General features: G+C 43.9%; 1 protein-coding gene across 1 annotated transcript; it reads left to right on the plus strand.

Annotated features, from left to right (window-relative positions):
* The first annotated feature begins 3,312 nt into the window (after positions 1–3,312).
* On the plus strand, positions 3,313–238,852 carry LOC140209438 (solute carrier organic anion transporter family member 3A1-like). The gene is made up of 10 exons (XM_072277690.1): positions 3,313–3,769; positions 38,609–39,074; positions 183,493–183,591; positions 185,167–185,424; positions 187,397–187,561; positions 194,779–194,977; positions 199,370–199,508; positions 219,334–219,509; positions 222,988–223,052; positions 236,388–238,852. Exons 1-10 carry the CDS (start codon positions 3,629–3,631, stop codon positions 236,771–236,773), a joined length of 2,094 nt encoding a protein of 697 aa, XP_072133791.1. The 5' UTR covers positions 3,313–3,628; the 3' UTR covers positions 236,774–238,852.
* Positions 238,853–288,358: the final 49,506 nt, after the last annotated feature.

Here is a 288,358-nt window from a genome sequence, read left to right on the forward strand (position 1 = left end):
ACACATTTCACTGTTTTGATGAATGTGCACGAAATAAATCTGACTCCAAATCTGAATTCGGGTTTACTGATCTGCGATGGCTCTATTGTCTTGATTTCAAAATGTTGCCCTCCCTCATAAGTCAGTGGAAATTTGGCATGCCCCTGATGACACTCCAATTTTTACAGATGCCCCATAAAAAACATATTTTCCAGATGCACCATAGCTTGGTACAGCAACTACTCTACCCAAGACCGAACAAAATTTCAAATAGTTATGAACGCAGCCCAGCCCAATGAACCAATTAACCTTCCTACCACTGACTCTCTCCGCATTCTGCCTGCTGTCTTGGGAAAACAGCCAAACTAATCAAGGACCCACTCCAATCCTGGTAATTCTCTCTTCTCCCCACCTCTTCCAATGGACGTAGGACACAAAAATGAGCACACACTCCAGAAGGTTCAAGGACAGCTTCTACCCCTCTTGAATGGATTTCTTATACAATAAAGATGAACTCTTGGTCTCCCAATACACCTTGCCATTGCCCTTGCACTTTATTTGTCAACTGGGCTTTCTCTGTAACTACAGTATATTCTACATTCTGTATTTTTCCCCATTTTGTACTACCGAAATGTGCTTATACACACAGCAGCTATTTATTAGGTACACCTGTACATCTGCTCATTAATGCCAATATCTAACCAGCCAATCATGTGGCAGCAACTCAATACACAGGAGCATGCAGTTATGGTCAAGAGGTTCAGTTGTTGTTCAGAGTGGGGAAAAAATGTGATCTCAGTGACTTTGACTGTGGAATGATTGTTGGTGCCAGACAGGGTGGTTTGAATATCTCAGAAACTGCTGATCTCCTGGGACTTTCATGCACAACAGTCTCTAGCGTTTACAGAGATTGTAGCGAAAAACAAAAAGGAATCCAGAGATTGGCAGTTCAGTGGGTTATTAATTATTAGTGAGCAAGGTCAGAGAAGAATGGCCAGACTGGTTGAAGCTCACAGTATCCACGGGTTACAACAGTGGTGTGCAGAAGAGCTTCTCTGAACGCACAAAGCTTGAAAGTGGGTAGTCTACAGCAGCAGAAGACCACAGACATACACTTAGTGCATATGTGGAATGATTTCTCGAGGTGTTATGCAAACAAAATCTTTTTACTCAGTACATGTGACGATAACAAACCGATTTCCAAGATGTGGTATTAGGATAAACCTTTAAAACCCACCCTATCTTGCCAAGTGGTAGATCACAACAAATGACTCCATCTTCACGACTTAATCTGAAGAAAACACCCACAAATCAACAAAACATAGAGTAATTTCCAAAATCCAAATTTACCCTGCCTCTCTAATACTGACACATAAACCGTGTCAATGGACATTTCTTTTTTCAGTGCACCTGAATGGAGGTAGAGCTGTGATAAAGAGTTTGATTCTATTCGTTAATAATAAAAACCTTTGCGGTGACCAAAACCCTGTTCAACAGATAATCTCTGTTTAAAAGTAATTAAATTGATACAAGAGTGTTCTACTCCTATTGGCTATCATATTCTGTTATGGCGCCACCTCCTGACACAAGGCTCATAGACGAAACTGGCGAGGAGTATACAACCTGAAATTCTTACTCTTCGCAGATACTCACAATACAGAAATGCCCCCCCATATTGAATTAGACATAATTTAAAAGTTGTTTAGTTGCATTCAGCTAATCAGTGTAATGTGGTTGACATAATTTCTTCAGGGGCCCTTTCTGACAGTGGGATTCCAATTAATGTCATGTTCTACAGTGATAAATTCAATCCTGCACTCACTTTGCTTTGCTTTTTAGCAAACTTATATTCATTGGAAGAATTGAATCTAAATATTCCTTGAATGTTACACACTGACCGCCCTCCCCTCACCCCCCACTATTACATTTAATTCTGGCTACGCAAATACAACAGTTGAACTGTTCAAGACAGATCGAGGACATATATGGAAAGATGGAGGAATAAGGTGAGCAATACCTTGAGGGCTCGCACCCATCCTGCTCGTGGACTGTTTGTTCCATTCCGATCAGGGAGAAGACTACGTAGCAATCATGCCAGGACCAGCAGACTCGTACTGTTACCTTCACCAAAAAGTAAGACTGATTAAAAACTCTACCCACTAACCCAACCCCACCAAACACCCCCACCAACACGACTACTTTATCATTTCTTCTGAGAGTCACCTTAAGCACAGACACTCCTGTTCCCGGCATCACCTGTATGGACATACAATCAATCTACAGTACGAGATAAGCTATCTTATGTATTTATATTTATGGTTATTATTAATTATTGTGTTATTTATCTTATGGTGCTTTTTTGTGCTGTATTATTTCGTTCTTCCTTCTATTTGCGTATTGGAAATTACGTTAAACAACCTTGATACTGATCTTGAGAGCACAACTTGAAGATGCTGTGTTGGTAATATCTAATACTTATTAACAGCTGTTAGAATAAACGATCAAACATAATGCAATCAAGTTGTGAATTACAATTTTCAAAAAAAAATCTAAACAACAACTGTTCCTTTTTAAAAATTTCAATCACCGTGGTTTGCAAAGGATGGTCATTTTTGCGTACGGGGCAAAGTAGGTCTCGTGTTACGCAGTGCAGAATGAACCTATTCCTTATGGATTTGGTGAGCTGGTGTTGCAAAGAATTGGTTGGGCTGCAAGTTTCTCGGTTGCGCTATGAATTCACTTAAAGACATTACACCAAAGAGTAACCCGTAAAGGTTGAACACGGTCACAGCCGGATGCAGCTTCCGGCAGCATGTGGCATACTTGAAACAGACTGGGCTACCGTCAACTTTACAATGGGAAGAATTTTCCAAAACAATTTTGAATGAAGCCATTTATTGGCTATTGACAAAAAAATGTTTAAAAATCAAATCCATTCTATTTAGGTGTTAAAGTGGATGAATAGCTACCTGCATTACATCGAAGTAACAGTGCATGGTATAAAAGATGGGTACTTGGAGATTGCCGTGTTAGGGTAATCTCAGGCTAATATCCAGCATAATCAGAGGAAAATGACAAGGCGTTTTCCAGTTTTAACTAGACTCGCTGGCCGTCTTTTCTCCCTCACTGTGGCGGACAGCAGGATGTGGCACCCCCCTTCCCTCCTTTATATGCAAATCCAGAACTAAAATGAACCCCCCCCCCCCCCCGTCACAGAGTGTGAACTGCGGGCGGCGTGTTACAGGTGAATGCGCGCTCGGCTGCATAATTGTTCCCCCCACTCCGCCCTTCCTGGTAGATGAAGCGGTTGAGTGGCAGGCAGGGGAGGATTAAGGAGACCGGTGGAAGCGGGCAGCCGCTGACGGCCTCCCGGTTCCTGGCCAGGAGATGCCGGCAGTATCCAAGGTCCGCAGCTCGCAGAATTAGCATGCCTCTTTCCTGCCCCGTAGACGCGGGGAGGGGGTGAGGAGAGGAGGCTGTCCTGTGCGCTGGAGAGGAGGAGGGTCCCGAATGAGGTGACAATGGAAGGACACCAGAGATGAGCAGGATATTGGAGCGGGGTGATTGAGAAGGATCCGGACTCTCTCTCTCTCTCTCTCTATTTCTGTGTCTGTCTAAGGGGGAAAGCGCCTGAGACAAACATAGGAGGATGCAGAGTGGACAACTGCGGAGTAGTGGCGCCAGCAATGTCCAAAAAGGCGAGAAGAAATCTTGCTTTTCCAACATCAAAATCTTCCTGATCTCGGAGTGCGCGCTAATGCTGGCACAGGGGACAGTCGGGGCTTATCTGGTAAGGCGAATTAAGTACCTGGGAGACTAAATATCTCAAGACAATTCGTCTTAACATCAAGCCTCATTGTTGTTATCTTGTATTTTTTAAAAAGTTGATATGGGACTTTGAGATCTTACGCACGAAACTGTACCGAAATGAGACGGAAGATTATCTCTCAGCGACGGTTCACAGAAAATATGGTTTTGTAAAATGTGTTCAGCACTTGCGAATTTGCAATGATCAGACTGAGTGTTTTTTTAGAAGTGAAATCAGGTAATAATGTTTTCGCACTTGAGATGTTGAAAAAGATTGGCGTGTATAAGAATTTCATATGTTAATATGGATAGCTAAATCCTGTTATTAGCTGGTGTTATAATTCAGAGTCTGATAAGCTTCTGATCGAGTTATATGTAAGCAACTTGTTTAAATGACAGCTTTAATATAGCAATCACTCCTCAATATCAAATTCATTGCAATTTTATTTTGCAAGCTTATTTAGCCTTATTTCGTCCCCAGTATCCTACTGCAGTGAAAGGGAAGGGTAAACTGATTTCATTCACCCAGTTCGGGTAATGCGATTCTGTTATTTTGGCTCTGTATATGATGCAATTCTTGCGTGTGGAGGGGCACGACACATGTACAGTTACATGCAAACACGAGGAAACAATCATTTTGGAACAAAGAATTGGGATAATCGTTAGCCAAAGCATGATAGATTGCTGTTTCTATGGAAACATACAGTGGTTGCTGGGGACTCTTACATAACTGTTATCAATCAGTTACAAAGTATGGTCCCAGGGATTGTGTCTCATCGTTTAGAACCATTTTGCTTTCTGTTTGCATTTTTTGCAGCTCATAATTGCTTCTTTGGAGAAGAACTGAATAATGTGTTCATGTTATGGAGATAGACTAACTTTAAATTCAGGATGGTAATGTGCCTGTTTATCTGCAACACTCTCTCTCTGTTGATCTTTCGCTCTCTCTTTCTGTTGGTCTCTGGCGCTCTCTTTCTCTCTGTTGGTCTCTTACTCTTTCTTTCTCTGTCTCTCGGTTGGCCTTGCTGTCTCTGTTGGGCTATCTTTTTCTCTCTCTCTGTTCGACCTTCTCTGTTGGACCCTTTCTCTCTGTGGTCTCTTTTGTTCTCTCTCTCTCTCTCTCTCTCGTACTCTCTAGTGGTCTCACTCTTTTTCTCTGTTGCTCTCTCTGTAGGTCTATCTTTCTCTCTGTTGGTCCCTTTCTCTCTCTGTCAGTCTCTCACTCTCTGTTGACTCTCTGTTGGTCTCTCAATCTCTGTATCTCTATCTCTGTTGGTCTTTCTTTCTCAGTCTTCACCTCTGTTGGTTTATTTCTCTCTCTCTCTTTCTGTTGGTCTCTCTCTCTCCCTCTATCTCTTGTTAACTATCAGTGCCTTTCTGTTTTACTCTTCTGCTCCTTTCCCCCTCTTTGTATCTGTCCAAGTCCATTCTTTTTCTGCTATTCCTTCTCTTGCCGACCCTCTCCCTCTTCCCTAACTCTGTGAAAGACGCACAGTCACTGAGTCATACATCAGCATGGCAACAGGCCTTTTGGCCCAACTCGTCCGCGTTGACAAAGATGCGCATCTAAGCTCACGCTATCTGCCCGCATTTGGCCCATAGACCTTTCCATCCATGGACCTACCCTAGAGTCTTTTAAATGTTACTGTGCCAGCCTCAACTACCTTCTCTGGCAGCTCATTTCATATTAAAGATATGGGGGGGGGGCGGGATTGTCAGTGGTAAGGTTTTTACACAGAGAGTAGAATTCCCTGCCAGGGTAGTGGTAGAGGCAGATACATTAGGGGCATGTAAGAAGCTCAGAGATAGGCGCATAGACAATAGACAAGTGGAGTGGGAAGTGTTAGATTGAGCTTAGAGTAGGTTAAAAGGTCGGCACAACATCGTGGGCCAAAGGGCCTGTTCTGTGCTGCAGTGATCTACATTGACAGCCCCCTGCAAGAAGAAGATGCCCCACAGCTGCCTTTTAAATCTTTCCTCTCACCTTAAATCTATCTCACACTAGGCATGAGGAACCTGTGCCGTTTAAAATTTATCTGCAGGGTCTGCACAGCAGTTTAATTTTCATCCACCTTCCTGGAGACGCTGCATTTAACGGAATTACGGCTCTGTGCCAGGCTCCTGGAGAACCTGAATGCTTCAAAGGTCTGCATGAAATTGCCCGTAAGAAGTAAGTCATTGACAGCAATAGCAAATGGCCCTTGAGCTACATTTCCATATCGCTCAGTTGCTTAATATTGACTGACTCGTCCGTTATCCAGGGTGATAACTTCGTAAATCTGAGCAACTATCTTCACCTTCTATTTCTGCAGCTGCTTTCAAATAATGCATGAGGATTTTTTAGATCACCTGTGCTATTTTTGTTCATTGAGGCTCGGTCAGTAGTGCTCAGTCACACCCGAGACAGCAGCTTCTGGGCGCAAGTTCTCTTTGACACTTAAGCTGAAAGAGCCATCGAGTCACATACCACAGGAAACGGGCCCTGTGACCCGACCTGTCTATGTGGATCGTCTGTCTGTAATAATCCTATTTGCCGCCATTTGGTTTATAGCTAAGTATGCCTTGGCGATTTAAATGTTCATTTCGATACTTCTTACATGTTGTGACATTTTCTGCCTCAGCTATCTGAAACATTCCAGATTTCTTCCACTCTCTAGGTGAAAAGCATTCTTCTTCAGATTCACTCTAAACCTCCGGCTTTTACAAGCTCCTGCTCGGGCAGGGGTTTCCAACATGGGGTCCACGGACCCTTTGCTTCATGGTATTGGTTCATGGCATTTAAAAAGGTTGGGAACCCCTGTGCTAGGCAAAAAGGGTGCCACGGTAGAGTAGCAGTTTGGTGACGCTATTACACGTTGGAGTTCAGAGGTCAATTCCAGCGCCGTCTGTAAGGAGTTTGTACATTCTCCCTGTGAATCACCTGAGTTTCCTCTGAGTGCTTTGATTCCCTTCTACAGTACAAAGATGTACTGGTTGATAGGTTGATTGATCATTGGAAATTGTCCTGCGATTAGGCTCGGGCTAAATAGGTGGGTTGCTGTATGGTGTGGCTCTGTTGCAGGCTGTATCCCTAAATAAACAAACAGGTCGCTAGATAAAACTTTCTTACTATCTACCTTGTCCATACTCCTCATAATTCCTCAATCAGCATCCCCTTACCCTCAAACTCCTTTAAGCCATGGAGTGCAGCGCAGAAAAATGCCCTTCAGCCTATCTAGGTCATGCAGCTTAGTTTTTCACCTGGGCTCGGCATGGTCACCTGGAGTCTGCATGGTCACCTGGACTACTGCATTGTCACCTGGTCTACCGCAATGTCACCTGGACTACTGCCGGGCCACCTGGACTACTGGGGGTTATACCTAGGCTATTGCATTGTCACCTGGTCCACTTGAATTATAGAGTCATCTGGACTACTGTAGGATCCTCTTGGACCACTGAAGTCTCCATCTGGACTACCTCAGTCTCCACTTGGACGACTGCAGGGTCAGCTGGACTACGGCTTGGTCAGCCGGGGCTACTGCAGTCTTCATCTGGACCACTGAAATCCCCACCTTGTCTCTACCTGGACCACCGTAGGGTCCACAATTACTGCTAGAAGTCCAACTGAGTTGGCTGCAACTATGTTCTACTTGAGGCAGTGAACCTCAACAACGTGCTGACTTTGAAATGGGGCAGAACACAGATCCATGGATCGACACCAGGCCTCAAAGGATCAAACCCTGAGGGAAGATAACACCAAAATTTTTTTATTGCTGAGTTTAGAAGGTTATTCAAGATTCAGGGATTTGACGGGCGGATACAGAGAAGCTCTTCCTTCTGCCTGTAGAAACAGAGAGGTTTACAGAAGAAACCTGTAATTGGACTTCCCTGCTATTGGTCCAAAGACTCAAAGTCTGTGGCTCCTCATTGTTCATCCAGATTCTGTTTAAACTGGTTATTGGCTAAATAGAAGGGAGGCGTTAGATTGATCGTGGAGTAGATTTATGTAGGCTAGCGCATCATGGGCTGAAGGGCCTGTACTGTGCTATACTGTTCCATGTTCTATAAACGTGGTGAAGGTTTCTGCCTTGACAACTCCTCTTTGCCGTGAGTACCAAAACACCAGCAGGAATAAGTGGCACAATTTAGTTTTCTCATTTCCTCTCCAACTTTTTCACAAATAATCTTAAATCATTGACCCTGTTAGCAGCCTTCTCTCCAAAGTGAAATATGCCCTTTCTGTGTATCCTCTTTAGACCTTATAGAAATTACTTCACCCTGGACTCCCTTATTGCAACCCCAGCCGGACACTTTCTCCTCCTAACTCTAACTCTAGCCCGAGCAACACCCTGCTCCTTCCCGGTGCTGTTGTGCCCTTCCTCCTGCAGACTGGCATTGGAACCAGAGCTAGAGTATCAGGATCATTGAGGAGTGAATTCTGGAAGGCATGTGGTGCACAGGGTGGTACAAATCTGGAAGTCGCTCTCCCAACGGTTTGTGGTGCCAGTAGAAGATTTCAAGGTGAACTCTAAATTTACTTGGGTAAAGGTGTCAAAGGGAAGATGAAATACACTAAGGTTCAGAGCACCTGTGTTCTCTTTGAAACGCAGAAGGATGGAGGGCACATATTAAACACCTGGGACATCAAACAATCCAGCACAGCAACAGGAACTTCAGCCACCATGTCTGCACCAAAATACAATGTCAAATTAAACTAAACCTCTTCTGCCTGCACGTCATCCATATACCCCCATTTCCCCCATATTTGTGTGTCCCTCTAACAGCCTCTTAAATGCCACTGTTGTATCTGCTTCCACCATTACCTCTGATAGCTTGTTCCAGGCACCAACCACTATCTGTATAAGATAACTTGTTCCTCACGTCTCCTTTATATTTCCCCTTTATATTTAAATATACATTTCTTCCCTGGGAAGAGATTCTGATTGCCTACTGTATCTATGTCCCTCACAATCTCATATTCTTCTGTCAGCTCTCCCCTCAATCCAGAGAAAAGAACCTAAGTTTGTCCAACCTCTCTCTATAGCTTATACCCTGTGATCCAGGCAGCATCCTGGTAAAGCCCTTCTGCACCTTTTCCAAAGCCTCAACATCCTTCCTATAGTGGGATGACCACACTCCAAGTGCAGCCTCACCTAAGTTTTGTACAGCTGCAAGCTATTCTATAGTTCACATAGTTAAATGGACAGTGAAATTCTGATAATTTGGTACTTTTAGAAGTAATTTCAGATAATAAGATTTCCTGGGCTTTTGAGTGATACTTTAATTAATATCTACTTTTACTTTTCTTAAGAGTAATACATTTTGCTATGAATTCAGTGAGGTTAAAGGCAGCAGGAAATATACAAGCATTCCCGACCTCGGTTCTGGCCACAAACAGGCCCTGACCCCTGGGCCTTCTCAACCCCAAACCTGGTTCCAGCCACACACCTGCCCCATGGTCATGACCCCCACACTGGCTGCACTCCGATTCTGTCCTAGCTGTATTCGGATCATCTTCTGAATAAATGAGTGAGATGGATACCAGACCCTCGGAATCTCTGTACAATCAAATGCCAGATTATTGGAGTTTTTACTACTTTGTACTAGCTATTCTACATTGGCTTCCTGTATCTTTTAGAATTGAAGTACCTAGCTTGGGTGTTATCTTTGATTCTGATTTGAATTTTAAACCCCACAAGAAGGAAGTGACCTGAGCAGCATTACAAAATATTGCAAAGGCATATTCGTTTCTGCCATGTAGTGGTGCTAAAAAACTAATTCACACCTTTATATTGAATAGACTAGGTTAGTGCACTGCACTTTTTACTGACCTTCCAACGCAATCTATTGACATACTTCAACTCATTCAGAACCTCGCTAAAAGACTTTTAACCAAAACCAGGATGAATGAACATATCACTCCCGTGCTAGCTACTCTGCAATGGCTTCCTGTATCTTTTAGAATTGATTTTGACATTCTCTTACTTCTTGTTAAAGCTCTTAATGGTCTGGGACTGGAGTATACCGCAGAATCTTTTTTTGTTTTATAATCCTGCTCGCGCTCTCAGGTCTTCTGCTGCTCTGTTAAATTTAAACAACCTCCCTCAAAAGATAATTGACAAGTCAGCTTTTTTGAACTATGCTCCTAAACTGTGGAATTCAATACCTAAAACTATAAGGGACGCTGACTCAGTTGGCACTTTTAAACATCGGCTCAAACCCGATTTATTTAATCTTGCTTTTAACTAACATCTTTTTGTCTTTTATTTTCATGTTTTTACTTTTATCCCATTGCAAAGCAGTTTGAGCTACATCATCTAAATGAAAAGTGCTCTACAAATAAAGTTATTAATATTATTATTAATCAGATGCATCAACCAATTGGCTTGTTACAATTGTTTTAAACTGAATCCCAGGATTAGGGCATCACTGTCCTTGCCATGGTTTATTGCCCCGAATGTGGTGGCTGTGAAAACCATTTCAGGTGATAGTCAGCATAGGTGCGGGCTCAGGAGAAAGCGATCATATATCAGCTTTTTATCCTCAGACGTCATTAGTGAACCAGATGGTATGTTCCAGGTGACCATTACTAATGATAGATTAATGTTACTTGAAAAGACCTTTACTAATTCTTCAGAATCAGAAACAGGTTTAATATCACTGGCATATGTGGTGAAATTTGTGGCTTTGCGGCAGCAGTAAATTGCAATAGATAATAATAAAACCTGTACGTTACAAAATGAAGTATATATATTACAATTAAATTAGATATGTAGTGCAGGAAGAAAGGGGAAAAATAGTGAGGTGGTGCTCATGGGTGGGTTCAATGCCCATTCAGAAATCTGATGGCAGAGGGGAAGAAACTGCTCCTGAAACATTGAGTGTGTGTTTTCAGGCATCTGTACCTCCTTGATGAGAAGAGGCATGGCCTGGGTGATGGGGGCCCTTAATGATGGATGCTGTCTTTTTGAGGCATTGCCTTTTGAAGGTGTTCTGGATGCTGGGGAGGCTAGTGCCCATGATGGAGTGCTTCAATATTCTGGACATCCCCTTTTCATCCAATGGGAGGCCACAAATTCTTGTAGTAGTATTCGAACTCATGCCTCCAACTGGATGTCCGGACTTGTGTTTACTGGTTCATAACTTAACCAGTAGCCAACCACACTTGTTACTGCATCAATAGAACAGAACATCGCACAATACAGCAAAGGAACAGGTACTTTGTGTGACACTTTCTGCAGACTTTTTCTTTGAGCCAACAGTCACATGTATCAAGGGAGGATTTGCCACATCAATAACATCTTTGGCTTTTTGTACCATTCAGGGACATTTTGTGCATCTCACATCCTAATCTCCTTTTCTGTAGTTCTGCTGCATCCTCTGCTGCAGTCTCTAATGACATTGCAATGGTCAATGCCCATTCTAAGGTTAGGTCTGTTAAGAACAGTAACCTTGTTTGAGTGCTTTGGCTATGCATGCCACATACAAGCCTGTCCTTTAATGCACCAGAAAGTCCATCTCTAACGTCACAGTACTGGGAAAGTTTGCACAGTTCTGCAATGTATTGTAAATAGTTTCATCTTTTGACTTGTTTCTTTTGTAAAATCTAAATCACTCAGCTATTACCAGCGGTTTGGGGCTCAAGCGATTTTGCAAAATTGTAACAATTTTGTCGAATGCTTTGCTTGCTGACTTTTCAGGGTTACTAGGTTGCGTAAGAGACTGTGTGTTCTTGGGCCCATTAGGCTAGGAAGCTTAGGGGCTTTCTTTTGCTCCTCTGAGTTGTTTGCAATACAATACAGTTCAACCCTCTCGCTATACGACTCCCAGCCTTCATTAGTGCTACCAAATTCGTCACCTTTCCTGACTGAAGCCATCGCCACGTTATCTTCACTTTAAATGCAGTGCATCTTTCATTGTTGCTCAGGGGTCCTTTGGCTTTCTCGTGCTGTTCAATTCTCGCTGTTTTGTCCCGTGACTATCAGTGCAGTCCATGATATTTTCTGACATTCAGGTTCATACTTTTTGCCAATTTGTCGTGTCTGTGCACAACTATATATCTATTAACTGAAAGCACGAATATGGGAGATGACTCCAGCTGGTGTACTCATATTGCAATGAGAGAGACAGAACAATGTGCATACATGGACAATACTGCATGCACAAACAACAGGTCAGTATGTGGTGCTAAGCAGGGTGGCGGGGGGGCGGGGGGTTGGTCATTGCTCCAGAAGAAATAGATCCATACATTACGGCTCGGATCCCAATATCCTGTCTTTATAGTCTATCTGGGCCGGTGTTTAAATTGACCAAACAGCAGAACAGCAAAAAGTTCCGGCACCCTGAAGAGAGGAGTGAACATCATGGAGAGGGAGTGAAATCAGCTCTCGCCTTTGATCTGGGCCAGTATTTAAATCATCTAAACAGCAAATCGTACCTCACACTCGGACCCAGCTGCAGCAAAATGTTTTGGGCATTGACTGCGGTGCCCAGCGACTCACTCCAGGCCCAGATTTCGCCGCCCAGCCCAAAGCCGCTCCAAAGTCTTCAAACTAGCTTGACACCCAGAGTGATCCAACCTCACTCCCAGGCTAGTAGTACAGGTACTGAATCTCCTCAGCCCAAGCCCCGACTTCTCCTCTCGGCTCCCAAGGTGATCCAACCATAACTATGGTTATGGTTAGTGAGTTCTAGCCATGTTATGTTGGCGCCAGAAGTGTGGCGACATTTCTTGCTGATTCAATTTGATACAAAGCACAGTTTGCTTTATAAAGTCATAGTCATCAAACGTTCATCATCATCATCAAGTGCCGTGTTGTATGACATCATCATTATGTGCCATATCGTATGACATCGTTATGTGCCATGTTGTATGATGTGGGTGATCATGTTCTTATCCATGACCATGATTGTTCTTGCCAATTTTTTGACAGAACTGATTTGTCATTGCCTTCTTCTTGAACAGTGTCTTTATAAGACAGGGACCCCAGCCATTATCAATACTCTTCAGAGATTGTCTGTCTGGCATCAGTGGGTGCATAAGCAGGACTTGTGATGTGCACCAGCTGCTCATACAACATGCTCCCTTGGTTTCATGTGACCCTGATTGCAACAGAACACAACAGTGTAGAAACAGGCCCTCTGACCCATCTAGTCTATGCCAAACTATTATTCTGTCTAGTCCCATTCACCTGCACCAGGGATGTAACCCTCCATTCCCCTCCCATCCATCGAGTTATCCAAACTTCTCTGAAGTGTTGAAATCAAACCAGCATCCATCACTTCCGGTGGCAGCTCGCTCCATATTTTCACCACTCTCTGAGTGAAGATATTTTCTCTCATGTTCCCCGTAAGTTTTCCACCTTTCACTTGTAATTCCCTGGTTCACATCTTTACTGTTATGCTGTAGGTATTCCACTTAGCAGCTCTGTAAGAGCTGCTTGTTCTGCTTTCAGCCTGTTTGGGTTATTGTTGAAGATAAGGGATGATGTGGAATGTGTGCCATCCAATTAGCGTGGGGTTTTCTTGGTGAGGGACAATAAGGTTGGGTCTGGGGTTTTTTTTTGTTCGAGAGGAGATGAAGAGAGAAGACGCTGGGGAGAACTGGTCGTAGCATACTATCCGGTGGGAGACCTGTTTGTTCAAGATGGATTGCGAGCAACATTCAAAGGGTTTTCACGTTGACCAAGGGTCCAACGCAAGATGAGCTCCAACTTGTGTACATTTGACCGTTTAATTAGAATGAGCCCTTTTTGTTGTTCTTTACTAACCCTTCAGTTAAGATTCATAAATGTAATTCCTTTGCTCGTATGCAGTGTGCTGTCTGATATTTTGTGGCACTAATCTGTAACAAGGTAACAAACGACACAGCAGCCACACAAACCGGGTTTGGGCTGGGATCAGGCGCACCTCAATCTCACGAGTTTGGCGGGGCCGGAGGTGGTTTTCCCTAGCCTTACGTAGCTAAGGAAACCGGGGTGTTTCACACTCATAATCTTTGATCTCTGCTTCTAGCCTCACCAGACCTCAGCAGAAAGAGCTTGCTTGCATTTGCCCGAACCGTACCCCTCACATATGTTTTGATGTTTCGATGTACATATGACAAACAGAGCTAATCTTAATCCCTTACTCACTCTTCCTTCAGTTAGTCCTGACGAAGGGTCTCGGCCTGAAACGTTGACTGCACCTCTTTCTACAGGTGCTGCCTGGCCTGCTGCGTTCACCAGCAACTTTGATGTGTGTTGAGAGCTAATCTTAATCTTATTTAGTTCCAGAAAAGTGGGACGAGGATATTTGGACATTGCAGCAGGGTATGGATTAGTTGCAGGAGTGGGGAAAATCTTGGCAAATGGATCTTAATGAAGGGAAGCGTGAGGTTGCACATTTTGAGAGAAGGTATGAAAAGTCATACTGTTACTCAGAGAGAGATTGCAGATGAGAGCAGTACAGAGGGCTCTGGATTTTATTGTACATGAAGCACAAAAGATTAGTAATATCACGCTGCAAATGATTAAGAAGGCAAATGGCACATTTGCATTTATTGTTAATGAGTTGAAGTTTAAAAATAGAGAGGCATTGTTACAACTGGTCAGGGTATTGGTGAGATTGGATTGGGAATACTGAGCAGTTTTAGTCCCATCAGACCATTAAATACAGGAGCAGAATTAGGCCATTTGGCCCATCGCATCTGGTCCACCATTTCATCATGGCTGATCCATTTCCCCTCTCAGCCTCAATCTCCTGCCTTCTCTCCGTATCCCTTTATGCCCTGACTAATCAGGAATCTATTAATCTCTGCCTTAAATATACCCAATGGCTTGGCCTCCACATCCTCCTGTGGCAACGGATTCCACAGAATCACCTCTTTCTGGCTAAAGAAGTTCCTCCTCATCTCCGCTCTAAAAGGACACCCCTCCTTGAGGCTGTGTCCTCTGGTCTTAGACTCCCCCGCTTTTGGAAACATCCTCTCCACATCCACTCCATCAAGGCCTTTCAGCAGTCCAGAGGTTTCAATGAGGTCAGCCCTCTAAATTCCTTTGTATAAGATGTACTGGCATTGGAGTCGGTGCATAAGAGGACTACTTGGCTACTGGGATGAGAGAATTATCCTATCACTAGGAGTCTGAACTTTGGTAGAATGAGAGGAATCATATTGAGACATCTCTTAAAGGAGTATGGCAGGGTGGACATCGAAATACCTCAATGATGCAAGAATGTCATCCATTTTATGTGCCATCATCCTGGTACATTCCACCTCAGGCCAATGTCAGGCAGGTACTGTAGGAGCTGAGCACTGTGATTAGCAGGCATGAAACAGCGCAACAACCGATGGAGGGCAATTTTAAGGCAAAAACAAACCCAATTCCAAATTAATATTAGTGACAGAATCAGATGCACGCCAGCTCTGACAGGGTTTGCAGACCGTTACTTCCTACAAGGCGAAACCCAACATCATGAATAACTGTGACGCTTCACTCCAAGGTCAGCTCAATGCTGCTTATTGACTTTGAAATGAGGCATAAAACTACGCCTGTGCAAATCCCTCTAGCATCTGGTGACCCTCTGATCTTTGTCTTGAAGGCCGACGTCAGAACATCTTTCAAGCGTTTGAACCCTCGCAAGGCGTCGAGCCCTGATAGTGTACCTGGAAGGGAATTGAAAACCTGTGCCAAACAACTGGCAGGAATGTTCAAGAACATCTTCAATCTCTCACTGCTGCAGTAAGAGATTCCCACCTGCTTCAAATGGACAACAATCGTTCCAGTGCCCAAGAAGAGCTGGGTGAACTGTCGCAACAACTATCACCCACATCCACTGCATTCACATCTACTGTGATCAAGTGCTTTGAGAGGTTGGTCAGGCCAGAATCAACTCCTGCCGAAGCAAGAACCTAGACCCGCTACAATTTGCCTATTGTCACAAAGGCTACAGCAGATGCCATCTCACCCCTCTCCAGTCAGCCTCGGATTCCCTGGACAATCGCAAGAAAGGCTGCTGTTTATTGATTACAGATCAGCATTCAACACAATTAAACCCTCAGTACTAATCAAGAAGCTCCAATACCTAGGCCTCTGTACCTCCCTCTGCAACTAGATCCTTGACTTCCTCACTGGGAGACTGCAATAAGTGCGATCAGAAAGAACATCTCCTTGCTGACAGTCGACACTGGCACACCTCAAGGATGCATGCTTTGCCCACAACTCTACTCTCCCTACACCCACGACTGTGTGTCTAGGAACAGCTCAAGCACCATCTATAAATTTGCGGATGACACACAATTATTGTTGGCAGCATTTCAGGTGGTGATGAGGAGGCATACAGGAGTGAGACGGGTCAGCTGGTAGAGTGGTGTTGCAACACCAACCTTGCACTCAGTGTCAGTATGAACAAGGAATTGTTTGTAGATTTCAGGAAGGGGAAGCCAGGGAAACACACATGAATCTTCATTGAGGGTCAGCGGTGGAAAGGGTGAATAGTTTCAAGTTCCTGGGTGTCAACATCTCTGAAGTTCTATCCTAGGTCCAACATATTGATGCAATTACAAAGAAGGCATGTGCAGCTATATTTCATTAGGATTTTTAGGAGTCTCGCAGATTTCTATAGATGTACCGTGGAGAGCTTTCGAACTGGTTGCATCACTGTCTGGTATGGAACGGCCACTGCACAGGTTCAGAAAAAGCTGCAGAAAGTTGTAAACTCAGCCAGCTCCATCGTGGGCTCTGGCCTCTCCAGCGTCAAGGACACCTTCGAAAGGCCATGCCTCAGGAACACAGCATCCATCATTAAGGACCCTTGTCATCCAGGACATGCTCTTTTACCATCCAGCAGGAGGCACAGGAGGCTGAAGACACACACTCAATGACTCAGGAACAGCTTCTTCCCCTTTGCCATCAGATTTCTGAACGGGCATTGAACCTATGAACACTACCTCATTATTTTGTTTTTGCTCTCTTTTTGCACAAATTACTGAATTTACTTTTTATATATACGGTGGATTCCAGTAAATTGGAACACATCAGAAGCAATTCAGTTTGGTCCAATTAAACAGTAGCCCCAATTAGTCAAAGTTTCTTGGAAATAGTTGAAATGTATGAAAAAAGACAAACTGCTGTTTAACTGAGTAACAAATTGTGTTTTAAATGAAATACGGAACAAATTAAAACAGTAGCAATACTACCACAGTCCTATAAAACTGTAGTTTCTAATAGCTGTCGACAGATGATTTCATCCAGTGCACACTGCCGATTTCTTTGATGAATTGTAAATGAACAAAATCAGTGCAGACACTTAGTACAGATAATGGACTGCCTTCATACAGTGCTTTTGACAATTGCATCCTCCAAATCTTCATATTCGTGATAACATTCAGGATGATTGTAGATACCTTCAAAATCTTAGTAGTTTCTAACTCTTTAAAGTAGTGGTATTCACTGTCACCTGTTTCTGGCATCTCCAAGCTTGAATAATTGAAACTGCACAGAGCAAAACCGTTCAGAATTGTCTGACTGCTATTTCTTGCAACAGTCAGTAACAAAAATGACTGTTGTTTGAACATAAACACAGGCAACAATGCTATTTAAAAACTGTGTAGTGTTTAACGGCCACACAAGTGCACGCGCAACTGATGGCTAGTTAGAAACTTTGGCAACGGCCTCCTGTCTCAATTAAGTGCACTTTGTCCCAAATAATCAAAGGGAATCCTGGCTACTTTCTCAATTAGTTTTTGTTCTTTAAGAGTTGGTCCAGCTAAGTCGTTGCCCTGATTAACTGATGGCCCAATTACCCAGAATCCTCTGTTTCTTATTGTAATTTATAGTTTTTAAAAAGATTATGAATTGCATTACTGTATACTGCTTCCAAAAAACAGCAAATTTCAGTGATATTAAACCTGATTCTGATTCTAATGGGAAACTCTCAAATGTGGGATCATAGTAAGAACATAAGAGGCCACAGAAGGCTGTGAGTCTCTGAAATTCTCTACTTGAGAAGATTGAGGTGGCGAGATCACTAGAGGTATTTGAGAGGTAGATTTTTCAGTTAGTTTGCGGCATTGGCACAGAAGAGAAGTTGAATCATGAGGTAAATCAGCTAGCATTATATTAAATGGCAAGACATGTTTGAGGGGTTGGGATATACAGCTGCTCCCGGTTTCTTGTGATCCTCTGTTCAGCTACACGGTCAAACTAGGGCAGCAGGGGTTGCTCTGGCAGTAATCATAGCTGAGGGGAGACTTGCTGGGGAGCGGTGGAAGATCTTGGCTTGTGTGGGGTTAAAAGAGAGTAGATTTAAGGTTCATTTACCATGTGTACACGGAAACATACAGTGAAATGAGTTTAAAAATGCAAACACAAGGAAATCTGCAGTTGCTGGAATTTCAAGCAACACACATAAAAATTGCTGGTGAACGCAGCAGGCCAGGCAGCATCTCTAGGAAGAGGTACAGTTGACGTTTGCGGGCTGAGACCCGTCATCAGGACTAACTGAAAGAAGAGCTAGTGAGAGATTCTTGCATTAACAACCAACACACCTGAGGGTGTGCTGGGGAAAGTCTGCATGTCGCCACACATTCCAGTGCCCGCATGCCCACAATGTTCAGCAGAACAACACAGAACACAACAAGCAACAAAACAACAGTCGCAAAGCAAGCCTCATTCCTCCTTCCCACCCCGACCATGCATATTCTTCTAACTCCAAGCCATCTGCTTTAGTGTCCAGCCTCAGATTTGGACTGGAACACGCAGGTGTTGGGCCTTTGACTGCCCCAGCAGACTCACAGGGATTCGCACACTTGGAGCTCCAGCCAGAAGGCCACGACTGCCGGTCTTCTGATTCGATCCCTGGGCCTCGATCCTCGGCATCACCACCAGCAGCCGCTTATCTTATTAGTGGAGGATTCAAGGAGCAGGTGGCGTAGATTTAAAATGCTGAGCAAAGGTACAAGGAGAGAACAAAGAAATACATTCTAGTTCAGGGAATGGTTACGTATAGGAACCCAGTAACCAAAAAGTGAAAAAAAGAGAATCAGATTCAATTCTAAAGAGAATTTGTGCAGGTACTTGAGAGGGCAGTTACAGAGTTAGAGAGAAAGGCCATAAGACAAAGGAGCAGAAGTCGGCCATTCAGCCCATCGAGTCTGCTCCGCCATTTTATCATGAGCTGATTCATTCTCCCATTTCGTCCCACTCCCCCGCCTTCTCACCATAAAGTACGAACTGAACAGATTGCTTAATTAACACCCAATATAATTTGATGGGCCCAATGGCTTCCATTTAACCTATAACTATTCTGTGATCCTTTGGTGAATCTGTGGGGTACATCACTCTTCTTCCTAGGAAATTATGCTACCAATATATCCCAGTACCTCAGAGAAATATTCTAATTGCTAATTTTTGCTATCATTGAAACGCCAAGATGGTGCCGAGCTGTGGTCTCTGGTGCGGTTGTGGCACAGGTAGTTGTTTTTTAGCTAGTAGGGATGATTTTGGGAACAGAGTGCGGAGTTAGGGGTCAAGTTAGTGTTTAGGGACAGTGATGTGGGGGAGTTAGCAGTTAGGTTGGAGTCTAGGCCTCTGCAATCTGCTTTCTAAGATCAGCTTGTGATGAAGGACATCCGTGGATGGATGTCAAGCTGGCAAGCACCGTGGACAAAGGGCTAATGTTCCCCAAGGTCGGCAAGGTCCCCCCAGGTTGACAGATCCCGGGATGGGAGACCAGTGCGGGCAGGAGGCACGAGGGCCGGAGACTCCATAGGTCAGTGAGTCTGGAGTTTGGGTTCCATCATCAGCAAGTCCTGAGGTGATACTGAAGATCAAAGCCCAAAGGTTGATGGCCAAAGATAGCGAGTTTTGGTCAAGGCTGATAGCTGAAGCCTTGGGTCTGGAGGGGAGGGAGAAAAAGGACTTGTTTTATTGTTGGTGTTGTTGTTGCTGCTTGTGTGGCTCTCTCAAGCATTGTAGGCATGCTATGTTGGCGCCAGAATGTGTGGCGCCATTTGCAGGCTGCCCCAGCACATTCTTAGGTTGTGTTGGTTGTTAACTGTCTGTTTTCATGTACGTGATAAATAAATAAATGAATCTGAATCTGAAAAACACATTGAAGTCAAATGTGCTCTGCTCTTCCATGCTGCATCTGACAATGTTATTTAAAACAGGCTAAAAGCAATACATAAATTACGGTCGGAAGTATATATATATTTAAAAAGTTAAATTAAGTAGTACAAAAAAAGAGAAAAAAAGTAGTGAGGTAATATCCTTGGGTTCAGTGCTCATTCAGAAATCTGATGGCTGAGAGAAAGATGTCCTGGATGCTGGGGAGGCTAGTGACCATAATGGGGCTGACTGAATTCGCAACATTCCACAGCTTATCTTGATGCTATGCAGTGGTTCCAACCACCCCACCCCTCCTACCACCACCAGCATATCAGACAGTGATGCAGCCCGTTAGAATGCTCTTCACAACACATCTGCAGAAATCTGTGAATGTCTTTGTTGACATACCAAAATTCCTCAAACTCCAAGTGAAATATAGGCGTTGTGAGACCTTCTTTTTAGCTGCATCGGTACGTTCGGCCCAGGATAGATCCTCAGAGATGTTGACACCCAGGGACTTGAAACTGCTCTTTCCATTTCTAATCCCTTGATGAAGACTGGAGTGTGTTCCCTCATCTTACCCATTCTGAAGTCCTCAATCAATTCTTTGGTCTTCCTGATGCTGAGTGCAATGTTGTTGCTGTGACATCACTCAACCAACTGATCTATCTTGCTCCTGCATGCGTTTAGCACTAAATAACACTATTCTGACCATCACAGTTACTTAGATCATTACAGCCTGGCTTTAGTGTGCTGTGTAGTCATTACAACAGCAATGGACTGACAAAGAGCAGTATTGCTTCAGGGTTTCATCTCACTGTTGCTGACATCCTTCTATATTTTCTGGTTAGACTGATTACAGCAGAAGCTATATTTTTGAAGGTTTAATACAATGCAGATGGAGAACTTATTTTTATTTTTCTCACCCTGCTAAATTGGGCAATCAATGAAAGAAATAACATAGTGAATTCCTTCAAATCCATTGGCCCCGGGGGTAGCTGCTATGTTATTCTGATATGAATCACAAGTGAAGTTCTTCGTAAATCCACATCTCGCAGTAATAGCCTCATGTTACAACAAGGCAACCACAAGACTGTTTACTCTTGTATTAGTGTTATATTCAACATTTATAATCTTTAACTCAAATTCTGCAGATGCTGGAAATCTGGAGCAACACACGCAAACTGCTGGATGTTACTCAGCAGGCCAGGCAGCATCTGTGGAAATTAATAAACAGTGGACGTTTCGGCCTGACTCCAACTCCTCCTTGACTACTAGCCCCCAGTGGAGCATAGGCCATCGATGTCCTCCAGTCTCCATCGTCCTCTGAAGTAGATGGCATGGTTGGAGTTCCTCAATGTTTCTGCAATCCATTGTATCCACTGTACAGGGGATAGGCCTATACAGCTTCACCAAAGCCCTGTTGGCCAGCCTTACCCGTTTCTACCTCTCGCGACAGGGACGTAGGGTTGGACATTGAGAGGCGTGACAGTACTATTTGACCTGTTTTATTTTCAGGCACTCCTTGAAGATAATAGCTGTTTTGTCCTAGAAACAATTAGCAGAGGTAAAATGCAACTTTAGAAAGGTTCCTACCAGTTTTAATTCGAAATTGAACTACATGCAACCCATAAGGTTGCTTAACAAGATAAAATCCTATAGCATTACATGAAAGATACTGGCATTGATAGAGGAATGGCTGACAGGTAGGAGGCAGTGAGTTGGAATAAAATGGCCTTTTCTGGTTGGCTGTCAGTGACTAGTGGTGTTCCTCAGGGGTCAATATTGGGGCTGCTGCCTTTCACATTGTTTGTCAGTGATTTGGATAATGGAATTGATGGTTTTGTGGCAAAGTTTGCCAGTGGTACAAACATAGGTGGATACCTTGATGCACTGTGTAATGATTTGATCTGTATGAACAGTACACAAGGCAAGCTTTTTCCTGTATCTCAGTATGTGTGGGACAAAAATAAACCAATCATAGTATCTTGTTTTAAAATACAAACTCATAAAAGACACCAATCTGACCATAAGTACAAGCCCGATCCAGTTTTAGAGTCAGAGTCCCACAAATTAAGTTACGACTGATCCATTTTTACAGATAGGGCAATCCATAATAACCATCTGGATATAATATTACAGGATAAATGAGCAAGAACAACTTAATTGATATAACTATTCCAAGCATACATAAACTGAAAGACTTTGGAACATGAACATTGTCCCAATAGTAATATCTACAACTTGTATCATCCCAAAATCACTGCACAATAGCATTAAAAATTAGGCCTACGTGGGAATATTTATGTAAATCTTCATAAAGCCACAATACTAAACATTCCTACAATAGTCCAAAAGGTCCTAGCAATTAAGGTGCTTGGCTATGCCCCTACCTCAGGTTTTACCAGCTTGAGCTGACAAAAAATAAAAATAATAGTAATGTTAGAGCTCAAAAATAAAAATTTAACAAAACCAGTGAACACTTTCACTCTACCCATGTGATTTTGGATGATACAAGTTTGGCATAATATCTTGGTCTGAAATCAATCTGGAAAACTTACAAAGAAAAATAAGAACTGTAATGACAGATTTTAGAAAGCACGATGTACACTTGAATGGACTTAGGACAGAAGGAAGTAGAAGAATAACAGACATAAAAAATTTACCCAACAGCCAGATAAAACTTTAAAGGATATATTTTCATTAATGAAAACAGGATTCAACACTGCATGTGAGCATATGCAATTCTGAAAAGAAGTAGACACCACGAAACTTAAATAAAGCACAATCTAGAAAATTGAAGAAATTATCACGACAGAGGAAAAAAGTTAACCAATGGAAGAACAAAATCCCATGGAAGACATCCCATGATCTGAACAGACTAGATATCAACAAGGATGCGACGAACGCCTGGCTCAGAGTTGAAGACTTCTCCCAGAAACAGAAGGGTTCCTTGTGGCAATACAGGACCAGGTGGTTAACACAAAAAATTGTCAAAATACGTTGTAAAAGACCAACAAATTCAAAATGATAAATGCAGAAAATGCAGAGGAAAAAAACGAACAATTCAACATATAATAGGATCCTGCAGCAGTTTAACTCAAACACGAGGAAATCTGCAGATGCTGGAAATTCAAGCAACACACATAAAAGTTGCTGGTGAACGCAGCAGGCCAGGCTGCATCTCTAGGAAGAGGTACAGTCGACGTTTCGGGCCGAGACCCTTCGTCAGGACTCCCCCTCCCACTTTCAAATCTCTTACTAGCTCTTCTTTCAGTTAGTCCAGTTTAACTCAGTCTGATTACTTACATAGGCAGAATCAAGTGGCAAACACCATTCACCAAAATCTTGTTTTAAGATACATACACATAAAAGACACCATACCTTACTATAAATGGAAGCCTGATCCAGTTTTAGGGTCAGAGTCCCATGAATTATATTACAACCAATCCATTATTACAGATAGGACAATCCAAAGTAGCCTACCGGATATAATATTACAGGATAAACAAGCAAGAACAACTTCCTTAATGGATATAGTCGTTTCAAACGTACATAACGTACAGAAATCAGTAAGTGAAAAACACCACAGGAATATGTTGAATTAAAGAGGAAATTGGAAGACTATGGAACATGAACAGGGTCAATAGAAATATCTACAACTGGTATCATCCCAAAGTCACTACACAATAGCATTAAACAATTAGGCCTACACCATAATATTTATGTAAATCTTCAGAAAACCACAATACTAAACACCACTAGAATAGTCTGAAAGTTCCTAGCAATTCACAAGAGAGTGTGCTTGGCTATGCCCATACCTCAGGCTTTTCCAGCTTGAGCTGTGAAAAATAAAAATAAAACAATAATAATAATCCTCACATGCACAAGGTGATGCATTTTGAAGGCCATGTGAGGGTAGGACATTTATCGTCAATTGTAGGGCACGAAGAAATGTTGATGAACAGAGGGACATTGAGGTTCAAGTGCATTGTTCTTTGAAAGTGGCAGCACAGGTAGAGAGGATGGTGAAGAATGCATATGATATGCAGGCCTTTATTGATCAGGGAACAGAAGATAAAAGTTGGAATGTTATGTGGCAAAGTTACAAAGCACTGATTCAAACACGTTTGGAGTATCGTGTACATTCTTGAAGTATGGAAACCCTTTGCACTATAGTAAGGCTGGTAATTGTTGCAAATGCTTCAGTCATTCATTATGTGCTGTGCCTATAATATAGGCGATCATGGTCTTTCAATGACCACGATTATTCTTGGCAAATTTATCTACAGAAGTGGTTTGCCATTGTCTTCTGGGTAGTGTCTTTACAAGATGGGTGGCCCCAGCCATTATTAATACTGTTCAGAGATTGTCTGCCTGGCATCAGTGGTCGCATAACCAAAACTTGTGATATGCACCAGCTGCTCATACGACCATCCACCACCGGCTCCCATGGCTTCACATGACCCTGGTCGGGGGGGCTAAGCAGGTGCTGCACCTTGCCCAAGGGTGACCTGTAGGCTAGCGGAGGGAAGGAACGCCTTACACGTCCTTTGGTAGAGAGGTATCTCCACCTCACCTCCCTGTGTTTAGCTAGGAATATGAGAACAGGAGAAGTCAATTCAGAAACTGAACTACATCTGCAGTAGAACAAAAATAGTGTGTTTGCTAGGGCAGCTCAGAAATTCAGCTTTCTGGAGTGAATACCTTATTTGTTCAGTTTCCAAATCAAGTTTTGTCATCAAAAAGGCACAGATCTAGAGTGTGATTCACTTGCCTAGATGAATGCATAGAACGTGGAACAGAGAACAAGACTGCACAGTACAGGGCCTTCAGCCCATGATACTATGCCGACCTTTAAACCTACTCCAAGATCAATTTAATCCTTCTCTTTCACATAGCGCTTCAGTTTTCTTTCATCCATTTGCCTTTCTAAGAGTCTCTTAAATGTCTCTAATGTTCTTGCACCTACAACCACTCCTGCACTGAGTTCCATACAAATACCCGGCACTGTGTAAAAAAATAAATCTTTGACATTCTCCCTGTACTTTTCTCCACTCACCTTAAAATTATGCCCTCTTCTATTAGCCATTTCCATCTTGGGAAAAAGATATTGCCTGTCCACTCTACCTATGCCTCTTATCATCTTACACAACTCTATCATGTTCAACCTTCCAAAGTGTATCACTTCACACTTTACTGCATTGGCTCCATCTGCTACTTATCAGTCAAGCTCTGTCACATGTCACATCCCATTGTAAGTAACGACAACCCTTTGCACTATCCATAACACCACCAGCCTTTGTTTCATCTGCAAACTTACTGACCCACCTTCCACTTCCTTACCTAAGTCATTTATAAAAATCACAAAGAGCAGGGCTCCCAGAACAGATCTGTGCACAACATCACTAGTTGTGGATTTCCAGGCAGAATATGCTCCATTTACTATCATCCTCTGCCTTCTGTGGGCAGCCCAATTCCAAATTTGAAACCGTACAGCACAGTTTCCCTGGATCCCATGTCTCTTGATGCTCTGAGTGGCTGTAACATTGGAAGCCTTGAGAAACGCCTTACTAAAATCCATATAAATTATATCCACCACTCTCCCTTCATCATCTGTTTTGTCACTTCCTTGAAAAGATCACCTCACAGTCATGCTGACGATCTTTAATTAGACTATGCTTCTCCAAATATTGTCTTTAAGAATCCTCTCCATTGATGCCAGACTTAGTGGTCTATAATTCCCAGAATTATCCCTATTAACTTTCTTGAGCAAAGGAATAACATCTGCCATTCTCCAATCTTTTGATACTACACCTGTGGCCAGTGAGGACTCAAAGGTCATCACTGACAGAGCAGCAGACTCTTCCTTCACATCCTATAGTAACCTGGGGTATGTCCCGTCCAATCCTGGGACGAATCTATTCTAATGTTTTTCAGAAGTTCCAACACTGCCTTTTCTTAACCTTGACATGTTCCAGACATTAATCTGTTCTACGCTGACCTCACATTCATCAAGGTCTCCCTCATTGGTGAATACTGAAGTAAAATATTCATTAAGGGCCTTTCCTACCTCCTCTGACTTCAGACGCATGTTCCTTTTTTTCGATCAAGTCGGCCCTACCCTCACTGTAGTTATCCTCCTGGTCTTTAAGTTTTATGTTGAACACCTTGGAGTTTTCCCAAATCCTACTCACCAAGGCCTTCTCATGGCCCCTTACGGCTGATTTATACTTCTGCGTCAAATTGATGCCATAAGTACAGCGTAGCCGCGAACCCTACGCGGATCCCTGCGCCGTAGCCTGACGTGCACCTCTCCTAAAATGTAACTATGCATTACGGCGATGCAGACCACAACAACTGTGATTGGTCTGCTCTGTAGCATCGCATTTCCTCCAACGTTGCAATAGCTTGCCATTGGGCGACTGAAGGGCAGGGAAGGAACTCTGGCTGCAGTGCTTTCCATAAAGCTTTACAGACCTCCGAAATTATGGAGGATACATTTCCCTTTAATGAAAAAAGACGCTCGCTTTAAACTTGTTTACCCTGAGAAAGACTACCATGACCATGAAGCCTTGCGTGGGCAGGTGTGTGTGTGCATGCGCGACGTGCCCGAATTGCAGAGCGACGCAGACACACCAACACTCAAGTATAAGTGCTCACAATGCGCGTAGGCCACTTGCGTAGGTTACGGCGTCGAGTTAACACACAAGTATAAATCAACCTTAAGTCCCTTCTTAAGCTCCTTCCTGGCTACTTTATAACTTTCAAGAGCCCTGTCTGATCTTTGCTTCCAAAATTTTAAATATGTTTTCTTCGTCCTCTTGACTAAATGTTTCACCTCTCTTGTCAACCATGGTTCCTTCAATCTACCATCTTTTCCCTGCCCCAATGGGACATGCTTATCCAGAACTCCATGCAAATGCTCCCTAAACAACCTCCTCATTTGCATTGTACATTTTCCTGACAATATCTGTTCCACATTCAATAAAAAAGCAATGGAGTGGGAATCTAGTGAACACCCACCGTAGTAGATCCTCACAGGAGCTGTATCCCAGCTTGGAGGAAAAGAAAACCAACTGGGGGAGGATGATGGGAATGGGAATAGCAGTTGAGGTTGTTTGAGAGACAATAAAACTGATTTATTTTATCAATTTAACAAAGATGCAAAGTGAGTCACTCCAGGAAAATTACTGAGCAGAGTTCTTCCCATCCATTGCAGAACTGGAGCCTCACTGTCTGCCTGTGGCACCATGGTCGTGTGACCATGGGGAATCTTCTGAGTTATCAGCTATGCCATGGAGTGAAGAGGCTGCAGCAAGCCGATTGTTCCCGTGTAAAAGAAAATGAAGACAAATCCAAGGTGGCTGTCTTTCTTGAAAGCAACACTTCAAAGTGTCACCAAGGCCTTCTGGGGTAGTTCAGAAGTGAACGAGAACATTTTCTGCTTGGTGGTTTTAATAACTGTTCATTCTCTGTGCTGTAGTTGGAAGTGTAGAAGGGGTCATTTATTTTAATCTTTACCAATTACCAACATAAGTTCCAGGGCTGCTTGCTGCTGCATCACTTCTAAGAAGAAAATGTCCCTCTCAGTTTAAAATACTCCTGGATTCTCTTGTCTTTTTTTACGTGATAGAATGGTGACATATTATGCACATGTTTGATGTGTGATTATGTATCATTCATCCCAGTTTTATGCACTGGATTCTTACAGACAAGGGAATTAAATGCATTGAAAGGTTGGTTGAGGTGGAGCTCGGTAAATGAATGGGGCCTGCATAATGCCAGGGTCAGGCGGAACCCAGCACTTATTATGGATTGAACGACAAAGCAATTAGAATTACGAAAATTATTTCCATGGGGATCTATTCAATCACTAGAAATAACATTGAGAGAAGGGCCCAAAAACATCTGAGAACATTTAGTGAAGGTTAAAAGAGACAAGAAGTGATATGCAGAGAATGTGGAAATTTACCTTTGAAAAATCGTTGAAGCCATTCATGACCATTTAGGATGCTACGGTAGTGTAACGGTTAGCACAAGGCTGTTACAGCTCGGGGCATCAGAGTTTGGAGTTCAATTCCGCCGTCCTCTGTGAGAGGTTTGTACAACCCTCCCGTGATCTGTTGGGTTTCCTCACACGGTCCAAAGATGTGCTGGCTACGAGGTTAATTGGTCATTGGAAATCGTCCTGTGATTAGGCGAGAGTTAGATAAATGTGTTGCTGGGTGCTGGTGCACCTCGTTGGGCTGGATGGCCCAGTTCCGTGCAGAATTTCTAAATAAGTAAATAAATCAATCAATGAAAGAGGGGAGGCTGGTTCCTGTAATGTGCCGAACTGTGACCACAACTCTCTGCAGTTTCTTGCGGTCATCTGCAGGGCAGCTGCCATTACCAAACAGTCATGCATCCAGATAGGATGCTTTATTTGGTGGCTTGACGAAAATTGCTGAGGGTCAACAGCGACATGCCCAATTTCGTTAGCCTCCTGAGAGAGTAGAGGTGTTGGTGAGCTTTCTTGGCCATGTCATCAACGTGGTTGGAGCAGGGCAGGCTATTGGTGATGTTCATTCTTAGTCAGCCTCAGCACTGTTGAAGGAGACTGGAGCATGTGCACTGCCCCCCTTCCTGAAGTCAATGACCAGCTGACACTAAGGGAAAGGCTGTTGCTAGGATCTCTAGCTCCTTCCTGTACCCCAACTTGTTATTTGCGATATTTATTTCTGAGAGCAATCAACCACTTCAGAAGTTCCTCCAGATACTCGCAGTTCCAATGAACAGACCACTCTGGGGAAATCTGTACCAAGCAAATGAGAGTACACAGAAACTGCTGTATTAATCGAGCTTTTTGCGAATGACCAAAGTTGCGACATCATGTTCTCTTGAACTAATCTTAATCATTGTTCTGCAATGTCAGTAAGGCCAAGGAGCTGATTATTAACTTCAGGTGGAGGAACTGGAGGTCCATGAGCCTGTACTCATGGGAGGATCAGAGACAGAGAGAGTCAGCAACTTTAAATTCATTGGTGTTATCATTTCAGAGAATCTGTCTTGGGCCCAGCACATAAGTGCAATTGCAAAAAAAGAGAGTGGCAGCATCTCTGCTTCCTTAGGAGTTTGCAAAGATTCGGCACGACATCTAAAACTTTGATAATATCTACTACAGATGCATGGTGGAGAATATCTTGACTGGTTCCATCATAGCCTGGTATAGAAACACCAATGATCTTGAATGGAAAATCCTACAAATGTAGTGGATAAGGCTCAGTCCATCACGGGTAAAGCCTTCCCCACCACTGAGCACGTCCACACAGGGTGCTGTCACAGGAAAGCAGCATCCATCATCAAGGACCCCCACCATCCAGGCTGTGCTCTCTTCTCACTGCTGCCAACAGGAAGAAGGTACAGGAGCCTCAGGACCTACACCACCAGGTTCAGGAATAGTTACTACCCCTCAACCATCAGACTCTTGAACCAGTGGGGATAACTTCACTCGCTCCATCACTGAACTGTTCCTACAACCTTTGGACTCACTTTCAAGGACTCTTCATCCAATGTTCTTGATACTTATTGCTGATTTATTTATTATTTTTATTTTTTTTTCTTTTGTATTTGCACAGATGGCTCTTGCACATTGATTTGCCGCCCTGTTAGGTGTGTTCTTTCACTGAATCTGTTATGTTTCTTGGATTTACTGAGTATGCCCGCACGATAATGAATCTCAAGGTTGTATATGGTGACATATATATACTTAGATAATAAACTTACTTTGAACTTCGATGGATGCACCACTGAGTTGCTGTCATCTCCTGATGATCCAGTGGACCTATCACCATCTACAACCCTGTCCTAATGTAGGGTCTCGGCCCGAAACATCGACCGGTTACTCTTTTCCATAGTTGCCGCCTGGCCTGCTGAGTTCCTCCAGCATTTTGAGTGTGCTGTTCGGATTTCCAGCACCCACAGACTTCCTGCTGTTTGCAGTACAGCCCAACGTGCATTTGCGATACCCGATTCTCTTCCTTGATCTCTTCCGTACTCCTTGTTTAGTTGTCATTTTTTTTTTCCTATTTCATTCCAGGGATGAGTATTATTTCCAAGAACACAATTTGAAACACTGTCATCTTCTGCCTCTCAAGGGACCCAGTGAGATTTGCGATAATTACTGTTGGCAGCACTTAAACCTAGAAAATTAAGCTAATTTTCATTGAAAGTGTGAGAAAAAAATAGTCCGATTCATTTTTTGATCAATTATCCCATATTAATGTACATCAGTATGACTGATTTTGATATACTTAATATTCAGATTAATACCATTGAGGATGCTCATAATTAGTAGAAGGGGGTAATTAGAATACCTAACACAGGTGACAAAGACAGTTTAGTTACTGTACATCTTGATAATAATGCCTTGGTCACTTGCTGATTTAATTTGCAGTTGAGATCAGTGTTTGAGGCAGATCTAAACTGGCAAGATTAATTTTGGATTAAACACTACAGCAAGCTGATGTTAACAGCAGCAGATAATCAGCCAATTGGCTGCATTAAATCCTGTATGCTCAAAGTCTCCAGAGCTCATACTGTATCACCTTTAGTTGGCTTGCCGCCTTTATACTGAGCAGATGGAGAATCAGGGGACATGATTGTCTACATGAGCAGCGTGCATTAGCTACTGGCAAATCTCACTGATAGTTTATGCTAGGGAGATAATTTCCTGAGATGGCTACTCTAGGCCAATGATTCAAGATTGTTTAATGTCATTTCCAGTACACAATATGTAAAGGATTGTTACTCTGGATCTGATGCAGCATGTGATAAAAAACACACTAAGATAAAGAATATAACAATAAAGAGGCACACTAACTATAAATACAAGCATTAGGGCTCTGAAGAAGGGTCTCGGTCTGAAACATCGACTGTTTCTTCTTTTCCATAGATGCTGCTTGGCCTGCTGAGTTCCTCCAGCATTTTGTGTTGTCTTGGATTTCTGCAGGTTTGCTCGTGTTTGTTACATAAGTTAGCTGATATACGTAGACTGATTACATGTAGACAAAGTGTCACGAGATGCAGGAGTGTCTGTACATAAGGTGACTCTGGCAGGAAATGATAAAGTAGTGGTGATGAGTGGAGTTCATGAGTGGAGGTGTTGATCAGCTTCACTGCTTGGGGAAAGTAACTGCTTTTGAGTCGAGTAGTCCTGGCGTGGATACTACATAGCCTCCTCCCCGATGGGAGTGGGGCAAACTGTCTATGAATAAGTGTCATGATACTGCTGGCCTTTTTCCAGCACCGTTCTGTCTAAGCGTCCTTGATGGCGGGTAGTCTGGTGCCAGTGATGCGTTAGACAGAGTCCACCGAAGGTTGGTGTTCCCAACTCTCTGCAGTTTCTTGCAGTCACGTGCACAGCAGACTGCCATGCCAAGTGCCTGTGTGAAGCTCGCCGTTCTCCTTGTGTCCACCTAGGCTTCCTCCAGATGCTCCAGTTTCCTCCCATAACTGCAAGACATGCAGGTTAAATATGTGGAATTGGAATCCAGCCATGTCTTTCTGACCCAGGTGAGGAAATCATAACTTAGTTACACTGATCACCAGCGGGGAGCAGAAGTTTTCTGGCAGAGAGCCATACGTTGCTTATAGTGAGACTTTGAGTGATGTGGGTGGGACAGGGCTGGCAGTGTAAGAGGAAGTTTCATAAAGAACCCTGAACTTTTTATTAGGCTTCACTTACATAGGCAATGCTATCTCTCAATGATAACGTTCAGCTGCACCAGCCAGCCAAGCCCACTGGTGAAGAGCACCATGTTAAATCTATAGCAGCCCTTCTCCAAATGCCCGACAGACACAGCCTAATCCGAAGTATTGGTTTATTTAAGAGTGGGGGATGCCTGATGCATTTACACGAGAAGGATTTTCTTCTGAAGATGTTTTTTTTTAATGGGCTAAGCACTTTGAATCTGTTGCTATAGCAATAAGAACACGCCACTGATATTATTTGGTGACTGCAGGCAATGTTAACAGGCCAGCATGCCCACTGAATGTGTCACCGAAGCTGCAATATTACATCCCATTACAGCTGATGTTTCAATAATCCGAGGTGAAAACTAGCAATAATAAAAACAAGAATGTACTCAGTGTTTAAAATATTATAGTTCGCAAACAAAATTCATGATTTTATGTTTTCCCATGATGAATAATTTGCAAATATGCCCTTCTCAGGAATTGAATGTTGTTGCTTTAATGTGGCATCAAGAACGTTATGAATTCATGCACTGATGCAGACATTCCTATGTAATATTCTGTTCAGATTTTCTGCTTATCAGGGTGTTTGACCCTTGACGATGAAACAGTTCCCTGCTTTAAGCTCCCTAAAGGTCTTGTAGTAGCCGTTTTCAGGGTCATCGCCAGGCTGGGTATCTCATCCCACCTCTGTCTTGCCCTCTCACGCTCTTGCAAGTGTAACTCAACCCTTTCCACCCTCTCCCACTAGATAGGTATCTCACTCCCAGCTTGCATATCTTACCATTCAAGACCACAAGAGATTCTGTAGTTGCTGGAAATCTTGAGTAACACATAAATAATTCCAGAAGAACTCAGCAGGTCAGGCAGCATCTATGGTGGGGCGGGGGGGAATAAACAGTTGAAGTTTCTTTTCTTCCAAAGTTCTCTGCCCTCTCCTATTAGACATCTTCTCCTTCAGCCCTTTACCTCTTCCACGTATCACCTCCCAGCTTTGAACTTGGATTAAGTAAGTATCTTGGAATGTTTTCCATTCTCTGCACAGCCATCCGATTTCAAGGCCTTTTTGAGATTCAGATGAAAGTGGACAAATCACAGAAAACATTGGTTTCTATGAATGCTGCTTTAATGCAGATCCAAATAATAGTGGGAAGAGCATTGGGTCTGCCCTTCATGTTAAGGAAACCAGGTCCAGTGTTGCCTCAGCAGCCAGGGTATCAGAATGGCAGTGGGGGGGGGGGAATTCAATTCTTGGGTCTATGATCAGAATTTGATGCTCCAGTTTGGTGAGACCGTTCTCAAATTACTATTAGTGGAAGCTTGCTGTGCATAAATTGGCTGTTGCTTCCTGCAACGTGTCTTACGCACACATGAAAAGTAATTCATTGCTTGCAAACTGCTTTTAAGTGTCCTAAGTGCTGAACTCTGAAATGGCCATGCTTTGGAAGTGGTGATTTACTGGGCTCTCTCACAGGGATGTGACGAGAGAAGAGCTGAGATATTGTCCCACTCAACGCACACAAGATGGTGGAGGAATCAGGTTTAATTATCGCTGGCATATGTCGCGAAATTTGTTGTTTTGCGGTGGCAGTACATTGCAATACATAATGATAAAAAGTATAGAACATTCAATTAAATAAGTAGTGCTAAAAGAGAGCAAAAAGAAGAAAAAGAAAAAAAACAGTGAGGTAGTGTACATAGGGTCAGGAATCTAATGGCAGAGGGCAAGAAGCTGTTCTTAAAGTGTTGTGTATGTGTCTTCAGGCTCCTATACCTCCTCCTTGATGGTGGTAATGAGAAGAGAGTACATCCTGGGTGATGGGGGTCCTTAAAGATGGATGCTGCCTTTTTGAGGATCGCCTTTTGAAGGCGTCCTGGATGCTGGGGAGGCTGGTGCTCATGATGGAGCTGGCTGAGGTTGCAACTTTCAGCAGCTTTTTCCGATCCTGTGCAGTGGACCCCCTTCCCCCCAAACCAGACAGTGATGCAACTGGATAAAATGCTCTTCTCAGTTCATCTGTGGAAAATTGCAAGGTTCTTTGGTGACAGAACAAGACTCCTCAAACTCCTAATGAAATGCAGGTGCTGCTGTGCTGTCTTTGTAATTGCATCAAAAAGTTGGACCAAGAGATGTTGACAACCAGGAACTTGAAATTGCTCACCCTTTCAACCGCTGATCCCTCAATGAGGACCGGTGTGGTGTTCCCTCAGCATCCCTTTCCTGAAGTCTACAATCAATTCCTTGGTATTATGGACGTTTTTTGCAAGGTTGTCCTCAGCAGGTCAGATAGGATCTGTGGAGAGGAATATACAGTCCCAGTGAAAGGTCTCTGCCTGAAATGTCGATAGGTTGTTGATGAGTTGGGCTGAAGACAATTTCCATGCTGTATATCTCTAGTACTTGATGACCGGAGCGACTTAGCTGAACCTGAGTTGGTCTGGGATTGTCCTCACAAAAATACCTCAGCCGGATGTGTTGTGTCCAGATGGAATGAAAAGAGACTGCAGGTGCTAGGGTCTGGATCAAAAATAACCTGCTGGAGGACTCAACAGGTTGAACAGCATCTTTGGAGGGAAAAGGAAATGTCGATTGTCCATTTTCCCTCCACAGATGTTGCCCGACCCTCCGGATTCCTTGGGCAGCTCATTTTCTATGGCGAGGCAGATACTGATGCCAGATACAGCAGATTCTGCAGACGGTGGAAATCCAGAGGAACACACAAAAAATTGCTGGAGGAACTCAGTAGGTCACGCTGCATCTATAGAGAGAATTAAATAATCGACGTTTTGGGCCGAGACCTTTCATCAAGGTTGGTAGTTTGTCCAAACACTAACCGTAACTTCCACCACAACCATTACCAACTTGCTGCTTTTATGATATTAGCCAGCTCCATATGGGTACTAGCCTCCATAGTATGCAGGTCAACTTCAAGAAGCAGTGCGTCAGAAAGGTGGTGTCCATCATGAAGGACTCCCATTGTCCAGAACATGCCTTGTCTCATGTATTTACTTGATGACTGGAGCGACTTAGCTGAACCTGAGTTGGTCTGGGATTGTCCTCACAAAAATACCTCAGCCAGATGTGTTGTGTCCAGTGTTTTTTTTTTCTCTCTGTTATCATGTATTGCATTCTACTGCTGCCGCAAAGTTAACAAATTTCACAACGTATGCTGGTGATATTAAACGTGATTCTGATTCCAATAAGTTGTCCTGTCTATATTCTTTCAACAATAGTGATTACACCTCAAAAAATACTCTAGCATTTGTGGACTGCTTTGAGACATTTTAGGGTCAAAAAGTAGATGCTTAAGAGATACGATAGACCACTGAAGTTAATGACCAGGTAATTTAATTACTGCGTTGTTGTTTGGAAAAAAGAATGTTGCCAAGAAACAGTAAGATTTCCCTTCTATTCTTTAAGTAGTGCCTCGGGAGCTTTTATATTCATCTAACTTATAAGGATGAATAGATAAGCCATTAGATTTTTAATCTGAATCACATTGATGGAGCCTTCAACGATGCAATGCAACTCAGCTTTAATATCACACATCACACTGAACCAGGAATTAATTCGTATCCGTTAAGACTGCCATAGTGACATATCTAGTGGAACTGCTGACCCACCATACCAAAGCAGCACATAATCTGCCAGAGGAACTCGGGTTGAGCAGCGTCAGCGAGAGAAAAGAAATTGTTGATATTTTGGGTTAAAACTTAGGACCGAAACATCGACAGTTCCCTTCCCTGCTGAGTTCCTCCAGTAGGTTGCCTGTTGCTTCAGACTGCTGCATCTGAAGTCTCTTGTCTCACAAGACCAAAGATCCAGGTTCATTCCTGACTCCGTATGCTGTGGGTGTGGGGTTGCTGTGCTTTCTTCTAGTTGCTTAGGCCTCCTTCCAGATCCCAGAGACATGTGAGTTGGTAGGTCAACTGGTCATTGCAAATCGCCCCTAGTTTACAGGTGTGACATAAGAATGTTCAAGGCCTTTGATGTTAATATGGGGAGAACAAATTATAGGATTAATCTCAGATAAGAGTGAATTGATGTGGATGTGGTAGGCTGAAGGGCATAGAGTAATGAGTAAGAGGAGAAGGTTGGAGAATGGAGTCAAGAGGGATAATAAATCAGCCAGGACTGACAGAGCAGACTCAATGGCCTAAATAGCCTAATTCTGCTCCTCTGACTTTGTATTGTAAAGGGTGAATCTTTGTGTGTGTCATATGTCTTCACCGCCTGGCCTTGGGTGTACGTGACTTGCTACAGAAGCTTCAGTACTACCATGAGATCATGAAAGTCAGGTGAACACAGAGGCGGGACTTGTGAAGAGTGGTGGCAAGTGATGATTGGTTCAGTGGTTTGAGCTGGTGCGAATGTATTGGCCCATTTGCTGCAGCATTTTGTATCAGTGGAGTAGGTCTAAAAGTAGAGCGGTCAGGGGCAAGTTTTACCAGGGACTGGATTGTAAATGGTACTGCAGATTGGGCAGAGTGGATGTGTGCTGCAGTGAGTGGGTGGGGGAGGGTGATGGGGGAGGCACATACATCGGGATAAGTATTGTTCTGTCCTAATAAACAAAGTTTTGAAATAGATAAGGGGAATTTGTGAGTGGCAGGGTGGAGATACGTCTCTACCTAAGGAGGTATAAGGTGTTCCTTCCCTCCGCTAATCTGCAGGAATCCCTTGGGCAAGGTGTAGCCCCTGTTTAGCTTCCCACCCCCTTCCATGGTGGATGGTCATAAGAGCAGCTGATGCATTTATGGCCACTGATGCCAGGCAGAAAATCTCTGAAGAGTAATGATAATGGCTGGGTCACCCGTCTTGTAAAGACACTGCCCAGAAGAAGGCAATGACAATGCACTCCCTTAGAAAAATTTGCCAAGAACAATCATGGTCATAGACCATGACCGCCTGCGTCATACAACACGACACATTATGATGATGAAGGGGAGTTTTTGTCTTTTTGCTTAGCAGCCGGCTCTGCGAATCTTCCGCCGTAATTTAATAGTCTTATGATTCTTTACAATGAGATTCAGATGGAAGGTGCAGCTTAGACGAGGAGATAAAACAATCAACACTGTAGATATTTTGGGAGAGAGAAACAGTTAGTGATTCACGATGATGATCTTTCATCAGACCTTTAAGCAATTTCAGACTGATGACTTTTAGATGAAAAGTCCTACACTGAAGAGCTAACTCTTTTTTTCTCCCCTCAGTTTCTGCCTGACCTGCTGAGTATTTCCAGCATTTCTGTTTGTATCTCAGATTTGCAGTATCTAGATTTGCTGTTTTGGTGACATTTTCAAGAGTTGATTCATTGCTAAATTCTATCCCATGTAAATGAGAAATGATGTTCATAGTGACAGTTCTTTATAAACTGGATTATGGAGAGATAAGTACAGATTAAGAACTGAGTTTCCTTCTTGGGATCGTTTTCCAAGATCTTCCAATGCACCTTAAATATTCAGATCAGCTGGGCAGGCCATTGGTTTTGTGGCTCTCGTGAAGGATTGTAGCTCCAATAGTCTTGCTCTGAGTATCAGCCTTGTTGTGGAATGAGACAAACTCACACCCACTGACTGCATCCTACCACTCTAGGCTGAAAGCCGAGTTGGTGAACCTTCAGTAACTGCTGTGACAATATTCTAATCCTAACACCAGATTTGAGACCATCTCCATGGGTAAAGAAGAGAGATGGTGGGACAAACCAAGACGTCCCGACCTGAAACATTGGCTGTTAATATAGCTGTTAACATAGGAGCAGAATTAGGCCATTGGGCTCCTTGTGTCTGCCCCACCATTCAATCATGGCTGATTTATTATCCCTCTCAGTTCCATTCTCCTGCCTTTTGACCCCCATAACCTTTGACCTGCACACTAATCAACTAGCTATCATCCTCCATTTTAAATATACCCAATGAGTTGGCCTCCACAGCTGTCTGTGGCCACGAACTCCACAGATTCACCACCCTCATGCTCGAAACAGTCTTGCCTGACTTGCTGAGTTCCGTAAGCATTCTGTGTGTGTTGCTCAACATTTCTAGCATCTGCAGGTTGTTTGTGGGAAATTAGTTGTACCTTTAATTAGGTGGGCATTGTAAGAGAGAAAAGGGACTGACCAGAGGTTTCATTTACTGTCCCATCTTGAGTATTTATTATGGCATAATGTACCAGAAAGGACAACATGGAACTTGCGTTACAATGTTTCATTTTGCCTCTACAATGCTGGCTACTTCATGGATCTTGTCTGAAGAAGCAACTGCTAAGCACAGGGGTTCTTATCTGGGGGCCACGACCCACACGGGGCTCCATGGATAGATTCCAGGGATCCTTGAAATTGGATGGCAAAAAATTTATATCTTTATTTTCACTAACCTCTAACTGACTTTAGCATTTCCTTCAATTATAAATGTTGGCAACAAGCTGCAGTAGTGTTAGCCATTTTTCAGTTATTACAAATACCTCAAAATATCGCTCATCACTGCTTCGAAATTGCGGTAGGTATTAGACCTGCTGCTAGATCGAACGTGATCGCAATTGTCCTGCCTGCGGACGCTTATGTGACGTAGCTGGCCAACTACCAGGCAGCCCTGTGATTGGATGTCCAATATGACTTGTGTGTCGCTTTGTCAAAGATTACCCCACAGTTTAATGTTCTTACTCAAGCTAAGCAACAAGAGCCTTCTCACTGATATGCCTTTAAATAATAAAATTTATTTTTAACTTGCCTATATTTTAAATGTATTGTCTTGATACTTAATATGTTAATAAAGAAGCCCATGCATTACTATATCAAAAATTATTTACTATTTTGATAACTCTATTTCAATATAATTGGTTTCTTTTGTAATCCTGTGCATTTTATTTTGATACTTTTAAATACATTATTCTGAAAAGAGGTCCATAGGCTTCACCAGACTGGCAAAGGGTCTATGGTATAAAAAAGGTTAAGAACCCTGGCTTTGCACTTTGTTGATGAATGCTTTGTATAACTCCTGTGTAACTCTGGACCTTTCTTCAGGTGAGCGTGCTGACAACATTGGAAAGGAGGTTTAACCTGCAGAGTGCCGACGTCGGAGTCATCGCCAGCAGCTTCGAGATTGGCAACCTGGCCTTGATTTTGTTTGTGAGCTACTTTGGGGCGAAAGGGCATCGGCCACGTCTGATAGGATGCGGGGGCATCGTGATGGCCCTGGGAGCTTTGCTGTCTGCCCTCCCCGAGTTCCTCACCCACCAGTATGAGTACGAATCTGGGGAGATTCCCTGGGGACTGGAAGGAAAGGACCTGTGTGTTGGGAATGTATCAGCCAGCAACCAAGGACCAGAGGCAAAAATCATCTGCAGGAACAGGACTTCCACCAACATGATGTACCTCCTGCTAATTGGAGCCCAAGTGTTACTGGGCATTGGTGCTACTCCTGTCCAACCCCTTGGAGTCTCCTACATTGATGACCATGTCCAGCGGAAGGATTCCTCCCTGTACATAGGTAAGACATTTGGATATGAATGGTATCGTGGAGATATTAATCCCAGGAAAGTCTGAGATAAGAGATCAGTATGAGGAGCCGTACAATCCTGTCCTGCTTCAATTTCTTATGTTCTGAGGTATATTAAAGTTGCTAATTAATTTCTATTCAAGATACAGACACAGTGTTTCTGAAGGTAAAGTCCTTTGTTTATTGTCATGTCTTGCTGTTGTGGGGTAGGAGAATCTTGTGTAAAATTCATTTTTAGGTCCACCGCATATTTATTCAAATGAGCTTTCTGGTCGAGGAGGAAGAGAGAGGCCTATTCACCTTAATGGAGTCCACACACGCTCTCCCTCCTTCTCAGATCAGTTTCAAGTTTATTATTAAATGAATCCGAATCAGGTTTAAAATATCACCTGCACACGTTGTGAAATTTGTTAACTCTGCGGCACCAGTATAATGCAGTACATGATAATATAGAGAAAAAAAAACTGTGAATTACAGTAAATATATATATATATATATAAAAGAGTTAAATTAAATAACTAGTGGAATAGAAATAGAAATGAAAAGTAGTGAGGTAGTGATCATGGATTCAATGTCCATTGAGAAATCAGATGGCAGAGGGGAAGCTGTTTCTGAATCATTGAGTGTGTGCCTTCAGGCTCCTGTACCTCCTTCCTGATGGTAGCAATGAGAAGAGGGCATGTCCTGGGTGGTGGGGGTCCTTAGTGATGGATGCCCCCTTTTTGAGACATTGCTCCTTGAAGATGTCTTGGACACTACGGAGGCTGGTGCCCATGATGGAGCTGACTAGGTTTACAACTCTCTGCAGCTTACTTCGATCCTGTGTAGGAACCCCTGTGAAGTTTTAAAAGATTTGTGTTTTTTTCTCTTTCTCTGCACATTGGGTATTGGTCTTTATCTTTTGTTAATTGGGTTTCTTGCTTTGTGGCTGTCTTTAAGCAGACAAGTTTCAAGGTTGTATAATTTATGCATTCCTTGATCATAAATGTTCTTTGAATCTTTGAAATGACACAGTTCACTGTCTTTTTTGATGTATACTGTACATGATGAATAAATGAATCTGAAATTGATCTGAGAATGAGAGAGTGTGTGTGTGGAGTCCATCAAGGTGAATAGGCCTCTCTCTCCTTCCTCAATTAGACAGCTTGATTGAATAAATATGTGACTGACCTAAAAATATGAATTGTCCAAGTGCTTCTCATGCTCCATAACAGTAAGACATTCTTGTACCTTGCATGAGATTTTTATACACGTTTAGAAACCAATGTTTAGATTTCCAGTTGTCGCTACTTGACCGACCCAAGACGAGAAGGTGCCTGGATCATCCCTTCTGACATGAATATCTTTTGCCCCACAACCCCTGCCTTTGGTCAGAGTCTGGTGGTCTCATGCCTAAAACATCTCTGCTCAGCCAAGGCATTGGTTATTTGGTGATGGTCCTAGCAGGCCCATTATCCCCAGTTGCTAGTTTTCTCATGGCTGCTTTCTGGTATATCTTATCTTGCATTCTATTACATAAGCTAGGTCTGACCTACTTATTCAAGTAGTAGTATATCTTATCTTACACAGTGCTTTATAATATTATGTAAGTTAACCCTACAGAGTAGATTCGTGACACCTTGTAAGTGAGGTTTAATGAAGTAATATTAGGCCTTTGACTGGGAAAAGTGGTTCTTTACCATCATAGAGTATTCTTGGTAATCATATCTAGCGTGACAAATGAATAAGTCTATAAGACCAAAAGATAAAAGAGGAGAATTAGGCCATTCAGCCCATCAAGTCTGCTCCACCCTTCAATAATGGCAGATTATTTTTTCTCAAGCCCAATCTCTTGCCTTCTCCCTGCAATCCTTAACCACTTTACTATCACAGTGTGTGCTGGCAATGTCGGAACGGAACCCACAGGTGGAGGAAAGACAGACTCTGATATAAAGATGGTGGCCAGAGTTTATTCATAATAATTCCAACTGAACAACTGTGGCTCAACAGTTGTGGGACGTAACATTCTCAAAACTAGGACCCTGTGATTAGTGCTAATTGGGCGTCCACTTAATTAATACAAGTAACACGGAATCTCCAAGCCTATCAAAATAAACTTAAGAAGTTTATACAGGAAGCGCCAGGAGACCGCATTACAAAGAGCGATTTGCTTGAGAAAATTACGAGGAACTCTAAACGATTAAAGACTCTTATTTAACAACAATTAACCAAATCAGGTGCTCTAAGACCTCAGAGCCCAATGCTCTCTAGTACCCTGCCAAGCCCTAAGAGCTCATTACACTTTACCAATCAAGAACCTATCATTCTATGCTTTAAATACACCCTACAACTTGGCCTCCTTTGTGGCAAAGAATTCCATGGATTCACCACCCATTGGCTGAGGAAATTCTTCCTCATCTCAGCTTTAAAGGGACGTCCCTTAATTTTGAGTCTGTGTCCTTGGGTCTTCAACTCTCTTACCACCACTTTATCCAGGCCTTTCAGTCTCAGGTAGGTTTCAGTGAGACACCTCGCACCCCGCCTCCACTGAATCCTTCTGAACTCCATCAGATACAGGCGAAGAGACATCAAATGCCCTTCATACATTTAGCCTTTCATTCTTGGGATCATTCTTGTTAAACCCCTCTGGACCCCCTCCAGGGCCGGTATATCTTTCCTTAGATAGGTGCCTAAAAAGAATAGATTTGAACCAAACCAAATTAAATTTGATATTGTTTAAATCTAGGGCTATAACCATGTTCTTTAACATTTCATTAGCCAAAGCATTTTCTGATCTATGTTTGAAATGCTTAGGAGTGACTATATATTACTAGCTGATATCTGCCAGTGTTTGCACATTCTTTCCTGTGTTTGTGAAGATTACAAAAGTTTTAAATTTAACCCCAGCCTAAGAAATAGCTCCTGACAAAATTTAGACAGCTTTCCAAATGAGAACAAATTTCTTTCTTGCTGGCAGTGACCCTCAGACAACCTGGGGTTAGACTCCAGAAGTTAATTATTAGTACTTCAGAATCCAGGTCAGCACCCCTCCTGAACATCATCAAACCCCTTTGTTCCATCTCTGACAGCATCAAGACAAGGTCACCTGCAGTCCACCCACTAATTAAACCATGCTGACAAAATACATGTTATCCAAAAGCATCCAGACACCAGGCATCATGAGACAAGAAAATTCTTCCAAAGGTTATCAAATTCAGTTGATAAATATAGGAAAGTGTTTCTTTTTAAAAATATATGATTTGACAGTATTTGTTTACTTTGTGAAATATATTACAACATACAACAGATGTTTGATCATAAGACTGAAATGCAGGAGCAGAACTAAGTTATTTAGTCCATCTAGTCTACTCTGCCATTTGATCATGGCTGATTTACTTTCCCTTTCAACCACATTTTCCTGCCTTCTCCCTGTAATCATTGATGCCCTTATTAATCAAGAACCTGTTAATCTCCGGTTTAAATATACCCTATGACTTGGCCTCCATGGCCGTCTGTGGCGATAACTTCCACAAATTCACCACTCACTGTCTAAAGAAGTTCCTCCTCATCTCTGTTCTGAATGAACGTCCTTCTGTTCTGAGGCTGCCCTCTGGCCCTCTCCATGTCGATCTTTCTAGGCCTTTGAAAACCAAATTGTGTGCAGAGGAACACTAATGATCCATAGTCTAAATATGTCTGGTGTCTGAATAATGTTTGGGTCCAAGGATTTTGGACTAGAAATCTTCTATATTCTCTTTACATAACTGGAGTCTCACCATATGTGGGTTGGCTGAAGGTTTCTCTATTCATTTTGGCTTTATAACTTGCATGTGTATAGTACCTGTAATGTGATATAATCCTTTAAGGCATTTCGGAATAGTATTAGCAAAGACAATGTTGACACTTAGATGCATAAGAAGGAAATCATGCACAATGATGAGAGGGGTTGAAAGAGATGGGAATATACCTGAATTTCAGGCCTTTGCATTACCTGTTAAATTATGAATTTTGGCTAGAGGGAGTGATAAAGGGATGATTTTTCGTCTTCTTCTTGGGTCTCTAGATCCCAGTGGAGCATAAGCCATCGATGACCATCTCCACTGTCCAAAGTCGATGGCATAGTTGGAGTTCATCAATGTTTCTGCAATCCATTGCATCCACTGTACAGGGGATAGGCCTATACAGCTTCACCAGAGCCCTGTTGACCGGCCTTACCCATTTCCATGGGACGTAGGCTTGGACCTTGAGAGGCAAAGGGATGATTGCTCGCGTTAAATTGACAGTGGGGAAATCGAGCCGAAGAGCAACTTGTTGGTGTGTGAAGTGAACTGGGCTGACCTTGAGAATAAGAAGCCAAGTTCATAGTATGGAGGGTGGTGAGGGCTTCATAGGCCTGAAGTGACCACTTTACACAGAAGAGATAGTAAGAAGTTTGAAAATGGGAGGGAGAGAGGGAGACCTGAAATGATAGGAGAAGACAGGAGGGGGAGGGATGGAGCTAAGAGCTGGAAAGTTGATTGGCAAAAGGCAGAATTTTCTACAGAAGTGATTTACCATTGCCGCCTTCTGGGCAGTGTCTTCACAAGATGGGTGACCCCAGCCATTATCAAAACTCTTCAGTGATTATCCGCCTGAGGTCAGTGGTTGCATAACCAGGACTTGTGATATGTACCAGCTGCTCATACGACCATCCACCACCTGCTCCCATGGATTCACCTGACCAGAGGGGCTAAGCAGGTGCTACACCTTGCCCAAGAGTGACCTGCAGGCTAGTGGAGGGAAGGAGCTTCTTACACCCTGTTTGATAGCGGTGTACCTCCACCTCACCATCCAAAGGGTCTAAAGGGCCCCGAATTCAATGTTTGTTCAGTGGTATGTTGGCAAATATTGCTCAGGTTGATTGTGAGTGCATCAGTGTTTACATGCAATCATTGCAAAGGAAAACTGCTTCTGATCACTGTCCAGCGACATATGAAGGGGTGGGTATCCCATCTGAGGATTGTCCCTGGTGATGACATCCTTCACAGTCAAGGAGTCTGATGTTACTCTAGCAGGAAACAACATCCTCAGCAGAGAGGTCAAAAAGAAGAGGCTGCCAAGAAAAATGGCTGTGTCCACTGTTCAAAGAGTACAACATTGCTGGCACAGTAGACTGGCATGCTGGTATTCTGTTCCACAGAATGATTAGTGGGGATTTAATCTTCAGGACCTTCCATGTTGTGTTTTCATTCTCAGTCATGAGGAATTTGTGAAGAATGGTATTGAAAGAAGGTTGGTATGCAACAATGCAATAGAGGAAAAGTTGTGGCTATAGGTGTGGGTTTAGACCATAAAACCATGAAGTTGTCATGGTTCCATTTGGCTGTTCCCCTTTAATGCTCCTTTCTCCCTGATTATGCCCTAATTTCAGTCATTAGATTTCCCAATTGCTGCTAGTTTACCTAATTACGGTATACCTGGTTTTCATAAGAGACTGTGAAATAAGTACGATGGCTTCTCTATCACAGGTTGCCAGTTTGCTGGTTTATACTCGTGTGATACCTCATTCTCTTGTCTGTTTAGAACTGTTAGTTCTAAGTTTAGTTGCATGTTCTGCTCTAGTTTCAAGATAGTCCTTGTAGATCCCGTCTCCTTGTCAAGATTCCTCCGGTTCACTGTTCTACGTTCACATCCAGGCCAGCATCCCCAACTCAGTCGACGTGCCGGTGTCCTGCACTTGGGTTCTGCTCAGTCGCCCTGTGTGACAGAAATAGGCTATTTGGCCCATCGTGTCCACTCCGCCTTCCACCTTGGCTGACTTATTATCACTTACAGTTCTGTGCAAAAGTCTTAGTCACGTACTGTATATATAGCTAGGGTGCACAGTCCTGTAGTCATTTTATGAATTGGGTTGTACTGCTGTCACAAAAAAAGAATTCATGACATGTGTGCGATGTATGAGAGTGGGAAGGGGGCAATAGAGGGGTATTGTGGTTGGGCAAAGGGGAAGGGAGAGGGGAGGGAGTGGGAAGCACCAGAGAGTAATGATCAATACACCAATTGCTTGGAATCAAATGACCCCACCTGGTTTCTCAGGGCTGGATAGGTCTACACCCATGCCACCTGACCGCCATGGCACCCCTTCTCTGCCACCTGTTCCACACCCCTCCTGTGGTGCTCCACCCTCACCATTCCCTACATTCTTTGCTCCCACCAGATTTACAAACTTGCTCTCTGCTCCACATTGACAAATACAGTACTGTGAAAAAGTATATGTCTAAGGTTTTCGCACAATGCTGTAATCCCATTCTTCTGCTTTCTCGCCGTAATCTTTGACACCCTTACTAATCAAGAACCTATCAACCTCCACTTTAAATATACCCAATTACAGCCATTTCTGGCAATGAATTCCACAGATAAACCACCTTCTGGCTAAGAAATTCCTGCTCATCTCTGTTTTCTATGCCCTCTGGTCCTAGACTCCTCCACTGTAGTAATCATGCTTTCCATGTCTGGCATCTTCACTACCTTCATATGCCTCTTTCTCTACCTTGACTCTGGGGGATGCTTGAAATGGGGTCAGCAATCTTTGTCTTTATAGTGTAGCATACAACTTTGGCCATGGAAACTGATTTCTGTCTTGTCGTACCATATGTGGGGATGGGCTGAGGTATGGGGAATAAAGTTGAAGGGGCAGGATAATTAGTATTCATCCTGTCTTACCCATAACGTGTGCAGTCGAGCCAGTGGGTGCTAATTTCTCTTTCTGCTCAGTTCTACCTCAGATATTATGAGAGATGGCTGTCCACAACTGCCCTTCTGACAGAGGTCAGCTAACCCAGTATACTGTCATCAGTGGCTTGGGCCATCCTGATTTATGTGGCCGAGTGCCTCACTGGTTGAACCAATCTCAAGTAGTGCTGAATCGGAGTACAGGAAGGAGATAGAGAGCTTAGTAATATGGTATTGTGAAAATGACCTTTCCCTCACTGTCAGCAAAATAAAGCAGGTGGTTATTGGCTTTAAAAAGAGCGCCTGCTTGTGCCTAAATGAGTAACGTTGACTGTGAGAGGGCTGGGAGCTTCAAGTTCCTAGATGTGAGCATCAACAATCGCCTGTCTTGGTCCAACAACATTGATGTGACCGCAAGAAAAACTCCCCAATGTCTCTACTTTCTCAGGAACTTAGAGAAATGTCCCTGTCGACTCCTCCCGATTTTATTGATCCACCCTAGAAAGCATTCTGTTTGTAGAACTTTGCAAGAGTCTTTGTTATACTTCTGACTATCTGCCTACGTAAACTTATGCCTCTCATAAAATCAGGCCTCCCCTCAGCCTCTGACACTATATCCAACCTCTCATTCTGATTCAGGTCCTGGTGAACTTCTTCTGCATCTTCTCCAAAGCCTCCACATCCTTCCTGTAATGGCACCAGAACTGTCACAATACTCCAGACATGGTCTATTCAAAGTGTTATACAGCTACAAAACAACTCCCTGACTCTTATTATCAGTGCCCCTTGACCAATGAAGCCAAGCATGCCATATGATCTCTTTACCATCCTAACGACTTAGGATGCCACTTTTGGAGAGCTATGAACTTGCAACTTTCTGCATATTCATCTTCCTAAAGCAGGGGTTCAATTACCAACTCATGCAAAATACTGGAGGAACTCAACAGCTCTGCAGGTCAGTCCTGACGAAAGGTCTCAACCCGAGTCGTCAACTGTTTATTCCCTCCATAGATGCTGCCTGACTTGCTGAGTTCCTCCAGCATTTTCCATGTGTTACTCTGGATTTCCAGCGTTTTCCATGTGTTACTCTGGATTTCCAGCATTTGCAGAATCTCTTGTGTTAGAGATTGACTCAGTTCCGTTGTGGAACTTTGCTGCGTAAACTCTACTTTTGGTATTCCCTGACATTGCACTGCAGGAATAAGTAGTTGACCGCAAATTGCTTGAGGGAATGTGAAAAGGGTAACATTTTTAATGCAGCAATTTGAAAAAGGAGAACTTTGGTCTTGAAATGTGTATCATTGGATAGCTAATAAAATTGCCCTGCTTGTAATTATTTTTTCAGATTTTATAGATCTGATATCCAAAGAAACAGATAGGAAATATCAGAGGTCGGGAAGAATGAAGCACAAGTACTGCTTTATTTTTGCTGTAGGTCACAGCTGAGGTTTGACTCATACAAGGAGGAAAGTCAGAGATCTGGGAAAGTGATTAGCCAGGTTTCTGCTAGTATGCCTCTGAACTAGTGTCAGAATTCATCATTCATTCCCACAGAACTTCTCACACTGCATGACTACTGATAACCTGACTCACAGATAGCTTTTGAAGGTAACCAGCTGTGGAATGCAACTTTTATATCAGATTGTGTCTCTAAATTATTTAAAAAGTGTTTCTTTGAAAGCTGTGGGACTTTAATAATGAATGAGGTAGTGTGGTGGACGCATTGGTCTAACCAATCGTTGCTACATCTGCAGGTCAGAGTAATCAACACTCAGTGATCACTGTATTAGTTACACTTGCACACTTGCTGATTAATGCAAGTATCTAATCAGCCAAACATGTGGCAGCAACTCTATGCATAACAACATACAGACATGGTCAAGAGGTTCAGCTGTTGTTCAGACCAATCATCAGAACGGGGAAGAAATATGAACTAAGTGGCCTATGGAATGGTTTGCAGAAGAGCATCTCTGAAGGGACAACATGCCAAACCTTGGGGTGGTTGGGCTACAGCAGCAGAAGGCCATAAACATACAGACTGTTGCCATGCCATACATTTGCTAATCCAATGAATTCAGAATGTTCAAAATCTGGAGTATACAATGCTAATATTGAGAAGCTCAACCTATCCTGATTCAGTATCAATGTCTGAAATATTGACCTATTCGTTGCCCTGTTAAAGGTCTTCTTGCTTCCTGTACCCAATAAAGTGGAGGACATTCCTTGAATGTGATGGAGATGTGTGGGGCAATTATTTTTACACAGAGAGTGGTAGGTGTCTGGAATGGGCTGCCATAAGTGATGGTGGATGGAGATATTCTAGTGGAATTGGTTTATTATTGTTCAAAGTTCAAAGTAGGTTTATTATCAGAGTGCATATATGTCACCATATACAACCCTGAGATTCATTTTCTTGTGGGTATACACAATAAATGTATAGAATAATAATCATTACAGAATTAATGAAAGACTGGCCAATTTGGACATTCAACTAGTGTACAAAAGACATCAAAGAGACACCTTCCTGATGGAAACAGCGAGAAGAGAGCATGTCCTAGGCGGCGGGTGTCCCTGATGATGGATGTTGCTTTCCTGTGACAGCGTTTCATGTAGATGTGGTCAGTGGTTGGGAGGGCTTTACCACTGATGGAAGGGGCCATATCCACTACCTTTTGTAAGAGGCTGATAGACAGATACATGACTATGCAGGGGAAAAGGGATTAGGATCATGTGCAGGCAGAAGTGGTCTGGTTTAAGTCAGCAGCATGTTTGATGCAGACATCATGTGCTGAAGGGCCTGTTCCTGTTCTGATCTATCTCCAGACCACTGTTACCCTATATTTGGGACAGCCCATTGTCCCAACTGGCACGTGGAACAGGAGAAGAATCTAGACCCTATTTCAAGCTCGAACAAGGATCCCTTCAGCATTACGGCAGGCTTTAAGAGCTTCTCGAGTGCTTGCAAACTCCAGGTGACATCCTGGATGGCTGGGCACTGAGTCTGCACCAGAACTCCTCATCCTGCCTGCCTTCAGGCCTTTCAGCTGTGTGAGGCATAGTAGCTAAGGGTTGAGCCTTCTCTCAGCTGGTGAACATCAGGAGCGCAGGCTGTCTGTCAAAAGCCCAAAAGCACAACGGTCAAATGTGGCACCCCAAGCTATTTGTTTCACTGACTCAAAGAAAACTGATGCAGGCCATTCACCATCTGCTCCTGTACCCTCTTGCCTCCCCTGCACTTGACCCAACATTTCTATCATCCACTTTCTTTCCCTCCTGATGTCCAAGCCAGCAGCGCACTATGTGTTGTCCCTGACAACTGATGAGCTCAAAAAGGACAACTGAACATATTGCCAAACGTACCAAATGGGCCACTGAGGAAGTCTCCAAAGATAAAAAACATAGCGCGCAATGTGAGTTCTTGTTCAGATCTATGTCACATTAGGAAATGCAGGCATATGATGATATTTTAGAATTTAATTTCCTAACCAGTCACAATGAGCCTGCAGTCTGCAGAATGAGCCATTAATAAACACGCTGTGGACAGTGAATTAGGTTCACCTGCTGGTTATGTTAATGACAGCTGCAACATTAGAGTCGGCGTAAACCTCTACAATTCAATAAATCTGCAGGAAGATGACTCAAAATCTGCCACAAAACTCAAGCTGGCTTGTTGATATCACTTAGAAACCTGCAACCTCTCTGCAAATCTATTTAAGGGGATTCTACTACTAAAGCATTTTTACTCCCACTGTCTGCTTTCTGCAGGGATCAATCTCTCCATGATCTGTTGTACATCAGTCCCTCCCCACTAATCTCCCTCCCGTCACTTATCCCTGCAAGAGGAAAACGTGTCCATTCACCTCCTCCCTCATCACCATTCAAGGCCCCAAACAGTCCTTCCAGGTGAGGAAATACTTCACCTGTGAGTCTGTCTGTTGTATCTGGTGGTCCCGCTGCAGCCTCCTCTAAATTGCTGAGACCCAACCTAGATTGGAGACCATTTTGTTGAGCATCTTGCTCCATCCACAACAAGCAGAATTTCCCAATGGCCAACCATTTTAATTCCACTGTCCATTCCCATTATGACATATTCCCATGGCCTTCACTACTGCCGCAATGAGCTCACTTCTGTGTTGGAGGAGCAACACCTCATGTTCCGTCTGGGTAGCCTCCACCACCCTGATGGCATGAACATTGATTGCTTAACTTCCTCTCGCCCTCCTCTCTTTTACCTTTCCCAATTATGGTTCCCTTCTTACTTGCTGTCTTCTCCTTACTTTCTATTACCTCTGTCTGGTTCCTCTTCTCCTTCCCCTTCTCCCATGATTCACTTTCCTCTTCTATTATATTCCTTCTTCTTCATCAGCCCTTTACCTTTTCAACCTATCATGCTCCAGTTTCTCACTTCACCCCACTCCTCCACCACCACGATACTTCCCCCTTCACTTGGTTTTACCCATCACTTTCTAGCTTGCACTCCTTCCCATCTCCCACACCTTCTTATTCCGGCTTCTTGTCCCTTCTTTTCCAGTCCTGATGAACGTTCTTGGTCCGAAGCGTTGGCTCTGTATTCCTGTCCATAGATGCTGTCTGACCTGCTGAGTTCCTCCAGCTTTTTCTAAGTGTGCCTCTCTACAAACCTGCGTAACTGCATAATGGTCAGTAACTCAGACTCGGCCAGTTTGAATGAATGACACTCAGCCAACTCCATCATGGGTACTCACTTCCCTACCATCAACACCTTCAAAAGGCGATGCCCCAGGATCGGAATTAGGTTTAATATCACTGGCATATGTCATGAAATTTGTTGTTCTGCTGCAGCAGGTGAGAGGGCAAATTCATGGCAGATGCAATTTAATGTGAATAAATGTGAAGTTATCCACTTTGGTGGCAAGAACAGGAAAACAGATTATTATCTGAATAGTGGCCGATTAGGAAAAGGGGAGGTGCAACAAGCCTTGGGTGTCATTATACACCAGTCATTGAAAGTGGGCATGCAGGTACAGCAGGCAGTGAAAAAGGCGAATGGTATGCTGGCATTCATAGCAAGAGGATTTGAGTACAGGAGCAGGGAGGTACTACTGCAGTTGTACAAGGCCTTAGTGAGACCACACCTGGAGTATTGTGTGCAGTTTTTGTCCCCTAATCTGAGAAAAGACATTCTTGCCAGAAAGGGAGTACAAAGAAGGTTCACCAGATTGATTCCTGGGATGGCAGGACTTTCATATGATGAAAGACTAGATCGGCTAGGCTTATACTCTCTGGAATTTAGAAGATTGAGGGGAGATCTTATTGAAACGTATAAAATTCTAAAGGGATTGGACAGGCTAGATGCAGGAAGATTGTTCCTGATGTTGGGGAAGTCCAGAACGAGGGGTCACAGTATGAGGATAAAGGGGAAGCCTTTTAGGACCGAGATGAGGAAAAACTTCTTCACACAGAAAGTGATGAATCTGTGGAATTCTCTGCCACAGGAAACAGTTGAGGCCAGTTCATTGGCTATATTTAAGAGGGAGTTAGATATGGCCCTGGTGGCTAAAGGGATCAGTGGGTATGGAGAGAAGGCAGGTACAGGGTTCTGAGTGGGATGATCAGCCATGATCGTACTGAATGGCAGTGCAGGCTCGAAGGGCCGAATGGCCTACTCCTGCACCTATTTTCTATGTTTCTATATAAAGACTGTGAATTGCAGTAAGAAGTATATTTCTTTTTCAATATTTTTATTGATGTCTTATATTAAAAAATACAAAGAACAGTAAGATATATAATATATATCGATTACTATATATTGGAATCACAAATATAGTTTCATTACCCCATATCTGTATACATTAAATTTAAACATAATATTGAAAAGATATACTTCGTTATACAAAAAAAACCATCTAAATCCACTACCAGAAAAAAAAAGCAGCTGTTTGGTTAAAAAAAAGAAAAGAAACAAATCCTTATCGTAAAATAAAGCATATTGTTAGCCAACATCTGTGCTTAATAGCAAATCAAAGATTTAGAAAATAATTCAAAAAAGGTCCCCACAATGTTAAAAAATCTTGTCTAGGTTCAGAAATTGAACAGCGAATCTTCTCTGAATTTAAACATGACATAACATCATTTAACCAATGAGTATGAGTAGCAGAGTAGCATCCTTCCTTCAGCAATGCCCTCCTGGCTATAAGAGACATAAAGGCCAAAATATGCAAACCATGTGACTCCAAAATAATATCATTTCCTCCAACAATACCAAATAAGGCGGTCAAAGGATTAGGTTTAAAATTTACTTTAAAAAGCACCGAAAAAGTTTGGAACACTTCTTTCCAATATTTTTCAAGACTCGGACAAGTTCAAAACATATGAATTAGTGAAGCTTCTCCATTATTACACCTATCACAATAGGGAGTATATTTAAATATTTTAAAAGTTCAATTAAATAAGTATGCAAAAGGAGGGAAAAGAGGAGTGAGATAGTGTTCATGGGTTCACCGTCCATTCAGTAATCTGATGGCCGAGGGAAAGAAGCTGTTCTTGAATCATTGAGTGTGTACCTTTAGGCTGTTGTACCTCTTCCCTGATGGGGCATGACCTAGGTGATGGGGAGTCCTTAATGATGAATGTTGCCTTTTTGCAACATCACTCCTTGAAAATGTCCTGGAAGCTGGGAAGACTAGTGCCCATGATGGAGCTAAGTTTACAACTTTCTGCAGATAATTTCGATCCTGTGCAATGCCCCCCACCCCAAACCCCCAATACCAGACGCCGATGCATCCGGTTAGAATTCTCTCCACGGTACATCTGCAGAATTTGCAAGTGTCTTTGGTAACGTACAAAATCTCATCAAACTCCTAATGAATTATAGCTGCTGGTGGGCCTTCTTTGCAACTGCATCGATATGTTGAGCCCAGGACAGATCCTCAGAGATGTTGACAGATAGTTGCTGGTACTGCAATAGCTTTACGCTAATCACTATGCTACTGTGCCTCTCCAGTTCATTATAGTGCTTAAGCAGTAGATCAAAATGCCAAACAAGATCTGTGTTACCTGACCAGAACTGGACAGTGCAGCTTGCATTATCTATCTTCTGCTTTGTCTTTATTCCCATGCTTATTCCTTGCTGCTGTGACTTCTGGCACTTAGACTATAAGGCAATATGACATTGGAGCAAAATTTGGCCACTCAGCCCATCAAATATGCTACACCATTCCATCATGGCTGATTTATTTTCCCTCTCAACCCCATTCTCCTGCCTTTCCCCCAGAACCTCTGATGCCCTTTTTGTTCTTTACAAACGTACAAAATTTTATTCAAATACTAAAGACTTACAAAGGATAGGGGTTAAAATACAGTTACTGAATTCAAATTAAAATGCAGTTATTAGCATCTATAATGCAATCAATGCCCTTTGACAGCCTTGCTAATCAGAAACATATCAACTTTTGCCTTAAATATACCCAATGGCTTGGCCTCCACAGCCGTCCATGGTAATGAATTCCATAGCTTCACCACTCTCTGGCTAAAAAAATTTCTCCTCATTTCTGTTCTAAATGGATGTCCTTCTATTCTGAGACTGTGCCCTCTGGTCTGAGGCTCCCTCACTACAGGACTATGCTTAGTCCTGTTGCCTCCCCAGATCCCTCTATACTGATCTCTTTACACCATCCAAATTCACCCTTGGCCATTATGCTGCCGTGAGATAAGACTTGAGACATGACAGAACCGTAGCAAGGCAAGGCGGCAGGTCCATCCCATCGCCAAGAGTGAGGAAGACCCAAGGTTCTTTTATTTTTTTATGGTTTTTTTTTGTGGGCATGATGTGTTTTTTTTTTCTCTTTGCACATTGGTCTTTTTTCATATATGGGATCTTTTGGGGTTCTTTGTTTTGTGGCTGCCTGCTGGGAGGCAAATCTCAAGGTTGCATAATGCATACATACCTTGATTATAAATGCACTTTGAACTTTGAACTAGATACATCATTTCCTCTTTTGGCTGTCATCCGCTGAACTTCTCTCACTGGTTAACTGTCAGCATACTGAGAAGAGCTAAGTTATCAGCCCAGTGTGAGTCTGCCCTTTATCTGCCAGGTTGCACAGTTCCCAGTCGCTGACATATGTACTCTTGGTTAACTTGACTTTTTGCAGGCAATCAATACCGGAAATCTCTAAGTCACTAACTAATTTAAGCCTGAAGGTCCCATTTGGTTAGCGTTGAGGGGAGATGTGATTCATAGAATAGTTATTGAACAAAGGACACCATTCATTCATCCATGTCAGCTCCCAGTAGAACAATACCATCAGCTTTTCCTTACTGTACCCTCAAAGCCCTGCAGTCTGTTTCTGCGCTCTCCTTTGGACTTCCTCGACAGCGTTTCACTGTACGTCAGAACCTGTGACAATAATAAACCAATTACAGTTACTCAGCGGCCACTTTATTAGTTACCTCCTGTACCTAAGTCATGTTTACGTTCGTTGTCTTCTGTTCTTATAGGCCATCCACTTCAAGGTTCAACGTGCTGTGCATTCGGAGATGCTCTTTAGCACACCACTGCTGTAACACATGGTTATTTGAGTTACTGTCACCTTCCTGTCAGCTTGAACCAGTCTCCTCTGACATCTCTCATTAACAAGGCATTTTTGCCCACAAAACTGCTGCTCACTGGATTTTTTTTTTTTGTTTTGTTTTTCACGCCATTCTCTGTAAACTCCAGAGATGTTGTGTGTGAAAATCTCAGATCAACAGTTTCTGAGATTCTCAAACCACCCCATCTGGCATCCAACAATCGTTCCAAGGTCAAAGTCACTTAGGTCACATTTCTTCCCCTTTCTGATGGTTTGGCCTGAACAATAACTGAACCCCTTGACCACGTCGTCATGCTTTTACGCATTGAGTTGCTGTCACATGATTGCCTGATTAGATATTTGCATTAACGAGTAGGTGTACAGGTGTGCCTAATAAAGTGGCCACTGAGTGTAGAATCATAGAGAGATACAGCACATAATCTGGACATTTGGCCCACTGTGTACATGCCAACCATCAACCAGCTATCTGGGCTAATCCTGCATTAATCGCATTTTTTGCTCATCCAAGGCTCCTACTGACTTCCTAGATTCTACCACTCACCTACACCCTGGGGAAAGTGGCCAATCAGTTCACCAACCAGTACATCTTCAGGACGTGGGAAGAAAGAGGAGCACAGAGCAAGGCATCATGGGAACAGACTCTTCAATCCAACTCATCTATGGCAACCATGGGGCCCATTTAGGCTAGACATATTTTTTTTTAGATTATGAAGGCACGCAGTCCTCTTTTATTGTCATTTAGTAATGCATGCATTAAGAAATGATACAATATTTCCTCCGGTGTGATATCACAAAACACAGGACAGACCAAGACTGAAAAAAACTAACAAAACCACATAATTATAACATATAGTCACAACAGTGCAACAATACCATAACTTGATGAAGAAGTCCATGAGCACAGTAAAAGTTCAAAGTCTCTCAAATGTCCCACATCTCACGCAGACGGAGAGAAGGAAGAAAAACTCTCCCTGCCATACCTGACCACGGTCCGACTCATCTGAAAACTTCGAGCTCTGATCAGCTCTCCGACACCGAGTACTGAGCGCCATCTCTGTCCGAACGATTCGACCTCCTTCTTGGTCGCCAACAGCAGGCAAAGCCGGGGATTTTGAGGCCTTCCCTCCGAAAGATTCCCGACCGTGCAGTAACGACAGCAGCGAGCAAGCATTTCAGAAATTTTTCCAGATGTTCCTCTGGGCTTTCACGTCCCTCTCCATCAAATCAGAATTGTCCACGGCCCCTATTTAATGGATACGATATCATTTTTCACCGGAGGGCTGTGCACACGCGGCGTGCTGCTTTCTTTCCTCCCGCCTCCTTACATTTGGCCCATGTCGCTCAAAACCATTCTTACCCATCCACCTATCCAAGTGTCTTTTAAATGCTATTATATCTGACTCAGCCGCTACTGCATGGTTTTATGGTGGAATGGTCTAATCTCAAGTACTCACTGCAACAAGGAATAAGCATGGCCATGGAGACAAAGCCGAAGGTGGCCAATGCAAGTTGCACTAAACAGGTAACACTAATCTTGTTCAGAATAAGAATCAGGTTTAATATTAATGGTTCAATTTAATATCAGAGAGTGTATACGGTATACAAGCTGAAATTCTTACTCTTCGCAGACATCCACCAAACAGAAAAAGCTCCAAAATGGATGACAGAAAACAGTTAGAACCCCAATGCCCCCTCCCCCTCCCACACACAAGCAGCAGCAAAGCATCAATCCTCCCCCCTTCCCCCACTTGCTCCAGCAGAAGTGTCAACCCCACCCCCCACCTTGCAAAGCCCCCAAAGACCATGATCTAGAGTTCGTCAAAAAACTACTGTCCAACCCAACACCTTGGCATCTCAGACAGTCTCTCTCTCTGATCGGCAAGGGAGAGAGAGAGGTGGCTCCTGCAAGAAACGAAAGGGGAGCCCAGCCACCCACTGTTTCTATGTTAGGATCTGCAGCATTGCCTATTCGAGTTCCCCTGACTCGAGAACTGGCAAACTCTTACTCACCATCAAGAGAGGGAGAGATATGTCATAAAATTTGTTGTCTTTATAGCAGCAGAACAATGCCATACATAATAATAGAAAAATGTAAACTACAGTAAATATATATAAATGAGTTAAATATGTAGTGCAAAAATAAAAATTAAAAAGTAGTGAGGGAGAGTTCATGGGTTCAATGTCCATTCAGAAATCGGATGGCAGAGGGGAAGAAGCTGTTCCTGAATCGCTGAGTGTGTGCCTTCAGGCTCCTGTATCTCCTCCCTGATGGTAGCAATGAGAACAGGGCATGACCTGGGTGGTGGGGGCCCTTAATGATAAGCAGTAAGATATTGCTGAGCATCTTATTGCTTAAACACGGTTTTCGGCTGAGGTGACATAGTAGCGCAGTTGTTAGCATAACAATATTATAGTGCCAGCGACTCAGGTTCAATTCGGCCGCTCTCTTTAATAACAATATTTAACTTTCCTTATATGCATCATTATCTACATAAAGGGTCCTTTTTAAATCTGTCCCCTTTCACCTTAAACCTCAGCACCCGGATGAATACCCTGTGGTCACAGGAGAATGTACAACTTAGTGTGACAATAATAGACAATAGGTGCAGGAGTAGTCCATTCGGCCCTTCGAGCCAGCACCACCATTCACTGTGATCATGGCTGATCATCCACAATCAGTACCCCGTTCCTGCCTTCTCCCCATATCCCTTGGCTCCACTATCTTTAAGAGCTCTATCTAACTCTTTCTTGAAAGCATCCAGAGAATTGGCCTCCACTGCCTTCTGAGGCAGAGCATTCCACAGATCCACAACTCTGGGTGAAAAAGTTTTTCCTTAATTCCGTTCTAAATGGCCTACCCCTTATTCTTAAACTTTGGCCTCTGGTTCTGGACTCCCCCAACATCAGGAACATGTTTCCTGCCTCTAGCGTGTCCAATCCCTTAATGATCTTATATGTTTCAATCAGATCCCCTCTCATCCTTCTAAATTGCAGTGTATTCAAGCCCAGTTGCTCCAATCTTTCAACATATGACAGTCGCGCCATCCCAGGAATTAACCTCATGAACCTACGCTGTACTCCTTCAATAGCAAGAATGTTCTTCCTCAAATTTGGAGACCAAAACTGCACACAGTACTCCAGGTGTGGTCTCACCAGGGCCCTGTACAACTGCAGAAGGACCTCTTTGCTCCTATACTGTGTGTTCCTACTTTGTGCTGCATCGGATCTGAAGTAACAATCATTTTGTTCTCCATTACACTTGTGTACTGGAAATGACAGCAAACAATCTTGAATCTCCATACTCCCTTCAGTCTGCATTTAAAGTCAGGATTAAACTTGGGTCTGTGGTACAGTGAACTAGTGGCTCTGCTAACTCGCTGCTTTAAGTACTCCCTTGTGTCTTTTGAAGGCCCTTATTGAGTCCTACAACCATTATCTGCACAGGTTTCAGAAAACAACCATCTGCATGAAAAAAGATCCTCTTCTTCTTTCCCTTACATCATTTTCATATAACTTTCAAAGTTCAAAATACTTCAAAGTTCAAAATACCTCAAAGTTCAAAGTAAATTTATTATCCAAGTATATATATGTCAGCACATACTACCTTAAGATGCACTTTCTTGCAGGCAGACACAGGAAAATAAAGAAATAGTATAGAATTTACAGAAGCTATACATACACAGAGAAAGGCTGACCAACAACCAGTGTACAAAAGAAAGCAAACTGTGAAAATAAGAATTAATACTGTAAAGAGTCCTTGAAAGTTAGTGTGTAGTTTGTAGAATCTGCTGAGAGTTGTGGTGAGTGAAGCAGGTGAGAAGAACTTTGAATGGATATCTCCTGAAAATATATCTGTCCGTTAACCCCGTATAGACCAGTAGTCTTGCATACCTCTATTAATAGCAGAGAAGTGGAGTCCTTGACAGCAGCCCCACATCAGATTGTCAGAGAGACAGATGGCTGGTTTATTCTCCAGGGCCACGCAGCCAGCAAGGTGGCTAAAGTTCTGATTCAGTCGCAGATTTACACCGGCTGGCAGTCCTTGGGGGTCACAGCAAGAGAGGGAGTAAACATAGCTAGAGGGGTTGGCTGAGTGCTATTTATGGCCAAATGCAATTTTAGCATTCAGTTCTGGAGGACTAGAATATTAGAGCGTCACTGATGCAATTTTGGGCCTCACTAGTCTAAGTGTCCTCAGAAAAGAACAAGACTGACCACTTAATTGAGTGGCGTGGTTATGTTGGGCTGGAAGGCCTTGTTATCATGCTGTACCTCCATAATATGTATACTGCTTGACATAAGCACAAGAGATCCTGCAGATGCTGGCACTCCAAAGCAACTCACACAAAATGCTGGAGAAACTCAGCAGGTCAGGCAGAATCTATGGAAATGAACCAACAGTTTATGTTTCGGGCCGAGACCCTTCTTCACCACTCAAAAAACTAATACCAGTTTCAGTATCAGTATGGGACCTCGATTTTACCTGAGCCTCAGCTCTTCTGCTGAAGTAATGATTGTACGTTCTAGTATCAATTGCTTGGCGACAATGAAGTATAAAGTATAAAGTAAGAGTAAACAAGAGGAGATGCAAGAAACTGTAGATGTTGACTTCCCGAGCAACAAGCACAAAGCTGAGGAGCACAACAGGTCAGGCAACATCTGTGGAGGGAAATGGGCAGTCGACGTTTCTATTTCTAAGTGTCTTGTCCTGAAACATTGATTGTCCTTTTTTCCAAATACAGGATTAATGTAGGATCAGTGCAAATGTGTGGTTCTTGTTCAGTGTGGACTTGGGGGGACTGAAGTGCGTTTTATGTCTTTGACAAACCAAGCTGATGCTGTTGCTGAGGACAGCTGTGTACAAGATAAAGTGATCACTAAATTGAGCAGAAACACGGGACAAAATTCGTCTTTGTTCACCGCTGTTAGTACTGGTGCAAGGGTACTAGCCACCAACTCCAGTTACTCTGCCTACATTCTTACATGAGTCCACTCACTGCTTCACAGATACTAGTAGACCGTATCACAGCAAACTATGCACGCGAGAAATCCATTTGCGGTTTCTGGAAAGTGTCATTAATGAGCTAGAAACATTGAATAGCAATAAAACCCACAAGTTAAATGGATAACGTAACAGCCCATTGGGTTTTATAAAGTAGCATTTCAAACTGATTTCTGTTAATCCTTCATTTCCAGACCACACTCTTCTTGGTAATTCAGACTAAGATATTGCTACCATGTAGATGACTCCCTAAAGGAAACATCTTTCTGACTGCAAATGGTCTTTTCCAGTGAAGCCCTTCTTTTTATTCAAAACTACAAAGGTTTATTCACACAAACATACAGGAAATACAAACATAAGACAGTGAACAAATTCAAATTAGAAGATAATCATTACTGTTTATAAAGCAGTCAATTCCCTAGGGAGCTCACCATTTCTGGAAATCCCATACTGTACCGATGGTGACTGCATGCTCCTACTCCAAGAACATTCGGGTATGAACGTATCCCTGGAGGAGGGGGTAGGCAGTCAGTCTGGGCAGAGCCTGGACCTGTAAATGTCCATCTTGACCAGGCAAGTAAAAGCGCCCCAGACAGTTGCCCAGTAATGTTCCTGTTTGCACTTACGGCAGAGTCACACTTTGAGATGGCTGGAAATGCAGGAGACCCTGATTAAGATGGAAACGAGAGAGGAACCAAGATGTTCGAACTATGTCTCAAAAGCCTTGACTTTGGATGGATTAGAGGAAGTGGCTCTTCAGATTACAATGAAATGTTCCAGAGCAGGAGATCGAATGAAGGAAATTGAACAGCAGAATCTTCTTCAAAAATGTTCATCTTTACCCGGGGGGGGCGGGGGGGGAGGTAAATGATTGCTTATTATACAGGAACCAGGGTTTAGAGGAGGTGTAAGGCGCTCCTTCCCTCCACTAGCCTGCAGGTCACCCTTGGGCAAGGAGTAGCACTTGCTTAGCCCCCCGATCAGGGTCATGTGAAGCTGTAGGAGCAGATGGTGGATGGTCGTATGAGCAGCTGATGCATATCACAAGTCCTAGTTACGTGACCACAGATGCCAGGAGACAATCTCTGAAGAGTATTGAAAATGGCTGGGGCCACCCATCTTATAAAGACACTGCCTGGAAGAAGGCAATGGCAAACAACTTCCGCAGAAAAATTTGCCAAGAACAATCCTGGTCATGGAAAGACCAGGATCACCCATGCCATACGACAAGGCACTTAATGAATGAACAACTGTATCATTTATATATATACTCTAATATTTATATATCCTTCCATCTTCCATTTGCCTTGCACTCAGAATAATGCAGGAACTTTTCTTGCTCTTACGTAAAGAGCTGAATAAATCTTCAGTCCCACACTTCGTTCTCACTTATAAAACATGAGACAGATTTGACCCCCTGCTCTTGCACTTTACCCATCGAGCGTGGATAGAAAACATGACCTGTTGCTACTTTGTCTTCCTGTCAGCCTTCAGAGCTTAAGTTCATCTTGTTAACCCATTCATGGGTTCCAACACCGAGAGAGCCAGTTAATTGCTCTTGCAACACACAGAAAATGCCCGGATAAAGGGTCTCGGCTGGAAACATCAATTGTACTCTTTTCCATAGGTGCTGCCTGGCCTGCTGAGCTCCTCCAGCGTTTTTTGTGTGTGTCGCTCGGATTTCCAGCATCTGCAGTTTTCTTTTGCTCGTAATTGTTATTGCCTTTGCAATGGAGGTTGGCTTGCGGGATGTGGAGAGAGTGGGAGGTTTGTAATCAGTACTCTCGTTTGTCTATTCTATGCCTTTAATCACTCGACAAACCCCTGGGAGATCTCAGTCACGCTTACTCAGGTTCAAGTGTAGGTCGGTGGAGTTCAGTAGGAGACCAACAGTATGTTCAATGATGGAATAGAATTTCAAGAGCATTTCTAAAGGTTCAGTCACTGTAATTTCTTTAGAGTGGTTTTAAGAGCATGGGTAATTATTCGATAGCCAGCATGTTCTTTGTACCATTCATATAAAGAAGGCGGACTGCAACTTAAGGGCCTGCATTGCACTATTTCTGATCTGAGCTGCCTGTTTCCCCTCAGTATTGTACCGGATCCGCTGTAACTGGGAGGTGAGGGGAGGGAGGAGAGAGGCGTCTGTTAATAATCGTAAGATACAGGAGCAGAATTAGGCCATTTGGTCCATTGAGTCTCCTCAGCCATTTCATCATGGCTGATCCATTTCCCTCTCAGCCCCAATCTCCTGCCTTCTCCCCGTATCCCTTCATGCCCTGGCTGACCAAAAATCTATCAACCTCTGCCTTAAATAACCCTAATGACTTGGCCTCCACAGCCACCTGTGGCAATGAATTCCACAGATTCACCAACCCCTGGTTAAAGAAGTTCCTCCTCATATTTGTTCTAAAAGAATGCCCCTCTATTCTGAGGCTGTGTCCCCTGATCTTGGACTACCCCACCATAGGAAACATCCTCTCCACATCCACTCTCGAGGCCTTTCAATATTCGATAGATTTCAATGAGATCCCCCCCACATTTTTTTGAGTTCCAGTGAGTACAGATCGAGTATGACAAGCCTTTCAGTCCTAGAATCACTGTCGTGAAACTCTTTTGAATCCTGTCCAATTTCAGCACATCCTTTCAGATCCTGTAATCAGTATGTAGCGGAGACTTTTGGGTTGCTAACTTGGAGAACAAGTATGTAGTTTGCTGAAAGTGGAGTCAGAGATAGACATGGTGGTAATGAGGTTATTGACCATGTGAGTCAGAGAATTCAGTTGAAAAGTTGGGCGTCCCTCTTGTGGTTGCACAGAACGCTGGTGAGGCCACACTTGGGAGTATTGTAACCACAAGAGATCCTGCAGATGCTGGAAGTCTAGAACAACACACACAAGATGCTGGAGGAACTCAGCAGGTCAGACAGCTTCTATGGAGAGGAATGGACGGTTAATGTTTCCGGCTCAAGATTATTCTTGGAGCATTGTGCTCAGGTTTGGTCTCCCTGCTAAGGGAAATATGTTATTAAACTGGAATACGTACAGCAAAGGTTTACAAGGATGTTGCCAGGACTTGGGAGATTCAATGATAGAGAAAGGTTGGACTGGCTAGCACTTTATTCCTTGGAGTGCAGGAGACTGGGAGGTCATCTTAGAGAGGTATACAGTACAATGCAGAAGTCTAAGGCACATATATGTAGCTAGGGTTCGTAAGACTTTTGCACAGTACTGCATTTGTCAATGTGGAGTGGACAGCGAGTTTATAAACATAGGAGCAAAGGATGTTGGGAATGGTGAGGATGGAGCACCACGAGACGGGTGTGGGACAGGTGGCAGAGAAGGAATGCTGGGCAATGGGGTGGCGTGGGTGCAGACACACCCAGCCCTGAGACACCAGGCAAGGTAATTTGATTCTAAACAATTGGTTCATTGATCACTACAGAATGTCTCTCTGGTGTTTCCCCTCTCCCTTCCCCTGTTGCCAACCATGATTCCCCTCTCCCTGCCCCCTTCCCTCTCTTAATCCACAACAGAGACCCATATCAGAATCAGGTTTATCATCACTCACGTATGTCATGATTTTTTTTGTTTCAGCAGTACAGTACAATACATAAAATTACAACAGGACTGTGCAGCAATCTTCGCCATATATATCTGCCCCAACTTTCTCACAGTAGTGTATACAATCATGAGGGGCATGGGGGGGTGAAGTCATTCAGTCTTTTCATTAGGGTGAGGGAATAAAGAATTAGAGAGCAGAGGTTAAGGTGAGATAGAAAAGATTTTTTAGGAACTTGAGGAGCAACTTTTGTTACACGGGCAATGGTATCTATGTCGAATAAGCTACCACAGGAAGTGGCTGAGACTCATATAATAACATTTTTAAAAGACAGTTGGACAGGTGTGGTACATGGACTGGAAAGGTTTAAATAATTATGGGCCAAACACTGCCAAATGGGACTAGCGTGGATGGGACGCCTTGGTCGGCCTGGATCTGTTGGGCTGAAAAACCTGTTTCCATTATATATAACTGTGACTCCAATTCTCTGAAAATCAGAACATGATTTTCCTTATTATATCAGGGAGGGAAAAGTGTGAACGAAAGGTAGAGTGATTGTCCACTGACTGAAGATACCAGCAGTACAAATATAAGGAATAAATTATATATGTTGGGTAGAAGTTTGTATGGTTTTAGGCATTGATAATTTGGACATCAGAACACCATACTGAACAACGTCTTGGCTCGAAACGTTGGCCAGGTATTCATTTCCAGAGATGCTGCCTGACCTGTTGAGTTCATCCAGCATTTTGTGTGTGTTGATCAGGATTTTGTTCCCATGGTGCACTTAAGGTGAGTGAGAGAGAGAGAGAGAGATTAAGGCCTGTACAAGGCCTTGGTGAGACCACACCTGGAGTATTGTGTGCAGTTTTGGTCCCCTAATCTGAGGAAAGACATCCTTGCCATAGAGGGAGTACAGAGAAGGTTCACCAGATTGATTCCTGGGATGGCAGGACTTTCATATGAAGAAAGACTGGATGAACTGGGCTTGTACTTGTTGGAATTTAGAAGATTGAGGGGGGATCTGATTGAAACGTATAAGATCCTAAAGGGATTGGACAGGCTAGATGCAGGAAGATTGTTCCCGGTGTTGGGGAAGTCCAGAACGAGGGGTCACAGTTTGAGGATAGAGGGGAAGCCTTTTAGGACCGAGATTAGGAAAAACTTCTTCACACAGAGAGTGATGAATCTGTGGAATTCTCTGCCACAGGAAACAGTTGAGGCCAGTTCATTGGCTATATTTAAGAGGGAGTTAGATATGGCCCTTGTGGCTACGGGGATCAGGGGGTATGGAGGGAAGGCTGGTACAGGGTTCTGAGTTGGATGATCAGCCATGATCATAATAAATGGCGGTGCTGGCTCGAAGGGCCGAATGGCCTACTCCTGCACCTATTTTCTATGTTTCTATTATATATATCTATGAGATTATATATATACACACACACACACACACACACACACACACACACACACACACACACACACACACACACACACACACACATACACACACACACACACACACACACATACACACATACACACACACACAAGGCAGTTGTTTTTTTACCGGGAGAACGGTAGGTGGTTGGAAGAAGCTGTCAGTTGAAGTGGTGGAAGCTGGTGTTTGATAGGCTGTTAGACACCTGAATATACAAGCAATGAGGGATATGGGTCATTTGCAGGCACAAGAGATTGAGTTTAATTCATCCCCATGTTCAGTGCAGATACAGTAGGCCTGTGCTGTACCATTTGTGTTCTACATACTGTATTCCTTGTGTCATAAATAACGGCCGCGTCATTGACATCCATGTCACATGTTGGAATCATTTCAAGGTGATTGGAGGAAAGTATAAGGGGGATGTCAGAGATAAGGGTTTTACACAGAGAGTGATTGGTGTGTGGAAGGCACTGCCAGGGCTGGTGGTGGAGTGGATACATTAGAGACATTTAAGAAGCTCTTAAATTGGTACATGGATAATAGAAAAATGGAGGGCAATGCTGGGGGAAGGGTTAGTTTGATCATAGAGTAGATTATAAGGCTGGCACACCACCATGGGCTGAAGGGCCTGTACTGTGCTGTAGTCTTCTGTGTTCTGTGAATAAAGAACAGTCCCATTTATCAATTGTTTTGAGAGCATTGGCATTTGGCATGATAGAAAATTCTTTATTGTTGCTTCTAGGTCACTTCTGTGAGAGTCTTTGATCATTGAGGAGCCTTTTCTTCGGTTAGAATCTAATCAACGGTTATTTTAAAAATAAACTCCTTTATAAGCTGCAGGTCAACAATATTACCTGCCACTGTGTATTATCTGAAACATTTACTTAGGAATTTTTTTAAGCACACATGGAGCATTATTCAGACATTACCTCGGTGTGACAGTGATGTATATTTCTTACTGATAGGCTTGTATTTTCAACATTGATAATTTTGCCCCCATTTGTACTGGTTAGGTAGCCCATTTTCATACAAGTACACTGTACTGTCTTCACTGGCTTACTTCCCACTTCTCATTGACTTCATTTTGGTCTTTTCCACCTTTTATCGTTGGTTTTTCAGATTCTCTTTCTCAACTGAGAACAAACTTGTTCAAAAATTCCAGAAGACGGAAGGTACAGCCTACCATTGTAACATGCAGCAGGTGTATATCTTAGAAGGGATTGGTCCACACAATGTCTTTGACCAAGAGGACGTGCCTTTGACTGGGCAGGTGATTTGGAAAGTAGTGGCAGTGTAGTCAAGAGCTTCTAATATCTCTCTCTCTCTCTCTCTCTCCCCCCCTCCTCCCTCACTTTTTCTTTCATTCTCCCTTTCTCTCTTTGTCTCTGTCTTGCTCTCTCTTTGTCTCTCCCTCTCCCTCTCTTCCCTCTCCTTCTCTCTCTCACTCTCTCTCTCTCTGTCCCTCTCTCTGCCCGCCACTGTTTCATTCTCTTTCTTTTCCTCTTTGTCCGATGCTTCACCCATTCTCTTCCCCTTCCCTCTCTCTGTTTCAGATCTCTCCACTCAACTTTACTCTCTAACCCAATCTTTCTCCCACAATCTTCCACCCTGTCTCCCTACCAACCCTCTATCTGCCAGTACTACCTCTCTTTCCATCAACCTCCTCCCTCTCTATTACCTTCTCCCTGCACTCACATTCTCTAATCTTACTTTCCACCCTGCTGCCTCCCTTTTTCTTTACCCCTGCTTTACCTTACCCCTCTCCCCTCCATTTATCTTTTCTCTGTACCCTTCCCACTTTCTAATCTGCTTTCTCTCACCGATTTCTCTTTTTCCTTCTTTCTGTCTTGTTCTCCACTTCTCCTCATATCTTCACTTCACTCGATCCACCCATGCGTTCTATTCCTCAGTGTCATTCTAGAAAGAACTGAAGCAACATTCCAATTAGAGCAGAGCAGTCTGTTTACACTCAGTTACATATGTAAGGTTATTGGACGTTCAAAACCTTTATTATTGCTTGATCTTCTAACGACTTTATGCACAAATAAAACCCAATTTATCAATTTGATCCACTCAGGAAGCTTGTGAGCCATTGATCATTCATACATAACTACATGCTGTTCCTGTCTAAGCTAGTTTAATATATATGGCCAGTAGCATAGCAGTTAGCACAACGCGTCGCAGCGTCAACAATCGGAGTTCAATTCCTGCCGCTGTCTGTAAGGAGTTTGGACATTCTCTTACAATATGCACCTGACCACAACAGCTTCTGGGGTTTAGATGCTCCGACTCTCTGGAATACGGATAGCTGGCACAGCCCTTTAAAGACTTAGGCCCACCCCGCTAATTGGCGGCCATGTTTTGGCGCCAAGATTTTAATATTTAAGCAGCACCTGAACTGTGGCTCGGTGCTCAGTTGTCACCACTACTCTGGATTGTCATCTAGTGTCTCGTTTAGAACCCTGTCCTCGCTTCATTCTCGATTCAAGTCTCAGATACTCCAGCACTCGGGTCCTAAGCATCCTTGCCTAGATCTCTCATCACACGTTCTCTCTCTGACTGTGTGGGTTTCCTCTGGGTGTCCGCTTTCCTCCCACATTCCAAAGACATACGGGTTAGGGGGAGTAATTTGTGGGCATGCTATGTTGGCACAGAAGCATGAGAACACTTATGGGCTGCCCCCAGCACATGGTTGGATTATGTTGGTCATTGACGCAAACGACCCATTTTTCTGTATGTTCCGATGTACATTTGATAAGGATAATCTTTATAGTGTCCGTGGCAAGCTATTTCTACTTGCATTATTGAATTTGCAGTTGCCGGCTCACGAGTTCTTTGACTATTTGAAAACATTCTGGATGAAACGACTGCATTAGCTGCCTGTGTTGAAGCTGGGGCCACATATCAGTCATCACTGAAGGATCAAAAATGGAAAGGGTGAGAAAGTTCAAGTCCCTCGGTGTCAACGTCTGAGGGTCTGTCCTGGGCCCAACATATTGATGCAGTTACAAAGAAGGAACAACAGCAGCTACAGTATATTTTGTTGGAGTTTGAGGAGATTTGGCATGTCAGCAAAGACACTCACAAATTTTTACAGATGTACCACGGAGAGCATTCTAACTAACTGCATCACCACCTGCTACGGGGTGGGGGTCGCTGTGCAAGATTGAAAGAAGCTGCAGGAAGTTGTAAACACAATTAGCTCCTCGGCTCTCCACCATCCAGGACATCTTCAAGGAGTGATGCCTCAAAAATGCCCATCCATCATTAAGGACCACCACCGTCCAGGACATGCCCTCTTCTCATTGCTACCATCAGGAAGGAGGGACAGGAGCCTGAAGGCACACACTCAACAACTCAGGAACAGCTTCTTCCCCTCTGACGTCCGATTTCTGAATGGACACTGAACCCATGACCACTACCTCACTACTTCTTTTCTCTCTTTTTGTACTACTTACTTAATTTGACTTTTTAAATATATATTTATATACTTACCCTGTATTTTTTATTATTATACATTGCAATGTATTGCTGCAGCATTGCGACAAATTTCACGACATATGGCAGTGATATTAAATCTAATTCTGATTATCTGATTACTTCCTATAAGATAAATTCCTTCAAAGTCGTATGAATCACTTGTATTATAGATTAATAGATTTTAAATTGCTGTTTACTTTGCAAATGCATGCTGGTATTTATGTATTTCGCACATTTATTCCTTATCTGTTCTTCTAACTTTATTTTTATATAATTATTTATTCTTTGTAATTGACTTTTTGTTGAGTATAGCACTGACACACCACAGCAAATTCCTAATACACTTAAATGTATATAGCGAATAAATTTGATTCTTGGTCCTTGACCCTTAACCAGAGATACTTATTAGCCAAAGCCATTCAATGTTTCCACCCTATTTCATGAGAAAGACCTTTACACAGGCTGATGAAGAACTGACCTTTTCACTAATACCCATTTAACCCCTCGATCACGGGGCTATTTAATCAAATATGCAAGCCGTGATTTTCAGCAGAAGTACAGAAAAAGGTAAATATGTACAGGGTATTTTAATTTTACTTTGTGATTTCTTGAAAGTCTTGTGAGCTACTTATGACTACAACTTGAAATGCTGAAACTATCAAGAATCTGTCATCTGTAGAAACTAACCTTTGATTAAACTAGTGGTACACCTACTGTAAAAATCAGTCTATAATTTCTATATTTTCCATTTTATAATAGTTTATATTTTCTAAAATATAACTAATATAAGTATAATATAAAATATAATACATTTTGAATTATATTTTATTAACTTATTTGTGGTAATATTTTGTTTTATGTGCTATGTGTGATCTGTGCATTGTGGGTGCACCATGGTCTCTGCCCAATGAAGCAGCGGAACCTACCTCAGTAAATATATTTAAGACAAGGTTGGATAGATTTTTGCATAGTAGGGGAATTAAGGGTTATGGGGAAAAGGTAGGTAGGTGGAGATGAGTCCATGGCCAGATCAGCCATGATCTTATTGAATGGCAGAGCAGGCTCGACAGGCCAGATGGCCTACTCCTGCTCCTATTTCTTATGTTCTTTTGTTTTATGATCTGGAGTAACGATGTTTCATTTGGTTGCATATATGTACACTCAGATGACAATAAACTTGAACTTGAAAATAGTCTATGTTTTCTGTTTATCCCTGCAAGAAAATAAATCTCAGGGTGGTATATGGTTAGATTACGTTATGTATTTTGGTAATAAATTTACATTGAACTTTTTTTAACTTTGATAACTTGCACTTGTTCATAAATTACTCCCCAGTTTTTGGAGACCACAGTTTTGGGAAATACTTTATCTGGGGTTAAGATACTTTCAGTTTTGCCTCAATGACTAAAAATCACCAAAGTTGGAAGCTCACGGCAGGTCAGGAAACCACCAGGGTAAGAGAAGCACTGTTAATATTTCAGGTCCAAGCTCTTTTGTCAGTGCTGACAAAGGGTCTTACGATGCTGAAACTGTTTTCTCTTTCCACAGATGCTGCCTGCTCTGCTGACTACTTCCAACATTTGCTGGTTTCCTTTTAAAGATTAGCTTTATTTGTCACATGCACATCGAAACATACAGTGAAGCATGTCATTGCCATCAAATCAAAACAGTGAGGATTGTGCTGGGGGCAACCCACAAGTGTTGTCACATTTTCAGTGCCAAGATAGCATGCCCATGACTTACTAACCCTAAGCTGTACATCTTTGAAACGTGGGTGGAAATTGGAGCAGACAGAAGAAACCCACAAGATCATGGAGAGAACATACAATCTCCTTACAGACAGCAGCGGCAATTGAACTCCGATCGCTGATCAGAGTTTCCTCCACCTACCATCACCCATCATCTATATGACCTAAAACTAACCTGTTTTCTCATCCCGATGAATGGTTCTGGAACTGAAACTTCATCTGTTTCTCTTTCCACAGATGCTGCCTGACCTGATGAGTGTTTCTTACATTTGCTGTTTTTACTTAAGTTAATATAACTATGCTAGAAACACTCTGTGTCTCAGTATGGGCCCCTTATATATTGAGATAGCAGAAACTACATTAGAAAATAAGGAAATGGCAGCAACATTGCACAAATATTTTGTGCAAGCCTTCAAGGCATGAGATATAAAAAAATTTCCAGAAATGCAGTACTGTTCAAAAATCTTAGACATATCTATATATCTAGGGTGCCTAAGGCTTTTGCACAATACTATAGCAATTTTATGTATTGCTGCTGCAAAAAAAAAACAAATTTCATGACATAAGTGAGTGACGATAAACCTGATTCTGATATGGGTCTCTATTGTGGATTGAGAGTGGGAAGGGGTCAGGGAGAAGGGAATCATGGTTGAGGAAGGGAGAGGGAAGGAAGCGGAAAGCACCAGAGAGACATTATGTAACGATCAATAAACCATTTCTTTGGAATCAGATCACCTTGTCTGGTGTCTCAGGGCTGTCTGCACCCGCATCACCCTCTGCCCCCGACACTCCTTCTCTGCCACCTGTCCCACATCCCTCCTGCTGCGCTCTACCCTCGCTGTTGCCAGCATCCTTTGCTCCCGCCAGATTTACAAACTCGCTCTCCAATCCACATTGACAAATACAGTACTACGCAAACGCCTTGGGCACCCTAGTTATTCTTATGTGCCTAAGACTTCTGCGCAGTATTGTAGAGCATAGAACAGTGGTGGGAAAATAGAACTCCTAACAGATGGTAGCAGGAATTGCACTCAGATTGCTAATCAGTGACGCAGTTAAGTGATTGTGCGAACTATTATGCAACCATGCCACCCACTTTTAGTTTTGCTACAACAGTTTTAAAATCACGAATGAAAAAGAATTTAATTCAGGCTTTGGAGCACTATTAATTCCATTAAGAATGTACTGTCAGGTTTTACAATTTTATTGCTTCAGGTATAGTTTAATAAAGTGAAATTACAGACACAATTCTTTCTGTCTTTTGAAAAATAAGCACTGAATTCTCCTTGCGTAATGTCAGCAGGTGAAAATGCTAGACTCCCTTTTGGGTTCCTTCGAAAAGTTTGCAGAAAGTAGGTCTGAGCACCTATTTTTATGGTATTTATTCCAATTTAGCCTTGTAGCTTTCAACAGATGGGTCCATTTTGTAAAGAGGTCCATGATCCCGCTGTTAGTCATGAGTGATATCACATGAGCAGTTTGCTTTCTGATACTGTTCTTGGGTGTGTCTCTTCATTCATTATGTGCCGTGTCATATGGCGTGGGCGATATGGTCTTTCCATGACCATGATCAGGAGTGGTTTGCTATTGCCTTCTTCTGGGCAGTGTCGCCACAAGATGGGTGACCCTAGCCATTATCAATACTCTTCAGAAATCATCTGCCTGGCGTCAGTGATCGCGTAACCAGGTCTTGTGATCTGCACCAGCTGCTCATCGACCATCCATCACCTGCTCCCATGGCTTCACGTGACTAATGACAGGGCTAAGCAGGTGCTACACCTTACCCAAGGGTGACCATCAGGCTAGCGGGGGGAAGGAGCGCCTTACATCGCCTTTGATAGAGACTTATCTCCACCCCGCCACCCAGGTGTGTTTCTATAAAAGCAATGTAACGCCCAGGGAAAGGTTTCACTTTTAATGTAGTGGTTTCTCTGTAGCAGCAATGATTGGGTTATGACTAGAGATAATGAGGGCTTTGGAATGTGCGGCATCCAATGAGGAGAGGTTTTTCTTTCTTGTGTGCCCAAGAGTGAGGTATTCACGGTCTTTTTTTGGCGGAAGATGGAGAGAGATGATGCCGGAATGGAGAGGTTGTAGACTGCAGGACGAAGTGGATGTGGAATGGGGCCGGGAGTCGACGACGCCTGGGGGAATCGATGGAGGACTAACCGACGGGAAAACAGTGAGCTCCAACGTGCACATTAGACTGTTTAATTAAACTGGGCCCTTTTTCTTCTTGTTTTCTTTACTACCCTATAGTCAAACTAAGAATTATAAAGCTCAATCGTTTAATTGCATATGGAGTACTGTCTGATATCTCATTGTACTGATTTGTAACAGGGAAACACATCACACAGCATCCACACAAACGAGGTTTCGCAAGTTTAATGGGGCTGGAGACTGTCTTCCCCTAGACTAATGCTGCCAGCCGAACCTGAGCAATAAATAGAGTAGTCTGTAAAACCTAATAGTTCTTTATGTCACAGAAGTAGTCCACTTGGCCCATCAAGTCCATGACAGCACTCGGAACAATGATAACACTGAGCTCCTCCAGCAGATTGTTTGCAGCTCCAGATTCCAGCATCTTGTGTCTCAACATCAGAACAGCAAGATGCTCATCTGTGTTCTTGTTGGGTAGGAGAGTGACCTTTCTCCCCCCAATGGAGACAGAGAGAGAGAGAGCCTGTCTGAGATGCTGAAGTGCTGGGTTATGGACTGTAGTTTTGATGGACTGGATCAAGGTCTCTATGGGGGGCTCTTGCTATTGCTTGCTGGGGTAAGGGTGAGGGTTGTCGGTTCTTCTGCTGGGCAAGTGTTGGGAGGGGTAGGGTCAATGCTTTGGCTGTTGCTTGTGCATGGGAGGGGAATGGGTGCTTTTCTTGTTTTGTGGGTGTCTCTGAAGAGAAAGAATTTCAGGTTGTATACTATGCATTCACTGATATTAAATTGAACCATTTGAACATTGCTGTAAAAAGTGATCACAGCATTGTCAAAATGACATGTTCTTATGAAGTCTGCACACTCAGAACCTTTGGAAGACAGGACGTTTTATTCAGTCCCTAAGTGCCTGAAATATGGTAGGAATACCACTCAAAAAGGACTTTGGAGACAGAAAATGTCACATTGAGGAAACTGCTGATAACTGGATACCGAGATATGAGTTTAATTATCCAGTCCAGGTGGATGAGGACATCTCTGATTTTGGCTTCTTACACTATACTAACAGGGCTTGTGGAACTTCAGCTTCCAACTTGACACATAACACCATACGGGACTCAATTATTCCAGATAATTATCCATCTTCGACGTGACTACAAATTAGCTTTATTTCTCTCGCTATCTCCCTCACTGATCGTTTAAACGTCATATATCTCCTGCTGTTTACCCTGCTCCCTCTCCCCTCAACATACCTCCTCCAGAGAAGCCTACAACGCTCTCCTTCAGCTGGTTCTGTAGTGCCCTGCGTCATTAAGTCTCCCTTGGTCTCCATCTTATCACGACCTCTTCTGTTTGTTTCTCTGCCCCACCCATCCCATTTTATTGCAATTTAGAATTAGTTCCTGTTCTAGGTCACCATGGTCGTGTAGTGGTCAGTGCAATGCTACTACAGCTCGAGGCGTTGGAGTTCTAAGTTCAGTCCAGTGTCTTCCAGAAGAAGTTTATATGTCCTTCCCGTGAGTTAAGGGGTTTCCTCCCACAGTCCAAAGGCGTACCAGTTAGTAGGTTAATTGGTCATTGTAAATTGACCTTTGATTAGGCCAGGGTTAAATAGTTGGGTTGCTGGGTGTTGCATCTCGTTGGGCTGGAAGGGCTATTTCCAGGCTCTATCTCTAAATAAATAAATTTAATTAAACTAATTCCCTCACTCATCTCCCTTTGAGGCAAAAACAAAAGGAAACAGGGAAAGTAGAGAATTTAAAAAGGCTTTTAACATTGCCAAAGGAAGCTTTGAGCAGGAAGGTTGGCCAAATGTCAGTGTTGTGTCTGTGCACAACCACGTATCAATTAAATAAAAGTACACATGGGAGATGGCTTTAACTGGTGTTTTCACATTGTAGCAAGTGAGAACAATGTCCATACACAGACAACAGATCAATATGTAGTGCTGGGAGTGGGGTCATTGCTCTAAAAAAGTAGATCTAGACATTTACACTTCCCTCTTTAGATTAAAGCAACATAAAAATGTATATGTACAAAACATTCCATTTCCCTTTCATAAACCCATATTCCAAGTAAGCATGCTTTCACAATAGCAGTCCATAACTGTAACTCACAGTTCAAAAGGTTCAGTCTTTTGGGTGGCGCTCTGTTTCTTCCAGGATAGTGCCTCTGAACCTGTGGAGTGGCATCAAGTTTGGCAGGTGTCTTGTCAACGATGACATTCTCAATTTCCCGTGTCACGTTGCTGTCAGTGACATGATCATCACTGAGAGGTGTGTCCGTTTTGTTGGATGCATTCGACTCAGGTGTGCTGTTCGGTTGAACAGCCAGCCTATGCGCGATCTCAGATTCTTCTACATGAACAGCGTTGCTGGTGTTTGAGTTGTCGTCTCATGAACTGAGTTCTGATACACAAAGAGGAAGTTGTCCAATTGTGCTGTCGAGAAATATCCCCCTTGCCCATAGTTTTAATGCACTTGTTGAAGGTTGGGATAAACCTTTCAGCTAACCCATTTGTTGCTCGGTGATAAGGAGCTGACTTGAAATGTTTGATGTCATTTTTCCTCATGAACAGTTGGAATTCTTCAGATGTGTATTGTGGTCCATTGTCACTCACAATTTGTTCTGGTAAGCTCTTTCTGGTGAAGATAGTCCTCAGAGCAGAGACAGTATTTGCTGAAGTGGTTGAATTCATTGGTATAATCTCTAGCCACTTTTCATCTACAACAATCAGAAACAAAGGGTCCATGAATGGCCCAGCAAAGTCAATATGTGCTCTTTGCCATGCTAAACATGACCACTCCCACAGGTGTAACGGTGCCTGTGGGGGTGCATTTTGAACTTTTTGGCACCCTGAACAGCTTTTGGCCAAGTTTTCAATCTGCTTATCTATTCCCAGCTACCACAAGTGGCTCTGGGCGAGACTCTTCATCTTCCCTGTACCCCAGTGTCCTTCATGCAGATTTTCTAACAATGTGATGCGTAGTTTCAAGGGAACCACAACATGAAATCCACACATCAGTGTTCTTTGACATACTGACAGTTGGTCTCGTCTCACTGAGAACTCTGGAAACAAAGGGTTACCATGAGCTGGCCATCCTTGTATGGTGATTTCATAAACTTTTGACAATGTCAGATCATTCCTTGTTTCCCTTTGTATTTCGGAATTTGTTACCAGCAACGAGCAATGTGGTGTGGAACATTCCTGCTGGGTCACACTATGAGGACTTTTCTTCTTCGGTTGCCAATAGGGAAGATGTGACAAGCCATCAGTGTTCTTTTATTGTTTGGTAACCTTGAACTCTATGTCATAACAGTGGGCTTCTGGGAATAGTTCCCAATGTTGTCACCGCCTAGCAGTCATCACTGGAATTCCCTTCCTGGGTTTGAAAATGGATGCAAGGGGCTGGTGATCTGTCACTAGTGTAAACTTCTGTTGATAGAGGTAGTGGTGGAACTTCTTTATTCTTCATACTAGACTAAGGGCCTCTGGGTCGATCTGTGCGTAGTTGTGTTCTGCGCTCATCAGTGATCTTGAAGCAAACGCAATTAGGCATTCAGATCCATCTTTCATAATATGTGACAAAACAGCTCCAATGCTCTAAAGGGACGCATCGAACCCCAGTCCAGTGGGCAGGGATGGGTCATAATGGGTGAGCAGTTCATCGGATGTTATCAGTCTCTTCATTTCATTGAATGCTCTTGCACATCTTTCTGACCATTCCCACTTTGCTCCTCTCTGTAACAAAGCATTCAATGGGTGCAGCACTGTAGAAATGCTTGAGAAAAACCGGTGGTAGTAGCTTACAGGGCCCAAGTATGACCTGGGTTGTGACACATTTTCCAGTTTGGGTGCCTGTAGCACTGCTTCCATCTTCTCTTGTGACTTATGTAAGCCATGCTTGTCAATGACATGTCCACAATATGAGATTTCATTCTTGAAAAACTCACATTTCTCTCTCTTTGCACACAGACTATACTCACTCAGCCTGGTAAGCACTTTACCAAAGTTCTGGAGGTGCTCTTCATCATTTTTGCCAGTCACGGTGATGTCATCAAGGTAACATTGTGTTCCTGGGATATCGTGGAGCACTTGGTCCATTGCTCTTTACCAAGTTGCTGGAGCTGATGTGATGCCAAATACAAGACGATTATACTGATCCAGCCCCTTGTGAGTGCTGATTGTGAAGAGTTTCCTGCTTGACTCCTCGATCTCCATTTGCAGATAGGCTTATGCTTGTCAAAGGCAGGTTGTGCCTTACGAGCCTGATTGAATTTTTTGAGGATGTGACTAAACACATTGATGAAGGTAGAGCAGTATATGTGGTGTATATGGATTTTAGCAAAGCATTTGATAAGGTACCCCATGCAAGGCTTATTGAGAAAATAAGGAGGCATGGGATCCAAGGGGACATTGCTTTGTGGATCCAGAACTGGCTTACCCACAGAAGGCAAAGAGTGGTTGTAGACAGGTCATATTCTGCATGGAGGCTGGTGACCAGTGGTGTGCCTCAGGGACCTGTTCTGGGACCCCTACTCTTAGTAATTTTTATAAATGACCTGGATGAGGAAGTGGAGGGATGGGTTAATAAATTTGCTGATGACACGAAGGTTGAGGGTGTTGTGGATAGTGTGGAGGGCTGTCAAAGGTTACAGTGGGACATTGTTAGGATGCAAAACTGGGCTGAGAAGTGGCAGATGGAGTTCAACCCAGATAAGTGTGAGGTGGTTCATTTTGGTAGGTCAAATATGATGGCAGAATAATTAATGGTAAGACTCTTGGCAGTGAGGAGGATCAGAGGGATCTTGGGGTCTGAATCCATAGGACACTCAAAGCTGCTGTGCAGGTTGACTCTGTGGTTAAGAAGGCATACGGTGCATTGGCCTTCATCAATCGTGAGATTGAGTGTAAGAGTCAAGAGGTAATGTTTCAGCTATATAGGACCCTGGTCAGACCCCACTTGGAGTACTGTGCTGAATTCTGGTTGCCTCACTACAGGAAGGACATAGAAACCATAGAAAGGGTGCAGAGGAGATTTACAAGGATGTTGTCTGGATTGGGGAGCATGCCTTATGAGAAGAGGTTGAGTGAACTTGGCCTTTTTCTCCTTGGAGCGACGGAGTATGAGAGGTGACCTGATAGAGATCTACAAGATATTGAGAGGCATTAATCGTGTGGTTAGTCAGAGGCTTTTCCCCAGGGCTGAAATGGCTAGCACGAGAGGGCATAGTTTTAAGATGCTTGGAAGTAGGTACAGAGGAGATGTCAGGGGTAAGTTTTTTACGTAGAGAGTAGTGAGTGTGTGGAATAGGCTGCCGGTTGCGGTGGTGGAAGTGGAAACGATAGGGTCTTTAAGAGACTCCTGGATGGCTACATGGAGCTTAGAAGAATAGAGGGCTATGGGTAAAGCCTAGGTAGTTCTAAGATACGGACATGTTCAGCACAGCTTTGTGGGCCAAAGGGCCTGTATTGTGCTGTGTATTTTCTATGTTTCTATGACAGGTTAATCTTTGAAAACCTCTCCCCGCCTGCCAAAGTTGCAAAAATGTCTTCTATTTGTGGCAGGGAATACCGCACAGCATGCAGCACTGGGTTGATGCTCACTTTGAAATCCCTACATATGCACACTGCTCTGGCCTTCCCTTTCTTCATCACCGGGACAATGGGCGTGACCCAATCACTCCACTCAACCTTGGAGAGAATTCCAGACGCCTCCAACCTCTGCAGTTGAGTGTCCATCTTGGGACGTAGTGTGTAAGGCACTGGACATGCTTTTTAGAATTGTGGTGTTGCTGTTACATCCAGTTCAATTCTGGCTTTCATGATTTGAGTTTACCAATCCCCTTCTCAAACACCTTTTCATTAACATTAAGCAGCTGTGCCATTCTCTGGTTAGTGCAACCATTTGGGCTGCCGTTGGCTGTTGATGTCCCCCTGAGAGCTTTGATTGAGTGATAGTCTAGTTGGATTTTGCACAACCATTCACGTCAAAAAAGGGCTGGCCCTCCACCTTTTAGTACATAAAGCTCTAACTGTCGTGTTCAGCCTCCATACATAACATTTACTTTCAGTTTGCCAATGGGAGACAGTTTTTCGCCTGTGTAAGTCTTCAGCATCACTGAGGTCTTCTCTAATGGTATCTTAGAAAACGGTCTGTTGTAGTCAGCCTCTGAAAGTATGGACAAAGCTGACCCTGTGTCCAGCTCCATTTTCGGTTTTGCACCAGACAAATCTATTGGGATCCAGATGGTTTTGTGATCTGCTTCAGTAATACTATGCAGCTCTAGACATGAAATTCACCTTTGGCAAGCTCAATGTTGTCTGATCCTGTTTTATTTTTGGTAACTTTATGCATTTGCTTAGTTTTGTGTTTGAGACTTTTCACTCGGATGTGCTTTTTGTCTGCCTTGCACATTCTAGGTGACCTTGTCTGTGACACTTTCTGCAGACTTTTTCTTTGAGCCAACAGTCACATGTATCAAGGGAGGATTTGCCACATCAATAACATCTTTGGCTTTTTGTACCATTCAGGGACATTTTGTGCATCTCACATCCTAATCTCCTTTTCTGTAGTTCTGCTGCATCCTCTGCTGCAGTCTCTAATGACATTGCAATGGTCAATGCCCATTCTAAGGTTAGGTCTCTTTCTGCCAGTAGCCTCTTTTGAGTGCTTTGACAATGCATGTATCATACAAACCTGTCTCTTAATGCTTCAAAAAGTCCATCTCTAAAGTCATAGTACTGAGAAAATTTGTGCAGTTCTGCAATGTATTCAGAAATAGTTTTGACTTTTAATTGGTTCCTTTTGTAAAATCTAAATCTCTCAGCTATTATCAGGCGGGAGGAGAGAGAGCAGCACACCGCGCACGTGCGCAGCCCTCCGATGAAAGTGATATCGTATCTGTTAAATAGGGGCCGTGGACAATTTTGATTTGATGGAGAATGGACGTGAAAGCACAGAGGAACATCTGGAGGAATTTCTGAAACGCTCGTTCGCTGCTGTCATTACTGCGTGGTCGGGAATCTTTCAGAGGGTAGGCCTCAAAATCCCCAGCTTTGCCTGCTGTTGGTGACCGAGGTTGAGGTCGAATCGTTGGGACAGAGATGGCACTCGGTACTCGGTGTCGGAGAGCTGATCAGGGCTCGAAGTTTTCAGATGACTCGGAGTCGGACTGCGGTCGGCGTGGCAGGGAGAGTTCTTCCTTCTCCCGTCTGCGTGAGATGTGGGACATTTGAGAGACTTTGAACTTTTTACTGTGCTCATGGACTTCTTCATCAAGTTATGGTATTGTTGCACTGTTGTAACTATATGTTATAATTATGTGGTTTTGTCAGTTTTTTCAGTCTTGGTCTGTCCTGTGTTTTGTGATATCACACCGGAGGAAATATTGTATCATTTCTTAATGCATGCATTACTAAATGATAATAAAAGAGGACTACATGTCTTCATAATCTAAAAAAAAATCTAATTACCAGCGGTTTAGGGCTCAAGTGATTTTGTAAAATTGTAAGAATTTCATTGAACGTCTTGTTTGCTGGCTTTTCAGGGGTTACTAAGTTGCATAACAGACTATGTTCTTGGGCCCATTAGGCTAAGAAGCTTAGGGGCTTTCTTTTGGTCTTCCACACCATTCACACTACAGTACAGTTCAACCCTCTCGATATACGACTCCCAGCCTTTATTACTGCTATCAAATTCGTCAACCTTCCTGACTGAAGCCATCGCAAGTTATTGCCACTTTAAATTCAGCGCGTCTTTCACTGTTACTCATGCATCTTACAGCTTCCTCGTGCTATTTAACTCTCACTGTTTCATCCCATAATGGTTGGTGCAGTTGGTGCCTCTTTCTGACATTCAGGTTCGTACCGTTGCAAATTTGTTGTGTTTCTGTGCAACTACATATCAGTTAAATAAAAGCACGTGGGAGGTGGCTTTAATTAGTGTATTAACATTGCAACGAGAGAGAGAGCAAGAGAGAACAATGTGCATGCATAGACAACACTGCATGCACAAACAACAGATCAATACGTAGTGCTAAGAGGGGATCATTGCTCTAAAAGAAATAGATCTGTACATTACAGTCAGAGTTCAGCAAGGAACATGCAGGACATTGGTAAGGAAAAGGTAAGTGGACTCTGAGACTTGATTTATGAGCAACACAAGAACAGTCAGAAAACAGTCTTTTATTGACAGAAATGGAAAAGATTAGCTAAAATTTATGATAAGCAAAGAACTGCAGATGCTGGAAATCTGAAATAAAAGCACAAAATGCTGGAAACACACGGTCAGGCAGCATCTGTGAAAAGAAATAATTAAAAGTTTCAGGACTAGAACCAGGTGAGAGTGAGAAGATAGGTTTGGTAGCAAAGGAAAGGCTGAGCATTGGTGAGTAGAACAAAGGAAATGTCTCTAATTGGCTGACACCAGAAGACCAAACATTGATGTTAAATAACATCTGACCTCACCCTATCAAAGATACTCTTTTTTTCTCTCTACCCATCCCTTGCTTATTATCTCTACTACCTAAAAACTAATTTGTTTTCTTTTTTACCCCATTCTGTTGGGTGGTCCTGCTGTGTATTTAATATTTCAATAATATTTGAATAACCTTGGTTGATTAAGCATTCTTGTTCATTTAATTAATTAAGGATAATATATAAAAATACATGAACTACATGTATCATCGCGCTACCACAGGATTAGTATGCGCCTCGCTTAAATCAAACTCAAAGTTAGACTAGCATTTCACACTCCCATGTCTTCCTTTGAATTATTTTAATGTCTTGAAGTTGCAAAACATTAATTGCTAAAACTTTAATTGCTTCTCTTTTCACAGATGCTGGTCAGTGTTTCTCGTATTTTCAGTTTTTATTTAAGCCAAAAAAAAGCATAAAATACTGGAAACATTCAGCAGGCCTGAGAAATTTAGAGAAAATGTACAAGGGGTGATTGATAAGTTCGTGGCCTAAGGTAGGAGGAGTCAATTTTAGAAAACCTAGCACATTTATTTTTCAACATAGACCCCTCCTACCTGTACACACCTAGTCCAGCGGTCGTGGAGCATACGGATCGCTTCTTTGTAGAAATGGTCCACGGCAGGGGTGATTGATAAGTTTGTGGCTTAAAGTAGAAGGAAATGAGTTATTAACTTCAAACTTTCTGCATCATCACTCAAAGAGTTGAACTGCACATGCATGTAACGAGAGCATCTTGGACCTCCAGGTGGTCCATAGCAGGGGTGATTGATAAGTTCGTGGCCTGGTAGAAGGAGATGAGTTGTACTGCTCTCGTTACATGCATGTGCAGTTCAACTCTGAGTGAAAATGCAGAAAGTTTGAAGTTAATAACTCATCTCCTTTTACCTTAGGCCACGAAATTATCAATCACCCCTGCTGTGGACCACTTCTGGAGGTCCAAGACACTGACTTCTACAAGGGAGAGATCCGTATGCTCCACGACCGCTGGACTAAGTGTGTAAATGTAGAAAAAATAAATGTGCTAGGTTTTCTAAAATTGACTCCTTCTACCTTAGGCCACGAACTTATCAATCACCCCTCGTAGATTGATAGTCTATAAGATCTGCAAGTATTTCATGAGTGGCAAAAGAGGGATGTGCAAGGTCATCCTAATTATAAATTATATGCAAGTAAACTACCATCGCCAATGAGAGCACGTCCTTCCATGTTATCACCCCAGATGCCAGAAAGGATTCGCTGAACTGCTCGAGTGGCAATGATTCATCTCCAAAGGTCTGAATTGTAAACCATACTCCAGATAACCGCACAGGAGCAAGAAATGTAGCTTAGTTACATCCCTTAAAAAATCAGCTTTCATTTAGTTAGTTACGACAGCATTAAAAGAAGTGCCTAATAATTAACAGAAGGAGGAAGGAGATAGCTGATGATTCTCCGCCCACTCTCCTTTCCATGCCATCAGTTTTATTTTACTGGAATGCCAGTACTTCTGTACAACATTTTTATTACCACTCAAGCTTTAAATGGCATTTCATTTAGGACACTTTCTATTAAGAATGATTCAATATGAATTGAGCTGTAATTATGCTGTTGGTATTTTGAATTTTTTCTCTCTCTGTCACTCCGGAGTTAAATTGGAACCCCAGGGACTGATGTCACAAACACAACCGTGAGAATTTTTCTCCCAGTCATTTCTTGCGATTAGGTGCCATGGGAATTTTTTTGATAGCCGACAGAAACTATTGAAGGAGTAATATTACTTTAATCGTACAAGAGAAATGCTGAAATAACCCAAAATCTTTTTGGAAATCAAGCATTTCTGGATCTTCACGCACAGAGTGCTGGCGGGACTCAGCAGGTCAGGCGGCATCTATGGAAATGAATAAGCAGTTGACGTTTTGGGTGATAATCCTTCATCAGGACTGGAAAGGAAGGGGGAAGATGAAGGGTCTCGGCCCGAAACATCAACTACGCATTCATTTCCATAGAAGCTGCCTGAACTGCAGAGTTCCTCCAGCACTTTGTGGTTGTGTTGCTCTGGATTTCCAGCATCTGCGGAATGTCTTGTTTCTAGATCATTTATAGAACATGATGGCGTGTGGCCAAGTGGTTAAAGCATTCGTCTAGTGATTCAAAGGTCGCTATTTCGAGCCTTGGCTGAGGCAGCGTGTGTGTCCTTGAGCAAAGCACTTCACCAGACATTGCTCTGCAACAACACCGGTGCCAAGCTGTATGGATCCTAATGCCCTTCCCTTGGACAACATCAGTGGCATGGAGAGGGGAGATTTGCAGCATGGGCAACTGCCGGTCTTCCATACAACCTTGCCCAGGCCTGCGCCCTGGAAACCTTCCAAGGTGCAAATCCATGGTCTCATGAGACTAACGGATGCCTATAATAGAACATATAACAAAACACTGCAGCATAGTACAGGCCCTTCAGCCCATAATATTGTGCTGACCTTTTAACATCCTCTAAGATCAATCCAACCTAACATGGCCCTCCATTTTTCTATCATCCATGTGTCTGTCTAAGAGTTTCTTAAATGTCCCTAATGTAACTGCCTTTTATGGGTCACTTTTTATTCTTCATCCCATTTCTGTGAAGATGCGGTTTTATGGAGTTCATTTAAGGCTGAAGACTTCAGTTGGTTGGCCAAAGTCTTTTAGCCCAGAGCGCACGCACACGCAAGTGCCCACGCACATAAGCACTAGAATGCACTCTCACACACACACGTGTGCAAACACATACGAACTCATCAACCGATGCGATGCGTGCGCACACACACATGCACTCATACCAGTGTGTCATCAGTTATATAACTCATGTACATGTACTCATGCACGCATGCTTACACACGTGTACACAGAGACAAAAACATAAATGAACACACATCAAAGTTGCTGGTGAACGCAGCAGGCCAGGCAGCATCTCTAGAAGAGGTACAGTCGACGTTTCGGGCCGAGACCCTTCATCAGGACTAACTGAGTGAAGAGTAGTAAGAGATTTGAAAGTGGGAGAGGGAGGGGGAGATCTGAAATGATAGGAGAAGACAGGAGGGGGAGGGATGGAACTAGAAACTGGGAAGTTGATTGGCAAAAGGGATACAAGGCTGGAGAAGGGAGAGGTTCGTAGGACGGGAAGCCTAGGGAGAAAGAAAGGGGGAGGAAGATGGAGAGCAGGAAAGGAGTTATAGTGAGAGGGACAGAGGGAGAAAAAAGAGAGAGAGAAAAAAAGAAGAAAAATAATAAATAAATAAATAAGGGATGGGGTAAGAAGGGGAGGAGAAGCATTAACGGAAGTTAGAGAAGTCAATGTTCATGCCATCAGGTTGGAGGCTACCCAGACGGAATATAAGGTGTTGTTCCTCCAACCTGAGTGTGGCTTCATCTTGACAGTAGAGGAGGCCATGGATTGACATAACAGAATGGGAATGGAATGTGGAATTAAAATGTGTGGCCACTGGGAGATCCTGCTTTCTCTGGTGGACAGGGAGTAGTTGTTCAGCGAAACGATCTCCCAGTCTGCGTTGGGTCTCGCCAATATAAAGAAGGTCGCACCGGGAGCACCCCGTATGTGGGGCTACAGGTAGATTCAGATTTACTTATCACGTTTACATTGAACACACGTACAAACTGACACATTTGCACAAATAACACAAACTTGCATTTAACTGGCAGTTACTGCATTCTAACAGAGCACTGGACACTTCATGTGGAGTTTTCAAGCCAACTTTTGATGCCGTGCCTTATGAGGATATACGATTTTGTTTATTTAGAGATACAATACAGTACAGGCCTTTCTGGCCCTTTGAGCCCTGCTACCCAGCAACCCCCGGTTTAACCCTTGCCTAATCATGGGACAATTTGTAATGACCAATTAACCTACTAACCAAAACGTCTATGAAGTGTGGGAGGAAACCGGAGAAGACTGATGTATTCCCCAGGGAGGACTTACAGATTCTCACAGAGGACATCGGGATTGAACTCTGAATTCCCATACCCCAAGCTGTTACAGCGTCACGCCAACTGCTAAACTACTGTGGTGTCCGGTTTTGAGATTATGTTGCATAATCCCAAAAGGGTAAAGGAAGTGAGAGAGGTAACCGGTTTATTTATTTATTGAGATGCAGGACAAAATGCCACGCTGCCCAGCAACATTTAATCCTAGCCTAATGACGGGACAATTTATGATGACCAATTAATTTACCGACCAGCATATCGTTGGACTGTGGGAGGAATTTGGAGCACCTGGAGGAAATCCATGCAGCCATGGGGAGAACAGACAAACTCTTTACAGGCAGCGGTGGGAATCGAACCTGGGTCACCTGTTATGTGAAGCGTTGTGCTAACCACTACGAAACCATGCCGCCCCTAGGGAGGATATTCCAGAGCTTAGAGTCCACTATGGGCATTAGTGGTGGAGTGATTAAATTCCTGGCTGTCTACCTGGCCATAATTGGATGATTGCAATGAATACACACACGTAAGTGCACATACTGTTCCCAACAGAGGCTCCCAGAGATTGTTCAAGTGAACACTGAAGCGGTGTCGTTTTTTTTTTGCTCTCATGTCTCTTGCCTGGGGCGCAATAATCATTCGTTATATGCCTGCAGCCATGTCTTCGATCACTGGGACAGTTCAGAGGTTCAGCCAAGATCGTGTGTTGTACAAAGCTCAGTACATTGCAGGTTGATGCTTTAACCCGCAGAGCAAATCCTTGATAAATGCGTATTGACTAAGTAATATCTCACAGGAAATAGTGAAATGATTCTAAGTGACCAGTCAGTCAGCATTTTCAATCCACAAGGTAGTACTCTGCATTATACTGTGGCCACTATATTGGGTACCTTCTGTACCTAATAAAGTGACTACTGAGTGTATATCCTTGGCCTTCTATTGCCCATTGACATGTTGTGTTTTCAGTGATGCTCCTCTGCACGCCACTGATGTAATGCTTGGTTATTTGAGTTACTGTCACCTTCCTGTCAGCTTGAACCAGTCCGACCATTCTCCTCTGACCTCTCTCATTAACAAGGTGTTTTTTCCCCTCAGAATTGCCACTCGCTGAATTTTTTTTTTGCGCCATTCTCTGAAAACTCTAAATCCTGTTGTGTGTGAAAAACTCAGGAGATCGGTAGTCTCTGAGACACTCAAACTACCCTGTCTGGCACCAACAATCATTCCACAGTCTAGGTTATCTAGATCACTTTTCTTCCCCATTTTGATGTTTGGTCTGAACAACTGAACTTCTTGACCATGTCTGCATGCTTTTATGCATTGAGTTGCTGTTACATGATTGGATGATTAGATATTTGCCTTAATGTGCAGATGTGCAGACGTACCTAATAAAATGGTCACAGAGTGTAGGTCCAAAAGGATTAACTAAGTTGTGCCCACTCAGATATTTCAGGTAAATCCGACTGCTGATGTTGAAATAGTTCTTGAGATCAACAATGTCCTTGTTTCGAAGGGCAACTTGACAATTTCAGGTGAGCTTCATCAATTGGAAATAGGTCATCCCTCTCCACTAGAACCCATAAAATGTGATGAAACCAACGGAAAATAGACAATAGTCTCCAACCATTCTTATAGTGTACATGACTGATGTGCTTTAGGTCCCACATCACCAGGTTCAGGAAGAGTTATTACATTCAGCCAACAGGCTCCTGAACCAGCTTGAGTGATCTCACTCATTTCAACTCCGAACTGATTCCACAACCTATGGATTCACTTTCTATGGCTTTACAACGTGTGTTCTTAATTTTATTTATTCACTAGTTATCTCTTATCATTATTTTTTGGGTTTTTTTTGTATTTGCAGTTTGTCTCCTTTTGCACATTGGTTGTTTGTCAGTCTTTGTGTGTAATTTTTTCAAAGATTCTATGGTATTTCTTTGTTCTACTGTGAATGCCTGCAAGAAAATGAATCTCACGATAGTACATGGTGAGGTACACGTATTTTGATAATAAGTTTACTTTGAACTTCAAATCACTGATATGTTTACCCTTCTGGGATCCGATTTCATGGAAGAATTACAAATTTTCAAGTCACCTACTTGAGTGTTTGCTACTTTTCCCGATGTTGAGGGATTCAGTTTGTGGGAGGACAGGCAACTCAAGACTAGGGTTCAAGGTAACCTGTTCTATACTAAGAAAACCGAACAACTACATTAAAGAGAGAGGAAAACATTTCAATCTAGTATCTGTGGAAGTACAACGTCTGATCGGCAATGGCAATCTTATCTCCTTTTGTGTCTGATTCTCCATAAGTTCCTCCATCTTCAAAAGGATTCTACATCTAAAAACATCTTTTCTTCTCTGCTTTCCACAGGGATCACTCTCTATGTGACTTGCACACTTATCCCACCCTACTGACCTCCCTCCTGACACTTATCCCTTCAAGCAGGACAAGTACTACACTTGAGACTACACTTCCTCCTTCATCACCACTTAGGGCTCCAAACAGTCCTTCCAGGCCAAGCAACATTTCACCTGCAAAGATCTTCGGGTTCACCTACTGTATCAGGTACTTCCATGGCGGCCTCCTCTTCTTTGGTGAGATCTGATGTAGATTGAGGGACCCCTTCGTCAGCCACCTTCGCTCCATCCACCACAAAAGATGGGTTTTCCCGGTGGCCACCCTTGTTTATTTCTACTTCCCATTCCCATTTTGACATGGCAGTCCATAACTTGTTCTACTGCCATGATGAGGCTACTCCCAGTCTGGATGAGCAACACCTCATATCCGTCTGGGCAGCCGCCAAGCTGATGGCACGAACATCGATTTCTCCAGCTTCTGGTAATTTCTTCCCCTCCTTCTTTTCTTTTTCCATCCCCCCATTTCAGGTGCCCATCTTACTCCTCCTCTACTCCTCACTTGCCAATCACTACCCTCTGGTGCCCATCTTCCTTCCCTTTCTCCCATGGTCCACACACCTCTCCTATCAGATTCCTTCTCCTTCTCCTTCAGCCCCTTACCTTTTCCACCTATCACCTCCCAACTTCTCAGTTCAACACTCCCCCCCACCTACCTACCTTTACCCCTCGCCAGGATTCACCATTTACTTGCCAGCTTGTACTCCTTCCCTTCCCCTCATCCTTCACCTTCTTACTCTGTCTTCTTCCCAGTTCTGATGAGGAGTCTCGGCCTGAAACATCAACTGCTTATTCCCCTCCATAGATGCTGCCTGACCTGCTGAGTTCCTGCAGCATTTTGTGTGTGTGGCTCTGGTTTTTCAACATCTGCACATTCTCTTGTGTTCTGATCCCATTAATATTTTGCTCTACAATGGTACTTTCTATAACCCACAGATTGGCTGATTATCCACTGAGCTAAATGACCCAGCGCAGGTTCTGTTTTTCTTTGATTCAGTTTCCATTATCACAAACCTGGATGGTGTAAGCAGTAGACTTGAGTGTTTGCCTCTGGGGAGCCTTGAGGTCAGTGTCTTCGAGCTGTAGCAATTATAAAGTCTGTTTTGCCACATTCATATGCAAAAGCTCTGTCATAACTCTCAGAACAAGGTGTTTCGTTTACAGTATATCCGCCCACAATTAGTACAAGGGCAACACTACACGATCAACAAAACAGAACAAAAATTATCAACTTGCTTGTTGTTGCCCAAAGCTCTCAGTGAGTGAATGGTGATGGCTCAAAAAGAGGACCCCCCCCCCCCCATCACCCAGAACATGCCCCCTCCTCATTACTACCATCAGGGAGGAGGTACAGGAGCCTGAAGACACACAGTCAACATCTTAGGAACAGCTTCTTCCCTTCTGCCATTTTCTGAATGGGCAGTGAACCCACCCATGAACACTGACTCTGCTCTCTTTTTCCAATACTTAATTAAAGTTCAAATTTCAGGGTGGAGGAGCAACACCTTATATTTCATCTGGGTAGCCTCCAGCATGATGGCATGAATAGCGTTTTCTCCCTCTGGTAAAAAATATCCTCCCCCTCGCTCTATTCCCCACTCTATCCTTTCGCCTCTTCTCACCTACCTATCACTTCCCCTGGATCCTCTCCTCCTCCCCCTACCCTTTCTCCTTCATGTATATTTCTCTCATAGTAATTAATAGTGTTTTATGAAATACACAATACTACTTCCACATAACAACAAATTTCATGACCGACTGTATTATTAAACCTGATTCAGATGCAGTTGGACATATCTTCGCACATTCTTCGTGCCAAGGGAGTGATTACACTTCTGCGGTGGATTAAAGGTCTTGCCAACGTACTGCCAATGGCCATAATATCAGTTTACATCCTGCTCATGAATGTCGCAACAGTCAGCTTTGTGGGCGGATGGGGTGGAGAAACTGCAGGACTGGAGCCTGGGGATCCTCATCAGCTGGTTTCAACCATACCAAACCTAATTACTTACTGCCCATTACACTGACGTTTAGGGCAGCGTTGAAGCTCCACCATCCCTGACGTTGTTCTGGGCTTCCTTCATTGCGTCGGTGGCTTCCTCTCGGTTTTCACTCCTGTCAGACCTGGGTGGAGGCTCAGGAATACCACCATCCTCAGATGTAGAAGGATTCTTCACTGTGGATTCTGCAACAATTTTGTTTTATCAGTCAGAGTTGTTAACCCTGAGCTGAAATCCCGAACCTGGAGGACTGGTGGACAACTCTTCATCTGACCTTTACCCTTTGACCTGTTTGACATGGGTGACCCTACCAAGAGGCAAAGCATGAAGCCTTGACTCCAGCCAACAGAGCTCTCCAGCATATTGAGGCATGCAAGCCTCCAAACCATGACAAGGTTGTGGTCCTCTTGGGGGCAACCATACTGCAGTGGCAATTAGCACATAGAGGTACTGCTCCCCTACACTGGAAGGGACAAAATCCCCAGGGCAATTCTCCTGTGTTACTTGCTATCCAGAAGCAAATCCCTTGCTGTCCCTTGCCTTCAGTATGACCTTGTATAAGACCAATGTCTATCCAGAGAATTACCACGGGAAGCTCAGGCCATGAATTTCCCTCCATTTCTATGATAAGTATGTGACAGCTGTGGAGACCGAGTCATTGGTTATATTTAAAGCAGAGGTTGATAGGTTCTTGATTAGTAAGGGTGTCAGTGGTTATGGGAGAAGGCAGGAGAATGAGGTTTAGAAGGATAATGAATCAGCCCTGATGGAATGGCAGAGCAGACTCACTGGGCCAAATGGGTTAATTCTTCTCGACTGTCTTACGGTCTTAAGTTAGTCCATGGTCTCCTCTACTGCTACAATGAGGCCACTTATCATATCCATATTTATAGCCTTCAAACTAATGGCATGAACATCAAATTCTCTAATTTCCAATCATTTCTATCCTCTCTCCTTTGTCTGTTTTTCCATTCCTCATTCTGGTTCCTCTTCTAACCCCTTTTGTTCTTCACATCTGCCCTCTGGTGCCTGTCCTTCCCTTTCTCCCTTGGCTCACTGCCCTCTTCTAATCAAATTCCTTCTTCCACAGCCCTTCACCTTCCATGGTCTGATTCCTCGTTCCAACACTCATATCCTCACGCTTCCCCACATTAAACTCCACTTTTTTTAAAGGTTAGCTTTAATTGTCACATGTACTTCAAAAAATACAGTGAACTGAAACATACACATCAAATCAAATCAGCAAGGATGTTCTGAGGGCAGCCCACATTTTCGGCCCAAACCTACCATGCCCGCACCTCACTAGCACTGACCAGTATATATTTGGAATGTGGGAAGACACTCACACGGTCATGGGGGAAACTTGACCTAATCTTTGCGTCTACCTAGCATATCCTATTACAAAATCACAATATCTCATTCACAGCATGTCCCTCCACCAACCTGAAGTGAGAGAGTGCTTGCGAATGTAATGTTAACTAGAATATAAAGCCCAGGATAGAATGCTGAGGCATTGGTCAGACATTGGCATTGGCTCCAAGCTCAGCGCTTGGAGTATTGTGAACAGTTTTAGGCCCTTATCTCAGAAAGGATATGCTAGCCTTGAAGAGGATTCAGAGGAGGTTCATGAGCGTTATCCCAGGAATGAAAGGATTAATTTATGAGTTGGTTTTGATGGCTCTGGGCCTGTACACACTGGAGTTTAGAGGAATGAGTGGGGTCTCTTTGAAATCTATCAGATATTGAAAGGCCTAAATAGAGTGAACGTAGAGAGGATATTTCCTATAGTGGGGGAGTCTAGGAGTCTAGGACCAGAGGGCATAGCCTTAGAATAGAAGGATGTCCCTTTAGAACAGAGATAAGGAGGAATTTCTGTAGCCGGAGGGTGCTGAATCTGTGGAATTCATTGCCACAGTTTGCTGTGGAGGTTAAGTCATTGGTTATATTTAAAGTGGAGGTTGATAGGTTCTTGATCAGTACGGGTGGCAATGGTTACAAGGAGAAGGCAGGAGAATGGGGTCGAGAGGAATACTAAATCAGCCATGATGAAATGGTGGAGCTGACCAATGGGTCAAGTTGCCTCATTCTGCTCCCACAGTAGTGGGATTATGAATATAGGTGGACTTAAATAGTGCCTTCAAAAGTACCAAACAAAATCTGATACTGACCTATGTAAGGACAGTGAAACCAAATCTTTCAAAATGAAACAGAAAGAGTGAGACAGAGAAGTTTAGAAAGGGTATTCTCAAGCTTGGGTCTCAGCGGGCATATTGTGGAATTTTAGTTAGATATACACTGCAACCATAAAGATGATTGTTATAAAGATCTCAGGGGAATATAGGGCTGGAATAGAGGGGTGAGACTATGGAAGGGAATGAGATTTTTAAATTGATGTTTCATCAGACCAGAAGCTAATGTAGGATAGAATAGTACATTCACACTCTAGCACAAACATCACTCACTGCCTACATCAGGCGCTTTCTTATATTATATTTAATATACCAGCACTCACTATGACTGATTATTTCTGTCATATCAATATGGAGATCTTTGCAGCAGTCACCTTCGAAAGAACTGGATATTTCTTTGCATGCAATGAAACCTGAAGGACATTGAATCTCTCTGCAACATCTCAGTAGGTCAATTAGCTCTCCACATGGACTCTGCTGTGTAACTAATTGATGGTTCGTGGTGACGATGGTAATATTTTCCTTTATTCATTGATGGGATGTGAGTTTTGCTGACAAATACCCCTCCGTAACACAGCGCTGAGACACCAGATGGAACTGTTTGTTTTCACAGAGCAGTTTGGCGCAACTTCAGAATCAGAATCAGATTTTTGTCACTGGCTTCTATGATGTGAAATGTGTTGTTTTGCAGCAGCAGTAGAGTGCAAAGGCATTGAACTGCTGTGAATTACAAAAATTAATCATTCGAACAAAAGTAATAGCAAGGTAGTGTTTAGTGGTTCATGGATCGTTCGATATCTGATAGTGGAGGGGATGAAGCTGTTCATGAGTTGTTGAGTGTGGGTCTTCAGGCTCCTGTACCTCCTCCCCAATTAGAATCAGAACCAGGTTTAATATCACTGACATATCTTGTGAAATTTGTAATGAGAAGAAGGCATGTAGGATACACATTGAGTCAAAATGACAGGCAGCTAGGCAGAAGGAGTGGGGAAGCTCTGTTGGTAAAGAGTGAAATCAAATCCTTAGAAAGAGGTGGGCACATGGCCAAGTGGTTAAGGCATTGGACTAGCGATCTGAAGGTCGTGAGTTTGAGCCCCAGCCGAGGCAGCGTGTTGTGTCCTTGAGCAAGGCACTTAATCACACAGTGCTCTGCGACGACACTGGTGCCAAGCTGTATCGGCCCTTGCCCTTCCCTTGGACAACATCGGTGTCGTGGAGAGGGGAGACTTGCAGCACGGGCAATTGCCGGTCTTCCATACAACCGTGCCCAGGCCTGCGCCTTGGAGAGCGAAGACTTTCCAGGCGCAGATCCATGGTCTCGCAAGACTAACGGATGCCTTAAAAAAGAAGTGACATAGGATCGGCAGATGCAGGATCCTTGTGGGTAGTTAAGAAACTGCAAGGGTAAAAAGACCCTGTTCGGATTATACACAGGCCTCCAATCTGTAACCAGGGTGAGGGGTGCATGTTATAACAGGTGATAGAAAAGGCATGTAAAAAAGACAATATTATGATAGTCATGGAGGAGTTCAATATGCAAGAGAGAGTGTTTGTAGAATGCCTTAAACCTGTACACTGTAGTTTCAGACTCTCCTACCATGAATAATTGATGCTGGGTATCTACTCTTCCTGTGCTGCTCACAACTTTATACAGTATACCTCAATTCTTTTCTCTTAGAAGAATGAGAGATGTTTTCGTTGAAGTGCACAAGTTCTTAACAGGCTTGACGGGGTAGATATGGGGATAATGTTTTCCTTGACTGAGATGTCTAGAACTAGGGGCGGCACGGTAGCATAGTGGCTAGCACAACGTACTGTACAGGCGATCCAGGTTCAATTCCCGTCGCTGACTGTAAGGAGTTTGTACATTGTCCCCGTTACCGTATGGGTTCCCTCTGTGCGCTCTAGTTTCCTCCCACAGTCCAAAGATGTACTGGTTGGTAGGTTAATTAGTCATTGTAAATTGTCCGGTGATTAGGCTAAGGTTAAATTGGGGATTGCTGGGAGGCACGGCTGGAAGGATCAGAAGGGCCTATTCCATGCTGTATCTCAATAAATAAATAAATAATCTCGTGGTAAGGAGACAGTTATTCAAGACAGAAGTGTGGAGAAATTTCTTCATTCAAACGTTGATAAACCTTTGGAATTCTCTAGCCAAGAAGGGTGTGGATGGTCACTCATTGAGCTTATTGAATATTAAGGGGACATAGTGTTAATACAGGAGATGGATGCTGAGGCAGACGGTCAACCATTATCTTACCAAATAAAGAGTATTCTACTGCTTCTATTTGTTATCTTTTTACATTCATTCAGTTTTGTACTGGATGTCCTGCCTTCCAATCATCTCCAGCTGTTTTCCTCCACGATTATCAAGAAAGAATATGACTCTCAACCAATCAACTAACAATGACATTCTCCAGTCTACCTGTGATGTGAAAGCTACCTCAGTCCATTTATCTATCACTGGGGCTCGTAGCGTCTGTTCAACTTTGGCACCATAAACATGAAAGGGTGAAGGCCATGTTTAATGTTTAATGAGGTGTTATCTGATGTGCTTTAACCAAGTTAGTTCCTTGGATATAAATGTCAAATTCTTTCAAAAATAGAATGCTATTGCAAGAACAGTCAAACAAATATTAAGCATCTTACGGCACTGTTATTTCAGTTAGATTGTACCACAAGGAGGTCAAATCATTCTATTCCCACCATGTCAGTTTAAAGAATATGGCTTATTATCATTATATTTTCCTTATGTCTTGCTGAATTTTGACTAACTGACTGGTTAGAAGCTATACTATCTTGTAATACTGACACGTGATCTTGGGGAAAGCATTCTGCCTTCTCGTGAATGGTGGTGTTCGCTCATTACCATCCTGCTACCCTGGGCTGTGGACTTATTTCTACTGCCTTGACTTTCCCACTGGTGGTTCTGCTGGTATCCCTCAGGCAACCAACCCCAACCCACTACTCACCCCTCTCAGAACTCCCTCTCGGAGTTGAAGTCTCTCCTGTGCCTCCTGTCTCCACGTGTCTCCAGTTTGGTTTCAGCCATGATATCATATCCCACAGGAGACAGAGTGGAGCTGATCACTGGCAACAACTACCAAGCACTTTGCTGTCATTTCCATATGCAATCCGGGGCATATTACGATCGAGGAACGTGTTTGCAGACTGGATATTGAACTTTTTACTGTTGGACTTCGGCCACATTCCACCGTGATACAACACTTGGCGGCACGGGAGGTCATTCCTGCCTGTGGCCATCGAACGTGCAGCTCCTCCCGTGGAGGGTCAGACACCCTGAGCCAATAGACTGGTCCTGGACTTATTTTCCATCTGGCATAGTTTGCATTTTGTTGTTTGATTGTTGGGGTTTTTTGTATTGCTATACTTACGCTCTATTCTTGGTTGGTGCGGCTGTAACGAAACCAAATTTCCCTCGGGATTAATAAAGTATATCTATCTATCTATTTGCTGAACCATGATACTCACAAACTTTCTGGCCTTGAATTTTACAGTCTCACATAGAACTTAGAAAAGTACAACACAATACAAGTATTTGAGCCCACAGCGCTGAACCGACTTTTTAATCTACTCTAAGATCCAACTAACCCGGCCCTCCCACATAGCCCTCCATTTTTCTTTCATCCATCCCCCTAACTAAGAGTTTCTTAAAAGTCCTTAAAGTATTTGCCCGGGTGGTGGGGGTAGAGATACGTCTCTATCAAAGATTGTGTGGGCACTCCTTCCCTCTGCTAGTCTGCGGGTAACTCTTGGGCACGGTGTGGCACCTGCCTAGCCTCCCCGATCAGGGTCACATGAAGCCATGGGAGCAGGTGGTGGATGGTCGTATGAGCAGTTGGTGCACATCACAAGTCCTGGTTATGTGACCACTGACAACAGGCAGACAATCTCTGGAGAGTATTGACATTGGAGGGGAGGGGAGGAGAAGATGGCGATGCAACGCAGCGCGCGCGGCTGCTCCGAATTGATATCGTATTTGTTAAATAGGGGCCATGCACAATCCTGATTTGATGGAGACGGATGTGAGAAGCATGGAGGAACATCTGGAGAGACTTCTGAAATGCCTGCTTCACTGCCGCTGCCACTGTGTGATCAAGAATCTCCGGAGGGGAAGGCCCCAGATCCTCGGCTTTGTCTATTGCCTGTTGCCGGGGTGGGGTCGAAGCGCTCGGCAGAGATGGTGTTCAGTGCTGGGTGTCGGAGGGCTGGTAGGAGGCTCGAAGTTTTCGGACAGACTCAGAGTTGGGCTGTGGTCGGGTGCTTCCAGGATGCTGCATCGGCAAGTTTGCGACGCTGGAAGCTCTGCATGAGATGTAGGGACTTTCGAGAGACTTTGAGTTTTTTTTTAACCGTGCCCATGGTCTGTTCTTTATCAAATTACGGTATTGCTTTGCACTGTTGTAACTATATGTTATAATTATGTGGTTTTTGTCAAATTTTTTTTCGTCTTGGTTTGTCTTGTGTTTCTGTGATATCATTCTGGAGGAACAAATTGTATCATTTCTTAATGCATGCATTACTAAATGACAATAAAAGAGGACTGAGTGTCCTCATAACCTAATCTAATCTAATCTAATATTGGCTGGGGTTGCCTGTCTTGTAAGTACACTGTCCAGGAGAAGGCAATGCCAAATCATGTAGAAAACTTTGCCAAGAACAATCATGGTGTTGGATAGAGAAAAGAATGTCATCACCCATGTCATACGACATGGCCCATAATGGTGATGATGATGTATGTATTTGCCTCTATGACAACCCCTGGAATTGTGTTCCATGCACCTAACACTCTCTGTGTGAAAAACCTACCACTGAAATCCCACTCTAATCGCTTTAAAATTATGCCCTCTCAGATTAACCATTTCTGCCCAGGAAAAAACAACACTGACTATCCATTCTATCTATGCCTCTTATCATCTTGTACACCTCAGTCACCTCATATCCTCCTTCACTCCAAAGAGAAATGTCTTAGCTCGTTCAGCTTGTCCTCATAAAGTATGCTTTCTAATCCCAACAGCATCCAAGTAAATCTCCTCTGCACTCTCTGTAAAACTTCTGCATCCTTCCATAATGAGGTGACCAGAACTGAACACAGAGTGGACTAACCAGAATTTTATAGAGCTGCAACGTAACTTCGCAGCTCTTGAACTCAATCTCCTGACTGATGAAGGCTGACATAGCATCCCAGTTTCCTAACCACCCTAACTTTGCACAATAACTTTGAGGAATCTACGGACGTAGACTGCAAGGTCCATCTATTTCTCCACACTGCTAAGAATCTTGTCATTTACCCTGTATTCTGTCGTTAAGTTCAACCTTCCAGAGTGTATCACTTCACACTTTTCTGGATTGAACTCCATCTGCCACTTCTCAGCCCAGCTCTGCATCCTGTCAATGTCCCATTGCAAATCACAACAACCTTCTACACACTCCACAGCACCACCAACCTACGTCATCTTCATTGATATTTGTTTCTTAGCTCATCTCTGTCATTTTGTAAAGCTAATTTTATGTTCGATAAGAAAATATTCCTGCTACAGGCTGTTCTCAAGTTGAAGTGGCTAAAACAAGCCAGCAAGTGCTTTGTAGCTGTCTTCCAGTCTGTATGTCTTCCCATATCACTCATTGGAATTTATAATTTGGCAATGAGCAGAAAATTAGAGTAATGTGAATGCCCTGTGAAATCTTTCATTTCCATACAATTTGTATCAATAATTTCTTGCCCCGGGTACTTAGAGAAGCTTTGAAGCTTCTTTAAAGCTTCACAAACCAGACTATTAGGATCTCTAGCAACAAACAATTAATCCAACTCAGCAGATCAGGCAGCATCTATGGAGATGTACATACTAGGATCTTGGCTAAGATTAAAATACAAGGTGTTATTAGGCTAGCTGGGATTGTGTTTCTGAAATTTAGAAGATGAAGACGTGGTGATAGAAGTTCCCTAGATAATAAATGGATCAGACAAAGAAAAAGAATATACCTTTGTTGATTGCAGTCTATAACCAGAGGGATAAAAGTAGAGCAAGTCTTTTCAGAACTGAATTTGGGTATCATTTGAAGCACGGTTGAAGTTTGAAGTTCAATCCCACAAAAATCATTGGATATTGGATTCATAGTTAATATTAAATCTGAGATGGAAGCTTCTTTAAGAACTAAAAGCATTAGTGGATGTGGAGAGATGAGTTGCCAATGAGAGAGTCAGTAAAGGCTGAACTACGAGAGGTGATTGATAAGTTCGTGGCCTAAGGTAGAAGGAGTCAATTTTAGAAAACCTAGCACATTTATTTTTCAACATAGTCCCCTCCTACAGTAACACACTTAGTTCAGCGGTCGTGGAGCATACAGATCTTGGACCTCCAGAAAGTGCCCGCAGCAGGGGTGATTGATATGCTGTTGGCCTAAGGCAGAAGGAGATGAGTTACACAGCTCTCGTTACATGCACATGCAGTTCAACTCTTTGAGCGATTATGCAGAAAGTTTCAGGTTAATAACTCATCAGGGGTGATTGATAAGTTCATGGCCTATGGTAGAAAGAGATGAGTTATTAACTTCAAACTTTCTGCATAATCACTCAGAGTTGAACTGCATGTGCATGTAATGGGAGCTGTATAACTCAACTCCTTCTGCCTTAGGCCACGAGCTTGTCAATCACCCCTCATACTTCATATACCCATTTTACAGCCAATATTCATTTCATTTAGCTCTATATAGTTTTCAGGTGATGATTAATTCAGTTATGGTTTTGGCATAATTAGATTTCTTTTAGAATTTATATTACATTTTCTGAAGTTATCAGAAGCCCAAAGGAAATGAAATTCTTGGCAAATAATTTGTGCTTTCCCTCAAATTCAGGAACACAGATTCAACAGCTATTGTTGCAATATTGTTTTTTCCTTTAACTCTACTACTAATGGCCAGAGGTATAAAAGAGAAAGACAGGTCAGTGCAGATAAGCACAATGTTAATCCAGTTTTTTTTTTAACCTTCATCTGAGGATAAAACACCTTCTTCAGTGCCTTTGATGCTGTTATCTCGCAGAAATGGCAAAGTCTTTGCAGTCTTCAAAACTCAAGAATGAAATTTCTTTTGGCTTTAAGTAGTGTTCACGATGAATCTTTGGTCACTGAGTCAGACATTTAATAGCCCAACCATAGGTCCTTTAACTCTACAGACTTGGAATGAATTTTGTCTGAAAACCCTTAATTTTAGACAGGTTATTTTGCATCATGCAATGAAAATGATGGAAATTTCCTCTTTCTCTTTCATGCTCAAAGCAGGGATGTAATGTTGAGACTTTATAAGGCACTGGTGAGGCCTCACTCGGAGTATTTTGAGCAGTTTTGGGATGCTTATCTAAGAAAGGATGTGCTGACATAGGAGAGGGTTCAGAGGATGTTCATTAAAATGATTCTGGGATCAAAAATCTTATCATATGAGGAGCATTTGATGGCTCTGATCTGTACTTACAAGAATTCAGAAGAATGAGGGGGAAGGCAGGTGCTGGGGGGAATCTCACTGAAAACTATCGAATGTTGAAAGGCCTTGATAGAGTGGATGTGGAGAGGGTATTTCCTATGGTGGGGGAGTCCAAGACTAAAGGATCGAACCTCAGAATAGTGGTGTGTCCATTTAGAATCGAGCTGAGAAGGAATTTCTTTAGCCAGAGAGTGGCGAATCTGTGGAATTCATTGCTACAGGCAGCTGTGAAGGCCAAGCCTTTATGTATATTTAACGCAGAGAGTGATAGATTCTTGATTATTCAGGGCATGAAGGGATACAGGGAGAAAACAGGAGATTGGTGCTGAGAGGAAAATGGATCTGCCATGATGAAAAATGGCGGAGAAGATTCGATGGGCCAAATGACATAATTCTGCTCCTGTATCTTATAGTCTTATGCTCTCTGTATCTCTCACACTCATTCCATCTCCCTACAGAATGTGGATTCTGCCTTTGGGGATAAACTTGCAGTTCACATTAAACACTTCAGATGAAGGGGCAAGATGGCAGGGAATAGAGTCTATAGGGGCAGCCAGTGTGTGCTTGATGTTGTGTTAGATTTGGCCTTTAACCACTTGTATCTACTTGAGTAGACTCTTTCTGACCTTGTCCCTCCTCTTCTTCTTTCTCACTCTTTCTCTGCCTTTCTCTCTATCTGCACCCTTGTCACTTCCTCTGTCTATCTCTATCTCTCTCTCCATGTCTTTTTCTCCTACTCAATTACTCAAACAGTCCCCCCTTCTTTCTCTTCCTCTGCCTCTCCCTCCATCTCATTCTTTTTCTCTCTCTCTTACCTCACTATCTCTCTCTCCCTCTCTTTCTCTCTCGTTCATCCTCTAAAATCTCTAGCTCTGTCCTGTGTTGCCATTGTACAGTACCCAAGGATACCAAGTCTCCACTCTGCACGTTATGTACATCTAACTTTCTGTATCCCTTCCACATTCCTGAGTCTCCATTTATACCTCCACCCTCCTTGTCTTCTGCGTTCTCCTTTTCCCTCAGTGTCTTCAATTGCCCCCCCCATAAATTCCTCTGTAATTCTTGCACGCTCCCCCACACACAGAACCTCCTGTCTCACTTTCATGCTCTTTCTCTGTCTCCCACAATCTGACTAGAAACGCCCAAGTCTTCCAACTGGCCTCACTGGCATCTTGCATCTAGTGTGGCTTTTTTGTTCTAAAGTTAGGCAATTCTTTGTTGGCTCTGTAAAAGAAAAGAATCCTCGAGTTATTTATAACAGCATGCCCACACTGAAGCAGTATCCCATCTTCGTGTTTTATGACTTATATCTAATGGAAAATTGTGTCTTAATGCACTCAGCATGTATCTTTACAGTGATGGGGAATAGTTTGTATCTGTGCATTGTAAAGGATCGCTTGAAGGATAGACACTCTGTGGTTCAAAGTATAAAGTTCAAATGACATTTATTATCAAAGTACCTATCCTACATACAACCTTGAGATTTGTCTTCTTACAGGCAGCCACTAAGCAAAGAAACCCAATAGAATCTATCACAGTCTTTGGACTGTGGGACGAAACCAGAGCCAACTGGGGTAAATGCAGGGTGAACATACAAACTCCTTACAGACAGCAGAAGGAAAATATAGCTAGAATGTATGCCTAAGACTTCTGCACAGTACTGTATTTGTCAATGTGGAGCAGAGCATGAGTTTGTAAATCCGGTTAGAGCAAAGGGTGTGAGGAATTGCGAGGGTGGAGGGGTGTGGGACAGGTGGCAGGGAAGGAGAGCCAGGAGCCAGGGGGTGGTGTGGATGCAGACACCCCCAGCCTAAGGCACCAGGCAAGGTCATTTGATTCCAAACAATTGGTTTATTGATCATTACAGAATGTCTCTCTGGTGCTTCCTGCTCCCTCCCCTCTCCCTTCCCCTTTTCCCAACCATGATTCCCCTCTCCCTGCCCCCTTCCCACTCTCAGTCCACAATAGAGACCCAGATCAGAATCAGGTTTATCATCAGTCACATATGCCATATATAACCATATAATAATTACAGCACAGAAACAGGCCATCTCGGCCCTTCTAGTCCGTGCCGAGCTCTTACTCTATCCTATTCCCACCGACCTGCACTCAGCCCATAACCCTCCATTCCTTTCCTGTCCATATATCTATCCAATTTAACTTTAAACGACAATATCGAACCTGCCTCAACCACTTCTGCTGGAAGCTCATTCCACACAGCTACCACTCTCTGAGTAAAGAAGTTCCATAAAAAAAAGCCACAAATTTTTTTGCAGCAGCGGTACAGTGAAATACATAAAATTATTACAGCACTGTATAAGTTTTAAGCATCCAAGCTATATATATATATGTGCCTAAGACTTTTGCACAGTACTGTAATTTCTCATGTGCTGATGGAAGTTTGCCTTTCTGCTTCAGGAAGCATGAAAGTTTATTTTTATATCAATTTGCAACTTGGAATAGTACCTTGCTTGAAGATTTAAAAATAAATGTTAAATGGTCACCTCACTACAGGAAGGATGTGGAAACTATAGAAAGGTTGCAGAGGAGATTTACAAGGATGATGCCTGGATTGGGGAGCATGCTTTATGAGAATAGGTTGAGTGAACTTGGCCTTTTCTCCTTGGAGTGACGGAGAATGAGATGTGAGGTGATAGATGTGTATAAGATGATGAGAGGCATTGATCATGTGGGTAGACAGAGGCTTTTTCCCAGGGCTGAAAAGGCTAATACGAGAGGGCACAGTTTTAAGGTGCTTGGAAGTAGGTATAGAGGGGATGTCAGGATTACGTTTTTTACGCAGAGAGTGCATGTATTGTAAATATCCGTTTTACGCGGACCAGAGTAGCACAGCAATCTCGTCTTGAGCAAAGACAATAAAATTCTATTCTATTCTGGATGCTGCCTGACTGCTGAGTTCCTCCAGCTTTTTGTGTGTGGCTCCAGATCTCCAGCATCTGTAGCCTTTTGTGTCTCCATTAAATACTATCTTGGTTTGCAGTGCTGTTGGTTCTTGGCTGTTTAATAGGCTTCCTGAAGAATTAAGCCCTATGGGATGCTAACCATTACTTTGACATAAATTTTGCAGAGAAGAAAAGTCAGTACAAAACATCAGGCAATAAAAGATTTATTTTCATAATTATCTACATTGTTACTAAGTTGTGCCTGCCTCTGGGGATCGTTAGCATTTGTAGAGCTAGAATTATCGTACAGAGACAGAAGCAGGCTGTTTGGCCCTTTGTGTCTGTTCTGCCACTCAGTAAGATTGCAGCCGATGTGTCATTCAGTGCAATCGGATTACTTCTTTATCACATGTACACTGAAACATAAAGCGAAATATGTGCATGGCCTAAGGATGTGCTGGGGGCAGCCCGCATGTGTTACCATTCATTCCGACGCCGAGAAAGCGTACCCACCAAAGTTGTGCAAAACAACGCAAGCAACAATAACACAAAGCAACATCAGCGAAACCAGCTCCCTTCCCCCCAGTCATGCGCCCACCCACCCACTCTCACACACAGACAGGCCTCAAACCGCAGGACAGGCCGTCTGCAGGCCTCCAGCCTCCCGGACTCACAGACTTGCAGACATCAGGCCTCTCTCTTCCCCAGCGGACTGGCGGATCTTCCGCCACGGGCTCGCCAACTTTGGGCTCGTGTCAACCCCAGGACTCTCTGATGACCTGGCTGCAAACTCCAGGCATTGAACTCCGCACTCGCAAATCTGGGCTTCAATCTTCGGTATTGACACTTCAGCCGCCACACTTTAAACCATATCTCTTGATGAACTCAGGTTTGGGATGTACTGGTTTAATTTACGAACTACATATCCTCTACGAGCTCAGTGACCTGCAGAATCTTCAAGTGCGTAATTTCTGATCCAGAAGTAACTTTTCAAATGAATACCGAAGGATGTGCTGGGGCTTCCAGCACGACATATCATGCCTGCAGCTTATTAACCCTTTCTAACCTGCATGTTTTTAGAATGTGGGAGGAAACCGGGACACAAGGAGGAAATCACGCAGTCACTGGCAGAACATACAAACTCCTTAGAAACAGCGGTGAGAATTGAACCCCAATCCTATAGCTGGTGCTGTAAAGCTTTATGCTAACTACCATGCTACCGTGCCACCTGTTTTCAGGTGGTCACTGTCTAGTTATCAAAAACTTCAAAGTTTAAGGTAAATTTATTATCAAAGTACATACTGTATATGTTACCATATACAACCCTGAGATCCATTTTTTTCTGCCGGCATAGTCAGCAAATCTATTGAATAGTAACTATCAAGGATCAATGAAAGATCAACGCAATTGCAGAAGGCAACGAACTGTGCAGATGCAAATATAAATAAATAACAAGATAAAGAGTCCTTAAAGTGAGATCATTAGTTGTGGGAGCATCTCAATGGATGGGCAAGTCAGTGTAGTTATCCCCTTTGTTCAAGAAGTACCCAGAGATCAGTGCATGCCTTTGAGCTGGAGTCATCATTACAAGGACAAAGGAGAGGTATGCTGAGAAGAACATTGGGGGAGATTTACTCTTTTTTTAGATTATGAGGACACTCAGTCCTCGTTTATTGTCATTTAGAAATGCATGCATTAAAAAATGATACAATGTTCCTCCAGAATGATATCACAAGAAACACAAGACAAACCAAGACTAAAACTGACAAAAACCACATAACTATAACATATAGTTACAACAGTGCAAAGCAATACCGTAATTTGATAAAGAGCAGATCATGGGCACGGTAAAAAAAAGTCTCAGAGTTCAATAGACTCATCATCTCACGCAGACGGTAGAAGGGAGAAACTCTCCCTGCCATGAACCTCCAAGCGCCGCAAATTTGCCAATGCCGCACCTTTGGAAGCACCTGACTACAGCGGACTCTGTGTCCCTCCGAAAACTTTGAGCCTCTGACCGGCCCTCAGACACCGAGCACCGACCACCATCTCTGCCGAGCGCTTTGACCCCGCCCCGGCTGCCGAGCAACAAACAAAGCAAACAAGGACTCAGGGCCTTCCCCTCCGGAGATTCTGGATCACACAGTAGCAGCAGCAGCGAAGCAGGCATTTCAGAAGTTTCACCAGATGTTCCTCCGTGCTGTCACGTCTGTCTCCATCAAATCAGGATTGTGCACGGCCCTCTACTTGACAGATAACAGACATAACCAGCAGAGTGGCCGCTGTGTGCTGCGTCACGTCGCCATCTTCTCCTCCCGCCTTTTCCTGTGGATAATGGAGGTATTGGAATTGGGTGGAGAAGATCTGCAATGGAGATGTGCAATCCAAAGTGAAATAGTGAAATACTCACAAATATTCAACGTAGGTAACTTTGTTTACTGTGTTCTAGATTTAGCACAATGTCCTAGAGGTGGTGGTAGATTTAGAGGGGATTAGAAGAGGACCTTTTATCAATGAGATAGTGCTGAGTACCTAGAATGCACTGCCAGAGTTAGTGATGTCAACTGGATCCTCTGTATTGGTTTGGTAGTGCAGCAGCTAGTACTGCTCCCTCAAAGCTCCAGGGCCCTGGGTTTAATCCTTGCCTCAGGTGTTGTCTGGAGGTTGTACAGGACTGTGCAAAAGTCTTAGGCACATAAATATAGCTGGGTTACCTAAGACTTGCACAGTACTGGAGTGATTTTATGTATTAGACTGTACTGCTGCCACATAAAAAAACAAATTTCATGACATATGTGAGTGATGATAAACCTGATTCTGATATGTATCTCTGTTGTGGACTGAGAGTAGGAAGGGAGCAGGAAGCAACAGGGAGACATTCTGTAATGATCAATAAGCCAATTGTTTGGAATCAAATGACCTTGCCTGGTGTCTCAGGGCTGGGTGTGTCTGCACTCAGGCCACTCCCCCTCCCCCTGTCCTTGACACTCTTTCTTTGTCACATGTCACACACTCCTCCCATAGTGCTCCAGTCTCGCCATTCCCAGCATCTCTTACTCCAGCCAAATTTACAAATTTGCTCTCCGCTCCACATAGACAAATACAGTACTGTGCAAAAGTCTTAAGCACATATAGTATACATAGCTAGGGTGCCTAAGACTTTTTCACACTACTGTATGTTCGCCCAATGACTACATGGGCTTTTCCGGGTCTTCCAGTTTCTTCCTGGGAACATAGTAGTTAACACATTGCTGTAGAGCACCAGCAGTAACACCAGTGTTCAGTAGCTCTGGTTTCTCACCACATTCCAACGTCGTACGGTTTAGAGTCAAGAAGCTGTGGGCATGCGAGGGAAGTGGGGCAACACTTGCAGACTGCCCGGCCCAGTCTTTTCTGATCTGATTCGACACAAACGATGCACTTCACTGTGAGTTTCAACCTTTATGTAACAAATAAAGCTAAACCTCCCTCATCCTGGCGATGTACCAGTTGGTTAATTGACATCTTTAAATGATCACTTTGTGTCGTTAAAGTGGTAAAAGACTCAAGGGGGAGTTGACGAGCATGTGAGAGGGAATACGCTGAAGAGGGACACAAAATGGGTGGGACTGTTCTGCTGGGAACTGGTATGCAGCTGATGAGCTGAATTGATTCTTTCAGTGCTGTAGGAAGTAAGTAAACTCGGGCTCAATAATTCCTTACAGCTACTTCCTTGCTGAGCTAATAGATTAAGTGCAGAATTTGGAACTTGGTGTTGATAAACGCTGAAGATGTGGAGCCGGCTGAGGTACCAGGCCATTCAAGTTCCAGTACAAGTTTATTGTCATTCAACTGTATACAGGTATTACTTACTGCCTGTTACGCCGCTGGCAATTAGAGCAGCAATGAAGGTCCTCCATCTCTGTCTGTCTATACCTTCCCACACAGATATAGAAGGATTCTTCATTGCAGTTTCCGTAACAATTTTTTTTTTTGGCCAGTCAGGGTTGTTAGCCCTGAGCTGAACCCCCGAACCTGGAGGACTGGTGGACCACTCTTAATCCGACCTCTACCCTTTGACTTGTATGGCATGGGTGACCCTACCAAGCACTAAAGCACAAGGCCCTGACTCCAGCCAACATCGCTCTCTGGGTCATTGAGGCACGCAAGCCTCCAAACCCTACGACAAGATTGTGACTCTCTTGGAGGAGGTACATGTATACCGCCAAACAAAACACCATTCCTTCAGGCCAAGGTGCACAACCCAGCAGGTAAAATTCACACACAGCACATAAACTTATACTACAGCAAATAAATTAATAAATAGTAAAATATATTCCAGAAGATTGACATTTAGCATAAGGTGCATTTACGACACAAGTCAGAAGGTAAACAATATAACGCCACTGATGCTTCATACGTGATGAGGCCCAGGTGGTGGCCGGGAGCTTAGCAGTCTCACAGCCTGGGGAAGAAGCTGTTTCCCACTCTAACAGTCCTTGTCTTAATAGCATGCTACCACTTCCCTGGTGACAGGGGGTCAAAGAGATTACAGTACAAGCTGAGGCACTTATCACTGTGACCCTACTGTGCCTTCTAAGGGCTCAATTTTCTTTTACTGTTTTGCTCTTAGTGATTTCAGCTTTATTTCTGCCTGGCTACATACACTGCTGAATAATGTCCCCAGTGTTACACAAGATGCCTCCAAGGAAGAGAGATTCCAGGACTTTTACATTGTACAAGACTGATTCTGACAATAACTGGAAGTATGTAACAGTTCATCTGCTCAATTTGACATGGAAGAGGTCAAAATGAAGCAGCACTTGTCAGTAGGTGCTTTTCTGCGCTGTAGACTTGGGAATACAACTGACTCAAATAGACTGTTTCTAGAGCAACACACACAAAGTGCTGGAGGAACTCGGCAAGTCAGGCAGAATATATGGAGGGGAATAAACAGTCGGCGTTCTGGACTGAGACCCTTCATCCAGATAGGAAAGAAAGGTGGCAGAAGCCAGAATAAGAAGGTGGGGGAGGGGAAGGAATACAAACTGGTAGGTGATGGGTGAACCAGATGAGGGGAAAGGTGGGTGGGGGAGGGGGGATGAAGTAAGAAGCTGGGAAGTGATAGGTAGGAGAGGACAATGGAAAGAGGAAAGGCAAGGAGGAGGGGAACCAGAGGTAGGCGATGGGCAGGTGAGGAGAAGAGAAGAAGTGAAAGGGTAACCAACAGACAATAGGTGCAGGAGTAGGCCATTCAGCCCTTTGAGCCAGCACCACCATTCACTGTGATCATGGCTGATCATCCACAATCCATACCCTTTTCCTGCCTTCTCCCCATATCCCTTGACTCCACTATTTTTAAGAGCTCTATCTAGCTCTTTCTTGAAAGCATCCAGAGAATTGGCCTCCACTGCCTTCTGAGGCAGAGCATTCCACAGAACCACAACTCTCTGTGTGAAAAAGTTTTTCCTCAACTCTGTTTTAAATGGTCTACCCCTTATTCTTAAACTGTGGCCTCTGGTTCTGGACTCCCCCAACATCGGGAACATGTTTCCTGCCTCTAGCGTGTCCAATTCCTTAATAATCTTATATGTTTCAATCAGATCCCCCCTCATCCTCCTAAATTCCAGTGTATACAAGCCCAATGGCTCCAATCTTTCAACATACGACAGTCCCGCCATCCTGGGAATTAACCTCGTGAACCCACGCTGCACTCCCTCAATAAGATGTCCTTCCTCAAATTTGGAGACCAAAATCAGAGTGGGGAATGGAAAAAGAGAGAAGGAGGGTGTGGGGAGAAATTGCCAGAAGCTAGAGAAGTTAACTAGACTACTCCGAGAAGCAGCATACACCCAGTGTTCGCACCTGAAGTCAAACTGCTGAGGACATAATGACAGGATGAAGCCATTTAACTGATGAGTATTAGTATTGGCATAATATTGCCATATATGTTGAGATACAGTGAAAAGCCCTTGTTTGCCATCCAAAGGTAAATCAGTGCCTTGTCAAGTAATTTAAAATGGATGCCTATTGAAAACAGTGGCTTGGATTGATTCAGTTATCTTGTCTAATCTATTGAATCAAAAGATTATTTGCCATCTGTTTTGAATATTTTGCATATTTAATTTGCTTGGAATAAATCGCTCTCAATTGAGAGGGCCCTTCCATTTCATAAAAGTTGCTGGTGAACGCAGCAGGCCAGACAGCATCACTAGGAAGAGGTACAGTCGACGTTTCAGGCGGAGACCCTTCGTCAGGACTAACTGAAAGAAGAGCTAGTAAGAGATTTGAAAGGACTGTACCTCTTCCTAGAGATGCTGCCTGGCCTGCTGTGTTCACCAGCAACTTTTGTGTGTTGCTTGAAATTCCAGCATCTGCAGATTTCCTCGTGTTTGCCTTCCATTTCAGTTACTTTTTGTAAAGCCTCAGCGTTTTGAAATTGAGACTCAAGTAATCTATTGATTTCCAGGATGTCCAAGGGGTTGGTTTGGTGTAGTTTGGCATATTGTTCTTGTCGCATGTCCGGAATGAACAGTCTCTCGCTGTCCCTCTCACTTGATGCTGCCGGAGTCCTGGGACTTGGGCAAGGTTTAATCACCACAGTTTATGGATTGGACTCTGAAGTTCACGTGTTTCTGGTTTCTGGAAGCCCTTTCTTTTGTTGCTATTTTGTGCGATTTTGAATGGGGCGAGCTGTCTCTGCAGCCTGCTGATAATGAATACACGGTGCTGGTTCGGCCAAGCTGAATATGCCTGGACTCTTTCAGTGACCTTGCGGTTTGCTGTTTTATGTTCCGTGTTTTCTCTCTTTCTTTTGCCACTGGCACCAACTTGTTCTTTTTTTGTGTGTGTTGGGGGTTTGATGTTTTTCTTTGAGCGGGTTCCATGGTCTGCTTTGTCCGTAGCTGTCTGTGGGAAGATAAACACAAAATAATCTGCAGATGCTGAGATCAAAGCAGCACTCACAACACGCTGGAGGAACTCAGCAGGTCGGGCAGCATCAGTGGAAACGATGAGTTGACGTTTCGGGCCGGAACCCTTCTTCAGTCCTGACAAAGGGTTCCGGCCCGAAATGTCAACTCATCGTTTCCACTGAAGCTGCCCGACCTGCTGAGTTCCTCCAGCGTGTTGTGAGCGTTGCTTGTGGGAAGATGTATTTCAGGATTGTAGACTGCATACATATTTTGATAATAAATGTACTTTGAGTCTTGAATCTTTGAACATGGACTGGAATTGGAACTGGTTTATTTTTGTCCCATTCATGGAGATAACAGTGAAAAACTATTGTCTTCATGCCATCCAGACAGATCATTCCACAGATACATCGAATACACTGAGATAGTTAAAGGAGAGAGAAGAAGAAAATGAAGAAAATGATATTACAGTTACAGAGAAAGGCCGGTGCAGGGAGACAGATCAAGAGCAAGGGCCAAGCTAAGGTAGATTAAGAACGTAGAACAATGGGCCGGCTAGTGGCACAACGACATCGACGCTGGACCCGGGAGCGGAGGTTCCCGGGTTCGAAATTGGTTGAGTCCGCCCCCGAGTACACTTTCCATCCATGCCAGGTTGAGTGTTGAGATCGCAACTCGACCTCGTAAAAATAAAAAAAGGAAAATACTGCGAAAATGTCTGTGTGGGGAGTGGCGCGCCACATGGTCTCTCTCTCTATCGCTCAGCGCCTTGTAAAAAAGCCATGAAAAAGACATCATCGTGGATGCACGCATGGACACGCAGCTGCGCACGCACACGCAGACGCACACACACAGACGCACGCACGCAGGCACACGCCAAAAGAGAAAGAACAATACGGCACAGGAACAGGCCTTTCAGCCCACAATGTTGTACCAAACCAGCTAAAAAATAAATGTTTAAAAATCTGAGCATTAATCCCTCCTACCTACACAATGGCCATATCCTTCCATCTTCCTCATATTCAAACGTCTCTTAAAAGCCTCTGATGCAGCTAGCTTTGCTAAAGTTCAAAGTGAATTTTATTACTATTGTACGTAAATGTCACCACAAACAACCCTGAGAACCCTGGGCATACTCAGTACATCTATAGAATAGTAACTATAACAGGATCAATGAAAGATCAACCAGAGTGCAGAAGAGAACAAAGTGTGCAAATGCAAATATAAATAAATAGCAATAAATAACAAGAACATGAACTAACAAGATATAGAGTCCTTCAAGTGAGATCATTGGTTGTGGGAACATCTGAATGATGGGCATTCCAGGCATCCACCACTCTCTGAGTAAATAATTTAATGCTCACATCACCTTTGAACCTACCTCACTACCACCTTCAATGCATGCCCTCTAGTATTAGACTTTTCTACCCTGGGAAAAAGATACTCCCTGTCTACTCTATCTGTGCCTCTCATAATCTTATAAACTTCTATCAAATATTCCCTCAGCTTCCACCGCTCCAAAGAAAACAACCCAAGTTTGTCCAGCCTCTCATATCTATGCCCTCTTAAACCAGGCAGCATCCTGGTGAACCTGCACTGCACCTTCTCCAAAGCCTCAACATCCTTCCTATAGTGGGGTGACCAGAACAGTACGCGATACTCCAGATGTGGCCTAACCGGAGTTTTATAAAGCTGCAACATATCCTCTTGATTTTTGAACTCAATATCTTGACTAATAAAAGAAAACATTCTATAAGCCCATCAGCCCTCTTAAGATCAGGAGGTTAAGAATTTATCTTTGTTGTATGCGAGGTCCATTTAAGAGTCTGATAAAAACAAGATAGAAGTTGTATTTGAGTCTGGTGGTAGATGCTGTCAAGCTTTTGTATACCCTGCCTGAGGGGGGAGAAGTATAGAGAATGTCCGGTGCAGGAGGAATCCTGGATTATGTTGCCTGTTTTCCCGAGGCAGCGAGATCTGGAGCCACATTCAATGGAGCGTTGGCTGGTTTGTGTGATAAACTGGGCTGCGTTCACAAGTCCACAATTCCTTGTGGTCTCGGTCAGAGCAATTACTATAACAAGCTATGATGCATCCAGATATTGATCTTATCTTGCCTTTCAGTTCAGTCACCATTGATCTGCCACCCATCTTGATTCCATAGTTCCGGATACCCTCCCATGACAAAAGTCCACAACCCCCAGCATGGAGATGAGTTTTTAAGGGAAAAGGAAATGAAACAGACATCGATACACTGCCCCAGTGAGCCAGTGTTGGGCAGGCTTAAGAACATCCAATGGGAGAGAGTGGGCTATCAGCACAAGGATGTAATAAGGCTGTTGAAAGCCTCGGTGTCCTCTGGAGAAACTTGCTGAGCCACCTCATCTTGTGTTTCAGCATCCGTCTTTAATTGGATGTACTCACAGTGGCCACTTTACTAGGTACTGTACCTCTTGTACCTAATAAAGTGGCCACTGAGTGCATGTCAATGGACTCCTTAGAGAGCGTATTAAGGAACTGGAGCTGCAGCCTGATGACCTTTTGCCTCATCCAGGACAATGAAGAGGTGACAGACAGGCAGGAGCTACAGGGAGGTAGTCACCTTGCATTAATGAGTAGGATTTAAGGAGTACCTACAATGTATCAATCATCGTGTTGGTTTGAGGAGAAACCAATTCCTCAAATGACCGTCTGTTGACTCATAATGAAGTAAAATCACGTCATTGAGATTCATTATTCCCAGCTTTTTATTGCTGTCATCTGCTGGAGGTGTGGACCGTTGCTACGGTTACAGTTCAGCCCCAGTAGCTTTCTCAGGTGACCATCTTAGATGTGTGAACAGCAGTACCAATTTCAGGATATGTACAGTAAGAGAACCCACTCCAGTGAGTGAGGATGTGGAATTGCCATAGTGACTTGTTTAGATGTGACAGTGACTGAAGTTGGATTCTTGATCCCTGTGTCTAAATGACAGTAGCATCACGGGACCTTCAGGAGTCTGGAGTTCAATTCCGGCACTCTATGTAATGAGTTTGTATGTTCTCCCCTTGACTGCATTTCCTCTCACAATCCAAAGATGTACCAGTTAGTAAGTTAATTGGCCATTGTGAATTGCCCTGTGATTAAGCTAGTGCTAAATAGGTGGGTTGCTGGGTGGTGTAGCTCATTGGGCCGCTGTATCTCTAAGTAAGGTGGTCAGTGGATGGAGGGAAGAAATGGGCTTGTTGTACTATTGTTATTCTGTTGTTCTGCTTAACATTGTGGTCAATTTGTATTGGCGCTAGAATGTGTGGCAACACAATGAGAAGGGGAGATGGCGGCACGACGCAGCTCGCAGCGGCCACTCCGGTGATGATGTCTGATATTTGTCAAGTAGGGTGCCGTGCACAATCCTGATTTGATGGAGACAGACGTGGGAGCACTGAGGAACATCTGGTGAAACTTCTGAAATGCCTGCTTCGCTGCTGCTGCTACTGTGTGGTCCAGAACCTCCAGAGGAGAAGGCCCCGAGTCCTCGGCTTTGCATGTTGCTCGGTGGCCAGGGCGGGGTCGAAGCGCTCGGCAGAGGATGGTGCTCAGAGAGGCTGTGTCAGAGGGGCTGGTCGGCGGCTCGAAGTTTTCTGACGGACTCAGAGTCCGCTGCAGTCGGGTGCTGCATCGGCGAGTTGGCAGCGCTTGGAGGTTCATGGTGGGGAGAGTTCCTCCCTTCTGCCACCTGTGTGAGATGATGAGTCTATCCGGACTTTGAGACTTTTTTTTACCGTGCCCATGGTCTGCTCTTTATCAAATTATGGTACTGCTTTGCACTGTTGTAACTATATGTTATAATTATGTGGTTTTGTCAGTTTTAGTCTTGGTTTGGCCTGTGTTTTCTTGTGATATCATTCTGGAGGAACGTTGTATCATTTTTTAATGCATACATTTCTAAATGACAATAAATGAGGACTGAGTGTCCTCATAATCGAATCTAACATTATGGGCTGCTTGCAGCCCATCTTTAAACTGTGTTGTTAACTGAATTTACGCATTTCACGGAATGCTTTCATGCAGCTGGATAAGTAAATGAATCTTAATCTGAAGCGTGTTCCGTTGTTGAGGTAGGATTAGGGTTACGCAGGTTGGTTTAGGACCATGATGGTTGTCCAAGTTGGCAAAATCCTGAAGAATGTCACTGTCAAAGTGGATCTGTGACTTGTGTAGAGATAACCAACATGAGAAGTATCACCTTCACCAATCTACCTCTTGCAGATACATCGGCCCTGGAGGACATCGTTTGGAGAGACCACTGCATAATCCAGGGTTTCCATCCAAAATGTCAGCAATTCCTTTGCCCTCATAAACGCTACTCAACCCACTGAGATCCTCCAGCATATTGTTTGGTCACTAACCTACAGCAAAGAGTACAGAGAAAGTTTGTAATGATGTTGCTGGGATTGGAATACCTGAGTTATATGGAAAAATTGGATAGGTTAGAACTCTATTGCCGGCTGGTGGCGTAGTGACATCAGCGCTGGACTCCGGAGCGAAGGTTTCCGAGTTCGAACCCAGTCGGGCTGCTCCCGGGCATGCTTTCCATCCGTGCCGGGTTGAGTATCGAGCTTGCAGCTCGGCCTCGTAAAAAAAAACTGTGCTGTGAGAAGGACGTGGGGGACCGCTCACAGAATCTTTCCTCCAAGACAAGCACTTGAAAAGGTGGTTGCCAAGGCTCTGACAGAGTATGGCACACAAAAAGAAAAGAACTCTATTCCTGGGAACGTAGAAGATTAAGGGGAGATTTGATGGAGGCATTCAAAATTATGAGGGGCTTAGATAGGGTAAACGCATGCAGGCTTTTTTTCCACTGAGGTTGGGTGGGACTACAACTAGACGTTATGGGTTGAAAGGTGTAAAGCTTAGGGGGAACATAAAGGGAGACTTCTTCACTCAGCAGGCCGTGAGAGTGTGGAACAAGCTGTCAGTGTGAGTGGTGCGTGTGAGCTCAATTTCAATGTTTAAGAGAAGTTTAGATAAGCACATGGATGGGAGGCGTATTACGGGCTGTGGTCCTGGTGCAGATCAATGGGAGTAGGCAGCTTAAATGGCACAGAGAGGGTTAGATGGGCTGAAGGGCTTTTTTTTATAACTCCATGAATCCAGAGTCTGCTGTTTCTTGTGTCTCTAGCTAGATATATCATTAGTATAAAATTCCCTTTACATTGCTCGTGTGTTCTGCAGCGTGTGCTCAGAGTGAGACGCTGTGAATGATGTGAGGTGTGGATGAGATGAAAGAAAAAACTCAATAAAAGGATGTGCGCAGATATATCCATATGTATTTTGAACAGGACAACCAATTTTTCAAAGCATGCCTGCGTTGTGATAATTAATACACTGTGAATACAAAGTGGGTATTGGATGCAAGGTATCATTCAAAGTTCAAAATAAATTTATTATCGAAGTCTGTATATATCACTATATACAACCCTGGGATTCATTTTCACGTGGGCATACACAATAAATCCATTAACCATAATAGAATCAATAGAAGACCACAGCAGCCTGAGCGTTCAAAACCAGTGTGCAAAAGCCAACAAACTGTGCAAATACAAAAAGAGATAAATAATACTAAATAAATTAGCAATAAATGTCGAGAACATGAGATGAAGAGTCATTGACAGTGTGAGTCCGTAGGATTTGGAAACATTTTAATGATAGGACAAGTGAAGTTGAGTGGAGTTATCAACTTTGGTTCAAGAGCCTGAAGGTTGTGGGTTAATAACTGTTCCTGAACCTGGTGGTGTGAGTCCTGAGGCAATGTAGGGACAGCTGCAGGAATTGAACCCCAATCTTACAGCCGGCGCTTTAAAGCGATTGCGCTAATCGCGAAGCTACAATTCATTTTTTTAAGAGTGAAAAAATATCTCCAGTGACAACCTTAAACTGAATGCGTGGGTAGGTCTGGGCCTGAATGGAGCAGTGAACACTTTGCTAAATCAGGAGGCGCATGCTGGCAATGAACGAAATTGCCACTGTCCAAGTTCATTTGAAGCAGGGACAGCAGAGGGCCAATGTACGTCCTATCACACTGCAGCAGAGTCGAACGAGATTTGTAAGGACAGTGTGATAATGGCCCTTTCTCAGATAAAAGAGCCTTAACAATGACATTGCTAACAACATCAGACATTTCTTTCCTACCTAGGCCGTCCATTTTGTTACTGCTTCATTTCATTCTCTCAACGAAAATAACTGAGTAGCATGAAGCTAAAAACACAATTGAGTTAATGCAGTATCAGTCTAATAGGTATGAAGAATCTCTCACAATTTCTTTCACTCTGCTTGTTTGTATTTTTCCTCCATGCTTCTCTCACTTCAGGTTCTATTTTATAATATATTAACACAAGGAATTATTACTCTGTGGTACGCCTTCATTAACTGCCTTGATGTTCATTAAACTAAAAGCATAGTAAAGAATTTCTCTCTAATGCTGGAGGAGTTCAGCAGGTCAGGCAGCATCCATGGAATGGAATGAAAAGCGAATGCTTTGAGCCAAGAACCTTTACCAGGACCGGAAAGGAAGGGAGAAGAATCCAGAATAAATAGAACCATAGAACCATATTGAATGGTAGCTTAGCGGTTAGCGCAATCGCTTTAAAGCGCCGGCTGTAAGATTGGGGTTCAATTCCTGCAGCTGTCCCTACATTGCCTCAGGACTCACACCACCAGGTTCAGGAACAGTTATTAACCCTCAACCTTCAGGCTCTTGAACCAAAGTTGATAACTCCACTCTACTTCACTTGTCCTATCATTAAAATGTTTCCAAATCCTACGGACTCACTGTCAATGACTCTTCATCTCATGTTCTCAATACTTATGGCTAATTTATTTAGTATTACTTCTTTCTTTCTATGGTTCTAGGACTGGAAAGGAAGGGAGAAGAAGCCAGAATAGATGGTAAGAGGAGGGGAAGGAGTACAAGCTGGAAGGTGATAGGTGAAGCCAGGTGAGGGGGAAGATAGGTGGGTGAGGGAGGGGCTGAAGTGAAAAGCTGGGAGGCAGTAGGTGGAAAAGGTAAAGGGCTGAAGAAGAATGAATCTGATAGGAGAGGAAAGTGGACCATGGGGAAAGGGAAGGAGGAGAGACACCAAAGTGAGATGATAGGCAGAAAAGGAGAAGAGAAGAGGTGAGAGGAGCCAGAATGGGACATGGAAGAAGGGTAACAGGGGAGGAGGGAGGTGGGAGAAAATACCAGAAGTTGGAGAAATTGATGTTGATGCCATCAGGTTGGAGGCAACTCGGGCGAAATATGAAGCGTTGATCCTCCAACCTGAGAGTATCCTCATCTTGGCAGTGAAGGAGACCAGGAACTGACATTTCGGAAAAGGAAGTTCAAGACAAGGTGTTGTGAAACGGAGGAGCAGTGGACAGGCAAGAAAGATAAATAAATAAATGTTTGAATTTCCAGAGGGCCTCTGCCATTCCCTTCAAGATATGCGAAGTTACTTCACAGATGGAGTATTTGTGAAATGCAGTTACTGAGCTGGTCAAGGTGGCTTTAAGCTGAGCTCAGCTTCAAATGCAACATAACATTACACTCAGTGGCCACTTTATTAGGTACAGGAGTGGAACCTGGTGTCCTCCTCTGCTGCTGTAGCCCAACCACGTCAAGACTCAGCATGTAGAGTGTTCAGAAATGCTCTTATCCACACCACTGTAATAAAGCATGGTTATTTGATTTTCTGTCATTTTCTTGACAGCTTGAGTCAGTTTGCCCGTTCTTCTCTGACCTCTCTCAATAACAAGGTGTTTTTGCCCACAGAACTGCGCCTCGCTGAAAGCTTTTCTTTGTTTTTTTTGGCACCGATCTCTGTAAACTCTAGAGATGCTTGTGTGTGAAAATCCCAGGAGCTCAGCAGTTCCTGAGGTACTCAAATCACGCCGTCTGGCACCAACAGTCATTTCATGGTCAAAGTCACTTAGATCACATTTCTTCCCCATACTGATATTCAGTCTGACTGAACAATTTAACCTTGTCTACATGTTTTTATGCACTGAGTTGCTGATTAGATGTTTGCATTCATGGGCAGGTGTACCTAATAGAGTGACCACTGAGGTACTCCTGCTTTAAAAGACAGCAGACAGGATGCTGGGATCAGTGTCCAGGGAACATTAGTGGCGTTGGGGCCGATTACTGGTCTTCCAGACAAATCTAATGCACAAATGGTGTGAACAGCCGAAGTCTTTTCTCTGGGTCAGGGGAGTCCAAAACTCAAGGGCATAGGTCTAAACTGAGCCGGGAAGGATTTACAAAAGACCTGAGGCGAAACACTTTAGGCAGAAGTTGGAGGGTTTATGGAACAAGCTGTCAGAGGAAGTGGTAGAGGTCAATACAATTACAAGATCTGAAAGGCATTTAGTCAGGTACATGATTAGGAAAAGTTTGGAGCAGGAGTTCCCAACCTGGGTCCATACAGAGCCCTTGTTTAACGGTATTAATCCATGGCATAAAAAAAGGTTGGGAACCTCTGGTTCAAAGCTCAAAGTACCATTTTTTTAGGCATCTGTTAGTCTCGTGAGACCATGGATTTGCGCCTTGGAAGGTTTCCAGGGCGCAGGCCTGGGCAAGGTTGTATGGAAGACCAGCAGTTGCCCAAGCTATAAGTCTCCCCTCTCCACGCCACCGATGTTGTCCAAGGGAAGGGCACTAGGGCCGATACAGCTTGGCACCGGTGTCGTCGCAGGGCAGCGTGTGGTTAAGTGCCTTGCTCAAGGACACAACATGCTGCCTCAGCTGAGGCTCGAACTAGCGACCTTCAGATCACTATACCGATGCCTTAACCACTTGGCCACACGCCAAAGTACCATTATTATCAAAGTATGTATAAATTATACAACGTCGAGATTTGTTTCCTTGCAGGCCGCCACAAAACCCGAAACCCGAAAGAGCCCTTTTTTAAAAAAGACGAACAAATGCCCAATGGGCAGATAGAGAAAGAGAAAAAAAACACAAATCATGCAAGCAATAAAAGCAAGCTACAGCGTTCAGAATGAACGTGAGTCCGTAGACATGAAGCCCAGAGCAGGCCGCAGCCTCAGACTCAGTTCATCGCACAGCGGAGCAAACCATTGCGGAGCCCGCAGACATGAAGCCCGGAGCAGCTGGAACAGGCCGCAGGCTCAGCTATGAGGTTTTGAGGGATAAGGGCTATAGGCAGGCAAATGGGACGGACTTGTTTAGGCAAAGTATTCGGCACATGAATTGGACCAAAGGACCTGTTTCTTTGCTGTGTCAAAACACACAAAATGCTGAAAGATTTCAAAGTTCCAAGGTCAAAGTAAATTTATTATCAAAGTAGGTACTGTATATGTCACCATATACAGGCAGACTGGCAGACCACAGTATGTGTGCTTGCAACACTGTGTGTCAGATAGAGTGATCAACAGCACTGGGGCTCCACGGGATTGTCTTGTCTCCTTTTCTCTTCACCATTTACACCTCGGACTTCAACTACCGCACAGAGTCTTGCCATCTTCAGAAGTTTTCTGATGACTCTGCCATAGTTGGATGCATCAGCAAGGGAGATGAGGCTGAGTACAGGGCTACGGTAGGAAACTTTGTCACATGGTGTGAGCAGAATTATCTGCAGCTTAATGTGAAAAAGGCTAAGGAGCTGGTGGTGGACCTGAGGAGGGCTAAGGCACCGGTGACCCCTGTTTCCATCCAGGGGGTCAGTGTGGACATGGTGGAGGATTACAAGTACCTGGGGATACGAATTTACAATAAGCTGGACTGGTCAAAGAACACTGAAGCTGTCTACAAGAAAGGTCAGAGCCGTCTCTATTTCCTGAGGAGACTGAGGTCCTTTAACATCTGACGGACGATTCTGAGGATATTCTGAGTCTGTGGTGGCCAGTGCTATCATGTTTGCTGTTGTGTGCTGGGGCATCAGGCTGAGGGTAGCAGACACCAACAGAATCAACAAACTCATTCCTAAGGCCAGTGTTGTGGGGATGGAACTGGACTCTCTGACGGTGGTGTCTGAAAAGAGGATGCTGTCCAAGTCGCATGCCATCTTGGACGATGTCTCCCATCCACTACGTAATGTACTGGTTGGGCACAGGAGTACATTCAGCCAGAGACTCATTCCACCGAGATGCAACACAGAGCGTCATAGGAAGTCATTCCTGCATGTGGCCATCAAACTTTACAACTCCTCCCTTGGAAGGTCAGACACCCTGAGACAATAGGCTGGTCCTGGACTTATTTCCTGGCATAATTTACATATTGTTATTTAATTATTATGGTTTTATATTGCTATATTTATACTCTATTCTTGTTTGGTGCAACTGTAACGAAACCCAATTTCCCTCAGGATCAGTAGAGTATGACTATGACTATATACTACAGTTGAACACATTCATATTCTTGAAGGCATTTACAGGAAAATTTTTAAAAAAAACAATAGAATTTATGAAAAACTATACATAACCAAGACTGGCAAACAACAATGTGCAAATAATTTTTAAAAAGTAAATAAATAATACTGAGTTGTAGAGTCCTTGAAAGTGAGCCTATTGGTTGTGGAATCAGCACAGCATTGCGATCAGGCAGCATCTATAGAGAAAAGTGAGCAGTGGACATTGTGGGCCAATACCCTTCATCAGGACTGGAAACAATGGGAGAAGATGCCAGAATAAAAGAGTTGGTGGGGGAGGGGGGGGGCGCAAAAGAGCCGGACATTACAGATGCCCCATTTCTTCGTGGCCCGAATCGTCGACTGTTCATTTCCTTCTGTAGATGCTGCCTGACTTGCAGAGTTCTTCCAGCATTTTACGTACATTGATCAAGACTTCTGGCATCTGCAGTCTCTTGTGTTTCTGTTTCTGTACTGTGTTGTTTAGTGACTCTGCGGAATTAATTGTTACTCACCATTCATTCCAATCTGATTTATGTCAGGGGTGCAGCAGGGACGGTGGGGTTTGGCAGTAATAGTGAGGTCAGAGGGGATTTACGATGAGAGGTGGAGTGGTTGTGGGGAGGCTGATGGAAGATGAAAGATCATCGGTACCTGTGGGTTATTTATTTATTTTACTTTAGCGATACAGTTAGGGTTGCCAACTTTCTCACTCCCAAATAAGGGACAAAAGTGACAGTCAAATACGGGACACTTGTGTTTACCCCGAGAAAGACTACCATGACCATGAAGCTTTGCGCGGGCACCTGTGTGCGCATGCGTGTACGTGCGAATTTTTTTTCTACAAATTGGTTTTGGCTTAATCTTCCCGATTCTGCTTGTACTATATGTTAGTGTTATTTTAGGTTTTATGTGTTATTTGGTATGATTTGGTAAGTTATTTTTGGGATCTGGGAACGCTCAAAAATTTTTCCCGTATAAATTAATGGTAACTGCTTCTTCGCTGTACGCCATTTCGGCTTACAAACGGTTTCATAGGAACGCTCTACCTTAGCGGGGGAAATACGGGACAGTTGGCAACCCTAGTTACAGTGCAGAGTAGACCCTTCCAGCCCTTTGATCCATGCCACCCCAGTAATCTCCGACGAACCCCGATTAACCCTAACCTAATCACCAGAGAATTTACAATGACCAACTAACTGGCTCTTTGGTCTTTGGGCTCTGGGAGAAAACCAGAGCACCTGGAGAAAACCCACGCATTCCATGAGGAGGACATGCCGATATTCCTAAGAGAAGAGGTCCGGAATTGCTAACCGCTACGCCACCGTGACAACCTTACGTTGGCAATGGGCCAGAATCTGAGAAAGATTCAGTGGTGCAGGTGGTGACAATGTGAGGAGGGGCCAGGAATAAAATGATCTCAGTTAGGGCAATTCAGTTGCTTTGGCAATGATGCCCTTACAATTATCTGCATTTACAAAACTTCCAACATGGGTTGTGAAGTATCATATCATGAGGAAAGAGCTCTTTAAGCAAAGCAAAAGTGGCAATTAAAGCGAACAATGGTATTTGTCAAATTAATGTATTTTGCAGTCGTTCCTTTCAGTGCTTATGAATAATTCAGCTAATTAACATCCTGCACATTGTACATTTTTACCGATCAAATGAGCAGCACATTGCTCAGAAGCCATGTTCCCTTCCAGCTCTGTGTTATTTAATTGTATTCTTACATAACACTTCATTACTGTTGCCAGAGAGAAGCCACACAGAGCTTTCTAAAACATTCTGCATCGGCTAGGTAGTGGACTGAGTAACACACACATCCTTCTGGAGGAACCCAGCAGATCATTGGAAAGGAATAAAGAGCCGATGTTTCATGCCGAGACCCTTCTCCAGGACTGGAAAGGCAGGGTGGAGAGGTCAGTGTAAAAAGTTTGGGGGGTGGTGGAGGTGAGGGGGAAGATTGGGGAGTGGGTCGTGAAGCTGGGAGGTGAGCAGGTGGAAAAGGTGAAGGACTGAAGAAGAAGGAAGCTGATAGGAGAGAGAGTGGACCGTGGGAGAAAGGGAAGGAAGAGGGGCACCAGAGGGAGGTGTTGGGCAGATGTGGTGAAGGGAAGAGGTAAGAGGAGAGCCAGAATGGGGAGTGGAAAATGAGTGTATAGGGAAGAAAGGAGGTATTACTAGAAGTTGGAGAAACGGACATTCATCGTGTTTGTTTGGAAGCTTTGCAGATGGAAGCAACATCTCGACTGGAAAGAAAGAGGGGAGATAGTCTATCAACACAACCTCTCGCATGGATCCACCTATCACCTGTCAGTTCTTGCTTCACCCCTTCCTTCCCTCCACCTGTTAATGCTGGCTATTCCTCCTATTTGAGTGTACACTCAGTGGCCACTTTGTTAAATACACCTGTACACCTGCTTGTTAATGAAAATATCTAATAAACCAATCATGTGGCAGCAACTCGATGCATAAAAGCATGCAGACATGGTCAAAAGGTTCAGTTGTTGTTCAGACCAAACATCAGAATGGGGATGAAATGTGATCGAAGTGCCTGACCATGGAATAATTGTTAGTGCCAGAGAAGTTGGTTTTGAGTAACTTAGAAACTGCTGGTCTCCTGGGATTTTCACGCAAAACAGTCTCTGGAGTTTACCGAGAATGATGCCTAAAACAAAATAAAATCCAGTGAGTAGCAGCTCTGTGGGTGAAAGCGCCTTGTTAATGAGAAAGGTCAGAGGAGAATAGCCAGACTGGATCAAGCTGACAGAAAGGTGACAGTAACTCAAATAACCATGCGTTTCTTCAGTGGTCTGCAGAGGGACATCTCTGAATTCACAACACATCAAATCTTGAAGTGGATGTGCTACAGTAGCAAAAAATCATGAACATACACTCAGTGTAATCCAGATGATGAGTCTTCTCCCAAAAATTTTGACTGTCTGTTTTCCTCCGTAGATGCTGCCTGCCCTGTTGAGTTCCTCCAGCATTTCTGTGTGTTGCTATAGTTGTGGTCTATATCACCTGTGTCAACCACAGTAACCAAGGAAGAGTAGATTTCATTAAAATCTGATTACTTGCTCTCTTCACCTTGGTGTTTGTGGTTTGTTATCTTCCAATTAGCTGCCTTGCTTCGTACACTGCAGCAGTATGACGCTGATTATAAAATGCTGGGGCCGTGGAGATGGCCCAGACCACTCACCAGACGATTCGAGAGCCAGCTACAGCCTCCACGGTTAGAGCTGTGGCCCCAGCAACAGATGGCTGAGATAAATCGCAAATCCATCCACGATAGTGTGAACTATCATCCCCAAATCAAGGGGCCACTGTACCAGCCAAAGAAAGGCCAACACTTCTGTACTTAACTAGCGACACACGGGGAGAAATATGAGACAATGAGGGAAAGGAAGTGAGACAGTGTTGTGCCAGTTGTGGGACATCACAACTTTCATGGTCTGCTTTGTAGAATGATGCTGAACAATTCACCAATACACTGTGATATAGTTTGTAATGAATTGAAACAAACATGGAGCCAGTATAACTCATGCATGTTAGTTTCATTTTTACTTAAAGCGAGTCACGCACGTATGACATGGCATCGTAATGACGTATGCCATTTACGTGCTTTTACATATAACCCAGATTCATTATGGGTTAGGGGCAACACAGAATGCTTAATCAAACAATGTATTTACGGTATTATTCAAATATTACTGAAATATTAAACACGCAGCACACTGCACCGCCTTCCCCCCCACCCCCACTCCCAGGATGAGAGGTAAGTCCGCATCATGGTTCAGCTACAGCACATCAATTGCAGACAGTAGCTTGTCAGGCAGTACAGGCCCTTCAGCCCACAGTGTGGTGCCCTTTTAGACCAAGGGACATTTCAACCTGGGAAAAATATACCGCTGGCTTCTCTATTCCTCTTACAAACTTCTATCAGCTCTCCCCTTATCCTTCACTGCTCCAGAGAAATAACCTAAGACTGTCCAACCTCTTGCCATAGCATACGCTCTCTAATCCAGGCAGCATCCTGGTAAACCTCATCTGCTTTCTTCAGGACCTCATAAGGATTTCCTTGATGGTAGGGAGGGTTTTGCCTGTGATGCAACCGGCTGAGTCCACAAACCTTTGCTGGGTCTTGTGGTCCTGTGAGTTGGAGGGTCCACACCAGGCTCTAATGAAACCAGACAGAATGATTTTCACCACATATCTACAGAAATTTACAAGAGACTTTGGTGACATACCAAATCTCCTCAAATGAAATGGAGCCGCTGGTGTGCCTTCCTTGTCATTGCATCAATATGCTGGATCCAGGATAGATCCTCTGAGATGATGACACCTCAATGAGTGACCCTGAGGGTGGTCGGTGGGGGGCTACATGTGTCATCCCGACCTCTCCTGCTTGAAGTCCACAAGCAATTCCTTAGTCTTGACAATGACTGGGTGTTGTTGATGTAAGGTGAAGGTGACAGTCTAGGCTAGAGACACAAGAGATTTTAGATGCTGGAATTTAGAGCAATAGGCAATTTTCTGGAGAAATTCAGTGGGTTGAGCAGCATCTGAAGGGGAAAAGAAATTGTCAATGTCTTGGATGAACACACTACATCAAGACTCTAGCATACTCTGTTCTCTGACAAGTGAGAACACCGATATTTAATTACCAATAGAAACAGTATTTCTTTTTCAAGAAGGAAGTTGTGATAGAAGGACAACGCTCAGTAGCTGCTTTATTAAGTTCATCTATACACCTGCCCGTTATTACGAATATTTAATCGGCCAATCATATGATAACAACTCAATGCATAAAAGCATGCAGAAATGGTGAAGAGGTTCAGCTGTTGTTCGGACCAAACATCAGAATGGGGAAGAAATGTGATCTAAGTGACTTTGACCGTGGAATGATTGTTGGTGCCAGACGGGGTGGCTTGAGTATCTGAGAAACTGGGGAGCTCCTGGGATTTTCATGCATAAAAATCTCCAGAGCTTACAGGGAATGGTATGAAAAACAAAGAAAAACATTCAGGGAGTGGCAATTCTGCAAGCAAGAACTTTGTTAGTGAGAGAGGTCAGAGGAGAATAGCCAGACTGGTTTGAGCTAACAGGAAGGTGACAGCAGCTCAGATAACCACACAAAGTGGTGTGCAGAAGAGCATCTCCGAATACCAAACACATCGAACCTTGAAGTGGATGGACTACGGTAGCAGAAGACCAGAAACATACAATCAGTGGCCACTTTATTAGGTACAGGAGGCCTAATAAAGTGGCCACTAAGTGTATGTTAACAAAGGAATCAGATAAATATTGAAATGGAAACTTTAGCAAAGTCATGGGGAAATGAGATTGAGTTTGCAAATATCCAATGCAGAAATGATGGAGTGAATATCTTTTATATGCAATGATTAAATAATGTGCTTTATTAAGATGATACATGATGGTTGTCACTTAGTGGGGATGTTGCTTAATATCCCTATGGTAGTGCTAAAGTGCTCTAGGTTTGGGTATATAATTAGCATGGCAAGTAACTGACATTATTGTTGCCTCTGGGAACTTCTATGCAAGTTGTAACTCGATCAGTACTCTTGTTAATGCGGCTTTTCACTGCTACTTCACTTATCCCCATGTTGAGTTAGAATAGGCCTAAAGCTCTCATTATTTTGGAACCAGGGTCTGATGTGAGCTTTCCACCGGCTGCTGTGTTTTCGCTGTGAGAAGTACGACTAGAGGGCCACAGGGATGCAGTCACACACCAGGATCCAGCTGCTGCTCACTAATCTGCAGGGAATTGCCCAGATGTGTTCACAAACCAGGTTCATTTCTCCGCTCCTCCACAGATAAATAACCGAAAGCTCAGAACTGCCATCTCAGATGTATAGACTTAGTTAAAGATCCTTAAGAACTTCCTAACACACAATGCTAGGGCAGGAGTTCCCAACTTTTTTTTTAATGCCTTGGACCCCTACCATTAACTGGCGGGTCCATTGTCCTCAGGTTGGGACAAATGTGCTGGAGGTGCTCCAGCGTGGTCTGTGTTGCTCTGAAAACTTGCACTGGTTCCTCATTTACCTGTGTGTGCACAAGGAGAACAGCCTGGCCCCAGTCACCAAGCTGTCCTAAAATTTGAGCAAACGAAAAGCACGGTAACATAGCTGACAAAAAAGATCTAATTTTTATGCAGAAATTCACCTGTTAGATACAGATTTTGACCAGTTGGTAACCTTGTGAAAGTTCACATTTCTTTTTTGTTTAATCCATCAGCAATCACAGGTAATATTGGTATTAACCGCTAATAGAGTCTACAAGTTAAAGGTCAATAATACTTCAAAGTTAGTAAAGTAGCTGACCAGTATTAAGTGTCACCTTGGAGTCCTTCATTTGCATCCTTATCTTGTCTTGGTATGCAAATGTCTCCAGTCCCCTGGTGTGCAAAGGGAAGCTGTGCTTTTCAAAGTCCTCTTTTGCCTTGGTCGACTGCACACTATCTGTAAGCTATCCCTGCCGGGACATTAACTTACCCCTCGCCTTGCTGCAACTTCCACAAGAGGACATTGCATAATTGGGAAACAGCGAAGTGTCATCCACACAGTGTCTCATTTGGTGACACTCTTTCCTGGAGGTTTCCAGTCCCAGTCTGAGCCTTGCAAACAGAATTCCCAGTCAAAATTCCCCTGGTAATACAGCACTGCACTGCACTGCCCTCTGAAGTCAGTATGAAGGATACCATAGAGAGAGTAGGACAAATATTCATTCTTCCACTTGGACTATTACCACCTTACCTTTAGCAGGATCCAGCTATGTACAAATTAGTGTTCGGTTTTCTCATATTGCAATACTGAAGACTTTTCAATAAACTCATTGTTAGTAAGACATTAAAAAGGAGGAGGGAGTAACTATACAAATGCATTTTTTTGATAATTGATTGTCTTTAATAAAACCTAGGTAAAATTCTTGTTTCTGTCAAACAATTTTACTTGGCTGCAGGAGGTCTCATTTCCTGGTGTCCTGCCTATATTTTGCTGGTCAAGAGCAGCTTACTTTACTCACAATCTAAAATTCTAAAGGATTTGGAATTTGAATTAGTTTCTTGTCGTCACAAGCACCAAGATACAATGAAAAGTATGTCTGCATTACACAGTGCATTGAGGTAGAACAAGGTGAAACAGTAAACATTAAGATCTACTTTTGCACTACTCGTTTTATTTATCTGATTAAAGTGTAAACGTGACATAAAGTGCAGTGTGGGTAAACAATAAATTGCAAGATTCATACAGATCATACTTAAGTACATTCATACGGTACATTCATAAATACATTCATTCATTCATACAGATCATACATATGTACATAATTACATTGAGATTGTATGAAGGGAAAAGCAAGCATAGAATGCAGAATTTGGTGTTATAATTATAGAAAAGTGCACTGAGGTAAATAAATAAGGGGCAAGGATCACGGTGACATAGGTTGAGAGATCAGGAGTTCATCTTTTTCATACAAAAGGGACGTTCAAGAGTTTTATAACAGTAGGACAGAAGCTGTCCTTGGCTCTAGTGATGTGTGTTTTCTGGCTTTTGTACCGTCCGCCTAGTGGATGGTGGGGTGGAGATTCATCTCTATCAAAGGAGGTGTAAGGTGCTCCTTCCCTCTGCTAGCCTACAGTCACCCTTGGACAAGGTGTAGCACATGCTTAGCCCCCTCCTCCCTACCGATCAGGGTCACTCGAAGCGATGGGAGCAGGTGGTGGGTGGTCGTATGACCAGCTGGTGGGTATCACAACTCCTGGTTATGCGACCACTAATGCCAGGCAGACAATCTCTGAAGAGTATTGATAATGGCTGGGGTCACCTGTCTTGTGAAGACACTGTCCTGAAGAAGGCAATGGCAAACTACTTCAGTAGAACAATTTGCCAAGAACTATCATGGTCATGGAAGGACCATAATCGCCCAAGTCATGTGATACGGCTCATAACCAACGAACATGCCTAATGGAAGGGAGGAGAAGAGAGAACGACCAGAGTGGGAGGAGTCTTCCAGCTGCTTTCCCAAGATAACTGGAAGTAAAGACCAAGACCAACGAGGAGAGGCTGGTTCTTGTAATGAACTGGGTTGCATCCACAATAGAGTGGCAGAAAAGTACAGGACAGAAACAGACTCTTTGGCCTATCTAGTCTGTGCTGAGCCATTTAAACTACCTACTCCTATCAACCTGCACTGGGACCATAGCCTTCATTACCTCTCCCAACCATGCCCCTACCCAAACTGCTCTTAAACATTGAAATCAAGCTCGCATGCAACAGTTGCGCTGGCAGCTCATTCCACACTCTCACGACTCTCTGATTGAAGAAGTTTCCCCTCATGTTCCCCTTAAACTTTTCATCTGTCACCCTTAAAACATCACCTCTAGTTGTAGTCCCACCCAACTTCGGTGGAAAAAGCATTTACACTATTTATACCTCTCATAAATTTATGTACTCTATCAAATCTCCTCTCAATCTTCTATGTTCCAAGGAATAAACATAGAAACATAGAAAGCCTACAGCACAGTACAGGCCCTTTGGCCCACAATGCTGTGCCAAACATGTACTTTCTTTAGAAATCACCTAGGGTTGCCCATAGCCCTCTATTTTTCTAAGCTCCATGTACCTATCCAGGAGTCTCTTAAAAGACCCTATCGTATCCGCCTCCACCACCGTCGCCAGCAGCCCATTCCACACACTCTCCACTCTCTGCGTTAAAAAACCTACCCCTGACATCTCCTCTGTACCTGCTTCCAAGCACCTTAAAACTGTGCCTTCTCGTGTTAGCCATTTCAGCCCTGGGAAAAAGCTTCTGACTATCCACAATAAAGTCCTAACCTATTCAGCCTTCCCTTATAACTCAGGTCCTCCAGAACCGGCAACGTCCTCGTAAATTTTCTTTGTACTCTTCAACCTTGTTTACATCTTTCCTGTAGGTGGGTGACCAAAACTGCACACAATGCTCTAAATTAGGCCTCACCAATGTCTAATACAACTTCAACATAACATCCACAACTCTGTAATTTCTTGTGGTCTTGGGAAGAGCAGTTGTCATGCCAAGCTGTGAAGTATCTGGATAGGAAACTTTCAATGCTGCATCTATAAAAATTGGTGAAAGTTAATATGGATGTGACAGATTTCCTAGAGAGAACTGCAAAATTAAGGTGATCCTGAATTTAACATTGGCTTGATCACAGAGGTAAATGTTCCAAGTATGAATCAAGTTGTAGCCTCAGGGGTTGCTTTGACCTAGAAAAATTCCAGCCTGTTAAAGGCTGAATCACCCTTTAATTTAGGATCTGGATTTAGCGACAAAGCCTGACCATACTTAAAGGATTTCACTTTAAATGCAATGATCTGACCTTTATGAACGTACCTGCCCATGCTTCCTCTACTGCGATGATGGGGGCACTCTCAGGTTGGAGGAGCAACACCCTATTTTCTGTCTGGGTAGACTCCAATCTGATGCCATGAACATTGATTTCTCTAACTTCCAATAATTTCTGTCCTTCCCCGTGTCCCTCTTTTTCAATTCCCCATTCTAGTTACCATCTTTCCCCTTCTCTTTTCCTCACCTGCCTATCTCCTCCCTGGTGTCCCTCCTCCTTCCTTTTCTCCCATGGTCCACTGTCCTCTCTTATTATATTCCTTCTTCAGCCCATTTCCTTTTCCACCTATTACCTCTCAGCTTCTCACTTCATCCTAGCCTCCCCCCTCCCCCCACCCAACTACCTTCCCTGCCAAGGTCTCAGTCCGAAATGTCGACTGTTTACTCTTTTCCATAGATGCTGCCTGACCTGCTGAGCATTTTGTGTGCTGCTTTGGATTTCCAGCCCCTGCAGATTTCTTGTGTTTGTGGTACCTTCCCTGTCACTTGGCTTCACCTCTCATCTTGTCCTCCTCCCCGTCCACCCACCATCTTATTCTGCCTTCCTCCCACTGCCTTATAACCATACAACAATTACAGCACTGCGACATAGTAGTTGCCCCTGCCTTTTCAGGTCTGATGAAGGGTCATGGCCCAAAACATCAACTGCTTATTCCCCTGAACTCCTGCGTTCCCCCAGCATTTGGTATTTAACTATTTTTTTTATTTTTATTCGGTTGATGACTTCGTCGCTTTAAGGAACCCCATGAATAACTTCACATTCACACCCCATTTGATCTGTTTAATTTAAGATGAGGACCCCTAAGGAGATCAAACCATTGCCCTCCAGAAATCATTCAACTTCTGGTTAAAATAAGCCACAGCGAATTGAGTCTCAGCTGTAACTATCTGATTAGAATCTAAAATTAAACTGGTTTTGTGCCCTTTGAACAGAAGTTAGCAGTTTCCTCCAGTTTATAACTTTGCAGTATGCTGGCAAGAACATTGTAGTCAATCAGCATGTGGAGTTACAGTGTCTGTAAAAAGTATTCACCAGTCTTGGAAGTTTTCATGTTTTGTTTTACAACGTAGAATCACAGTGGATTTAATTTGGCTTTAAAAAAAAATGCACTGATCAACGGAAAAAGACTCTTTCATGTCAAAGTGAAAACAGATCTCTACAGAGTGATCTAAATTACTTACAAATATAAAACACAAGATAATTGATTGCATAAGTATTCGCCCCCCCCCCCCCACTTTCAAGTCAGTATTTAGTAGATGCACCTTTGGCAGCAACTACAGCCTTGAGTCTGTGTGGATGGGTCTCTTATCAGCTTTGCACATCTGGACACTGGTGTGTCTGCACAACTACATAACTATTAAATAAAAGCATACGCATGGGAAATGGCTTTAACTGGTGTATTCGTGTTGCAGTGAGAGAGAGAACAATGTGCATGCTTAGACAACAGCGGTTGCGCAGACAACAGATCAATACGCAGTGCTCGGGGGAGGGGGAGTCATTACCATAAAAGAAATAGAACCATTCATTACAGACACTGCAATTTTTACCCATTCTTCTTCATAAAGCTGCTCAAGCTCTGTTCGGTTTCATGGGGATTGTGACTGAACAGCCCTTTTCAATTCCAGCCACAAATTCTCAATGAAGTTGAGGTCTGGACTCTGACTTGGCCACTCCAGGACATTAACTTTGTTGTTTTTAAGCCATTCCTATGAGGCTTTGGCTTTGTGCTTGGGGTCATTGCTGGAAAACAAATCTTCTCCCAAGCCGCAGTTCTCTTGCAGACTGCATCAGGTTTTCCTCCAGGACTTCCTGTATTTGCTGCATTCATTTCACCCTCTACCTTCACATGCCCTCCAGGGCCTGCTGCAGTGAAGCAAGCCCAACAGCATGTTGCAGCCACCACCATGCTTCACGGTAGGGATGGTGTGCTTTTGATGATGTGTGGTGCCATATGTGGACTAAACATAGTATTTAGTCTGATGGCCAAAAAGCTCAATTTTGATTTCACCAGACCATAGAATCTTCTTCCAGATGACTTCAGTCTCCCCATTGCCTTCTGACAAACTCTAGCTGAGATTTCATGTGATTTTTTTTTTCCCCAACAGTGGCCTTCTCTTTGCCACTTTCCCATCAAGCTGTGACTGGAGGTGCACCCGGGCAACAGTCTCTCCCATCTCAGCCATTGAAGCTTGTAACTCCCGCAGAGTTGTCATAGGTCTCTAGGTGGCCTCCCTCACTAGTCCCCTTCTAGCACGGCCCTGGAAAAAGCCTCTAACTACCCCACAGGATCAATGCCTGTCATCATCTTATGCACCTCCATCAGGTCACCTCTCATCCTCCATCGCTCCAAGGAGAAGAGACCAAGTTCACTCAACCTATTCTCATAAGGCATGCTCCCCAATCCAGACAACATCCTTGTAAATATCCTCTGCACCCTTTCTATAGTTTCCAAATCCTTGCTGTAGTGAGATGACCGGAACTGAGCGGAGTACTCTCAGTGGAGTCTGACCAGAGTCCTATATAGCTGTAACATTACCTCTTGTTCTTGAATTCAATCCCACAATTGATGAAGGCCAATACTCCGTATGCCTTCTTAACCAAACCTGCGCAGCAGCTTTGAGTGTCCTGTGGACTTTGACCCCAAGATCCCTCTGATCCTCCACACTACCAAGAGTCTTACCATTAATACTACATTCTGCCATCTTATTTGACCTACCAGAATGAACCACCTCACAGTTATCTGGGTTGAACTCCATGCGCCACTCCTCAGCCCAGTTTTGCATCCTATCGATGTCCTGCTGTAACCTCTGACAGCTCTCCACATCCACAACACCCCCAACCTTTGTGTCACCAGCAAATTATCTAACCCATCCCTCCACTTTCTCATCCATAAAAATCACAAAGAGAAGGGGTTACAGAACAAATCCCTGAGGCACATCACTGGTCACCGACCTCCATGCAGAATGTCTACAACCATTCATTGCGTTCTGTGGACAAGCTAATTCTGGATCCACAGGCAAGGTCCCTTTGGATCCCATGCGTCTTTACTTTCTCAATAAGCCTTGCATGGGGTACCTTATCAAATGCCTTGTTGAAATCCATATACATCTACGGCTCTATCTTCATCAATGTGTTTAGTCACATCCTCAAAAAATTCAATCGGACTTGTAAGGCACGATCTGCCTTTGACAAAGCCATGCTGACTATTCCTAATCATATTATGCCTCTCCAAATCTTCGTAAATCCTGCCTCTCAGGATCTTCTCCATCAAATTACCAACCACTGAAGTAAGACTCACTGGTCTATAATTTCCTGGGTTATCTCTACCCCCTTTCTTGAATAAGGAAACAACATCTGCAACCCTCCATCCTCCGGAACCTCTCCTGTCCCTATTGATGATGCAAAGATCATTGCCAGAGGCTCAGCAATCTCCTCCTTCACCTTGCACAATAGCCTGGGGTGTATCTCATCCGGTCCCGGTGACTTATCCAACTTGATGCTTTCCAAAAGCTCCAACACATCCTCTTTCTTAATGTTCGTATGCTCAAGCTTTTCAGACCTCTGTAAGTTATCTCTACAATCGCCAAGGTCTTTTTCTGTTGTGAATACTGAAGCAAAGTATTAATTAAGTACCTCTGCTACCTCCTCCAGTTCCATACACACTTTTCCACTGTCACACTTAATTGGTCCTATTCCTTTATGTCTTATCCTCTTGCTCTTCACATATTTAACGGGTTTTCCTTAATCCTGCTTGCCAAGGCCTTCTCGTGGCCCCTTCTGGGTCTCCTAATTTCATTCTTAAGCTCCTTCCTGCTAGCCTTATAATTTTCTAGATCTCTAACAATACCTGGTTTTTTTAACCTTTCATAAGCTTTTCTTTTCTTCTTGACTAGATTTTCAACAGTCTTTGTACACCATGGTTCCTGTACCCTACCATCCTTTCCCTGTCTCACTGGAACGCACCTATGCAGAATGTCACACAAATATCCCTTGAATATTTGCCACATTTCTGCCGTACGTTTCCCTGAGAACATCTACTTTCAATTTATGCTTCCAAGTTCCTGCTTGATAGTTTCATATTTCCCCTTACTCCAATTAAACACTTTCCTAACTTGTCTACTCCTATCCCTCTCCAATGCTATGGTAAAGGAGATAGAATTGTGATCACTATCTCCAAAATTCTCTCCCCTGGAGAGACCTGACACCTGACCAGGTTCATTTCCCAATACCAGCTCAAGTACAGCCTCTCTTCTTGTAGGCTTATCTACATATTGTGTTGGGAAACCTTCCTGAACACACCTAAGAAACTCCACCCCATCTAAACCACTCACTCTAGTGAGATGCCAATCAATGTCAGGGAAATTAAAATCTCCCTTCACGCCAACCCTGTTATTATTGCATTGTTCCAGAATCTGTCTCCCTATCTGCTCCTTGATGTCCCTGTTACTGTTGGGTGGTCTATAAAAAATACCCAGTAGAGTTATTGACCTCTTCCTGTTCCTAACTTCCACCCACAGAGACTCAGTAGGCAATCCCCCCATGACCTCCTCCTTTTCTGCAGCCGTGACACTATCTCTGATCAGCAGTGCTACGCCCCCACCTCTTTTGCCTCCCTCCCTGTCCTTTCTGAAACATCTAAAGCCTGGCACTCTATAAGTAGCCATTCCTGCCCCTAAGCTATCCAAGTCTTTGTAATGGCCACAACGTCATGGCTCCAAGTACTGATCCACATTGTAAGCTCATCCATTTGGTTCATGATACTCCTTGCATTAAAATAGCCACATCTCAAACCATCAGTCTGAGCGCATCCCTTCTCTATCATCTGCCTATCCTCCCTCTTGCACAGTCTCCAAGCTTTCTCTGTTTGTGAGCCTCTTCCTCTGTCTCTTCAGTTCGGTTCCCACCCCGCAGCAATTCTAGTTTAAACTCTCCCAATAGCTTTAGCAAACCTCCCTGTCAGGATATCTGTCCTCCTCAGATTCAAGTGCAACCCATCCTTATTGTACAGGTCACACCTGCCCCAAAAGAGGTCCAAATAATCCAGAAATCTGAATTCCTGCCCCCGGCTCCAATCCCCTCAGCCACACATTTATCCTCCACCTCACTCTATTCCTATATTCACTGTCGCGTGACGCAGGCAGTAATTCTGCGATTACTAGCCTTGTGGTCCTATTTTGTCAGCTTCTTTCCTAGCTCCCTATAGTCTGTTTTCAGAACCTCCTCCTCTTTCCTACCTATGTCTCACGACCTCTGGCTGTTCACGTTCCTACTTCAGGATATCGTTGATGCGATCAGAAACATCCCGGACCCTGGCACCTGGGAGGCAAACTACCATCCATGTTTCTTTTCTGTGTCCACAAAATCACCTGTCTGACCCCCTAACTATAAAGTCCCCTTTCCTTTCCCTACCCTTCTGAGCCACAGGGCCAGACTCTATGCCAGAGACGCAGCCACTGTTGCTTCCCCCAGGTAGGTTCCCCCCCCCCACCAACATGAGTACTTATTGTTCAGGGGGACAGCCACAGGGGTACTCTCTAGTATCTGACTCTTGCCCTTCCTTCTTACTGTTACCCACTTAACTGTCTCCCGAGGCCCCCGTGTGACTACTTGCCTATAGCTCGTATCTATCACCTCCTCACTTTTCCTGACCAGACGAAGGTCATTGAGCTGCATCTCCAGTTCCCTAACCCAGTCCCTAAGGAGCTGCAGCTCAACGCACCTGGCGCAGATGTGGCCATCTGGGAGGCTGGGAGTCTCCCGGACATCCCACATCCGACACCCAGTACAGAACACCGGCATCACAGACATACTTCTTATTCCTATTCTTCACAAGTAACTTACCTGGCCTCGACCCATTATCGCCGATGCCCTGTTGAGCCAAACCCCTCCTACTCTGACTCCCTCTACTCTGATGCCCACTCTATAAAGCTGTCTTCTTTTTAAATTCTTCCTGCCGGTCTAACTCACGGACGTCCATGTGCCTGCACAACCATGCCTTGATCAAACCATTGAAGAAAAAATGCTCTCCTTTTAAATTCTTCCTGCCAGTCTAACTCGCTAATGTCCATGTGCCTGTGCAGTCATCCCTCAATCAAACCGCTGAAGAAAAAAATGCTCTCCTTTTAAATTCTTCCTGCTGGACGATGGATGCATTCGATTACACAAAAGATAACTGGGTGAGGTATACTGAGCAAATTGAGCAGTATTTAAAGCAAGTGGAATAGCTGATGGAAAACAAATGCCATTTTGCTGAGTACAGTTGGTGGAAGAGCATTCAGTTTGCTTAGCAGTTTACCTGCTCCAGCCAAACCTGACAAAATGAGCTTTGCTGATATCGTGAATATAACGCAGGAACATTTGGAACTGAAACCATTTTGATTGCAGAACGCTTTAGGTTTCATAAGCAAAATCAAGAGGATTGGGAGTCTATTTCAGCTTATGTGGCTAAATTGAAGAGATTGTCCGAGCATCAGCAATTCGGTGATGGGCTTAGTGATGCACTGAAAGGTTGCTTAGTTTGTGCATTCAAAAATGGCTCCTAACCGAAGTACAATTCACACTACTGTATCTATGGAAACAGCAGTCAAGGATTCAATTGAGTTGCATTGAGGAATGAAAGTGAATGTGAAGAAAATTTCAACATCTAAACAGAAACCCACTTGTCCAAACGAATTGTGTTACCATTGTGGGAGGGGCTCATGTACAACAGACCAATGAAGGTTTAAAGGCAAAGCATGCAGAAAATGCAACAAAATAGGACACATACAAAGATTATGTCGGGCCGACAAAAATAAATGGACTGCACTGGGGAGAGAAAAAGATAAAAAGTCAAGTTGCAGAATCAAAAAGAACAGTAATCTGCATGCTGTTGCTGAAAAATCTGATAATGATGAGGGTGACATGGGACTAGGTAACCTTGAGATTTACAATGTGAAAACTAACAAGAGGCAAGCATCATGGCTTACACCAGAAGTGAATGACAAATTAATTTAAAAGGAATTAAAATGGATACTGGCTCGACCATTTCAGCCATTCCACAAAATGAGTTTGAACAGCATTTCAAAGATACTGAAATGAATCCTTCAGATACCCATCTAAGAACTTATACTGGATAAAGGATAACTCCTGTGGAATGATGTTTGCAACAGTGAAATAAGACAATGAACAGGCCACATTGAGCTTGTATGTGGTAAAGACAGGAGGGTGAACATTGTGGGGGTGTGAGTGGTGAGGCAACTACAATCTGATTGGAGATCCATCTTCCATTTGCATGCCTCATTGCCTGTAATAGAGTCAACTAAAAGTGAATTAAGGAAGGTACTGGATGATGCCACAGCAGTGTTCAAAAATTGAATTGGAAAACTCAAGCATATCAAGGGTAAAATAGTGTCAAATGAAAATGCCACACCCCAACTTTTACAAAGCCCACCCGGTTCCTTGTGCCACCCACGATAAAGTAACCAGTGAGCTACATTGCAGGAAGGTTGAAGGAATTCTTCTCAAGGTTGCGTGAAGCATATCATCAACACCGATGGTCCCGGGAACCAAGAAGAATGAATCTATCAGGATCTATAGTGACTTTAAGGTCACCATCATCCCAGTACTGAAAGTAGATCAGTACCCTCTGCCCACAATGGAGTATACCTTTGCAAACCTTCCTGGAGGAAAACACTTCAGCAAAGTGGACTTAGCTGAAGCCTACCTACAGATGGAGATGAAAGAAGAGTCCAAAGTGTTTCTCCCATAAATATTGCTATACTCAATCTATCTTTGGAGTAGCTTCTGCACCTGCACTTTGGCAGAAATCTATGGATCTGGTACTACAAGGCGGATCAGGCACTCAATGCCTTTCCTGGATGACGTCAATCTTACGGGTAAGGATGACAAGGACCATCTCAGAAACATCTGCCTCAAGCTAGTGTTAAAAAGATGTGAAAATTATGGGCTCCAGGCATGATGGAACAAGTATGAATTCTTTAAACCGAACACCACTTACTGTGGTCACACCATTGATGCACAAGGGTTACACAAGTGTGCTGAGAAAACTCAAGCCTTGGTGAATGCTCCAAGACCAAAGGACATGTCGCAGTAGTGGTCATTTTCAGGATTTGTCAATTACTATAACAGGTTCCTGCTAAACCTGCCTATTGTGCTCCACCCCTTGTACTCATTACTACAGATCAGGGAAAAAATGGCAATGTCAAAGCAGTGTGAGGTGGCCTTCCAAAAGATAAAGGAAATGGCAATGTCTGATATTGTACTCACACATTATGATCCAGTTCATCCAATGAAGCTTGCCTGTGACGGCTTGCCTTATGGTATAGGTGCTGTTGTGTCACATGTTATGAGTGACAGAAGTGAATGCCCCATAGCCTTTGTATCATGTTCTGTTATCACTGCAGAGAAAAATTACACATGGATTGTCAGAGTCCTTGAGTCTGGCTTGGAATGTAAAACGTTTCAGCCAGTACTTTTATGGACGAGAGCTTACCCTCATTACTGATCATCAACCACTGATGTCCAATTTCAGTCCACAGAACAGAAGGGCGTTCCACTATCAGCTGCAGCATGATGCAGAGATGGGCTCGGTTTTTTGGGGGACACAATTACAAAGTCAAATTCAGGGTGACTACTAATCATGGAAATGCTGATGGATTGTCCAATTTACCCTTTGAAAAGGAAATACCTGAAAAATTTACAAATGAGGACACCCCTCTTGACGTATTCTCCCTAATGCAAATCAAAAGTCTCCCAATTATGGCAGAGATGGTCCAAAGGGAAAACAGAAAAGACTTCACACTGTCCTATGTCTGGATGGCAACCCAATGTGGCTGGTATGTGGAGCAAGCTACAGTTCCTCCATTTTTACCAGCATCGGGATGAGCTTACCCTTAACAGAGGTTGCCTAGTGTGGGGATTGCGAGCTGTACCATTTGAGCTGAGAGCCAAAGTGTTGGTTATCTCGGTGCGGTAAAAGTGAAAGCATTGTCTTGAATCTTTGTCTGGAGGCCTGGGAGAGATCAGTAGATTGAGCAGCTTGCTTTGCACTGTTCAGGATGCCAACACACCCAGAAGAAAGGTGTCCAGAGCAACATCACCACTTCCCAAAGTCCTGGAGTCAAATCCTACAAGCACCACGGAGGAGGGCCCAGAACCTGGATTTGTTTTACAGCCACAAGTCTCACCTGCCAGCAGAGGAACACCACCCCCCTTTGCCAGGAAAGACGTTATCCCACAAGAATAGAAAATTCTCCATGGTGATTAAATCTTTAAGCCTGAATGGAACAAATTAAAATTTATTATCCTGTGGATGTGTGTGTATTTATCTTTATATATGTGTGTTTGTGTGTGTGTGTGTGTGTGTGTGTGTGTGTGTGTGTATCTAGAGAGAGAGTGCAATACATTACATATTCACATTTAGATATAATCTATATTGGGTTGGAATTTATAGCTAAGCAGGGAGGAGTGTTGTATATTTAATATCTCAGTAATATTTGAGTAATACTGTAATTATATTGTTTGATTAAACATTTTTGTTGTTTACATAATGAATTGTGTGATATATATTTAAAAGTATGTGAATGGCATACATCATTACGCCACCATGTCATAAGTGCACGCCTTACACAAGTAAAAAACGAAATTAAGGTACGCATCTCCCAGCTCTGAGTTTTTCTTTTAGGTAGCTTGACGTTTTGAAGTTACAAAACATAATATTTATCACCTCCATTGACCTGATTTTGCTTTATATTCCTGGATACTGACACCAGCAAAGACAGGCCTCAATCTGAAATCCTGAGTTATCCCGGCATGCAGAACTTCACGGAGGAGGGGGATGCAGGTTTTCTCTACTGGGCATGCGGAAACTGAAAGATAAGGGAAAAAAATATTGTGAGTCTGAAATATAAACCAAAAAATGCTGTAAACTCAGCATTTTTGGAGAGAGAAAGACAGTTAATGTTTCAATTCCCTTCATCAGATCTGAAGAAGAGAGAAAACATCAGTGAGGGAACTCAGCAGGTCAGGCAACGTCTTTGGAGGGAGCACAGGAGAATGAGAGTAGATCTTACAGAGTTATACACAATTATAAGGGGTATAAACATGGTGAATGTTTACAGGCTTTTTATCCCCAGGTTGGGTGAGAATATAACTAGAGGTCACAGGTTAAGGGTGAAAAATGAAGTGTGAGAGGGAATCTGAGGTGGAACTTCATTACTCAGAGGGTGGTGGGAGTGTGGAGCAAGCTGCCAGCGGAAATGGTGGTTGTAGGTTCAGTTGTACTATTTAAGAGAAGTCTAGATAAGTACATGGAAGAAAGGGGTTGGAGAGGCATGGTCCAGGTGCACCTCGATGGAACTAGGCCAAAGATCAAGTTTGCACAGACTAGTTGGACCAAAGGGCCTATTTCTGTGCTGTAGTGCGCTATGACTGTAGGACTAGGTGACTTTATCTAGATGTAAAGAGTAATTTTTAAATTTAATGAATACCTTGCAAAAAAAACTGTGAATGAGATTGATCACCAGCACAAGGTTACATGCAAGGGTTAAAATTCTGTAAGAAACGGACTTCAGAGTCCTGTTCCCTAAAACCCTCACTAATTTTTATAGATGCACCATAGAAAGCATTCTTCTAGGGTGCATCACAACCTGGTATGGAAGTTGTCCTGTCCAAGACCGAAAGAAGCTGCAGAAGATCGTGAACACGGTGCAGCACATCACACAAACCAATCTTCCATCCGTGGACTCACTTTACACCGCACGCTGTCAGAGCAGTGCTGCCGGGATAATCAAGGACACGACCCACCCAGCCAACACACTTTTCGTCCCTCTTCCCTCCGGGAGAAGGCTCAGGAGCTTGAAGACTCGTACGGCCAGATTTGGGAACAGCTTCTTTCCAACTGTGATAAGACTGCTGAACGGATCCTGACCCGGAACTGGGCCGTACCCTCCAAATATCCGGACCTGCCTCTCAGTATTTTTGCACTACCTTACTTCCCATTTTTCTATTTTCTATTTATGATTTATAATTTAAATTTTTAATATTTACTAATTTTAACTATTTTTAATATTTAATATTTGTAATCCAGGGAGTGGGAAGCGCAGAATCAAATATCGTTGTGATGATTGTACGTACCAATTGTTTGGCAACAATAAAGTATAAAGTATTAGTGTGTCATGTTTACTATAGAATAGTTGTAGCTTTGAAGGACACAATCCAGTCCATTGTATACACACCAGATCTCAACTCGAGTCTCTTTTCATTTCCATCCCTTCCTTCCCCTTTCTCTAGTCTTGTAATTTTTATACTTAATTACTTTCTTTGTGGAGTTTGCTCAGTTTTAATAAATTTCTAAATGAGTTCTGGGTCATTCTGTCCTGGGAACTAGTTTCTGCACTAGTTTTACAGCATCTGGACAGTTTCAGGTTGAACTCAGATGAAATAGTAGGAAAAAGCAACCGTGAAGTTCAAAGTTTGAATAAAATTATTATTAAAGTATGCATATGTTACCATATAATATCTTGAGATTCATTTTCAGAATCAGGTTTATCAACACTCACATATGTTATAAAGTTTTTTTTTGTGGCAGAAGTTAAGTGCAATACATAAATTTATTACGGTACTGTGCAAAAATCTTAGGCACCCTAGCTCTCTATATGTGCCTAAGACACTTGCACAGTTCATTATCTGAGAACACGATGGACCACCTATTGCATTACAGTAGACTTGTCTTCAATTGTGTCTTTTATTTTGCACTAAAATCTTGCTTCTGCACAGTTCTGTTCTCACTGTATGGTATAATTTTATGTATAGTTATTCCTGTGTTATCTGTACCTATGTGTCCATGATGCTGTTGCATGCAAGTTTTTAATTGCACCTGTAGCTCACATGACAATAAAACAATAAATTCAACTTGAAATTACAAGAAGTACACTGTAATGTAGTAGAGCTTCACATTGTCATGAATGGCTTCAGAGATTTTTCTAAGCTGAATTTCCACATTCTCTGCATGAATTGTCACTCTTCATCTCTTTCGACCCTCACCAAGTGATCTCAGATGTTCTTGGGCCCTTCTCTCAAATATTATTTCTAGTGATTGAATGGATCCCTATGGAAATAATTCGACCATGTCAGTCTTTTCGCTTCATAATCCTAATTGCTTTGTCGTGCAATCCATAAGTGCCAGGTTCCGCCTGATCCTGGCATTATGCAGGCCCCATTCATTAACTGAGCTCCATTTCAACCAACTTTTCCATGTATTTAATTCCCTTGTCTGTAAGAATCCAGTGCATAAAACTGGGACGAATGATACATAATCACACATCAAGCATGTGCACAAAATGCCACCATTTAACCTCGTCAAAAATCCGGAATCCAGAATCCAGGAGTATTTTAAACTGAGAGAGACATTTTCTTCTTAGGAGTGATGCAGCAGCAAGCAGCCCTGGAATTTATGTTGGTAATTGGTAAAGATTAAAATAAATGACCCCTTCTACACTTCCAACTACAGCACAGAGAACGAACAATTGTTAAAGCCACCAAGCAGTACTTGTTCTCTTCTGAACTACCCCAGAAGGCCTTGGTGACACTTTGAAGTGTTGCTTTCAGGCAAGGCTGCCACTTCGGATTTGTCTTCATTTTCTTTTACACGGGAACAATCGGCTTGCTGCAGCCTCTTCACTCCATGGCATAGCTGATAACTCAGAAGATTCCCCATGGTCACACGACCATGGTGCCACAGGCAGACAGTGAGGCTCCAGTTCTGCAATGGATGGGAAGAACTCTGCTCAGTAATTTTCCTGGGGTGACTCACTGTGCATCTTTGTTAAATTGATAAAACAAATCAGCTTTATTGTCTCTCAAACAACATGGACTGCCGTTCCCATTCCCATCATTCCCTCCCTCCCACCAGTTTGTTTTCTTTGCCTCCAAGCTGGGATACAGTTCCTGTGAGGATGTACAACAGTAAGTGCTCTATAGGACGCTGTCCCGTTGCTTGTCCTCTGTGTAGTCTGCAGCTCATCCCCAGTTACGACAGGTTTCTGTTCCTGTGAACTGTTCATAATCCAGACAGTTAGCAAGTCAGAAGTCCATCTGTGGACTGCACTCCTGATGCCTGCACCCCTGGAGCAGCCAGCAATCCATCCTGTCGGTCTTCCAGAAGTCTCCTAAAATCCTTCTGGTTTCGCTCCGTTTTTTACCTGTCAGAACGGTGACATTTTGTGCACATGCTGGAAGTGTGATTATGTCTCATTTGGTCCAGTTTTCTGCACCAGATTCTTATAGCTTACGTGGTCTGTGAGAAATTGCTCTGTACACGCCCGCAGGAAACAGCAGAATGTTATGGACACAGCTCAGCATGTCGCAGGAATTCTGTCTGCATCTCTCACTGCCTCAACAGCTTGGCGCAACATTCACCTGCACAAGCTGCAGCAAGACCGCCACTCCAGAATTGGACTGAGCAGCCACAGCAGGCATTGCAGCTCTGCAACGGACTGACCCACAGCGCACACTCCATCGTCCTCCAGGACAGGCAGATGCCGTCAATCTCACTGCCTTGGCAAAGCAGCTAGCCTAACCAAAGACCCCACCTATTCTGGAGATTCTCTCCTCTCCCCTCTTCCAAAGGGCAGAAGATACAGAACCCTGAGAGCGTGCACACTACGGCCTGTTGGATAGCGGACTGCTCCACCATTTCAAGAGGCAACGACCATCATTCATGATCTTCACTATCCTGGACATGCTCTCTTCTCTTTACTACCAGGTACAGGAGCTTGAACCCTCACACTCAGCTTCTTCACCTCCGTCATCAGATTTTTAAACACTGGGAACTCAGGAGCACTATCTTACTATTCCATCTTTTAGCACTATTTATTTATTTTCTATAATTTTTAGTAATTTTATGCTTTTGCATGGTACTACTGTCATATTTTAAAAATCCCATGTTTTAATCTCAGATAATAAATCTGATTCTGATGGTTAACCAGGATTCTTAGGAAGTTGTTGTTGGACTGTCGATGATTACCTTACATTTCTGGCTGTTGGTTTTGGACTATCCCACAAGGACACTGAGATCTTTTGTAGATATTAGAATCGCCCGGTCTCAATTTTTACAACATGCGCCACTTAGCCACTTCCCCTTAAATGTTTTACCTTTCACCCTCATTTAGTTCTAATACAATAATCATTGACGATTTAAATCAACATATACAGCACTGTGCAAAAGTCTTAGGCTCATATATGTTGCTCGGGTTCCTAAGACTTTTGCACAGTACCATATTTGTCAACATGGAATGGACAGCAAATTTGCAAACCCGATGGGAGCAAAGCATGTTGGGAATGGTGAGGGTGGAGCACCATGGGAGGGGTGTGGGGCAGGTAGAAGAGGAGGAGTGCCAGGAGTGGGGTGGGGTGTAGTGCAGGTGCAGACACACCCAACTCTGAGACACGAGGCAAGGTCATTTGATTCCAAACAATTGGTTTATTTAGCATTACAGAATGTCTCTCTGGCACTTCCCACTCACTACCGTCTGCCTTCCCCTTTTCCCGACCATGATTCCCCTTTCCCTGCCCCCTTCACACTCCCAGTCCACAATAGAGACCCATATCAGAATCAGGTTTATCATCACTCGTATATATCATGATACAGTATTTGTTTTGTTTTGCAGCAGCAGTGCAGTGCGATCCATAAAATTGCTACAGTACTATGCAAAAGTTGTAAGCACACTAGCTATATATATATATAGCGCCTAAGACACGATAGTGTCGTGGTTCAGTTCCCGCTGCTGCCTGTAAGAAGTTTCTCCCTGTTACCACGTGGGTTTCCTCCGGGTGCTCCGGTTTCGTCCCACGGTCCAAAAACGTAGCTGTTAGTAAGTTAATTGGTCATTGTAAATTGTCCCGTAATTAGGCTAAGGTTAAATCGGGAGATTGCACGGCTCAAAGGGCCAGAAGGACCTGTTTTGTGTTGTATCCCAATCAATCAATAAATAAACAAACATACTTTTGCACAGCACTGCAAACTGGACAAACCACAACAACACTATTATTGTAGAAGATAAATTCATGGGATGTGTAAAAGATGATGTTCCAGATTCGTGTGTTAAAGATCCAACAGAGAACAGACAATTTTGGATCCTACACTGGGTAATGTGAAATGGTTAATAAATAAATGGAAATAAAAAAACCTTTAGAGAAGAGTGATGACTATATGTCAGCATTTTGTACTTTGTAATGCTGAAAGTAATTTAGTTCAGTCTGAAATGGAGGTCTTAAATCTAACCAACGGAAGGCATGAAGTATGAGATGTTCATGATAGATTGGGAAGCACAGTAAAATGTCTGACAAAAAATGAGCAATGGCTACATTTGAAGGATTAATACATAGTTTACAATAAATATGCATCCCTTCAAAGCAGAAAAGGCCAATAGGAAAAGTGGTTCCGCTGAGAGAATCATGAAAAGTGAAAGAAAGTAATAGATCAAGGTCTCCGAATATGACCAGAAAGAGAAGCAATGCGAGGATTTGTAAAACATCAGATTTCAGCAGAAGAACAAGAAATGGATAATAAAAGACCAGTCTACTGAAACTGCAAAAGTATTTATCTACTATGTTAAGAGTAAAATTAATGTGGGTCTCTCACGTGGAGAGCATTCTGACAGGCTACATCACTGCCTGATATGGGATGGCTACTGCACAGGACCGAAAGAAGCTGCAGCAGTTGTAAATTTAGTCAGCTTCATCTTGGGTACTAGCCTACAAAGTACCCAGGACCTCTTCAAGGAGCAGTGTCTCAGAAAGGCAGCGTCCATTATTAAGGACCTCCAGCACCCAGGGCATGCCCTTTTCTCACTGTTACCATCAGGTAGGAGGTACAGAAGCCTGAAGGCACACACTCAGCGATTCAGGAAAAGCTTCTTCCCCTCTGCCATCCGATTCCTAAATGGTCGTTGAATCTTTGGACGCTACCTCACTTTTTTAAAATATATAGTATTTCTGTTTTTGCACGTTTCTTAATCCATTCAATATATGTATACTGTAATTGGTTTACTTATTTATTTATTATTATTATTATTATTATTTTCTTCTTCTATATTATGTATTGCATTGAACTGCTGCTGCTAAGTTAACAAATTTCACGACACGTGCCCGATTCTGATTCACAGATTGTGATAGGAGAGAAGATACCAGGGATTTAGTAAATGGTAGAGACATTAATTATTTTGTACGCTTTTGTGGAAGAAATCACAGAAAACTTCCCAGTACTGGGAGAGAACCATGAGCCCAGAGTAAATGAGATGCTCGTTGAATTTAGTATCAGTAAACCAAAATTCAGAATCAGGTTTAATGTTACTGACATATGTCATGAAATGTGTTGTTTTGTGACAGCAGTACAGTCTAATGTGTAAAAATATTATAAATTACAATAAGAAATATAGATACCTACACAAATATATGTGTGTGTATGTATATGTACATATATAGAGAGTATATAGTATGTATATAGTGTATATATGTATATAGTATTGTACATAGTGGAAAGGAGAGCAAGTTTGTAAATCTAGTGGGAGCAAAGGATGTTGGGAATGATGAAAATGGAGCACCGCAGGAGGGGTGTGGGACAGGGGGCAGAGAAGGAGCATCAGGCATGGGGGGTGGTGCGGGTGCAGACACACCCAGCCCTGAGGCACCAGACAAGGTCCTTTGGTTCCCAACAATTGGTTTATTGATCATTACAGATTGTCTCTCTAGTGCTTCCCTCTCCATTCCCCTTTTCCCAGCCACGATTCCCCTCCCCTACCCCCTTCCCACTCTCAGTCCACAATAGAGAGAATCAGGTTTATCATCACTCACATATGTCATCAAATTTGTTTTCCTTTTGTGGCAGCTGTACAGTGCAATGCATAAAATTACCACAGTACTGGGTATATGTACCAGTCTGTTGCAGTGAGTGCAGTCTTGCTGCTTTATGTTGGGGAGCAGCATCGGTGCTGGCAACACAATAAGACTAAATAAGCTCATCAAAAAGGCTGGATCGGTCCTTGGCTACAAACCAGACTCTTTTGAGCTAGTGGTGGAGAGGAAGTCACTAAACAAACTGTTGTCCATTAAGGACAATCTGGCACATCCTCTCCATGACCTACTGAACAAGCACCCTTTTAAACAGACTCACTGAACTCCACTGTCACAAGGATCGTTACAGAAAATCTTTCCTACCAAATGCAATAAGCATACATTCACCTCTGTGCGACGGGAGAATAAACATCATAGTACTATTGTCTCTGCTTTATTATTATTACACAATATTGCACATTGATACATTATTCTGTATATAACTATTTTGAACATTATTTTTAGTTAAGTTTGCACACTGCAAAGTGTGTTTTTAAATGTTGCTGCTGTAACAAAAGAATTTCCCACTCGGGATCAATAAAGAAATTATTATTGTTATTACTATTAACTGAGGTTTGTCCATCGTCGTCGATGAAGACCTCGACACCATTAGTCACTTTGAGACTGGATGCGGTGTGTCCGAAGGTGACTGGTCAGGCCAATTCGGGCACGGAATGTCCTGGCACATGTTGGGCAGGCATGTGTAGGCACTGCAGTTGTTGCGCTGGTGGCTCTGGACTTGCGCAGCTTGCGCTTACGTTGTGCTTCAGCAGTGCGCCTTGCTTTGTAAGCTTGACAGCCCTTGTGGATGAGGCCGCGGCAGGTAGGGCGGTTTTGTGCCAGCGTTTCCCAGGAAGTCGTGTCTATGTCAAGCGGCTTCAGGGAGGCCTTTAGTGTGTCTCTGTAATGTTTTCTCTGCCCTCCATGCGAGTGTCTTCCAGCAGAGAATTCCCCAAAAAAGAGCTGTTTGGGTATGCGCTCATCCGGCATACGGATGACATGACCTGCCCACCGGGTCTGAGCTCTCATCAGCAGTGTGTGGACTGATGGTAGACTTGCTCCAGAGAGAACTTAAGTGTCTGGGGCCCTCCATATCCGCGGAGGATTGGTTTCCGGAACCCCTGCGGACACCAAGATTCACGGATGCTCAAGTCCCTTATATAAAAGCCTAAGAGAGCTCGTAAGGGTGTTACGGAAAGCGAAAGTAGCGTTCAGCGTTTGTCTTGCAGCGAGCTATTATAGAGGCAGCGTGCACCCCGAGAAGCGAGAGTGCTTTATCTCGATTTATTTTGTGCGTCTGTTAGCAAGATGTGCCCTAAGGTATCAGAAAAGCCTAAGAGAGCTCGTAAGGGTGTTACGCTTAGCGTAAAACTGGACATAATTAAGCGTTTCGATCGTGGTGAATGAAATAAAGACATTGTGCGTGCGTTGTACTTGCCTGTGTCCACCATTCGTACTATTTACACACAGAGAGAAAGAATCTTGAAAGCTGCCAATGTTACTATTGGTTCTGCTAGTAGCATATCATTCCTGCTTTTACTATATGTTAGTGTTATTTTAGGTTTTATGTGTTATTTGGTATGATTTGGTAGGTTATTTTTTGGGTTCAGCTTATGAAAGGTTTCATAGGAACGCTCTACTTTCAGATAGCGGGGATACTTGTATGGTATTTTCGATCCACGGCTGGTTGAATCCACGGATGTGGAACCCGCGGATATGGAGGGCCGACTGTACTTCGTCTTGCCATCTGATGCCTAATATTCTGCGAAGACAAGTCATGTGGAAATGGTTGAGCTGTCTTGCATGCCTTCGATACACAGTCCACGTTTTATTATTAACTAGATATTACAAAAGCCAGCATTTGAGATATCAATGGAACTGAGAGACAATAAATACCCTGGACACAGTGACCAGCATTCTGTTGTGTTGGAAGAGATGGTGATGAATAATCAATGTACTTATTTATTTTATTTAACGGCACAGCACAGAGTAGGCCCTCTCGGCCCTTTGAGTCACGCTTCTCCAATAACTCGACAGCCCCAATTAACCCAGTGGTGTGTTGAAGAGCATCTCTGAAAGTACAACACATGGAACCTTGCAGTGACTGGGCTGCAGCAACAGAAGACCACGAACATACACTCAGTGGCCATTTTATTAGGTGCAGGAGGTGGTCACTGAGTGTTGGAAAGAGATAATGAACCTGATTGTGATTCTATGTTACTGCATCCTCATAAAGAGAACCTCTCAAGTATCAGCTCATTCAAAGGTTTGGCATCGTTGTGATGGGAGAATAGTGCTTGTCTGCTTTAAGAATTCTGATGAATATAAGCACACAATCTACTTACTGTGATGGTGGTGTAACAGTAAGTGGTATCAGTACATTGCAATATTGGATTTCTTTGGCTCCCTCTGAGACCAGGCTCGAAATCTATTGATGGAAACTCATTTTGCTGTGTTTGAGTTCCTCTAATTAATTAAGTTAAATCATTTTTCTTTTTGAAAGGACTATTAAATCATACCACAGCAATTTATTTGCCATCTATGTTGCCACTAAATCAGGCTCAGTGCATAAAGATCAATAAATGGCTAATATTCAACGCAAAACACACAAGTAAAGCATTGAAAATTAAGTTGTAATTTTGTAAATTTATGCTTCTTCAGCCAGATATTGTCACAACTAAACTTAGGGGAAAATAAGCTGAGGAAGTATGAGTTGACTAGTTTTGGATTCATGGATGGTTTGTGGCATTTTCATAAGCTAATGGGTACTGACAGGGGGCCTCTGTTTCTCTGATTCTGCAGACGTCGCTAGTGTGGGGAGAAGGCAAGAGAATGGGGTTGAGGGAAACCGTCAAGTCTCAATGTAACAAAGGTATTAAATCATAATACCATAAGACATGGGACCAGGGTTGAGGGAAAACAAATCAGCCATGTTAAATGGTGCAGTAGACTTGATGGATGATTGGCTTAATTCTGTTCCCATGTCTTATGGTATTATGATTCAATACCTTTGTTACATTGAGACTTGACGGTTCCAACCTTCTTCTGAGTATCTTCATTCAATCTACTCATTGTAAACTTGAGATAGTCTTCAATCAGCTATCCATGAACCTAACTTACACTGATCTTCACTGCTCACTAGTTTAGATTTATTTATCACATCTACATTGAAAAATACAGCAAGATGCCTTGTTTGCGTTAACAACCAACACACCTTGGTGTTGTGCTGGGGGCAGCCCACAAACCCACTGACCTAGAATGCTTCAATGCTTGGCTGAACAATGCAGTATATAACAAAACAGAAGACAAGTAACAAAACATGGCCCTTTTCTCCCTCCCAACCTTCTACACACATCCTTCAACTCCAGAGCAACACGCACAAAATGCTGAAAGAACTCAGCATGTCAGGCAGCATCGATGGAAGCGAAAAGATGGTCGACATTTCGGGCCAGGATCTGGAAAAGGATCTCGGCCCGAAAGATTGACTATCTATTCATTTTCATAGATGCTGCCTGACTTGCTGAGTTCCTCCAGCATGTTGTGTTTGTTGCTTTGGATTTCCAGCATCTACAAACTTCCTTGTGTTTATGATTTCCTTCAATTCCAGATCAGGCCTCTGGTCCCCAGTCTCCAGGCTTCAGCCATTGAGCTTCAACCTCTAGAATTATGTTCAACTTGAGCATTCTTGCCCTGTTTTTCCAATCCCTTCATAGTCTGGCTCCTCCCTCTATAACATCCTACATCTTTATAACCATCTGAAGTAATTGCACTCCACAATATTTGCCTCTTGAGGGTGCTCTCTCTCTATCCCTCCATCATTGCTTGATACCCTGGCTCTAAAATCCCTTCCATAAGATGCTAGGAGGCATAGATAGAGCATTTCCATGCTAGGGAGACATACACTCAGTGGTCACTTTATTAGCTACTTCCTGTACCTAATTTAGTGAGCGTATGTTCATGATCTATTGCTATAACCCATACACTTCAAGCTTCAATAAGTCGTGCAATGAGAGATGTTCTTCTGCACACCACTCTTGTAATACTGGTTATTTGAGTTACTGTTGCCTCTCTGTCAGACTGAGTCAGTCTGACCCTATCATTAACAAGGCATTTTCACCTATAGAACTGCCGCTCACTGAATTTGTTTTTCAGACCATTGTCAGTAAACTCTAGTGACTGTTGTGCATGAAAATCCTAAGGGATCTGCAGTTTCTGAGATACTTTAACCACCGCATCTGGCACCCAATAGTCATTCCATGGTCAAGGTCACTTAGATTACATTTCTTCCCCATCCTGATGTTTGGTCTGAACAACAACTGAACCTCTTGACCATGTCTGCATGCTTTATGCAATGAGTTGCTGTCACGTGGCTGATTGATTAGATATTTGCATTAACGAGCAGGTGTACAGGCCACAATGCCTTTTCTAACCGGACTAAACAATCTGGAGGTTTGTCCTACTTAATAACCACCCTGTATATATCATAACCAGCATGAGATTCACAGACAGAAAGTTTGAATAACAGAATTAATGTGGCTTTAGAAGGATTTATGCAGCTACTTCCTGTGAAATGATTGTGTTCTGTTACAAAGCAACCTGATTTAACAGACCACTAAGATCAGAGCAACACACACATGAAACACACGGGAGTAAGCAGTTGATGCTTTGGGCCACGACCTTTCATCAAGACTGTCTTGGCGAAGGCTCTCTGCTCCAAAACTGTTTATTCTTCTCCATAGATGCTGCCTGACTTGCTGAGTTTTCCCAGCAATTTGTGTGTGCTGCTCAAGATTCCCAGCATCTGCAGAATCCCTTGTGTCTACAAAGGTCACATCTGGTTCCTGTTTTGACTACAGTGTGGTCCTGTACCACAAGTCGGGGAGTGTACTGAGTAAATGGAGTTGGTCACTAGTCTTTGTCACATCGGAGCAAAATTAGACCATTTGGCCCATTGAGTCTGCTCTGCCATTCCAACATGGCTGATTTAGTATTCCTCTCAACACCATTCTCCTGCCTTCTCCCTGTAACCTTTGACACACTTACTAATCAAGAGCCTATCAACCGCTATTTTTTTACTGTTTACTGCTCTTTATAGTAAATGCTTTGATATTTAGAAACTTTCTATTTCATTATTTTTAAAAGCACCTTCGCTTTACTGAATTTTTATATGTACCCAAGACTTTTGCACTGTGTGTGTGTGTGCCTGAATATATATATGTTATATAGCATTCAGCTATTTAACATATATATGAGTGTATACATGTTAAATAGCAGAATGTTATATCACATTATCGTGTTATAGTTTCAGTTAATGTGCAATGCAGGAAGACATCTTTATTGGCCACAGGTTCCTTTAAAATCAGTGTAATAAACACCTAATACTCCTTTGCCTGCCGCAGGTGCGGTACAACGAAAGCCTAATTCCAGACTCACTCAAATTCCACGCGTGCTCTTTGCTTGGATTAAAAACTCAGTTGTTCAGTGAATAACAGTGAGAATCCTGAATGATCCTCCCGTAATCTGCTGCCTCTGCAGTTAATTATGTTGCTCCCAGTATTACCTCAGGTGAACCCTCCCAGCTCTGCAGAGTATTGATCTGCACACATACTGTTTTTATTGGTCACTGATGAGGTGCCTTTTACAAGACCGCAGAAGTCTCCGCAACACATTGTAGCTTCCTAAGTAATTCAAAAACCTGGCCTGATGGTCTCAGGACTAGGGCCCACAAACTGTACTTTGGCGTTAGAACAGCATTGTGCATCAGCCTGACGGTATGTTTGAGAGTGGCTGAAAGAGCAGGGATTCAAATCTGAGCAGCTGTACGTGTTTCCTGTGTAATGTCAACCTGAAGCAGGCATTGTTTTAGCAGCCCAGCATTCTCTGTAACACAGCAGTCACAGTTTTTGCTGGCAGCTCTTAAGGGACATCACACAGTACAAGAAACACTTTTCCCTGTGGCAGGAGAGGGTGGTCATGAATGAAAGAATTATATAATCAAAGGAAGGGTGGATGTCCTGAGGTCATGGAGGTCAAACAGCCAGAAACAGGCTGTACGGCAGGGGTTCACAAGCTGGGTCCATGGTATTAGTCCAAGGCATATGCGGGGTTGGGAACCCCTGCACTCCGGCCTAACCAGTCAATTGCTGACAAAAAACATGAGACTCTGCAGATGCTGGAACTCTTGAGCGACACGCACAAATGCTGGAGGAACTCAGCAGGTCAGGCAGCATCTACGAAGGGGACTGACGAAGGGTCTCAGTCCAAAACATCGCCTTTTATTACCCTCGATAGATGCTGCCTCACTTGCTGTGTTTCACCCCCGTACAGACCAAGAGGCCTTTGCAACCTAGTCCCAGATGTCCAACGAAGCTAATCCCTTCTCCCTACACAATGTCTATTTCATTCTGTGTCCTGCATGTACATTTGCCTGCCTCAGAGCCTCCCGAATGCCCCTGTCATATTTGCCTTTATGACCACCCAAGCCATCTCATTCCAGGAATCCATGACTCTCTGGGTAAAAAATAAACTTACCACATACACATTTCCTTTGAACTTACCGCCTCACCTTAGATGGGTGCCCCCTGGTATTAGATGTTTCAACCCTGGTAAATCATTACCGGCTGTCTATGCCTCTCACGACCATATAAACCTCTATCAGCTCTTCTCTCAGCCTCCGCACAACAGAGAGAAGTTGGGGGGGGGGGACACATTAGTGAAGGCTGGAGACAAAGATGTTGGAAACTGGGCCAGAAGACTGGTTGGCTGGGTATAAGTTTATACTTTATTGTCGCCAAACAATTGATACTAGAACGTACAATCATCACAGCGATATTTGATTCCGTGCTTCCCGCTCCCTGGAGTACAAATCAATAGTAAATATTAAAAATTTAAATTATAAATCATAAATAGAAAATAGAAAAGGGAAAGTAAGGTAGTGCAAAAAAACCGAGAGGCAGGTCCGGATATTTGGAGGGTACGGCCCAGATCCGGGTCAGGATTCGTTCAGCAGTCTTATCACAGTTGGAAAGAAGCTGTTCCCAAATCTGGCCATACGAGTCTTCAAGCCAGATTGGGAACAGCTTCTTTCCAACTGTGATTTATGTTCAGACTAGACAAAGTTGAAGGAGTTTCGGGAAAACAGGGAACAAAAGTGGCTCTATTGAGGCAGGAGACATGTTTCTCAATGGACTGAAGACATTCAGAAATGTGCACTACTCACTGGGGTCTAGATGATTTTTTGTGCCAACTGTCCACTTGCCCCACATGTCAAAGTAGCTGTCGTCACTGATAATAAACTAAATAAAGAAATGGAAATAACTGGGCCCAGAGCGCCCACACACACGCACACACACACACACTCTTACGACTTAAGCATTCCATTAACTTATTTATTCACAAGGAGAACAGCATGGCCCTCGTCATACTGTTCTGAATTCTGAACAGAAAACAGCTATTTTTATACAGAATTGGCTTATCAGTTACATATATTGATTACTGTAAACTGTATATGTTTGAATTCCATATTCGCAAGATCAAATGGCATTTACAGTTGAGGTGTTAAAGTCAATCGAAACTTCAAGCAGACAGCCATAAAGTCATAGAACACTACAGCACAGAACCAGGCCCTTCGGTCCATGCCAAACCATTAATCTGTCTAGTTCCATCGACCTGCAACCAGATCATCGCCCTCCATGCCCCTACCATCCATGTACCTATCCAAATTTCTCTTGAATGTTGAAATCAGCCCCGCGTCCACCACTTGCACTGGCATCTCCTTCCACACTCTCACCGACCTCCAAGTGAAGAAGCTCCCCCTCATGTTCTCCTTAAACATTTCACCTTTCACCCTTAACCCATGATCTGTAGTTGTAGTATCAACCAACCTCAGTGGAAAAAGCCAGCTTGCATTTACCCTATCTATACCCCTCATAATTTTATATACCTCTGTAAAGTCTCCCCTCATTCTTTTGTGTTCTAAGGAATAAAGTCCTAACCTTTTCAACTTTTTCCTATAACCCTGGTCCTCAAGTCCTGGCATGTAAATTTTCTCTGCATTCCTTCAGTCTTTTTTCAGAATCAAAATCAGAATCACGTTTATTATCAACAGCACATGTTATGAAATTTGTTAACTTAGCAGCAGCAGTATAATGCAGTACATGATAAATATAGAAAGAAAAAAAATAAGTAAATCAATTGCAGTAGTATATATATATATATGTATAAAGAATAGATTAAAAATGGTTCAAAAACAGAAATATTATATTTTTAAAAAGTGAGGTAATATTCATGGGTTCAATCTCCATATAGGAATCATATCTAGAGGGAAGAAGCTGTTCCTGATTTGCTGAGTGTATGCCGTCAGGCTTCTGTACCTCCTTCTCAATGGTAACAATAAGAAGAGGACATGCCCTGGGTGATGGGGATCCTTAATAGTGGACGTCACCTTTCTGATTGTATTGTCCAGGTGATCTAAGGCCGCATGAAGAGCCATTGAGATTGCGTCTGCTGTAGACCTATTGTGACAATAGGCAAATTGCAGTGGGTCCTTGCTGAGGCAGGAGTTCATTCTAGCCATGACCAACCTCTCAAAGCATTTCATCACCCTAGATGTGAGTGCTACTGGGTGATAGTCATTAGGGCAGCTCACTCTACTCTTCTTAGGCACTGGTATAATTGGCACTGGTATTTACATCATTCCTGTAGGTAGGTAACCAAAACTGGACCCAATATTCAAATTAGGCCTTAAAAACTTATACAATTTCATGGAGCCATAGACTCATCGAAAAGTACAGCACAGAAACAGGCCCTTCAGCCCTTCTAGTGCATGTTGAACTATTTAAACTGCCTAGTCCCATCAACCTGCACCCAGACCATAGCCCTCCATACTCCTCCCATCCATGTTCCAAACTTCCATCTATCCAAACTTCTCTTAAACATTGAAATCGAGCTCGCATGCACCACTTCTCCTGGCAGCTCGTTTCACACTCTCACCACCATCTGAGTGAAGATGTTCCCTCTCGTGTTCCCCTTAAACATTTCACATTTCACCCTTACCCCATGATCTCTAGTTGCAGTCTCACCCAACCTCAGTGGAAAAGCCTGATTGCATTTACCCTGTCTTGACTGTTCATAATTTTGTTTACCTCTATCAAATCTCTCCTCATTCTCCTATGCTCTCGGGAATAAAGTCCTAACCTGTTCTATCTTTCCGTATAACTCAGGTCCTCAATTCCTGGCAACATCCTGGTAAATCTTCTCTATACTCTTCCAATCTTATTTACATCTCTGCTGTAGATAGATGACCAAAACTGGACACAATACTCCAGATTAGGCCTCACCAATGTCTTATACAATTTCAACATGATATCCCACCTCCTGTGCTCAATACATTGAATTATGAAGACCAATGTGCCAAAAGCTTTCTTTACAACCCTGTCTAACTGTGATGTTACTTTCAAGGAATTATGGATCTCTATTCCCAGATCTCTCTGTTCTACTGCTCACCATGTAAGACCCACCCTGGTTGGTTCTCCTAACACCTCACACTTATCTCCATTAAATTCCATCTACCGTTTTTCAGCCCATTTTTCCAGCTGGTCCAGATCCAGCTGCAAGCTTAGATAGTCGTCCTTGCTATCTACGACACCCCCCAGCTGGTGTCAAACACAAATCTTCTGATCCAGTTTACCACATTTTCATCCATATCATTGAAGTAGATATCAAACAACAGACCTAGCACTGAACCCTGTGGGACGCCACTAATCACAGGCCTCCAGTTAGAGAGGCAACCACCTACAATCATTCTCTAGCTTCCCCCACGAACCCAATGTCTATCCAATTTACTGCCTCATCTTGAGTGCCAAGCGACTGAACCTACCTTCTTGACCAACCTTCCATACGGGACCTTGTGAAAATCTGTGCTAAAGTCTATGTAGACAACATTTACTGCCTTGCCTTTTCGACTTCCCTGGTAACTTCTTTGAAACACTATAAGACTGGTTAGACATGACTTACCATGCACAAAGCCATGTTGACTATCCCTAATCAGCCCCTGTCTATCCAAGTACTTATATATTTGGCCCCTTAGAATACCTTCCAGTAACTTACCCACTACTGACATCAGGCTCATCAGCCTATAATTTCTTGGCTTATTCTTAGAGCCGTTCTTAAACAATAGAACATTAGCTGTCCTCCAATCCTCCAGGCCATCACCCATGGCTAAGGATAATTTAAATATCGCTGCTGTCGCCCCTACAGCTACTGCACTAACCTCTCACAGGGTCCGAGGAAACACATTGTCAGGTCCCGTGGATTCATCCACCCCTAATTGCGACGACACCGGTGCCAAGCTGTATGGGTCCTAATGCCCTTCCCTTGGACAACATCGGTGGCGTGGAGAGGGGAGACTTGCAGCATGGGCAACTGCTGGTCTTCCATACAACCTTGCCCAGGCCTGCGCCCTGGAAACCTTCCAAGGTGCAAATCCATGGTCTCATGAGACTAACGAATGCCTATAAATTGCCTCAAGACAGCAAAAATTTCCTCCTCTGTAATCTGCATAGGATCTATGGCCTCGCTGCTGCATTGCCTCATAATTTTGTGTCTATCTCTCACGTAAATACAGATGCAAAAAAATTCCATTTAAGATCTCCCCCAAATCTTTTGGCTTCGTGCATACATAGGTCACCACTCTGATCTTCCAGAGTGCCAAATTCCTCTCTTGCTTTCCTTTTGCTCTTAATATATCTGTAGAAACCCTTAGGATTCTCCTTCACCTTGTCTGCCAGAGCAGGGGTTCCTAACCTTTTTTATGTCATGGACGCCTACCATTAACCAACGGGTCCATGGACCCCAGGTTGGGAAACCCTGTGCCAGAACAACCACATGTCTTAACCAGGGCCTCAATATCTCTCAAAAACCAGGATTCCTTAACCCTGTTATTCTTGCCTTTTATTCTGACAGGAACATACCAACTCTGTACTCTCAAAATCTCACTTTTGAAGGCCTCCCACATACCAAGAACACCTTTAACAGAAAAACAACCTGCCCCAGTCAATGATTGCCAGATCCTTTCTGATACCATCAAATTATCTGACATTCTGATATCAACTGTTGATATTTTGAAGTTAGTAAGAACAATAGAGTTGTTAAAAGTCAATCAAAACTTCAAGCAGACAGCTGATAATATTTTGAAGTTAGTAAAGATAATAGAGCCTTAGTTGTTGAGTATGTTTCACATCCTTCTGCTATCACGTCTGTCTTCAGCACCCTGTATTGTGTAAAGGGATGCTATGTTTTAGGAAGAATTTTCTAGAGCAGTCTCACTACAGAGTCCTCACTTGTTTGGCTTGAGTACTCATGATCTCATCTGTAGTAAGCGAGAGGTGACTCCAGCAATCTCACTTCAAAGATCTCACTTGACTACACCTGCCCCAGGCTATCCTTGCTTTACTGTGACTTCCACACATGGATCCCAGCCCACATTTCAGACAAATGAGGGAGCCACACACCAAACTATCCGGATTTCCAAACAATCAGATGGTGGGTGATCAGAGTTTTAATTGTAGACAAAAAATGACTCCAACAGAATAAAACAGATGAAAGGAATGGTGAATGATTCTTGGATGACCCCGATGTCAGCAAAACCAAAGAGCTGGTTATTGATTAAAGGAGAGAAAGCTGGAGGTCCATGAGTCAGTCCTCATTTTGGGGATCAGAGGTAGAAAGGGTCAGTAGCTTTAAATTCCTTGGTGTTATATCTGTCCAAGGACCAGCACGTAAATGCCATCACAAAGACAGCACCTCTGTTTCCTTAGCAGTTTGCCTCGATTAAGCATGTCACCAAAAACTGATAGATTTCTATAGTCGATAAGACCATAAGGCATGGGAGCAGAATTTGGCCATTTGGCCCATCAAATCTGCTCTACCATTCTATCATGGCTGATTTATTATCCCTCTCAACCCTATTCTCCTGACTTCACCCCATATCCTTTGATGCCTGACTAATTAAGAACCTATCAACCTCCACTTTAAATATACCCAATGGCTTGGTCTCCACAGCTGTCTGTGGCAATGAATTCCACAGATTCACCGCCCTCTGGCTAAAGAAATTCCTTCTCATCTCTGTTCAAATGGGATATCCCTCTATTCTGAGGCTGTGTCCTCTGGTCCTAAACTCCCCACTGTAAGAGACATCCTCTCCTCCTCCAATCTATCTATGCCGTTCAATGGTAGGTTTCAATGAGATTCCCCTCAATCTCTAAACTCCAGCGGTACAGGCCCAGAGCCACAAGCGCTCCTCATTTCCCTTTTATTCTTGGAATCATTCTTGTGAATCTCCTCTGGACCCTCCCCAATGCCAGCACATCTTTTCTTAGACAAAGTGCAAAAAACTGCTCACAATACTCCACGTGTCGTCTGACTAATGCCTGATAAAGCCTCAGCATTACATCCTTGCTGTTATGTTCTAGTCCTCTCAAAATGAATGCTGATGTTGCGTTTGCCTTCCTCACCGCAGACTCAACCTGCAAGTTAGCCTTTAGGGGATCCTGCATGAGGACTCCCAAGACCCTTTGTACCTCTGATTGTTGAATTTTTCTCCCCATTTAGAAAATAGTTTACCCACTTATTCCTTCTTTCAAAGTGCATGACCATGTATTTTCCCGACACTATGTTCCACCTGCCATTTCTTTGCCTGATCTTCCAATCTGTCTAAGTTGTTCTACAGCCTCGTTCCTTCCTCAACACTATCTGCCCCTCAGCCTAGCTTCACTTCATCTGCAAACTTGGCGAGAAAGCCATCAATTTTGTCATTCAAATTATTGACATACGTCATGTGACCGGCAACAATGAATTTAGAAGTGAACAACACACATCAAAGTTGCTGGTGAACGCAGCAGGCCAGGCAGCATCTGTAGGAAGAGGTGCAGTCGACGTTTCAGGCCGAGACCCTTCGTCAGGACTAACTGAAGGAAGAGTGAGTAAGGGATATGAAAGTTGGAGGGGGAGGGGGAGATCCAAAATGATAGGAGAAGACAGGAGGGGGAGGGATAGAGCCAAGAGCTGGATAGGTGATTGGCAAAAGGGATACGAGAGGATCATGGGACAGGAGGTCCGGGAAGAAAGACAAGGGGTGGGGGGACCCAGGGGATGGGCAAGAGGTATATTCAGAGGGACAGAGGGAGAAAAAGGAGAGTGAGAGAAAGAATGTGTGTATAAAAATAAGTAACAGATGAGGTACGAGGGGGAGGTGGGGCCTAGCGAAAGTTAGAGAAGTCGATGTTCATGCCATCAGGTTGGAGGCTACCCAGACGGAATATAAGGTGTTGTTCCTCCAACCTGAGTGTGGCTTCTAACTTTCGCTAGGCCCCACCTCCCCCTCGTACCCCATCTGTTACTTATTTTTATGCACACATTCTTTCTCTCACTCTCCTTTTTCTCCCTCTGTCCCTCTGAATATACCTCTTGCCCATCCTCTGGGTCCCCCCCACCTCCTTGTCTTTCTTCCCGGACCTCCTGTCCCATGATCCTCTCGTATCCTTTTTGCCTATCACCTGTCCAGCTCTTGGCTCCATCCCTCCCCCTCCTGTCTTCTCCTATCATTTTGGATCTCCCCCTCCCCCTCCAACTTTCAAATCCCTTACTCACTCTTCCTTCAGTTAGTCCTGACGAAGGGTCTTGGCCCGAAACGTCGACTGCACCTCTTCCTACAGATGCTGCCTGGCCTGCTGCGTTCACCAGCAACTTTGATGTGTGTTGCTTGAATTTCCAGCATCTGCAGAATTCCTGTTGTTTGAATATAGAAGTGAGTCAGGTTTTAAAAACAAATAAACATTTATTAAACTCTGCTCAACATTAGTAAAAAGATAAACGAACTCAAATCTTAACCGGAAGTAAACTGTTATGTGGCCATTTAACAAACCGCCAAACTCAGTACTAGTTCTTAAAGCGGTAAATGCGAACACAGTATTAAAGTGGTAAATTGGAACACAGTTCTTAGAATGGTAAATTTGAAAGTCCAAGAGATTTATACAGTCAATTAGGAGAGACCTTCCTGAAGTAAAGAATTTCTCGAAGACTTGACGCTACTGCTGATCCCAGCCGGAACCTGCATTGTCCGCAGGATTCATGACGACGGAAATAAAACGGTTTAAAGGAACTGACCTTTTCCTCTGTAGAATAGGCATTGCACAACCTTCTCTGCTTTAGCAGACGTTATCTTATGCAGATCACTCTTTCTTGACCGAAGATTCAATAATGGTCGATCTTCTCCAATACCACCGAACGATATCAACTTTATTCAACTCCTTAAGGTTCCGTACCTTAGTAATGTCTTCACTCTTCAATACTACTGAAAAGATACACCAACAAAGCTGGCAGCTATTGGTGAAACTGCCAGCCCAACACTTCTGTACCTTACAATAGAAAGTAAAACTTGATTCTAAAAGTAAACTGCGTCATGGGACAAATACGCAGCATAGCAGAGTATCTGACTGACGATCTAACTGAAAACTAACTGCGCCACCAGGGGTCTCCCCTTTATACCCGTGGTGAACGTCATCACGTGACCTCACATCGGCGGGAAAATTACATCAGGTGACCTCCAAAAGACCATTACGTCGTGCTCATCAGCTACTCAATTACATCATGGTCATAAGACAGTCACAAGGTATCCATGAGGTATGTAACACATATCACAAAAGAAGTGGCCCCAATACCAACAGCTGCGGAAGCTCCACTAGTCACCGACAGCCAATCCTTTATTCCCACTCTTTGCCTCTTGGCAGTCAGCCAATCTTCTATCCCTGCTAGTATCTTTCTGTAATACCATGGGCTCTTACCTTGTTTAGCAGCATCATGTACCGCACTTTGTGAAAGATCATTTGAAAATCCCAGTAAACAACATCCACTGACTCTTCTTTGTCTGTCCTGCTTGTTACACCTTCATTTCCAGGGCAAGTACTCAGGATGTGCGCAGCACAACTGGCAGGTATGTTTACAGACATTTTTAATCTCTCCCTCTCCCAGCGTAGAGTGCCCTCCTGCTTCAAAACATCCACCATTGTCTCTGTACCTAAAAAGACCGAGGTAACATGTCTGAACGATTGGCATCCTGTCGCACTCACCTCATTAATAAGCAAATGCTTTGAGAGGCTGGTCAAGGACTACATCTGCAGCATGCTGCCACCCACTCTGGACCCCCTGCCGACACAACTGATCGACAGACAATGCAACAGCCACAGCTGTACACACCGTCCTTACATGTCTGGAGAGGAGGGATGCTTATGTGAGAATGCTGTTCTTGGACTACAGTTCAGCATTCAACATCATAATTCCCTCCAGGCTTGACAAGAAGCTCAGAGACCTCAGCCTTGTGCAGCTGGATCCTGGACTTGCTGTCAGATCGCCAGTAGGTGGTAAGAGTGGGCTCCCTCACCTCTGTTCCTCAGACCCTCAACACAGATGCCCTTCAGTGCTGTGTACTAAGCCACCCCTCCTTTACTCTCTGTATACCCATGACTGTGTTGACAGCCACAGCTCCAATCTGCTAATTAAATTTGCTGACGATGCTACACTGATTGGCCTAATCTCAAATAATAATGAGGCAGCCTACAGGGAGGAAGTCATCACCCTGACACAGTGGTGTCAAGAAAACAACCTCTCCCTCAACATCGCAAAAAACAAAGGAGCTGGTTGTGGACTACAGGAATGGAGACAGGCTAACCCCTATTGACATCAATGGATCTGGGGTTGAGAGGGTGAATAGCTTTAAGTTCCTCGGCATAAACATCACTGAGGATCTCACGTGGTCTGTACATACCGGCTGTGTGGTGAAAAAGGCATAATAGCACCTCTTTCACCTCAGACAGTTGAAGAAGTTTGGTATGGCCCCCCCAAATTCTAAGAACTTTCTATAGGGGCACAACTGTGAGCATCCTGACTGGCAGCGTCACTGCCTGGTGTGGGTACTGTACTTCCCTCAATCACAGGACTCTGCAGAGAGTGGTGCGGACAGCCCAGCATATCTGTAGATGTGACACTCACAACACGCTGGAGGAACTCAGCAGGTCGGGCAGCATCCGTGGAAAAGATCGGTCGACGTTTCGGGCTGGAACCCTTCGTCAGGACAGTGACGAAGGGTTCCGGCCCGAAACGTCAACCGATCTTTTCCACGGATGCTGCCCGACCTGCTGAGTTCTTCCAGCGTGTTGTGAGTGTTGCTTTGACCCCAGCACCTGCAGATTATTTTGAGTCTGTAGATAAGAACTTCCTGCTCTTCAGTACATTTACAAAGACAGGTGTGTAAAAAGGGCCCGAAGGATCATTGGAGACCTGAGTCACCCCAGTCACAAATTGTTCCAGCTGCTACCATCCGGGAAACAGCACCGCAGCATAAAAGCCAGGAACAACAGGCTCCGGGACAGTTTCTTCCACCAGGCCATCAGACTGCTTAATTCATGCTGACCAACTGTATTTCTATGTTATATTGACCATCCTGTTGTACATACTATTTATTATAAATTACTATAATTGCACATTGCACATTTGAACAGAGACGTAACATAAAGATTTTTACTCCTCGTGTATGAAAGATGTAGGTAATAAAATCAATTCAATTCAACTCAATTCAATTCTGTACTCATCACCCTTTTCGATTTGTCCCCATGGTACACCATCTGGCTAAAGAAATTCCTCTTCATCTCTGTTCCTTGTATTCCGAGACTGTGCCTGCCAGTCTAAGACTTGTCCACAATAGGAAACATCCTCTTCACATCTACTCTCTCTAAGCCTTTCAATATTCGATAGATTTCAATGAGATCCCCCTTCGTGCTCCAAAACTCCACTGAGTACAAAGTGCAAAGTAAATTTATTATCAAAGTCAATATATGTCACCATATACAACACTGAGATTTGTTTTCAGGCTGAGTAGCATCAAACACTGCTGTTAGGTTAACAATTTTATTCTTGGGATTATTCTCATAAGCCTCCTCTGGAATCTCTCCAATGCCAGCACACTCTTTCTTAGAAAAGGAGCCCAAAATGCCTCACAATACTCATGTCTATTTTCAGCAGAGAACGTCAGTGCACCAAGTGTCTGTCCCGTCAGAGGGAAATTCTTTATCAATGTCTCTCCTTGTTAATTGTCAGGTCGTGTTCAGCAGCCTGTGTCTTTGTTGTGTTCGTACACTGCACTCTGCAGATTTCTGCTGGAAATAACGATTATTCAGCATCTATGCTGTCGTGGCATCTGGTGAAGGAAAAACGCAGCGGGTTTTCAGGAATTGTGGAGTGGAGATGGTGTTAAAGGTAGAAAGGGAAGGTCTGTTACTAAGACAAGAGGGAAAAGGAGGGTAGAGCCACTGCCTCAAAGTTCAAAGTATATTTATCATTGAAGTACATAAATACCCAGATTCACTCATGCCTCACGGTGCCAAAGACCCGTTCTCAATCCTGATCTTGCACCCTACGTGTGCGGAGTTTGCATCTTTTCCTTCTGCCCATGTGGGTCCAGTTCCCCACCGCCCCCCCGACACACACATCCCAAAAATGTGCTGGTTGGGAGGCATGATCAAATGATAGAGCAGACTCAATGGGCCAAGTGGCTTAATTCTGCTCCTATGTCACCTGGCCTTAAAAGGCCATGAAAATGTGTTCCTTGTGTGCAGCTGAGCGGAATTAATGAGAATTTGGGGAGAAAAATACAATAGGACTGATGTAGGATGAGTGTGAATGGATGGTTGCTGGTCAGTATGGACAATGGGCTGAGACATAGGGCACCACAGTAACATAGCGGTTAGTGCATCCAGCGGTGCCTGTAAGAAGCTTGTACATTTTCCCCATGACCGTGTGAGCTTCCTCCAGGTGCTCCGGTGTCCTCCCACAGTCCAATTGGTCATTGTGAATTGTCCTGTGATTAGACTAGTGTTGAATAGGTGGGTTGCTGGGCAACAGGTCTCATTGGGCCCTGTATCCATATCCCTAAAATAAATAGAGTTTCAAGATAAAGGGGGGCAGTAATGGGGATATCAGAAAGTAATAGATGAAACAAGAAATACAAATGGCAGTGGCCAATTTATCACTACCAGCTGCTGTCATGAAGAGAAGAAGCTGTTTTTAATTGGTAATTTATTAGTAACTTGTTCAGTATTGGGCCATGTTCAGTATTGTAACATGTACTGAGAAAATGTGAAAGACATTTGTAGGCGTGTCATCCAGACAGATTATTCGCTATCTCCTGTACAGTGCAAAAGCCTTAGGCACATATATATAGCTAGGGTGCCAAAGAAATTTGCACTGTACTGTAAGCTGTTTCTTATTTTATTTCCTGCGTGGGTTAATTTTGATTTAATTTGAAGCGCATGGTGGAAAGACATCCATCTCCATTTGAAACAGCAATGAGTCTTAAGTTTTTGTTAATATCGGTAAACTTTTAGTAGGCACAGTACTGTGCAAACGTCTTAAGCACATGTAAAAAAAATCTGTTAAGTGAAAATGCTTTAAAAAATAATGAAACAAAGAGTTCCTAAATATCAAAAAATTACTATAAAAGCAGTAAACAGTAAAAAACTAAATCAAATCAATATTTCGTGTTTGTTGCATGGGGCGCCTGAGGAGAACCCACATGCAGGACACCGGCATGTCGACTGAGTTGGGGATGCTGGCATAGACATAGACGTAGAGCAGCAACCCAGAGGAATCTTGACAAGGAGACGGGATTTACAGGGACTATCTGGAAACTAGAGCTGAACTTGGAACTAAACTTAGAACTAACAGTGCTACTCGGACAAGAGAACGAAGTATTACACAAGAATGGACCAACAAACTGGCAGCCTGTGTAGTAATGCCATTGTACTTATTTCTCTGATGCAAACCAGGTGTACCATAATTAAGTAAACTAGCAGCAATTGGAAATCTACTGGCTGAAATCGGGCATAATCAGGGATAAAGGAGCGTTAAAGGGGAACAACCAAACGGAACCATGACAGTGTTCTTTTAAACCTACATCAATTCTCTTAGGTACCAAGGTAGAACATACAGGGTTAATGGTAAGGCACTGAGGAGTGCAGTAGAACAGAGGGATCTGGGAATACAGATACAAAATTCCCTAAAAGTGACGTCACAAGTAGATAGGGTCGTAAAGAGAGCTTTTGGTACATTGGCCTTTACTAATCAAAGTATTGAGTATAAGAGCTGGAATGTTATGATGAGGTTGTATAAGGCACTGGTGAGGCCGAATCTGGAGTGTTGTGTTCAGTTTTGGTCACCAAATTACAGGAAGGATATAAATAAGGTTGAAAGAGTGCAGAGAAGGTTTACAAGGATGTTGTCAGGACTTGAGAAACTCAGTTACAGAGAAAGGTTGAATAGGTTAGGACTTTATTCCCTGGAGCGTAGAAGAATGAGGGGAGATTTGATAGAGGTATATAAAATTATGATGGGTATAGACAGAGTGAATGCAAGCAGGCTTTTTCCACTGAGGCAAGGGGAGAAAAAAACCGGAGGACATGTGTTAAGGGTGAGGGGGAGAAAGTTTAAAGGGAACATTAGTGGGGGCTTCTTCACACAGAGAGTGGTGGGAGTATGGAATGAGCTGCCAGACGAGGTGGTAGATGTGGGTTCTTTTTTAACATTTAAGAACAAATTGGACAGATACATGGATGGGAGGTGTATGGAGGGATATGGTCTGTGTGCAGGTTAGTGGGACTAGGCTGAAAATGGTTCGGCACACCCAAGAAGGGCCAAAAGCCCTGTTTCTGTGCTGTAGTTTCTATGGTTTCTATGGTTACACTGTCATGTAGTTTTATAAGAAAATTGTCTGCTAAGTTGTTCCAAGCATCTTGGAGAACTGCCACCATTCTTTTGCAGACTGTGGCTGTCTCGCTTGCTTCTGTCTCTCTAGGTAATCCCAGACAGCGTCGAGGATGTTGAGATCAGGGCTTTGTTGGGGCCATACCATCTGAAAGCATATAAAAAAACCTAGGGTTCTCTAAGGCTGTTCCACAGTGCTGTACATTGAGGTAGTACAAATGGAAAACATTGTAGACTCAGCCAGATCCATCAAGAGCATCCTCAAGAAGGCAGCATCCATCATTGTAGACTCTTCATCCAGTCCATGCCCTCTTCACAAAACTATCAATGGGAAGCAGATACAGAAGCTGAAGACCCATATCAAGAACAGCTTCTTCCCCTCCACCATCAGATTTCTGAATGGGCCATGAACACTGCCTCGTTATTTGCCTTTTCATCAATTGTGGATTGGACTCTATAGTTCATATTATGTTGTGTTTCTTGTTTCTGGTCACTCCTTTTTCATTGCTATTTTGTGCAATTTTGATCAGGATGGACTAGTTCTGCAGCCTACAGTCAACAAACGACACAACACTCAGTTGACATGAACCGAGCATTCCTAGCCTGTCTCAATGACTCTGTGGCTTGATGTTTAATATTCTGTGTGTTACTCGCTCATTTTTTCCATCCACACAATTTGTTCTTTTTGGGTGTTTGATGTTTTGCTTTGAGTGGGTTCCATGGTGTTTCTTTGTATCATGGCTGGCTGTGGAAGACAAATCTCAGGGTTATCTACTGTATAAATGCTTTGATAATAAATGTACTTTGAACTTTATTTATTTTTGTAACATAGAGCAACCTTTATGGCTTGCATTGTACAGCTAACGCAAGACAACACATTTCATGACATATCTTAGTTATAATAAGCCTGATTCTTATATAGTCTTAGTTACAGAGAAACAGCAATCAACTAGACAAATGAGGTTCAAGGGTCATGATGAAGTAGGGTGAGAGGTCAAGAATCATCTTTATTATACAAGAGAACCATTCAACAGACTTATAACAGTGTTGATAAAGCTGCCCTTGGGTTTGGTGGTACTTGTTATAAAGCTTTTGTATTTTCTGCCCAATGGAAGGAGAAAGAAGAGAGAATGACAGGAGTGGGAGGGGTCTTTGATTATTTTGGCTGCTCTCCCAACCGTGGGAACTGTAGAGACAGTCAATGGAGGGAAGAGTGGTTTTGATGATAGTCTGTGGTGTACAATGTTTAACTCAAAATTTAATCCAAGAGGCTGTAAAGCATCCTACTGAAATTTGAGGAGTTGTACCTTGAGCTCTATTGCAACAGAGTTAGGAGTGAAGGACAGAATATGATTGGGGCAGAGCAGTAAGATGACTGGAGGTTCAAGGACTAAATGGAGATGTTCTGCCAAGTGGTCTTCCAAGCTGTTCTTCATCTTCCCAACCTCGATGAGATCATAAGTTTATGTCATAGCAACAAATGTGCCATGCAGAATTTAAAGGAAGGTGTTTGCTGTTTCACCAAAGAAAATCTAGAATAGTTCATTCAATGCTTCAGGAACAGCTTCTTCCCATCCACCATCAGATTTCTGAATGAACAATGAACCCATGTACATTTTTTTGCTCTCTTTTTACATCACTTATTTAATTTTTTAAAATATATTTCTTATTGCAATTTATAGATTTTTTTACTATGTATTACATTGTACTGCTGCCACAAAACAACCAATTTCACAACATGTTAAACCTGATTCTGATTCTGATTGAAAAGGAGGAGCTAAGAAGATAGATAATGCATCTCTTGTAGCTTCCTGGGAAGATTGCATATGACAACAAGATTCATGAATGGACCAAGGCAATGTCGAGGGAATCACCCCGTCAGAACACTGAAAGGCACTGAATGGGGAAAGGCATGTGGTGGTGATGATTATAGGATGGAAAAGGTAGTATTTTTGAAAGTGGATGTGACTCTATCCAGCTTAGTGACAAGGCCTACGCCCATCCCATCCTCGCAAAGGAAACTCTTCTCCCATCCCGGTATCTTCCACAGTTTTGAGCATCTCTCCATCACTAAATAACTGATTGCCTCATCTCTCTAAAGTTTGGCCTTGCCCAAGTTGGGAATGAGACTGAAATCTAACCAGCTACCCAGATCAGATTTAATCTTCAACAGAGGCCATTGCCCCTCTGTGCTTGTTTGTCTAACATCTGAAACATGACACTCCAATTCATGGTGTCACAGAATATGAAAACAGGTCCTTCAGCCCAACTGGTCAATGCCAACCAAGATTTAAGCTAGATCTGTTTGCCCTCATTAGACCTATGTCCTTCTAAGTTTTTCCTAGCCCAAGTATCTTTTAAATATTGTTGTTAATGTACTTGCCTCAACCACCTCTTCTGGCAGCTCGTTCCAGATGCTTTCCATCCTCTGCACGAAAAAGTTGCGCCTTAGGTTCCTTGCATCAAAAACTCAATTCAGCACAAGCAAAGACTAAAACCCTATCACATGTATGACCCTGGTAAATACAACCGTCCTCTTCCTCTTTCTTTCTCTCTCTCTCTCTGTCTCTCCCCCACTCTCCTTGAAAGCATGGTGGGATGGCGGTTAGTACAATGGCTGTACAGCACTAGTGATCACCGAATACCGATCAAAGTTCAGTTCCCGCCACTCTGTAAGGAGTTTGTACTTTTCTCCCTGTGACTGAGTGTGTTTCCTCCTGGTGTTATGGTTTCCTCCCACACACCAAAGATGTACAGGTTAGGGTTAGTGAGTTGTGGGCATGCTATGTTAATGCCAGAAGGTGGTGCTACTTGTAGGCTGCCCCCAGCACATCCTCAGACTGTGTTGGTCGTTGACACTGTATGTTTGAATGTTTCAAAGTACATGCAACAAATAAAGCTGATGTTCAGTCTTTGAAAAGTGGAAATATACAGGTTGACTGTAGAGAACTGTGACTGAGAAATGATTCCTTTCTCTTCAACAGAAGGCAGTGCCGGATATTTATGGGAATCGCTATTGTAAAGATAAAGTTTATCTTTATTATATAAAACATACAGTGAGTCCTGAGAATAGGCAGCCCACACACTTCCAGCACCAATATAGCACGCCCGCAACTTTCTAACCCCAATCCGTATGTCTTTGGGTTCTGGGAGGAAACCAGAGCACCCAGAGGAAAGCCACATGGTCAAGTGAAGAATGTACAAACTCCTTAGAGACAATGCAGGAATTGAACCCCAGTCTTACAAATCCATAAGAACATAAGAAATAAGAGCAGGATTAGGACATTCTTGCTATTGAGGGAGTACAGCGTAGGTTCACAAGGTTAATTCCCGGGATGGCGGGACTGTCATATATCGAAAGATTGGAGCGACTGGGCTTGTATACTCTGGAATTTAGAAGGCTGAGAGGGGATCTTATTGAAGCATATAAGATTATTAAGGGATTGGACAACGCTGGAGGCAGGAAGCATGTTCCTGCTGATGGGTGAGTCCAGAACCAGAGGCCACAGTTTAAGAATTAGGGGTAGGCCATTTAGAACGGAGTTGAGGAAAAACTTTTTCACCCAGAGAGTGGTGGATATATGGAATGCTCTGCCCCAGAAAGCTGTGGAGGCCAAGTCTCTGGATGCGTTCAAAAAAGAGATGGATAGAGCTCTTAAAGGTAGCGGAATCAAAGGTTATGGGGATAAGGCAGGAACTGGATACTGATTGTGGATGATCAGCCATGATCACAGTGAATGACGGTGCTGGCTTGAAGGGCCGAATGGCCTACTCCTGCACCTATTGTCTATTGTCTATTATCTGGCCCGTCGAGCCTGCTCCACCATTCAATGAGGTCATAGTTGACCTGGCCATGGACTCATCTGCCCCTACCTGTCTTTTCCTCAACCAGGAAGTAAACAGAACTAGCCCTCACAACGGCAGCTCCTTTTGGCTCAGCCAAAGCCTCCAATTAGTTCAAGTGGCCCATCTCACAGAAACAAGGCTGAGTTTGCTATTACCCGGACAGACGTGCCAATCAGAAGAACTTTGTGTCCCGTAATGACTAATTTCCATGCGATGCTGACACAATGAGACCTCTTGGAGGAGAGCGAAGCTTCGTGTCGAGTCAATTCTTTAAAGTGAATACACCAAGCCCTTTGGCAATGAAGAGCCAACTGGGTTGGTGGAACTTGATCACATCTAAGTGAATCTGACTAACAACAGCAAATTTGTTTCCCTGAGGGAAATTAGTAAATGAGATGGGTTTTTGCAATAATCCAATAGTTTTAGCATTACTAAGATTAAGTTTTTTTTTAAATTCAAGATTTAGTTAATTAACACAAATGAAATTCCCCACCTAACATGAACCCATGTCTCTGGAACATCAGCCAAGGCATCTAGTCCTGTAAGATAACTGCTGCATTTGTGTATGCTGTTAAGTTGCCTTGTGTTAATTGAAGTACCTCCAAGAAGACCACAACTTTGTTGGGGTTTGGAGGCTTTCCTTCCTCGATGACCCGGAGAGCCGTGTTGGCTGGAGTCAGGGCTTTATGCTTCGGCTCTTGGTAGCCAAACAGGTCAAAGGGTAGAGGCCAGACTATAAGAGTGGCCCACTGGTCCTCTAGGTTCAGGGGTTCAGCCCAGGGCTGACCACCCTGACTGGTAAGACAAAACTGTTACGGAAACAGCAATGAGGAATCCTTCTACATCTGAGTGCGACGGTGTTCCTGAGTCTCCACCCGGGACTTGCATGACTGACAGTACTGAAAACCGAGAGGAAGCTACGGGCATGATGAAGGAAGCCCTGAACACCACCAGAAATGGAGGACCTTCATTGCTGCCCTAAACACTGGCAGCATAACAGGCAGTACGGAAGTAAGTAAATGAAGTGTTAGAACATGGAATATAGAACAGTAAAGCACAGTACAGGCCCTTTGGCCCACAATGTTATTCCAACCTCTAACCTATTCCAAGATCAATCTCCCCCTCCCCCGGCACATAGCCCTCCGTTTCTCTTTCGTCATTGTGCCTATCTAAGAGTGTTTGGAAGATGATATTCAAGGCACAAACTAGTTTTTGTTTCGGATTGCCTGCTGCCTATCACACTGATTATCAGTCTTCAGTGAGAAGACTGTCTGAGTTCCTGGTCGTCCAAAGTAGGAATGGTGTCGGTACTTCCGGCCATTTTCCTTCCCCTCCTTTCTGGAGAATTCTGGATAGCGTGACTTTAATGGGGGATTCCCAAAAACTCTTATCAGCTGTGCAATAGCTTGGCATTTTGGTTATTTCCCATCTCCATCTGTGGTGTGGAAAAAGAAAACAGTAATGAGAAAGGCCTGTATCTCTATAGCAATTTTTATGCCCCCCTTCAGCACACCAAATGGTTTCACAATCAATCTAGGAGGCTAGATAAAGACCATAAAACCATAAGATCTATAGGAGCAGAGTTAGATCATTTAGCCCATCGTGTCTGCTCCATCATTCTATCATGGCTGATCCACTTCCCTCTCAGCCCCAATCTCCTGCCTTCTCTCCATATCCTAATCAAGAATCTATCAACCTCTGCCTTAAATATACCCAATGACCTGGCCTCCACAGCAGCTTGTTGCATCAGATTCCGCAGATCCAGCACTCTTTGGCAAAAGGCATTCCTCTTCACTTCCATTCTAAATGGATATTCCTCTGTTCTGAGGCTGCGTCCTCTGGTCTTAGACTCTCCCACCATAGGAAACATCTTCCCCATACCCACTCTGTCAAGGCCTTTCACCATTCGATGTGTTCAATGAGATCTCTCCTTGTTCTTCTGAATTCCAGTGAGTTCAGGCCTAGAACCATCAAAGGTCTTGGCCCAAAATATTGCTTCGCATTTTCTTCAGCAGATTCTCCGAACCCGCTGAATTCCTCTAGTCTCTTGTAATCTAGGAATTACAAAAGCTTGTTTGTGTCCAGAAAGGGCCTGTGAAGTAGTGACATTGGTCAAAGGGTATGGAGAAGGGGAAAGATGAAGAAGTGTACTTCTCTCGCTGTGAGGGAGAGATGGCTTGCCAATGTAAATGTGATGATACACCATTAGATAAAAATCACCAGCTGCAGGCTTAGAGGTAGCCATGGGGGAGATGAATCTGTGAATACATGCCTGAGGATCCTTACATGGTAGCAGGAGAAGTCGATAAGATCATCAAAAAGGGAGCACAAAGTGTTTCTCTTTACTTTCTAAAGTATACAGTGACATCCAAGAAGCTATGGAAGAAATGTGCACGTTACTAGTTTAATTATTGCGACTGTTCTGGTCACAAGGAGATATGACTGCAAAGGAGAGGGTGCTGTGGAGATCTATGAAAATGTCTGGTCTGGGAAAATTTACTTAAAACATAGAACAGTACAATGCAGTTCTTTTAACATGTTCCAAGATCAAACTAACCCTTCCCTCCTGCAAAGCCCTTCATTTTTCTCTCATCCATGTGTCTCTTAAATGTCCCTAAGCTACCTGCCTCTACCATTACCCCTTGCGGAGAGTTCCACATACCCGCTACTCTCTATAGAATAAACTAACTCTGACATCCCCCAATACTTTTGTCCACTCACTTTAAATTATCCCTCATCGTACGAGCCATTTCCACCATGGGAAAAAGTCTCTGGCTGTCCGTTTTATCTGTACCACTAGGAAATCTGCTGATGCTGGAATTTCAAGCAACACACATAAAGGTTGCTGGTGAACACAGCAGGCCAGGCATCATCTATAGGAAGAGGTACAGTCGACGTTTCGGGCCGAGACCCTTCGTCAGGACTAACTGAAAGAAGAGCTAGTAAGAGATTAGAAAGGGGGAGGGCGAGATCTGAAATGATAGGAGAAGACAGGAGGGGGAGGGATGGAGCCAAGAGCTGGACAGTTGATTGGCAAAAGGGATATGAAAGGATCATGGGACAGGAGGCCTAGGGAGAAAGAAAAGGGGGACGGGGGGAAAAACCCAGAAAAAAACGTTGACTGTACCTCTTCCTAGAGATTCTGCCTGGCCTGCTGCGTTCACCAGCAACTTTTATGTGTGTTGCTTATCTATACCACTCATCATTTTGAAAGAGGATGAGAGGTGTATGAGACCTGGCTCGCTCAACCTTTGGGGAACGACCGGATAAGACTGGATGTTTTTCTTTTCAATAGAGGAAGCTGGGGGAGACCGAGATGGAGGTAATGGGATCCAGAGAGGGAACAAAACAAGGAAGGTGAATTCGATGTGAATGGTAGCACAGTTACCGGGGAGATGAGAAAATTTCTTTTCACTCTGAAGTGTTTGGAACTCAGCACCTGAAAGGATTGGAATTAGAATCAGGTTTATTATCACTGACATATGTTGTGAAATTTGTTGTTTTGCGCCTGCAATACTGTGCATGGCATAAAAATTGCTGTAAATTACAATGAGAATATATTTTTAAAAATAAATAAATAATGTGAAAAGAGAGTAAAATTGTGAAGTAGTATTCATGGACCATACAGACATCTGGCGAACAAGCTGTTCCTAAAGCATTCAGTGTATGTCTTCAGGCTCCTGTACCTCCTCCCTGGTGGTAATAGTGAGAAGAGGGCATGTCCTGGGTAGTGAGGCTCCTTCATGATGGATCCCACCTTACTGAGGCATCGCCTTTTGAAGCTGTCCTCAATAGTAGGGAGCGTGATGAAGCTGGCTGAGGATTTTTCCGATCCTGTGCATTGGAACACCCGTACCAGACGGTGATCCAACCAGTCAGAATTCTCTCTGCGGTACGTCTGTAGTAATTTACCAGTCTTTGATGAAATACCAAATCAAAACTGATTAAAGGGGTGGACAATCCCATCACGTATAGAAGGTAATTAAGTGTACACCTGTAGAGAGTCCTATATGACTGTGGATTGAAAAATGTCATTAGGCTATGTCGCTCTGGCATAGATACTGATTTCACCTTCCAGTAAAAAAACAATGTCCTCCCTCTCCCCGTTTCTACTATTCCCACTCTGGCCTCTTACCTCTTCTAATCTGCCTCTCATCTCCCCCTGGGTCCCTCCTCCTTCCCTTTCTCCTGTGGTGCACTCTCCTCTCCTCTCTAATTTCTTCCTCTCTGGCCCTTCACCTATCACCTTCTAGCTATCCTCCTTCCCCTCCCTCAACCTATTTACTCTGGCATCTCCCCCTTCCTTTCCAGTCCTCACGAAGGGTCTCGGCCTGAAATGTCAACTGTTTATTCCTCTCCATAGAGGCTGCCTGACCTGCTGAGTTGCTCCATGTAACAAAAATATGTTCTGATCCAGCAAGTAGCATTGGCACATGACTTCACATCCCTACTCTCTCACCTCCTCCTACCCATCTCTCTCTCTGTCTCTCTTTCTTCCCTCACTCTCTCTCTTTCTCTCTCTCTCTCTCTATCTCTCTCTTTCTTCCTTCACTCTCTCTCTCTCTCTATCTCTCTCTTTCTTCCCTCACTTACTCTCTCTCTCTCTCTCTCTCTCTCTATCTCTCTCTGTCTCTCTCTCTCTCTCTCATATATGACAGTTCATGTGCCGAATCTGTAGATTATTGGCTTCCAAGAAAGAAAGCTGCTAGCAGAACAGATAAATTTCATGCTACATTCGATGCAGTTAAAAAAGCTTTGATTCCCAAGTCCGGATAATCTCTGAATAATAAAAATCTGGCATTTTTAGGTCAGTCATAATTAGAAGCCTCCGGTCTTTCTAAACAGCTGTCTTCCTAATGTTAATGTGCAATTTCTTTGATGGAATTGACAGAGACAGAGAGAGTGAGGGAGAGGAGAGGAAGAGGGGAAAAGAAAGAAGTGAGAGTGAAAGAGAGAGTGGGGGAGAAAACAGACTGTAGAGAGAGAGAAAGAAAGGGGGGGACGGGGAGTGAGAGAGAGAAAGAAGGAAAGAAAATGGGTGAGGGAAGAGAGAGTGGTAGAGAGACAGAGAGAGAAAGAGGGAGGGAGGGACAAACACAATTCCTGGACAATCATGAGGAGGAGAGAACAGGACCATATGCAATTCTATAGGGTTAAAAATTCCCCTGAATTCTACGATGTAACGTAGTAAGGCAGAGAAGAAGATTGGGGTGTGAGTGTGATGATATTGGGGGGGGGGGGGTGAGGAAGAGGAAGGAGAGGTGGATGAAAGAGAGAAGTGAGAGACAGATGGGGCTGAAAGAAGAGGAAGAATGAGAAAGTAGAGAAGGAGAGATAAAGGAACGGGTACAGAGAGAAGGTGAAAGAAGAGGTTAGAGAGAGAGAAAGAAAGAGGGAAGGGGCAGAGAGGGATGAAATTCCAATCCCATGCAATCACAAGGAGAAGGAATTGGACAAATTTACTGTCGTATAGAATGAGAAATTAAGATGCTGGTAACCCTCAGCATCTGTGGAAAGAGAAACACATTTACATTTCTAATCAGTCATAATTAGAAGCCTCCGGTCTTTCTAAACAGCTGTTTACCTCACATTATTGTGCAGTTTCTTCGATGGGATTGACACACAGAGGGAAGTGAAGCTGAGCACGGCTTGTGAAGATTGTTCACAGAGAGGAGAGGGGTTGGGGGTAAATCCTCGGCTTTGATTCATAGACCAGCACTAATCCATTCAGAAAATCTCTGGATTTAAATGAACTCCAATATGCGAGGCAGGATTTATGATCCTCAGAATGATGATTTTGCCTCCCAGGATGTCAGTCAGGCAGTCCATATTCCGAAAGCTGCACGTGAACCCCGTTCCACAGGATGTGATGGAATTAGGCAGGATGACCAGCCAGAAATGGAATGAGGAGAGGGCAAGGGACAGGGAGAGAACGTGGAAGAGAGAGGAAGTGGGAAGGGGAGATAGAGAGAGAGAGGAGAGAGGGAGGGGGAGAGAAAGAGAGGAGGAGTGAGGAGAGAGGAGAAAGGGGAGGGGGAGAGAGGGAGGGAGATAGAGAGAAAATCAGAAAGATGGGGGAGAGTGAGAGGTGAAAGAGACAGAGTGAGAGAAAGAGAAGATTCAAAGATTCAAAAAACTTTATTGTCATTCTAACCGTACATCAGCTCTGCAGGGCAGAATGAGACAGCATTTCCCAGGAGCAGTGCAATCATAACATAACAAACACAACACTAAATAATAAACATAACAATAAATAGTAAAACACAACAGCCACATATCAGTTAAAATCAAGATATAAGTGTCCAGTGCAAGTTAAAAGTGTCCAAAGCAGAGTCAGGTGGAGCAGCTATTTAGCAGTTTGACTGCCTGTGGGAGGAAGCTGTTTAGTAGCCTTGTGGTTTTAGTTTTGATGCTCCTGTAACGTTTGCCTGATGGCAGAAGAACAAACAGTTCATGGAGAGGGTGCGAGGGGTCTTTAATGATGTACCGTGTCTTCTGGAGGCATCGACTCTGAAAGAGGTCTTGGACAGAAGGTAGGGAGACCCGAATAACCTTCCCCGCTCCCCTAACCACCCTCTGCAAGGCTTTTTTGTCGACAGCACTGCAGCTGGAGTACCAGGTTGTGATGCAAAAGGTCAGCAAAAGCAAGAAGGGGAGAAAGGGACAAAAAGAGGAAATATTCATTTCTATACAATCACAAGGAGAATGGAAAAGGAATATATTCACCCAGTAAGACAGAGAAAAAGACTAGGATCACAAGGAGAACATGCAAACTCCAGAGTCAGCACCCATGGACTGAACCCAGGTCTCTCTACCTTTGTCCCACTTTTATGTCATTAAGACCACAAGACATAGGAGCGGAATTAGGCCATTCAGCCCATTGAGTCTGCTCTGTCATTATATTATGGCTGGTTTATTATCCCTCTCAACTCCATTCTCCTGCCTTCTCCCCACAACCTTTGACACCCAGACTAACCAAGATCCTATCCGCCTCCACTTTAGATATACCCAATGACTTGGCCTCCACAGCTATCTGTGCAATGAATTCCCTAGATTCACCACCCCCTGGCTAAAGAAACTCCTCCTCGCCTCTGTTCTAAAGGGATGTCCTTCTATTCTGTTCCCTCCGCATCCACTCTGTCTAGGCCTTTCAATATTCAATAGGTTTCAATGAGTTCCCCCTTCATTCTTTTAAAACCAGAGCCACCAAACACTCCTCATGCATTAACTTTCATTCCTGGGATCATATTAAACAGTTCTGTCTCAGCAATATCCTTCAGGGAGCATACTCTTCTGCACCCTGCTGGCCCATCCAACAGGTGACTCTGAATTCACAGCCACCTGGTTAATCCTGACCTACTGCACAACCTTAATCTCTGCAGTTTAGGAACACTATGGCTATTGTGATTACCTTGTACTAAAATGATGCTAATTATTGTTCTAATTGTGTTCTTTCTTGTAAAGATTGTGTTTTATTTCTGTTTAACATAGAACACAGAAATTTACAGCACATTACAGGCCCTTCGGCCCACAATGTTGTGCTGACCATGTAACCTACTCCAGAGACTGCCTAGAATTTCCCTAGTGCAGAGCCCTCTGTTTCTCTAAGCTTCATGTGCCTTTCTAAGAGACTCTTAAAAGAAACAGAAGGAAAGAGATGAGGTGGAGACCCTATTGTATCTGCTTTCATGATCACCACCAGCAGTGCATTCCACGCACCCACTACTCTCCGTGTGAAAAACTTACCCCTGACATCCCCTCTGTGCCTATTTCCAAGCACCTTAAAACTATGCCCCCTCGTGTTAGCCATTTCAGCCCTGGGAAAAAGCCTCTGGCTAGCCACACGATCAATGCCTCTCATCATCTATCAGGTCACCTCTCATCCTCCGTCACTTCAAGGAGAAAAGGCCAAGTTCACTCAACCTATTCTCATTAGATACCTCCTGTAATCCAGGCAACATCCTTGTAAATCTCCTCTGCACTCTCTCTATAGCATCCACACCAAAACGTTAATTTAAGATTTTCTTGTGAATGTTGCTTATATAATGTTATCTGCCTCTGATGCTGCTGCAAGTAAATATTTCATTGCATTCCATGCATTTGTGCATGCGACAGTGAGTGTTGTGCAAGTAACGATTTCAGAAACATACCTGTGCATATGACAAAAACCTCGACTTTGATTTTAATAAAGCCTGTACATAGCTGATGTGCAATTATCGCTGTACCATAGATAACATGGCATTAAGTCAACAGGAAACTCCCACAAAGGAGGAATTTCTGTATCCAGAGAGTGGTGAATCTGTGGAATTCGTTGCCACAGGTGACAGCGGAGGCCAAGTCTTTATGTATATTTAAGGCGGTAGTTGATAGACAATAGAGAATAAACAATAGGTGCAGGAGTAGGCCATTCGGTCCTTCGAGCCAGTACCGCCATTCACTGTGATCACGGCTGATCATCCACAATCAGAATCCAGTTCCTGCCTTCTCCCCATATCCCTTGACTCCACTATCATTAAGAGCTCTATCTAACTCTTTCTTGAAAGCATCCAGAGAATTGGCCTCCACTGCCTTCTGAGGCAGAGCATTCCACAGATCCATAACTCTCTGGGTGAAAAAGTTTTTCCTCAACTCCGTTCTAAGTGGCCTACCTCTTATTCTCAACACTCACAACACGCTGGAGGAACTCAGCAGGTTCTTATTCCCTTATTCTCAAACTGTGGCCTCTGGTCCTGGACTCCCCCAACATCAGAAACATGTTTCCTGCCTCTAGCGTGTCCAATCCCTTAATAATCTTATATGCTTCAATCAGATCCCCTTTCATCCTTCTAAATTCCAGTCTATACAACCCCAGTCGCTCCAATCTTTCAACATATGACAGTCCCGCCATCCCGGGAATTAACCTTGTGAACCTACGCTGCACTCCTTCAATAGCAAGAGTGTCCTTCCTCAAATTTGGAGACCAAAACTGTACACAATACTCCAGGTGTGGTCTCACCAGGGCCCCGTACAACTGCAGAAGGACCTCTTTGTTCCTACACTCAACTCCCCTTGTTATGAAGGCCAGCATGCCATTAGCTTTCTTCACTGCCTGCTGTACCTGCATGCTTACATTCAGTGACTGATGAACAAGGACACCTAGATCTCGTTGTACTTCCTCTTTTCCTAACTTGACACCATTCAGATAGTAATCTGCCTTCCTGTTCTTGCCTGATCAGACAGGCATGAAGGGATGGGGAGAAGGCAGGAGATTGGGTCTGAGAGGGAAATGCATCAGCCATTATGAAATGGTGAGCAGTCTCGATGGGCCAAATGGCCTAATGTGTCTCCTATACCTTATGGTCTTATGGTCTAAAATGGCAAATGAGCAAATAATTCTTTTCAGTAATGTTAAGTAAGGATACATATTAACCCTAAACAGGGAAATCTCCCCTTCAAAATAATGTCACATTGAAAGGCTTAAATAGAGTGGGCGTGCAGAGAATGCTTCTAATAGTGGGGGATCTAGGACCAGAGGGTGCAGCGCCATAATAGAAGGATCTCCCTTTAGAACAGAGATGAAGAAGAATTTCTTTAGCCAGAGAGTTGTGAATCTGTGGAATTCATTGTCACAGACGGCTGTGGAGTCCAAGTCATTGGGTACATTTCAAGCTGAGTGTGATAGATTCTTGACTGGTAATCATGTCAAAGGGAATGGGGTTGAAATGAATAATAAATCAGCCATGATTGAATGGTGAAGCAGACTGAATGGGCCAAATGGCTTCTGCTCCTATATCTAATAGTAATGGGATACTCCATACCCAGAGAAGACAAGATCTAAGTTTTGGCATTTCTTGCAAGCAGTAGCAGCACGAACTGTTTTGCAGTGGAGTGTCAGCTGAGATTTTGTGCCCAGGCCTCAGAAGCGGAATCTACGGTCCTGTGACTCATAGGTGAGCAAGCTACCAACTGTGGCTATAATTGAACTGTACTCCCGCTTCTGCTGTGAAGCAGCACCTCTGCGACACTACCGTCCGGACCAGCACTGGCATCTCTGTATGAAGCTGCTTTAATGAGCTGGTCAACTCAACCCACGCAGCCTTTGACGTACGGAGCAAGAGCCCAACAGAGACAGCCCTCTGCGAGCAGCAGGTAGTGACAGGGCACTGCCTGATGCTGTTCAGTAACCTTGCTGAATCACCAATTCTTGTGTCCAGGAGCAACCTGCGGCACATTCCACAACTCAGGCTACTTTAGAGCAGAGAACACTGCAGCAGAATAAAATTAGGATAGGTACGTCGTCTTTTTCAATGACATCATCATCATGTGCCGTGTTGTGTGACGCACAAAAATGACCATGATTGTGCTTGGCCAGTTTTTCTACAGAAGTGGTTTCTCATTGCTTTCTCTTGAGCCGTATCTTTATAAGGCAGATTACCTCAGCCATTATCAATACCCTTCACAGATTGTCTTCCTGGCATCAGCAGTCACGTAAGGAAGGAGCACCTTACACCTCCTTTGGTAGAGACCCCACCCCGCCACCCCAATTAAGGGATTGGACCCGCTAGAGGCAGGAAACATATTCCCGATGTTGGGGGAGTCCAGAACCAAAGGCCACAATTTGAGAATAAGGGGTAGGCCATTTAGAACGGAGTTGAGGAAAAACTTTTTCACCCAGAGAGTTGTGGATCTGTGGAATGCTCTGCCTCAGGAGACAGTGGAGGCCAATTCTCTGGATGCTTTCAAGAAAGAGTTAGATAGAGCTCTTAATGGTAGTGGAATCAAGGGATATGGGGAGAGGGCAGGAACGGGGTACTGATTGTGGATGATCAGCCATGATCACAGTGAATGGTGGTGCTGGCTTGAATAGCCGAATGGCCTACTCCTGCACCTATTGTCTATTGTTTCAACGTACACGTGACGAATAAAACTAATCTCCCTCTTTAAATACATTCAAATTCAGTGCCTATATTGTTCCTCAGTGGCTTAGAGTAGTCCAAGTATTCATTTGAGTTCCCTTGCAATGCTTTCAGGAAGAAAGTACGATTGTGCGGCATTTCCCAGGCAATGTTGAAATCAGAACTTCCAACTGTTGTCATTGATGGAGACAAGAGACTGCAGATGCTGGAATCTGGAGCTACAAGCTAGATTCTGGAGGGTTTCAGCCAGGTATCTCTGGAGGGAAATAGACTGTTCTTATCAATGGATCACAACGATTTTGTTTCCTGAATACTATGGGGTGTTTCTTATGGATTTTGGGCTACTGATCATGAAATTCACTGTGAAATTTCTCATCATTTTTTTGAAATTACTTATATTCGTTATTTCATTTCATAATTCAAGTCAGAGTAACTGATGCCAAGATTAAGGAAGGAATTGTTGTTGGTCCACAAATCATGCAGGCAATTTGAAGAACTTCTAGTTGGACCGGAGAAAATCACATGGAAGGCATTCAAGGATGTTGTTGAAAATGTTCTTGGCAATTACAGAGCACCAAACTTTGTGCAGCTGGTTGACAACATGCTTCAAGCCCACAAAACCATGAAGTGCAACATGTCACTAAAGATTCATTTTCTGTGTTCCCATTTAGATTTTTTCTCTGCAAGTCTTGGCACTGGCAGTGATGAGCACGGTGAAAGGTTTCACTAAGACATTGCGGTCTTGGAGGGACGGTATCAGGGCAATTAGGATCCATCGATATGGGCTGATTATTGCTGGACACCTAAACGAGAAGCCTCAGACACTGAGTACAAATGAAAATCATCAACAAAACAGTTTTAGTTCAGTTAACCTATTGCAAAGCATTATACAGAATATAAAGACATTATATTCAGTCAAAGTTAATTTCTTGTTTCTCCAAATTCCGACATGATACAAGTACTCTGACCTTATATTTGTGCTCAGCTTCAAGCAGTCTATCCTAAACAAACAAAAAATTCAAAGGAAGCTAAACTTTTGAAAAAATTTGTAATCCAGTGTATTTCATGAAGACCTTTCATATGGATAAATGTTCATTCCTCTCCATAGATGCTGCCTGACCGGATAGGTTTATTCTGCATCCCCTGCATTGCTGTCTGAGCAGATGGGGTGTCTGGAATATACACAGATAAATTGGTTTAGTATTGTCATACGTACTGAGGTACAGTGAAAAGCTTTTGTGTTGCGTGCCATCCATACAACTCATCACTACAGCAGTATATCGAGGTAGTACAAGAGAAAATAGTAACAGTGCAGAATTTAGAGAAAGAAGAAAGGAAATCTAGCTTTATTTGTCACACGTACATCGAAACATCGAGCCATACTGTGAAATGAGTCACTTCTGTCAAATCCAATCAGCGAGGATTGTGCTGGGCAGCCCGCAAGTATCAGCATGCTTTGGCGCCAACATAGCATGCCCACAACTCACTAACCCCCACCCGTACGTCTTTTGGACTGTGGGAGGAAACCAGAGTGCCCAGAGGGAAACCCACATGGGCACGGGAAGAAAGTACAGACTCCTTACAGGCAGGCGCGGGAATTGAACCCTGATTGGTGATCGCTGTCACTGTAAAGCAATGCGCCAACCGCCACACCACCATGCCGCTCCGCCACAGCGGAATTTAACGTTACCGTAGCAAAGAAAGTGCAGTGCAGGCAGTTAGTAAATTGCAAGATCATAACACAGTAGTTAGTGAGATCACGAGTCTATTTTATTTGTGGCATTTCTAAAATTCAGCTTGAGGTACAGTACTGTGCAAAGGTCTTAGGCACAGATATATAGCTAGGGTGCCTGAGACTTATCACAGAACTGTAGCAATTTTATGTATTGCACTGTACTGCTGCCGCAAAAAAAAACTAATTTAAACACTAAAAAAACTAATGTAAAGCCAGGACTTTACTCTTTGGAGAGAAGGAGGATGAGAGGAGACATGATAGAGGTGTACAAGATAATAAGAGGAATAGATAGAGTGGATAGCCAACGCCTCTTCCCCAGGGCACCACTGCTCAATACAAGAGGACATGGCTTTAAGGTAAGGGGTGGGAAGTTCAAGGGGGATATTAGAGGAAGGTTTTTTGCTCAGAGAGTGGTTGGTGCGTGGAATGCACTGCCTGAGTCAGTGGTGGAGGCAGATACACTAGTGAAGTTTAAGAGACTACTAGACAGGTATATGGAGGAATTTAAGGTGGGGGGTTGTATGGGAGGCAGGGTTTGAGGATCGGCACAACATCATGGGCCGAAGGGCCTGTAATGTGCTGTACTATTCTATGTTCTATGTATTACATCTGTGAGTGATAATAAACCTGATTCTGATATGGGTCTCTATTGTGGACTGAGAGTGGGGAGGGGGCAGGGAGGGAGGAACCGTGACTGGAGAAGGGGAAGGGAGAGGGGAGGGGACGGGAAGTACCAGGGAGGCATTCTGTAATGATCAGTAAACCAATCGTTTGGAATCAAATGACCTCGCCTGGTGTCTCAGGGCTGGGTATGTCTGCACCCGCTCAACACCCCCGTCCTGGCACTCCTTCTCTGCCACCTGTCCCACAGCACTCCACCCTTGCCATTCTTTGCTCCCACCAGATTTACAAACTCACGCTGTGCTCCACATTGACAAGAGCAGCACTTACTGTACCCTAGCTATATATGTGAATAAGACTTTCGCACAGTACTCTAGTTTCTGATCATTCTCCAGGGATGTAAACATTGTACCTCACTCTGCTATTGGTTCCTAATGTGAAGTTACAATAGATGACCACCAGGTGCCAGTAGAGCTCCACGTTAGACAGCAAAGAAGCTCGCTGAACACAGTAAGAGGCAACAGCATCCCACGTCACAGAGAAGGCAGCTTGGCAGCATTGAGCAAATTCAAGACTAACAGTAATAAATTTTAAGATTTAGTGGATTAAAAACACTGGAATTTCATAGAATCATAGAGCACTACACCACAGGAAGAGGCCATTTAGTCCATCTAGCTCATGCCAGCCTAGTCTGTCTAAGATCCACCTACCTTCACCTGGTCCATACCCCCCTATTCCTCTCCTATCCATGCACCTGCCCAAACTTCTCTTAAGTGTTGCAATTGAACCAGCATCCACCACTTGTGCTGACAGCTTGTTTCATACTTTTACACCACCCTCTCAGTGAAGAAGTTCCCACTCAGGTTCCCCTGAAATATGTAAGCTTTTACCCTAAATCCTATGACCTAGTTCTAGCCTAACCCAACCTGAGGGGAAAATGCCTGCATGCGTTCTCTATCTATCATCGTCATTATGTGCCATGTCGTATGACGTGGGCAATCACGGTCTTGACCCTGATTGTTCTTGGCAAATTTTTCTTCAGAAGTGGTTTGCCATTGCCTTCTTCTGGGCAGTGTCTTTACAAAGCATGTGACTCCAGGCATTATTAATACTCTTCAGAGATAATAAAATCCATTGCTTTCACTAACATCTGGGAATTTTCCCCCCTCCTTCCTTCTCTCTTTTCCCATTCCCCATTTTGGTTACTCTCTCAGCACCTTCACTTCGCCTAGCCATCACCTCCCTCTGGTTCCCCTCGTCCTTCCCTTTCCTCCTTCGCTCTCTTCCATGGTCCACTGTCCTCTCCTATCAGATTCCTCCTTCTTCAGCCTGTCACCTTTTCCACCTATCACCTCCCAGCTTCTTACTTCAACCCTCCCCCCTCACCTGGTCTCACTGCTCACCTGCCAAATTGTACACTTCCCCTTCCCTCCACCATTTGATTCTGGCTAATTCCCAGTTCCTTTCCATTCCTGATGAAGGGTGTCAGCTCAAAACTACAACTGTTTATTCCTCTCCATAGATGCTGCCTGACCTATTGAGTTCCTCCAGTGTCTTGTGTGTGTTGCTCTGGATTTCCAGCCTCTAGAATCTCCTCTGTCTATGAGTGAAGAGTCCCTAGTTTAATATGTCCCCAGAAATTTAATCTCTCTGATATGTGGCACTCCCACAGTACTTCTGATGGGCATCAACCTGGATTTGCAAGCTCTGCTCTCTGGGACTGGAATTGGGTTAGGATTGGGGATGTGTGGGAGCTTCCTATCGTGTCCGGGATGAGAGCAAAGCTCACTGACCCTTGCTGAGTTTGTGTGTTTCTCCTGGTTTTTAGGAATTCTCTTCACCACCCTGGTCTTCGGTCCTGCCTGTGGCTTCATCCTGGGATCACTTTGCACCAAAGTCTACGTGGACGCAGTTTTCATTGACACCAGTACGTGACATGTATTTGTGCGTGTGTGCGTGTGTGCGTGTGGAAGAAATAAGAATTGCATTGCTTGAAGTTTAGAAGAACATGAGGCAACATAATTAAGGTTAAACGTATAAGGGGACTTGTGTCGAGATATTTCCACTAATGAGGGAATCTCAAACAAGGAGACATAATTGTAAAAAGCACACACAAAATGCTGGAGGAACTCAGCAATCCAGGCAGTATCTATGGAAATGAATAAACAGTGACGTTTCGGGCCGTGACCCATAACCAGGACTGAAATGTCGACTGTTTACTCTTTTCCTTATATGTTGCCTGGCTTCCTGAGTTCCTCCAGCATTTTGTGTGTGTTGCTTTGGATTTCCAGCATCTGCAGATTTTCTCATGTTTGACGTAATTATAATGTTAGTTTCAAACTTCAAAGTTGATCACACACACACACACACTCACACTCAGACCCACACACACACACACACTCAGACCCACTCTCTCTCACACACACACACACACACACACACACACAGTGGGCGCTCACCTGCCTATCTGGTAGTGAACACCAGATGGCGATCAAGAGCTGGAATCCATGCTGGTCCCTGTAACCCTGGAATTTTGATCATTATCTGCTCCTGCCCCACTGAAGACAACTATTGGCTTTAGGCTGAGAAACAACCCTCTTCTCTTCTGTCTTAAAGAAAGCTCAATATCACTCTGCCTCTTTCTGTGGAGTAGTCAGGTGTGAAGGTATCTGAACACTTTCTCCAAACACAGATAGAGAGAAAGACAGTGGAAAGTTACATCAGGTTCAGAGGGGAGTTTGTGACAGCAGCTTAGAGACAACACACCCAAACCACTGCACTGTTAATGATAAAACAGGAATTTTAATAAATCCTGCAGCTGATACGATCAGAATTAGGAACTAACAAAACATTTAAATTGTTCTTCAATACCAACACAAGTTGCACTTAAGGGGCAAATTTAATTTAGCAAAACAATACAGGTTGTGACATCGGCCAGCGTTTGACTCTGAACCACATCAGGCCAGGAGGGCAAGCACTGAGGAAGAGGAGGGAGGTTAAAGAGGACAGGGGTAACAGTGAGGCATTTCCAGGGTCTGTGAGAATAGAGTCAATGTGACGATCAGACCAGACGTGCTCAGGAATCTCAGAAGGACAAAGCATGGTTACAGGGAAGGAGAGGGTGAGACGCAGGAGAGGTTTGACCAGGTGGGTGGAAATTGGCGAACTGGGATCCCCAACAGAAGAAAGGCTCACAGTGGTTCAGTGAGTGGATTCAGTGGGTTCAGTCCCAGCCTCCGGTGCGGTCCGTGTGGAATTCGAACATTCTTCCATGGATCACGTGGGCTTCTCCAGGGTTCCCAGTTGCCTCCCCCATCCCAGTGATGTGCAGGGGTAGAGTCTGGTAGGAGTGGCCTGGAATGGGGGTTAGTGGGTAAATGTGCTGAGGTCCTGTCTCAGTGCTGTATTGATCTATGGCTCCCTCTCCAATTGGGGCTAGTTTGGCCCAAAGTGCTGGGCGGACATCGTTCTCTCTCTCTAAGTGGCTCCCCTCACCCCGCAGGTAAACTGGACATCTCCCCCGAGGACCCTCGCTGGATCGGGGCCTGGTGGGGGGGCTTCCTGCTCTCCGGAGCTCTGCTCTTCTTCTCCGCCCTCTTCATGTTCGGCTTCCCGCAGTCGCTGACCGTCAAGAGCGACCGGATGCCAGAGAGCGAGATGGCCACCCTCCCGCAGCAGTTCGAGAGGCCCAAGCCTGGCAACGGGGTGATGGAGCTACGGCAACCGGCCCACTCCTTGTCCTGCTTCCAACAGATGAGAGGTCAGTGAACGTCCACCATCTCTACCCTACCCTCTGCCTCGCCCCCACCCCTACCTCACCCCCTTCCCCTACACCCCCATTCCCTACCTCACTCCCAACCCCTAACTCACCCCCTTCCCCACCTCACACTCCTTCCCCTACCTCACCCCCTTATCCTACCTCACACCCCCATCCCCTACCTTGCCCCCCACCCCCTCACCCCTCCCCCTCCACCCATACCTCAGCCCCCCCTCCCCATCCCCTAACTCACCTCTCCACTCCCACCTCCCACCCCTTACCTCAGGCCCTACCCACCTCATCCTCACCCCTTACCTCATCCCCCATCTCCTACCTCACCCCCCACCCCTACCTCACTCCCCACCCCCCACCCTCTACCTCACCCCCCCCCTCACTCCCCACCCCCTAACTCAACCCCACACCTCGTGAGCATCCTGGCAATGAAACAGCCCTGGGTTCAATTCCCAACACTGCCTGTAAGGAGTTTGTACGCTCACCTCGTGACTGTGTGGGTTTCCTCCAGGCGCTCCTGTTTCCTCCCACAGTCCAAAGACTGTGCGAGCTAGTAGGTCAATTGGTCACATGGGTGTAATTAGGTGGCGTGTGCTCGTTGAGCCAGAAGGGCCCGTTACCATGCAGCATCCTGGTAAACCTGCACTCTCTCTAAACCTTCCCCATCCTTAATATAATGAGGCTAAAACCCTTCAATTCCTGTAATCCTCCTACTGTAAGAATGATTTTGTGCCCCCTAATTATTGTCACTTCTGATATGAGAATTAAGTCTTTTCTTTTATCTCACCTTGCTTGGCCTCTTATCATGTTACACACTCAAATTCAAAATGTGGCAGGCCATATTTTAGAGTGTTCCCATGACAACCTCAGAAAAAGCTGGAAACACTCAGCAGGTCAGTCAGTATCTGTAGAGGAAGAACTAGAATCAATATCCTAGGTTCAGGCAGCATCTGTGGAAAGAGAAACATATTCAACATCTTGACCTGAAACATTATAGAGTCATAGAGCACTACAGTACTGAAACAGGCCCTTCGGCCCATCTAGTCCATGTCAAACCATTATTCGACCATCTCCCATCAACTCACACCTGGACCTTAGCCCTCCATACCCTTTCCATCCACAAACTGACACAATCTTCTCCTAACTGTTGAAATTGAACCCACATTCACCATTTGCGCTGGCTGCTCGTGCCATACTCCTATCCGCCCCCTGAAATGAAGAAGATTCCCTCAGGTTCACCCTAAATATAAACGCATCGAGCACTACCACACAGAAACAGGCACTTTGCTGGCGCTCTTTCCATAGATGCTGCCTGAACCTAAAATATTAATTCCGTCTCTGGCAGGCACCTCTCAGTCTCTACCTGTGTAATTACCTGCCACTACTTTCCAACTCACACCTGCAGCCTATTTAATCCCAGCTCTCATCCCCAATCTTTGTTCACTGAAAGGAACCAGCCAGCCTCACCCATTGGTCCTAGCCTCCAGTTACCTTGTTGCCTTGTCACATCGAGTATCCTTTCCTTCTCGTTTTGTGCCTCTCCTGCAGCTTATTGTTAGTTGTTGTCAAGTATTTAATATTTCAGTAACATTTGAGTAATATTGTAAATATAATGTTTGAATAAGCATTTTTGTTCTTTAGATAATTCATTATGTGTATAAATACATGAATTGGATGCATCACCATTATACTGCGTGCCTCACTTAAAGTAAAAGCACGAAGTTAGACTCACATTTCAGACACGTGTCGTCCATTGAATTAATTTAATGTTTTGAAGCTACAAAATATAAGTTGTCGCTCCCCTCTAAATGGTCTCTACTTTTGGCTGAAGCCTCCTCGACAGTTCTAGACAGTCTCTTTCCCTACAGATGCTGCACGACGGGCGACGTTTTTTAATTTCAGGTTCCCCCGCATCCGCAGTTTGTCGGTTTTCTCACTGCTGAGGGCCTTGCTTGTGTTGCAGTGATCCCGAAGGTGACCAAGCACTTGTTGTCGAACCCCGTGTTTACCTGCATTGTGCTCGCCGCCTGCATGGAGATTGCAGTGGTCGCCGGGTTTGCCGCCTTCCTGGGCAAGTACCTCGAGCAGCAGTTCAGCCTGTCGGCTTCCTCCGCCAACCAGCTGCTGGGTGAGTCAAACCTTGGAGATGCCCGCGGTGCCAGGTTGCGGTAAAGTCAGAGGGTTGACCTGATCTATCACCTCCCTTAGTTGTATCAGAAACCCAACCCATCCACCGTCAATCCCACAATCTTATAGTGACCCAGTCATTGTAGATGTTGACTGAGAGGGAAATATTGAGGAAAGATTTCCCCTGCTTCCTGATGCATGTTGCCAGAGCAACACTCACAACACGCTGGAGGAACTCAGCAGGTCGGGCAGCATCCGTGGAAACGATCAGTCAACGTTTCGGGCCGGAACCCTTCATCAGGACTGAAGAGGGAAGGGACAGAGGCCCTAAGAGGCACGTTACCAGAGACTGACATTCAGATACATTTATTTAACACACATACATCAAAACATACAGTGAAATGCGCCGTTTGCTTTCACAGCCAACACAACCTAACGACGTGCTGGGGACGGGCTGCGAGAGTCACCACACAATCCAGCGCTAACATAGCAGGCCCATGGTGTTCGTTAGGACAGCAGCAGCGAAAAAGAAACAAAGGCAAAAAAAGCCCCTTTTCTCCTTCTCATCCACCAACCCACCCAATCACACACAGAGACAATCCTCCAAACCCAGGACAGGCCCCCTCCAGGCCTACCACTTCCACTGGGCTTGCAGACTCGCAGGCATTGGCCTCCTACTTTCCCAGTGAACCAGCAAACCCATATATTCATGTCCAGCTAGGTTCAGACTGGGTTCAATCATATTAAACCCTTTATAATTACTGTGATTCAAGTAAGGGGCAAGTAGACAGTAGACTATTAGAGAAGTTTTGCAGCTAGTTACTACCGGTTGTTAACTGACGCAAAAGACTGCGGGTGTTAGAATCTGGTACAGGAACTCAGTGGGTCAGGCGGCACCTATGGAGAGAAACGGACAGTTGATGTTTTGGGTCGAGATCTTTCATCTATCAAAGGTGGTAATGAATCAGCATGCAGGAGGGGGACTGAAAACTTGGCTGAGTGGTGCAATAACAGCAACCTCTCACTCAATGTCAATAAGACCAAGGAACTGATTGTGGACTTCAGGAGAGGGAAACCAGAGGTCCAAGAGCTAGTACTCATCGGAGGATCAGAGGTGGAGGGGGTCAGTAACTTTAAATTCCTGGGTGTCACTATCTCAGAGGACCAGCCCAGGACACATCATGTAAATGTAATTGCAAAGAAAACACGACAGAACCTGTACTTCCTCAGGATTAGGCAGAGATTTGACATGCCATCAAAAACCATGACAGACGTCTATAGATGTGTGGTGGAACGTGTGCTGACTGGCTGCATTATGGCCTGGTATGGGAACACCAAAGCCTTTGAGCAGAAAATCCTACAAAAGGGAGTGGATGCAGCACAGTACATCACGGGTAAAACCCTCCCAACCATTGAGCACATCGTCATAAAATGTTGTCATGGAAGAGCAGCATTCATCAGCAAAGATCCTCACCACCCAGGCCATGCTCTTTTCTCGCTGCTGCCATCAGGTAGAAGGTACAGGAGCCTCAGGACTGGCACCACCAGGTTCAAGAACAGTCACTAGCAGCTTTTGAACTAAAGAGGGTAACTACACTCTTTCTATTTCTGGTGTTCCCACAACCGATGGTCTCACTTTGAGGACTTTTTAATCTTGCTATTTCATGCTCTCATTATTTATTGCTACTTATTTATATCTGCATTGCTCAGTTTGCTGTTCTTTGATCCTGTTTACAGTTACTGTTCTACAGATTTGCTAAGTATGCCTGCAGGAGAAAGAATTTCAGGGTTGTATATGGTGACTTGTATGCACTCTGATGATAAATTTTACTTTGAACTTTGAATCTGGACTGCAAGATAGAGGGGAGAGAGCCAGTGTGAAAGGTGAGGGGAAGGGCTGGGGAAGCAGAACCACGTTTAGTATCACTAACATACGTTGTGAAATTTGTCGTGTTTGTGGCAGCAGTACTGTGCAATACATACAGTAAATAGTAACTGTAAGATACATTTTTAAAAATTAATCAATAGTACAAAAGAGAAGCTGTTCATGGGCTGTTCAGAAATAGGATGGCAGAGGGGAAAAAGCTATTCCTAAAACGTTGAGTGTGCACATCTTCAGACTCCTGTACTTCCTCCCCAATGGCAGTAGTGAAAAGAAGGCATGTTTTGGGATGCTGAGGGTCCTTAATGATGGATGCTGCCGTCTTGAGGCTTTGCATTTTGAAGGTGTCCTCGGTGGGATTGTGCCTGTGATGGAGCTGATGAAGTCTACAGCCCTCTGCAGCCTCAAAGATCAAAGTAAATTTTATTATCAGAGTCCATATATGTCACCATATACATGCCTGAGATTCATTTTCCTGTGGGCATACTCAGCAAGTCTATAGAATAGTAACTATAACAGGATCAATGAAAGATCAACTAGAGTGCAGAAGACAACAAACTGTGCAAATGGAGACAGACATGAAAGCACAAAGGAATATCTGGAGAAATTTCTGAAACGCCCATTCGCTGCTGTCGTTACTGCGCGATCGTGAATCTTTCGGAGGGAAGGCCTCAAAATCCCCGGTTTTGCCTGCTGTTGGCAACCGCGATTGAGGTCGAATCGCTTGAATAGAGATGGTGCTGGGTACTCGGTGTCGGAGAGCTGATCGGAGGCTCAAAGTTTTCGGATGACTCAGAGTCAGACTGTGGTCGGGCATGGCAAGGAGAGTTTTTCTTCCTTCTCCCGTCTGCATGAGATGTGGGACATTTGAGAGACTTTGAACTTTTTACTGTGCTCATGGACTGTTCTTCATCAAGTTATGGTATTGCTGCACTGTTGTAACTATATGTTATAATTATGTGGTTTTGTTAGTTTTTTCAGTCTTGGTCTGTCCTGTGTTTTGTGATATCACACCAGAGGAAATATTGTATCATTTCTTAATGCATGCATTACTAAATGACAGTAAAAGAGGACTGCGTGTCTTCATAATCTAAATGCAAATATAAATAAATAGCAGTAAGTAACGGGAACATGAAATAACAATTTAGGGTGAGATCATTGGTTGTGGGAACATCTCAATGGATGGGCAAGTGAGTGGAGTTATTCCCTTTATTCAAGAGCCTGATGGTTGTGGGGTAGTAACTGTCCCTGAACCTGGTGGTGCGAGTCCTGAGGCCCTTTCGATGCAGCCTCCATACCAGACAGTGTTGCAACCAGTCAGAATGCTCTCCACTGTACATCTGTAGAAATTCGCTCGAGTCTTTGGTGACGTACCCCAAAAAAACCCAAACAAATGAATAAAACCAAGCTGACAAGTGATGGGTAGATCCAGGTGAGGAGGGTGACTGACAGCCGGAGGAGGGATTAGTGGAAATAGTGACAGAGGGTGGACGATGATAAGGTCGAATTACTAAGGGTAGCATGGTAGCGTAACGCTGTTATACCACCAGCGACCCAGGTTCAATTCCGCCGCTGTCTGCAAAAAGTTTCTACATTCTCCTGTGACTGCATAGATTTCCTCCGAGTGCTCTGGTTTCCTCCCACATTCCAAAGACATATGGCTTCATAGGTTAATTGGTCATATGGGTGTATCAGGGTGACGTAGCCCATTGGGCCAGAATGGCCTGTTACCGTGCTGGATCTCGAAATAAATGAATAAATAAAAATAATCTGACCATTCGGGGCAAATGAAGCAGACAGGCGTGATTGAGCAGGTTGGTGGAATGAGGACCCACCCAGGCACCATCTTAACTGGCCACCGGCGAAAATGCCAACTGCACCAAGCAGATCAGATCCTGAGAGGTCCTGACGTGGTGAAAGCAGAGAAGATACTTCCTTTACTGCTGTGTACACACATCTATTGATGCTTCTGGACACATCTTCAGTGATGTTCCTGGAATCATTGGGTGTTTCGGGTCTTTCAACATCATACAACCTCCTCCAGGTGACCCAGCCGGGGCTGATCAGACCCCAGCTTGTGTCCAGATGGCTAGCTACTTATGACTCCATGGCTCCCCTCTTTTGAGCCACAGCCATCTTGAGGACCTCTCTACCGCATCGGTGGTACTGCGGATGGCTCTCCTCTTCCTCTCTCCCTCGATGCCCAAAATGCTGAAGGCTCTAACTAAGGAACGGGCTGCGAATCCCGCATAACCAACCTCCACTGGGAGACACCTCGCTCTCTATCCAGCCTGCTGACAGTTGCTGACCAGTCCTGCGTACTTGGAGAGCTTCCTTTCAAAGGCCTCTTCCAAGCTATCTTCCCATGGGACTGTCAGCTCCAGCAGCACCTCTTGCTTAGTAGACTCAGACACAAGGGCAATGTCTGGTCGCAGGGTGGTGGCTGCGATATGGTTGGGGAACTTCAGCTGCCCTTCAAGGTCCACCAACAGCTGCCAGTCCCTTGCAGAGGTCAGAATGCCTGCAGATGTTCTTTTGGCAGCTATTGGCTGCCCCCCAGCTCTGACAAAGGCAATGGTCTGCTTGGAGGGTCGGGACCGCTTCGCCCACTCAACTCCTGCACTGACGGCTTCAGCGATGGTCTTCAGGACCTGATCATGCCTCCACCTGTACCGTCCCTCACCAAGTGCCCTTGCGCAGCCGCTGAGGATGTGCTCCAGGGTTCCTCGCTGGGAGCACAGTGGGCATGCAGATGACTCTGCCTTGCCCAGGAAATCCTGGGTTAATAGATGACCTAATTTACATATTCTGATTTAATGCAAATTCCTCCATAAATTTTTAAACATTTTTCAAGCTAGTAATGATAATATGTTTCATGGCATTTTTTAATGACTAGATACAGTATATATTCTAGTAGTTTAATTATGGGGTGTGTTCGGGTGAATAATCAATGAAATAAAAGAGTTATAGGAAGTGTATGTAGTGTGATACAATATGGGTTATTACAGAGATGGATATTTGTGACCTGCTTACCTACAGTTGCCAGGAACAGAGCCCTTGTCTAACCCAGGGACTGCCTGTACTGTGGCCAAAGTTTCGAAGTATGGAATGGTGGATTTTTTTTCCTTGAATTTCACCCATCTTTGGAACTCTCTTCTTCAAAGACTCCTACACTCTCCCTGATGATAGTATTGAGAAGAGGGCGTGTCCCAGACGGTCAGGGTCCTGTTAATAACTTCTGAAGGTGTCGATAGAGGGGATGCGGGGACGTGTGCCCATGGTGGAGCTGGCTGTATCCACAACCCTCTGCGACCTCTTTTGATCCTGTGCATTGAAAATGGACTATTTCTGAGGCAGGGGTAGGGAGATACCTGATAAGTAAGGAGGTGAATGGTGACCGAGGATCGGGGGCAATGGCAGTGACGTTACAATTGGATCAGCCACGATCAAGTTAAATGCCTCGGCAGATTCAAAGGGTCAAGTGCCCTACCCCTGCTCCCGATTCATAAACGCCAGAGATGCTGCGAATGCTGGAAATCCAGAACAACGCATGCAAAAGGCAGACAAAATTAGTTCCCGTCACTTTCAGCTCACACAGAATTTAATAGCAAAGGCATCTCATTCTGACTTCCGAAATTTCGTTCCATTGACTTCAATACTGATTGCGTTGGTGTAAGTTACTGTTTCAAACATTTAGAGCAAGTGACTATAGGTGAATTCATGCCTTATAACATGTCTAATATGTCTAATGCATTGATTCTACACTCTGGTATAAAGAGTGGGCCATTCAGCCCATCAATTCTGCTCCAGCTTTCAACAACTTCATGTTTAATCCTCTATTCCCAATGCCACCAACATACACTCTCCGCATACCTGGTGATGCTTTCAGTGTCTAGACATCTGATAACCCACTCTTAGAGAATATTCAGCTCTGTGGTCTTCTCAGTCCCCAGTGGCAGATATTTCCACAAGTTCCCCATCCTCAAGGGAAGAACTTAATCTTCATCTCTGTTCTAAATATCTAACCCTGTGCCTTGAATGTGAAACTCCTACATCTAGACAATCCGGGGGACTGTCATCACTGCACCCAGACAGCCTCATTGATCTCCTCTTAGGCGCCACAGTTCGTGCAACGCAATTACAGCTCGGGGCATTGGAGTTTGGAGTTCAGTCCCGGCACCTTCTGAACGTCCACCCCGTGGAAAGTGTGGCTTTTCTCTAGTCTCCTTCCATAGTCCAAAGACTTACCATGTAGGATAATGTGTCATTGCATGTCATCCCGTGATCAATTTGCGATTAAATCGGGGTTATTAAAGGTTGCTAGGAAGCGTGGCTGGAAGGTCATTTTCCATGCCGTGTCACTAAATAAAATAGGATAAATAGTCTTCTCAACTCTAATGAATACTAGCCTAGTTGACCCATTCTCTCCTGATAGGACAGTCTCTTCATTCCAGGAATTAGTTTAGTGAACATTCTCTGCATTTTCTCCATGGTAAGCATACCCTTCCTTGAGAAGAGACCAGGACTGCCTTCATACCTCAGGTGTGGTTCCGTCAAAGTCCAGGTAACCGTAGTAAGCGGCACCCACAAAATGCTGGAGGAACTCAGCGGGTCAGCCTGCATCTATGGAAATGAATAAGCAGTCATCGCGTGGCCAAGTGGTTAAGGTGTCGGTCTAGTGATCTGAAGTTTGCTAGTTCAAGCCTCAGCTGAGGCAGTGTGTTGTGTCCTTGAGCAAGACACATTGCTCTGCGACGACACTGGTGCCAAGCTGTATGGGTCCTAATGCCCTTCCCTTGGACAACATTGGTGGCGTGGAGAGGGGAGACTTGCAGCATGGGCAACTGCCGGTCTTCCATGCAACCTTGCCCAGGCCTGCGCCCTGGAAACCTTCCAAGGGGCAAATCCATGGTCTCAAGACTAACAGATGCCTATAAGCAGTCGACGTTTCAGCCCGAGGCTCTTCTTCGGGTCCTGGAAAGGAAGGGGAAAGATACCAGAATAAAAAGGTGGGGGGAGGGAGGGGAAGGAGGCTAGCTAGAAGGTGATAAGTGAAACCAGGTGGGTGGGAAAGGTAAAGGGCTGAAGAAGAAGCAATCTGATAGGTGAGGAGTTTGGACAATAGGAGAAAGGAAAGAAGCAGGAGGGACTGGGAAAGGTGATGGGCAGAGTGAAAGAAAAGAAGGAAAGAGGGAGGAAAAAAAACTTACCGAAAGGAGAAAATCGATGATCATGCCTACCTAAGCAGAGTATGAGGTGTTGCTCCTCCCTGTGAGTGGCCTCATTCTCTTGTGGCACAAGAGAACCGTAGCAAGCATTCTCCCCTCTATCCACAGGAATGACAGCCATTCCCTGTGCGTGCCTGGGAATCTTCCTTGGAGGCCTGCTGGTGAAGAAGCTCAGCCTGACAGCCCTTGGAGCCGTTAGGATGGCCATGTTGGTCAACCTCATCTCCACCGGATGCTATATTTCCTTCCTCTTCCTTGGATGTGATACGGGGCCCATAGCAGGAGTCACCGTTCCTTATGGCAACACGTGAGTACAAATTGTCTAACCAGTGTGCTGTGTCCGAGGATTTTGAAGGCAATAAATTTCTTTTCTAGGTGACTTGTTTGCAGGAAAATTGTTTGAAAGTATTTGTAATGTATAGATCTATTTCTTTTAGAGCAATACCCCACCGCCCCGCCTTAGCGCTACAAATTGAACTGTTGTCTATGCATGCACATTGCTCTCTCTCTCTCTCTCTCTCACTCACTACAATGTGAATACACCAGATAAAGCCATCCCCCGCGTGCGTGCTTTTATTTAATTGATATGTAGATGTGCACAGACACAACAAATTGGCGATGAGTAGGAACCTGAATGTCAGAGAATATCGCCAACTGCACTGACAGTTACAGGCCGAAACAGCAAGAATTAAACGCACGAGAAGGCCGTCATTGACGCTAACGAAGTTGTGAGTGCAGTGCCTAGTAACAGTGAAAGACGCACTGAATTTAAAGTGAAAGTAACTTGCTTCAGTCGGGTACGTTGACGAGTTTGATAGCGCTAACAAAGGCCGGGAGTCATATATCAAGAGGGTTGAGCTGTATTGTAATGGAAACAATGTAGAGGAGCAATAGAAAGCCCCTAAACTTCTTAGCTTAATGGGCCCAAGAAAGTACAGTTACTTACGCAACCTAGTAACCCCTGAAAAGCCAGCAAGCGAGACGTCCAATGAAATTGTTACAATTTCACAAAATCACTTGAGCCCTAAACCACTGGTAATAGCTGAGAGATTTAGATCTTATAAAAGGAACCAGTCAAAAGATGAAAGCCTTTCTGAATACAGTGTAGAACTGTGCAAACTTTCCCAGTATTGTGACTTTAGAGATGGACTTTCTGATGCATTAAGGGTCAGGCTTGTATGTGGCATGCATACTCAAAGCACTCGAAAGAGGCTATCTGCAGAAAGAGACCTAACCTTAGAACGAGCATTGACCATTGCAATATCATTAGAGACCGCAACAAAGGGTGCAGCAGAATTACAGTAAAGGAGATTGGAATGTGAAATCCACAAAATATCTTTGAATAGCGCAAAAAGCCAAAGATGTTATCGATGTGGCAAATCCTCCCATGATGCAAATGACCGTGGGTTCAATGAAGAAGCCTGCAGAAAGTGTCAAAGACAGAGTGACGTAGAGAGAATGTGCAAGCCAGACATAAAGCATATCTGAGTGAAAAGTCTCAAACACAAAACTAAACAAATGCATAAAGTTACTGAATGTAAAACAGAATCAGACAACATAGAGTCTGACAAAAGTGAACTGTCATGCCTAGAACCGCATAGTATAACTGCATCAGATCAAAACATCATCTGGATCACAATAGATGTGTCTGGTGTAAAACTGAAAATGCAGCTGGATACAGAGACAGTTTTGCCCGTAATTCCAGAGGCTGACTACAACAGACTGTTTTCTAAGACACCATTAGAGAAAAGCTCAGTGATGCTCAAGACTTGCACAGGTGAGAAAGTGTCTCCCAAAGGGAAACTGAAGGTAAATGTGATGTGTGGAGACCAAACACAACAGTTGGAACTTTATGTATTGAAAAGTGGAGAGCCCACACTTTTCAGGTGTGAATAGTTAAAAAAGTATCCAACTAGACTGGCACTCAATCAAAGCTCTCAGTGCGGCATCAACAGGCAACTGCAGCCCAAATGTTAGCACTATCCAGAGGCTGTCCCAGCTGCTTAATCCTGATGAGAAGGTGTTTGTGAAGGGAGTAGATAAACAGATCAAATACTTGACCAAAAGCTGTTTAGGATGCCAAAAAGTTCAAAATGCACTCCACAGGCAGTGTTACACCCACGGGAGTGGCCGTCATCAACTGGCAAAGAGTACAGATTGTCATGGACTCCATGTTTCTGGTTGCTGTGGATGCTCATTCAAAGTGGCCAGAGGTCATACCGGTGTAGTCAACCACCTCAGAAAAGACTGCTTCCGTTCTGAGAACTATCTTCCCCAGAAATGGCTTCCCAGAACAAATTGTGAGTGACAACGGACCAAAGTACACATCAGAAGAATTCCGACTGTTCATGAAAAAAAAATGGAAGCAGACATTTCCCAGCAACAAATCTGTTAGCTGAAAGGTTTACCCAAACCTTCAAGAAGTCCCTTAAGGTGATGGACAAGGAGGACTTTTCTCTACACACGTGGTGGACAGCTTCCTCTTTGTGTATTGGAACTTTATTCGTGTGATGACAAATCAAACACCTGCAATGCTTTTCATGAACAGGAATCTGAGATCTTGCATAGACCTCCTAAAACCAGACCTCTGGAGTGAAGCACAGAATAACCAGTTCAGACAGTTGCTGAGTGAAACAGCAGGGAACTTTGAAATTGGACAGGAGGTCCTAGCACGTGATTACCAAGGACGAGTGGGCCTGGTGCGATAGCTACAAGAACTGGACCACTGATGTACACAATGGATGTTGGAGATCAGACATGGAGACTTTGTGTGGACCAGATACTGGATGCTCAACCAAAGAACACACCTGAGTCAACTGCATCCAACAAGACGGTCACATTACAGTCACTGAACGTACCTCTGTGATTATCGTGTCACTGACAGCAACGTAATACGGGAAACCGAGAATGTTGTCTTAGACAAGACACCTACCAAACCCAAAGCCACTCCACAAGTCTAGAGGCACAACGAGAATGTTATCATTGACAAGGCACCTGATGCTACTCCACAGGTCCAGAGGTGCTATCCTTAAAGAAACAGAGAGCCACCCAAAAAACTGAAACCTATAGAACTGTGAAATTATTATGGACTGTTATTGTGAAAGCATGTTTGTTTGGAATATGGGTTTATGAAAGGGAAATTGAATGAAACTGAGGCATTTGAAAGCTTTCAATGAGATACCTCCCCTTCCTTCTAAATTCCAGCAAGTACAGACCCAGACATCAAACGTTCCTCGTATGATAACCCTTTCTTTCCCAGAATCATCCTTGTGAACCTCCTCTGAACCCTTGCCAATGCCAGCACATCTTCTCTTAGATGAGGAGCCCAAAACTGTTCATAATACTCAGGATGAAGCCTTACCAGTGCCTTACAAAGCCCTAGCATCACATCCCTGCTCTTGTATTCTAGAGACGTCTTGAAATGAATGCTAACGTTACACTTGCCTTGATGTGGTAGTTTGAGAGATCAGGAGTTCATCTTTATTATTTAAGATGTTTATAGCAGTGGGATTGAAGCTGTCCTTGAATCTGGTGCTATGAGCTTCTGTATCTTCTGCCTGATAGACGGGAAGAGAAGGGAAAATGAGCAGGGTCGGGAGGGGGCACATATTGATCACAACAGCACCCCAGGCCAAAAAATGGTTAAGAGGGGCATTTCCACCTTGTATAAAACAGCCTGGGAGATTCACCCATGCATGGTATTGATAGGGATCAAGTACAATGAATGCATTAATGTTATATTAAACAGAATTAAAAACAATCAACACTGCAAGGAACTTACGTTGTATAAATTTAAACCCTCCTTGCAAACAGGTGAATTATCAATTGATTATAGTGTGAGGAATGCAAATGATGTGGGATTCAACAATCAAATACCAGTTAGTAATCAAACTCCTGATATTCAGTGATAAGGCTTACAATGATATTAGTACATGTAAGGTTGGATCGTTCATTTATCGGGAGAAGGATTTGGTCTCCGGTTGTATGTTTGTTCATTTAAGTGAGATGCAGGATAAGTATGTTACTGATAAAATGGAGGTGAGCATTTCTAACGGGGGAACGGAGTGAAGAGTAACAGTTAAAGTGGGATTATTTAGTAAACAAATTAGAGATTACGTGATGAGTTTAACCTCTCCTGATCTATCCTGTCACCTTGTCAACAACTGGATTTACATACAGCCTCATGTGGAAAGACTGCCCTTGGTACTGTGAAGGTCTGCAGAAGACAAAAACACTGATACGTCGAAATGTACGGCATAGAAACAGTACGTTACAGCCCCCCCTCATCCATGCCAGCTGTAATGCCCATCTACACTTATCCCATGTGGGTACAGAGCCGAGAATTAGGAAGTTTGTCCTGTGTTTGGTCGGCAGAGTGGGTACTAAAGGGGAAGAGGAATGCAGAGGAAGCTCTATAGGTCGAGGCGTAGATACCTCAAGGTAAGACCACAAATGATGGGGACACTGAACAAGGCAAAAAGGAATGGAGTTCTCTGGAGGAGCTTACATAATGGGATTTAAACTCTAAGCGTGAAAATATAAAATTGGGTTCTTCAGTAGGTGAGGGTGAGGGGAAGCCAGTAGACAGTGTGGATTACAAGGACATTTCCTTCCTAACTCACATTGGAGGGTGCACAACTTGAATGTCGAGACCAACGTACAGAGGACAGACATGACTTTTCTCTGCTTTCCTTTGCAGTACCGTGTCAGACGCAGATCTGGACCCTTACGCTCCTTGCAACAGCGACTGCAATTGCAAGACAACAGCTTACAATCCAGTCTGTGGGTCAGATGGAGTTACCTACTTGTCCTCGTGCTTCGCTGGCTGTTCCAGTGTGGTAAGTGAATGCACATTAACATCAAGTACGGTGGTTGGAACGAGCCTCACAGCCTGCAAGGCAGCGTTGTCACCTCTGCTTATCAATTCAGCATCCGGACAAAAACCGGAATCACTGACAAGTGTGGTGAAATTTGCTGACTGTGGCAGCAATACAGAACAATACATAAAATGCTTTATAAATTACTATATATATATAATTGTGCAAAAGTTTTAGGTATACATATAGCTAGGGTGCCTAAGACCTCCGCACAGTACTGTAGTAATTTTATGTTATTGCACTGTACTGCTACTGCAAAAAAAAATCAAATTTCATGACATATGTGAGTGATGATAAACCCGATTCTGATCTGGGTCTCTATTGTGGACTGAGAGTGGGAAGGGGTCAGAGGTGGGGGAATCATGGTTGGGAAAAGGGGGAGGGAGAGAGGGAGTAGGGAGCACCACAGAGTCTTGCTGCAGTTATCAATAAACCAATTGTTTGGAATCAAATGACCTTGCTTAGTGTCTCAGGACGGGGTGTGTCTGCACCTGCACCGCCCCTTGCCCCTGGCACTCCTTCTCTGCCACCTGCCCCATATCCCTTCCAGGGCACTCCACCCTCGCCATTCCCAACATCCTTTCCTTCCATCAGATTTACAAACACACTCTCCGCACCACATTGACACATACAGTACTGTACAAAAGACACAGACACCCTAGCTATAAATATACTGAAGACTTTCACCCCGTACTGTAAATATATGTTAAATAAGAAGTGAAAAGTACTGAAGTAGGGTTCATAGATTGGTTCATTGTCTGTTCAGAAATCTGATGGTGGAGGGGAAGAAGTGTGGCTTCAGGCTCCTGGCTCCTATACCTTCTCTCCAATGGTAGCAATGAGAAGAGGGAATGTCCTGGGTGATAGGGATCCTTCCTGTTGGAAAGAGGTCAGGGAGGGGGGGAAGCACTGCCTAATGAAGATGTCCTCCATGATGGGGAAGCCAGCACTCATGGTAGAGCTAGCTGAGTTTACAACTATCTGCAGCTTTTTTCTACCCTGTGCAGTGGCCCCTCCATACCAGATGGTGACACGGCCTGTTCGAAAGCCCTGCACGGTGCATTTGTGGAAAGTTGCTAAAACCTTTGGTGACTTATCAAGTTTCCTCAAACTCCTAATGAAGTACAGCCGCTCGCATACCCTCTTCATCATTGCATTAAAATGGTGGATATATCCTTGAGATGTTGACACCCAGGAACTTGAAGCTGCTCACCCATTCCACCGTTGATTCCCGCGCCCGCCCCCTTCCCCGAGGACCGGTGTAATTTCTCTCGACTTCCCGTTCCTGAAATCCGCAATCATTTCTTTGGTCTTACTGATGTTGAGTGCAAGGTTGTTGTTGCAATTAACTCAACCAGCTGATCGATCTGCTAATTTATAAACCTTGCTTGGAGTCCATCGAGACCTAGACTCTGATGCACGAGAATGAGAGGAAAAGAAATTGCACCGTAGGGAGTAGGTAAAATGTAGCCAGTTTGAATAAATACTCTTCTAGAGCCTGTGTAGGTAACACCTTACATGGGCTGAAACAACCTGGAGTAGCTAATTCATAAAAGATGGTTTCTACTGGCACATTAAATATCTACCAGTGACAGCTGCTCCTCCACATGATGTAAACTAGCTTGTTTTAAATAAAAGTTTACTTTTAGCTGTATTTGTCACGTGTACGTCGAAACACAGTGAAATGCGTCATTTGCGTCAACGACTAACATAGTCTGGGGATTGGGCTGGGCGTAGCCTGCCAGTGGCACCATGATTCCGGCACTGACAGAGCATGCCCACAACTTACTAACCCTAAACCGTATGTCTTTGGAACATGGGAGGAAACCGGAGCACCCGGAGGAAACCCACACAATCCGGGAGAGAACGTCGAACTCAGCGACGTGATCTGTACCCCGATCGCAATCACTGGCGCTGTAAAGCATTAGACTAACCACAACACTACCGTGCCAACCCCTGTATACCTTCATCTATCTACAGAACAGAGCCAGAGAGGATTTGCATGAAGTCTGGTGGTTTAAAGCAACAACCAATTTGCTGGAGCAACTCAGCAGCTCGTGCGGCAACAGTTAATGGAAGGGAAATGTCGAGGCTTCGGATCAGAAAGATGCAGGGTTTTGACCTGAAATGTCAATATTTTGTCTCCACCCTATGAGACCATAACATCATGAGGTATAGGAGCAGAATGAGGCCATTCAGCCCATTCTGTTCTACAATTCCATCATGGCTGATTTAGTTTCCCTTTCAACCTATTCTCTTGCCTTCTCTCAGTAACTTTTGATGCTCTTACTAATCAAGAAACTATCAACCTACGCTTTAAGTCAGGGGCTCCCAACCTTTTTATGACATGGAGCCTTACCGTTAACTGAGTGGTCCAAGGAGCCCCAGGTTCGGAACTCCTGCTTTAATTATATCCAATGACTTAGCCTCCTCGGTTGTCTGTGGCAATGAATTCCACAGATTCACCACCCTCTGGCTAAAGAAATCCCGCCTCATGTCTGTTCTAAAGGGTCATCCTTGTACTCTGTGGCTGCACCCCATGATCAGCGACTCTCCCTCTAGGAAACATCCTCTCCATGTCCACTCTATCTAGGCCTTTTAATATTCAATAGGTTTCAAACCCACCCACCGCAAGCAGATGTTGCTTGACCCACTGAATTCCTCCAGCAGATTGTTGTTTCAGATTCCGGCATCTGCAGCCTCCTGTGTCTCCATGAAACAGTTTGAATATTTGTATAATTTCTCTCTTGTCCCTTGAACTTAACCTCCAATCTGTTTAAAATAGAATAAAGAGTATTAGACAGTGGGCTGGTTTCACTGAATTAATTGGAAGTAGGAAGCAAAATCTTACTTTTGTTTCTATTTTTATCCACAGCTGAAATTTTAATCATTATACTTGGACATCTGGGCCTCTCCTTACTGTCACATTGTCTCAGAGCCCCAATATTCTAAAATTATTTTCACAGTAATCAGAAAATTAATGAGCCATTTTATATTAAATTGCAGCTGTGTGAAACCTTAACAAAAAAAAAACCCTTGTTTCTATTGTGAAGTAAAATACTTAATTTTCCTTTTTGTGCCATCTGCTTCAGATAGTAGATGCTTATTCTTGATAAAGCGACATATCAGTATTCTCAGCATGCAAATTTACTCATTAACCAAGATCAATGAGTTGTTTAAGGCTTATGGAATACAAGAATGATTGTCCTGGAACTATACTGAGTGGTTTTTAACTGTCCATCCACCTGACACTCAACAGAAATGCATTCATTCCCTGAACACAGAATACTCTGCAGATGCTGGGGTCAAAGCAACACTCACAACACGCTGGAGGAACTCAGCAGGTCGGGCAGCATCCGTGGAAACAATCAGTCAACGCTTTGGGCCGGAACCCTTCGTCAGGACAGTAGAGGGAAGGGGCAGAGGCCCTATAAAGAAGGTGGGGGAGGGTGGGAAGGAGAAGGCTGGTAGGTGCCAGGTGAAAAACCAGTAAGGGGAAAGATAAAGGGGTGGGGGAGGGGAAGCAGGGAGGTGATAGGCAGGAAAGGTGAAGAAGGAATAGGGGAAAGCACAATGGGTAGTAGAAGGAGGCGGAACCATGAGGGAGGTAGTAGGCAGCTGGGGGAGGGGGCAGAGTGAAATAGGGATAGGGGAAGGGAGGGGGAGGGAATTACCGGAAGTTGGAGAATTCAATGTTCATACCAAGGGACTGGAGACTACCTAGATGGTATATGAGGTGTTGCTCCTCCAATCTGAGTTTAGCCTCATCATGGCAGTAGAGGAGGCCATGTATGGACATATCTGAATGGGAGTGGGAAGCACAGTTGAAGTGGGTGGCAACCGGGAGATCCTGTCTGTTGTGGCGGATGGAGCGGAGGTGTTCGACGAAGTGATCCCCCAATCTGCGTGGGATTTCACCGATATAGAGGAGGCAACACCGGGAGCACCGGATGCAATAGATGACCCCAACAGACTCACAAGTGAAGTGTTGCCTCACTTGGAAGGACTGTTTGGGGCCCTGAATGGTGGCAAAAGAGGAGGTGTAGGGACAGGTGTAGCACTTACACTTACAGGGATAAGTGCCGAGTGGGAGATCCGTGGGGAGGGACGTGTGGACCAGGGAGTCACGGAGGGAACGATCCCTGTGGAAAGCGCAGAGGGGTGGAGAGGGAAAGATGTGCTTGGTGGTGGGGTCCTGTTGAAGGTGGCGGAAGTTGCGGAGGATAATGTGCTGGATCCGGAGGCTGGTGGGGTGGTAGGTGAGGACAAGGGGAACCCTGTCCCTGTTGTGGTGGCGGGAAGATGGGGTGAGGGCCGAAGTGCAGGAAATGGAGGAGATGCGGGTGAGGGCTTCATTGATGACGGCAGAAGGGAAACCACGATCCTTAAAGAAAGAGGACATTTGAGATGTCCTGGAACGGAAAGCCTCATCCTCGGAGCAGATGCAGCGGAAACGGAGGAACTGGGAATAGGGAATGGCATTTTTGCATGTGGCGGGTGGGAAGAGGTATAGTCGAGGTAGTTATGAGAGTCAGTGGGCTTGTAGAAGATGTCAGTGGACAGTCTGTCTCCAGAGATGGAGACTGAGAGATCGAGAAAGGGGAGAGAAGTGTCCGAGATAGACCAAGTGAATTTGAGGCCTGGGTGGAAGTTTGAAGTAAAGTCGATGAAATTGATGAGCTCAGCACGGGTTCAGGAAGTAGCACCAATGTAGTCGTCAATGTAGTGAAGGAAAAGTTGGGGAGCAGTACCAGAATAGGTGTGGAGCACAAACTGTTCCACATAACCATCGAAGAGGCAGGCATAGCTGGGGCCCATGCAAGTGCCCATAGCTACACCCTTGGTCTGAAGAAAGTGGGAAGAGCCAAAAGAGAAGTTATTAAGTGTGAGTACCAGTTCCACCAACCGGAGCAGGGTAGTGGTGGTGGGGAACTGGTGAGGTCTGTTGTCCAGAAAGCATTCATAAGGCCAGTGATGTTGTGGGGATGGAACTGGACTCTCTACGGTGGCGTCTGAAAAGAGGTTGCTGTCTAAGTTGCATGCCATCTTGGTCAATGTCTCCCATCCACTACATAATGTACTGGGTGGGCATAGGAGTACATTCAGCCAGAGACTCATTCCTCCAAGATGCAGCACAGAGCGTCATAGGAAGTCATTCCTGCCTGTGGCCATCAAACTTTACAACTCCTCCCTTGGAGGGTCAGACACACTGAGCCGATAAGCTGGTCCTAGACTTACTTCATAATTTACTGGCATAATTTACATATTACTATTTAACTATTTATGGTTCTATTACTATTTATTATTTATGGTGCAACTGTAACGAAAACCAATTTCCCCTGGGATCAATAAAGTATGACTATGACTATGACTGTAGTGGAGGGCTTTGAGGCCTTCTTGATGGGGAAGGTTCCCTGAAGATTTCCATAACAACCACAACACTACATTTCTCTCAGAATCAGAATTGGGTTTAATATCACCGGCATATGTCGTGAAATTTGTTGACTTTGCAGCAGCAGTACAATGAAATAAAAAATAGAAATAAAAAAGTAGTGAGGTAGTGATCGTGGGTTCAATGTCCATTATTTCCTGTTGAAATAACTGGGGGAAGGTTGATGCTTTGCTGTTACTTGTGCATGGGAGGGGGGAGAGGGGGCTTTGGGCTTCTAACGTTTTACTATCATTCATTCTTTGGGGTTCTCTTCTGTTTTTGTGGATGTCTGTGAAGAGCAAGAATTTCAGGTTGTACACTTTATACATTCTCTGATACTAAATGGAACCATCGAACCTTTGAAATCGGATGGCAGAGGGGAAGGAGCAGTTCCTGAATCACTGAATGTGTGCCTTCAGGCTCCTGTACCTCCTGCCCGAAGGTAGCATTCAAAACCTGGGTGACAGAATCCTTAATAATGGATGCCACCTTTTTGAGGCATTGCTCCTTGAAGTTGTTCTGGGTACTACAGAGGCTAGTGCCCATGATGGAGCTGATTACTTTTACCATTCTCTGAAGCTTACTTCGATCCTATGCAGTAGCCGCTCCCCTACCTGATAGCAGCTGGTGATACAGCCAGTTCAAATACACTCCACAGAACACCTGTAGAAACTTATGAGCGTCTTCGATAACATACCGAATCTCCTCAAACTCCTAATGAAATATAGCTACTTTCTTTATAGCTGCATCGATATGTTAGGTTCAGGACAGGTCCTCAGATGTCGTTGACATAAAGGAATTTGTAATTGCTCACTCTTTCCACTTCTGACACATCTACCAGAGCTGGAGTGTGTTCCTTTGTCTTAACCTTTCTGAAGTCCACAATCAATTCTTTGGTATTGCAGGTATGAGTCGCTTAGCATCCACGATACGTTCTGTGAAATTGGACGTTACGTGATTTGGATGTTGTGCGAGCACCATATTATATACTTAACAAACCTATATGAAATACTGTAGTGTACCTGTATTGACTAAATCCATGTCATTAGCAATTTCTCCATATCTGATATAGGTCCCTGTTGCATTTTCATGAGCCTTGTAGTTATCAGTGAGGCCGATCCTTTAACAGCTGCGAGAATTTTTTCTTTGTTTTTCAGGATCGTCGTGATTGTCAAGTGCGACATGCCTAAATCCCGAGCAATGGCATTCACTGGTTTTCCACCTTCATATTGTTTAACAACCTTTTGTTTCACTTCCAAATCAATACTTTTCCTTTGCCTCTTGCTGCTGCTATCACTAGGAGTGTTTTGCTGCGTTTGGAAGCCATGATGCACTTTACGGTAATATTTTCGAAAGAAAATTAAGCAGAGAGATAACGCTACTACGCTCAAGAGACGCGCGATACACAAGATTGGTTATGTCCGCTACGTCACGTTCTCCGATCCGGACTACGGACATATATGCGATTGGACGTTGTCCAAATGGACGTTAAGTGGCGCACTCCTGTACTGATGTTGAGTGCAAGGTTGTTGCTAAGACACCACTCAACCAGCTGATATAGCTTGCTCCTGTATGCCCTGTAACACACCTAATGCAACAATATCTTTCCAAAGCACTTCATAGCAGTATAGTTATGCTCAAAGAGGAATATTTAAGGGTGGTTCTGTAAAATAGAAGGTTGCATAGCTGTTAGCATGATGCTTTACAACACCGGTGATCACTGACAGGGGTTTAGTTCCCACCACTGAATGTACAGACTGTAAGGAGTTTGTACATTCTCCCCATAATCACATGTGTTTCCTATGGGTGCTCCGGATTCCTCACCCATTCTAAAGACGTACGGTTAGGATGAGTGACTCGTGGGTACGCTGTGTTGTTACAGCACAGCACTTGTCGGCTGCCCCCAGCACATCATCGTGTTGTGTTGGTCATTGGTATAAATGACCCCTTTCTATGTCTGTTTAATGTACATGTAACAAATAAAGCTCATCTTTAAATGTAAAAGCAAACATGGATTTCTGTAGCCACCCCCCCCCCCACCAAAGTCTCATGATAGGCCAAAGATTTTTATGGCCAATTATTTTTGAACTACAGTCCCTGATGCAAGGAAAAAGGCAGTCAATCTGTGCAGAGCAAACTCCCAATTTGACGACTAGTTACTTTCATACCCTGTCATGAACCCCCATTAGCAATGAGATAAAACATAGTTATTCCATTTCAACTGTAATGGGGAAGGTATTTACCGAGTAACACACACACACAAGATGCTGGAGGAACTCAGCAGATCAGGCAGCACCTATGGAAATGAATAAACGGTTTCGGGCTGAGGCCTTTCTTCCGGACTCAAAAGGAAGGGGGAAGAGGCCAGAACAAAAAGTTGGGGAAAGGGGAAGGAAGCTAGCTGGGAGGTGATAGGTGGAACCAGGTGGGTGGGGAAGATCAAGCTCTGGAGAAGAAGGAATCTGATAGGAGAAGAGAGTGGACCATAGGAGAGAGGGAAGGAGGAGGAATTTTAATAGAAGAAAAAAAATCAATATTCATGCCATCAGATTGGAGGCTACCCAGATGGATATGGGTGTTGGTTCTCCATCCTGAGGATGGCCTCATTTTGGCATAAGAGGAGGCCATGGACGAGTTCCATTGGTTCCAGATATGTGGGTTTGCTATTAGGGAGACACTGAGGGAAATGAATCTCTTTTGATTTTTGACAACTGAATGCCATGGAAACGGAGGTAGCCAAATCAGCTTCTCAAACCTGTTTCTACATCCAGTCGGACCACGTTAGATCCTTACCTTTAGCTCCAAAACTCTTAATACAAAAATCATATCTTGAAATTTCAGTTCACTGACAAAACCGTCATGGAATCAGTGAATTACTGCACCTCAGGTGGCTACTGAGCCCCTCAAGGCTGTGCCAGCTTCAGATGGAGAGGGTCATAGAGCACGACAGCAGAGAAGAAGGCCCTTCACTCCAACTAGTGCATGCCAAACTATTCTCCCTTGTCCCATCAACTTGCCCTTGGACCATAGGCCTCCATACCCCTCCCATCCATGTACTTATCCAAACCTTTCTTAAATGTTGAAGTCAAACCAAAATCCAGCACCTCTGCTGGCATCTCGTTCCACTCCCTCAGCACCCTCTAAGTGGAGAAATTCTCCATCATGTTCCCCTTAAACGTTTCACCCTTTACACTTAACCCAGAACCTCTAAGTCTGGTCTCAACCAACCTCAATGGAAAAACGCAAACACGAGGAAATCTGCAGATGCTGTAATTTCAAGCAACACACACAAAAATTGCTGGTGAACGCAGCTGGCCAGGCAGCATCTCTAGGAAGAGGTACAGTCGACGTTTCGGGCCGAGACCCTTCGTCAGGACTAACTAAAAGAAGAGCTAGTAAGAGATTTGAAAGTGGGAGGGGCTCCATCCTCCCCCCTCCTGCCTTCTCCTATCATTTCGGATCTCCCCCTCTCCCTCCCACTTTCAAATCTCTTACTAGCTCTTCTTTCAGTTAGACCTGACGAAGGGTCTCGGCCCAAAACGTCGACTGTACCTCTTCCTAGAGATGCTGCCTGGCCTGCTGCATTCACTAGCAACTTTTATGTGTGTTGCTCAATGGAAAAAACTTGCTTGCATTCACCAAATCTATACCCTAAACATAATCACTGCTGATGCTAAGCTATATTGGCCTCTGCTCTTCCTTTGGGTTCATCAGGTGCGTGGAGAGGCGGGGCCTGCTGCATGGGCAACAGCTGGCTCTCCAAATTGTATTGCCCAAGCTTGCATATCTGGACAGGCAGGGTGCAACATCCATGGTTGATCCTGACCGAGTGAGGCCTCATTCACTCTCCGTACTGCTGAAGGAAATCAGGGGAATAAATTATTGACATCTCAGCCCAAAACATCAACTGTTTATTCCTTTCCATGGATACTACTAGAACATGCTAAGTTCCTCCAGCATGGTGAGTGTGTACGTTGCTCTGTATTTCCAGCATCTGCAGAATCTCTTGTGTTTGTAATTCCAGTTCCAAATCCTTGGTAGTACAAGAGTTGCTCCACATTGTAAAGTCTCTGCAAACAGTGCAGAACAGTCTGCTTTTTCTGTAGTGCCAAGATCAATGTCACATGGACAGCATGGCTTCAGACTATATTTCCTGTCATGACATAGTGCAACCAGGTGATTTCTCAGAGCAACTCCACAAAAAGCTGGAGGAACTCAGGTGGTCACACAACATCTATGGCAAGGGATAAACGGTCGATGTTTCAGGCCAAAGCACTTCTTCAGGACTGGAAAGAAAGGGGGAAGACACCAGAATAAAGAGTTGGTGGTAGGGGTAGGAAGTCTAGCCAGGTGACAGGTGAAGCCATACAGGTGGGGAAGGTAAAGGGCTGGAGAAGAAAGAGCCTGATAGGAGAGGAGAGTGGACCCTGAGAATAGGAGGGGCACCAGGACAATGAATTCTCAGAATTTCCTTAGATCAGGAAGTGGCAAACAGATTACAATCACTCTGAAATTAATGTTGGCCATACTAAGGACTCCAAGTTCAAGGCAATTCAGTGGCTTTGTTGCTGTTACAAGCACTCATAAAATTTCAGAATTTTAATTAACTGCATTTAAATTCCTCAGCTGCTGTAATTTTAACTCGAGAATTTTTTTACATCTACAGATGTTTGAAATATGAAACAAAGTACAAAAAACTCACTGGACTTTAGAAAAATAAGGGGAGATTTCATTAAATACTGTCAAATATTGGAAGGCCTGGATAAAGGGGGCATGAGGAGTATGTTTCCAATAGTGTAGAAGTCTAGGACCAGAGGACACAGCCTCAGAATACAAGGACATCCCTTTAGAACAGAGATGAGGAAGAATTTCTTCAGCCAGAGGGTGGTGAATCTGTGACTTCATTGCCACAGACTCCTTTGGAAGTCAAGTCATTAGGCATATTTAAAGCAGAGGCTGATAAATTCTTGATTAGTAAAAGCATCAAAGGTTACAGCGGGAAGGTAGGAGTATGGGTTGAGAGGAATAATAAATCAGCCATAATTGAATAGCGGAGTAGACCTGATGAACCGAATAGTTTAAATCTGTTCCTATGTCTTATGGTTTTACGGTCTTAAATACTTAACAGGTTATGAGTCGGAGGCCCCTCTTCAAACTGAAATTTTTGTCTTTTTCTTTTCCCATAGACACAGCCTGACCTGCTGAGTATTTTCACCATTTGAACCCAAGTTTCTGAATCATTTTTTTCCCACGCCTCTGGATTACTAGCCCAGTAATATAACCATCATGTTAACTGTACAATGACTTTACAGAAATGACAATGATTTTCAGTTTTTTTGATATACTTAATTGGGGATCTACTCTATAATTATTGCGGGTAAAAGGTATTATGAAGAATGTTGGTAGCTTACATAATTAATGACTGCTCACTACCTAAGGCTATTATTTCAGTGTCTCAGCCTGTGGCAGGCTTATAATGCATTCGGTATAAAGCATAACATGGGGAAAGTTCAGCTGAATAGTTTCCCCTTTGTTATGCTGATCACAGAGTGCATCAGTCATTGGGTAAACCACATGAATGTGCCATGCTATGCAGAGAATTGCTGTTTATTACTGTTCCAATGTTTAGTCCTATAGCAAAATATCAGCAACACTTCAACAACATACATTGTATTTGTATTTCCCGTTCCAACTCCAAAGAGCTCTGTCCCGCTGAGGTTCTCCAACACTTACACTGGGCAATCAGCTCTTGCCTCTGTCAACTTCATTGGGGACTGCAAGGCATAAAGGAATGAGAAAAGAGATTTCCTTTTCTAAATTATATTGGCTTATTTATTATATAATTGTTTAACATTTTGCAGATTCTACACTTGAAAATAAGTTAATAATTTTCAGTTATTTATTTACAGTACTGTGCAATATTTTTAGACACATGTATTGATTGATTGATTGAAGTATAGTGCGAAATAGACTTTCCAAGCCGTGCTACCCAGCAATCCCTGTCAGTGCAAGTGATTATAAATGTTTTTGAACTTCCCTGACATTCAGAAGTATTTATAGACTATTAAATGTACAGTACTATGCAGAAGTCTTAGGCACACTTTTGCATAGTATTTATAATAATTTTATGTGTTGCACTGTACTACTGCCGCAAAAAAAAACAAATTTCATGACATGTGAGTGATGATAAACCTGATTCTGATATGGGCCTCTATTGTGGACTGAGAGTGGGAAGGGGACAGGGAGAGGGGAATCATGTTTGGTAAAAAGGGCAGGGAGAGGGGAGGGAAGGGGAAGCACCTGAGAGACTTTCTGTAATGATCAATAAACCAATTGTTTGAAATCAAATGACCTTTCTAGTGTCTAAGGGCTGGGTGTGTCTGCACCTGCAACACCCCCAACCCCCCCCCCCGGCACGCCTTCTCTGCCACCCCCCTCCCGCGACGCTTCACTCTCACCATTTCCTATATCCTTTGCTCCCGTCAGATTTACAAACTCCCTTTCCGCCCACATTGACAAATACAGTACTGTGAAAAAGTCTAGCTACAGTATATATATAGATAAACACACACACTTCTTTAATTTCCAAAGCACATCACATTAGACTGCACTACCTTTCTCTCAAATGGTACCCCAACGGGTCACCGGGTTGTCTAGTTTATATATATATAGGCATCCGTTAGTCTCATGAGACCATGGATTTGCGCCTTGGAATGTTTCCAGGGCACAGGCCTGGGCAAGGTTGTATGGAAGACTGGCAGTTGCCCATGCTGCAAGTCCCCCCTCTCCACGCCACCGATGTTGTCCAAGGGAAGGGCATTAGGACCCATACAGCTTGGCACCGGTATCGTCGCAGAGCAATGTGTGGTTAAGTGCCTTGCTCAAGGACACAACACGTTCCCTTGGCTGGGGCTCGAACTAGCAACCTTCAAATCACTAGACAAATGCCTTAACCACTTGGCCACAGGCCAACACACACACACACACATATTTATTCATATATATATATATATATATATATATATATAAAATACCCTAAGACTTTTACAGAGTACTGTACATTTAATAGCCTATAAATACTTCTGAATGTCAGGGAAGTTCAGAAACATTTATAATCCCTGACACTGACAGCTGGCAATGCGTTCGGCTGGCCTCTACCAGCTGCTAAAGCTCTCCAGAGAATTTTTGAGCTTCTCAGTTGTACTGTAGGAAGCTTTATCACTCTCAGAGTAACCTGCTGAGGACCAAGAGATGTGCCCCAGCAAGGGAGGAACCACAACTCTGCAACTCTGCATGGGTAGTTGACCATGCCAGCACATTTTCTTTTATTTATGGTAACAAGCCCTGATGGCCAAATGAGCCCACACTGCCTAATAACCCCCATGTGAGCAAATAGCTTACTAACCCGTTACTCTTTGGAATGTTGGAGGCAACTTTAGCACCTGGAGGAGGTCCACGTGGTCACGGGAGAAAGTACAAACTCCTTACAGACAGCAGCAGGTATTGGATCCAAACCCTGGCACGGTGGTAGCTTTCTGCTGACCACTGTGATACCATGCCTCATGTAGTGCGTCATGGTAATGTAGTGGTTAGCATGATGCTGTTACAGCCTGGGGTGTCGAAGTTCGGCGTTTAATTCCGGTATCACCTCTGAGGAGTCTGTACACTGTCCCGGTGGAATGTGTGAGTTTCCTCCCGGTGCTCTGCTTTCCTCCCACAGTCCGAAGGCGTACTGGTTAGTAGATTGATTGGTCATTGTAAATTGTCCCGTGATCAGGCTAAGGTTACATTGGGAGTTGCCAGGTGGTGCAGCTCGAAGGGCTGGAAGGATTTAGTCCACACTGTACCTCTAAATAAATAAATGACTCTGTGCTTGAGAGTTTTGTTTCCTTGTAGTGTTTATCATAATGCATCGAATCATAGAAACTTATGGCACTGAATGAGGCCATTTGACCCATTTTGTCCATGCTAGCTGGAAAGTTTAGGCTAATACACGTTTCCAATTTTTAGCGTATAGTTCTGTTCGGGCTGTGTCTGGAGGACCTACCAAATGTGGGGTAGAAAACGGGACTACTTTCTAAATGGGAGATAACACCACAGTCGACCAATTTTGCAAGACTTCTGTACCATGAAGATGTAAGAGTAGGCACCATTTATAAAGCACATTCACCATAAATTCTCCCTAAACCTTTTGCAGATATAAGGGTTTAGATTTTAACTTATCTCCATCATTTGTAGCAAGTTATTGTATCATTTATCATTTCTTAGTGCATGTATGCATTTCTAAATGACAATAAAAGAGGACCGAGTGTTCTCATAGTCTAAATTAAATCAACGAGGACTGTGCTGGGTAGCCCACAGGCATCACTACGCTTTCAGTGCCAATATAGCATGCCCACTTAACCTACGAATCCATACTTCTTTGGAATATTGGAGGAAACCAGACCACCCAGAGGAAACCCACGTAGTCACAGAGAAGACATACAAACTCCTCACAAACAGCAGTGGGAATCGAGCCTAGATCGGTGAGCCCTGGCAGTGTAGCAATTGCACTAATTACTATGCTACTGTGATGTCATCAAACAAAATTTTTCACCAGGCAATATTAATGCAGATGACATACAGAGTGCTCCATCATGGGCACTAGATTCCCCAGTATCCAGGACATCTTGAAGGAATTATGCCTCAAAAAGGTGGCATCCATCATTTAGGACCCCCATCATCCACAACATGCACCCTTCTCATTGCTACCATCAGGAAGGAGGTACAGGAGCCTGAAGACACACACTGAATGAGTCGGAAATAGCTTCTTCCCCTCTCACATCAGATTTCTGAATGTACATTGAACCATTGGACGCTACCTTACTGCTTTCCTCTCTCTTTTTGCACTAGTTATTTAATTTAGCTTTTTTAATATACAAATATATACATATATATGTATTAAAAGCTCTAGACAATCATGGAAGTGAGACCCAGTTTCAGATGATCTCGTCTCGTGGTTCAGACACTAATGGGAAAAAATGTTGAAGTAATCGTTTGCCAACCTTGGCAATCTTCCAGGAATAAAGCACAGCTGGTGACATCGTACCTGGATTACTAGAGGATGGGTCGTCATGCCGAATTCTGCCTGAGGACAACCCCCTTAATTCAGAAACAGGCACTGATAATCCTCACCTTTTGATGACAAAACTCTTTCATTTCAGCATTCAGGAACGAGCTCTCCTTTTTTCGCTGTTTGGCCTTTGATCTTTCATGAAAGCTTTAAGAAAATAATAATAGGTTTTGTGCCAAAGAACCTGACTGAATCACCCCACACAGCTTGAAACCTGTCTTGGCAAAGCACTCCCACACTTCATCTTACGCCGCTAAGTGCAACATTGATTCACTTCTCTTTGCTGGTTCCAGACTCCCATACGTCTCTATGCTTCTTCAATTCTGACATTCTACACATCCCCAAATCTTATTGTTCCACTAATAGCAGCCATCACCCTAACAGCCAAAACTTTCGGCTTTGGAATTCCCTTCCCAAGCCACCTTGCTTCCCTTTAAAATCTTCAACCAGATCTTTGGTCACTTGTACTGGTGTCTTACCATATTCTGTTAGAAAACACTCCTTTGAATGATCTTCAACCAAAGAGTTCTAAATGCAATTTGTTACTCAATAATTATATCTCTTTCAACACACACAAAATGCTGGAGGAACTCAGCATCTACGGGAAAAAGTACAGTTGAAGTTTTGGGCCGAAACCCTTCGGCAGGACCTCCAGCATTTTGTAGGTGTTGCTCGTATTTCCAGCTCCTGCAGATTTTCTCTTGTTTATGAATTATATCCCTTTCTTCTCCATTCCTGTATAGAATGAGCTGCCAAAAGAAGCGCTTGATGCAAAAGTCAACATTGGCTCATTTCCTGCTCTCGGGCCCAGGTCCTGCTGTCTCGATTCGGCCCGTACAGCAGGACCTGGGCCTGAAGGCATCCCAAAGAGAAAAGCCATTGTTTCCTCAACCTGTCCTCATAAGACATGCTCTCTAAAATCCAGGCAGCATCCTGGTAAATCTCTTTTGCGCCGTTTTGAACCAAGGAGCATCCAGGTAAATCTCTGTGCCCTCTCGGACCAGGCAGCATCCTGGTAATAAATGCTGGGCTTGTGTGTGACTGAGTAAAGGTAATGAAGTTTTGGAACAGAATGATTTTCAGAATTATGTAGCAAAGGATCACACAGTACAGAATCTGGGCCTTCGGCCCAATTGCTCCATGCTGACCGAGACACCCATCTAAGTTAGTCCTGTTTGCCCACATTTGGCCCATATTCCTATCTATGTAGTGCCTCTTAAATGTTGCTAACATCACTGGTGAAGCTCAGTGGCTACTTGGCAGTCGCCAACAAAACAGCAAAGCACTATCTACTTTATTAATCTCACATTTGCTGGTGCACAATCACAGCAAACAATAGCCTGCAACTTCCTTTTCGGAGCTTTTGAACCGCACGTGTGACCTGGCATTTTTGTGGTGTAAACTAAAGTCTCAAGGACACGAGACAGCACAGAAGAGTTTTACCAGGATGCTGCCTGGATTTTAGAGAGCATGTCTTATGGGGATAGGTTGAGCAAACAATGGCTTTTCTCTTTGGGACGAAGGAGGGTGGGATGTGACTTGATCAACCATAATTGAATGGCAGTGCAAACTTGATGGACTGAATGGCCTAATTCTACTCAAAAATCCTGTGATTTTATAGTGTATATTATCACAACACCCACCTCATTCAGTCACACACACACACACACCAGTGCATGTGCACAAGCATGAATACACTTATACACTCACATATACACACTTCTTGCCTCAGAATGACATAAAACTTGGTGGTGTGATGGATAATGAGGGAAGTTGTCTAAGTCCACCGCAGAAAATAGATTGAATGGAAAATTGGTCAAAGCATCGGCAAATGGAATTTCATCTCAAAGTATTGTGATGCAGTTCAGAAAGGTAATAAGGGATAGAATGGGTACAGTACAGCAGTAAGAAATGTCAATAAATAAAGGGACAATAATATTTTAAGTCCATAGCTTCCTGAAAGTGAGACCTCAGGTAGATAATGAAGAAGCCATATGGTATGCTTACCTTCCTATAGGTCAGGGCACATAACAAGACACTATATACGACATTGGTGAGGCCTAATTTGGAGTATATAGTTCGGTCACCTACCTCCAGGAAAGAAGTAAATAAGGTTGAAAGAGTACAAAGAAAATTGACAAGGATGTTGCCGGGTCTGCAGGTCCTCAGTTATAAGGAATCATTGAATAGGTTAGGACTTTATTCCTTTGAACGTAGAAGATTGAGAGGAGATTTGATAGAGGTACACAAAATTATGAGGGGTGTAGATAGGGTAAATACAAGCAGACGCTTTCCACTAAGGTTGGCTGGAACTACAAATGGAGGTCATCGGTTAAGGGTGAAAGGTGAAAATTTTAAGGGGAACATGAGGGGAAACTTTTTCACCCAGAGGGTGGTGAGAGTGTGGAATGAGCTGGCTGCTCAAGTGGTGCATGCAAGCTCAATTTCAATGTTTAAGAGAAGTCTGGGTAAGTACATGGATGGTAGGGGTGTGGAGGACTATGGTGTCAGTGCAGATCAATGGAAGTAGGCAGTTTAAAAGAGTTTGGCATAGACTAGATGGGCTGAAGGGCCTGTTTCTGTGCTGTACTTTTCTATGACACTATAATATGAAAATGATTATATTACTACTTTACGAAACACTAATCAGACCATCTTTGGAGTATTGTGTAGTTCCAGTCACCACACTGTAGGAAGGATATGATTGTACTGGAGACTTAACAAAGGGGATTTGCCAGTATTTGCCTGAAATGGAGAACTTTAGTTATAGGGGAGAGACTGGATAGGCTGTAAAGTTGGTTGATCTGATAGAAGTATATAACATAGGAGACATACACTCCATGACCACTTTATTAGGTACATCTAGTTGTTAATGCAAATATCTAATCAGCCAATCGTATGTCAGTAAATTAATGCATAACAGCATGCTGACATAGTCAAGAGGTCAGTTGTTGTTCAGAGCAACCAACAGAACAGGGAAAAAATGTGATCTAAGTGACTTTGACTGTGGAATGATTGTTGGTGCCAGATGGGGTGGTTTGAGCTTCTCAGAAACTATATACCTCCCTGGATTTTCATGCACAACAGTCTCTAGAGTTTACAGAGAATGGTGCAAATAACAAAAAATATCCAGTGAGTGTCAGTTCTGTGGGCAAAAGTGCTTTCTTAATGAGAGACGTCAGAGGAGAATGGCCAGACTGGTTCAAGCTGACAGGAAGGCAACAGTAACTTAAATAACCACATGTTACAACAGTGGTGTCCAGAGGAGCATCCCTGAATGCACAACACATTGAACCTTGAAGTGGATGGGCTACAGCAGCAGCAGACCATGAAGATACGCTCAGTGGCCACTTTATTAGAAACAGGAGTTACCTAATTTGATTAGATTTTGATTTCATTTTTTTTAACAATGTGTGTGGTTAATGTTTGGAACTCACTGCCAAAGAAGCTGAAGGAATCAAAGTTCAAAGTAAATTTATTATCAAAGCACATGTATATCACCATCAACAGTACAACCCTGAAATTCATTTTCTTGCAGGCATTCACAGTTAATACAAGAAACACAATAAAAATTAAAGAAAGACCACCCCCAACAGGATGGACCAGCGTACAAAAGACAACAATCAAGCAAATACAAAATGAGAAAAAATAGCAAAATAATAATAATTTACAAAATAATCAATATTGAGAAAATTAGTTGTAGAGTCCTTGAAATTGAGTCTGTAGGTTGTGGGAACAGTTCAGTGACGGGGCGGGTGAAGTTATCCTCTTTGGTTCGAGAGCCTGATGGTTTTCGGATAATAACTGTTCCTGAACCTGGTGCTGTGGGTCTGAGGCTCCTTTACCTTCTTCCTGATGGCAGCAGTGAGACGAGAGCATGACCTGGGTGGCGGAGGTCCTTGGGGTCAATGCTGCTTTCCTGCACAGTGCTCTCTGTAGATATGTTCAATGGTGGGGAGAGTTTTGCTCGTGATGGACTAGGCTGTATCCATTGATTTTTGGTGGCTTTGCCATTCAAGGATTTTGGTGTATATTGACTGTTTCTGCAAACAGTCAATATACTCTCCACCCCACATCTATAGAAGTTTGTCAAAGTTTAAATGACATGCCAAATCTTCACAAACTTCTAAGAAAATAGAGGCACTACTGTGTTTTCTTCATAATGGCACTTACGTACTGAACCCAGGACAGATCCTCTGAAATGACAACTCATTGAAATTTAAAGTTGCTGACCCTCTCCTCCTCTGATTCCCCCAATGAGGACTGGCTCATGGATCTCTGGTTTCCTCGTCCCAAAGTCAATAATCAACTCCTCAGTCTTGCTGACATTGTGGCACCACTCAGCCAGAGTTTCAATCTCCTTCCTATACGCTGATTCATCACCACCTTCGATTTGGCCATCAACAGTGGTGTCATCAGCAAATTTAACTACATCATTAAATATGAAACGTCGACTGTTTATTCAGTTCCATCGATAGGTTGCTGGGTGTTGTGGCTTGTTGGGCCGCAAGGGTCTATTCCACGCTGTATCGCAAGTAAAATAAATAAATGTCAAAGAGGATTGTTTATGCATTTAATTAGCAGGTAGGTGGTCGTATGAAGGAAATGATTGCATTCATAGAGTTAAGTGAAGAAATGTAGGACGAGGTTTCAGTTGAGCAAAACATTTATAGCTGATTCAATATGACACTATATGTAATACTTACAGGCTCAACAGTTAAATCAATTTATCAATTATATTATTGGAATGAGCTATTCATTGGGGCTCTGGCAAGTCTCCGTTCTGTTTGGAACAAAGATGAGGAGGAATTTCTTTCACCAGAGGGTGGTGAATCTGTGGAATTCATTGGCACAGACAGCTATGGAAGCCAAGTCATTGGGTATTTTTAAAGCGGCGGTTGACTAGTAAGGGTGTCAAAGGTTACGGGGAGAAGGCAGAAGAGTGGGGTTGAGAGGGATAATCGATCAGCTATGGTGGAGAAGACTCGATGAGTCAAGGGGCCTAATTCTGCTCCTGTGTCTTATGGTCTTATGGTTTCTGATAGGTTTCTGTTCATGAATATCCGTACATTCACCTTAATCAAGTTTGCTTGAGTAAAACGCCAATGTGTGTCCTGGATTCATCGGAATTACAGGAAACTGTTGTACCCAACAGTAGGCAGCTCAGTGTTGGAAAGGGTTTCTTTGATTCCTTGGTACTGTGGTACTTACCTTCATTACCCACTGTGATTCTATGCTTTCAGAATCTCACTTCCTGTGCTTGTCTGAACACTGGCCCCATTAAGAATGCCACTGTAATCCCCGGCAAGTGCCCGAGCCCAGGCTGTCAAGAGGCGTTCCTGACCTTCATGTGCGTGATGTGTGTTTGCAGTCTCATTGGGGCCATGGCCCAGACACCAGCCATCATAATACTTATCAGGTAGGACCCTTTCTACTGCAAAAGCTTCAGCTGTGAACATCCACAAACTGCTGGAGGAACTCAGCAGGTCAGGTAGCATTTATGGAGTGAGATAAAGAGCCAACATTTCAGGTCAAGACTATTCACTTGGACCTGATGAAGGGTCTCATCCTGAAACTATCTCTCCATAGATGCTGCCTGACTTGCTGAGTTCCTCCAGCATTTTGTGTGTGTAACTCTGGATTTAAAGCATCTGCAAAATCTCTTGTGTTTATAACTGTGAACGTTATTATCTGTATTGGGTCTTATGCCCAATGGGAAAAATACAAAAGCCAAATAAATAGAAGGTGTCACATTCAAACACAGGCTCTGTGGTTTAGTAAGAGGAACAGTCTGTACATAACTTAAAGCCTCGATGGTCTAGAGCAGGATATTTCCCTATTCATCTCTGTAATAGACCTCACATGCTCAATACCTGAACATGTGGTTCCCATCCCTGCATTACCTTTGGGGCCAAAGGAGTGGAAAGCTGGAAGAAATAAAGGAATCAAGTACTGGGATAAATATAAGGCTTTCATTTCTGGGATTTGGTTCAAGTCCAACTTCAGCTGTGAGCCATGTAGATACCCACCTGATGACTTTGGAAAAGATGTGTGCGAAATTATCCAGTTTCAGGACACTAAATCCAGTTCTTGGGGTGGGAGTTAGGGGCCAACAATGCAAAGTTGCTTAAATGAACTCTTAACCTTTAGAGATGTCTCACACTGTCAGGAGGCAGCAAGTACAGTCGTAGAGCACTACATCACAGAATGAGGCCACTTGACCCATCTAGTCCATGTCGGAACAGTTACTCCTCCTAGTCCTATCAACCTGCACCTGGACCGTAGCCCACCATACACTTCCCATCTATATACCTGTCCAAGTGTCTCTTAACAGTTGCAATCAAACCCACGTCCACCACTTCCGCTGGCAGCTTATTCCACACTCGCACCACCCTCTGAGTAAAGAAGTTCCCTCACCTGTCACCCTTAACCTATGACCCCTAGTTCTAGCCTCACCCAACCTCAGCAGAAAAGAAACCTATTTGGATTTACCCTATGTTACAAACTTCTCCATGGATTGTCACCTTGTCGCGGTGGAGAAGCTTGTGTGGTCCTGTGATCCCGAGAGCGATGCCGTCTGGAGCTATGCTCCTGGTAGGGTCACCCAAGGCGGTAAGGTCGAGGGTGAGGTCCCTGACAAAGAACAATCCAACCAAGACCTCAATGGTGGAACAGGCGGACGATGTTACTTTGAACTCAACGGCTGTGAAGGCGGATGAAGGCTGCAACAAATCCATCACCTCCAATCGTCGTGGTTTTCATGCCATTGGAATCAGTTGATTGATTTGTGAAGTATCATGTGCTTCTTGGAGTGCAACACCAAGTACACGTTAACCAAATAAACACACAGGCGTCTTCGCTCTGTGGGCCACTTCTTCAGAATGAAGACCATCATCCTCGACCTCGAGGGATAGCCACGACGATGTTACAAAGTAGCTACAATGGCAAATGACCACATGAGTGTGGGGCTGAGAGATATTGTTGAAGGATAACTCCACTCTGATTTGAACATGTTCACCATCTGACTGACAAAACAGTACGGAGAGATATCTGTGTCACAAAATCAAGAACAGATCTTGGAACCATCATGGTGTGGTGCAAACGTGCTCTTAATGTAGTATGCTATGCCTAACCTGGAGGTTAAGGTTGTCTCAAAGTGCCTGAAATGGAAGAGTATCCCACTCTATTAGTACAGTTACATGTTGAGACTGAAAGCAATTTTATTTTATTTTACTGTAATTAATTTAATTTTATTTTATTTCGAGATGCTGTGTGGAACAGGCCCTTCCAACCAATAGAAGCGCATCACCCAGCAACCTACCTACTTAACCCTAGCCTAATCACAGGACAATTTACAATGAATAAAGTGCGGACAGGACAAGTGTGGGCACGTGGCCAAGTGGTTAAGGCATTCGACTAGCGATCTGAAGGTCGTGAGTTCGAGCCCCAACCGAGGCAGCGTGTTGTGTCCTTGAGCAAGGCACTTAACCACACGGTGGTCTGCGACGACACTGGTGCCAAGCTGTATCGGCTCTTGCCCTTTCCTTGGACAACATCAGTGTCGTGGAGACGGGAGACTTGCAGCATGGGCAGCTGCCAGTCTTCCATACAACCTTGCCCAGGCCTGCGCCCTGGAGACTGAAGACTTTCCAGGCGCAGATCCATGGTCTCGCAAGACTAACGGAAGCCTTTACTTTACAATGATCAATTAACCTACTAACCGGTACATCTTCAGACAGACTGTGGGTGGAAGCCAGAGCACGTGGAAGAAACCCACGTGGTCACAAAAAGAACGTACAAACTCCTTACAGATGGCGCCTGAATTGAACTTAGAACCCTGACGCCCTGAACTGTAACAGTATCATGCTAACCACTATGCTACCATGGCACCCCAGTTCTAACACTAAGATTTAATAATGTCATTATAAACTCCAAAGAAAAAGGCTCAATGGGATTTTGAAAACTGTGCTGGAGTGTTCTTCACTCAGAGGGCAGTGCAAGTGTGGAAGAGCTGCCAGCGGAAGTTCAAAGTAACTTTATTATCGAAGTATGTGTATATCTCCATATTCTACCCTGAAATTCACGTTCTTGCTGGCTTCTCTATAAAACAAAGAAATATAATAGAGTCTAAATGAAAATACGCAAAGATTGACAAACGGCCAGTGTGCAGAAGAAGACAGACTGTGCAAATACAATAAATGAATAGATAGAAAGATAAATAATACTGAGAACACGAGTTTACAGAGCCCTTGAGCGTGAGTCTAAAGGTTGTGGTATCATTTCGATATTGAGGTGAGTGAGATCATTCACTCTGGTTCAGGAGCCTGATGGTCGAAGGGTGATAACTACTCCTAAAATTGGTGGTGTGAGACCTAAGGCTCCTGTACCTCCTTTCTGATGGCAGCAGCACCTAAGGGACGTTTGGATAGGAACTTGGATGAGAGGGATATGGTCCAGGTGCGGGTAGATGGGACTAAGCAGATCAATTCAGCAGGGGCTAGATGGGCTGAAGAGCCTGTTTCTGTGATGTAGCACCCTATGAGTGACAGTGCAGAGGTGTTGAACCATATGGTTTATGTTCCTTAGCTTGAATTCATTACTGGCTGCTCACATATGCATCTAAATCATTCACTTTTTGCAGAATCACAGTGACAAAAGGTTTCAAAATATCTGACATATCATAGCTGGAAATTAATGACTTAGAATGTAGCAAACATCCATTCGCAACCTTTGCTTTCATTATCTTATTCCCTTTGGATTTGGGTCATTTGTTGAAGTGGTTTGTAATTTGCTGAGGAATTAATAACAATTGATATAACAGTTCTGGATAAATTGAATGGTGAGCACATTAATTAACTTCCTTTCAGTCACCCACTGTATTTCCTGTCTCCTTGCAGGGCAGTTAACCCAGAGCTCAAGTCATATGCATTGGGAGTCTTGTTCTTGCTCTTGCGATTGCTCGGTGAGTTCTGCACCTTTTCCTCACAAAGCCAAACATTGAGCAAGAGAGCATTGGACCAGGGTTTGAAAAGCATGCACAAGGATGGCGTAAAGCAAGGACTAAAGATTAGCTTTATCACATGCATGTCAAAACACATAGTGAAATGTGTCATTTGCATCAGATCAAACCAGCAAGATTTGTGCTGGGGGCAGCCTGCAAGTGTCGCCATGCTTCTGGTGGCAACATTGCACGCCCACAAGTCACTACTCCTAACCAAACACCTTGGAATGTGGGTGGAAACCAGGACACCCAGAGGAAACCAATGCGGCCACGGGGAGAATGTATAAACTCCTTACAGATAGCGGCAGGAAATGAACCTCAATTTCACAGCTGGCACTGCAAAGCAGTTGTGCTAACCATTACACTACAGTACTAAATTATGCTGGTTTACTACAATCCAGATTGAAGTTAAAGCTAACATGGGACCAATGGTTTGGGACTTTATAAAGTCAATAAGTAAAGAGTTAGATCTGATTTTAGCAGAATGATCAGAAGGTCGTTCAAGGACACATCGAAGGGAAAGAGGCAAACTCACAATGACCATGAACACAGATGGAACAAGAGAGGGAGTTGAGACTTCAGCTGAGAGGCAAGAAGCATTTGGCATATTTGGGCTGAGAAATGAATAGTATTAAACATCGGGCACAAATGGCTTTTTTAGTGTGGAATTGCTCAATTGAAAAAAATGTATGTTCAAAATTCAAAGATGTATGCACATAATCTGGTTGCTGTGTTTCCTACATTATACCAGTGAATACAAGTCAAGGTATTTAACTGGCTGCAAAGTTTAAAGTACATTTTTTTATCACAGTACGTACTGTATATATCACCATATACAACCCTGAGATTCATTTTCTTGCAGGCATACTCAATAAATCCATAATAGTATCAATGAAAGACCGCACCAGCTTGGGCATTCAACCAATTTGCAAAAGATAACAAACTGTTCAAATACAAAAAGAAAGAAAGAATAGTATTAAATAAATAAACAATAAATATCGAGAACATGAGATGACGTCCTTGAAAGTGAGTCCATAGGTTGTGGGAATGATCCGCCTTGGTTGACATGAAACAGAATTTTTAAGAAGCATTCCATTCGAGAAGTTACTCAAAATGTAAAAAATATCTGTGAGATTGGTACACATTCATCCACGGTAAAAGCACCAGAGAAAAGTAGTCTCTGGTTCCTGCTGATCCATTAGTTCAGTGTTGCTGTTCAAATCACAATTTTATAGATTCAATATTCTGGAGGAACTGAGCAGGTCAGGCAGCATCTATGGAGTTCTGATGAAGGGTCATGGAGCAAAACATCGACTCTTTATTTCCCTGCATAGATGCTGCCTGATCTGCTGAGTTTCTCCAGCATTGTGTGTGATGCTCTGAATTTCTATTATCTGCAGAATCTCTTATGATTTTAAAAGTTTAAACTCCGCGCCGAAGTCTTGAGCACAAATCCTAGACTAGTGCTTACGTGAGGTATTGATGGGTCTCTGTGATGAAGCGAAACCTGTTTCTTAACCTTCTCATATGAGCGTAATTATAATACCATGGCACTATTCTGAGGAAAGCCAGAGATTTTAGTTAACAGTCCATCAATGACACAGTATAATCAATACTAGGAGTGGTCATTTGACTGGATTGTACATCTATCTATACAGAAAGCTTCCTATAAAGGAAAAACTAGGTTAGGTTTCGAGAAATTACCCTTTTTGGTTCAATTATTATAAGACAATAAGACATAGGACCATTTGGCTCATCGACTCTTCTCCACCATTCAATCATGGCTGATCCTCTTCTCCCCCTCCTCAGCCCCAGTCTCCGGCATTCTCACCATAACCTTTGATGGCCAGTCAAGAACCTATCAACCTCCGCCTTAAAGACACCCAACTACCTGGCCTCCACAGCAGCCTGGAGTAACAAATTCTACAAATTCACCACAATCTGGTTAAAGAAATTTCTCAGCACCTTTTGTGCCCTCTTGTCCTAGACTCCCCCACTATGGGAAGCATCCTTTCCACATCTACTCTGTCTAAGCTTTTCAACATTCGAAAGGTTTCAATGAGATTCCCCCCTCATCCTACTAAATTCCAGTGAGCATAGGCCCAGGGCCGTCAAATGTTCCTCGTATGATTCACCTTTCATTCCCGGAATCATCCTTGTGAACCTCCTCTGAACCCTATCCAATGCCATCACATCTTTTCTTAGATAAGGAGCCAAAAACTGTTCACAATACTCAAGGTGGGGCCTCAACAGTGTCTTATAAAGCCTCAGCATCACATCCCTGCTCTTGTATTCTAGACCTCTTGAAATGAATGCTAACATTGCATTTGCCTTCCTCACCACCAACTCAATTGGCAAGTTAACCTTTAGGGTATTCTGCACAAGGACTCTGAAGTCCCTTTGCACCTTAGATTTTTGGATTTTCTCCCCATTCAGAAAATAGTCTGCACATTTATTTCTTCTACAAAAGTGCATGACCATGCATTTTCCAACATTGTATTTCATTTTCCACTTTCTTGCCCATTCTTCTAATCTGTCTATATCCTTCTGCACCCTTCCTGTTTCCTCCACCAATCTTCGTATCATATACGAACTTGGCATCAAAGCCATCTATTCCATCATCTAAGTTATTGATAAACAGCATAAAAAGAAGTGGTCCCAACACCGACCCCTACAGAACACCACTAGTCACTGGTAGCCAACCAGAAACAGATTTTTTTATTCCCACTCACTGCCTCCTACCAATCAGCTAATGCTCTAACAATGCCAGTATCTTTCCTGTAATACCATGGGCTGTTAACTTGGTAAGCAGCCTCATGTGTAGCACCTTGTGAAAAGCATCCACTGCATCCCCATTATCCTACTTGTAATCTTTCAAAGAATTCCAGGAGGTTCTTCAGGCATGATTTTCCCTTGAGGAACCCATGCTGACTTGGTCCTATCTTGTCCTGTGTCACCAAGTACTCCATAACCTCATCCTTAACAATTAACTCCAACATCTTCCCAACCACTGAGATCAGACTAACTGGTCTTTAATTTCCTTTCTTAAAGAATGGAATGATATTTGCAATTTTCCAGTCCTCCACAACCATGCAAAAGTCCAGTGATTCTTGAAAGATCATTTATAATGCCTCCATAATCTCTACCACTACCTCTTTCAGAACCCTAGGGTGCAGTTCATCTAGTCCGGATGACTTATGTACCCTTAGGTCTTTCTGCTTTTTGAGCACATTCTCCCTTTTATTAGTAACTGTACTCACTTCTAATCCGTCACACCCTTCAACACTTGGCACACTGCTCGTATCTTCCACAATGAATGCAAAATACTCATTTAGTTCATCTGTCACTTCCTTATCCCCCATTATTATTTCTCCAGCCTCATTTTCTAGCAGTCCTCTATCCACGCTCATCTCTCTTTTATTTTTTATATACTTCATCGACCTTGATATTGTTTGCTCGCTTTCTTTCATATTTCATCTTTTCCCTCCTAATAATTCTTTCAGTTGCTCTCTGTAGGTTTTTAAAAGCTTCCCAATCCTCTATCTTTCTGCTAATTTTTGCTTTGTTGTATGTCCTCTCTCTTGCTTTTACATTAGCTTCGACTTCCCTTGTCAGCTACGGTTGTACTATTTTGCCATTTGAAATGCATTTGGAATGCATCTATCCTGCACCTTCCTAAAGTTTCCCAGAAGCTTGCACCATTGCTGTTCTGCTGTCATCCCTGCCAGTATCTCCTTACAACTTACTTTGGCCAAATCCTCTCTCATATCACTGTAAACAACAGGAATTCTGCAGATGCTGGAAATTCAAGCAACACACATCAAAGTTGCTGGTGAACGCAGCAGGCCAGGCAGCATCTGTAGGAAGAGGTGCAGTCGACATTTCAGGCCGAGACCCTTCGTCAGGACTAACTGAAAGAAGAGTGAGTAAGGGATATGAAAGTTGGAGGGGGAGGGGGAGATCCAAAATGATAGGAGAAGACAGGAGGGGGAGGGATAGAGCCAAGAGCTGGACAGGTGATTGGCAAAAGGGGATACAAGAGGATCATGGGACAGGAGGTCCGGGAAGAAAGACAGGGGGTGGGGGGACCCAGAGGATGGGCAAGAGGTATATTCAGAGGGACAGAGGGAGAAAAAGGAGAGTGAGAGAAAGAATGTGTGCATAAAAATAAGTAACAGATGGGGTACGAGGGGGAGGTGGGGCCTAGCGGAAGTTAGAGAAGTCGATGTTCATGCCATCAGGTTGGAGGCTACCCAGACTGAATATAAGGTGTTGTTCCTCCAACCTGAGTGTGGCTTCATCTTTACAGTGGAGGAGGCCGTGGATAGACATGTCAGAATGGGAATGGGATGTGGAATTAAAATGTGTGGCCACTGGGAGATCCTGCTTTCTCTGGCGGACAGAGCGTAGATGTTCAGCAAAGCGGTCTCCCAGTCTGCGTCGGGTCTCGCCAATATATAAAAGGCCACATCGGGAGCACCAGATGCAGTATATCACCCCAGTCGACTCACAGGTGAAGTGTAGCCTCACCTGGAAGGACTGTTTGGGGCCCTGAATGGTGGTAAGGGAGGAAGTGTAAGGGCATGTGTAGCACTTGTTCAGCTTACACGGATAAGTGCCAGGAGGGAGATCAGTGGGGAGGGATGGGGGGGACGAATGGACAAGGGAGTTGTGTAGGGAGCGATCCCTGCGGAATGCAGAGAGAGGCGGGGAGGGAAAGATGTGCTTAGTGGTGGGATCCCGTTGGAGGTGGCGGAAGTTATGGAGAATAATATGTTGGACCCGGAGGCTGATGGGGTGGTAGGTGAGGACCAGGGGAACCCTATTCCTAGTGGGGTGGCGGGAGGATGGAGTGAGAGCAGATGTACGTGAAATGGGGGAGATGCGTTTAAGAGCAAAGTTGATAGTGGAGGAAGGGAAACCCCTTTCTTTAAAAAATGAAGACATCTCCCTCATCCTAGAATGAAAAGCCTCATCCTGAGAGCAGATGCGGCGGAGACGGAGGAATTGCGAGAAGGGGATGGCGTTTTTGCAAGAGACAGGGTGAGAAGAGGAATAGTCCAGATAGCCCATCTGTTACTTATTTTTATGCACACATTCTTTCTCTCACTCTCCTTTTTCTCCCTCTGTCCCTCTGAATATACCCCTTGCCCATCCTCTGGGTCCCCCCACCCCCTGTCTTTCTTCCCGGACCTCCTGTCCCATGATCCTCTCGTATCCCCTTTTGCCAATCACCTGTCCAGCTCTTGGCTCTATCCCTCCCCCTCCTGTCTTCTCCTATCATTTTGGATCTCCCCCTCCCCCTCCAACTTTCATATCCCTTACTCACTCTTCCTTCAGTTAGTCCTGACGAAGGGTCTCGGCCTGAAACATCGACTGCACCTCTTCCTACAGATGCTGCCTGGCCTGCTGCGTTCACCAGCAACTTTGATGCGTGTTGCTCATGTCACTGTAATTTCTTTTACTCCGCTAAAATACTGCTACGTCAGACTTTACTTTCTCCCTATCAGATTTCAAGTTGAACTCAATCACTGTCTCCAAAGGGTTCCTTTACCTTAAGCTCCCCAATTGCCTCCAGTTCATTACATAACACCCAATCCAGTATAGCTGATCCCCTAGCTGGCTCAACAACAAACTGCTCTAAAAAGCCATCTCATACACATTGAACAAATTCACTCACTTGAGATCCATTACCAACTTCACTTTCCCAATCTACCTGCATGTTAAAATCTCCCATGAATATCATAACATTGCCCTTTTGACACGCCTTTTCTATTTCCCATTGTAATCTGTAGTTCACATCCCAGCTACTGTTGGGAGGCCTGTATATAACCGCCATCAGGGTCCTTTTACCCTTGCAGTTTCTTAACTCAACCCATAAGGATTCAACATCTTCTGATCCTATGTCACATCTTTCTGATGATTTGATGCCATCTTTAACCAGCAGAGTCATTCCACCCCCTCTGGCTACTTTCCTATCCCTCCGATACGTGTAACCTTGGACATCCGGCTCCTAACTACAACCATCCTTCAGCCATGATTCAGTGAGGGCCACAACATCATACCTGACAATCTGTAAAAGTGCAACGAGATCATCCACCTTATTTTTTATACTCCATGCATTGAGATGTAACACTTTGAGTACTGTATTTGCTACTTTTTTTGATTCTACATTCCTAATGCACTGATACTCAGCCTGCTGGCTGCAATCTTGTCCTATCATCTGCCTGCCTTCCCTGACAGTCGGATTGCACGCTATTTTTGCTTTTTTACCATCCGTCCTATCCTGAGTCCCTTCACTCCGGTTCCCACCCCACTGCCAAATTAGTTTGAACCCTCCCCAACAGTTCTAACAAAGGTGCCTGCGAGAATATTGGTCCTCTCGGGTTCAGGTGCAACCGTTTCCTTTTGTACAGTTCAACCTTCCCCCAGTAGAGATGCCAATGATCCAAGGGTGGGATATTTACTAATGGTGCTCCTTCACCTCAGTGATATTAATTGTACCATATTATAAAGGTTAAAGAGCTGATTGAAAGCAATTACTTGCATAAAGCTGGTGGCGGCTGTTTGCTTAAAGGATTCATCAATATACATTATGCCCCTACAGTATTGATTAATAATTTGAAGTTATTTACTTTATTGTAAAAAATTATGAAAGAAACCACTTACCATTTCAGAATTCCTGGTTGCATAGTTTGGAATGCTGGGTAATGTTTATGAATATGTTTCCTTTAGTTTATTTATTTATTGAGATACAACATGGAATAGAATAGGCGCCTCCAGTCCTTCGAGCCGCACCACCCAGCAGCCCCCGATTAAACCCTAGCCTAATCCCGGGACAATTTGCAACAACCAACTAACCTACCAACCCATTCATCTCTGGATTGTTGGAGGAGACTGGAGCGCCCGGAAACCCACGCAGCCACGCGGAGAACGTACAAACTCCTTACAGGCAGCAGCGGGAGTTGAACCCTGGTCGTTGGTACTGTAAAGTGTTGTGCTGACCACTGAGCTTCCATGCACGCCCCGTATTTTGTGGAAGGTCCAAAATTCGCCGTTGTTTAATCAATCTGATTCTGAAGTGATCTCTCATCTCCCAAATTTGAATCTTGTTTTCACTCTTCCCTTATGTAAAGCATGACATTCAGTGGAGACCTCTGGGAAAATTTAATTTGTTGGTCATGGGGTCACATAACACAGACGCAGGCCCTTCAGCCCATCGAGTCTGTGCCAACAATCACTACCTAGCTATGTACACCAATCCAGCAAATCAAATGGTTCTGATTATTATCAATGTGTACAGTACACAACCTGAAATACTTATCTTCGCAGACATCATAAAAGACAGAAGAACCCCAAAAGAATGAAAGAGAGAAAAACATTAGAACTCCAAAGCTCCATCTCCCCACTCCCACACAAGCATCAACACGTTAACCTCTCCCTCCCCCCACCGCCCGTTTCAGCAAAAAAGCGTCAGCACCTGAAGGGAGACGATGATCTGCAGTCAGCAAAAACTATTCTTTACCCGACAGTTCAACATGCCACAGGTTCTCTCTCACACTAACAAGGCACAGAGAGGTATCACCCATTTTCGCAGCAAAAGAGGAGATTGACAGTCTGCTGTGTTGCTTTTCCATACATCCACCACAGCGGAATCCTGATATTCCATCTCCCTCAACGTCTCAGTCAGCTACACCGACCTGATCCCAGTTTCTGTTTAGTATCCACAGATTCCCTTCAAATCCTCTCAACCACCAGATTCTACCATTCACTAAAATATATTTATTCATTTATTGGGATACAGCACAAAATAGCCCCCACCGGCCCTTTGAGCAATGCCACCTAGCAATCCCCCAAATTAATCCTAGTCTAATCACAGGGCAACTTAAAATGACCAATTAACCTACCAACCGGTACATCTGTGGGAGGAAACCAGGGCACCCAGAAAAAAGCCACGCGGGCACAGAAAGAACGTACAATCTCCTTACAGGCAGCGGCGGGAATTGAACCAGGGTGGCCTGTACTGTAAAGTGTTGGGCTATTCATGATGGTCTATCAACCTAACACTCTGCACGGCCTTGAGGTGGGGGAGGAAACTGGAACACTCAGAGCCAATCCACACAGATAACTCTGAAGGTCAGGATTGAGCCCAGGTTGTTGGAGCTGGGAGGTAGCAACACTGTTGGATGTAACGTCACGCCTTCCTTGGCAGAGCTCGTCTATTCTGTACCATTAGCCCTTGCTGTGTACACACATCTATTGATGCTTCTGGACACTTCTTCAGTGAAGTTCCTGGAATCGTCGGGTGTTTCGGGTCTTTCAACATCATACACCCTCCCCCAGGTGACCCAGCCGGGGCTGATCAGACCCCAGCTTGTGTCCTGATGGCTAGCTACTTATCACTCCATGGCTCCCCTCTTTTGAGCCACAACCATCTTGAGGCCCTCTCTGCGGCATCGGTGGTACTGCAGATGGCTCTCCTCTTCCTCTCTCCCTCGATGCCCAAAATGCTGAAGGCTCTAACTAAGGAACGGGCTGCGAACCCCCCACAACCAACCTCCACTGGGAACCGTTCAGCTGCGATACTGATAATAATTGTTGTCATGGCTTGCAGCTTCCTATCAACCCCTCCCTTCGCCTTTGCCTCCAGAATTTGGTTAACATCTTCATCAAACTGCTTCCACAGTGAAGTCATGTTAGCTGCAGGCTATTTGATCTGCCTCCTGTTAGACTTTATATTAGAGGGATTAGTTTGCAACACTTGGAGGTTCCAGGCACTATGGGTTGACTCCGGGCCTGGCCCCTCCTTCATCTCACTAGGTTGGATTAAATACTCCAAGTAAAATACACAATTGATCACTCATCAACCTCAGCAAAGTGGGGAGGGGTTCCTTTCAAATAAACAGCTTCAAGGAATCCTCGTTCAACACAGGGCAGTATCATTGAATACATTAGTGTGAGAACAGGAGATTTTAACTGAAAGATTTTTCCTATCCTTTCCCACACACAGGTGCTCCTGACAAGAGTGGGAGCATTGACAGGTACAGTGCCTGGTGTTGAAATAAACTGTAGAGGTGTTTCTATCGATGTGGTCAAGAATAGCAAACACAACCCAAACTAATTGCCATGTTCCTTCATTAATATTGTCAGGCCTTTTGAAAATCTGGTCTCAGTGCAATTAAACCTTTCACAAGTCATCACGTTGGCCTTCAAATAAATAATATTCCCCAGATGGTGACCGCTCTACCTATCTGATTTCTTTTCATCTAAGAGAAGCCACACAGCTGCGTGTTTGCTGTGACTCAGAGTACAGTTCTTTGCAGTTTCGTTTGATCATATCGGGATGTTACAAAGCCTTCTCGTGAAGCAGTCGCTATTATTTGCATTTCTAAGAATTGACAATGGTGACAGACACAAAATGCTGGAGGAACTCAGCAGGTCAGGCAGCGTCTATGGAAAGGAATAAACAGTGTTTTGGACCGAGACCCTTCATCAGGTCAGGTCAAAGTGTGGACATCGAAACATCAAAGCACACAATGAAATATTACCATATGACAATTACAGCACGGAAACAGGCCATCTCGGCCCTCCTAGTCCGTGCCAAACTCTTACTCTCACCTAGCCCACCGACCTGCACTCAGCCCATAACCCTCCATTCCTTTCCTGTCCATATATCTATCCAATTTAACTTTAAACGACAACATCGAACCTGTCTCAACCACTTCTGCTGGAAGCTCGTTCCACACAGCTACCACTCTCTGAGTAAGGAAGTTCCCCCTCATGTTACCCCTAAACTTTTGCTCTTTAACTCTCAACTCATGTCCTCTTGTTTGAATCTCCCCCATTCTCAATGGAAAAAGCCTATCCACGTCAACTCTATCAATCCCCCTCATAATTTTAAACACCTCTATCAAGTCCCCCCTCAACCTTCTACGCTCCAAATGTGTGATTTTGCATCAACAACTGGCATAGTCCAAAGATTATGCCAGGAGAAGCCCACAAGTGCTGCCACACCTTTGGTGCCAACATAGAAATCCCACAACCCATTAACCCAAACCCTAACTCCTACATCTTTGGAACGTGAGAGGAAACCAGAGTAGCTGGAGGAATCCCATGGGAAGAACATATAAACTCCTTACAAAGGGTGGTGGAAATTGAACCCCCAGTCGGTGATTGCAGGTGCTATAAAGCAATTGTCGAACTGCTACACTACCCTGCCATTCCATATGGGAGTTTGCCCAAGCATATGAATATGTTGGGACAAACTCCCTAGAATCTAATGCTTCCTTGAAATGCTACTTGCTGCAGCATACACGCAGTGGCCACTTTATTAGGTACACCTGCACAGCTGCTCATTAATGCAAATATCTAATCATGTGACAGCAACTCAAAGCATGCAGGCATGGTCAAGAGGTTCAGCTGTTGTTCAGAACAAACATCAGAATGGGGAAGAAATGTGATCTAATTGACTTCAACAGTTGGTTTGAGTATCTCAAAGACTGCTGAACTCCTGGGATCTTCACTCACAGCAGTCTCCAGAGTTTACAGAGAATGGTGCAAAAACCAGTGAACAGCAGTGGGTGAAACCACCTTGTTAATGAGAGAAGTCGGAGGAGAATGGCTCTGACAGGAAGGTGACAATAACTCAAATAACCATGCATTACAACAGTGATGTGCAGAAGAGCTTCTCTGAATGCACAATGCATTGAAACTTGTGGTGGATAGGCTAGAGCAGCGGATGGCCATGAAGATACACTCAGTGGCCACTTTTCTAGGTACAGGAGGCACCAAATATAGTGAGTGGCCTCTGAGTGTACAAAGCTATGAAATGATGGGGATTTCAATCTACACAACAGATTGATTACACCTCAATCGTTCAACTGTCCCTCTTATGTTTCAACTAGTAAATACACTACAATAGGTGGATAAAGAAAGAGTTAGGTTACTAAAGGCGCCCTAATTCACCTCACTGTCCCTTGTCCAGAAATTCATCCCCATTCTTACATGCAAAGAGCCTAACTTCAAAAATATAAACAGAAAATGCTGGAAGTACTCAGAAAGTCAGGCAGTATCTGTAGAAAGAGAAACAAAGTTAACGTTCTTGGTCAAAGGCCCTTTTTTGCAACAGGGAAAGAGTGAAAGTAAGTTATAAGTAAGTAAGTAAGTTTTAAGTTACAGAGAGGGTGGAGGGTGTGATCATCAATCAAGTCATTGAAACTTTCAGTGCAGTCATGGGACCTTACAGCTCAACTTCAAATTGATTACCAAAGTACATATATATTACCATTTCCTAGCTTGAGAGATATTTCCTTCCAGGCATTTACTGGAAACAAATAAATACAATAGAATTTATGAAAAACTATATAGAAAGACAAAGACTGACAACCAATGTGCAAAAAAACGAGCTACGTAAATTAAAATAATACTGAGGCATGGGTTGCAAAAAGCCCTTGAATGTGAGTCAGTAGGCTGTAGAATCATTTCAGAGGTGTAATGAGTGAAGTTATCCATGCTAGTTCAGGAACCTGATGGTTATAGGGGTAATGATTTTTCCTGAACCTGGTGTGTGGGACCTGAGGCTTCCGTTCGTCCTTCCCGATGGCAGCAGCGAGAAGAGATCATGGCTTGGATGGTGGGGGTCCTTGATGATGGATGCCGCTTTCTTGTGGCAGTGTCCCTGTGCATGCCAACTGCAATATTAATCTACGCTATCCCATTTCCCACATCAGAAGCATATGCCTCTGCTCTGTTCCTATTCAAGCACTTGATCAAGGGCCTTTTATATGTTGTATTAATATCTGCCTCCACTATCTATTCTGGCAGCTCATTCAAAATATTCACCACCTTCTGTGTGGATAAACTTAACTCTCAGAACTTCTGTAAATTTCTCCCCTCTCAACTTTATCCTCTGTCCTGTTCTAACTCCACATCCTTTGGAAAGAGTCACCCTTGAATCTCCTATATTCCAGTAAGAATAAACCCAGCCTACACAATATTTCCTTGTAACTACAACCCTCCATTCCAGGAAGTGTCCTGATAAACATCATCTGCACACCCTCAATTGCTAACACATCCTTCCTGTACTGAGGCCACAGATCTGTACCCAATACAGCCTGCAGCTGCGACACAATGTCCTAGCCCTTACACTCAATACCACAGCCTATCTAGGCAAGCACACTAAATGTCTTTTTCACTAATTGCGTCGCTAGAGTCTAGCACACTCAGAAATCATTGATTAAAATGTTGGTCATGCAATCAGAAGGGGCTGATGGGATGGCGGGAATTGTCGGGGTTGCTATGGTGATAAATGTTGATGGCACCATTTGGATGGTAGATTAACGAGGAAAACTAGAGCAAGGAAAGATTGACCCATGAGAAATGCCCAGATCAGACAGTATTAGTGAAGGGAGAATGAAAGATTGTAGAAGTATACAGCACAGAAACAGGCCCTTCAGCCCATCTGGTCCTTGCCGATCAAGTTTCACATCCAAACAAGTACAAACTGCAGCAGAACTGGCTGGTTCTGGTAGAGAGAAAGAAAATTGCCTGACATTGATTAATACTATTTGAGTCACTCGGCCCGTAACTGGTCATTCATTTAACTTAGAGATACAGCATGGAAACAGGCCCTCCTGGCCCATGAGCCCTTGCCACCAAATTACACCCATATGACCAATTCACTTATATACCGGTGCATCTTTGGAATATGGGAGGAAACCAGTGCACCCAGAGGAAACCCGGAGGAACATGCAAACTCCTCACAGACAGCGCTGGAACTGAACTCGGGTCGCTAGCACTGTAAAAGCGTTACGCTACTGTGAAGGTAAATTGCTGTTCCTCTCCTTATGTTGCTGCAGACACAATGGTCAGAATGGAAATAGGATGGAGGAGTGAGATGTTCCTCAAACTGGGTCAGCAGCTTCAGTGGAATGTCGAACAATTTATCTGCTTGGCCACTTTAAAGTACAAAGTAAATTTAATATCGAAAAGTACATATATGTCACCATATACAAAGATGAGATTCATTTTCTTGCAGACAGTCACAGTAAGTACAAGAAACACAAAATAATCAATGCAAGACTGCACTTAACAGGACAGAGTGCAAAAAAACAACGGTCAAATAGAAAAAAGAAAAGGAAAAAATGGTGATAAATCAGTAAGCAATAAATATTGAGAACGTGAGATGAAATGTCCTTGAAAGTGAGTCCACAATTTGTGGGAACGGTTCAGTGGTGGGGCTAGTGAAGTTATCCGCTGTGGTTCCCTCTCATACTACGTCTTGTTTGTTCTCCACAGGTTTCATTCCTCCTCCTCTCATCTTTGGCGCGGGGATTGACTCGACGTGCTTGTTCTGGACCACGATCTGCGGAGAGCTGGGTGCATGTATGCTGTACGATAACGTCGTTTATCGCTACCTCTACATCAGCATTGCCATCACCCTGAAGACACTTGCCTTCATCCTTTACACGACGACCTGGCACTGTTTGAGGAGGAACGCCAGCAAGTATATCAGAGATGACGAGGGCAACCTCCAGCCACTGACAGCCAGTGACCTCTTTGCATCAACCTTAACGCTGGACACAGCAAGGAGGGACTCCAGTCACCATCAGTCACAAAAAAACAAATTTATTTACAACCTTGAGGACCATGAGTGGTGCGAAAATATGGAGTCCGTCCTATAAAAGGATATTTGATTTTGTACTTTTTTTTGAATTAAGATGTAATGGTGCCCAGACTTTCGAACAAAAACAAGATTTTTCTTCAAAGTTTTTGTTTTGCAAGACAAGCGCAGGGGCTAAGCAGGATTGTGAACTGTTGAAAACATTGTTATATTTACAAGCAAAGAACTTAATTACATTTTGACAAGGGCCAAGATTGCAACCAATAATCTGTTCAAATGCCTTTGCCTGGAATGATAGGATACTCCATATCATAGCCTGATGTGGCTGGGGTCTGGTCCTGAGGCCACACTACACCAAGACCTCGCCATTTCAATCGTGCTTCTTTTGTCTTTGCCAAGCAGAGTTTAGGCACTTCTGACAGTCTGTAGAGCCAATGGTTCCAACTTAACGCAGGTCCTCATAATTACAGAATGGGACATTCCAGCCTCCTGCAAGTCTTCCTTCCAGGAAAGGTTTTGGGAAGAATGTTGCCTCCCATCTGAATGGCCAGGCTGTGAACCCTTTTGGAGCCACGACGAATAACCAGGTTCACTGCAGTCCCTGGAGTAGGAGATCCATAGGTTATATATCAGGTCGAGGCTGATGCCAGAGATTTGAATGGAACAAACTTTCCAGAATAAAGATCACAGGGCACCTGAGATTCTAACAAAGTCTGTGAACTCTCTGTCCTCTTGTAAATAAATTTGTGGACCTACCTGCACTTGGCAGTAGACAGGAGAAATAATTTGCCTCTTTGATATCACAATTATTTGATTCCAGTTATTAATTAAATGAGAGTTTCACATTGAGACATTACATTTTCCCTCTCATGCAATTAGTATCTCTCATTTTGCCATTCCAACTCCTCCACAACAATTTAATCCTTCAAGAGTTATGTTTCCTTGTCTTGCCTGGAAGACAATATTTGAGTTTTAAACCACAAGACCCTAAGATATAGGAGCAGAGTTAGGCCATTCAGCCTATCAATTCTGCTCCAACATTCCATCATTGCTGACCTATTATCCCTCTCAACCCCGTTCCTCTGCCTTCCCCTCGTAACCTTTCACGCCCTTACTAATCAAGAACCTATCAACCTCTGCTTTAGATATACCCAATGGTATACCCATTGCACAAATGGCCTCCACAGTCATCTGTGGCAATAAATTACATGGATTCATTTGGCAAAAGAAGTTCCTCTGCATCTTTTTTCTAAAGGGATGTTCCTCAATTCTGAGACTGTGTTCTCTGGTTCTAAACTCCACCTGCTCTAGGACACATCTTCTCCATTTCCACTCTATCTAGGCCTTTCAATATTCAGTAGTTTCAGTGAGATATCCCCACCCCCACAACTCATCTAAACTCCAGCAAATACAGACCTAGAGCCATCATATATTTACCCTTTCGTCCTCAGGATCATTCTCGTGAATCTCTTCTGGACTCACGTCAATCATTTTTGTGAACTACCCCTGGACCTTCCTCAATGCCAGCACATCCTTCCTTAGATAAGGGGCCCAGAACTGCGAACCATACCCCAAGTGTGTTTTGACCAACAGCTTATAAAGCCTCAAATAATATTATATTTTTTAATTCATAATAATAGCAAATGGTGAAGCTTGTCACTAAAAATTTCCAACCTATGCAATCTTTGGTTCCTTCTGTTCGGGTCACCAGAACCCAGCACACTCAGAAATCAGTGTTGGTCATGAAACCCAAAAGGGCTGAGAAGATAGTTAACATCTCATGTCAGTGACTTTTCAGATTCTAAGGAATTGTTTTTGACTTGAAGTGCTAAATCTCTCTCTCTCCCCACCCCCCGCTCTCCTTCTCTTTCCCTCTGTCTTTCTCTCTCTTCCCCTCTCCCCCTCTCTCCCTCTCTTGCTCGTCTCTCCCTCCCCTACCTGAACTGCTGTATGCTTCCAGCATTCTCCAATTATATTTCAGATCTCCACTACTTTGCTATTGTTTTTGTAATCATTTATGTACAGTATGTGAAAGAATCCCAATCTATTGTTCGCTCCTGTGACCTTTTATATTCTGATTCCACTATAATGAATCCTTTTCCACTGATCGTATTCCAGAATCATATTTTGCTGAGTAATTCACCGGTTGTCCGAGATTTATTTCCTTTGGTTATTGGTCAATTGATTATTTGATTATTGATCTTTCTGCTGATGGACAATGTTTCTCACCACCTTGTGAATCAAATCAAATGATTCCCCTCCATAGATGCTGCCTGACCTGCTAAGGTCTTCCAGCATTTTTACTTGTTTATTGAGATACAGCATGGAATAGACCGTTCCGGCCCTTTGAGCCACACTGCCCAGCGATCCCCAGTTTAACCCTAACCTAATCGTGGGAGAACTTACAATGAGCAAACAACCTACCAACCACTATATCTTTAGACTGTAGGAGGAAATCAGAGCACCAGGAGGAAACGCACGCGTTCACGCGGAGAACATACAAACTCTTTACAGGCAGCAGCAGGAATTGAACCCCGGTCGCTGGTACTGTAAAGCATTACACTACGATAGTACTCTGGATTTCCAGCATCTGTAGAATCTCTTGTGATAATTACTATTTTTACTGATGCCTTTTCACAAGGTTTTAATCATCAAACCAGGTCCTTGAGAACAGGTGGAGAATTAGCTTGTCTAACATGGAAGCCGTGCTTTCTCCCTGTGAGATTTACCGAATTGGTTCAGGGAACAATGTAACTCAGCGAGAGCCAATTCTTTGGGATACGTGGGTACATAGTGGAATAAAATTTTGCTGCCTACTAGGTCTGTTGGTTCGTGAGGCAACGTGGTGGTGCAACATTACAACATCAGTGAATTTAGGCAGTGTGTTGGCTTGGTGTTCCCTTCAACCACAGAATCAGAATTGGTCCTGATATAGCTACAGCCTGGTGAAAATCCATGTTTATCATTTACAATGTGTCACGTTTCAGTTTTGGACAATCTAACTTACTTTAACTCAGATGTGTTAAGTCATTGATATTCATCAAGCAGTTCACAGGCTGAGGTCAATCAGTTTAAGATAGACTAGGAACTGAGTAACACACGCAAAATGATGGGGGGAACTGAGTAACACACGCAAAATGATGGGGGGAACTCAGCAGGTCAGGCAGCATCTCATGGAGGGAGATAAACAGTCGATGTTTAAGGCTGAGACCCTTCATCAGGATTAGAGTGGAAGGGGGAAGAAGCCAGAATAAGAAGGTAAGGGAGGGGAAGGAGTACAAGCTGGCAGGTGATCGGTGAAGCCAGGTGAGGGGGGGAAGGGAGGGGAGATGAAGTGAGAAGCTGGGAGGTGATAGGCGGAAAAGGTAAAGAGCTGAAGATGAAGGAATCTGATAGGAGAGGAGAGTGGGCCATGGGAGAAAGGGAAGGAGAAGGGTCATTAGAGGGGGGAGATGGGCAGGTGAGGAGAAGGGACGGGGTAAGAGGGGAGCCGGAGTGGAGAATGGAAAAAGAGAGAGGAGGGGCGAGGAACTAGGGACTGAACCTAGCCCCTAATGCTCAGTGGCACACTGAACAGAATATTCCCTCATGGAATCTTCAAGGAATGCCATTCAGAGCCTTTGAGGAGAACAATGTTTAATTTAATGGTAAATGAGAGCTTATTTGTAATGTGCTCTTTAAAACATAGGCAAATATAGAATAGCATCTGAACAAGAAAATCTATCTATTGTTTTTGGGCATCATTTTAGGGGGACCAACCCTCTTTAAAACAATCCATTATTTTGTTTATTTATTGAGATAGTGTGGAATAGTGTCTTCTGGTCTTTCAAATCCTAGCCTAATCAGAGGACAATTTACAGTGACCAATTAACCTACCAACCGGTACGTCTTTGGTCTGCGGGAGGAAACCAGAGCACCTGGATGAAACCCATGTCATGGGGAGAAGGTGCAAGCTCCTTACAGGCATGTCGGCTATTGAATTTGGGTCACTGGTACTATAAAGCGTTGTGCTAACCACTATGCTACCATGTCACCTCCTCATCTTGAGGAAGGACCAGTGTTTGCCATTATTTAGTCAATCTGATTCTAAAAAGTGATCGCTGACCTCTCACATTTGAGTCTCTTTTCCACTTTTCCCTCATAATTAAGGCATGAAATTATTCCTTAATAATGTGTGGTGAAGAGCCCCACAAGTGACAAACAATTGTAGCCTCTGGTGAAGTATTAATGAGAGGAAAGAGTTGGTCACAAATGCTACCATAGTTTATTTCCTTTAAAAACATCGGCCTATAGGAGTGATTCCATGACCCTTGCCATCAGCTGAAACCACAGATCACAGATATGGCATCACACCATGGAAAAGAATGCTGAACTACACCTTAGACAGCTGGACCTCATATCTGTGAGAAGACAATAGAGTTCAAGGTCCATTCCAAAAACTCATACACTGATACTCAGGCTGAAACACTGCTGTTGTACTGAATGAATACTGCAATGTCAAAGGACCATCTTCGGGATGACTCACTAAACTGAGGCCCTGTCTTGAAGATCCCTTGACACCATGTTGTACAATGGCAAGGATCTTGCATCTTGTGTCAAGACAGTGTTTATCCTTCAAACTTTTTCAGCAGGACAGATTATCTGCTCATTATCTCCTTGCTTTTATGGAACCTTTCCAGCAGCAGCTGATATTTATTTCACAGTACATTACTGCTAAATGGTCCCTGTCCTACTTATCAGACTTGATAGTTTGAAAATGGACTTGGACGGGAAGCATTAGAAGGGCACTATTTTTTCAGATGTGAGCTGTATTCCAAAGACGTTTCAGCAGACATAGCTCACTCCTTCTTTCAATTAGTCCTCTGAATTGCAAAGAAGGGAACATGCCAGTCAGAATGAAAGATTTATGTGGGAGAAGGAAGGAATTAGAGTCACAGAGTACTATACCACAGAAAAAGGCCCTTCAGCCCATCTAATCCATGCTGAGCTAGTCCCATTGATCTGCACCTGGACGATGGCTCTCCGTACCCTTCCTATCAATGTACTTACCCAAGCTTCTCTTGAATGTTACAACCAATCCCACATCCACCACTTTCACTGGTAGCTTTTTCCACACTCACACCACACACTGAGAGAAGAAGCTCCCCCTCAGGTTCGCCTTAAATATTTCACCTTTCACCCCTAACCTATGACCTCCAGTTTGCATCTCACCTAACCTCAATGGAAAGAGCTGCTTGCATTTACTCAATCTCTACCCTTCACAATTTTGCATACCTCTATCAAATCTCCCCTCATTCTCCTACGCTCCAGGGAATAAAGTCCAAACCTGTTCAAACCTTTCCCTATGACTTAGGTGCCCAAGTCCCGGCAACATCCTTGTAAATTTTCTCAGCCTGAGGTCACTCTCAGTGCCTGGATCTCATGTCACAGCTTACTGAATAACAGTAATGGGGCAAGCGATATTTTCCTTCTTACAGATTCAGGTTGTGTGTAACCTTGGAAAGCCCAGAGGAAAAGATAAATAAAATAAATGGGAAGGAAAAGTACCCTTTAGGATGAATATATTACAAGCGCCTAGTGATAAGTAGTCAGAGCATAGGAAAGGGCGGAACAGGTTATCCTCCAAGAATTTCTGACAGACAATCATTTCTGTGAGATTCATTGAGGACTTCCTGCCCTTACAACGTATCAGTCATCTTTATGATTTCTCTATTTCCTATGTCCTTGGTTTCTCCTAGGTATGAACGATGAGCCATGCATATTGGCAGCACATGCCGCCCGACAAGCATTGTTGTCATTTGCCCAAATGATCACCCAAAAACCCCAATGAGGTTATGGAGGTAAGTACACATGCCAATCCTGTGCGTGCCTCTCCGAAGAGGTACAGTTTGAAAATGCTGTAGAAACGCTAAAGCTGTTCAGACAAATAAGGCTTTAACCTCAAAAAAATTCACTCACCTCAGTTCTGTGGTGCAGATCATAGACAGAATTCAGAATCAAGTTTATTATCACTAACATATGTCGTGAAATTTTTGCTTTGTGGCGGCAGTACAGTGCAATACTTAAAAATTTTACTGTAAGTTACAACAAATTTTTTTTTAAAAGAACGAAAATAGCGAGGTAGAGTTTGTGGTTTCATAGACCGTTTAGAAATCTGATGGCCGAGGTAGGGACCAGTAATTTCTGGAGCTGTTGAAATCTGCAATGGCGGAGCTGGGGACTAAGGCTGTATTAATGTTGAGGTCTGGCGTCAGTGAGCAGGTTATTGGAGAGTGAGTGATGCCTGACCGTACTGTTGGCATTTTCTTCCATTGTTCTGTTGATGATTGAGGGTTAACTGGCTGCATGGTAATAATTTTGATTTCTGTGCACAGGGAGCTACCTGGGCAATTTTCCACGTTGCTAGGTTAATGCGCACAGTGTGGAAGAGCTAGGCTGGGGATGCAGCTTGTTCTAGGGTGCAGTGCTTCAGTATTACCGTTGCTGTAGTCTGGTCCAACAAGCTTTGAGGATAAAGGATTAGCATAACAGTTAGTGAAACATTACAGCTCAGGGTGTTCCGAAGTTTGGAGTTCAATTCCAGCGCCATTCTGTAAGAGTTCTCAGTTTGTCCTTCCCATGGAATGGATGGGTTTTCTCCAGGTGACCCAGGTCCCTCTCATAGTCCAGGATTGTACCAGGTAGGTTAATTAGTCTTGTAAGTTATCAACTGATTAGGTTAGGGTTAATCAGGGTTCCTGGGGCAGCATGGCTCAAAGGGGCAGAAGGGCCTTCTCCAGGCTGTACCACTAAATAAACAAACAAATTAGCTTTATTTGTCACATGTACATTGAAGCATACAGTGAAATGCATTGTCTTGTGTCGCCAATGGCGAACACAGTCCAAAGACATGGTGGAGGCAGCCTGTTTCCAGCACCAACAGAGCTTGCTTACAACTCGCTATCCCTAACCTGCACTTCAGTGGAATGTGGGAGGAAACCAAAGCACCCAGGTGAAACCCATGTGGTCACAGGGAGTACGTGCAAACTCCGTACAGACAGCAGTGGGAATTGAACCCCAATCTTCCGATCGCTAGTGCTGTAATTCGTTATGCTACTGTGCTGTACTCATTGCCCATGGCAGATGCCTTCTCATCACGTCAAGTGGATCAGATTCTCTGTGCTGGTGGGGATCTCAGCGGGAGGGATTTGTCTCTATACTAAGCTATAGCTAAATCAATGAAGAGCTACAGATCCAATCTATCACATTTTCAATCCCTGTCGTGCAGCATATTCCCTCAGGAAAGCTTTGGCAGCCTCCCAGTGCACAAATTCTGATTTGTTCTTACCTTTTAACCCGGACACTTTGCCATTTTTGCAGCCAACTGTGATTGATTAGCTCTGGGACCTGAAGCATTCCTCTTCTTGGACAGCTGTCCTCTAAGTGCGGGGTGGCGATTCTGACCAGCTCTTCCATTGTACATCTCTTTTCAAGCACTGAAACTCTCAAACGCCCTCATCTGCCCGACAGCAAGGAATCTCAGTGCCAGGAACTTATCACTTGATTCCACTTCCTTTATTAAATAGTGGCTGGCAAAGTCTCATATCTCTGCTTCCTTTACAGGACTGAGGTTTGTAGACCCGCAGTGCTCCGTGTTATCTGGAGCGCTGCACGTTGTTCTGATATCCATAGTTTAGGAGGTACTGGTGGCAATGCAGAGAAGGATAAAGTCATTCCCAGAATGGAGAATCTTATTTTCGAGTTTGTGCCAATATTTATTCGAGTTTAGAGGCATAAGAGGTAAAACAAAATAATTGGAGAGGGCTTAACAGGACAGATGTTGTGAGGTTGCTTCCACTGTGGGCAATCCGGGGCAATGGAGCATAGTTACGTTGATGTATTCCTCTATATGACGTTCAAACTGAACAATGCCAGTGACGAAGACCTTAGAGCAGAGGTCCCAACCTTTTGATACCATGGAGCAATACCATTAAGCAAGGGGGTCTGTGCAGGTTAGAAACTGGGGGGAGATGGTGAGGATGTGGGGAGAAGTTTTAAAAATGGGAATGATGTGGGATTACTGTAAAATTGGTCAGCACCGACTCAATGAGCTGAAGGGCCTAGTTATTTACTGTATCTCTCCGAGTCATTGGATATATTGAAAGGGGAGGTTGATAGGTTCTTGATGAGTAAGGCTGTCAAAGGTCACAGGGAGAAAGCGGGAGAATGGGATTGAGAGGGATAATTAAATCAGCTATGATAGAGTGGTGGAGCAGACTCAATGGGCTGATTGGCCTAGTTCTGCCCCTGGGTCTTATGGTTTTATGACTCTAAGTGAAGTTTGCACTGTGCGTAAGGACCCAATGTGAAATACAATCACTTAATCTCAACCGAATTCCAAGCAAGTCCCAGACCTTGGTGTACAATCTTGGAATGAATGGGACTTGCACGGGTGACTTTGGATAACTTCATGGAAGCTCCCCAAGTTCTAAACGTTCTCAAGATCATCACTTACTTTGTGCACCAATCCCTGATATCACAGACAGATTTCAAAGTGCACAAAATTAATTGGATCCTCAAAACTGTTTCCAAAGGCAACATGACAGCCGTGCTCTGTGAGAGGGACCTTCTAGACAGGGAAAGTTGAATAATGAGTAAAGCGACTTTTTTAATAGCAGTTTCCATCAAATGTTACACCACAGCAGAAGGCCATTTGGTCCATCAAGTCAATACTGGCTTTGTGTAGCGCAATTCCAACATTGCCCTCTCTCTGTTATTCCCCACATGTTAACTCCCCTTCAAAGTACTTATGCACAATGTTTCCACCAACGCTAGAGGTAATGATTTCCAGATTATAATGGCATTAAAATGTTTTCTTTCACATCGCTTTTAAATCTTTTGCCCCTAAAATTTGACTGTCTCCTTTACCTTGAATCATCTACTAATGGAACCTGCTTCTGTTTATCTTCCCTCTCTATTCATCGTATTCATGATCACCTGCGTTAGATCTCCTGTCAGCTCTCCTTGCTTCCATGAAAACTTTTCAGCTGATCAAGAAACAATAGCTCAATTCTCAGCTGGGAAGTTTACATGATCTGGAGTCTTCAATTAACCATGTCAAGTACTGTTTTAGAGTCATAGGACACAGAGACTGTGGAGGCATTAGTAATGATCTCTCAAGAATCACGTCCCTGGGAGGTAGTCCATCTGGTCCAGCTGGCTTATCTACTTACCTTTAGACCTTTCACCTTCCGAAGCACTTTCTCCTTAGTAATAGCAACTACATTAACTTCTGTCCCCTGACACTCTCGAATTTCTGGCATACTGCTGGTGTCATCCACAGTGATATTCATTTAGTTCATCCACCATTTCTTTGCTCCTCATTTCTACTTCTCCAGCGTCATTTTCCAACCATCCAAACTCCACTCTCACCCCTTTTTTACTTCTTTTACTCCTTTTCTCTTTTATATTATTGGCTGGCCTCATCCTCCCTTTGGAATATTTCTTCATCCTTGGCTTTCCAAAATGCCCCAAGAAAAGCCAGCCACTGCTGCTCATCCCTGCTAGTGTCTCCTTCCAATGAACTTTGGCCAGCTCTTCTCTCACGCCTCTGTAATTCTCTTTACACCACTGTGATACTGATACGTCTGACTTTATCTTCTCCCTCTCAAACCTGGAGTAGGTATAAGGTCATCACAGCATCAACCTTGTACTGTTCTATATTACACAGTACTGTGCGAAAGTCTTGGGCGCATATCTGCCACTGGGGTGCCTAAGACTTTTGCACAGTGCTGTACAAGGATCTGCTCCATTTGGAAATTGTGTCTGGCATCCCGCAATTTCACAGTGAAATGTTTCAAGTATTTGTACAATGGCCTCTAATGCTAGAGATGGATGTTTGGAAATTAATATCAGTGTGGACATAGCGGTGGGGGCAGGGTGGCATAGTTTTTGTCATAGTTCTCACAGTGATACGGTCAGGGTTCAATTCCAGCTGCTGTTTATAGGGAGTGTGTACATTCTCCCCAAGACTGTCTGGGTTTCCTCCATGTACTTCAGTTTCCTCCCTCATTCCAAAGTAGTACAGATTAAGGTTAGAAAGTTTAGAAAGTTGTGTGCCTGCTATGTTGGCATTGGAGGCATGGAGTACTTGTGGACATCCCTGGAGTATGTTGGTCATTGACACAAATGACAAATTTCACTGTATATTTCAATGTCGATATGACAAATAAAGCTTACCTTATCTTGAATTCCCCATTTTCCTTTAAGTAGGGTCACAGAATTTTCCCTTGAACAGCCAGAGTAACATCAAGTTGATTTTGAATCGAGGAGACAACTTTCAGGATGTAGCAGTCCGTCTGTTACTGGAATTAAATGCAAACTCTATTAGAGGCTGGAACTCATTTAAAAAAAACTGATCAGAAACTATAAAAGAACCAACCCAACACTTTTTATTAAAAAACACAAAATATTATTGAATTACATATTTCTGTTTTATGAAGTCCCGCTAATGCTATGTTTAAATTACGATCTCCATAATTTACCATTGCAGGTACTATTTATTTTTCATTCTGGTTTTGTGTATGTTCAGCTTTTATGTTCTGTCAATAGCCAATGATGTTAGTACCTTATTTTTTTAGTCAGAGGGTGGTGAATCTATGGAATTTGTTGCCATGGGCAGCAGTGGAGGCCAAGTCATTGGGTGTATTTAAGGCAGAGATTGATAGGTATCTGAGTAGCCAGGGCATCAAAGGTTATGGTGAGAAGGCAGGGGAGTGGGACTAAATAGGAGAAAATGGATCAGCTCATGATAAAATGGCGGGGCAGACTCGATGGGCTGAATGGCCTACTTCTGCTCCTTTGTCTTATGGTCTTATGGTCTTATCAGCTGTGGCTTAAAATCATTCCTATCTTCTGCATAGTCATTCACCTAAGCCTTCCTCACACCCTTCACTTCCAGGCACCCCTTGTAAAGTCAATATCTCTTGCTTTGGGTAGTGAGGAACTGCTGCAGGCAGGTGGACCCACTGTAGAAAACAAGTAAACAATGTATCAATAAGATTGAAAGAGTACAGAGAAAATTAACAAGGATGTTATTAGGAATTGAGGACATAAGTTACAGGGAAATTAATAGGTTCAGACTTTTTTCCTGGAACATAGGAGAATGAGGGGAGGTTTGATAGAGGTATACAAAATAATAAGGGATATAGATATAGAGCGATAAGGCACTTTGCTGGGAGTTCAGTGAGGTTTAGAGCTAAGTGCGCGGCCGAGAGGCCTGGATGCCTGGAGACTGGTTGTGAGACCACGATTGACTCCATTGCTTCTCTCTGATTGAGGCTTCGAGCAAGGTTGAAGTCGATGAGGATGAGAGCAGGGATGGGTGGGCATTATGCATGTCTACCTGTGTTTGACTAGTTTTCCTCTCCTCCACACCCCACTAGTTGCTGTCAGAGGAAAGTGCAGGAGTCTGGGGATCTACGTTGCAAGGATTGATTGGCGAGGCTGCAGACTTATTTTGGGGACTTTGAGGTTGATGTTGCATGGGTTTCTAGATTCTGGTCACATTGTTTTTGCTGCTTTTGAGCATTTTTCTTGGGGTGACCTATATAAACAGTGGGGGTGCTTCGGCAAAGAATGGTCCTCTAACTTGCATTGTACTGAACTGAACTAAACTGAATACTACCGGTCTCCTGGTTTGGTGTTTAAATTCTGTGTGTTGTTGCTCACTTTCTGCTCTTTGCATAATTTGTTCTTTACTTCGCGCTTCGGGTGTTTGATGTTTTCTTGAACAGGTTCCATGGTGTTTCTTTGTTTCCTGGCTGCTTGTGGGAGGACAAATCTCAGAGTTGAATTCTGTATACATACTTTGATAATAAATGTATTTTGAATTTTTAAATCTTCAGTAGGGTAGATTGTAAGCAGGTTTTTTCCACTGAGGTTTGGTGATACAATTGAGAGAGTACAGAGGAGATTTACTAAAATGTTGCCTGGGTTTCATCTCCTAAGTTACAGAGAAAGGTTGAACAAGTTAGGTCTTTATTCTTTGGAGCGTAGAAGGTTGAGGGGGGACTCGATAGAGGTGTTTAAGATTATGAGGGGGATTGATAGAGTTGACGTGGATAGGCTTTTTCCATTGAGAATGGGGGAGATTCAAACAAGAGGACATGAGTTGAGAGTTAAAGGGCAAAAGTTTAGAGGTAACATGAGGGGGAACTTCTTTACTCAGAGAGTGGTGGCTGTGTGAAACGAGCTTTTAGCAGAAGTGGTTGAGGCAGGTTCGATGTTGTCATTTAAAGTTAAATTGGATAGGTATATGGACAGGAAAGGAATGGAGGGTTATGGGGTGAGTGCAGGTCTGTGGGACTAGGTGAGAGTAGTGTTTGGCACGGACTAGAAGGGCCAAGATGGCCTGTTTCCGTGCTGTAATTGTTATATGGTTATATGGTTATGCTGTAACTAGAGATCATAGGATGAAAGGTGAAATATTTAAGGGGTACTCTTTCAGAAGTTTGATTTGCAGCATTTAAGAGATACTTGAATGGGAGGGTTATGGAGGGCTATGGTCCAGGTGCAGATCAATGGGACCATGCAGAATGGAGTAGATGGGCCGAAGGGCCTGTTTCTGTACTTTAGTGCACTATGACTGGGAGTCTAGTCAGGTTTATCATCATGTGTACAAATACAGTGAGGTACAGGTACAATGAAAACTTCCTTGCAGCAGCATCACAGGCTTCTGGGTACCAATGTCACACAGAACATAACTTTCAAATAAATTACAGATGTTAAAGCAGGTGGTCCCCAACCTGGGGCCCACAGCCTAACAGTAGGGAACCATGGCATAAAAAAAGATTGGGAACCATTTACTCAGTAAAGAGAGGGAGAGGGAGAGGGAATAGACTGTGCAAAAGCTAGACCTTAGTATAAAAAATGCAAAGATACAATCAGAGGCAAGTCCATCGTAATGCAAGAGGTGGTTCATAGTGAGGTAGGGTTAGCGCTTGGCAGGTCGGTTCAATCAGAATCACGTTTAATATCACCGGCACACATCGCGAAATGTGTTAACTTTACGGCAGCAGAACAAAGAAATACATGATAAATAAATATTGAGGGGAAAATGGTTACATTTAGTATGTTTACTAAATAGTTAAGTTAAAACAAGTTGTGCAAAAAAACAGGAATAAAAATGTGGTGTGGTGGTTCATGGGTTCAATGTCCATTCAGAAATTGGATGGCAGAGGGGAAGAAGCTGTTCCTGAATCACTGAATGTGTGCCTTCAGGCTTCTGTACGAACCTTCCCGATGGTAAGAGTGTGAAGAGGGCATGTCCTGGGTGGGGGTGGGGGAATCTTTAATGATGGATGCCACCTTCCCAAGGCACCGCTCCTTGAAGATGTCTTGGATACTACAGAGGCTAGTACCCATGATGGGACTGACTAATTATACAGGTTTCTGCCTCTTACCTCAGTCTTGTTCATTAGCACCCTGCACCCCCCCCCCCCACCCCTTACCAGACTTTATGTGCGAACGTAGCTATTCCTGAGCTTGGTGGTGTGGGACTTGCAGGCTTCTGTACCTTCTGCCTGACAGTAGCAGAGAGAAGAGGACATGACTGAAATGGTGGGGTTCATTCAGACAAGAAGACATGACTGAGATGGTGGGGTTCATTCAATGAAGAGGAAACGACGGATGTGGTGGGATTTATTCAAAGAAGAGAGCATGACTGAGGTGGTGAAGTCCGATTCATCAGAACCTTAAATTCAACAAAGATACAAGAGACAAAGGGTTAACAAGGAAATACCAATATAAAAAAAACTAAATTCAAAAAAATTTGAGAGTTTTTTACAGAGAAAGTGCCTTGCCATTTTGATTCATGAATGTCAAGGCTGCTCAGGGATAATAAGGACAAGTTATAAAATATTCAGCGTACTGGGATTCAGAAAATATTTGTTTGTGTTTTTGGTTTCAATGTCAACTCTTTCTGAAGATTAGGACTTTGCTTGAAGTCATTTCTTTCTCTTAATTCTTTGTAAAGGGCTTAGTTGAATAGATTTAGGATTAAATTTGCCATTTATTCAGCCAGCTCAGTATTCACTTCAGACTGCTTCATTGGAATGCCTGCAACTTGGGTATTAAGATTTAAATTTTACCCCAAGGAGCTATCCAGCCCAAAATGCTGAATGCTACCTTTTAGTCTCAGTATAAATCAGCTCCTATTCCCTCTCAGATAACTTTATTTTGTCTTTACTTAGAGGTACAGTTCAGTAACAGTCCTTTCCAGTCCGACAAGCACATGCCTCCCAATTACACCTGGCAATGTAACCGATTAACTTGCCAACCCATGCATCTTCGAAATGTGGGAGGAGATCAGAGCACCTGGGGGAAAGCCATGAAGTCACAGGGAGTGGGTAGTGACTCTTTGCAGAGAGCAGTGGAATTGAACCTGGTGCTGTAATAACATTGCACTAACCTCTATGCTACCACGCTACCTTTAAATGTCCTTAACTGTTCAAACAAATCTTTTATTCCTGTCACCTACATTTATCCGGCTTCTTCTTACATGTATCCATGCTATTTATAAGCACTAGAAAATCTGCAGATGCTGGAAATCCAAAGCAAAACACACACAGAATGCTGGAGGAGCTCAACAGGTCGGACACAGTCTATGGAACAGAGGAAACAGTCGACATTTCGGGAAGGGTCTTGGCCTGAAACGTCAACTGTTTACCCTTTTCCATAGATGCTGCCTCACCTGCTGAATTCCTCCGGCCTTTTGTGTGTGTTCCATGCTAGTTATTCTGGTTAATCTCTGTGAGAGACTTTGGTGACCTTCTCATACTTACGATTGCGGGATTCCTCAGAGGTGAAAGGATCTCTAATGTCACCTTCATTGAGACTTTAAGGCCTCACACCCTCAGCTATTTTTGTCTGAAGAAAACAGGGCCCGTGTATTTCCTGGTAGGATAGTTTCTCACTAATATATTTTTAAACTTTCTTTGCACCACCATAAGATTATTAGGGGATTGGACAAGCTAGAGGCAGGAAACATGTTCCCAATGTTGGGGGAGTCCAGAACCAGAGGCCACAGTTTAAGAATAAGGGGTAGACAATTTAGAACGGAGTTGAGGAAAAACGTTTTCACACAGAGGGTTGTGGTTCTGTGGAATGCTCTGCCTCAGAAGGCAGTGGAGGCCAATTCTCTGGATTCTTTCAAAAGAGTTAGATAGAGCTCTTAAAGATAGTGGAGTGAAGGGATATGGGGAGAAGGCAGGAAAAGGGTACTGATTGTGGATGATCAGCCATGATCATAGTGAATGGTGGTGCTGGCTCAAAGGGCTGAATGGCCTACTTCTGCACCTATTGTCTATTGTCTATTGTCTATCTTCAGTGTCTTGGAGTGTCTTTATATTTAAAACCAAAGTATGGAGATCAGGACTGCCCAAAGTCTACCTGATGGGCAAACCAAGGTTCAATTTAAATTGCTAATCATCAGAAGGATACTCATCATCGTCATTATGTGCCGTGTCGTACGACGTGAGTGATCATGGTCTTCCCATGACCATAATTGTTCTTGGCAAATTTTTCTACAGAGGCATTTGACCATTGCCTTCCTCTGGGCAGTGTCTTTACAAGACAGGTGACCTCCCCCTCTGCCCCAGCCATTATCAAGACTCTGAAGAGATTGTCTGCCTGGTGTCAGTGGTCACATAACCAGGATTTGTGATGTGCACCAGCTGCTCATACGACCATCCACCTCCTGCTCCCATGGCTTCACGTGACCTGATCGGGGGTGGGAGGGCTAAGCAGGTGCTACAGCTTACCCAAGGGCGACCCGCAAGCTAGCGGAGAGAAGAGAAACTTACACCTCCTTTGGTAGAGACATATCTCCACCCTGCCACCCAAGAGGGATACTAGCCCAAAAGATATGCAGCCCCTACTGATTAGCCTTTTAAAGTGGTGCATAGGGAGCTCAATTAACATTACTTAATTTGTCCTTTGCTCCAGAGGTTTAATCATTAACTGTGTGAATATTAATTAGGTGTGCTTCTCCTACTCGGACACTGTTTCTCCTCCTGTGCAACGATGGAGGGGAGTAAACAGTTAAAATTTTGGGCCAGGACCATTCTCAGGACTTCTCTGCTCATTTTAGACACTGGTTATTTTGACACCGGAAGCATGGCCACACTTGTGGGCTGTCCTCTGTGCATATCAGACTGTATTTATCATAGACGAAAACAATGCATTTCACCCTAGATTTTGATGTGCAGTACCGTGCAAAATTCTTAAGCAGCTTGGGTGCCTAAGAATTTTGCACAGTACTGTATTTGTCAACGTGGAGCAGAGGGTGCTTTTGTAAATCTGGCAGGAGCAAAGAATGTTGGGTATGGTGAGGGTGGAGTGCTGTGGGGGGGGTGTGGGACAGGTGGCAGAGAAGGAGTGCCAGGGACGGCGTGGGGGGTGGACATTGGTGCAGGTGCAAACACACCCAACCCTGAGACACCAGACAATGTCATTTGATTCCAAACAATTGAGTTATTGATTGTTACAGAATGTCTCTCTGGAACTTTATGCTCCCTCCCCTCTCCCTTTGTCTCTTCCCAACCTCTCCTTGCCCCCTTCCCACTCTCAGTCCACCATAGAGACCCATATCAAAACCAGGTTTATCATTCACATATGTCATGAAATAGGTTTTGTTTTGCAGCAGCAGTGCAGTGCAATACGTAAAATTACTACGGTACTGTGCAAAAATCTTAGACAGCCTAGCTATGTACAGTATATGTGCCAAAGACCTTTATAAACGTGACAAATAAAGCTAACCTTTTGACATGATCTCATGTTGCATTGTAAGTTCACAGAAGTTCCCTCTCTGCACCCGATTTAAATGGCAAAACTATTATCAAAATCCAAACAGCAACTAAATACAAGGAATATAACTTCATTCATAACATCACTGTCTGCAGTGCCTTCAAATTCTCTGATGTTTGTCAGTTGACACCACCCCAGACCACAATCCCCTATCCCCATCAACCTCCCCTACAGCAGAGACCACTAGGCACTAGAATACTCCAGCACAGTACAGGCTCTGTGGAACTGGGCGGGCCCAGACCTGCTGGAAGTGTACAATGCTATGCTTCTGGCTGGCAGTATGTCAGACTCCATGAGGAAGGGCATCATCACCCTCATCTACAAGCAGAAGGGGGAAAGGGAGGATATTAGCAATTGGAGACCCATCTCTCTTCTGAATGTGGACTGCAAGATCCTATCTAAGGCTATCGCCAGCAGGGTCAAATCTGCTCTGGGACAGGTGATCCACCCAGACCAAACCTGTGCTCTACCGGGCAGGAAGATCTCGGACAGCCTCGCACTGCTGAGGGACACCACCGCCTACATGCAGGACAGGAGGGTGAACGCCTGCCTGGTCAGCCTGGACCAGGAGAAAGCCTTCAACAGGATATTGCACACGTACATGGCGGACATGCTCTCCAAAATGGGATTTGGGGAAGGAATCCGGAAATGGATCAGAATGCTCTACACAGACATCTGTAGTGCAGTCCAGGTCAACAGGTGGGAAACAGACAGCTTCCCCATCAGGTCTGGAGTCAGGCAGGGCTGTCTCCTCTCCCCTGTCTTGTTTGTGTGCTGTATAGAGCCCTTTGCGGAAGCCATCAGGAGGGATGAGGGCATAAGAGGGGTGACGCTGCCAGGCAGTGGAGGGACCCAAGTGAAAACTTCCCTGTACATGGATGACGTCACCGTCTTCTGCTCTGATCCGAGGTCAGTTCGCAGACTTATTGACATCTGCTTACATTTCGAGCTGGCGTCAGGAGCCAAAGTCAACCGCACGAAGAGCGAGGCCGTGCTCTTTGGCAACTGGCCCGACAGATCTAGTGTCCCCTTCACCGTCAGGTCTGATCACGTGAAGGTGTTGGGGATCTGGTTCGGAGGGGCCGAGGCATGCAACAAGAACTGGCAGGAGCGGACTACCAAGGTGAAAGAGAAACTGGGACTGTGGGGAGGGTGCTCCCTATCGATAACGGGCAAGAACCTGGTCATCAGGTGTGAGGTGCTCTCAGGGCTGCTGTACTTGGTGCAGGTGTGGCCCGTCCCCCGCTCCTACAGCTGGGAAATCACCTGGGCTGTCTTCAGATTTGTCTGGGGATCTAAGATGGAGCGGGTCAGGGGGACCGTCATGCACAAGTCCCTGGACAATGGGGGCAAGAACGTCCCCAATGTCGCCCTCACCCTGATGGCCAGCTTCGTGTGTGGCTGCATCAGGCTGTGCGTGGATCCCAGATACATGGGCACAAAGTACCACTATGTGCCCAGGTTCCACCTGTCACCCTGGCTACGAAGGATGGGTCTGGCCCCACTCCCGCGCAATGCCCCACTCAGCTGGTCGTTGCCACCATACCTGCCCTTCGTAGAAAAGTTCTTCCAGGAGAACACCTTTGACCATAGGGCCATCAGGCGGTGGTCGGCACGTAATGTCCTGCAGGCACTGCAGGAGAAGGACATGATGGACACAGTGGGGTGGTTCCCTGAGCAGACTGTCCAGTAAAATAAAATAAAGGCATCTGTTAGTCTTGCGAGACCATGGATCTGAGCCTGGAAAGTCTTCACTCTCCAGGGCACAGACCTGGGCAAGGTTGTATGGAAGACCAGCAGTCACCCATGCTGCAAATCTCCCCTCTCCACGACACCAATGTTGTCCAAGGGAAGGGCATTAGGACCCATACAGCTTGGCACCAGTGTCGTCGCAGAGCAATGTGTGATTAAGTGCCTTACTCAAGGACACAACACGTTCCCTCGGCTGGGGCTCGAACTCACGACCTTCAAGCAGCTAGTCCAATGCCTTAACCACTTGGCCACGTGCCCACACAAAGTCCAGTATATCTGGCAAATTGCCTCATCGCCAGAATTCACCAACAGGCACAAAGACTTCGCCTAGCTGGCGGTGAGAGGGGCCCTCCCAGTCAGAGCCCTCCTGTACGCTCGGAACGTCGTCTCCACACCCCGTTGCCCACGGGAGGACTGTAATAGGGTAGAGTCAATGACTCACCTCTTTGCATACTGTGGGTTCGCGAAGAAGGTGTGGAGGAGGATGGAAGGGACGGTGTTAAGATTCATGCCCTGCAGCTGCATAACTGAAGACTCCATAATCTACTGGCTGTTCCCGGGGACACACACGGAGACAAACATCCAGTGTTGCTGGCAGATCATCAATTCGATGAAAGACGCTCTTTGGTCTGCCCGAAACTTGATGGTCTACTAGCACATGGAGATGTCTGTGACTGAATGCTGCCGACTGGCTCACTCTCGTCTGCAGGAGTACGTGCTGAGGGATGCACTCAAGCTTGGTGCAGCCACTGCGAAGGCCCGGTGGCGAAGGACCACAGTTTAAGGTTCGTCACCCGCAGGAGTGGGTGGGGACGGATGGGGAGGAGAGTGCCCCTCATCAGCGGTGTGGGTAGATGAATCAACATGGTGCCCCAGGAGTGGCTAAAATTGTGTGGACCGTTGAAGAACTTTGGTAAAGGAATTAGAGCCAATGCCTGATTTTTTATTGTTAATAACTTTATTGTAAATAAGTCTTAATTCTTGACGAAGGTTTGAGAGTCAATGAACAATTTATTGTAAACATCTTTCATTTGAATATGGACTGAGAGTCAACACATAATTTTATTGTAAGTAACTTTATTTATTGAATAAGGACTCAGAGTCAACGAAAGTTTTTTTTCTATGTAAATAACTTTATTTTGTCATATTTCTGAATAACATATTTTTGGAGGGAAAAAAAAATCTCCTCCCATGGCAGATGCAAGACCACACAGAGTGGGGAGGAGGTAAAAATGAGTTTGGCGCTGTGTCCCATTGAAGATGGCAGAAGCTGCGGAGAGTGATGTGTTGGATTTGGAGGCTCATGGGGTAGCAGCTGAACACAAGAAGAACTCTATCCCTGTTAAGGCAGTAGGAAGATGGGGTGAACGTGGGTGTCCGGGAACTGGAGGAGATGTGGGTGAGAGCATTATCAACGGTGGAGGAATGGAAACACCATTTTTTGAACAAAGAGGACACCTCTGATGTCCTGGAAAGGAAGGCTTCACCCTGGGAACAGAGTCAGAGGAACTGAGAAAGAAGAATGGCATTTTTTCAGGAACAGGGTGGGAAGAGTTGTCAAGATAGCCGTGGAAATTGGTAGGTTTATAAAAGATATCGGTAGACAGCTTGATTCCAGAGAAAGGGGAGAGAGGTGAGAGAAATGTCGGAAATGGACCAAATGAATTTAAGGGCAGGGTGGGAGTTCTCAATTTGTTTGCAGCTATCCAGTCCTAATATGACCCTGTCCAAGGGGAACCGCGAGAAATGTATGGCCTAATTCTGCTCCTACGGCACTGTGCAAAAGCACATACTATACATATAGCTAGAGTGCCTAAGACATTTGCACAGTACTGTAGTAATTTTAAATATTGCACTCTACTGCTGCCACAAAAAAGGACCATATTTCATGACATACAGCGTGTGAGCGATGGTAAACCTGATTCTGATATGGGTCCCTATTGTGGACTGAGAGTGGGAAGGGGGCAGGGAGAGGGGAATCATGGTTGGACAAAGGGGAAGGGAGCAGGAGGCACCAGAGAGATATTCGGTCATGATGAATAAGCCATTTGTTTGGAAGCAAATGATCTTGCCTGGTGTCTCAGGACTGGGTATGTCTGCCCTCATGCCACACCCCCGTCCCTGGCACTCCTCCTCTGCCACCTGTCCCACACCCCTCTCCCACCATTCCCAGCATCCTTTGCTCACGCCAAATTTACAGGCTTACTCTCCACTCCACATTGACATAACACACTACCGTGCAAAAGCCTTAGGCAGCCTAGCTATGCCTACACCTTTGAATCTTACAGTCTTATACATCAGTACATCAAGGTGGTATAAAAATAGAAAACTGAATCCAGAATATAATGCTCCGCTTAAGATAAATAACTGCAAGGCCACAAGTTAGACTGAACACTGGTACAAGCCGTGTTCCCACAGACTTGTGTCAGTAGTCATGACATCTGAAAACAAAAGGTGGGAGTTTTCCTGAGGGAGTGGTTACAAGAGAAACATAATTGCCGTCGTGTATTTCTCGAGCCAAGCAGCCTGTTTTCACACAAGCTTATCCCAATTATTCGATGCCCCAAAGAATCGAATCACTGACTGTTCCTGGTGTTTTCCCTCTGTGATGTGACTGCAGGTGTTGCAATGGAATAGACCAGCATTAAGCTGCACACAGCGCTGATGTTAATCACAATGACTTGTGTTACTAAGACATGTCTCTCCCTGGCTGCAGGCAATCCTGCCTATCATGTAACCACACGTGCAAGTTCTTAATTAGCTGTCTGTCACACACAGTGAGCTGAACAACAAGAGCTAAATTGGGAATTATTTTACCTGAGAATATGCAGGAGATGTTTATAGAATATCCCCTCCCCCAGGGCCGTTCTCTCCATTTCCCAGCACAAACTATGGTGGTCCTTGAATTTTCCTATAAATGCCACACCTGTAATTGAAATAGCCTGCGTACGCTGACATAATGGCGTGGGTTGTCATCTGGAAAGCGAGTGTGAGATTCGTTAGCCTCGCATTCGGAGGAGTAACAAACATTGATAATTATGAGAAGTGGGCTATTCGGCCCCTCAAGATGCTGTCCCATTTAAATTGGTCACTGCAAGGCTGATCCTTGACCCTTACGGTGCCAGCTCAGTGCTGAAGGTAGTGCTGCCTCTTCTAATGACGAGGATTGGTACATTGCCTCAGATAAAGTACAAGTCGACCTTCACTAATCCAGCACCATTGGGACCTGAGGAGTGCTGGATCAGTGAAAATGACGAATTACAGAAGGATCACATTAAGCATAATCAGTGCCGGATTATCGAAGGAACTGGATCATAGGTAGTCGGATTAGTGAAGGTAGACTTAGTCATAGTCATAGTCATAGTCATACTTTATTGATCCTGAGGGAAATTGGGTTTCGTTACAGTTGCACCAGCCAAGAATAGAGTATAAATATAGCAATATAAAACCATAAATAATTAAATAATAATATGTAAATTATGCCAGATGGAAATAAATCCAGGACCAGCCTATTGGCTCAGGGTGTCTGACCCTCCAAGGGAGGAGTTGTAAAGTTTGATGGCCACAGACAGGAATGACTTCCTATAACGCTCTGTGTTGCATCTCGGTGGAATGAGTGTCTGGCTGAATGTACTCCTGTGCCCAACCAGTACATTATGTAGTGGATGGGAGACATTGTCCAAGATGGCATGCAACTTGGACAGCATCCCCTTTTCAGACACCATCGTCATAGAGTCCAGTTCCATCCCCACAACATCACAGGCCTTACGAATGAGTTTGTTGTAATTTAAACAGGTGCTGTGATCCCTTTTAAATAACTTCCAAGGTAAGAATTCATGGCCGGAATCTGAGTCCAGAGGCACAAGCATAGATTGGGATCTGGTCCCATTTTCCACAAGATTTAACCTGTTCTCCCTGCAGAATCCCACAGTAAGGAATTGCCTGTCTAAGATTGAATCAGAACCAGGTTTATTTTCACTAACACACATAATGGGAGCAAAAATAGTGAGGTAGTGTTCATGGGTTGCCTCGAGGTCCATACAGAAATCTGATGGTGGAGAGGAAGAAGCTGTCCTGAAACATTGGCTCCTGTACCTCCTCCCTGTGGTACCAATACAAAGACAGTATGTACTCAAGTCAAGTCAAGTCGTCACTTTTTATTGTCATTTCGACCATAACTGCTGGTACAGTACACAGTAAAAACGAGACAACGTTTTTCAGGACCATGGTGCTCCATGAAACAATACAAAAACTACACTGAACTACGTAAAACAACACAAAAGCTACACTAGACTACAGACCTACCCAGGACTGCATAAAGTACACAGAACAGAGCAGGCATTACAATAAATGATAAGCAAGACAGTAGGCACAGCGGAGGGCAGTAGGTTGGTAGTCCTTGGTGGGGGCCCTTAATGATGGAATGCCTTCGTTTGAAGATATCCTCAGTGCTGGGGACGTTAGTGCCCACGATGGAGTTGGCCAAGATTACAACCCTCTGCAGCTTTTTCCAGTCCTCTGCAGTGGACTCTCCATACCAGACAGTCATACAACCAGTTAGAATCATTCCATGGTATATCTGGAGAAATTTGCTAGAGTCTTTGGTGACAGACCAAATCTCCTCAGCCTCCTAATGAAATGTAGCTGCTGGCGTGCCTTCTTTGTAATTGCATCAATATGTTGGGCCCAGGGTGGATCTTCAGAGATGTTGATACACAAGGCTAAGGTAAGAAGGGAAGTCATTCTCACAGATGGTAATAAATCTCTGAAAATTGTGGAGGCTAAATCATTGGCATTATTTAAAGTAAAGGTGGACATATTCATTAAAGAAGTGGGGTGTGGTAGTGAGAGCCATGGGGTATCTGGCACAAATGATAATTTCAGGGTTGGGGTAGATCAGCTATTGTGTTACTGAATGGTGAAGGCTTAAGAGGCCTGGTGGCCTATTCCTGCTCCTATTTTAGAGTCATGATGTAAAACACCATGGAAACAGGCCCTTCAGCCCAACTTGTCCATGCCAACCCACCTGGGCAAGGCTTATTTGCCTGCCTTTGGGCCATGTTCTTCAAGCCCTTTCCCTTTCATGCTCCTGGACTCAAGCAAGTGCAGACGCTGGCACCGAGAGCAACAAGCTAGATGTTGGAGGAAATTCGTGGGTCCTGCAGCATCTGTGGGGAGAACTGGATGGTCAGTGCTTCAGGTCAAGACACTACATCTGGACAGATGTTCCAGATGTCAGCAGCTGCAGTCTCCACAAATGGACAGACGTTCCAGATGCTAGCAGCTACAGTCTCCACAACTGGACAGATGTTCCAGATGCCAGCTTCTGCAGTCTCCACAAATGGACAGACGTTCCAGATGCCAGCTTCTGCAGTCTCCACAACTGGACAGATGTTCCAGATGTCAGCAGCTGCAGTCTCCACAACTGGACAGATGTTCCAGATGCCAGCAGCTGCAGTCTCTTGTGTGCCCATTTTGCTGCTCCTCTGCCAGGTACCTGCAAATGCCTGCTTTTTTCACCCTCAGGGATTGTCTGGCTGGTGTCAGGGTTCGCATAACATATCCACCACCTGCTCCCATGACTTCACATGACCCTTATCGGGAGTGGGGGTTGCTACACCTTGCCCAAGGGGGACCCGCAGGTTAGAGGAGGGAAGGAGTGCCTTCACACCTCCTTTAGTAGAGACATATTTGCACTCTGCCACCCGGCCAATGTTGCAAGCTCACAAATCACTAACCCTAACCGTATGTCTTTGGCATGTGGGAGGAAACCGGAGCACTTAGAGGGAGTGCAGTCATGGGGAGAACATACAAACGTCTTACAGGCAGCAGTGGGAATTGAACCCCGATCGCTGATTGTTGTCACTGTGAAACAGTGCACTAACCACTTGTAACGCGGAGGCAGGTTCACGGGTTGCTAAGTGAGACAGACGACACGAATTAGGAACAACTGTATTAATCCCTTGTTTACAAACAGTAACTGATTCTATCAGCCATCCAAATCCCCCCAAGTTACACAAACTGCAAAACTAAATCATCAACAAGCAAGATACTGAGCTAAGAGTGCAGGTGGGCTCCCCTGTACCTGCAGCATACTTTCCCAGTGGTTCTCCAGAACAGGTCACGACCTCGTTATGGAAATGAGAGCCTTGCAGACAAAGGAAAGGAGCCTGATACCAGACACCGGCACTATGGCACACAAGGCAACCAATGGGAAAGAGCTGTGGCATCCTCCAAACGTGCCGGTCGATGACCGGTATGGTAGAAGCGGCTTTCGATCGCCACACACGACACCGCTAAGCTACCATCCATGTGGAAAAGTTGCCCCTCAGGATGCTTCTAAATCTTCCCCTTGTCAATGACCGCGGTCAGTTGAAGGACTACCCTACCTGTTCACTGAGAGCAGTGCATCCAACCCAAGCAGCTGTGAGGGACAAAGCAGTGATTTCAACAATAAATGTGGAAGTTAAACTTTGGTGTGCTAATAAGAAAAATATCCCCTTTCTCATTTATGGAATTATTAAAATGAGAGATGATCCCTCATTATATAATAATCGAATGTTATTTGGCGTAATGACGCAGTGTTATAAACCTGCAGGTCCCTCAGTTCCACATCAGCAGTGTTAGAGAGATCGACACGAGATTGGAAATTAACTTCAGATGATTTTCACCCTTGAATCAACAACCTTCGATTTTCTAGTCCATAAAAGTAACATGTGAATTTGTAATAAACATCAACAAAAACTGCAGATACTGCAATTTGAAAATAATGACACAGTGGTGTAGCGGGGGGCATATCATTACTACGGTGCCAGTGAATTGGTGTCAATTTCCGCGAATGTCTGTTCGGAGTTTATACGTTCTCCACATGAACACATTCAAAGTTCAAAGTAAATTTATTATCAGAGTATGCAAAGGTCACCATATACTACCCTGAGATTCATTTACTTGCAGGCATTCACAGTAGAATGAAGAAATACAATAGAATCAGCAAAAAATAACACACAAAGGCTGACAGAGAACTAATCTGCAAAAGAACATAAACAGTGCAAATACAAAAATAAGTCAATAAATAACACTGAGAGCATGAGTTGTAGAATCCATGAAAGTGAGTGCATAGGTCATGGAATCAGTTCAGTGTAATGGTGAGTGAAATTATCCACACTGGCTCAGGAGCCTGATAGTTGAAGGATAATGACTGTTCTTGAACCAGGTGATGTGGGACCAAAGGCTCCTGTGCCTCCTTCCCGATGACAGCAGCAAGAAGAGAGCATGGCCTGGATGGTGTGTGGCCATAATGGTGGACCAGGGTGGTGGAGGGATGTTGATATATGGGTTAGTAGGTCAATTAGCTACATGGTTGTTATTGGTCAGTCACTTGGATGGAAGGGCTTGTTACCATGTTGTATATCTAAGTCAGGGGGAGCCTGAATATCACACAAGCGCTTTTAACTAATAGTGAGAAACCTGATGATAGAATATCATTTGTCTCCGTCACCCTTCCTGGCAATCTGGAGGACAAAAACTGGGCCATGATCCTCAGTAAGTCATCATGAACAGCCAGTCCCTTCTATGCCCCGTGCCTGTACTAAATAACATATCATCTGCACAGAACAAGGATCTTGGTCCCATATGGCCTCTGTCAGCATTTATGTTCTGCACAAATTTTCTTCTACCTCCTTCCATCAATTCCCATCAATGTAACCTTCAAATCCTTCCATTAAGAGTCTCTAATATGTCCTTAAATATAATGATTTTATTTGCCTCAGGCGCTCTGTGGATGTATAAGTACAGAGAAGCTATTGAATTCAGAACATAGCACAGTGCAGTGATGACTTTTTCCACTGAGGTTGGGTGAGATGAGATGTGAAGGTCATAGGTTAAGGGTGAAAGGTAAAATGTCAAGGGGAAACATGAGGGGGAGTTCTTCACTCAGAGGGTGCTGAGAGTGTGGAACAAGTTGCCAGTGCACGAGGTGGATGCAGGTTCAATTTCAACATTAAGAGAAATTTGGATAAGAATATGGATGGGAGGGTTAAGGAGGTCCAGTTGCAAGTCCATAATTAGGCCATTTGGCCCATCAAGTCAGCTTTGCCATTTCATCATGGCTGATCCATTTTACCTCTCAGCCCCAGTCTCCTGCCTTCTCTCCAGTTCTCTTCATGTCCTGACTAATCAAGAATCTATCAACCTCTGCCTTAAATATTCCCAACAACGGCCTCTACAGGTGCCTATGGCAACAAATTCCATAGATTCACCAACCCCTGGTAAACAAATTCCTCCCCATCTCCATTCTAAATGGACATCCTGCTATTCTGAGGCTGTGTCCTCTGGTCTTAGACTACCCAACCATAAGAAACCTACTCTCCACATCCACTCTAATTAGTCCTTTCAACATTCGATAGGTTTCAATGAGATCCCCCCCTAATTCTTCCGAACTCCAATGAGTACCGGCCCAGAGCCATTAAACTCTCCATATATGATAAGCCTTGCAATCCCAGAATCATTTTCGTGAAATGATGGGTTGATGGGATTTGGCAAAATAATAGATTGGCACAAACTAGAAGGGCCAAAGGGCCTGTTTCTGTGCTGTAGTGCTCTATGTCTGTGCCAAACACAATACCAAATTAAACTGAATTCTTTCTGCCTACACACGATTCACATCCCTCCATTCCCTGCAATTTCATGTGCCTATCAGAAAACCTTTTAAACATCCCTGCCTGCTTATCTGGCTTCCACCACTACGCCTGGCACCCATCACTCTTTGTGTGAGAAAATCATTGCCTGCCTATCTCCTTTAAACTCTCCCCTCTCGCTTCAAATGCATGTCCTTCAGTATTTGATATCTGTACCCATGTCTCTCTTTCTCTCATGTAAACCTGACTCACAGGAAAAAGACAGAGAAAAGAGAGCCCTGCTCCTGCTCAAAGTTGTTTTACTTTGTCTATAATAAAAGCCACCAGAGGAGATGTAATTTTATAAAAAAAACAACAGCAATCTGTTTGTCTTCTGACATTTTGAAATGAAATCTCTCCAGAAGGGAACTAAATAATTAAAGAACTGATCATATTTTTTCCACTGGTTGCAAAATCAGCTAGAAGGTCAGGAGGCTGAAATCTAGAGACATAAAAGATAGCGTGGAAATGTATCCCTGGGTAATAACACTGAATGGGGTCTACACAGTATCTGCTGCATGGTTGTATTATCACTCAAGCTCAATTCCATTGACATTGAATTGCAAAGGAGAACACAGCATCACACACAAAACGCTGGAGGAACTCAGCAGCTCCGGCTGAGTAAGCAGTTAACGCTTCGGGCCGAGGCCCTTCATCAGAACTGAGAAGGAAGAGGGGAGATGACTGAATTAAAAGATGAGGGTGGAGAAAGAGGCTAGCTGGAAGGTGATAGGTGAAGCCGAGTGGATGGGAAAGGCTAAGGGCTGGAAAAGAAAGAATCTGATATGAGAGGAGAGTGGACAATAGGGGAAAGGGAAGGAAAAGGGAAATAATAGGCAGGTGAGAAGAAGTCAAAGGTCAGAGTGGGGAAAAGGGGAAAGGGGAGGGAAATTTTGTTCACCGGAAAGAGAAATCGATATTCATACCATCACCCTAGCTCTATATATATGCCTAAGAATTTTGTACAGTGCTGTCGTTTTTCTGGTGCCTTTCTCAGCTTCAGGAAAGGTGACGGCTTCTTTTATAACAATTTGAAACTTGAGTTAGGACCTTGCTTAAAGATTTAAAGATAAATATTAGATTTATTTGTCACCTGTAGATTGAAACGTCGAACATACAGTGAAATGAGTTCTACGCACACTGAATGCTGGAGGAATTCAGCAGGCCAGGCAGCATCTGTGGAAAAGAATACAGTCGAGATTTCAGGCCAAGACCCTTCATCAGGACCGGAGAACAAAAGATGAGGAGTCAGAATTAGAAGGTGGGGGGAGGGGAGGAAGAAACACAAGAAGACAAGTGAAGCTGGGGGGGGGGCGGTGGCAGATGGGTGATAAAGAGCTAGGAAGTTGATTGGTGAAAGAGCCAACCTAATGACATGAACATCAATTTCTCGAACTTCTGCTAATGCCCCCCTTCACCATTCCCCATTCTCTCTGTCACCTTATCTCCTTACCTGCCCATCACCTCCCTCTGGTTTCCTTCTCCCCTTTTCTTTCTTCCATGGCCTTCTGTCCTTTCCTATCAGATTCCCCCTTCTCCAGCCCTGTAAATCTTTCACCAATCAACTTCCCAGCTCTTTACTTCACCCCTCCCTCTTCCCAGTTTCTCCCATCACCTTGTGTTTCTTCCTCCCTTCCCCCCATCTTCTTACTCTGACTCCTCACCTCTTTATCTCCAGTCCCAATGAAGGGTTTCAGCCCGAAATGTTGACTATCCCCATTTCCATAGATGCTGCCTGGCCTGCTGAGTCCCTCCAGCATTTTACGTGAGTGGCTTGGATTTCCAGCATCTGCAGATTTTCTCTTGTGAGTGAAATGCGTTGTTTGTGTCAATAGTCAACACAGTACAAGTACGTGCTGGGGGCAACCCACAAGTCCAGCCCCACTATGTTACCTGTGTTCCTGAATTCTGGTTAATGTCGACTGTTTACTCTTTTCCATAGATGCTGCCTGGCCTGCTGAGTTACTCCAGCATTTTGTGTGTGTTGTTCTGGATTTCCAGCATCTGCAAATTTTCTTGTGTATGAGAATACAGCATATTGGCTCCACAAAAAAGGTGTGCCTATTCCAAATACCTTATTTTCTAGGCATTGAAAATCAACAAACTACAAACATTTGAAATAGCAATTAAAAACAGGAAATGCAGAAAATATTCAGCAGGTCAGACAGCATCTGTGGGAAGAGAAACAGAATTATCATTTTGACTCAAACAATGATTCTGTCCACAAGTGTTGACTGAACTGCTGACTGTTTTCCTTAATTACAAGGCAACCGTGTCTCTATTTTGAAGAAGAGCAGCTCAGATATTTTTGGCTGATGTTTATCTCTTGCAAATTGTAAAACAAATCGCAGATTATCTGACTGTTTTTTTTATATTGCTGTAAAATTATTCCAGACAAAGATTAAAGTGAAAAGATAATTTAACAATTAGCTTTACTTGTCACATGTACAGTACATCAAAACACACTTGTGAAATGTGTTGTTTTGTGTCAATGACCAACACAGTCCGAGAATGTGCTGGGGGCAGCCATGCTTCCGGCACCAAAGTAACATGCCCACAACTTACTAACCCTATATCTTTGGAATGTGGGAGGAAACTGGAGCACCCGGAGAAATCCCAGGTGGTCACAGGGAGAACTTGCAAACTCCTTATAGACAGCGGTAGGGGGTCGAACCCCTATCACTGATCACTGGTGCTGTAAAGCCATTGTGCTAAGCACTACACCACTGGGCCTCCCATTATGCTAACGTGCACTATATTTCTAAAAGTACCTCTTCGGCCTTAAACCAATAGACCGCTGTTGTTTGCTTTACCAAAGGCAATATGTTTTCCACATGGAAATCCAAACTTTTGGAATTCCTCACTATCTCCAGCCATTTTCTGACAATCTATAAACTGCTCCAACCCCAAGTTTGGTTTCCTCAAGCCCAGAACTGCCTCTGCATATCAGACATCCCACCCTGCAAAAACTCATTTCAGGTAGGTAGCACCACCAATTTGCGGGAGACTTCCGGGAGAGGTGGGATGTCTGCAACAGAGGAGCTCCTGAGCAGCTAGCCAGCTAGTTTAAAGAAAGAAAGCTATGCTAATGAACGAATGACACCTGTTAAACTCACCTCAACATGTCTTTTACGGTCTTAACCCATCATGGGCAATAGAAAAGTCACTGTTGCAAACAGTGCAGAGAGCAACACTGTCATTATTTTTAACCCCTATTAGGCAGGGGTACACTTTAGTGTCGTCTGGGGTGGCGTACGTTTTATATTTTCTTTTTTTGGAACACTGCCATAGCGTGCTCTCGCTCTCTCTCTCTCTCTCTCTCTCTCTCTCTCACTCACTCTCACTCTCTTGCTCGCTCTCTCGCTCTCTCTCGCTCTCTTTCTCTCACTCTTGCGCTCCCTCGCTCGCTCGCTCTCAAAAAAACCGATTTCTGGGATGTTGTATATAATTTGCGGGCATCAGGGAGCCACTATCAATATGCGGGAGACTCCCGGAAATTCCAGGAGAGGTGGGATGTCTGGCATATAAACATCCTGAGAGATTTCCTGAAACCAGGCCCCATGCTAGAAAGGGGATGTTCCTTGCAAGCTAGCTGCAAGGCCTTCTCAGTCGACACGGACCTCAGAAGAACTGAATTCAGGCTTGCCGACCTTGTGAGATTTTTTCAGCTAGTTCTAGGGAGAGAGGGGCCACAGGAAAGTATTATAGCACTAAAGGAAGCAGGATGAGCCCACAACAATCACCTGAACATTTCCCAGCTCTGCATTAAAATATAAAGATGAATTAGTTGCTGACCTATCCACAAGAACTAGAACAATGCTGTGTTGGACCCACCTGATTTACTCGGGATGTCCTAACGTAGATGTCAGAAGTGTGTGCAGGGAGCCTAAAATTCCTTTTAGAAGCCTGAACCTTGTTTAATGCAATGACATGGACCAGCAGCTCAAGGTTACAGCAGTAGTGCAGTGGTTAGCATAACACTATTACAGTGCTTTCATAAGTCGAGGGATAGAGTTTAAGAGTCGTGAGGTAATGATGCAGCTCTATAAGACTCTGGTTAGGCCACACTTGGAGTACTGTGTCCAGTTCTGGTCGCCTCACTATAGGAAGGATGTGGAAGCATTGGAAAAGGTACAGAGGAGACTTACCAGGATGCTGCCTGGTTTGGAGAGTATGCATTATGATCAGAGATTAAGGGAGCTAGGGCTTTACTCTTTGGAGAGAAGGAGGATGAGAGGAGACACGATTGAGGTGTACAAGATAATAAGAGGAATAGATAGAGTGGATAGCCAGCGCCTCTTCCCCAGGGCACCACTGCTCAATACAAGAGGACATGGCTTTAAGGTAAGGGGTGGGAAGTTCAAGGGGGATATTAGAGGAAGGCTTTTTACTCAGAGAGTGGTTGGTGCGTGGAATGCACTGCCTGAGTCAGTGGTGGAGGCAGATACACTAGTGAAGTTTAAGAGACTACTAGACAGGTATATGGAGGAATTTAAGGTGGGGGCTTATATGGGAGGCAGGGTTTGAGGATCGGTACAACATTGTGGGCTGAAGGGCCTGTACTGTGCTGTACTATTCTTTGTTCATATCACAGTGCCAATACCCGCCGCTGTCTGAGTGGAGTTTGAAAATTCTCCCTGTGACCGCATGGATTTCTTCTGGATGCTGTGGTTTCCTCCCACATTCCAAAGATATAGGTTGGTGAGTTGTGGCCAGGCTATTTTGGTGCTTGAAACATGGTGACACTTGTGGGCTGCCCCAGCACAGCCTTGCACAGTGTTGTTCATTGACACAAACGATACGTTTTGATGTTTTGATGTTTTGATGCATATGTGATAAATAAAGTTAATCTTTCTATCTTTCTTTTCTACAGGTAAGTGGGATTAGTGTTGATAGGTTCAAGGGAGCATGCACAAGATGGGCTGAAGGGCCTATTTCAGAGAGTACAACTCTCACTCATTATTCACTTCCTGCAAATTTTGGATTTTTTTGATTCCTTTTATAGCTACAGTATCTGTGGTTCAAATAACTTCACATAATCAAACATATACTTTATTTTGTTAGCTTGGCTACTTCGTTTCCCCTCTTTGATATGTCCTTCAAGGCAAGTCAGCGTCTGTTGATAGGCTCAGATCCGAATGCCTACAAAAGAAATCATGAGCTCATGTCTTCTGACAGGACTAAATTTCTTTGCCCAGGAATCTTTACTTTATTTAAAGTTAAATATTAAACAGAAGTCACAACTGAATAATCAAAAGATCCCAAGGGACTGCTTGAAGAAAGCAGAGAGCCCTTCTGATTATCCTGATCAATATTTCACTCTCTATGCTTGCCATCAACTGGCCACTGTTGTCTGTGAAATCTAATGGCTGCTGTGTAACTACTGTCTTGCTTCAGAAGTGTTCAAAAAGTTCAAAATGCAAAGTATATTTATTATCAAAGTATACACATGTTACCATATACTACCCTGAGATTCATTTTCTTGCGGGCATTCACAGAATAAAGAAATACAATAGAACCAATAAAAACTGCACACAGAGACTGACAAACAACCAATATACAAGCACATCAAACCAATCTTCCGTCCGTGGACTCACTTTACACCGCACGCTGTCGGAGCAGTGCTGCCAGGATAATCAAGGACATGACCCACCCAGCCAACACACCTTTCGTCCCTCTTCCCTCCGGGAGAAGGCTCAGGAGCTTGAAGACTCGTACGGCCAGATTTGGGAACAACTTCTTTCCAACTGTGATAAGACTGCTGAACGGATCCTGACCCGGATCTGGGCCGTACCCTCCAAATATCCGGACCTGCCTCTCGGTTTTTTTGCACTACCTTACTTTCCATTTTTCTATTTTCTATTTATGATTTATAATTTAAATTGTTAATATTTACTAATTTTTACTATTTTAAATATTTTTAATATGTAATATTTGTAATCCAGGGAGCAGGAAGCGCAGAATCAAATATCGCTGTGATGATTGTACGTTCTAGTATCAATTGTTTGGCGACAATAAAGTATATACAAAAGAAGACAAACTGTGCAAATACAAAACATAAATAAATAATAGATAATAAATAAATAGATAGACAATACCGAGAACACAAATTGTCAAGTCCTTGAAAGTGAGTCTATAGGTTGAGGAACCAGTTCAGTGTTGAGGTGAGTGAAGTTATCCACACTGGTTCAGGAACCTGATGGTTGAAGGGTAATAACTGTTCCTCACCCTGGTGTGGTGTGGGACCTAAGGCTCCTGTGCCTCCTTCCCGAAGGCAGTGACAAAAGAGGATTGCTTGGATGTTGCGGGGGGGGGGGGGGTGCCTTGATAATGGATGCTGCTTTCTTGTGGCAGAGCTCTTTGTAGATGTGCTCAATGGTGGGGAGGGCTTTTCCTGGGCTGTGTCCACCACTTTTTTATAGGCGTTTCTATTCATGGGCATTGGTGTTTCCATACCAGCCTGTGATGCAACCAGTCAGGATACTCTCCAATGTGCATCTGTAGAAGTTTGCCAAAGTTTTAGAGGATGCGCCGAATCTGTGCTGCCATGCCTGCTTCGTGATGGCGCTTTTGTGCTGGTCTCAGGACAGATCCTATGATAATGTTGTCCATTGTCCATTGATCCTGCTTATAGTTACTGTTCTTTAGATTTGTTAAGCATGCCTGCAGAGAAGGAATCTCAGGGTTGTATGTGGCAACATGTATGCATGCTGATAACAAATTGAACTTTGAACTTTTGAACTTTGAAGAAATTCAAAGCTACTGACCCTCTCCACCTCCGATCCCCAAGGACTGGCTCATGGACCCCTGGTTTCTTCCTCCTGTTGTCAATAATCAATAATCTTCATGTGCATCAGATGCTTTAAAATCATAAGTTGCTACACAAATATTTTCCTCTTTCTTGTCTGTTATGCATCAAAGTGTTGAACATTTTGTCTCTCTGTGCTTGACTGATTGAATACTTAAAAGATTTTAAAGGTTTCATGGTTAATTAAATCCCTCTCCATGGGTAACCTTTCGAACGTGGCAGCAAGAAATTACCGGAATGGATCTGTAGTTCATTTTTAATGCAGTGGTGAGTTTCAGTAGCCTCAGCACTGAAATACTTGCTAAAATGATTCAAAATTGTTATTTTAACAGCCAAAAGGAAACAAGGTATTTTTTTTTATCCTTGCTAATACAATTTTAACTATATTCAACCACCTGTTCAATAGACCTCAGTATTCATACAGGGATTATCTCTGTGGATTAGCAACAAGCAAAATAATTTAATTACTAATGTAACACACACAAAATACGGGAGGAGTTCAGTAGGTCGGGCAGAGTCTATGGAAATGAATAAACGTGTCCATGTTTCAGGCCGAGACCCTTCATCGGGACTGGAAAGGAAGGGAGAAGAAGTCGGATTAAGACGGTGAGGGGAAGGGAAGGTGTACAAGCTGGAAGGTGATAGGTAAAGCCAGATGGGTGGGGGGAGAGGGCATGAAGTACTGTGCTGGGAAGTGATAAGTGGAAAAGGTAAAGTGTTGGAAAAGAAGGAATCTGATAGGAAAGGAGAGGGAACCATGGCAGAAAGGGAAGGAGAAGGGGAACCGGAGGAAGGTAATAGGCAGGTGAGGAGAATAGAAGAGGTAAGAGGGGAGCCAAAGTGGGAGGGGCAAGTTCCCAGGAAGGACGCGTGGGGGTGGTAGCGAGCCTGGTCAAAGAGTCGGAGAGTAGCAGAGATCACAGAAGGGGAGCAGTGAGAGTGTGTCTTCTGGGCAGGTGCACCTTGAAGAGACTCGGTAGTGGAGCAAGCAAATCATTTAATTACCAGTTGGCTGATGGAGGGTTATGCCCAGACCATGTCGTTCACAAACAATCCTCCAACAATATTCACTTTACGGGCGTAACTGTTAAATCTGCTTTGTTTTTTCTATTGCTCCAATTTTCAGGGGAACCCAAATATCCAAGAGAGTGAAATGAAACCGAGGCCAGTCTACGAAAGTGGTTAATTGACACAGTTTTTACTTTTGCATCAGGCATGTTCTGTGATTGAAACTGAAGAGCTTTGCATGAGTCAAAATTGAAAGATTCTGGAAGATGGCTGGACATATTTACACAGACAGAGCCTTGGAGGGGTGTCAATTCAATAAAGTTTCATTAGATGTTATGGCTGAGAAATCAATCTCCACTGATGAAGAAGATGAGGTTCCGATTCACTTACTTAATGACATGTATGCTGAAGCATTCAGTGAAGGGTTAACGAACAACACAACCAAAGGATGTGCTGGGGGCAGCCCACAAGTATCGCCACATATTCCAGCACCAACATAGCATGTCTGTATTGATGAACAAGAGCTGCAACAGCAACAACAACAGAATAATAGCAACATAACAACAGCAAGATAAGTCTCTGTTCTCCCTCCCAGCCGCACACACACATCCTCCAACCTCAGGACGGGCTGACTCCGAGTCTTCAGCCACCAGTGGACTTGTGGACTCACAGGCGTCGGGACCTTGACTCCCTCAGTGAACCTGCAGACTCACAGACCCAAGGCTTCAGCTATTAGGCTCGATTTCCAGAAATCCAACTTACCTATGGACTTCAATCCTTGGTATCGACCCAGGACTCACTGATGACGAGACCCTAAGCTCTGGGCCTTGTGCTCCATTCTCACCGATGACTGAAAACCAGATGACAGTCAAAGGATACAACTTGCATGTCATGATCAAACAATACTCACTTTCTGGTCATGCCTTATGCAATGTTTTATTTTTTCTGTTGTTCCAATTTTTACCCATATGTTCAGGAATAGCAGTCTTGTGAGTAGTTGACATGGCTGCCTCTCAGCTCCATGTCCCAGGTTTAATCTGTGTGGAGTCTGTACATTCTCTCCATGGCGGTATGAGATATCATCATATGCTCCAGTTTCCCCCAACATTCTGGCACAGTGTAGTGGTTAGCACAATGCTTTACAGTACAGGTGACCTGGGTTGAATTCCCGCCACTGCCTGTAAATAATTTTTACATTCTCCTTGTGACTGTGTGGGTTTCCTCCGGGTTATCCGGTTTCCTCCCACAGTCCAAAGAACTACCAGTTAGTAGGTTAATTGGTCTTAGTAAATTGTCCTGTGATTAGGCTATGATTAAATTGGGGGGGGGGGGGCTGCTGATTGGCATAGTTCTAGGGGCCAGACGAGCCTGTTCTGTGCTGTACCTCAATAAACAAATAAAATAAATAAATTCGAGAAACATACTGGTGAGTTAATTAGTTCGCATAAATTTCTCCTAGCACAGGCAACTGGCAAAAGAATCAAAGGAAAGGGACTGGTGGGCACATGAAAGACTATGTCATAGGGCTGTAGGGGGCTGAGGGGGGGTAGGACAAGAGGAAAAGGGATGGAGGAATTATTTTACTGGGAGATGATGGGCTGAATGGCCTCTCCTATCTCATTGTCAGTAAGTAGGTCATTTGGCCCTTAGCTCCCTCTCACTGTTTATGCCTCAGCTTCTCCTCTTACCACTCATCATTTAACGCAGCGGTTCCCAATCGGGAGTCCACGGACCCCTCTGTTAATGGTCGGGGTCCATGGCATAAAAAACGTTGGGAACACCTGATCTAATGGCTTCTGGAAGAATATGCGTCGGCCTAGTGTTGTGTGACTCAGGCGCTCACTGCGTCAGCCCAGGCTTTGTAGACAGTCTCTGTCCCATCAGAGGTAGCACGGAAGCGTAGTGATGAGCATAACGCTTTCAATTTCCTCCCCCCAGCTGACATTCTCCCCGTGACAGTATATGTTTCCTCTGGGGTTGGGGGCTCCAGTTTCCGCCTACGTTTCAAAAACATACGGGTTAGTAAGGGTTAATGAGTTGTGGACATGCTATGTTGGTGCCAAAAGCATGGAAGCGCTTGAGAGCTGCTTCAACGTGCTGGCCGTTGATGCAGATGACACATTTCACTATATGTTCCAATGCTTTGATGTACCTATGACAAATAAAGCGTTGATTTTCTTTGATCTTCAGGAGGTATACTGCCCCAGAGGTTAATGTGTCCACATCAACGTCTGCCGCATCGGTTTTCTCTTTCCCGAGATGCTGCCTGACCTGAACATTTTCACCATTCTCTATTTATGATTGGATTTCCAGCATCCGGAGAAAAAATAAGATGAGGGACAAGAGAGAGGCAGAAGGAAAGAGAGGGAGAGCAAAAGAGAGAGAGAAAAAGTTAAAAAAAGAAGAAAGATTGAAAGAGGAAGGAGAGATGGAGAGAGAAAGGGAGAGAATGAAAAAGATAAAAGAGGGAAAGAAAGAAAGAGAAAGGAAAAGAAAGAGGAAGAAAGTGAGGGGGGGAGATAGAAGAAGAAAGAAAGAACAATGAGGGACTGAGGAAGAAAGAGAGAGATGGATAGTTTGATACCCAGATAAACAGATTTTTATGGAAAGGTGACACTTATTATTAGGGAACCTGGACACACGAATTTCTGTCGGGCCATGTCTCATTCTATGTTGCATGGCCACAGAGACCAGACCCCTATCAGTGGGTAGGTTCATGGTCCAAGGCTGTATCACAGAGTGGAGGAGGGATAGAATATACAGAAGATCAGAAGGTGAACAAGATTGAAACCAAGGACTTCCAGTGTTGGTATCAGACTCTTCCATTAGAGCAAAATTAGATCCAAAGGAAACTTCAGGGAAATGCCAGACAGGGTAAACTTCAATGAACTGTAATATTTCTCAGCCTTCCCTACACTAACTAAATGATATTGCCAATCGGAGCTGGACTGAAAATGGTCTTTATGTTGGGGGCCCGCACCCATTGTGAGATGGGGAGTTCTGGTGTACAGACCTTGATATAAATCTGCTGGGAACACTTAGGTGCATGAGGTAAACCACTTGTTGAGATAAACACTAATTGTTCAGATCCACAGATGGTGTCTGACCTGCCAGATAATTCCAACATTTTCAGTTTTTCATTTCCAACTGGAACATCACAGGCTGTCTCTAATCCCTCAGTCTGTACAAGATTTGAACCCAAGTTGCAGAGATAAAAAGCAAATATTTAGCTAACCGTCTGAGTTTGTTCAAGTGCTACAGTTTTAGAATCAATAAACTTTTCAAGCAGCTCTCTTTTTTTTATCTTTCCCACTGGAGAATTGTGATTCATTATATGCCAACTTTCTCTCTATAAAGATAGCCCGACCTTCTCAATGCTGGTTAAAAGGATCAAATAAAACCAAGTGGGACAATTGTGATGTGAGCTGTGTTGTAAATCCAGATGAACAGATGGCTAAGTAACATATTCCGTCACTACTACTTTTGTGCACATATTTTATTGATTATTAAATGAGTCAAAATGAATTTGGTTTATTGTTTTGCACAATAGAACTAAGACAATGATGGAGGTGAAAGAAAATGACAAAACTAGAATGCACAAAATTCTGAGGGATAAATGCAAGCAGGTTTTTTCCACTGAGATTGGATAAGATTAGAACTTGAGGTCATAGGTTAGGGGCAAAAGGTGAAATATTATAGGGAGCATGAGGGGGAACTTCTTCACTCAGAGGGTGGTGAGAGTGTGGAATGAGCTGCCAGTGGAAGAGGTGAACATGGGTTTCATTTCAACATTTAAAAGAAGTTTGAATAAGTACGTGGATGGGAGAGGTATGGAGAACTATGGTTTGGGTCCAGGTCAATGGGACCAGGCTGAATAATATTTGGGCCAAAGGGCCTACTTTTGTGCTGTAGCAGTCTATGATTCATAATGAAGCCACAACACTTAAATAATGTCATGACGTGCTGAATGGGAAACTCTCAGCTTCTCCGTCTGGGTTGAAAGCTAGGGCTTGGATGTTGGACTGTCCACTTCAGAACGGATATTAGCAAGGCTGCTCAGCTGATGGACAGCATCACAGTCCTGGCTGCTGATGTCTCTGCTCAGTGGACACAAACACAGAGCATGCACATGAGAATGCATGCATTCACATATACACTATCATGTGTACATGTACATACCAGCACACACACACACACAATATGTCCTTTGATAACACAGTCTAGAGCCCCATTTCACCTTGTCAATCACAGGCCCTTGTCCTGTTTGAGTAAGGTCTGGACACAAACAGCTTTCAACCACACACCTCCACCCTCTAAGTGTTTCTTTGCAGAGGTCACACTGAGATTAGAAACTCTTCTGAACAGCAGGAAAGCTCGGAGCTGCGCACACCAATTTCCAGTGTTTCACTGGCTACAGCTGCCTCATACTCCACCGAGATCTGCGCATCACAATGAAATATTTGCACACAGAAAGTTGCCACAACAATATCAATCACCCTGAAACACTAATGGAGTGAGAACGGCACCTGCCTTTCTAGAGCAAATGACTTTTCCATTCCTCACCCAAATGTGCTGAGATAGAAGTTTCCCCAAATATATTTCAAGATGATATCCCTTTAAAATCCAAAGTCTTGGAGCAAAATCAAACAACAGCTTGCAGTTTCTAACTGTTCACTTTTCATGATGAGCATTCCCTACACATCACCTGAGAAACTATGGACAAACTCCTTCACTGACCCTCTGGTGAAGATACTCCCACAGTGTTGCTGGGGAAGAAGTTCCGTGATTTATATATATATAACCATATAACATATAACAGTCACAGCACGGAAACAGGCCATCTTGGCCCTTCTAGTCCGTGCTGAACGCTTACTCTCACCGAGTCCCACCGACCTGCACTCAGCCCATAACCCTCCATTCCCTTCCTGTCCATATATCTATCCAATTTAACTTTAAATGACAACATCGAACCTGCCTCAACCACTTCTGCTGGAAGCTCGTTCCACACAGCTACCACTCTCTGAGTAAAGAAGTTCCCCCTCATGTTACCCTTAAACTTTTGCCCTTTAACTCCCAACTCACGTCCTCTTGTTTGAATCTCCCCCATTCTCAATGGAAAAAGCCTATCCATGTCAACTCTTTCTATCCCCCTCAAAATTTTAAATACTTCGCTCAAGTCCCCCCTCAACCTTCTATGCTCCAAAGAATAAAGACCCAACTTGTTCAACCTTTCTCTGTAACTTGGGTGCTGAAACCCAGGTAACATTCTAGTAAATCTTCTATGTACTCTCCCTATTTTGTTGACATCTTTCCTATAATTCGGTGACCAGAACTGTACACAATACTCCAAATATGGCCTTACCAATGCCTTGTACAATTTCAACATTGCATCCCAACTCTTATACTTTACTCAATGTTCTGATTTATTTAGACCAAGCAACTCTGAGTGACTGAGGATATAGTCATGACTGAGACTGGGGATATGGTCAAGTGGGGTGACACAATGGCAGAGTGGTTAAGGTGATGCTATTACAGCGCCAGTAAGGAGTTTGTATGTTCATCTGATGACCACATGGGTTTTCTTCAGCAGCTCCAGTTTGCTCCCATGTTCCAAAGACCTACACATTAGTGTCAGTAAGTTGAGGGCATGCTATGTTGGTGTTGGAAGCATGGAAACACTTGCGGGCTATTCAGGCTGTACTAGGCATTGACACAAATAACACATTTCACTCAATATACAGTACTGTGCAAAAGTCTTAGGGACATATACAGTATATACAGCTGGAGTGTCTAAGGCTTTTGCACTGTACTATAGTAATTTTACATATTGCACTGTACTACTGCTTCAAAAAAATCAAATTTCATGACGTATGTGAGTGATGATAAACCTGATTCTGATATGGATCTCTATAGCAGACTGAGATTGGGAAGGGGACAGAGAGAGGGGAATCATGACTGGGAAAAGGAGAAGGGAGAGGAGAGGGAGCAGGAAGCACCAGAGAGGCATTCTGTAATGGTCAATAAACCAATTATTTGGAAACAAATAACCTTGCCTGATGTCTCAGGGCTAAGTGTGTCTGCACCCACACCACCCTCTGCTGCTGCCACTCCTTCTCTGCCGCCTGTCCCGTGGCACTCCACCCTCACCATTCCCAACTGCCTTTGCTCCCATCATATCCACAAACTCTCTCTCCGCTCCATGGAAAGTACTATGCAAAAGTCTTAGGCACCCTAGCAACAGTGGGAAGGCATTTGCACAGTACATCACATGTGACACATGAAGCTAATTTTTATCTTTTATAGTCGTTGAGATGGTGTATGATTGGGAGAGGAAGCTGCAAATTGTTTGTTCCATGTACCTGTTGCCTCTACCCTTTTTGCTAGTGGAGGTGTTATTGGAGTAGCCCAGGTGTTAACCACAGAGCACTTTGTGGGAGGTACATTTTGTAGCTGCCATAACATAAGAAAGAATGTTTAGGATGGTGGATGAGGTGTCGATCAAGCACCTTATTAGGTACACCTGTATACCTGCACATTAATGCAAATATCTAATCAGCCAATCATGTGGCAGTACCTCAAAGCATAAAAGCGTGTAGACATGGTCAAGAGGTTCAGTTGTTGTTCACACTGAACATCAGAATGGGGAAGAAATGTGATCTAAATAACTTTGACCACATAATAAATGTTGGCGCAAGATGGGGCGGTTTGAGTGTCTCAGAAACTGCTGATCTCCTGGGATTTTCACACACAACAGTCTCTAGAGTTTGAAGAGAATGGCGCGTAGAACCAAAAAAAAATCCAGTGTGTGTCAGTTCTGTGTGCAAAAATGCCTTGTTAATGAGAGAGAGGTCAGAGAAGAATGGCCAGACTGGTTCTAGCTGTATGACAGTAACTCAGATAACCATGATTACAACAGTAGTGTTTAGAAGAGCATCTCTAGATGCACAACATATTGAACTTTCAAGTGGATGGGGCTGCAGCAGCAGAGGACCACGAACATGCAGGAGATACTTAATAAAGTGTCCACTGAGTGTATGTTACCAACACTACCTTGAGATTCATTTTATTTCAGGCATTTCCAGGGGAAGAAAGAAAATGCTGTACTTTATCATGAAAATCTATATATAAACAAAGACTGACAACCGATGTGCAAAAGAAGACAACTGTGCAAATAAACAAATATTGTTCTGAGGACATGAATTACAATGAGTCCTTGAAAGTGAGTGTGTAGGTCATAGAATCAGTTCAGAGCAGTGAGAAATGAGGTTATCCACCCCAGTTCAGGAGCATGATTTTGTAGAGTAATAATTGTTCCTGAAGCTGGTGGTGTGGGACCTCAGGTACAGGCTTCAAGATAACAACAGCAGGAAAAGAGCAAGGTTTGAATGGAGAGGGCCTTTGGAGATAAATTTTCCTTTCTTGTGGCTGCACTCCTTGCAGATGGGCTAAATGGTGGGGGGGTGGGAACTTCGCCTTTGATAGACTGGGCTGCATCCACCACTTTATGTAGCCTCTCTTTCCTGCCCTGCTGGTGAAACTCGATATACCTGGGGGTTGTGATAGAGGAAGCTGGCATATTGTCTGTAAGATCTGCTTCTGACAGGCTATTCTTTGGCTGCTCTCCCAGTTCAGGCACAATCTGGATGATTTTTCAAGGTTGTCTGGGCTGTGAGCAACTATGCTGTATCCATATTTGGCACTAGGTCAATGCTCAGTGCTGTATCCAACTTCCTTCTTTTCATTTTAAACATGATGGTGTTAGAGTCATAGCCATGGAAACGGGCCTTTCGGCCCATCGTGTCATCAGGTACCTGTCTATACTAACTGCCTTTCTGGGCACCTGCCCTGCAGTCTGCATTGCCTTGGCAACTCAGCAAGTCAAAGCAACCCACAAAGCACAGGATGAACTCAGCAGGTCAGGCAGCATCAACAGACTATCGAGGGCACACGTTGAGCTTGGAAAGAAAGAGAGGAGACAACTTGTATAAAGAGAGAAGGGGTGGGACAATTGCTAGCAGGTGATAGGTGGATCTGTATGAGGAAGGGTAATAGGCAGGGTGCGGAAAAGGGGGCGAGTGGGAATTTTGAACAACCAATGTGCTAAAGCAGACAAATTGAGCAAATAATAAAAAAAAATAAATAATACTGAGAACATGGGTTGTAGAGTCCTTGAAAGTGAGCCTATGGGTTGTGGAGTCAGTTCTGCGTTGAGCTGAGTGAAGTTATTCACGTTGGTTCAGGAGCCTGATGGCTGCAGAGTAATAACTGCTCCTGAACCTTGTGGTGTTGGCCCTAAGGCTCCTGTACCTCCGGCCCTAAGGCTCCTGTACCTCCTGCCCCATGGTAGAACTGAGAAGAGAGCTTGGCCTGGGTGGTGGGAGTTCTTGCCGATGGATGCTGCTTTCGCAAAGCCACAGTCCCTGCAAGTGTACTCAGTGGTGGGGAGGGCTTTGCCTGTGAGGGACCGGGCTGCACCGACTACTTTTTGTTGACCTTCCCGTTCCTGGGCGTTGGGGTTACCATAGTGGAGTGCCTTTAAATTGGGAAGACATCCAAAGACACTTTACGGAAGTGCCACCACATGAAGTTGAAGACAAATTTAGGAAACACAGGGCAATGAACATAATGGGCTCAGGGATGCGCTTCTTTCCCAGGGATCTCACTGCTTTGCTCTGCCGAGTTAGATGGAGCATAATTTTAGAGCAACATTGCCTCTTGTCCTTCCTCCATCACCAAAAGCTTTGTGATGGGAGACAGATACCTCCCAAAGATGTGAGGTAATGGTTGCACATACATGATCACCTCATAACTAAAAAGACACACTGTCCCCTCCAAATTCCAAGAAATTTGAATTCAGACAATATTTAGATCCTGACAGCCATTAGCAGCCCATTGTACATCTGGCCCAGCCTGTGAACAATCCCTCCTACTGCCACCACCAATATCTTAATTTCCCACATTGGCTCTCTTCCAGCAACTCTCTCTATAAGTCAAGGACAGGTTTTGAAAGTGGGCTGTGACTCTCCTGACTCATTTCGGAGTGAAAGAGAACTGCAAGACAAGTATCACGGAGCATTCCTTTTGTACAATGGTGTATCAATTGCTTCAAAGACTAAGGTGCACTCAATTAAATCCGTCAGATACTATAATGGGAAGCAGGTTGGACTGGTATTCCATTAGAATGAGATTGGACAGCTGAATCACTGCCTTCATCAGAAATCTATGTGTAGGTTACACACAGTTCATGGAGATATCATTCTGTGTTCCTTAAGATGGTTATTATGATTCACAGTTGCAAATACCAAATACTTATTAATTCATACCATTCTCAGCATTAGGTTTAAAGTACATTTGCAGTTTCATGTATGATAGGGGGATGAATCAGCCCTTGGTATTGTTGAAGCAATTTATCTGTTTACCAAGATATCCTGGAGGGATACTCCAGTACTTAGAGTTGAAACTCCAACAGTGGTAATTGCCTTGCTTACCATAGTGATAGTCAACTATTCCTGAGCAGTTCATTGTTTTGTGTTTTTCCACAAGCTCCAGCATTCCTTCTACAATAAAACTCCGAGAAACTGTCACCCATGATTTTTCAGAATATTTTTGTATTTCTGTAATAAACTTTATTCATAATAAAACACATATACAGAAGAAGAAATAGTGCAATTTTTTTTACATCTGTGGTCATTACGTTCTGTAGTGTAAACTTATTTTTAAAACCATTATACCATAGTTATTTGCGTGGCCCAAAAGACCGTAAGACCATAAGACATATGAACAAATTTAGACCTTTCAGCCCACCCTATCTGCTCCACCATTCAAGTACGGCTGATTTATTTTCCCCGCAGCCCAACTCTCCTGCCTTCTCCCTGTAATCTTTGACATGCTTAATATCCAACAATCTATCAACCTCCAAATTAAATATACCCAGTGACTCAGCCTTCACAGCCATCTGTGGCAGTGAGTTCCACAGATTTGCCACCTCTGGCTAAAGAAATTCCTCCTCATCTCTGTTCAGAAGGACATCTTTCTGTTCTGAGGTTGTGGATTCTCCCACTGCTGGAAACATCTTCCCCATGTCCACTCTATCGAGGCTACAATGAGATTTCCACCCCCCCCCACCTCATTCTCCTAATCTCCAGTGAGTACCTGCCCAGAGCCATCAAACACTCCTCATACATTAACTCTTTCATTCCTGGGATCGTTCTTGTAAACCTCCTATGGACCGTCTCCAATGTTAGAATAGATATGTGGTCCAAAACAGCTCACAATTATCCAAATGTGGTCTGATCAGCTCCTTATAAAACCTTAGCATTACATCCTTGCTTTCATATCTCGACCCCTCAGAATGAATGTTAACATTGCATTTGTGCTCCTTAGTACTGACTCAGTCTGCAAGTTAACCTTTAGAGAACCCTGCACTAGAACTTCCAAGTTCCTTTGCACTTCTGCTTCCTGAACTCACATCTCATTTAGAAAATATCGTGCTTTTATTCCTTCTACAAAAGTGCACAGCCATCCAGCTTCCGACACGGCATTCCATCTGCCACCTTTTTGCCCATTCTCCTAATCTATCCAAGTCCTTCTGCAAACGACCTGCCACTCCAATAATCTTTGTATCACCTGTAAACTTTGCCACAAAGCCATCAATTCAATCATCCAGATGATTACGATACCATGTGAAAAGGAACCGACCCAACACCGGCCCCTGCGGAACAGGCAGCCAACCCGAAATCAACCCTTTGGCTGATACACCCTTTTGTTGTTTAAGGGGCATCCCCCCCAATTCTGCCCTGCATGTGTGTTATGGGGAGTAACTTCGACTGTGGTCTGTCCCTACTGAACCTTAGCATCAGCTTCTCCAAGCTTCAGTGCATCCCTCAGTACATAGTACTGCGACCTGGAGTGAACCAATCAGCAGCATTCCCTTCCAGGCATCTCCATTACCTGGCAGCACACCCTTACAAGCATCTCCATGTGCTGGAAGACCAACAAATTTCAGACAGACCAAAAGACATTTTTCACCAAATTGATAATCTTCCAGCAGCACTTGATGTCTGTCTCAGCATGTGTTCCTGGGGGAACAGCCTTTGGATCAGAGAGTCCTCTGGTACTGCCAGGGATGAACTAGGACACAAACTGTTGCATCTGTCTCCACACAGTCGGAAAAGAAAAACATTTCTTTCCTGCCACAGACAGCCCAACTGCAGTGTACACTGGGGTTGGCATGTTGCCTGCACAGGAAGGATCTGATTTGGAGGGCTCCTCTCAATACCAGCTAAGTGGGATCTTGGTGCTTGCTGGTCAGATCCGGTGATGAGGCATGCTACCAGATGATTTGGACCATATGCTCAGGGAACAAACCCATAGATTCCATAGTGTCTTGGTCCCACAGCGTCTGCAGGATGTTCTGCACTGACCACTGCCTGATGGACTTGAGGTCAAAGGTGTTTAGTTGGAAGGACTCTTCCACAAAGGATGGGTAGTGTAGCAACGTCCAGCTGACTTTGGCATTATGGAGTAGAGAGGCCAGGCCTATTCTCCGCAACAATGAGGACTGGTAAAACCTCAGTATATAGTGACACTTGGTGTCCAACCACCAACTGATACAGCCACACATCAAGGTGGTCTTTAGGATGACGGTGACGTTGGGTACACTTGTGCCCAATTCTCTGGGGACTTGTGCAACAAGATCATTCCATTTTGGATCTCCAAATAAACTAGGTGGTGTCCTGGGTTATTCCTGAGGCAGAGAAGTTGGGAGCATGCACCTACACCAAGGACAGCAGTCTTGAGAGCAGATCACACCTGATAACCAAGTTCTTCCAGTTACTGACAGAGAACCCATTCCCACAAACCAAGTTTTTGTTTTACTTACACTTTATACTTTATTGCCACCAAACAATTGATACTAGAACGTACAATCATCACAGTGATATTTGATTCTGCACTTTCCTCTCCCTTGATTACAAATATTAAATATTAAAAAATATTAAAAATATTAAAAATAGTAAATATTAAAAATTTAAATTATAAATCTTAAATAGAAAATAGAAAAATGGAAAGTAAAGTAATGCAGAAAAACCAAGATGCAGGTCCGGATATTTGGAGGGTAAGGCCCAGATCCAGGTCAGGATCCATTCAGCAGTCTCATCACAGTTGGAAAGAAGCTGTTCCCAAATCTGGCTAAACGAGTCTTCAAGCTCCTGAGCCTTCTCCCGGAGGGAAGAGGGACGAGAAGTGTGTTGGCTGGGTGGGTCGTGTCCTTGATTATCCTGGCAGCACTGCTCCAACAGCATGCGGTGTAAAGTGAGTCCACGGACGGAAGATTGGTTTGTGTGATGTGCTGCGCCGTGTTCACGATCTTCTGCAGCTTCTTTCGGTCTTGGACTGGACAACTTCCATACCAGGTTGTGATGCACCCTAGAACAACGCTTTCTATGGAGATCAACTCCAGCCAATTCTTGTTTCACACCTCAGCTCCCTCGGAACCAGATCTGCAGCACCTTCAGTTTCCCCTCTCCATATATAAAAACACTGGGACTTGGTTCTCACACTCCCTTTAACCTCACTGGGCCCCTCCTCCCAAACTGTTTTCAGATTAGATTTACTAGTCAAATGTACTTCAAAACATACTGTGAAACGTGTCATCCAATGCAACCCAAGGATTTGCTGGGGGCAGCCCACAGATGTTGCCACACATCATGGCACCAACTTAGCATGGCCACAATATTCAGAAGAACGTCATGCAGCCAACATACAACAAGATAGATGCAGTGAAAGGAAAATAACAAACACAACATGCTGGAGGAACAGCACGTCAGGCAGAAGCTATGGAGGGGAATAAGCAGCTGACATTTCGGGTCGAGACCCTTCATCAGGATTGAGATTCTCCAGCATTTTGTGTTTGTTGCTCTGGATTCCAGCATCTACAGAATGTCTTGAGGTGATGAACTGCAATATAAGCTCCGTCCTACTCCCACCCCCAATGGGGATCACTGGCCCTCATTCTCAAGGTCCACTGACTATCATCCTTGACCTCATGGATGGCAGGCCTTGCCCCTCAACACCTGCTATTCTGACCTTCATTCTTGGGGATCACTGGAGTCCGACATCCAGACCTCCCAACTGACCTTGGGCCTCCAGACCTGCCTGCCATGGACTTCTGACTTTTAAACTCACCAGAGTCTGGTTTCACATGGTTCCTTTAAATTCTTCTGGTTCACTGGAAAATAATTGTACAAATGCATAGCAACTAAGACAAAAGTGAAAAATGTGCTGCTATATTCATTACAATGTAAATTTTGTTATTAAAGTACATCTACAACAGGATAGACAACCTCACCCTGAGATTCATTTCCTTGTGGACATACTCAGCAAATCTGTAAGGCAGGAGGAGAAGATAGCAGCGTGCCGCGCGCACGCAGCCCCCCAGTGAAAATGATATTGTACCCGTTAAAAGAGGGCCGTGGACAATTCTGATTTGATGGAGACAGATGTGAAAGCACAGAGGAACATCTGGAGAAATTTCTGAAATTCAGTTTCGCTGCCGCTGTTACTAGGCGATCGAGAATCTACCGAGGGTAGGCCTCAAAATCCCCGGTTTTGCCTGCTGTTGGCAACTGAGATTGAGGTCAAATCATTCGGATAGAGATGGTGCTCGGTACTCGGTGTCGGAGAGCTGATCGGAGGCTCGAAGTTTTCGGACGACTCAGACTCGGACTGTGGTTGGGCATGGCAGGGAGAGTTTTCCTTCCTTCTCTCCGTCTGCGTGAGATGTGGAACATTTGAGAGACTTTGAACTTTTTACTGTGCTCATGGACTTCTTCATCAAGTTTTGGTATCGTTGCACTGTTGTAACTATATGTTATAATTATGTGGTTTTGTTAGTTTTTTCAGTCTTGGTCTGTCCTGTGTTTTGTGATATCACACCGGAGGAAATAATGTATCATTTCTTAATACATGCATTATTAAATGACAATAAAAGAGGACTGCATGTCTTCATAATCATAATAATCATAAATCTATAGAATAGTAACTATAACAGGATCAATCAAAGATCAACCAGAGTGCAGAAGACAACACACTATGCAAATGCAAATATAAATAAACAGCAATAAATAACGAAAACATGAGATAATGAGATAGAGTCCTTAAAGTGAGATCATTGGTTGTAGGAACATTTCATTGATGAGGCAAGTGAGTGTAGTTATTCCCTTTTATTCAAGAGCCTGGTGGTTGGTGGGTAGCAACTGCTTATGAATCTGGTGGTGCGAGTCCTGTGACTCTTGTACCTTCTACCTGATGGCAGCAGTGAGAAAAGAGCGTGACCTGGGTGGTGGGCACCTCTGATGTTACTTTCTAGTTGTTCTAAAAAGCCTTCCAATCTAAACACCATCGAAGTCCCGAGGATGCTGGATTCTCGGAGTTTTCCTGCACTTTCCGAAAGTTAACTGTGTGTTATAATTCACAAAGTCGCACAAGAACATTTTGTCATGTTCCCACTTTCCAGAGACTGGGCTACAAGCAGGGTGAGATGCTTACACTGCAATTGTAATGAATAAATGATAAGAGAGGAGCAGATAACAAAGGAGTAGTGTGATTGGTTGGCCGAGAGCCATTATTCCCAAAACAATTTGGTTCAAAAGATGCTAATTTCAATTCTTCATTGTTGGCTTCCTTCTGCAGTTTTGATATTAGAGCTATCTTGTCAAGCTGGCTGTGGGTAAGTGATATGCTATTTGCATGGAATTGTTTTCATTTCTGCATTAGGATTAGATACTCTGGTATCTGGGGTGGTAGGGTGGAGTTATGTCTCTATCAAAGGAGGTGTAAGGTATTCCTTCCCTCCGCTAGCCTGCAGGTCACCCCTGGGCAAGATGTAGCACCTGCTTAGCCCCCCGATCAAGGTCAATAAAAGCCATGGGAGCAGTTGGTAGATGCTCGTATGAGAAGCTGGTGCATATCACAAGTCCTGGTAATATGCCACTGATGCCAGGCAGACAATCTCTGAAGAGTATTGATGATGGCTGAGGTCACCCACCTTGTAAAGACACTGCCCAGAAGGCGGCAATGGCAAACCACTTTGGTAGAAAAATTTGCCAAGAACAATCATGGCCATGGAAAGACCTTGTTCACCCATGTCATAAAACACAGCACATAACGAACAATCTCTGGAATCTTTAAGAAACCTCCTCCCTTGATTCATACAGAATAACTATGAAACGTCCAGCCTGCCTCAGAATGAGGTGGAAACACGAGGTGGTCTTCAGAGATCAGGTAAAGGCAGAGACTGACAAGGGCAAGGAGTCACCTGACCCTGAGACCTCATTGCCTGATAGTTTGCATGATAGAGCAGCCATGGAAATAAAGTTTGAAGTTTCAAGTAAATTTATTATGAAAGTACTTATAGTACTGTGCAAAAGTCTTAGGCACCCTAGCTATCTATATGTGCCTAAGATTTTTCCACAGTACAGTATATGTCTCCATATACTACCTTGAGATTAAATTTTTGCAGGTATTCACAGTAAACAATAAAATACAATAGTCAATGAAAAACTATACAAAAACAAGGACTGATAAACAACTAATGTGTAAAAGTAGATAAATTGTGCAAATATGAATGAATAAATAAATAATATAGAGAATGTGAGTTGTCGAGTCATTGAAAATGAGTCCATACGTTGTGTTCCGTGATCACTTCAGTGCTCATCATAGCTTGTCACACCAGACAGCCAGCCACTCTAGTGTTGTTTGGTTGACATTGAGCAGGTCAGTGTCAGCTCAATCAGGGGAGAGTGGGCAGTTGCGCAGAACGTGTTCAATGTTCTGCACCCTTTCGCCACACTCACAGGATTCGCTGGTCTTTAAACCCCACTTCACCATATTGTCTCCCGTCCTACAAACTCCCGCTCTCGCTCTGTTGAGAGCGCACCACTTCCGTCTGTCAAGCAGTACCCCGTCTGTTAACATTTCTGTGGGGTCTTGCACTGTATTGTTTGGTGGTGTTCTGGCTTCTGTCTGTGGCCAGAGGTCAATCCTGTGTGTTTGGGAGGATGTTCTGTGTGGTAGTTCCTCCACTGTAGCAAAGCTTTTCCTCGATTTTAGGCGGTTGGAAACTGGCACATGATGATGTAGTGGGTGCTGTAGATCCGAGTTCTGTTTACCGTTTTCAAATTTTGTTGTAGTGTGTCTTCAGATCTCTGGGGGACCAATGCCTGCAAGTCTGTAAATGATGTTAGTGAGTGTGGGGCGCAGTGTGCCCGTGATTATTCGGCAGGATTTGTTAAGCAATGGGTCTATTTTCTTCGCATGGGCTGATCTGCCCCACACAGGTGCACAGTATTCTGCAGGTGCATAGCAGTTGATCTAGGTGTGTGAGCATTAGCTCCCCATTTCGTGCCTGCTAATTTTTTCAAGAGAGAATTGCAAGAGCCAACTTTCCCTCGGAGTGTTTGGATGTGGGTGGCAAATGAGAGCGTCCTATCCAGTGTCACACTCAGGTAAATTGGAGTCGGATGGTGTTCAAGCTCCTCCCCACACCAGAAGATCCTGA

This window comes from Mobula birostris, chromosome 14 (assembly GCF_030028105.1).
Source record: "Mobula birostris isolate sMobBir1 chromosome 14, sMobBir1.hap1, whole genome shotgun sequence".
In the NCBI taxonomy this organism is placed as follows: Eukaryota; Metazoa; Chordata; class Chondrichthyes; order Myliobatiformes; family Myliobatidae; genus Mobula; species Mobula birostris.

What these genes read in the sequence shown, in the direction of transcription:
- LOC140209438 (XM_072277690.1), top strand. Translation starts at nt 3,629, where the DNA reads ATGCAGAGTGGACAACTGCGGAGTAGTGGCGCCAGCAATGTCCAAAAA. An exon ending in GGACAGTCGGGGCTTATCTG is followed by an intron (nt 3,770 to 38,608) that starts GTAAGGCGAATT and finishes ACCTTTCTTCAG; the next exon opens with GTGAGCGTGCTGACAACATT. An exon ending in GGATTCCTCCCTGTACATAG is followed by an intron (nt 39,075 to 183,492) that starts GTAAGACATTTG and finishes CCTGGTTTTTAG; the next exon opens with GAATTCTCTTCACCACCCTG.